The 288,358-nt window shown below is 36.8% G+C and overlaps 2 protein-coding genes and 1 long non-coding RNA gene across 4 annotated transcripts in view; 2 read left to right on the top strand and 1 right to left on the bottom strand.

Annotated features, from left to right (window-relative positions):
• Nucleotides 1–80,823: 80,823 nt before the first annotated feature.
• Nucleotides 80,824–100,923, bottom strand: LOC121322852. 2 transcript variants are annotated; one of them, XR_005951100.1, is made up of 3 exons: nt 100,869–100,923; nt 93,218–93,334; nt 80,824–81,138 (listed from the first exon to the last, which is right to left on the bottom strand). It is a non-coding gene; the product is annotated as an uncharacterized LOC121322852 (long non-coding RNA). The 2 variants fall into 2 exon arrangements; XR_005951101.1 differs by having other exon boundaries at nt 80,824–81,141.
• Nucleotides 100,924–101,038: 115 nt separating this feature from the next.
• LOC121322851 (partitioning defective 3 homolog B-like) lies at nt 101,039–231,351 on the top strand. The gene is made up of 15 exons (XM_041263275.1): nt 101,039–101,155; nt 128,471–128,572; nt 175,059–175,230; nt 186,380–186,489; nt 196,705–196,796; nt 202,608–202,694; nt 205,824–205,949; nt 206,875–207,221; nt 208,634–208,773; nt 209,494–209,622; nt 218,920–219,105; nt 223,608–223,778; nt 228,308–228,437; nt 230,888–231,041; nt 231,145–231,351. Exons 1-15 carry the CDS (start codon nt 101,039–101,041, stop codon nt 231,164–231,166), a joined length of 2,085 nt encoding a protein of 694 aa, XP_041119209.1. The 3' UTR covers nt 231,167–231,351.
• A 45,685-nt stretch (nt 231,352–277,036) lies between these two features.
• The window catches only part of LOC121322850 (neuropilin-2-like), a 141,929-nt gene continuing 130,607 nt past the window's right edge, over nt 277,037–288,358 (top strand). Inside the window, exon 1 of the mRNA XM_041263273.1 lies at nt 277,037–277,121. The gene's annotated coding sequence lies outside the window, so the exon portion shown is untranslated. The remainder of the gene's footprint in view (nt 277,122–288,358) is intronic.

Here is a 288,358-nt window from a genome sequence, read left to right on the forward strand (position 1 = left end):
TTCTTTTACTGATATACAAGTTTAATGACTTGTATGACATCCCGTCACTGTCAACAAAAGGGGTACTGTAGCCACCAAACACTTCTAAATGTCACTGTAACTCTTATTGTGATATGGGAAAGTATAATATATTGGTGAAAGCCCTTTAAGTCACTGCTACAGTATACTGCTTATACAGATGTTGTTATTTTAACATTACCAGATTTTGCATATAATTTCATTGATAAATGGATAGTCTTACATAAAGCTATACTGTGCAGTAGTTCACATTTTTAGTGCATATTGTGCTTGAAAATGTTGTACCTTTTGTTCTACCACCAGAGGACACTGTGTTCCTTTTCTGGAGATACTGCAGATTTCATGGAAATGTATCTATTATTTTTTCAGGCATAAAAGCTCTACACACTTTACACTCCAAGCCCTTGCATTTAGATTGTCACAGAAGTCTGAATAAATGTTTTTTTTTTCTTTAAATGTTTCTTCCCTTTAATAACCAATGGTTGGAGGCTAAGATAACCCTCATCTGTGAACATGAGCACCTGTATTAACAGCTGGTGCAGGAGCCATATTTACTAGGCCCAGTGTTTCACCCACTATTTGCTGTCCGTTCTACTTTATGTTTGAATTTTTTATATGAAACCAGACTTTGTTTCCTAAAAGTAGTTTTAGCTGAGGGACACAAACTACCTCGCTTTTGATCCAAATAGGTATGTTCTTCCTATTCTGTTTGGAACAGCTGAAGGTTACACAACTTCAAACAACACCATCCATATTGTCATCACCTTGCCAACCATTCTCCATCTTTTCATTACCACTGATAACATTACAAGCAAATAACTTTGGTACGTTTTCACTTAACAACCTAAGACATGGTAAAAAAACTTGTTTTGAACATTCCCTAAACGGCCACAACACTACAATTTTTTTATTACGTTGCCAAAAAGACAAGAGGTGGTCCACCGTTCGGTATCGCGATTAGACAAGGATATTTTCCATAACAGTGTTTTGGGCGTTGGGTTCCGAAGGTTAGACCAACAATACCAGCGACTAAACAAAACATAACCCTGCCCTAACACCTTCCCTCCCCGGTATTAACGGACTCGAACAGACACGACGGTTGGGGTGGGGGTGGTTACAATTATAACAATAATGGAAACAAATGAATTACACAAATTAATTATTACGAAAACTTAAGACTTTACAACACAAAGTCTGGGTCCGAAAAGGCCAATATGTAAAGGTATACAATAATGACTCAACCCAAAAACCCGAACTTAACGTTTTAGGGATTCCTTAAGTAGCGACCGGACGCAACCGCGTGATGTTGTAACGTAAATAATAAGAAAACCCTTGTTGTCCCTTTACCTATGCATCCTTATGGGTCATGGCACTTATGGGTGAAAGTCAGGGGCCAAATTAATGCTAGTACGATTTTTCCAACATGGTTTAACAAACCTTTGAACCGACTTGGGGAGTTACCGTAGATATGTTCTTCCCTCCCCCTCAGTAATTTCAGACAGAACCAGTATCTAGAACCTAATAGAAATTTGTTGGATTACTGTGTTACTTATGTTATTAGTAAGATTTACTGTGAACAAATAGTAAACTCCAGTTTAAATAAATAAATAAATAAAATAATAATATTGCAAACTTTTAAGGGATTTGGCGGTGTTGTGATGTTAAAACAATGGCAACTGGTTTTTCTGTTTACTTCCACCAGGTGGCAGCATAGCGCTATCTGTTCCTATAAAGGTATTGTCACAAAACCCTCAACCCAAGGATTCCAATCTGGTTGTGATGTCTTGAATTTGTTTGTATTGGACGGGATTGTGGAGGAGGGGCCATAAATTGCCCTGAGCTTGTCTGTTGCTGCCAACCCCCCCCCCCCCCAATGTTTAATATTTGTTAATTACCTTTGTTTAATATTTGTTAATAATAATTCTTTGAAATTCTGAAATGTTGTGTTTCAGACCAGGTCTTTTCCGGTTCATACATTTCCATATGTTATACTGAGGTTTGGTTTTGATGCTTGAATTGCAAATCCCTAATGGAATTCATAGCTGCCTTGCTTTGGCCGCTACTACAACATGCATTTATTATTCTTTTGAAAACAGGAAATGCATACTGTAGGAATACCCAGTACAGTAATACCCACTTTTCAGTCCCCTGGTTTAATTACTGATCATGATAAAGTGTGTACAAATTGGTGAAACTTTGGCTGAACCCCTCAATGGCATTCTATTACAATGAAGAGGGAGTCATATTCTATCTATCTTACAACATGAAATTTAAACATTCAAGTGTAATACAGCAATGATAAAATTTTATGTGTATACCAAGGTAAAAACTGACATGTTGATGGATTTTTGGAAATCTTTATTAAAATTCACAAATCAAAGAACCAAAGTTACCAAGTAGTTTTTTCAGCATAATAAGGTGGACTATCAGAGGAGCATAGAACTGTTCTATTGGGGTCTTATTCATTTACATTTTAAATAGGACATTGATTGCTGTTCAGTCGATAAAGTTCCATGTCTTGTAATCTGTTTTTTTTTTTCTCTTTTTTTGTTATTATTAAATTCACCTACCTTTTTACACACGGAACTTTAATTAAAGTTGTATTATTATTATTATTATTATTACTGTTTTACTATGACCACTGTGAACTCCATTCAATTGTTACATATTGAAATATTTATTAATTATGTATTGATGAGATAAATCACCTCAATGATCTTTTTCGAGTCATTTTTTTTAATCAACAAAATGAATATCTTTGTTGTTAATCTTAAAATCTATAGTTTACTGTACATGTGCCAGATACATGAACACAAATGTTGGAATGCTGAAATCTGAGGCCACCATGTCAAAACAGTAAGTGTGTCCCAAAGGACATTCTCTTAACATTTCAGAGATGTTAACGAGTCTAAATGCAGCCATTGTTTTCTTTAAAGATATTGCAGTCTAAAAGGCTACGGTCACAGGGTGAATAATCTTGACAGGGCCTACTCCATTTGCCAACCATTTTGCTGGTCTGTGAATAAGATTTCTAACGAAGCCCCATTAACTTTGTGAAATGCGGTACTGTGAACTGGCTGACTGGTGGGTGACCAGGAAGGATCACAAACAGTCAGGACTGCGAAGTATGCAAAACGCTAATGCCCGTATTTATTGTAAACAAAAGGTTTTAACAAACAAAACAACACCGGACAGAAAACAAAACGGCATGTTGGCCAAAGCAAACAGACAAACAAAACACTAACAAACAACAAGTACCATGCCGGTCCTTCCAACATGAGTAGCAATTGCTATCATCTTCCATTCTCTCCACACTGAACACCTAACCCTGTTTGCGTGAAACATTCATTCTGTTATATAGCTGTGCTGAGTCATTAAATTGAATTTCACCACAGTCTGCATGTGAACTTGTGCACTTCCCTGTGCCACATACAAATACCCATTTTAATCTGCATGTGAAGTGGTGGTGCACTTCCCCTGTGCCTTAATACAAATATAAATTTTACATCACCTGTGCTACATAACCCTCATTCTGTGCACCACTGCAATAATACATATAATAAACAGGCAACATAAAACACAAAATACACACAAGGGCAGGGCAACCTGCCACAGGTACTAGGAAGAATATTCCAAGGTATCTTTAAAAGAAACACGTACAGTACTTCATATACACAAACTTCTGTTGATAGTCCTGGTACGTACAAATGTTAAAGAGCTCACAAATAAAAACACACTTTTACTAAATCCATAGACTAATGCTATGTCTACTTCTGAAAGGACCGCGTGGCTTGCAGAGACTTCCTCTAAGTAACAAGTATTACTGTATATGCTAAGTATTATTGTTTGTTTTGTTTTTTTTTAATACTGATTTAGGTGACCGGCAATGAAATAAATTATACACAAGAGACACATTTAAATGTTGTTGGTTACCGCTTTGACACATTTTAAAAAACACACTTAGTTTGCAACCTGTTTTCTTTTTGGTATCATCCTGTTCACTCGCTTCCTGGGGAGATGCCAGAAGACACACAGGATTAAATATGCTGACAGTATCATTCTGTCATACCAGAGGGGGACATTCATTTTATTCCTGCTATACAACCGTGATCTAAAGCGGAATCACCATTATTTTTACAGGTTGTAAGCTAGTTCCATTAGACTTGCTCCCTTCAAACTGAGCATCAGCAACAGAGAATTATTGTATTCCATGTTGATACAGTGTCAACATGCCAGCTGAAATTTATGGATATGCTCAGCAGGAATGAAACAAATATGTTTTTAAAAATGTAATGCAAACATTAACTCTACACACCATGAGCTATCTCTCGGGGTTCACTGTGTTTTGGTGGTGCGCTCCAGGTTCCCTTATACAGCTGTATAGATTTACAAGACTCACACTTTGCTTCTGTTTAGTTTCATTACTTGTTCTATGGCATGCTAATTGAACCTTAAACCTTAATACCTTGTCTCTGCAAAGGCTTAGGGCACTTGTGGCAGGCTGGCGAGTGGATAGAGGCCCAGAGACAGACTGCAGTTCAAAAAAATAACTATTTTATTATAAATAAACAAAAATAAAGTGCACAAGGGCAAAATAACAGATACTCAAACACAAATAAAGCAAAAACAAAACTCACAAAAATAGTTTCCAGGCTGGGCAATGCCTTCACTGGATTTAGAAAATTCAAAAACCACAAAACAAACACCAACCTGCTTCCTCAGCTCCCTCTCCCCAAATGAGAAGCAGAGGCCTCCTTTTATATCAGGTGGCTGGGCGCTGATTGATCGTTAATCAACCTAATCAACTAATCAAACCCAGCCACCTGAACATAATAAACCCAGGCAGGTAGGGGAAGTTAACCCCATCCCTGCCAAATTAAAAGGGCAGAGCTTTGCTCTGCCACAGCACTGTTCATAAAAATGGCAAATCAGTTTGCAGATCCACCTTGAATTATTTTACTTATTCATGTGTGACCATTTTGTGTTGGATGCTTGCTCTGTCTGCATAGTACAGATGGAATCATGAAACACATACAATTAGAGTTTTAAGATTTTTTAGGAAGCTGAAAGTCAGATAGACAGTTAACGTCATGAAGAGCATACCAATAATAATCTGAAATGACATTTGCTTTCTAGCATTACCAAGCTGTTTGTTGTGACAAAGAACACCACAAAGCCTGTGAAATGAATATGTTTTCAGAACTCTACATTGACTGTGTAAAACCATTCCCCACCCTTACTGTTAGTGCTGTGACTTCAATTCAACCTTCCTCTTATCCTCCTTACACACATGTTGTTTAATTAAAGCTTTGTTTTATGTTCCCTTGAACAAGCCAGGATCAATAAATAGAGTCTCTGTGTCTGTGTTCCAAATAATTGACTTAACCCCAAACTCTTGACCTTTCCAAACATGTATTCAAAAGACTTGGAAAAGAAATGTTCAGTCCAATTCTTTGCACGTAAAATGGAACTTGTTCAAATGAATATCAACGTTTTTCAGAGTTAATTTTATTTATTTATTTAATTTTTCTTTTTCAATTTTCAGGTGATTTGTAGATTCCAAAAATCAGTGATTTTATTTTGTATACCAACCAAAAAGTATATTGACTGCTGTTGATGTAGCCCAAAAGTAAAGTGTGGGGTTTTGATGTGTTGAGGCATCCCTACAACTTTTCAAATTGAATAACAATGCAGGTAAGGATGGGAGTGTGCACTTTACCAATACTGAAAAGCAGGAATTGTACAGATATACAATAATCCTTTTTTTGTGGGAGGGATAACAAAATAGGTAAAAAAAAAAAAAAAAAAAAGAGCATCGTTACACAAACTTTCCAACAAAACTGATTTTCATTATTAATATCTTCAAAAAATAGTCAAGTAGACAAACATTTGATTAATTACATTACTTTTTGGGGTACGTGCTGCATATTCTTGGTGCGGTATGTGTTTTGACAATTCGTCCCTGACCTTCAAATAGGGCAGAGCTGGTTTTTTTTGGCTATTTTCAGATTAAGTTAAAAAATGAACGCCCAAAGAGAAATACATTACATGCTAAAAGTGTGAACCTGAATCTCTGGTAATCAGGGAGATATGAAGAGCCTAATGGACACTGAATCTCTGGTAATCAGGGAGATATGAAGAGCCTAATGGACACTGAATCTCTGGTAATCAGGGAGATATGAAGAGCCTAATGGACACTGAATCTCTGATAATCAGGGAGATATGGAGAGGTTAATGGGCACTGAATCTGATAATCAGGAATATATGAAGAGGCTAATTTCTTGCATTAATATGTGTTTGAAACAGTAACACTTGTAAAGAATAAAAGGCCAAAGTGGAATTTCCTGTTTACAAAATCATTAGAGCAGCATGGCAGCCTCTATCAGGGTGTTAGTTGTTACACACTCTTTGCAACAAAGGATTGTTTAGTTGTAATGCCATGTTTTCAAAAAGATATTGTGCTACTGCAATTGAATTTCTTTCAATTTAAATGCACATTGCAAAGATCGCAGAAGCAGAGGAATGCTGCAGCAAGACTGTTTTCAGTTCCACAGAAACAATCCTTTCCAGACCAGGAAACTCTATCCTCAAGCAAAAATCTCTTCAAAAAATAAAACAGCATTGCAGTTTCGCCTCTTTTGACAGCAAAAAGTTAGACAAAGTATAACTGACCACAAATGCAAAAAAGGCAAAAATGAATTAAAAGAAACATGGGGTACAGAGTGTGGATTGTAAAAAAAAAGGAGCTGGTTTGAAAAGTTGTGCAGTTCTGTGTACTTTGATTTTGTAGTGATATTTTGCATGTAATAACTTGCCACTGTTGCACAGGGGACAGAATATAGAGCTGAGCATAATTTCTAAAACAACCTCACTTCAGAAGCATGCCTTGAGAAAAAAATACATTTTTTATAAAGCCTGACAAATATTGATCTACATGTGGCAGGCTCAAATAATACAGTACAGACACAAAAGCTTTATTTTTTGTAAAAGTACACAAATAGCTTTATTTTTTGATAGACATAAAGGTTTCTGGGCCATTATATGCCATTGAATGATTGTAGGTTATTGCAAACTGTATTTAAGCAAGCTGAATCACCATAAAGTTGCAATATTGTATATATATATATCTTTATTTTTATATAGCACCTTTCATAGTGGACCCCCATCACAAAGCGCTTTACAGAGGTAGGCTGTGAACTGTGCATTATATGCAGAGTCAGTTACAATAGCACATTGATTTAACATCTCCTCTGCAGGATGGAGCACAAGGAGCTTAAATGACTTGCTCAGGGTCACACAGTGAGGCAGTCAGTGGCAGAGGTGGGATTTGAACCGGTGACCTTCTGCTTACAAGCTCTGGACCACACTGCCTCTAAACGTGTATATTCAAAACATATAGGTGCCATACTGTGTAGAAAAGCACAAGACACATTCGGGTAATGAATACAATGAGGAAACATTAATACAAAAAATAATAATAATAATAATGAGGACAGAATAGCAACTGTGGCCTCCTTTTAAAACAAATACAAAAACACACTGACTATATGTGCAATAATACAATACATAAAATTCTTCAATACTAATAATTTGATTAACTTTATTTATTTCTATTTGCACGTTTTTTTATAATATTATTGACTTTGTGGTGATGTGTTTTGTTGAACACGAGTGTCCATTTACCTGTATAAACTAAACAGGAAGAGGTGTCCACCAATGAATGGATGGTGGGCAGACCTTTTTCCAGCTTAAATACAAGCAAGTGCAACGCAGGAGAGCAGGTGATTGGGTCATGAGGGCGGAACGGAATGGAACAGAACGGAATGGAACGAAATGGAACTGAATGAAACGGAATGGAACGGAAATGAAAGGAAACAAAACAAAACAAAACAAAATTCAGTATACAGGACAGGATATAACATAATAAACCTACAAGGAATTACAGGGGAAAGAGATACAGATGGACAATCCAGCCTGCTGCAACTATTCAACCCCACGCTAACCTGCTTTTTATGATTTAATATTATATAATTTAATAGTTGGATGGTTGTAAATGAACTAGTGTTTGTTTTAACTAAATTAACTAGTGCTTGTTTTAACTGTTTTAATTAGTGCGTGTTAATTATTTTAACTAGTGATTGGTTAAATGATTTATTATTTTTAAATAGATTTTGACATTTTGCTATTTGACCAGTAATTTGATTGTGAAATTGTTCAATTTTCAAATATCTTTAAATTGGGCCTTTAATTAAGAGGTGTTTCCAGTGCATGGTGGCTGTAGGGTTTGGCCAGTGGCGACCTCTAGTGGAGGCAGTGAAAAGGTGATTTCGGTCAAATAGACACTGGTCATATCTCCAACAAACCGGTCGGTAGGGGGGACCAGGAAGAAATAGTTATATTGCCTCAGATATATTACAAATATTACAAAAATAAAGTGGTTGTACATTTTTATCCTGAGATGCTGTCATTTCTTCTGGGGTGTTAACAGGCTTAGTTTGTTGCTTAGTTTGAGCGCAAGACCTTCAAAACAATTTAAGTACCGCACTTAAGAAATATAAACATAACTATTTGTTAGGGCGTAACTCCCCTTAGGAGTAGTCGGCTACTTGAATGCTATTACCGCTGGTCAGCGTCCTTCACCCCGCCCCTCCCGTCACACAAAGATGTGAAACTATTTACTATTGAGCACATACAAATATTCAGTAAATATGCTAATATTCTGGTATACTGTAGACTCTTACAGGATACCAATTGTTACTTTATGTCAGTAGATTCCATATAGTGGCTTATAGAATGTGTAGAGTAACAACAACCTTGATTTGACTTCACAAAGTCCCAGATTCAACACATCCATGATTAAACCCATATGCTTCCCAAAGGTTGTTTTAAAAAAAATGCAGTAGCTATTACATATTTATTTGCACATGGCCAAAGTTTACATCACCGCAGAAAAACTCTTCAAATGAAATTCAAGTTTAGAATAAATTTTTTTTTAAAAGAATGCCATAATAATTATCTGTGTGCTTGAGTGGCTATTCATCTTCTCACAGATCTGAAGTGACACTGTAAACCAAACATATGGAAGTGATTTCATCAATGTTAATGGCAGACAAATTAACTTCTTGATGGATACTGTTAATTTCCAGCTGCCTTAATCTGCTGATCAATGCTTTTTTTATCTGAAGGAATGTCATATCATATAATTAAAGTCTATTGTTTAACTAATCTTTTCTAGAAACTGCTGTTAATTACTTATACTCAAACCAGATCGCATCAGTGGAATAGCACGTCATTCATATGTTAGGTACTGGCTTGGTCAGAAGCTCATTTGATGCCTTATATTGTTTCTTTCCACATGTTGGAATTTCTGAAGCAAAATCATTAACTATATCATTCCAGGGCTAAAAAGTGTGGTATTTTGTTTCTGAAGAGTGATTAATGCAGTGTCTGTTTTATACATCCCTGGGACTGGAGTTTACAATATAGGTTGGCTTTAATGCTGTGTAAGTTGTTTACGGTTGTTTTGTAATTGTACTTTTTGTTCAAAACATGTAAATTCGCTAACTATAGATTTTAGCTTTTCTGCTCTGCTTCCCAGCAAAAATTTCCGACAATAAACATTGTCCCATATCAGAGAAATGTGGATGAATAAACCAAATTCCATCAGAAATTGGACATTGAAGATTATAGTGAGAGAAGAGCCAACTGACACTTACAAGAGTAGTGTACTGTGATAAAGCAAAGACAATGAAACAGCTGAATAATCATTCTAGTGACAGCAGCAGACATGACTCGCGACAAAGGTCAGATGAGCCACACAAATAGTCATTTTCAGAACTGAAAGCTTTCTTTAAGCAGGATTTGCTTCCGCGCCCCTTTAAAGTGTCCTTTTCTAATCGCCAGAGCAAGGTCAGTACACAGCCTTCTCCTCATCCTGCTTGTTGCTCTAGGAAGTGCAGGTCCTTGCTCAGCCTAGAATGACAGGAACTGAATGTAGGACCAGGTCAAGGGACAGATTTGAGATCAGAAAGGAAGTCAGGCTTAAGCAATAAAGCTGCTTAACGAAAGGCCCATTCCTACAAATACTGGTACTACTTCAGCACTCGCTTTTGTTCTAGTGTAATAAAGTCCCTTTTGTTTTTTTGTTTTTTTAGTCTATAATATAATGTATACTCAAAAGCAAATAATTTACATCAAGGGCTTTGGTGACATGATGAAACATGAGAGTGAAGATCAATCATTTAAACTCCTATCTTAAAAAAATGTCCTTAATGAAAATGAACAAAAAATAAATACTGTACAGTATCTCTCTAGTCAAGAAATAAACATGCTGAGTTTGCAACAGAAAAGGCTCGAAGCAATAAAGTTCCAAACCGCAATATAGTAATTTGTTTAAAAAAGGGTAAATATGCAGTTATGGATACTATCTGTTATAAATACATACATATATAAGACCTGAAGGAAACATTTTAATTTAATATGGTATCTCTTACAAAGTTATTTTTGTCTGTGCTGTATCCCCAGTTTCAGAAACAGTGCCGTGAAATCCTGATCCCTTACAGTGAGTATGTAACTAACTGTATCATAATAAAGATTACATATATACAGCTTATACATACTGTTACCACATGTATATATTTATTGTTCTTTGGCATTACTGTGAATAACTGCATTTAAACTAGATTACTACTGACATTCTACAAGATTACAAATGCCCAATGAGATTACAAAGGATCTATAATGTTAAACCTGGCAAACATAGATTTCTCAACCCTTTCATTTTTTCAAAATAATATTTTCAATAATTTCAGATTTTTGCTGCCAACAGACAGAATGAAACACCCTGTGATTGATTAATTACAAATATAGTTTTATCAGAGTCTTATCATTCAGAGCTGGATTATCAAGCAAATTTCATGTGGTCACAGTCCAAGGAAACCTGTTTATACAAATCGCCTGATTATCAGATTATTACTTGATTATCTAGCTGTTATTTTGGACCCTTCCCTCTCACACATCACTTCACTAACACATACTTGTCGTGTCTTTCTTCGCAACATCTACAGAATCCACCCTTTTCTATCTACTTATTCCACTCAGCTCCTGGTCCAAACTCTTGTTCTTTCTAGATTGGATTATTGTAACTCTCTACTCACTGGTCTCCCTGCTTTGGCTATTCACGCTCTTCAATTTATTCAAAATTCTACTGCTCGTCTGGTATTCTCCAAACCCCACTACTCTCACACTACCCCTCTGTTCTCACTCTCCATTGGCTACCTATCTCTGCTCGCATCATACTACCCCTTCCTATCTCCAATCCCTTGTGTCTCCTTATATTCCATCTCGCTCATCCTCTACTGGCCGACTCGTTATGCCTTCTGTTCATTTTCCTTCCTCCCGTGCTCGCTCCTTCTCTTCCCTTGACCCCCTGTGATGGAACCAGCTACCGTTTATCCTCAGGACTGTCCAGTCTTTTACTGCTTTCTGCCTTCATCTCAAAACCGACATATTCAACCTTTATTTGTATTTATTTAGTATATATTGTATATATGTGTCCGTTTTGCATTTGTATTACCTGTAACTTATATACTTTTATATTTTGTTTAATTTCCGTAATGCTTTGGATAAAAGCATCTGCTAAATAATAATTAATAATAATAATAATAATAATAATAATATTAATAATAATAATAATAATAATAATAATCAGAACTAGTGTATCTTTTTGTCCTTAAGGTTTGCTCCAGACTTTATCCTGAAATTATTTTGGAATGAGGACTTCCTTTCAAATAGTATAACAAGAAAATAAAATGAACAATTCAACTTATTAGGGCCGGACAGCTCCTGTTTTTCTGTTTCCCTTGGCAGAGTCATGTGCTTCTCTGCACATCTGTCACAACCCTGAGTAAATCAAAACAACGAAGCAAGGAAACTCCTGATCCTATCTGATCACAGCTTCCAAAGCAAAACAAGACATCTGAGTGCAGGCACTTGGACAAGAGATAAGAGCAATCTATTTATTGGCACATCATTTCAATTGGAAATCAACAACAGACACCCTGATCTCTATTAACTGATTTCTCTGAATGTTCTTACTGAAGTGTTGGAAGGGTACACCCCAATAATGGATACCATTACGCTGTAGCCTGATTTCCACTCTTATACAAAGTCCTCAAACCCTGTCCTAAAATACCATTATAAACTGTATTAACATAAAGAAACCCTATCAGAACCATAGTAATACATATTGAATAGTGGTCCTAATCCAGTAGCACAGTACGGTACCATGGCATTGGATTACCAGTACCAGTCTGTATTAACACTGATAGCATTGGTACATAAAAAAAAAACAAATGTTGCCACTTTGGTTGCAAATTCTCATGCCACTGTAGTTCCCGTGCTACTGTACCACTACAGTAAGTACAGAAAGATTGCATTGACATTTTAATGTTCTTACATTGACAATGAATGCCATCTCTTAAGGCTAAATGTAACAATGATTTGCAGGCATGGAAAAAAAAATCCTGAAATGTTGTGTTTTTTTGTTTTTTTTGTTTTTCCTGGTGTGGAACCACCATGAAGTGCAATTGGATTTACTTTTGAGTATAAAAGGGAGGAGTGAGTGAGTGATTGAGTGAACGTATGAGCTTTTTATTATTTACAGTGTATATCTTTTTAAAGTGGGCTACAGAGTTAAATTGACATTAAAATAAAAGCAGTAGACAAAAGTGGCCCATGTTACTCGACTATGTCAATGCAATCATTACAACCAAGAAGAAATGAAACAAGGGGAAATGGAAATCTGACATATTGAGGATCATCAAGAAGACGATTCTGCATATTGAAGAGCTTTTTTTTCTCAACAATCAAGGTGCTGGGTAAGTACAGTAGTTTGTGACGGGAGATACTGAATACAGTTTGGTCATTTAACATCAAATGTTTCCTGATGTCAATCTTTTCAAATGAAATGAAAAGTTGTACAGGAGCCAAAGCAAATAGAGATTGCTTTGTGATTGCCTTTGCTTGTTCCTCCAGTAGTTTCCAGTTCCTTTGTTTTTATTAGGCCTACCTGCTCTCCAGGAAAGGGTTTCCCCTGAATATCTTGAGGTTTTCCCTTCTTATGACTTTCATTTTAACTACGTGGAGCATTACGGCTTTATCCATTAGCCATCTGTTAATTCCAGCTGCACACTTTGACTTCCCATGACACCCACGTTAAAAGTGCACAAACAGCTTAGCAGGCTTTTGTTTTCAAAAGTGTCTAAGAATTTCACATTTAGCATTGCTGTTCCACTTCTGGTGAGGCCCAGTCATTGTTTGAAAACATTTCTTTCGTCAGATTAATCAAACACAGGCCAGAGAAACTCTCCCTCCCACAGTGATAGCAGAGGTAACTGTCTGGGTAGGTTTATCACCAGTGAAATATTTCATTGAAAATATTTCTATTGGCAAGAGAAAGACTAAAGCAGCGGCTAATTGGATACTGAAAACAAAAAAAGAAGTTATTGCTGAATCCACCAGAAATGGAATTACACATTCCCTCTGAGAAATGTGAACCGAAACTTACGAGAAAATAAACTGTTTCAGATGTGTTTGAATGTTCATTTTTCCACCCTGAAAAAGTCTGTTACCAGATTGCTAACTTTGTTTTCAATGAATTTTTTAAATGAAATTTCCAACAAAGTGAAATCTTATTCACTACATGGTCAGGGTAAAGTATTTAATTTATATGTATTCACAGTGTATGTGGCTTTTTATGAGAACACATTGTACAAATATTGACTTTCTTAAGACTATAGTGGAAAACTATTGGCCAAACGGTTGCACAATTGACATACAAAGTGTTGAGCCCTACATCCATGCAGTTGGTGTGAAATAATGCACACTCTGTAACACAATATCAGCCGACAATATGACGATTAAACAGTTTGCCACCTGTGAAGTATAAATCACATTCTTCAGTGCTCCCCTACTGTTACATTCCCTTCCCTTATATTCACTGCATGTGAGGTGTGGTCATTAATCTTTGGATTCTGTCCAGGAGAAAGTGTGCTGCCTTATTTCACTGAGACTGGCCCTCATGTGTTAATGGGCCCTTCCTATTCTCATGGCTGTCTAGAACACCAGACAGCCTGTTAGTTTTTAACAAACACCTGTTGAGAGCAATAAACTGTTGAAAACATAAAATCCAATTTATAGCTGCAGTCAGCATCAAAGGAAATTTCCATTGTGTTCAGCATTTTGTTGGAGACTTGGCTTGTGGAACAAAAAGTAATTAACAGCAAGTCTGAGGCAATGTGTCAACAGCTGAAATGGGAATTATTACTACTGTGCGTGGGTTACCAAGTGGGATCTGAAAATACCACTTGAACCATTGCATTGAACCACTCTATTTGTTACAACTGCACTACTGAATTCGCCTTCATTTAGTTATTTTTTCAGTAGCACTTAATTTAATAAAATGAATCAATATCTTTGGTGTCTGATGTTTTTAAGGAGGGAAAAATCCCTTATCATGTCTGATAATTATGATGTCTGAAAGGTATACATTTTTATGACCGTAACACTGACTGCCACTAGTGAACTTAATTCAATAGCTGATGTGATTTGCTCCAAAGCACAAAACCCAGTTTACACACAGGCCACAGTCTTGCATTGACACTGCAACAGACCTGTAGGTTACTTGTTACCCACTAGATGGAGACGTTTGCACAAAGATCCTGTTGCTGGATGATATTGGAGCTGTCAATGAAGACAACGTGACATTCTGTGTTTGTTGTTATTATTATTATTATTATTATTATTTTCTTGTTTCATTTTGCCAGATGCAAAGCTAAAGGCTTACTTTAATAATACCGTGCAGACTTTTTTGTAGCAATCCTCTGTGGACATACTGCCCTTTAAAACAAAGAACCTGGCTGCATAAAAAACAAAACAAAACAAAACAAAAAAAAAAATATTAATATTCATAAATATTTTAAGAATTACGCTTGTTTCCATTATTTATGGGGGTAATTTAACTGATTATTAAGTTCAGCTAAGGCAAATAAGTGTAATGCTCCTGCGGAGTATGCATCTACTATAGGAAAATGAAAGCTCTACTGGCAGCTGTTTTTCTAGGAAATGTTTATGGTTTAAGTACTTAATCTTTTTTATAGCATTCAAATTACAATGCCTGCTCCTTATTAGCTACCAAATTGTATTGTATGTAATCCTGCCTATTGATGTTGTAAACCAACATTGTTTAAAGACATTTTCTGGTTTACAGTACATTCCGACCAAACATGAAGTGTAAAAAAGGGCAGATAAAAAATGTTTTTGATCTTATTTTATGTCTAAATTCTGTCACAACATCACATTTAGTAAGAAGATATTACTTTTCCCTACAATGGCTTTACAATTGAGTTTTCAATGAACTATTGCAAAGCCTGATCCTGTGTGATCTTCAATGGCAATGCATTGTCATGCCAACGGTTCTGTATTAAGATATGAGGAATGAACAAGGGCAGCTACAGTTGTATGCCATATTTGCAGAACAGTGTAGTATGATACTACTGATAGTGTCCTGATCTATCAGGATAAATCCATTGCGTTGGCATTGCTCGTAATGCTGTGGCGTGGTTTGTTCTGCCAAGTTTCCTCCACTGAAATTATAACGGCATCCCAATGTTACTTTAAAAACAGCTTTTCTGTGGGCATGTCAGGACATGCTTTCTGAACAGCATCTAATGGCGACCCTATCGAATCAATAAATACCAGCTCAGACTTGAAGGCCTGTGCCCACAGCAGTGCAGCACAGACCTGTAACCTAGGTGATAGTCACACATACTAACTCAGTTAGCAAACCCAAATACTGCAGCCATTTTCAACACAAATGTTATGACATAGCTCGCCAATAGAAAGTACTCACTGTTCTGGTAGCAGACAGTCCTGCATTTGCAAGTTTTTTGAATATTTCAACTGCACCATCATCCCAGGATTAGATCATTTTACACAGTATATGGTTCATAAATTCCATTCTTGTTAAACCAGGGTTTAATATAAAATAGGTTTTCTATTTCATGATAGACTAGCCAATTGTAACAGAATTGCTTCATTGATAACAATTGGAATTTGCCAGGTGGTAAACAGCTTGGGTTAAGTAGAATTGCAGTTGATAGCAAAACAACATTGACTACTTGTTAGATGTTGAAGACAGAACAATCCCTTTAAAGACTGCCATTTGTAATTGCATTTTACTCTATGGTTACCAATGGCTGAAATAATAGCCCAGACTTAATGCAGTCTTAATGAAAAAGCAGCAGAGTTTTTATTGTTACATCAAACAGTAGTGTGTTAGCATATAACAAAATGGATCATAAAATAAGAGTTGATGTCATTGTTAGAAAAGCTGTGAATATTTAGCAACTATATGAACTGTGTGAACAATATTTATAGTATTCTATTTGAAGTTTGAATTGGAACCATTGATATTCTCTTTAAAGTTTGAAGGTATGTCACGATCCAATTCTGAGGTACATTTTTTCCAAAATTAGAAAGGGAGGTCTAGTGTAGTTTTGTGTATAAAGACATTGTAGAGGTGGCCCATTCACTGTGAGAAGATAGACATTAACTATGAGGCAGAGGTAACACTTTTTTTTTTTTCCATACCCAGGAGATGTTTTCGTCAGGCGGTGGAATGACAATGTTGATAGAACAATGGTAACCAATGGCAACACATTAACACGTTATGTGATCATTTTATTTTATCTCCACTGTAGATTATAACATCTTATATCCCACCTGAATAAACCACAGCTGGATGTTAACATTTTACTGCACTGGGGAATCATCTTAGATTGTATAACCCCCCTATCTGTGGTTAATCTGGGATTACCCCTAAAAGTAAGTGATTGATACACCAGTAAAATGATTTAATTCAATCCTGTTGTGGCTTAACTTCTCATCTCCCTATGTGACTAACAGTAACAATAATCACACCTGTGCAGAGTTAATGTCTGCTATGTGTATAACCAGCACACTCTCATTTCTCTTAATGGGAAAGAGATTTGCTCTGTTTATTATTATTTTATTATTATTTATTTCTTACCAGACGCTGTTACCCAGGACAATTTACAGTTACATACAAAAAGTACATATCAAAAATGACAGTACAATTAAGATCAAGATACAAGATATTTATCGCTTGGGTGAGGGCTCATTGCACCCAGGAGTATAAGAACGTGACCCAGAACTTATTTTAACACAGAAGACGTTGAGAAAGACAAACGCTTGTCATATAATGTATTACTGCATTGAAGACACTGAGAAAGACAAATGCTTGTCAAATAATGTATTACTGCACTGAAGAAAATTCTAATAAGAAACTGATGGTACCGCCTATGTCACTCTGTGGTTTATCTGAGTTTTTTTAATGTCAAACGATGACCACGTACTGAATCCCATTAACGGATATAAAATATCTTCATCTTTACACTAATGAAGACAGCAAGGGAACAAAGTAAATGAGACAATAGTCTCAATAGGCTACTGGTGTTCATGTTATACTTCAGTCAGCAATGAATCCAAGGATAGCAGTTTCTTGGTAACAGGCAACCTATTAAGACATATTTTTTACCCACAAAACTCAATATATATTTTTTACTGCTGATTTAATTATGTCTATCCATCAGTACAGCACAGTGTCTTCCTTTCTGTTCATGATGCACTTGTTTATTGGAAAAGAAAAAAAAGAACAGCCTGGTTATGAAGAGTGCAACCACAAGTCAACAAAACAAATTTTATTGTGTGGATTTTTTTCTTTTGTCTGCAAGGCAGACTATTCATATAGTATATATTTTAAAATAACAGCCGTGACTATTGCACAGAGTGCATCATAATCTATACAATAATCTGTACATGTGTAGCAGTGCAAAGGCTGGGCATGATCCAGCGACAACGCACATGCAAGCGTCTTAACCGTTATGCAAAAGAGCCACGCCTGTCTGCATTCGGCGATCCAGAGCTATCTCAGTGACAGAAGCTAGAATCCATAATTAAGTTGTAGATCAGCTGTGTACAGCACCTGTGTTATTTGCCTGTTCTATAGCAATAACTATGTTTTCTAGAGGCAAGGTGTATCCTTTTTGTTACACAAACAAACATATGTGCACTACCTGTAACTGGATCATGAAATTGACAAACTTTACAATAAGTGACCTAGTAGTAGAACAGGCTTGTAAATTAACTGTAGCCAGACAATAGGTGGATTCCAGACCACTACAAGTTACTATTTTTCAATCCTGCAGTGTCACTTTATATAGTAGCTGTATAACTGTATATTGCCTCATCAGGAGATACCAGTTAAAAAAACAACAAAATGCTGACACATCGGATATTGCTTTCTGTTGGCGCCGGTTTAAACAAAATAAAAGGTTAATGCAAACACGAAAAACACAGGACACGGACTACGCCAACACTACTTCTGCGACCAACCCGGCCAAAATTATGGTTTTTATTTTCCACTGTGTTTGTGCTTTTTTTCCTTTTTTTTTTTGTTTTGTGTCGTGTGAAAACGGCCGGGGGGGGGAGTAGATGCGGTTTTATTTTTATTATCTGTTTTGCTAACCACTTAGGTCTGATTTTTAATTGTTTTGCAAACTGCGTGTCTGTGACTTTTTGTGCCGCCACTGCGCCCTATGAAAAGGGAGAATAGTAATATGATGATGTATGATGATGATATTCTTATTATTTCCTCTCTCTCCAATCCAGTTCTGGCCGTAGACAAACAAAAACGTGCATCTATATACCCAAAACTTAACAAAAGTGGGATTCAGACAATGACAAAATGGTGAGCCTCGTGATAAATACAATGACTATAAACTACTACTGCTTATTTGTGCCGTCTCACGAAAAACACAGGACACGTGGCAGGTCGTAATCTATATATACATTGTCCTGGGATTCAATTACCAATTAATTATTCACTTGAATCCCAGCACGAAAACAGACTAAACTTAACAAAACGTGCTCACATATTACTGACATTTTACCTGCACGTGAGCGGATCCTCGTCCTCCTAAATACAAATATGCATTACTAAACACTTGTGTTACACTATATTTCCCTGTGTCTCCAATCCCGTTCTCAACTCACCGAACACACCACACCGCAACAATAACAGATGCATCTATACACACTATTGTGCACTTTGGGATTCATACCCCCCCTCCTGTGCAAAGCACACATGGCCCAGCAATGGCCACCTGAATTAATAAAGTGCAAGTCGTGCTGGCCAGGGACCACATAGGGGCCCAGGTTGCAATGCTGCTGTGCAATCCTCCTGCCTAAGTCCTAGCAGCATATAGGCATTTTTAAACACTCGTGGTCTCCTGACCACAGACCCCTTCGGCGCCGGCAGCCAATGTCTATTGGTGGGGCATTCAAACCGTTCCACACGCAACACGGAAGAAACTGCAGAGGGAGCAGGTCTACCTCCTCCCCCACAGGGGCGGCTGGCTTTGGCGGTCTACATACCTACCCCCTCCTGTGCAGTGTTCCGGGATGCAGAGCACACATGGCCTGGGGTTGGCGGTCTCCACCTCCTCCCCCTTAAAAGCCCAAAAGTCCCGCCCAAAGTCCTGGCCAGGACTGCCTGGGGTTGGCGGTTCCAGACCTCCCACCCTCCTCGGCATGCTGCTGCTGAAGGGTAGCATCCTCCCCCTCCTCCTGCTGCAGGCGGTCTCCAGACCTCCTAGCAGCAGGAAAATCCGGCTGTGCGGAAGCGTGCGAGCAACCCCAGGCGATGCAGAGCCGCGAGCAACCCCAGGCGATGCAGCGAGGCGGGCACCCCAGGCGGAGCGGCGGGCAACCCCAGGCGATGCAGAGCGGCGGGCAGCCCCAGGCGATGCAGAGCGGCGGGCAACCCCGGGCGATGCAGAGCGGCGGGCAACCCCGGGCGATTCAGAGCGGCGGGCAACCCCAGGCGATGCAGAGCGGCGGGCAACCCCAGGCGATGCAGAGCGGCGGGCAACCCCAGGCGATGCAGGGAGCAACCCCAGGCGATGCACCTGCGAAGCCTGGCTCCCTCTGATGGCAGAAGTGGAGGCAGGGCATCCTTGGGTGAAGCGAGGCTGGCATCCTTGGGCGAAGCGAGGCTGGCATCCTTGGTGCGAAGCGAGTGACCCCAGCGAGGCATTCATCCTCTGCTGGTGGCGGCATGAAGGCATCCTTGGGAAGCGAGTGTGTTGGCCCCTGCCTCTGCTGGTGGGGGAGGCGAGGCAGGCATCCACTGCTCTGCTGCGGGCTGGGAGGACAGCAGGCATTCAGGCTCTGCTGGTGTGGAGCTCCTCATTCCCCTCTTGAGTGAGGAACCAGGAGGCAAGCTGGGGGAAGTGCTGGCAGGCATTGGCCCTCTGCTGGTGGGGCAGGGATACCAGCAGGCATTCACCCTCTGCTCTGACCCAGGGACCCAGCAGGCATTCACCCTCTGCTGGTGAACTGGTGGCGGAGGCAGCAGGCAGCTCCTGCTGCTGAAAGGCCCCTGCCGGTGGGGGTCTGGTGGCGGCGGTCAATGGGTGTGATTATTGCTCCTCCCCCAGGGTTCACCCTCTGCAGGTGGAGGTGGGAGAGGCAGCTCCAGTGCTTCACCCTCTGCTGGTGGGGCAGGACCCAGCAGGCAGCTCACAGCCTCTGCTGCTCCAGCAGGCATTCACCTCTGCCGGTGGGTGGTGATACCAGCAGGCATTCACCCTCTGCTGGTGGGGGAGTGATACCAGCAGGCATTCACCCTCTGGTGGTGGGGGAAGTGATACCAGCAGGCAGCTCACCCTCTGCTGGTGGACAGGGAACCAGCAGGCATTCACCCTCTGCTGGTGGGGGAAGCGGAGGCAGCAGTTCCAGCTCTCCCTCTGCTGGTGGAGGTGGCGGAGGCAGAGGCAGCTCCTGCTGCTCTGCTCCTGCCGGTGGAGGTAGGCAGCGGCGCTCCTGCTGCCTGCCCTTGCAGGTGGACAGAGGCAGCTCCTGCTCTCTCCCTTGCCGGGGACTGGTGCGGCTCTCCCTCAGATGCAGGGGACTGGTGCGGCTCTCCTCCCTTGCAGGAGACTGGTGCTGCTGTGGAGGCAGCGGTGGGACCTCTGCCTTCCTCTTCCCCTTTCAGGCTTCTCTGCCACCTCCTCACCTTCAGGCCAGCAGGCAGTTCCTCCTCTCCCTGGTGGTGGAGGTTGGATCGGTGTGTAGTCTCAGCGGAAGGGACAATTGGCAAAGAGATGTCCTGGTTGCAGAGGAGGCACCCCGGCAAGGACTGGTTACATCGCCGGTGGATGTCTGGCCCTTAGGCGGCACTCCTCCTCCCTGTCCCTCACCTCTTTATGCCTCTTTCCTGCTTCTCCCCATTTTTCTCTTTTTTTTTTTGTAATCCAAAGACGCCCCTTTTTTTTTTTTTTTTTCTCCTGCACCCCAAAAAAAAACCTCTCCTGGTCTGACGCTTGGAGGCGCTGTTAAATCCCACGCAGGACACCACGTGTCACAGAGACGGCCGAAGTGGGCGGCGTCAGAACCAGGAAAAGGAATGAAATACACAAAACACAGGACGGATGAAATGAAGTGATGAAGACGCCTGTTGGCGCCGGTTTATTACCAAATAAAAGGTTTACACAAACACGAAAAACACTTGACACGGCACTCTACGCCAAAATAAATAGACAAACGAAAACAGACTAAACTTAACAAAACGGTGCACGGACAGACACTGACAAACACGGTGAGCGGATACTTTCTCCTCTTATCATTACTACTACTACTACTACTACAAACTACTACTACTAACTACTACTACTTCTTATTTCCTCCGTCTCCAATCCCGTTCTCCGCTAGACGAACACCCAACCACTAGTATGTGACAACGTGCATCTATATATACTATTGTGCTGGGATTCAGTCAATGAAAGTACTTTTTGCACACTACTTTTTGTAATGGTTATCACTGTTTATATCCCGTAGATGCATACTGCATATAGATTAACAAGACACAACAGAACAGCAGACAATGGGTCCACAATTTTTGCACTATGTAATGGTTATCACTGTAGATGCATACTGCATATAGATTAACAAGACACAACAGAACAGCAGACATATTTCCACAATCACAGCCTCATAGAGCAGAATTGTGTGCTACAGAACTATTTACTTTGGAGTTTAAAAGAAAATCCATTTAACATTTCATGAATCATTTCTACACCTTCCAGCCCTTCATAAATGGTATTTAAATTAGTATCAGAGAAGAAATAAATGAAAGCTCACTTCTTATAAATGTTCTCCCTTTCGCTTTCATGAGCAGTTGAAAATGTAAATTGAAATATGTCCGCTCGAGTCTCTATGCAGATATCATCGCTGATTGTGAATTACCATATTCATGCCCACCCATGATATTCCATATATTCTTTATTGGCGAGATGGAAAACAGTAATCGAAAAATATCCAAAAGCAAGATTTTTATTAAAATGCAATACCAGTAAGCTATTGTTTTTCCCCTGAATGAAATAATAAGTCCAGACTGCTCAATAATCTTCTAGTTTCTTTAAATATCTTGTCTGTGCCAGTTATTCATAAGACAATAGCAGCTCAGCCTCAGGAGGTTTTTCCTTCTTTATAGTCGATTCCTGGTGGAACATAAATTACTTGCCAAACAGCGTAATTCCCACATTCTGAAGCATGACTCACTTCCTAAAGGTTTTATACATTTTACACAAATGGAATTTAACAACAGGACTATAATACTCCAAATTGCCTCATATGAAGCCACTGGTCTACCATATGTAAAAGGAAAACTCCATGTACTGTTCTTTTCATTGGTTTCAGATCGAACAATACATTACATTTGGATCATGGCAGGTAGACCGTATTTATTGATTCTGAGAGCTTGTGCTTGGATTAGAAGTGACATTCTATGAAATGTCAAGGTAACCATAAGAAACCCATTAAAAATGATTGAATGGTCTGGGCCAGATGTTTCTTACGATGGGACATAAATATTGGCCTGCCTACTAAAATAAATCAAATCAAATCAGTGCCCTTCTCGTGTTTAATAGGCTTGATGGTTTAATTTCTAGTTTATTGGAAATTGTTGACTTGATTAATTTAGCTAATTTAATCCTTCCCTCTTAGCAACAGTGGTAACAATATGAAGCCCCATCACCCCCACCTCAGCCTTTAGAAATACAGTACCAGCTGTTGAGGGGCAATGAGGATCCATCATCGCTGATTGATTTTGTAGACTAAGTTAAAATGAAGGTGCCCCATGGCATGGTAGTACAATAAGTACATTAAGACTATAAACCTTGAAATTGGCCCTGCATAATTAGTCAAAAATTAAAGCAAGTCAAGACTAGTCCAATTACGTGAGTGTCTGAATAATCAAAATTACTGCTTTTCATTTTTGAGATTGGGCATTTAAAACGATATGGTGAAACCAGCTAACAGGGGAATCAATAACAATAATAATAATAATAATAATAATAATAATAATAATAATAATAATAATAATAATAATAAAACTATTTATGACAACACTGAGCCTAATTTATTTTGATTCACTTTATAGTTGTGCTGGGACAAATATCTGAATATTTGAACAAATATTTTTTGACATTGTAACAGGGGAGACCTGCGCTGACTCTCTGGGCTCATTCGCAGTGCTGCAGGAAGAGGGCAGAAGCCCTGCAATATCCGCCTGTCAGTCACGGCATTGACGCGGAGAGGTGGGAAAGAGGGTGTGTGGGTTTTCCCCCTCTCTGAGTGGCTGAGGGGCGGGCTTTGGGGGGTTGCTGCACTAATAAAATGACGCTCTGGGGTTCCCTCGGGTCTGCCCCCTTGGAGACAAAACAAGCTCAGATGTTTGTATTCTTTACAAATGACAAAAATACCTTGCACTTATTTACCATCCCACCAGAATTTGCATGACAGTTTAAAAAATAACAAATCAAAACTAACTCTGTGAGATATGTGTGAGATTAATATATATATATATATATATATATATATATATATATATATATATATATATATATATATATATATATATATTGTAGCGTGTACGGGGGAAGGCAACAGCAGGGCTGGTAGGTGACGTAATCTCACATAAAGACATAAGCCTGATATACGCCTTATATACGTTCCTTGCAAAGGAGCCGGCTTTTTTGTACAGAGGTATCGGCGCTTTGCTTTAGTGCGAGAGGTCCGCCTGTGTATGGATTGCCTCACCCTGTGTAATGCGCCTGCCTGCGTTAACTTATATCGCTACATTGGTGTAAGAAGTGGGATGCAGGAACCCTGGCACACATTCGTTGGACTGTAACCTGGTGAGCAAGTCTGGGGCAGATTTGAAGCTGGCAGGGAAGAGTGTAGCGTGCACGGGGGAAGGCAGCAGCAGGGCTGGTAGGTGATGTAATCTCACATAAAGACATAAGCCTGATATACGCCTTATATACGTTCCTTGCAAAGGAGCCAGCTGTTTTGTACAGCGGTATCAGCTCTATGCTTTAGTGCGAGAGGTCCCATCTTCGCGCCCGCCCTCCGCCTGTGTGTGGATTGCTTTGCCCTGTGTGATGCTCCTGCCTGCGGGAACCAAGATCACTACAATCTTGTTCATCTTGTGCCCTTTGCCTGGACTTAAAAGGTGAAACAGGATGTGCTCAATTCAAAAGTTTAATGGTAGTCACTTACTTTGCTGTTTAGCAATACAGATACGCATTAGTTCTCATTGTACATGTCAACCTGTTGATAGAGAACAGCTCATTCCTATTCAATCAAATGTCTAAAAATAATCCCAATTTTTCTTGGACATGGTTAATAATGCATCTGTATCTTTGAAAAAATGACTATGGGTCAGAAATATTATGTTTTAATGTAAGATTAACTGTATTATTATAAGGTTTAGCCACCAAAAAAAACTGTGTGTATATCAGACAAGCTCTCAGAAAAAAAAGCATAATACATGATATTCAGTAAAAAAAAAAAAAAAAAAAAGCATAATACATGAAATGGTAGCAGCAACACAGCAGCCAATAGCAGATAACATGCTTAAAGACAATGGAAAGAAAAGAGAACAGGTAGGTATTTGGAGGTGGAAGGACAGCGAGCAACGGTGGGAGCATCACGCACCAACGCTGGGACAGAGTTCCAAAGAGTCGGAGCCATGAAGCTAAATGAGTTCTCCAAGTGTGCTGCACTTTTGCTTGGGAATAACAAGCAGGCCAGAGTCGGAGGACCTCAGCTTGCGTGCAGTGACATGCATGACAGCAGGTTGAGGAGGTACTCGGGACCTGTGCGATGAAAGGTGTTGTAGGTGAGCAAGAGAGATTTGAAATTAATCCTGAACTTTACAGGTAGCCAGTGCAGCAGTAAAATCAAAGTCCATAATGCATTATAGCCCAGTTTACCAAATATGGCATAAATATCACTTTGAGTAAAAAAAAAAAAAAAAAAAAAAAGTATGTGTACATATGTACATACATATAATATATATATAGATATATATATATATATAATATATATATACTATATATATATATATATATAAATAAAATTTATGCCATAGGAAACAAGTGAAATTGGATTTTTTGTTTATACATAATTTATGCAAAACAATTATACCTTGCCTCACTCTTAATTCGATATTTCCAAAACTAAAGCAAAATATATAAAAAAAACTTAGTTCCTGATTCTGAAGTACATAATACTCTCTAAATCGGTGTATTTTGTTTGCATACATTCAATTATTAAGACTACCTTATATGGTGTCAACACATTTTAAAATGCATTTTAATCTTAACATTATAGCAGGTTATGAGTCAACTGGCACTTTCATTATCAACACTTTCTGAATTTATGTGTATTAACAAAAAGGTGAATCAATTATCTTACCAAAAATATATGGTTGTGTATATGTAATTATGCTATCATAGGTGTTAACAACATTTGAACACACCCCATCTGTAACCTGCTATATTTTACTCAGTCACCTAAATGGAAAACGAACGAGGTGTCGGGAGCCTCCCTTATTTTCAGCTCCACATCTGTTCCGGACACCTTGTGGTTGCGTTTGGTTGCTTCTACAAAAAATGTTGGATTATACATGTATGTTAACTAGTATAATTCTGACTTAGAAGTGTCTTGTCACTAAACAATAACATAATATTGTCATGACATGCACTGCTATTGCCATGCATCACATTGGTGAGACTTTTTTTTTTACTGGCTTTACTATAATTTACTATGAAGCAATAAAAAAACCCTTAAATTACCACAACTAAGACACTACCAGTCTCCTACGTAGGTTACAACAGCTGGCGGCCACTGTTCATGGGCACCACTGGTAAAAATCAATGTCACTACAACTTGGTTTACACCACCCACCCAGAGAGAGGATTTCAGCTTCAGATTTAGAATTGGTTACCTTTAAATAAAGAAATTACAAAATCATTGCTTACTTATTATCACCTTGTTGATGTAGAGGTCTTCGAACCTCAGCTTTCCATTTTTGTCCTAGCATTACATCATTTTCCGCTCCATGTCTCCCAGGTCAGTTCCTCCGATGGTACTCAGGTACAGGATCTGAGGAATAGTCCATGTTAAAAATTGATGGAGTTACAAAATATTTAGATAATGGCAGAAGACAATGCCAACATATATATATATATATATATGTATATATATATATATATATATATATATATATATATATATATATCACGTGATTTAATCTATGTACAATGTTACACATACCATTAAATCTACATTTTTATTTAACTAAACTATTTCATACCAAAAATCAATCATTATCCCCACTTAATATAAGTTTAGTCCTAACAGTGAAACCTTCATACCATTTAAATTACCACAACTAAGACACTACCAGTCTCCTACGTAGGTTACAACAGCTGGCGGCCACTGTTCATGGGCACCACTGGTAAAAATCAATGTCACTACAACTTGGTTTACACCACCCACCCAGAGAGAGGATTTCAGCTTCAGATTTAGAATTGGTTACCTTTAAATAAAGAAATTACAAAATCATTGCTTACTTATTATCACCTTGTTGATGTAGAGGTCTTCGAACCTCAGCTTTCCATTTTTGTCCTAGCATTACAGAAGCTTGTTGGTAAATAGCTTGCCCATCATTTTCCGCTCCATGTCTCCCAGGTCAGTTCCTCCGATGGTACTCAGGTACAGCATCTGAGGAATAGTCCATGTTAAAAATTGATGGAGTTACAAAATATTTAGATAATGGCAGAAGACAATGCCAACATATATATGTATATATATATATATATATATATATATATATATATATATTATATATATATATATATATATCACGTGATTTAATCTATGTACAATGTTACACATACCATTAAATCTACATTTTTATTTAACTAAACTATTTCATACCAAAAATCAATCATTATCCCCACTTAATATAACTTTAGTCCTAACAGTGAAACCTTCATACCATTTTTTTTTTCCTGAGGTTGGTATCTTCATTCAGATGGATGCATGTATCTTCCTTCTCTATGGTCTACCAGGGTCGAGGAAGCACTTTGTCAATATCCTCCACACCGCTGCCAAAGGGCAGAAACCACCCTCTGTAATAGGACCAAGCCTTTCTGCTGGTTCTCAAGAATGCTGTCAAGCTTCATGAGGACACTCCTCTGAAAATCTATTAGAACCGACATTTATAGCGCTTTAGTGATGGTAATTCAGAGATGCAATGCAGTAATGTTCTGCACTGATGCACATTCATTTTGCAGATGCCTTATTGCATCTGTTGATTTAACCATAACAACTGGAACACATTATTATTTTTTTTTTTAAACAAAGGGATATTTCATAAACTGCAAGATTACACGAGGTTTACAAAATCAGTAGAATTGCTAGAAACAACAATTCCCAAACAAAATACCAATGAATTGCTACAGAAAACAGCAGCTTACAGCTGGAGCACTTGGAAATGAAATGAAACAAGTTAAGATTTTAAGGCTAGTAAGATGAATGATCAACTTACTTAGTCTGAGGTCTTCTGGTAAAATTATCTGTAGATGTGGAGGGCTTTGCTGCTACAGAAACTTAAAACAGACCAAAAAGTAGTAAATAAACATAAGCATATGGATTAGTTGTTCAAATCAAAATGGTATTGTTTACACATATGTTTAAAAGTTTGTAGATTATGAGATAAACACACATACTGCATGTGGAACCTTACAGAAACAGATTAGTGCAGCCTTACAGAAATTAAGTAATGCAATAAATTACCCCAAAAATACACAACAAAACACCTTACAACAATACATTGTAACAGATAATAAAATAAAAACATACTGTGATGAGGGAACGGCACAGGTCTTCCCTTGCAACTTGAACTTGACCTTGTAGGGGTCCTCTCATCCCATCTGTGAGGTGATCTTGACCTTTCATCTGATCTGTGTACCTTTGTGTACCTAATCTCATATCAAAAAAATTTTGGTTGCAAAGAGCAATCACAAATGCAATTTTTAATAGCTGCAATCACACTCTGGTGGTTTTGGTAATTATGTTTTCTCTTTGCTCCATTTCCTTCCTTTCTGTACCTCTCTTTCTCTGCTACCATTTTGTTCTTCACTTGAGCCCCTGGCAAACATTTCTTCTCATATGCCCTTTCTTTTCTCTCCAGTCCTTCCTTTTTTGAAAATATGTTTCTTTATACTTTCTTCCTCTTCCTCATCTGCAACATAACATTGACAGTTACAGAATTTTCTTAATTGAACAAGTCATTAACAGAATCAGTCTACTTTAATTCTGATTTTCAAATCTTAATTTATTATATATTTATAATGCAATTGTTGTAAAATTACATTATATCTGCACTGATAAACATTTTGACAGCCTTTTGCAAAATAAATCTATTCATCTTTAATTCTTACCATCGCCATATCCATCTGTATCAGAGTCAAAACAAGATCGGTTCACCACTCTCCTACGTCCAAATCTTTGCTTTGTATAGGACTCAAAATTGGATGTCAAGTATGCCCTATTGCACATTGCAATGTCATCGTCATATTTTTCTGGAAATATATATTTATTTTAATTTTCCTGTAGCTACAGAAATATAATTTGAAATATAGTATGAAATATGAAACTTTGCCTGTAATCTGATATTATCTTATCTGATAGTAACGTTGTATCGGAAATATTATTTGTTTGAGAACTACAGTAGCTGTATCTTGAAATAATTAAAAAAAAAAAAAAAAAAAAAAAAAGAAATCTAAAAATGAGTGGTTTTCTTGTTTTGTGATTTCCAATTTAGAAACGAAAAAGAAATGATGGAAAGTACACAGACCCACATTATATGCGGATATGTAATAGTTAAACGTTAAAGTGTGTATCTTTCATTTCAAAGGTGGTAACCCACCGGCTCACACAGTTTCAAGTTATTTTTTCTCCCGCCTTGTGTTTAAGTATAAGAACAATTTTATGAAAATTCTCAAAAGTATAGATTTTTCCACATTGCTTACTTCTAACAGGCGCTAATTTGCTGTTCAGGTGAATTGAGAGCTTCGGTGTTTCAGGGAATTGTTGGCCATATTTGTTCGTTTATTCAAGTGTCTTTAAATTTCCACGAGCGCACCAGAAAAAAGTTATGGTCTAATGAAAGACTGTTTTATGCAACAGTCTTAGTTGTGTGTCATATCGTCAGTCTGACTTAACATTAGGCTAGTCAAAGACTTTAGTCTATCTTTATGCAACTGGCCCCTGATCTATTGGTTCAATGTGTTTGTCGTGTGTTTGTCTGATTTGGAAACACTCGAGCAAACTCTGAAATCTAAGATAAGAAGGAATGCGACTGACTTGACAACACGTGTATGGCGGGCAAGTTAAGACTTTATGGAGGCTGACAGAATGTGCCAGCTTTATCACAGTGTTATTATGGTTCTACAGATTCACAAGTATGTCATCTTTATAAATGTTTGATGAGCGGAAAAAAAATAACTTATCTAAAACTTAATCTTTATGAATGCCATACAACCTTACCTTAATTACCTGGATTTTCAGTGCGAAAAATGCTTACTGTTTTAATCTGTTACAGCGCAAACTGAGCTATGCATGTAGTACTGTAGTCAATATGGTACAGTCCATTACTCCCTATAACATTATAGCGACAGGCTAACTGCACTGTGGGGGAAAAAGGGCTTCATGTAGTTATGCTGTGTGTTATCATGTTCTACCTGGAGTCATAACCTCTAAGCGCAAAGGACCTGGGTTTACGGTTGACTGGCACCGGGAGGACAGGCGGGCTGGCTGAAAAAGGGGTGCGTTCACGGAGATCATTCTGTGCAGATTCTGTGCGGAATCTGACCAATTTAGCCAGTTTTCTTCTAAGAATGATCTCCATGAACGCACCCATTGGATAAATTGCAATGCGTTCACGGAAAGTGATCTCTATGAACGTACCCAAGGATAAATATGGGAGGGACACTGTAGCTGGGAGGGGCGGTGCCATCAAAAGTTGTCTTGTGACTGTTCATGTTGCTTAATAACAACTGTCTGAAAATCCCCGTGAGAAAGCCTGTTGGTGACAGAGTTGTGTTGTTATCAGATGTATTATTTTTCGCATAATCTGTGTTACCTACTGGAATAATAAACGGAGTATTTGGAAATTGCATACTAAGTCTCCGCTTACCTCTATTCCCGAGTTCGCTACAATGTTGGTACAATCCAGCTAGGTTTTGATGTGTGATTGATTCAGCTGCGTCAGGATTGCCCGCCTGGATAAGATCCGAATACACTGCATTTAAAAAAATGCTTAGTTTGCTAAAAGCTGGTATGGTTAGAAATATGCATTAATATATGAAAAATGTCATTTGAAACTAACCTTTTGTACACATCCATGGCCAAATGTTGGCTAGCTTTTAGTAATGTTGCAGGAACGTTATAAGAACATTATTTGATAACTTTTTTTCAAGATCACGTTAGGTCGGTCAACACTTTAATTAATTGCAAATAAACATTATAATAACAATGAAACACATTTCTAATAACGCTGGCAGAACGTTCTGTAATAACCTAACCCTTACTTAACCTACAGATAACATTACCTTTACGTTACCTGTTTGCTGGGTACGCTGTCTCTACCTGCGTTCAGAACTATATAATGGATTTTATTACTTTTTGAAAAACGAACAAATATTTAAATCATGAGCGAATATCCCAAGATGAAAATCATGTGTTTGTCCCAGCATTACTTTGCAGTGCCTGGGATACTTATGCATCCAGCAGAGTGAATACTGAACAATGTTTAGTTTGTTTTGGTAATTACCTCATCATGATATTTTAAATGAATCTCCCAAAATATTATCCCATGTTCATTCCATTCATTGCTCACATGTATGTTTTTATCCAATATTTCCCTGCAAATTGTATTGAATTAGACAGATTTAACCTCATTTTCTAAAGTTTCAGTATACTATCAGCTTGCCAAACATTAACACATGCATTCACATTCCCATTCCCAGTACACTATCTGTTTTTGCTGATCCTGGTGTGGGTTTGAGGTGTGTCTTCCTGTGTCTGGAGTTTCAAAGAACAAAGAAATACAATCAACCTCAAATACCTATTCACATGACCTATATAAAGCACTATCGTAGCGTTTTGAAAAGTGATTGTGAACGAGTTGAAGGACAGTCACATGGTTGTGTGTTGACCATGCATTATTAAGGTGGTGTGGATAGTATCCATTCTAACTGAGACCTAGACTGGCAAGTGTATTATTTCAGAGGAAAACAATAAAAACAAGCAATTATAAGTATCATTGTTATTCTTTACTCTTGTGATTGCTTGTTTAAAATGATGGGCATGTTTTATTTGCTTTGGTTCTTTTGGCCAAAGACTGTTTAACAATTGCAATCCCCAAATAAAAATGGACATTGTGAGGAGTTCTCTGGTAACTGAAATAGTGAAATAACTGTGGTAGTCCGCACCAAACTCATAAGAAGACCGATCAATATAAAAGGTGTGATTACCACTTTTTACACTAAGTAATGGGAAATCCTTTTTTTGTTATCACTAATTTTAAGAGAGACTGAAACCGATGAAATGTAAAAGGCCCTTATGGGTCGATTCCTTGGCTGTGAAAAGTGAGAAATAACACAATTTAACACAAGTCAAATTATCCATCTGGAATCATCTTTCCTTTTTTTCATTATCTTTATAATCAACCAGCATAGTTCAGAGCTGAACAGAACATTCCTCTTTTCTGGATGCTGAGATTAGACTATACAGGTTTCTTTGGTTTCCGCTGTAGCAGTCAAACAGGCTAAGTAAACATCTTCACTTTTTTTTTTTTTAATGAGAGCTCTTTAAAATGTTAAACAGATGGAAGATTACAATGTATCATTCATCAGAAGATTAAAGTATTTCTTTACACTGGAGCACTGTTTCTTGTAAAAAACATCGTACTGTTCATGAAAACTCATCAAGTTGTTTTATGGTTCCTTCTTGGAAATTGTTTTTCCAATGATGAACCTTTCTGGCTTTTTATTGTTTCCCGACCATAAGGCTTTACACCAACCGTACAATATTAACGGCACAGTAAAAATTGAGGAGCTGCATAGTTGTGTTAGAAAAAATGTAAAATAGCTTACATCTTTATAGATTGCAAAATATTATAGATTGTACAAGGGAAACATTTGTAATGTCTCTTCAGGCAGTGAATATATCTTCATGCAACATATAATTTAGTATTTCCAATTTCGATGCTACATTGAGCACCTTCCATTTCCAAGTCAAAAATCAATAAACAATAAATTAAACCAATGTAATATTGAACATTTGTTATATATATATATATATGTGTATATATATATATATATATATATATAATATATATATATATATATATATATATATATCTATATATCTATATATCTATATATATATATATATATATATATATATATATATATAGTCCTATTTCATTGCTGATATATAGATAAAGTGTAACGACTCACACTTGACAGAAAAGCAGATTTATGCAGTACCCTGCTTTCTTTATCTTTAGTAATACAGCCCATGTATTGCTATAATATCATGCCTAAAAATAAATTGTGTCCATAATGTGGCTATATTTCAGTGATAAATGTTGGGCAAAGACTTGCAATGCTAGGATCTACAACCTTTTTGAAAAAAATAAAATACCATTCATGACTTGTTATTTTCCCTTTTCTTTGGCATTATTCAATCAAAGTTCCAAACAGACCATTGTATTACCAAAAAAGTGGTTGTGGTAAATAAACAATATAAAGCAGCCGCTGTATCCTTTAATGCAGGGGTTACTAACCGTAACTAACTTCATTAGGCACCGAAGCCCACTATTAGCAGTTCTTAGGAAAAATTATAAATTAAAACATGTAAAAAACATTTTAAACATGTAACACTGTAGATAAGCTTAATCTAAATGGTTATTATTTTATTTTTTTTAATTTGTATCTTAGTTTTTTCTTCATTAGTATTTTATTGTATTTTTTTGTTATTTTCTAAATAAATAGAATGTCTTTGCACCCCAGACCAGCTCAGGACAGGTGGGTCATGGCTCACAGTTTGGGATCCCCTACTTTAATGGGCTCACCCCATGTGTGGGGAAGAAACTACAGATATGTATTATCACGTGTCATTTTCACGCGACTCATTTGTCATTGTTTAAAGTAGGAGAATGAACTACATACAGTGCTGGACAAAAGTAATCCTTAGGGTTATTATGTTTTGCTTTATAATTCTACGTTTGTTTAAAAAAAAAAGTAAAATATTCCATACCTTAATTTATTAATAATATAACACACCTTTCATATATATAGATATCTTGAGAATTCATTATATGAAGTACAGCAATGTGTGCACACATTTTATATTCAAGTGTATATTATATACTGTATATTATATAGTATTACAGCAGGTATTTTTAATTGAGAATACTGAAGATAGTCTTTAGTAAATTGTTGTAGACCAAATGATAGAGGGTTTGTAAGGTGATAGCAGTAACCTATTACTTTACTTTGCCTGAACGCCATAATTACTATAGGGAGTTTGAAATATAAGCATTAGGGCATTTTAACTATAGATCTTCTCTATACATTCATGTATGTTTCTATTTATAGGACTGGCTCAGTATGTCATTGTGTGTAACTTCTTCATTGGTTATGGTCTTAGAGACAATAAATATGTTAAATGAATTAAATTGGTCAAGATCCTTTCCAGTCATGAGTAGCTAATATTAGATCGCCTAATGCTTTCAATTTACCAGTATATCCAACCGGTACTTCCAAGATAGTCTTTAGTGATTTTATTCATAGAAATATATGTTTTCATAGTACATTGGTCCATGGGTGCCATTGATTGGACTTTTTAATTGAATGATACATTTAAATTGAAACTAACTCACAAAAGTGATTGGCTGGCTACAAGTTGGATTGGAAACCGCATGACTGGTAATGAGCATGGCTCAGGTTAAAAAGAGGGTACTGCACTTTAGGATTAAAAACAGAGTGTTAACATATGGAAAGCATTAGAGACACGGTCAGTGACATACAGATACAATCAGATAAACAGAGTTCCTGGCCTAGGAATCAATTCAATTCTGCACTTCCTTCCTAAAGACCAGAAAAACTGTGTTTTTTAAACAGGCATGCAGAGTTTCCCATCATTATATTAACTATGAAATACTGCAGTCATCAGTTCTGAAGCTTATACAATTGCTGTTAATTGTAAAGTGTTGAAGTCATGGAATATAACAAAGACCAGTTCAAAAGTACTTGTTAACTCTAACAACGTCAAACTATTTCTGTTTCAATTATATGAGTTTTAAGTGTTCATTACAGCTCCACTGTAAAATGTGCCAGTAAACAAATATACAATACAAGTAATTAAACAGACCAAGTATGTGAAATGCAGAAAAGGGTTAAAAACCTGTGCATAACAAATGAAAAAAGGTGTTTTTGATCATGGCTTTGTTGTCAATGACCTTTGAGTAAACAGCCTTCATATTGAAACAATTTTATAAATGTCACCAGCAGAGACATTTTTATAATGGCATCTGTCATATGTTTACAGAACACAATGTGTTTGTCTATTCAGATTTCTTAAACACTATTTTCTTGGTATATTTTCAGCCTGCAAGTGATCAAGATGATTCAAATTCAACAAAAGAAGATCATTATTCCAACAGTAATGACCTCATTATGCAGCCGAACAATACAATCCTATTTCGTTTCCACATGACCCCTTTATGAAAAGAAATCTTTAGCCTCGAAAGCTTTTGATTTTTTCTATTCTTTGTCCAATAAAGAAAGGCCTATAATACTTCTCACTAATGGTATTTGAATATTTTATACTGAACCATTTAGATGAAAAACAAATATAAAGATAAAAAAGTGCACAATCTCTTCCCACAAAAACAAAACAAAAAAAGAAACAACATAAATTTGGAGCATAGGCTCTTTCTTGTAACTTAAACTTTGGTTGGCAAAATACAGATGCAGTAGCTCCTGAGACAAACTCTGATATCTTGAAAACTTCACTTTGATAACTACTGAGTCAACTAAGAGCACACCCTTTGACCCTCCATTCCTGTGTCTGCTCACTGTCCAACAATTGCAGGTCATGACAGCTCCCCCTAAAGTCCATTTCCCCTTGGATTGTATCTGCTCAAGCATTTTTCCTCAGAGATTACTTGTTTTCACTTCTGCAAGCTCCTAGGACCAGCGACGACAGTCTCGTAGCAATATCTAGAAAAGCATTTGTGAAACTCATGATAGTAGAAAATTCATCAGTAATATTGAATTTGGCTCAGATCAAATTAGCTGAAATTTAAACCAAAACTCTGTCATTGTACAATACACAGGAAATCCTTGTATAACACCATATTGGAGGCAATGTCCCCAGAACAACACACATATTTTGTATGACATTACTATACATGGTGTACTATTGCCAAAGCATTACTGTACTAATCTTGCTTGTTGAACCCCAAACACCCACTCAGGAGGGTTTAAAAGGATGTCATTACCTGGTTGTACAGTATATGGGCTGGTCACATGTAGGTGCTCTGTACATAATGCAAACTTGCAGATATCAACTGCTTGGGATGAATTAAATCCTATTTTCTGTTAAAAGTGGCATGGATACTTATGTATTCATTCTAACCCTGTCCACTCATGACATATCATGTTTTATTCATTAAAGTTTTAGCTCATGCTTTATAAGCATGGGTGGAACTTTAAACGTTGGGTTTAAAATGCACAGTGAATGGTTTCATGGTTTTGAACACAATATATATTTTTGCACTTTTACAATCCGTATTACCTTTCAATGACCTTCATTGTATCTTGATATTGGCTTTTGTACTATTTATTCTCTAACAGCAAGCATAACCAATCAGGAAAACAATTACAAAAGTAATAATTGCATCCATTTTTTAAATTGACCTTGTCAAGATAATCGTGCTGGTTGGCAGCTTCATGTTCCTGTTAACACATGGGCTGGCACATTGAATGGAAAATGTAATGCTTTTGTTGGCACCAAAAATAGCTATTTTGTGTTAGTTAGTTAGTACAGAACAAACCATGACAGAGGAACAACCTTTCGTGAAAAAGGTGCTGTTTTTTTCATTTGGAGACAACAAGAAAACCATAGACGATTACTTACATTGTGTGAGAGAATGCTGCAATATATAGTGCAGCAGCACTATGCCCTGTTTGGGTTATATAATGCAACAATATTATGAAATAAGAGGGCTGAACTTGTCACTCTTCCTGATGCCTTGCTGGACTCTTACTAATTATTGTATAAAGTTCAGGCATTACATCCTGACCAAAGGGAGTGCCACAGATTATAACCACACATTTATTTCAGCCATAAAGCCTTAGCCTTCAGAACAAAAGGGGAAATAAGCTCCAAGGGATATAATCTAGAAAATACATTAACTAGATTCTAAAATTGCTTTTCTTCATGCATTGACTGTACACCAGAAAAAAAGATCACTCTTTGTGACTGTTGACAGACAAATGTAAGGGGCAGGAAATTGTTTTAGCTTCAGTTGTCTCAACATAGAACAGGGCTTAGCCTGTTGTCAACGCTTGGCAGTGCCACCAAGTGCTTGTGGGTAAAAACAGGTCTACCTCCTCACTATACTAACCAAATGGTATAAATATTAACTGTTGATTGTTTTTGCTGGTATATAAACAAATGTTAGCACTTTAATGAAGCATAAACACGATTAAGTTGTTACATCCAAACATCCACTAGAAAAGAACATGGAAAGTTGAACCACAGGATATGCTGTACCTTTTCATTTTCGAGTGTGGAAGGGAATTCACAGAAGTGATGTCATTCATATAAAATTAAGTGGTTCTGTCAGAACAGCCAAGACCAAAGTTATTTTTGAAATCCTACGGCCAAAGTTTTTATTCCTTTGTTAGCCAGATGTGTGCTAGATTTCCATTTTAGGGCCTAGAAACAGAAAATGTAACACCATCAATCCATCTCATTCTTTATTGGGAAGCAATGTGACTACATATAATGCATTTTTCTTATGATCTACAATTATAAACTAAAAGTTAACAGATATTATGTTGCTGGGCCTTCTGGACAATGATAACTATATCTGCTATATAGCAAATAAAACTAAAATATATTCCCACTGGAAAAATTGAAAAATTGCAAAGATGACTACATCTAAAAGTTGCTTTAAACTCAGACTGCCACGCATGACATTATTATTGGAATTACTTTGATCTTTGTTCTGTACTTATCTGAAATGCACTTTTGAGGCAATACAATCAATGCATTAACCATGAGTCATAAATTATTAAGTCATGTAAATCTAATTAAACCTCCTCTCCCTCAGGAATTATTATATCTTTATGAGTTATGTATCAGGCGTCATATACTGTGCAACTTGTTTCCAAATGCCTGCACCGTGTATCATAAATTTCAGTATCATCTGTGTCTGAAGACATTTAAGAAGGACTGGGAAGAAAAAGCTCCCGATCATTTTCGGAGATGCCCTGCTTGTGTTTACAGGGGTTCAGGAATCGAAGAAGGAAGGATCTCTTCTCTTCTTTGTAATATTCTAATTTATTTCATGTGCACAAATGAAGAAACTCCTTTCCTACAAGCACTGTTGCTTATTATTGATTATGTATATGTTATTTACATGTTAGGGAAAACATTGTTTAGACATTTTACTTAATTGGCTTTGACAGTAGGTTTGCCTTGAGCTGTGGAGGTTCAGCTCACCATTATCTGATGGGTCTAAGATAGGTCTGTTACTTTGCAGTTTAGAAGACAGTTCCATTTTGTTTCTCTGCTTTACAAATGTAGAAATGTTGATGATCCAAGATACCTACAATTTATGTTGGAAGAAGTTAATTAAAGTTGTAGTTTAAGGAACACTGATTGTAAACTGAAACTTACCTTTAACAGAACAACAATAGGCAACATTAAAATGAAAACAAAGTTTTTATCGGGTATGACCTCCCTGAGCATTAACAGAATCTTGGCAGTGTTGACGCATAGACCTGATCAGCCTCTGGATAGACTGCTGTGGGATGTTCTGCCACCTTTCCTGTGCAGCTGCAGCCAATTGGTGAAGGCTGGCTGCTCATGGTTGTCTCTTGTTGATGGCACTGGCGATTTGGTCCCACAGATGTTCTATTGGGCTCAAGTCAGGAGAAAAAGCTGGCCACGGCAAGACCTTGACATTGTTTTCTTGAAGTCATGCAATCCTAACGCTGTGTGGTCTTGTATTGTCCTGCTGGAAAATCAACACTTCCGGATTGGCTTGCAGGAACGGGAAAAAACTGTTGCCTCAAGGACTTCATCAATGTATCACTGAAAAGTAAGGTTGCCCTCCATCTGCACAAAAGGTGTTCTTGTGTTAAAGGAGATTCCTCCCCACATCATCACACTTCCATCGCCCCACCGGTTGGCTTGAACAAGGCAACAGTCAGCATAATGCTCACCACGATGTCTCCACACACGTTGTCTTCCGTCAGGTCTGTCAAGGGCAAAACGGCATTCATCTGTGAATAAAACACTCCACCACTCTCTGCAGCCACCTCAGATATTCTCTGGCCCACAGAAGACAGCAATTTCGTCTCTCAGCTGTCAAGATGTTACCCCTAAACGGTCTCTGAGCATGCAAATAATTTTCATGCAGATGATGAGCTACAGTCATTCTGCTGATGTGTGGGTTATTTCTTCCTGGATTTTCTCGTGCTGTAGTCACTGCAGTCTGACACAATTACACAGATGGATCAGTCAGATGTGACGGTCCTGGACCAGTGTGGTGACCCTCTGCCTTCCAGGACGTGGCCTGTCCTTCACAGAGCTGGTTTCCTGCTTTCTCTGGAGTTCTCTGCTGATTGTTGAAGCACAGCATCTCATTTTTCAAGCAACTTCTCTCACAGAGGCCACCTTCAATCATGCTGATAGCAACCAGGTGATCTTCATTACTAAAGCGGGGCATGGTCATCTCTTTCGCTGTTCTGGCGTTAATTAAAATCATGTCTTTTCAAATAACTATTTATACAGATTATTAATCTACTCATTTTGGCAATTTTAACTCAACTCAAATACCAAACACTGAGCACCTGGTGTTTTTATGAAATCACATGGCGAGCTGAATATTTTGTTATCCCAAGCAACAATACCATTCAAACAATCAACAAATCAATCTGCTCGCTATTTAAAATGTAAATAACATTATGTATGTGCCCAATGACTATTGACGTAAAACTTAGACTGTTGCATTTTATATATATATATATATATATATATATATATATATATATATATATATATATATATATATATATATATATATAATATATACAGAAGATATTTGTTTAATGTATGTCTTTCCTTTGTTTAATGTATGTCTCTCACGCCAAGCATCTTCAACAAAACTATATTCCCTTCCACCATGTTGTGACTTTAGTTTAAGAGTACTTCGAACCCAAGTGATCACAATCCAAGGTTTTGGCTACATAATCTGATTGGATTAGCTACAGTCTTCTTTCTTGGAAATGCAGGCTCCTCAGGTGGCACCAAAATAGAAACAAATAGGGGACATTATCATGGGTGGGGGACCATGCCAGTGTTGAACAGCAGAAGTGTTTTTATAGGATGGTAAGGGGGAAGCAGGAGCCAGGAATAAATGCATGGCTGGATGCACATGTGTGAGGTCAACTTGGAGTTTCTTCTGTCTCTTCCTGTCACTGCTGAGTGGCACTATGGGATTTCACACAGAAGACAATACAGTCAAGGGTTTAGTATCTATATATATATATAATATATATATATATATATATATATATATATATATATATATATATATATATATATATATATATATATATATATATATATACAGCTCTGGAAAAAATTAAGAGACCACTGCAAAATTATCAGTTTCTCTGGTTTTACTATTTATAGGTATGTGTTTGGGTAAAATGAACATTTTTGTTTTATTCTATAAACTACTGACAACATTTCTCCCAAATTCCAAATAAAAATATTGTCATTTAGAGCATTTATTTGCAGAAAATGACAACTGGTCAAAATAACAAAAAAGATGCAGTGTTGTCAGACCTCGAATAATGCAAAGAAAATAAGTTCATATTCATTTTTAAACAACACAATACTAATGTTTTAACTTAGGAAGAGTTCAGAAATCAATATTTGGTGGAATAACCCTGATTTTCAAGCACAGCTTTCATGCATCTTGGCATGCTCTCCACCAGTCTTTCACATTGATGTTGGGTGACTTTATGCCACTCCTGGCACAAAAATTCAAGCAGCTCGGCTTTGTTTGATGGCTTGTGACCATCCATCTTCCTCTTGATCACATTCCAGAGGTTTTCAATGGGGTTCAGGTCTGGAGATTGGGCTGGCCATGACAGGGTCTTGATCTGGTGGTCCTCCATCCACACCTTGATTGACCTGGCTGTGTGGCATGGAGCATTGTCCTGCTGGAAAAACCAATCCTCAGAGTTACTTGGCTTGATTCTTGCCAAAGCTGCCCAATTCCAGCCTTGCTGAAGCACCCCCAGATGAGTTTCTTTGTGAAGGACGCATGAATCAAGCCAAGTGCAAGGTTGTCCTGGAAGAAAACTTGCTTCCTTCTGCTCTGACAATGTTCCCCAATTCTGAGGATTGGTTTTTCCAGCAGGACAATGCTCCATGCCACACAGCCAGGTCAATCAAGGTGTGGATGGAGAACCACCAGATCAAGACCCTGTCATGGCCAGCCCAATCTCCAGACCTGAACCCCATTGAAAACCTCTGGAATGTGATCAGGAGGAAGAGGGATGGTCACAAGCCATCAAACAAAGCCGAGCTGCTTGAATTTTTGCGCCAGGAGTGGCATAAAGTCACCCAACATCAATGTGAAAGACTGGTGGAGAGCATGCCAAGACGCATGAAAGCTGTGCTTGAAAATCAGGGTTATTCCACCAAATATTGATTTCTGAACTCTTCCTAAGTTAAAACATTAGTATTGTGTTGTTTAAAAATGAATATGAACTTATTTTCTTTGCATTTTTTGAGGTCTGACAACACTGCATCTTTTTTGTTATTTTGACCAGTTGTCATTTTCTGCAAATAAATGCTCTAAATGACAATATTTTTATTTGGAATTTGGGAGAAATGTTGTCAGTAGTTTATAGAATAAAACAAAAATGTTCATTTTACCCAAACACATACCTATAAATAGTAAAACCAGAGAAACTGATAATTTTGCAGTGGTCTCTTAATTTTTTCCAGATATATATATATATATATATATATATATATATATATATTATATTATATATATATATATATATATATATATATATATATACCTTATACTCGAGTGGTAGTCTTCCAGAAGTGGCAGTTTAATGGTGGATACACACAAACAACCCTTTTACATAGCTATCAACTGTCTATCACCTAAACTTCAATACCTGCGTATTAGCATATTGTAATGACTTGGTATCAGCCCATTGAATTGATTGGAAAGACAAGGGCTGGATGTGAACTGCAAACCATAGGGTTCAAAGATAATGTATTACCATTTAACTAAAGAGCAAGCTCTGTAGTTGAGAGCTTGATGTCAGTATTATCATTAACTCATCAGTTGCAAAGAAGATTCATTACATTATCCTCCTGCTTAATCAAAACTTGTCCTTGAGATGAAACACAAATGTGCATCCACCTAGGCTCAAGGAGGGACTTTCAATATCAGGCTTGTAACAGCAATTATTCGCTGTCCCCCAGAATCTGGAGCGACTTTACAGAATCATGTGTCTCGCAAGCCAGCATACATTCTATAGCTTATAATAATGCAAAGAACACAGATATTTAATTACCTGTTTCAACCACAGGGGTCAGTATTCTTACCCATAGGGTGCCACTGTAATGAATTGGCATCTCAGCCCTTGGAATTGAATGGCAAGGCTGGACGCGAACCACAAACTATACGGTTTAAAGACAAGCATCTTGCCATTCAACTAAAGACCAAATAGCCAAACTAAAAGCACTTAATTGTGACGTACAGTATGTCTTTCTTTTGTTTGTGCAACCCATTTGGAGGTTGGGATTGGAGTTTCCAATAAAAGCACACTGGTGCTATAGCCATTAATCCAGCCATTAACAATCCGGCATTGTAGATAAGAGGCAGTGCTTCTGTGCCCAGTGAGAACTTGTGGCCATTTGTAAGGTATGGTAACAATTGTCCAATCATCATTAGTTAAAAAGTTTTGCTAGGTTGCACAAACATAGACGTCCCTTCCCCTTTACATAGCTTTGTGCATCGATAACTTTATATATCTTTATTGTAATTATCCATCAATTATCTACTGATGGTTGAAAAAAAAAAGCTTTTTCTCAAAGTATGCAAAGACAGCTATGGTATTTCAGTAAGACATCCACTTAGTAGTAAAAACAACAGTTTATTGGTTGTGAAAGATATGCCTGATGGCACATTGGCAAACAGTTATGCCTGACATGAACATGATATCCGACAGATACATAATACAATCACATTACAATTTGGCCCATGGCCTTATCCATTGGAGGTTGGTAGACGCCGCTATGCTAGCCAAGCTGAGATGAATACAGTGATTAAGAATGGTTCGACCAGCAGGCAGGACAAGTGGCACTTGGGACCACCTTTCCCCTAGACAAGGCACTCTGCAGGGTGGAGGCAGGGAGGAGGAGGACCAAACAAAGAAACGACGGGGGTTTGTGGGCAGAGAGACCTTTTTAACTGGTCAAACTGGTAACATATGAGATTGATGGGTGGAGTCTCCTTTCGGAAAGACAACAAGTTTCCACTTCCAGAAAAAAATTAAGCAACATTACAAATGTTTACTGTAAGAAACGGGAAACAAAAGAGAAATACTCCTAAAAATGTACCTGCTTTATGAAATTTTGAATGCATATTCTAAAATATACAGAAAACTGCACATACATTTTTATCTGAAGAAGTTCATATAATAAGCTGAAACTTAAAATGCAGATCTGTTGAGATCAAGCACGTACTGCAAGATAAAGCTTTTTTCCTGATTTCTATACTTTACTGTAGATATTGATTGCTCTATCTTTTATTTACAGCCTTAGTAGAGTTATATGTTACAAATATATTTGTTGGATCTTAATCAAGTGCCACTTTTTCCGTAACATACAAATAGAGAAAAATGATTTTTCAAATTGTCAGGACCATAAGGAAAACTAGATTTGCAGATGTGGGGTTTATTTTACTCTGGTAGCACATCGCTGAGGCATTCAAAACCATATATTATACAATGGCAAGAATAGAAGGAACAATCTCATTAGATCTCAACCAATATGTTCCAACCTGTGCAAATATGTCACCATACCAGCATAGCGTGCAAATTTTAGAACCATACTGTCTGATGCTCTTCACAATGTATTTGGGAGGGATGGGCTGCTACTTTACCTACTTTACAGTTGTATAAAAACACCATACGGTTTCAAAATGGGAGTACAAGTTTGCTAAGAAGGCAAAGAATAGATAATGAGAGCAATCTGAGCATTTGAAAATCACCCTCCCTTGGGCTAGACAAGTTCTCCTTTCCTCTTCACTTGCCAGGAGCCTCTATTAGACGATCCAGTTTCTCTTAAACAACAAATTCTGTTAAGGCTTTACAGAGATGGAAACACACACACACACACACACACACACACACACACACACACACACACACACACACACATACTCCTGAGGATGCAGGCAGAGGCTTTGAAGTACACAGTGCTGCTTTACCCTGAGCCTGAAGAGCAGAAGATTAACCCCTTTAATTCCGGGACCACCCAAAGTCAGGCAGAATTTTAAAATAAGAGTTTGTTTTCCCTAAGAATTAGAAACATGAGCTCTTTTCTCTTTCATAACCCCCCACCCCCACTTATTTCAGGACATCTGTCAACAGGCCTGGATATTTGCATAGAAATTTAAGAATAAACGATGGAGTTAGTGTGAAATTGAATCTGAAGTGATGTTTTTATAAAAAATTCTTACGACAACGGAATTTCTCTCTTATGACAGGCTTTGGATAATACAAAACCTTAGTGCTGTGTTAAAGTTCAAGCCCACTTGTAGTCTGATTAATCCTGTTTGTGTCTGAGTAAAAAAACAATGCCCAGAAATCATATTATCACTAAAAGTTCCAATGCTGGTTTATTGATCTTATTCCTAACTTTTGAGAATGCACGTTCCAGTGAATTATATAAGCAATAATGATTAGAAGTAAGACTATTAGCTTAGAATAAAAGGTCTAGCTGCACTGAACAATAGCAGAGGCACTTGTTACAGCTGGGGGAGGGGGGGGGCCTTCTCATTGTGCTTCTCCATACAGCTATTAAAACAGATGAATTAAGCAAAACCATAAAAAAAAAAAAAAAAATGATGTTTTTGAATGTTTTGTTTCCACCATCAGATGTTTCATGTTGTCCATCAAATCAACAGTACGAAGGTCATTCTTGAAATCAGGACTTAAACAATGTGTTGCAGCAAGAATAACTCTGTTAAGAAAGGGGGACAAGACTTAAAGGCTAACATATGCACCAGAACACAGAAATTGGACTATGGAATAATGGTCAAAGGTGCTTTGGACTGTTGATGGATGGACAACGACTCCTGTGCCTTCTGCCAGTTCTGTTGTCAATTCAATGCTTGTCTTTTTCTGCTAGAAGTTATTGAGGCTGATAATTGTCTGACTGAACATTTTAAATTGATTTAGTTGTGTTTTGATTTACCATTACACAATCACTGTTGCCTCACGCTTACCACAGTACTGAAGGATCTGATCCAAATACCTCATCTCACCACCTGGGGTCGGCATTATCTATAACCGATTGTCACACTGTCACATGAATACTACTATTGCAGTGCTCACCCTTTATTACGCCATAGTTAAGAGACCTTTCTGTTCCACCTTAGAACACGTATGTAAGTGCTACTGAAATACAGTAGCATTATGGGGCAAATGGACAACCTTATAATGAGTGACCCTTGTATAAATGGAATAAATGTCATTGAAATGCGTTAGGTTTGTTTTGAATTGGTCTGGCTCTCGCTACGTTACATATTTTGTTTTATTCTATAATAACGGTTAACCTCAAGCAGAATGAAAAAAAAAGTGGTCACACTATAACTAAAGCGGTCAACAGATAATCATTTTTGTTTCATTTTCAATGTAACTTTGTTTATCTGCTTTAATGTGTCCCTTTGGGGGCATACACCGCCTTGCTACCAGTTACAGTACTGTTTCCAATAACAACCTCCCATCTGCTAACATAGACTGCAGGTACCCAGCCCACACTCCCCCATCAGCAGCTGCTAAGAACCCCTTTAATTAGATTTTTAAAAAAGTCTGCAGATTTGTAATGTGATCCACAGGGTCCGTAACTCCCTTTGTTCAATGTTACACCAAATCACATTAAGTGGAAAACAATAACTACCTGACAGCTTTCTGTCTGTAAGGGTACTTAGCACTAATCTGCTATTGAGAGTAATACTATTAGCCAGAATTCTAGCTGTGACTTTGATACACAGATTATGAGAAGCCCTGGTGTTGGAAATAAAGTGCAAGGGCAGTGTCACCGTCTGAAAAAAAAGAAGTGGAACTTGACAGTGTGACTTCTTTGAAGAGGGATGCATTTAGAAATTTGACAGGATGTTTCATTTAGGCCTACAATCATGTTTCCATTTAGCAGTTGTTTCACTTAATTTCATTTCAGGACTGGCTGTCATCCTTTGTGCGCTCAAAACGAAAGGTGAAAATAGGAGAAATACCAGTGTTTCAAGAGCTTTCGGAATATATTATGGATTCAGTTGTCTTTCACACATCAAATTGAGTCTAGCAATATGGAAACAGCCTGATTGAACAGGTTTCATAAAAAAAAAAAAAAAATGAAACTCACCATCAATGTTTAATTATAGCAGCTCAAAGAAGGTGGCCTTTTGTGGCCTTTAAACAAGGTGGGGTTGGTCAAAAGCAAGTCCATGACTTCTTATCAGAAGCAAGCCACTGAACAGTCATTGAGCAGCCAGCAGCATGGACATGTTAACAAGAAACAGAAATCAACAAAAGAGTTTCTAAACTGGTGGCATCTGATGTGAAGTTCAATATAATTAAATCAAACTTCTTTGTCTCGTTACTTAGTCATGATACTTTAAATAAGCATTCATTATACAGAGTTTTGCCTGAAAATTAAGTCAGACTTTCTCAATTACGGGGTAGTCCATCATTTATGATTGGAATATATTTTGTGGTTCGAAAATGGAATTCAATGGAATTAACTGATAACTAGTGATAACAAAGTATATTTATTACAGCAAATACAGATTGTGTATGTAAGCAAGTTAGCTGTGCTTTATTACTACTAGATTGCAGGAATTACACACTTGACAATAACCAGTAAAACACTGCATTAAAAAGCAAATATATTCAGTATTATCTGTAATCCTTAAATTCAGCTGAATGTTAGTTTTTATGTACTGTATGATGTTGTAATCAGATACTATTGAATGATCTCATCACATCCAATTACGATATCCCACTACAGTGTACTTAATTGGTGTGTTGTGGGGTATACCAACTTTGAATCCCTATACAAGTAAGTGAGGCAGTCAATTCAACCGTCCTATATTAATTGATATACCGGTATCTTAGGTATGGTTCTGCATATGTCTGTGAGCTTGCCAAAAATCAAGCCCACACCAACAGCATGCAAATATGATTATATTTATTTATTAATTATTTATTTATGTACAAGTAGTTATATTAGTAATTCTCACAGTTACAATGTAATCTATACAAAAAAAAACTATATAAATACAACTTGAGATACAACAGTATTGTTAAAAATGTAATTAAAATGAAAAGAGCATTAGAAAAGGCAGGAGTATGGAGACTGAAAGCATCAACGCCATGGCAACCTGGTTGAACATATTTATTTTTAACAAAGAACGGGCTGTGCCTTAAACTGAGCTATTATTTGAATCTTTTTGAGATACAAGGGGCATGATTTTCAAAGTGTTTACTCCAGTCAACAATTTAATCCTGTTTTCAACATGTTTGTTTCTCACTTTGCAACATTAACATTATGGATTTTTTCCCTTTCAAAAAACCTGGATTAAATTAAAAGACTGGAGTAAACATTTTGATAGCATGGTACAGTTGCTGTCGTTTTTATTTGCCAACAAAACATGCTTCTTAAGCAGTCTTGTATAGTCTTTATCTTAAGTATACATTGTCTTTAAACATTCTGCATTTCCAATGTTAAGAGACAAACAAAACACAAAGGCTTCCAGTGAAATATATATTCACAGGTGCAAACACCTTCACCACATACAGTATATTATCATTTCTTTATAGTTCTGCTAGTTTGTATGTTGTAATCATTGCAAGAAAGCAATTTTAATACACACACAGTGCAGACTGTAGCCAGTTATGAGGCAAGGGTCTCAGTTAAAATACAAATAATTATTTATTTATTGATCCCCTTTTCACGTTGCATTGCCACAAAATAAAATGCATTTCACCTCTTGTTGTGCATATAGCGTTCAGAAATAAAACCCAAAAAACAGTAACCATAAATATCCGTTCTGGTATATTTAAAAGCATTTGACTTTTGCATTTGAAGTAAGAGGGATTAGTTCAAGGTTTATTTCAGACAATTTGTGATGGACACAGGCAAAGAAATCGCTACAGTACTTATTTGCACTGTTTGTACAAAACCACACCAGTCCTGCAAATTTAGTACCTCAGTTTCTCACAATTCTCTAATAGTATCATATTGAGAAAAAAAACCCCAAAAACTGTCAACTAAACTTTTGTATTTAAAAAAAAAACAGCATATAATAATGTCCTTGTATCTTTTATCTTCCGTTATAAAAACGTTAGTGATAAGTGCCTCGTTCATTTTTCATGTAACCACTGCTAAAAGAAAGCATAACATCTGCCATTGGGTGACACACATTAACTTACAATAAAGTTTCCACTCTTTGCATTGCTATTCAATTCAAAATCATGTTGAACAGTTTGAAATGTAATAGCATTGAAAAAAATGTAATGCAATTAGTCTGATACAGTAATGTGTTTAGCCATCACACATGCATATTAGATGATAAGAAACAAGGTTATTAGTCTCCTGAGGTAACAGAGAATAATAACTCTCTGCAAAGATGTATGGCCCATCATCATACATATGAAAAAGATTAAGAAAAAATGGTTAATAACAAATCAGTCTGGGTTAATATGTGCCAACCGGTACTTATTGAATTCATGAATCATACACTGTCCAGATATAAAAACCAAGACACTGGCAATTGAGAAGTAGTGCTTCAACAATGCTAGGGCCTTGGAAGAAAAATTGCAACAGACAGAGTCTGGGAGATGTTTTTATTCTATTACACCTTGTACATCTACAATAAAGTCACTGTTTTCTCCTTTGGTTTTTATACAGTAAGTCATAGTTGCCGTCAATGAAGGCTCCAGCAGTGGACCACAACAGGAGTTATGCCTCCCATTCTAAAGGCAAGGGCACCAATGAAAGTCAAGTTCCTTTACCAGGAGTTAGATCCAGTGAGAGGGTTCTATCTTATACAGAAGTTTTTGAGACAAATCATTGATTAAAGATATGGTGAGGAAAATGTACCTTTACTAAGTATTTGCTTTACTAAGTGTTTGCTTGATTGATGATGTTAAATCATTTTCAAATTGACATTATGATTACAGTAATCACATTAAAATATAATAGTAATTGCATGGATGATTATGTAACTACAGTGCAGTTGCTAACTTCTTTTGTTATTACTCTGTATTTACACATATGGTTGTGTATTTACAATATATTTAGTGAAACTACCATTATTGGGGAACTTACTTTTAACTTCCTTTACAGTTAATCCTTTACACTTACAAGTTACTTTAACAAAATTGTTTCAGTTACTTTTTACTTTGAAAAATATTCAACTATTTGCAATTACAAATAGTTAGTTCTCTTGCACAGTCTGTTTTTGTTTGGTTAGCCTGCAGCTCAAAATATTCTTTGAAGATCCATCTATCAAACCCACACCTTCCCTCCTGTGACACCGTGTTTGAGCAAGATGATATCAAATAATGTTCATGGGACATGTAAGATTTGACTGGCATTGTTGAAGTGCTTGCTGATCCCATGTTATGCATTAACCACAGTCCTTTTACAAAATGTAACTAAAAGTAACTATGTTATTTATTTCACATCAAATGTAATGCATTATCACATTTACTGTAGTTAAATGTCTGAAAAAGAAACCATTACAATTACAAGTTACTGAAAAATGTAATCAGATATAGTAACATGATACATGTACAGTAATGTGTTACTCCCCAACACATTGTAACAACACATGCAATTACAGTGTAATAACAGTGCAATAAGATACAGTGTATAGATATATATATATCTATATATATATATATATAGCTATATATATATATATAGATATAGATATATATATATTATATATATATATATATATATAATTACAATATCAATAACAGTTCATCTACTTTCAATTGTCAAGGTAAGATTGTCCGTGTTCAGTAGGCTATTCCCCTGAAACGTAACTATCTTCCTTTTTCAAGAGAAATTACTGTTTATCCTACTGTACACTACCTGTGCTATGCTGGGTATTTTGTACTGCTTTGGGAAGGATGCCTGGAGCCTCAGGGAAATAAGTTTATTAATCTGTTTTACAGTTGAGGTTTCAAGTCTTCCAACAATATCAAACAATTATTTAGTGTAGGTGCTGTTAACATGATATATTTTAAGATCTAAAATAGCAACCCAGGTGACCACTGAGAGTTTGTGGCCTCTGCTTTTCATCTTGGTATTTTACAGATAGTCCTTGATGGTTAATACAGGCAGCTGTTTTTATCGTACCAGTGCTATTGTTCTGCATGATGTAATTAGTTCCATTGTTATTACATGAAACCTTTAGTATCATCCTTCAAAAATAGTTTTTTCATATGTCAATTTCTTACATTAAATTCTAGAAACAGCAAACCGTGTAGTTTATAAATAGACATATAAAGCTGTACCAGTTCTGGACACAATTTAACTGAATGAACTACAATAAAATAGCTTCCTACCATCTGGAAATCTTTATTCCGATTCACATTACTTTATGATTATGGACACTATTCACATAACATGATGGACACTTTTCTTATCTCATAAGCTTTGGTTGTAGCAGTGCTGTATAATTGGATTGCAGTGATCTTACTGGTAGTTTGCAATTCATTTAATCACAAATAAAGTGTGACTGCTGTTGTTTTGCCTGACTAACCTTAAAACTGTGAAGTATAGACATTGAAATAATATATATATATATATATATATATATATATATATATATATATATATATATTGTGTGTGTGTATGTGTGTGTGTGTGTGTGTGTGTGTGTGATATATATATGTAAGTATATACATTATACTAATATTATAATATATATATATATATATATATATATATATATATATATATATATATATATATATATATATGGTTTTGGGTTGGGTTGTAAATAATGATGTTTTTAATTTGTTTAATTGCAGGGCTGGGAGGTTAGACCTACCTGCTTGCCTAATTAAAAGGAAAGTGCAGCAGGTGGCCAGGTGAAATTGAACAATTGACAATCTATTAACCCTGCCCACTTGCCTTTAAAAAGAGGCTGAAAAGCCAGTTTTTTTGTTCTTCTTGGTGCTGTACTGCTTGTATGTTTGGTGCTTTGTCTACTCAGCCTGGAGGTGAAGGACTTTACAGCAGGGATTATTATACTGGATTTTTAATCCTACCACAGTTTATTTAGTTTGTTCGGAAGAAAATGTCCTGGGGCGGGACCTCCCTGTGTAGCGGGAGTAGTGCAGGACCCAAGCTTGGCCACTTTTTATTTATTGAGTGGCATTTCAAATACAAAAACCTCTGTGTCGCTCCTGTTTCTCAGCGGATACCCACACCGTAACAGCACACCCTTGTTACAGGTTCCTAAGTGAGAATATGTGCTTGTTAAATATTTCTGAGAGTGTGGTGTGATATTTACTGGTAAAGTATAATGTATAATTGCAAATTTGGCAGTCCTACTGCTTGAGAATGATGGTGTCATAAAAAGTGAAAAATTAAGTTTTCTAAAATGCAGGCACAGTCTTGGCAGCAACCTCAAAGGATGCTTTCTTTATCCTGTTGACAATACACATCTGCTCGTGCTACCATATGGAATGCTTGACTGCAGCAGTCTGTGTATTCTCACTGGGAACACAATCCACCCTTTGGGGTTTATGCAGATTTCTTTCAAATTCCATATGAATTACTCTGGAAGTGATTTTGCTCCAAACTAGGTTTAGATCTCCAAATCTCAACGTACCATATGAAAATCCAGGAAAACCATGAACCCTGGACATACTTCAAACCCAGCAGTATCCAGAGATAAACATTGTAAGAAAAACCAACCATCTTATCCAACATCACGTGACACAGCACTACAACATGACCTTTGGTGTGGAATCCTATTGTGTTTTTTAATTATCAGGTTTTTTTTTAATTACCCTCCAGTCAATTGACACAATAATAATAATAATAATAATAATAATAATAATAATAATAATAATAATAAAACCAAGCAATTAAATTAAGATAATCCTATTTTAATTAAATGTGTCTGAGAATATCAGTTTATATTGGCCAGGAAAGTTTATTATGTGTTTCATATATCTTAATTGCTTAATACCGGCAGAAGTGTTTTCTTCTTTATATAAATTGAGATTCTAGAATAAGCATTTTGACCAACAAACTAAAGTGGATGGACTTTACTGTAACCATGGTGACATGTATTAACTTGAACAGCATTATTAACCAATACATCAGCTGTCAACAGATCTGCTTTGGTAGAGGCATTTAAGTGGCACTGGAAAACTAACAATATTTATTCTGGTTGGTTGCAGTCTTTCAATACACACTCCAAAAAATACATTTCCTTTATACTTTTATAATGGCCCCCAGTGTTTGTATACCATATGTAATCCAGCATTTTACTGTTCGCCGAGGTCCCTATTGTGAAATGAAAAAGCAAATGGAAATTTACAGAGGAAAACAAATATTCTAACGGTGTAAAACCTGCTTGCTTTATACAATTGCTGTATTCTTATTTGAGAATTCGCCTTTGTCTTCACATTAGCTCCTGGTTTTCTTTCTGTGCCCAATTATTTTCTCCTCAATTTAGAATGTCCAATTATATCGAATGTCCAATTGTGTTCCCTCACCACAGCAAACGCTACAACAGCTGCGGAGGAATAAAGGTCAGTAGGATCTGCTGTAGCGCGAGGAGGAGAAACAGTCCCTGCCAATTCGACTCTCCCTGTGGATTCCCCAGGGACAACCAGTACATTTGTACAGTCAAGATACAACCCAGCGCTCCCCTGACTGTATGACTCACTCTACAGACCACAAAGGTGTGCCCTTCCTTATAAATGTTTACCACTGTAAATTTGCATGGTAAGTTTTTCCATGGTTGTACTATTCATTTGCCATAGTTTAAATATGTTTTACCATGCCTCGCTGGGCTTTCCTATGCTTTAATATGCTTTATTACATTCCCGTGCTTTTTGGTAAACTTTTATTGGGGTGTATCTGATGAGCCTCTCTGGGACCTTCCAACCCCTGGTTTTCTAAGTTGTGATAACGGGAATGGAAAAACAAGGCACACCAGCCATGTGTATTATTCCTTTCAAACAAACCCTAACCCAGATGACCCGAACCTTTACAATTTAATTTAAGAAAGACTCCCTTATTAAAGGGGATAACTTGAATATATATATATACATATATTATACTTTGGTGATGGCAACAAACACTCAATATTATTACCAATTATGTCTGGGGCCAATGTTAAAATCATGCTGAAACTGACAAAAAAAATATAGACCAAGCCAGAAATATATTTGTGTAGTCTCATGATTTACTATGTACTCTCTCTCTCTCCTTCTATTGTCTGCTTGCCTGCTTGTCTGTTTGCCTGCTGCAGGCTATTGATGCTCTGGGAGCTGCTAATCCTCTGATCACTAAGGGTTTAATGGGTTCAGGCAAGGTTAAGGGTAATTACTTTTATGTTTTTGTTGTCACCTATATTGTTTTTTTTTTTTCTATGAGGAATGCTTACTGATTCAGACTGAGGGCTATATGCATAAAACGTAAATTAATGATTTTTAAAAACAATCTCATAAATTATACAGTCTTTAGATAAGTGAAAGCCCCGCTCAAACAGTTGGCAAAAGGTTTCATGATCTACACACATGATATCGTTAATCAATCAAAATAAAACATACCTTAACATTTTATTAAATACCAGTAGCCCAACAAATATGTATGAACAGTTCTTTATGCAGGAAGCAATTAACTTTAACATTTTGAAAACAATTCCAGCAAATCCATATGAATTGCAAAAGTACCTGTCATGGAATCTGTTATTTTCCATAAAATATTACATTGGAATTTGTGGTTGCTATTATCAGTACTAGGAATTCTAGAAACATTTAACAATTGTCATGTTACTGGTATTCATATGAACATCTTTATCCCAACCCTTATTTAACACAATGTACAGTATTTGTTCTTAGTTGGAATCCAGCTCATGTCACACTTGATTGTCCGAACTTATTTCAAGAGGACATTGATCCACATAACAAAACCAGCACATAATTCCACACAAACAGTGTTTCAGATCAGGACTAGGTTAGTCAGCAGAGCTACGAAAAAGCCTTCAAAATACCTGACTGAAACCAGCGTTATCGTTCCTCAGCTTTCATGAGCATTAAAAAAAGTAGAAAGTAACCTGTCTTACACTGTTAGACTGTAAAAACTGCAGCTATTATAGAGACAACAAGACTGGTCTTAGCATTCTGAGTGTATTTAGATTGTATTGAAATAGTGTCCTATTCAAAGTCATGGCTAAATGTTATTGCTACAACATTTTTATGCAACAATGAATTATACCTACTGTAGGATATATTTATTTTCTGTACGAGACCGAAATATCTTTCCTCTGGCTCTGTTGTTTGGTTATATCTGCATATTAATCAGTAAGTAAAACTTAATGGTCAAGGTTCATTATGGATTTTTTTTCTTTATATCACCTCCAATCTTGAAAACATCAATGTAACAAATAAAAAGCATGTGGCAATTAATCCATCGTTGGACGTGGCCCCAGGCCACACTCCTTGATGCAGAGCCATGCAGAAATGAATCTTTGTCATTAATAATTCAATCGACCCCTTTTTGTTTAATAAACAGTTTGTCAGTGATATATCTAAGGGGGGACGCTAATTTGATTGTGTCCCGGGGACAGCGGATGTACATATGATGTAGCATGCAGATAAACAACAATATTATTAGTGGTTTGAAATCCAGGGACTTGGGAAATCAGGAGAATAAGCTCTCCAGATCTGGGAAGGGGAATGCAATTACTGATAAATTATATAATCTGCCTCTGATTGATGACTAGTTGTTCTTCAAACATTAAAGATTGCAATTTTGCAAATGCAATAATGTTTTTAAAATGATGGAATATTTAATGGCTTTTTTAAAACTATTAGAGGCAATATTTAAACTAGAAGGCAATTATTTAGGAATAAAGTAAGCAATAGTACTTTAGAACCTTATTGATTAATTTGTTTTTCTTGTAATATAGTATAAATATGTAGACTTAAATAAAATATTGACTTGTGCAATGTGTTGCCTTTAGAAATCACATTTACAAGACATTTTGTTTGCTTGACTAATTACAGTTTTTGACAAAATCAGTAGATTATATGCTACAGGCTCACATATCTACCTATATTTCATCCGCCCATTAGTGGTTTAGCATTCTCAATAAAAGCCACGTGACAATTATTCCAAAGTTGAAAGTTGCCCAAGGCACATCTTCCAACATACACCATAGGTCTAATCTGATAACATTATAATGTGCCTTTTTGAGCAGCAATGCAATTCAGTATATTGTGTAGATTTTAAAATTTGTATACTAAAGTTTTAGAGAACCTCAAGTCTGTACATTATCACCCACTAGATGGCAGACTGTTAAATAAATTCTATTTCTTCCATTTCCAACCCAAGTCACATATTTGACCTATAATTCAGAGTTTGGGTAGCCCTATGTGGACCAGCTGTTACTCAAGATTTGATGACTTGCAGGGGTGGATTGATGGGATATTGTGAAAGAAAGACAATGATTCTTGGTGGTAAATCTCCCTCCCAACCTGTGAGGGCGCTAAGTAACGGGAACAGAGTACCCTGGACTGTTTGGCTTGATGCTTCATTCATAGGGTTAAAAGGAAGTCGGTCATTTAGAAAGGGGGATGAGGTTCCCTGGAAAGGAAAGGATGTGGCAGCCGCGGATTGGAGGAGCGGCTGCAATCATTTACCTAGGGGTCATATGTGACGGTATAAATAGGGGATGAAATGATGATATCTGTTCCTTCATTTTGGTTAGAGAACAACCTAGAAGGACCTGTGTTTTGTTTCTTTATTGTCATGTCAGAATAATACTGTTTGTGATTATTTAGATGACTAAACACAATCCAGGAGCTGTCGCGAAGGCCAGCACAAACCTAAACAACACTGCACTTAGTTTGAAATAAAAGTACTGTATTTTCACCACAAGCACTAGAGCATGCACTGTGGACGGGTATTTGTGTTTGTGTATGTGTTGTTTGGATGAATTAAAACGGGACGGTTATTATTTTGGATTACAGATAAGCAACACACTCTGCTGTATTGCTTCTCACTGACATTGTTATTATTTACTGTTGTTAGCCATCAGGCATTTGGATTACAAAATACAACCATTAAACAACATTGCACATGGATTATAATTATCTGTCTGTTTATTGATCACAAGCACTTGCACACTGTTAATCACTTTGCCACAGATATAGCACAGAATTTTGAAAATATACTGGAATTTGTTGCATTTGTTAACTTAGGTCAGGCTGCCTTTTTTATTCAATAATGAAATGATTCTTGAGATTTTGTTGAAAAGAATTTTAAAAGGAGCAATTCATATAGCAGTTTCATTGTACTCTAGCATCTCCCCTCCTCCCCCATCCAGCACTGCCCCCAATGGGTGTAAGAAGTACCAAATAGAACAAATGGCTAATTTCTTACATTGAATAATACAGAATGTAGCAGATGCACAAGTTAATGGTTACACTCTGGGGTTCAGTACCAGCTGTACTTAGAAAAAAAGATATGAAGCTTCTGGGTTTAATAAGTCATCAGGATGTGATAACTGGAATAGAAAGTGATATACAATGTGATTCTTCACAACAAGAACAATACATTAGTTACAATAACTCTAATATTTCATGCTTGTACCAAGTTTCTCTTTAATACTGGTCATTCCGCTTGTTAGCCTAAGTGGTTTAATTGATATGATCCACATTTTCTTATAGTTGATTTCTTATCTGCTTTATATTCCATTGTGCATGTTCTGTATAATCATACACGTTTCCGCTTAGATCAATAGCAGGCATGCTAATTATTCTAGCAAACATTCTGTCCTGGTGAAATAGTTAACATTGCTCTGTGCACAGAAACTCATAGGTGAAGCATGCTTCCCCACCACACTGCAGAAAATCTGCTTCTGTCGTCTTTTCAGAAGTCTTTTCAGCAAATTAGCTTGTTTTATAAAACATCACCATTTTCACACATTTGTATCCTATTGTTACTAGGACAATAACTACCAAGTTTGGAGTTTGTTAGACAAATGGTTTTTGGGGCAGCCCAGTTTTTCATAAGAATCCCCCGCAGCAGAGCCATTCTAAACACCGGCGACAGGTAAAACTTGTAATCACAAAAAATTTCTTTTTGAAGACGAAACGTTTGATGCACGTTTGACCTAAGACTACTATATGATATATATATATATATATATATATATATATATATATATATATATATATATATATATATATATATAGTTTCAGATCAATTGCTTCCCAAGAAGAAGATTTCGAAAGGTTTTATCAAAAATGTGTCACAGCGCCAATTTCAAGGACGCAGCAGCAAAATTTTTTCACCAGTGTATCCAGCTTGTTACCTGCCAAGTCAGAACCTGATCAGTCACACAGATTTGAAGCAGCAGCACTTTAAAGTTTTGGGAAGAAAAAAAAAAAAAAACTTTATCAATAACAATAGGCTTCCCAGCCTTTGGCTTGGAAGTCTAATCATGCAATATCACATCTTAGGACAATGTGGGTGATAATGAAGATGTATAAATTTAAGATGTATAAATGTGCTTTGCGAATCTGTTGGCTCTGGTCTTGCTTCCTGTAGAGGTCCGTCTGCCACCATTATGAAATATTGCTTCTGACAGAAACCTCTAGGCTGTTCAGCTTCTGTTAATGGAAACATAGAGAAAATAAAAACAAGTGTAAAGAGCATGGTGATTGGAGGAACTCTGTGAGGCTTTCCTTGTTTTAATACAGTTTGTTTAGCCTCTGCAATACATCACCTGTTCTTGTTTTAATACAGTTTGTTTTGCCTCTGCAATACATCACCTGTTCTTGGTGCTGATGCCTCTCTTTGTTGGAAGAGAGGCTTTAATATGTAATTTGTCTGGGAAGTGTATGTGTTGTGCATTTTGTGTTATTACTTTCATTGCTGATACATTTTTTTAATATGTCTAAGATTTCTGATGAACATATTGAATATATTATTGCAATTGTGGAATTGATAAAAAAAAAAATCTAACATTTCAATACATACATAGAATAGCCGTCGAATTGTATTTTATTAAAACCAATACAAAGTAAAACAAAAAAAGTGTGATTTTATTTACTGAGATCTCAGTGTGTGTTTCTACCTGGTTAATAAATAAGCAATTTATAAAAAGAATAATTTCCAGGACAGTGATATCCTTTTTTTTATTTGTTATTTGTAGCAATAAGACTGTGTATTACACCAAACGTGTCCTGCTAGAGCTAAGCTGTTCTATTTGTTTACAATACTGTATCCATCCATACTGTGTTAATTTATCATTCATTATACATGAGTTCCTAATAACGTCTAGATGGCAATACACTACTACTACTACAAATATATTGTCTGAAACAGTCTGCCTTTTTTTGAAATGATGGTATCGCAAGATATGTTCATGGTAAATGGCATTCTTTTGTCAAATAGGCTGGTTCTGATATTTTAAGTTTATATTTTTCTGTATTACACTTTAAAGTATATTAATTAATATCAAGCAAACATGCTTGCCACAGTGCAGTGTTGCTGTTGATAATGAAAACCCATATAAACTATTAGAAGACGCCAATGCTGCTGCCTTTAAGCACGATATGGTATACAATTAAAACAGCAGGTCTCATTAAAATGTGGCCTTTTCCAAGGCTTGGTGTTATTGAGGGAGTCGTTTTGTTTTAAGAAATGCCAATGCTTTAATGTCAGCAGACTTGCAAACATATTAAATATTGACTAATTATAACAAACCACGCTGGCTCAGATGTGGCAGTGACTACATGCCTGCTTGTGTTCCCATTTTAGTTTTATATAATACTATAGTAGTATTAGAAAATGGTATGATTTAATTGTCACAGTAATAATTAAATAACAAAGAACTACAGTAAATAGGCAAGACAGTTGTGAGCTGAACAGAAGTAGCAGAACAACACATTTCAAATGAACGTTTTTGTTCTGTTGATTAGTTTCCAGGGTTACCCCTGTTAAAAGCACAGATGACGATAATAAGTGTTTTTTTCCCCCCTGCCTGATGCAGAAGCATTTGAATAAAGCAATAACTGTGACATATTGTGAATTATGGCAGAGAAGGCATTGCCTCACCCCCGGAAGAAAGCAGCACCTGCCATTTTAGTTTAACATGGGTAGAAGAACTGAAAGGCTCTGATTGGATTCCCCGCTGCCTGTAATTATCCAATCAGGAGTTTTACAATTCCTTCCCCACTGTTCCCACCAGTATGAGGAGCTGTCCTGTTGTTTCTGTGATAGAATGGATTGGCTTCTTAATGGCCTCTGGCACTAATGGAGGTGGAGGACAGACAGCTGAATAATACCCCCAAAGCCTGAAAGGAAAGAAACTGACAAACTAAGCAGGGTTTTTTTTTTGGCGAAATTCACTGCAGACCAGCTGGGTTTTTTTTTTTTTTTTTTCAATGTTAAAGTTTTTAAACACTTTTCAAACAATGATGTTGGATTTCATTAACAAAGATAATACATGGCTAGTCAATTAAAATTGGTTGCTTACAAGTTACAGCTGTATGTATTTGCAAATAGATTAAATATTCTGAGTGGTTTAATCCTAATCCTTTTTTTTCATATTATAAGGATCACATCACATTTAAAAAAAAATTCTTTTTTAATTGATATGGTTTTTGTGGAAGTCGAATGTTCAAATCTGGTTTGACATTTTGTCAAATAGTGTATAATCTATGAAAAGGTATAGTTCAACCTGACAGGTCAAGAGGAAATACTTATCATACATATTTTACCTAATTCAAGAGGAGACCTTGTAATGTTTTATTAAACAGTGCAACACTCATAATAATTATTGCATGAGTTGATAATGTCAAACTCCATCAAAGAGATCTCAAAGGTTAGCGAATGTTAATTATGCTTCAGTGTTACTTAGAATATTAAAGTGAAATATACTGCGAAGGAGACTCTCCCCACACAGGCGCTCTCGTGCTCTTTATCCTTCAAAACATGACCCAACACACAGGAACTGAAAGAAAAGCGCTTGCACACACTTTAATTTTCACTAAATAAATCAAAACAAACCAAAACCCTAACTCCATTTCGGAGCGCTGACTATACATGTCATGAACCTAGTTCTAATAAGCCAGAAAGCTAAGCGTTTTGTCGACTGGAAAACACATAGTTTCATAAAACAAAAAGGAACACAGTTACTGTTTTTGGCATGATTGAGCAACTCTTCAAATCAGGCTCCTTCACACAGCAGCACAGAAAGGACTGGCTGCTTTCTTTAAATACCCTCCACCTGGCTATAATTTACAATAGATAGGTGCAGGTTATAATTAACTAATAAAATAATTAAACAATTATGTTTCTGGCAGTCAGGATATTAACCCTCTCCCTGCTGTGTTACACATCCTCCCCCTCAAGTGTGCAGCACTGATTTGCCGTTCCAAGACCACCTAACATAACCACCCACCCTCAAGTCCATACAGTCCCATCTTCTCCCGATCCTTTGGGTGGGCTTGAGGATGGGTTGATTCCTTCTGTGCTTCAGGGTCGGGATGGCTACCCGGTGATGAGGGACCCAGACAGGGTGACTGGGACGAGAGCTGTGCAAGCCAGTGAGCTGTTGGTAGCAGCAATAGGCAGAGGCCTGAGGCTTGGCCATGGTGTGGCGATGTCTGAGCAGCCAAGGTGAGTACAGCAACAGGCAGGGAAAGCCCAAGTGATGTCTGCTGATTGCGTCACGACGTCTGGGGCTTCAAGGTGAGTGGAGCAGGGGACCAGGTGAGAGACTGTGCATGGTGGTGCTCAGAACTGGTCTTCAGGTCCAATGACTGGATGTCCGGGCACTCTGACCAGGTGTCCAGGAGCACAGGTTGTTGGACTGCACTGATCTGTGGAAGACTTGTTCTCAGGGGAGTAGGTTGAGGTTGTGGTGGCAGTACAGATCTCACCTCCTCCCCCTTGTCTGGAGCCTTTGGTTCTGGAGATGGCAACGGCTCCACTGGCTGTGGGAAGAAATCCTCCTCTCGCTTTGGGCACAGCACCAGCTCCTCTGGTGCAGGAGATCGTAGGGCTTCTTTCATCGACTCCTCCCACCTCTGGAGCAGCCGCTCCAGCTCGTTCCGGCAGCCCCCTCTCCAGTCTCCATTTCTTGTTCTGCTCTATTTGAGCAGCAGTTTTTATTTATGTGTTCCATTAAGTCTTTCAAATCCATTTTCCGTGTTTTGAGGTGCTTCTCACACCATATGTGAAGGAGACGCTCTCCACACAGGCTCTCTCGGGCTCTTTTCCCTTCAAAACATGACCCAACAGACAGGAATTGAAAGAAAAGCACTTGAGCGTACTTTCATTTTTACAAAATAAATCAAAACAAACCAAAACCCTAACTCTGCTTTTGGAGCGCTGACTACACATGTCAGGAACCTAGTTCTAGTTAGCTAGATAGCTAAGCTGTTTTTTGGCTGGAAAACACACAGTTACCTTTTGTGGTACGATTAAGCCCCTCTTTAATCAGGCTCTTTCACACAGCAGCAGCACTGAAGGGACTGGCTATTTTCTTTAAATACTCTGCACCTGGTTATAATTTACAATAATAGCCAGGTGCAGGTGATAACTAATAAAATAATTAAGCAATTATGTTTTTGGCAGGGAAGATATTAACCCCCTCCCTGCTGTGTTACAATACATATAAAAGGCATTTCCTTTTTATATGTGTAGATCTACAAGAGGCAAGGTTGGATAGTAACAATGACTTTATATACTGTAAAGCCATAAATATTTGCAAGCCCTTTATTATGCATTTTTTCTTAGTGCTGTATTATATAATAAAGTAATACCAGTGCAACAAGTCGCCAACATTTCTGGAGCGAAACAGCTTTAATGGGTGTGATTCACCAAATAGTTTGCTCGCAAATATTTATGGCTTTACAATAATGTTTATATAGCATATATGGTGGGCCGTGGAATTTGTATAGGGGTGGGGGCCTCAGAAGCAAACATATCCATTTGATGGCTTTTATCATTATATTTGCCTATGGCAATTATGTCAACCAATGTAATGTTTGTGCACACTGAAGATATAAGGTAGGAACAGCATCCCTGAGTCTTTACCATGAACTCTAGAACAGACTCAACTTGAATTGTAACATTAGTGTAAGACAGATTTGATTTGCCTGTTTCTCTGCATAAACAATCAATATTAGCGGTTTGAGATGTGACTATACATTGACAGTTGGACCTCAGATTCTATCACCTGAGAACCTCTTTTACAGAAACCATATTTGTATGAACACGTTAGAAACAGAGTACAATAGTATTTCCCTAGAGAAAGATCATCTGTCTGAATGAGTTCACCACAGTCTGACTCCCCTTTTCCTTTTTATGAAATCCAAAGATCTGTGGAATTGATATAAACATACCAAATAGAGCCCTAGCTCTTTTTATGACACAAATATTTTAAGACCTCAAAACTCCTTGCTCTGTATAACTGTGAGAAATTCTGGAAATATTTAATCTTGTAAGGAATACCTGATGAAATTCTAAAAAAGGAAATGCAGTCAAACTTTCCACTGGACTTGAGAATAATTCCCCCTGCGTGCCAGTTACTAAGCTTCTCCAAAACACAACTTTTTAAAGAATAATATTTCTGCTATATAAACCTGCCTTTAGTCTACAATGCATAACATATACTCCTTAGGGGTAAAACAAAAAAAGAATATGACTGAAATATTAGCCTAAGGCTAAAAGACTTTGATTTCACCAGTCTCAGGGTGTCACACATTATGTATCTACGTACTGTATCATTCTCTTCTACATTGTTCAAACAACCCCTTTAATATTGTCCAACGATCACAGATTATTAATACCTGACATGGTTTTACTATTCTATTGTTCAAGCCATGACCTGCCTGCATCAAAAACTCAGTGCCAAAAAGGCAGAATGGGATTCCATTATAACATTATGGCATAAAAGTACTTAATGACATTAATAACAAAAGAGAAATGGCATGGGGTGCCTAATGCATCATTTAACTAAACTAGTCAAATACGCTACATTTAAACGGCATTTCCTTTTTAAAATGTGCCATTTAAAGTAATGGATGACATGAAGGCCAGGCTTGACTTTTAAGCAAAACATCAAATGCCTATTTCTACAAGCACCTTGAAATGTAACACACAAAGCATAATGAGAGATATGGACAGAGAACTAAAAACAAGCAGAGGTAGTAGTCATTTTATGATAAAATTGTGTTTTTTATATAAAATAATGGATATTCAGTATGCTATCTCAGTAATCCAGACCAATTAATGAGGATGCTAGGGTAATCTTTACAAATTAAGTACACTCTATTTAAAACATTCCTTGTCAATCATTAAGATGGTAAATATGTTAATTTACAGCAATGTGATGGAAATAAACAGATTATACTTGGGGTTAATTGACTCAGGTCAGTATGGTAAGAACCAGGATCCCCCCCCCCCCCCCCCCCCCCCCCCCCCCCCCCCCCCCCCCCCCCCACACACACACACACTGAAACACTTCAGAGTTATTTATAAAGAATGTAGTGAACAAACATGACTCCTGAATGGCCCGTTGCTGTCATGCTATCAGTCTCCAATCAGCAGTCTCCAATCATTCCTAATGACCCCCCGATTATTCTCTGGGAGTTTCAAACCTGGGTGTTCCATTCTGATCTTGCTTTTTTTGATCCTCCAGTAATGCCCTATACTGCTTTCTGTGCTGTCTGTTGTTAACCCTATGCTTATGCTATAGCAGTACAGTAGTAATAAATTCACCCAGCTTCCATAATGTTAGATGTCACATGTTTATTAGGGCCCGTGCATCTTAGTTCATTTATTCCAAGAGAATAAATAAGAAAGTCACAAAACCTCAAGGACTGTTTTGAGGATTGTGTTTATTTATGTATGTATTTATTTATTTATATATTTAAGGGATGTTGTTTTTAAAGTGTTTATACATATTATCTTAGATTACGCATTTTAACCCTCTCTAAAATACTTAATTTAATTAATCAAAATAGTTTTTAAAATACACTTCTAAAAATAGTCCTTAAGGTTTTGTGAACACAATGGGTCTCATTCTCAAAGCTATAGTATTATTCCAATTGGTCATTACAATTTGGAGTAAATAGCTTTGAGAATCGAACATATTTTCTATTAAGTCAAGGCCACTATCAACAGACAACCCAAACAATCAGAACAGCCCATTGATCATGTCAGGTTGGACAGTATTCATATATATTGGTGGTCTTCACTAAAAATGTATAGCGAACCACATCTATAACAAGTGGAGGACACATGTGGCAGTCTGGCTGAGTGGTAACTTCAGAACCAGGAAGTAAAGGACACAAACAGCATAAGTGAAATGATGACGGCGCTGCTGAGAAGTTTAATAGTAGAAAATAAAAGATTTGAACAAAAACAAAACACTGACACCAACAACAATCGGCGAGTTGGCCAAACAAGCTGACAGACTAACAAGGGGTGGATGAATCGCAAAACACTCGCACGAGTAACATTTGCTTTTAGTTTTTTATTATTTTCTCCTTCTGTCTCCCGTTCTCCACTCCCGAATACACAACAACCCTGAGCGGGTGAAAACGTGTACCTTTTATACATCTGTGCCGAGACTCGATTGCTAATCAATCATTCAATTGGAGTCGCGTTACATCTGCACGTGAATTAAGTGCACTCCCATGACACACATTTTATCTGTACTTGAAGTGAAGTGCAATCCTCGTGTCTAAATACAAATCTACATTTTACATTACTTGTGCTCATAACCTACATTATATCCCGTGCATGTATACATATACACCCACATTAAACACACAACATATAAACATAAAGACAAACAGGGGCGGGCACACTGCCACAACACATTATCAAAACAAATTGTTATTCATACTTACTTTAAACCACCTGCCTCAAGTGCACTTCCATCACACATGTACTGTATGTAGGTTGCAAATGTTTCAGATTTGTGGGTTGGTTGAACTGTCTGTAAACTAGACAGATCAGCCATGTAATGACAAGGATCACTGGAGTATTAAATATATCCACCCTGTTTCTTATATACTACTGGACAATGACTCATGTAATATAATTATTTTATGAACTACTTCCATTTGTGTAACCTGGATAAATACCTGGACTCAGATGTTAACATTTCATTGGTAAACAGCAAACACACTGTAGTTTAGTAAACACTTGTCCTTACAGCGCCAGGGACATCTTGCACTGAGGAGATGCTTCCCCTAGACAAGCATTTCTGGCAGCTTGGTGTTAAGCAGCGACTGTTTTCCTAGTTTAGATATAAATAGAATATTCCACCTCTCAGTAGTTGCAAGGTAATGGAAAAAACACTTGAACCATGTGCTGTCTGTAATAGGAAACAGATGCCTCTTGGCTAACTGCTGGTAGTTAATGATGAGGAATTGGCAATTAAACATGTATGATTCTGGTATCATCTGTTTTCTTTCTGAAATGTATTTAATATCATGGGTTTATACATTCGAGAATTGAAAATGGAATGATAATGTCTTCTGCACTAAGTCCAGTTAGTACTAGCAGCTTCTTTAACTTAATACTGGAAAACTGCAACCCGAAACCACACTCACACAGGCATACTCTTGTGTCAAGGTCTTCACAGATAAAGGATAGTAGACTGTCATTTTGCATATGGTGGATGAACGTATGTGGCCTCATTTACTAAAATTCATTGTAACCTGTGTGGCATGAAAATATTCCCCAGGTCTAGCTTTATAAAAATGTCACAGTTATGCAGATCATTTATAACACTTATGCATTCAACAAGAAACAATTAGAAAAATGATTTACTTTAACAATTAATGCACACCCTTACAGAATTTCTAGTTGACCACTTCCAGTTGGTTTTTGTAATAGATTACAATTCATTTGATATGGATTTTTAAACACATATTATTGTTTGGTTGGACAATAAACGTTAACAAAAAAATATATAATAATAATTACACTTTTAAATACAACAATTCTGCTTGGAGTTTCAGAAGCTGTTTAAAGTTACATCTGTTATTAAATTAGCTGGCATCTACTGGCAAAAAGTCATAAAAGGAAAAGTCCTTTATTCATACACTATTTATCTCTTGTCAATGTACCCTTACCACATTATTTTCAATAGCAATGTAATGGTTCTATAAAGAGGCAGAAGTTGCACAAGGGCAGCTGGGCAATGGAATGAGCTGTTAGTATAATGGTACTCCAGTGGTAACATTTCATATTTGACATACCAATTTTATCACAGTAGTCTGAACCAATACACACTACAACCTGTAGCAGTATCAGTGTACTGCCACATCTGGACCACTGTGTATAATTTGTTCCAAATCCATTGCGTTGCCATTCTATTCCTGGTAATGCAGGGGTCTATTAATGGTTCTGCCCATATTTCATGGTAATATACTGTGAATATAATGCATCCAATGACATTTCGTGTAACAGCAGCTATTGATAGAACACATTTTTCCCCCTCAAATCTACATTGTAAGTACCTCACCTTTAACAGGCCCTGATACACATATGATGCTTACCATACAACAATTGAAGGAAATAGATGATATTATTTCATGCAGCAGTGTGATAGCTTTGAATAACGTTTTCATATTCAAAGCAGCTGAGTATTTTTATTTATTTTTTAATTCTAATTCATTCCAATTCAACAAAAGACACGGTACTTGAGGCCAAAATAAACAGACAAACAAAATGAATTAACACTAAATGAAACAGACACTAACAAACAGCGGACGAACAGACAAACAAACAAGGTGAGTGAAATCAATTGTTTACTTATTTATGATTACTTTCTCCTCTCCAAACTCGTTCTCCACTCACTGAACACACAATCCCGGGTGAGTGAAATCATACTGCTTTTATGCAGCTGTACCGAGACTCGATTGCTAATCAATCATTCAATTGGAATCTCGGTATAACTGCACATGAATTAATCTAGTGCAATTTCCCGTGCTCACATATTACATTTTACCTGCACGTGAAGTGCTGTGCAATCCTTGTGCCTAAATACAAATATACATTTTAAATCACTCGTGTTACACAGTCCCATTTATATCCTGTGTATCAATGAGTACACACCAACATTAACACACAACACGCAACATATAACACACCAAATACACACAGGGGCAGGGCACATTGCCACAAGCAGATACTAGGAACTGTGCATTGTGTCCGATTTCATTGCATCCTCTTTTCAAACATGCAAACCATTCTCCTTTTAATTCTTTATTAACAAAATTGAATCTATCATAGGAACAAGTACTGGTATTGTTCCTATACTACAGATTTTATTTTTCTCTAAGAGCCAAGTTTACAGAATTCATATAATCTTAGGCATTTCCTTTTGCTGCTTCAGTTCAAGTTTTTGATTCCCATAATAGAAGTAAAATACTGCATATGTGGTTGAGCCCTTAGAACAACAGATTGTTGTTGCCAGCTATAGTAGTCTGCATTTGGATAGAACTAAAATGCATATCACTGTGTTTTGAGATATAAGGAAATGTGATTAGGAACATCAACTTATGGTGTTTCCCTGACTTTAAAAAGGCGGGGAAATGGTTAATTTTACGTACCATTTTTTATGAAATAATATCATCCATAACTGGTTGCGCTACTCTGATTATATGACAGATAATAAAAAGTAAGTGTGGACTACACAAAAGCCTTTAAGTGTGTATTATTATACATAGTAATATCATATATGAATTGATAAAGCTATTATAGCTATTCATTGCAGTATTAAAATCAGGAGGACATTCAATTTCTCATTACAAAACAGATTTTAGCAACAAACAAGGAAAACACATACTACTAGGTAGATATTTACGTGAGGAGCCAAACTAACTGATCAATGAGTATTCAGAATTCTATTTTTATTATTTCTATTTCTAAAATTCAGGTCCTATTCATAAAACACAAAACTGTTTTTTAAACTGTTGTAGTGTTTGTATTGTAAATGTTTGCAATGTTTGAGTGTGCTGTGATAAAGTCACAAGCTTGTAACACTGACAATTCTAAGAGAATGTTTTTGGAAAGTCAACATTTCTTGATTTGACGGCACATTGAGAACACTGAGTACCACTACTTAAGACAGGTTTATTAATATATAGTTAATATATTATTCCACCACCTTGAGCCTCAGAAATGGTATTATCTATCATGGATATACACAGTGAGCCTTAGTACCAATTTAATATGAAAAGCAGTAATAAGCATTAGGCTTGGAGTCTGCAATCTGTCAAATGCCTATTCAATGCAGAAATGGTAAGATACAATTATTCTTTAATGTTTTTGCTAGATTTGCTACATCCTAACACTTTGGTGTTAAATGGGGTTATTTATATGTGCATGAATCTGCATAAATGTACAAGAGGAACAATAGAAGACAAATCCTTACTAACTCCAAGTAAAGATCCGAGACATCATCACGCAGTGCACAGATTGCATATGGCTCCCAGAGCGTTATTTCTCAAGACTGTAATGACCTTGGTCAAGCCATTTCTGTTTAGCCAGTAATGACCTCTGCATTGTAATATTTTTCACTGTATTATCATAACTGAAGACTGAACACATGGCTTATACAGTGCATTAGGAAAAAACATACATATTCAAGCTCAGTCTTTGTATTTCTTGGTATTTTAAGTAAATCTGAAGTCAGGTTTCTGTTGACAGCAAGAATTTAGATAGGTCCAGATTTCTCTAAATGGATGTTTTCTTTTCAGATAATGACTTACTGGAGTTGCTGCTGAAGCAGAGGTGTAACTTTAGTGCTATGGCTCTAGATTCTACCGCCAGGGTACCTCATATAGTGCCAGCAACACTAAATTCTGGCGGCAGTAGACCTGTTTAATTTATGTTCTAATTATTATTCCTTAGCAACCATAGATGATGGTAGTTTCTCATTGGGTCTGGACAACTTACATGGCTCACCCAAACTCATCGAAGGACACCTACTCTTATCATTTTGAAAAGTACATTCAGCTTTTGCAGCAATTAGCAAGAAAGATACTGCCTAGGTTACACTTGCAGTATATTTCACACCCCTATTTCAGCAGCCAATATGATGCTTGTTCAGTTTTGTGACCCACAGTGATCCAGCCAAATAAATTCAAGCCATTATATATGGTTGCAAACCAGATGGCATGATATAATTTCTTGTTGTCTGCAACAACACCATGCAACCCTAACTTGCAGTCTGGCAGCAGAGGTTGGTTTTATTCATATCTATAACACAATCAGGGGGCAGTAACTGAGTGTGAGAAACATGCACCCTTCTAGTAACTTCCAGTTCCAAACTAAATATGAAACATTGAACAGAGTTCATGTTCTGGATCACAAACCCAAATCAAAACATGCAGCCCCATGAAGGCAAAAGTTATTTTGTGTAAAAGGAATTTGTGCCTGTGCTAAGGCATTGAGACCACTGACAAATTAGAGCAGGCCTAGTGCCACTGGGCCTTCTTAGCAGTGCCTTTGTAAATGCACCTATTGTGGAACTGCCAGTTATCAATGATTTGAGTGTAATCCTGACAAGTCACACAAAAGCATACATACACATTGAGAGGAATGATAGTTCCTCACTCCAAGTTATCAGCGAGAAATGCCAGACTCTCTGCACAGCAAGGATAGTTTATGTGATTTCACGGTATTGGTGGAGCAAACATAAATCAGCCAAAAGCACCATTTCACTTTAAATTTGTAGTTCCCAACACTCTTGGGTGAAAAGTAGAAAAAAAAGTCAATACTTGTCACACAGTAAGAGAAATAAATCGCCAAAGCAAGGTAAAAATGTCCTTCTCAGATTTTTGCAGATTTTTGCAGACCCCCGGCACTTTTATCCATGCATATGTATGTATTGCATATTACAGGGCATCCTAGTTTAATGACAATTAACTTGTTCTGTCAACATGGAAATATTTTAGGGAACACATTTATTTTGACGTCTGTATCATTCATATTAAACGATTTATTGATATTTTAAAATGGGCTAGTCGCACTCATCACACTCAGAAAAACCTAAAACATTTTTGAAAACCACTGGGAAATTTATACATGCATACGTATATTACAGGACATTCAAGTTTAATGACAATTAACTTGTTTCGTCAACATGGAAAGATACTAGGGAACGCACTTATTGTGACATCTATATCATTGATATGAAATTATTTATTTCTGTTTTAAAATTGAACATTTGCCTGCAAAAATTATATATTTTTATATAATATAAATATAAAAAAGGTGCAGCATGGGAATTAGTAAAAAAAACAAGCAGTATTTTGAAATATGAAGTCAGACAGCTGAGAATTCTCAGGACAATTTTTTACATTTTGGAGATTTTTGGAGTCTTCATCTTCATTCATCATCATCAACATCATCATCATCATTCTGATATTCTGATATTCTGATCTTGAGCTCTGAAAAAATTTGGTTTCCTGTCAGTGTAATGCTCATTGTAGTCCCTACTGGCGCAAGGAAGTACGGTTTCTCTTGATACTGGTTGATGAGAGTAACGCTATTTGTGGTCCCCACTGGACAAAAAGAATTTGCTATGCTGAAGGATTGCCTATATATTTGGTAAAACTAAAACATACTGCAAATAAATAAATACATTAATAAATATTGAAATAAATTAATACATAAATCAATACATAGACATGTATTTATTTTTTTTATCTATCTTGGTATGCATTTATTTATTTTTCACTATCAGATATAAACACTGCCATTTAATACTGTATGAAATGAAAGTAAATACTCAACAGTTCTTGTTCAGATGTATATAGGTGAAGATTTTTGTACATAAAGGTCATCGTGCTTTTAAATAGTAACAACCTGGACAATTGCTTTGTTGCAAGACCTGTTGTTTGTTCAGTTTGTCTCATCTATATTTTATGTTCCATGTATTGTCTGGGTAACAGGTCACGCTATTACTTAGCGTGGGAATGGGGAGTGAGTGAATCAGTGGAGAGAATGGTGCTGCTGGTTTTGGGGGTTGCAAGTTAGTAGAAACAACTGGGGCAACCTTGACCTCCACCGCTTTTACAGTTGTGCCTATTTGCTTGTTGCTGGCCAAGTTTGACCTAATTGTTTCTTCTATCCTAGCTTGTGTTTTTTATACACGATAGAAGAAACAATTGGGGCAACCTTGGCCCCCATCGATTGTACGGTTGTGCTTATTTACTTTGTGCTTGGCTGGGTTGCCCCAGTGCTTTCTTGAAACTTGGCATGCGTTTTTAATATCTCCAATTTAAACGGCTGGACACTTTTGATAACTTGCCGTTTTTTTAACATTTCCAATGTGTTTTTGTTTCAGATTCACACACACATACACTACTGCTATGAAAGAATAAGGCACAACCACAACCAGCGACTGCATCTATTGATTAGTTACAGCATGGCCAAGCACAGTTCCCAGCATTGTTTCACACTATGTCTCAGCAGTGATCTGGAGAAGACCCCCTCCTTCCCTTAAAAGGAAAAGTGGTTAATTTAATCACTGCAGTACCAAAAGGATTCCTCTTGAGCCATGACGAGCAGAATAAAAGATTGAGACTGTTGTGTATCCCCAAGAAGTGTGCCTGTGAAGAAGAAACAAAAATTACAGAGGCAAAGGCAGGGCTATTAGAATGCTACTCCAGCTAAGAGCATTGTTTAATGCTATCTGGCTTTTTGTATTATGGTGAAGTTGCATTTAAAGTTAGAAATGGGAAAAGACACACTCCAGGGAATGGCCAGTGCTACACTACACACAAATGTGAGCTGCCAGCTCATTAGAACACAAGCAGTTCTTCATGAAATTTTAACTCCCCCTAATTGGCCACATGTTGATGATAACATGCTTCCATCTGTCCAGCATTCTGGTGCTTCTCACTTTCATTTCCAATCGAAATATGTCAGGTGCTGGACTGGAGAGCACACAGATGTTATGGTATTTACTGTTCATAAAAATAGAAGTGGGGATACAGTGCTAAAAATAAAACAACAATCCCTGGTAGAGTGACGGGAGAAAGTTATTTCTTTGTGCTCATGCTTTCCAAATATTAGTCAAGCGGAGATACAAATGGGAACGCAGGACATCTTGTTTTATTTTTAATAGTTAAATCATTCTTATGTTTTTCTGGGCCCTTAAAAGACATAATTGAACAGAACATTTTGTACCTTATAATTATGTTGTTTAGTTTTCCCTTTGACATGGGTGATAAAATCCAGCTATCCTGCCTCCACTACAAGTTCCTGTGCAACAACGTGAATGTGAAGCTAAGACACATTTTGCACAATAAGTTAACTTATAGTATGAATTCACCTTGGTCAAAGTTAAAAAAAAAAAGTCTTGAAAACTCTTGAAAAAAAAAAACATACACAAGGAACCATACAGTTTGGCCTTTTCATCTATTACTTTACAGTATTCTTTCTTTCGGAACATTACACAGTAAAATATCAGTTATTGAAGAAAAATGTTCATGCTGTGGATTTTTAAGTGCTTATTGATGGTTCACATTGTGAAATAATAAGGGAGATCAGTATGGCTCCACGGTCCAGGTTTTAGATGTGGAAACATGTTAGAATTCAATACAGAGGATGTTGAATTCACACAGTGACAAAAATGAAGTTAACAGCTAGTTTCTGATACTGTCAGGACTGTGAAATCTGAAGTTTTTGGCAGCAGAGCTGCCATTCTTACTAAATGCTTTATGAAAAGCATTCTGTACATTGTTGCACTGAGCAGATACAGTTAAAAATGTTTTAACGGTATAAAACGTGCAATGTCTTGCTGCTTAAACGGCATTATTTATTGCCAGTTTTGTATTGTTTCAATTTGCATTGAGGATTAAAAACAGGAAATGCCAAACTGAACTCAAGACAAACAATCTGACAGTACCATCTGACATTACCACAGTCTGACAAACACTGGGCAACAAACCAAGCAGTTTAAAAACACATATGCATACAAAATACATACGTAATCACCCTTTTCCAGCTCTGCACACACAAGTAAACCCAGCCCTTAAAGTCTAAAAATGACACACAAAAAAAAAGTAAATTTGAAGCCACAATATGATGTGTGACTTTCTAAAATATGTTGCCTCAATTGTAATTCCCATTAGAGATGTGCATGCAGTAATATAAAAATATATATATATTTTAAAAAGAAACACTATGCTAATCTTCAATTATCTTCAGTGGAGTTGTGAATCAAGTATAAAGCAAGTCCTGCTGCTGTATACTTGACTTTAATAAAATAGGGCTCTTTGTGCACCAAGTTTCTGAAATATTCTGTAACTTTTCCAATACTGAATTTTAATCTCCTTAGTGTTTTGCCTCCTTGAAGCATTCAAAACAAATGGGAGGGCCTACTTTGGCAATTCAACCTGCGGCAAAACGTAGATCCAACAGTGTTTTGAAGAATTAAACAAGGCCCCTTATCTCAAAAAGTCACAACTGTATAGTTTTTTTTTTTTTGTTATTTTAAATATCTTTTAATCAAGATTCCCCAGATTGTCTATGGGACAAAAGTTCTGTTTTGGCACCTGTATTGTTTTACCATGCCTATATTAGTAAAGATAGAAAAATTATGAGCAACAACAATTTATTCAAATCCTAGTGTTTTCTACTATTACAACAACCATGACTTGCATAAAGAAGGAAAAACATTGAGTGTAATAACTCGTACCAGTTGATTTTCTAGGTGTGGTATCCAAAGCATAATCAACAAGTACAGAGAAACAAAGAGAGAAAAACCCAGGACTGGAAGACCCAAAAAGCTGTCCAACAAGGATGAGCAATACTTGATAATATCCTTAAGGAATAGACAGAAGAGAAGCACTGAATTGACAACAGAACTGGTTGAAGGCACAGGTATTGTTGTCCATCAAATCAACAGTACGAAGGTCACTCTTGAAATCAGGACTTAAAGGATGTGTTGCAATAAGAATACCTCTGTTAAGAAAGGGGAATAAGACTATGATTTACTGTAATCCATTGTGTAGTCATCTGGTAAGTAAAACAGGGGTGTATATGTATCTTACAAGAACTAATGATCTGTGTTAAAAGGAAATGTAGATGTCAAAGTGATTTGCTCGGTAAATATATATTTTTTAATAATAATTTTTCGAAAAACTACTCACTTCTAAATCTTTTGTAGTTATTTTTGTATTATTTTAGTATAAATACATGTTAATTTGGATTCATATGTTGTTTTTTTCTGACTTTATGTGAACGAAAAGACACACATTTGCCCGTTTTCCCATTGGAAATAGTGATATTTTGAAATATCACTGTCCTGGTCACAAAAGCAAAGTTTGTGGGGAATAATAGCCATTTTCTATGCTTTTGAGGCATAAGCACTTACTACCCAGGAACAAAAATTGTGTTACATAGTATAATTGCTGACCATCCAAAAATTTTACACCTCTTCTTTCACGGTGCAAACCATTGCAGAAGTGAGTAACTAGGAGCTGTATAAACCACACACCTGCAGAGACCTGTCATTGGCTTCAGGGTGACTTCTGGGGTACACTTCCTGATGCAGCAACACTTGGCTTTGTTGAGGAGAGGCAGGAACACGTTCGGAGAAGAACGCCTTGCTTGTTCAATCCCAGGGTCACTTTGTTCGGGATGCCAGAGGATGCGGTGCTAAAGCGTTATCGTTCCACTTCACACGTCATTCTAGACCTAATAGCTGAATTGAAGGATGAGTTAGACCCCAGCATCAATCTAGGGACTGCTTTCCCTGCACATGTGAAAGTCCTGTGTTCTCTGCTCTAATTAGTCTCTGGTTCCTTTCAGATCACAGTTGGAATGTCTGGGGGGATAGCCCAATCCACCTTTTCCATAGTGCTAGGCAAATTTATGGATGTCATGCTGAAACAGACAGGCCAATATATATGGTTTCCTAAGAATACTAGCATAACTGATGTTGGCTGAGGCTTTTCCAGACAACTCTGTTTCATGTTGAGTTATCTCAGCTATAAGGACTCTCAGCTCCTTCTCAGAAAACTTTTCTTTTCAGTGCGCCAAGAGGACTTTGTTGCCCTTCGTCTGACATATTTCTTTTCGGTTTGTATTTTTGTGATCCACAAAAGGTCATACTGCGACTACTGCTTTTTGTACTCCTAACTCTGCAAGTGCGGCCGCTAAATAGACCAATGTGCTCATTGAGAACCTCATTATCATGATTGCAGATCATTATTTGTGCATGTTGACTAACTTGCATTGCTCTTAAGCTTACATAGAGCGCACTGCAAAATAATTACCTGGCAATTTGAACTTTGCATCCGCAATTATTTGCACTGCGCCTATACTTACATCACCCCCTTTGTGTGCAAACATTAACTGAGATTTTTTTAGTTTTCATTTATTGAAGATTTAGATCTTGAATTAGTAGCATCTGGTGTTTGTGATGTTGACTTGAACCCTCTAAGTTCAGACCTCGCTAAACCATAACTAATTTTATTTGGTATCAGATGACCACCAGTTAGAAATCCCTTTTTGTCACGCCAATGTAGGACTGGAATTGAACTTTGTCCCCTTGGGCTGTCTTATTAATATCCCTATGTTTTCTTTATTCACTTTCTCTACATGCTGTGTGATAGAAAAGGGTAAGAAACTGGAAGCTTAATACAGAAAAAAATTGATGAGGGGACTGGTTTACCAGAATAAAAATAACAGCAGATTACAAGCAATAATTATAGAATTTTAACAGGATACATTTGCACAAGGTTTGCAGTTTTCCATCCTTTTTCTATGCTTATTCTAATACAGAGCTTTAATGTGTATTTTCACAGATATGTTGGCTTTATCATACTTGTTTATATATAACCATGCTTTCACTATACTTTATTACATTTTTACCTTGATATACTGCTATAAGCTTTTATAATCTAAGGCAGTGCACTTTTTCCTCATGTTGTATATGTGGTTTACCTGTACATTCAATGCGGTCTGTCTGTTGTGTAGAGGCATTGGTTTTCTTAATGGTAATTACTAGCTGGCTATACTATACTGGCTACAAAAACTAATTTACTATTTAGTTTGTTAAACTGCAGTTGTCTTAAAGGTGGTATTTAGAAGATTGAAACAGTAAAAAGTATATTATTAGTATAAGAATTATGAAACATAATCAACTCCACAGACGTTAATATGCATTTAACTACTGTACAGCTATGACCATTTTGCATCCCCTAGAATCTTAGGATTGAGAATTAATAAAACATTTTTAAAAACTACAAAGCGGTATGCAATTCAATATGTTAATGTAACATTATTCAGCAGGTTTCATTTGACTTTAGTTAATTGTATAGGGTGATGCAAAACTTTTGGCCATAGCTGTAGGTATTTTATATCAATGGAATCTGACTATAAACATTCATTATAGTGTATCTGCAACCCGCTTTCCAATGGAATGGTGGCTGATCATGATCAAATGTGATTAGAGTCTAATCTCCTTACAGCAAAAACGGTTGCCCTCCAGAGTCCAATAAAGACCGATATTCACTGTAATTATCTGAGCCATTACGCTCTTCATATTTCATTATGTGAAGGTTTTAACCTGCCCTACCTTCACATATCTAAAAGAAGATAGGCATTCTGCTTTCATAAAGAACACGGAAACAAACTGCAGGTATGTCATATGATCCCCAGTGGTAACAGTATCTGGTAATTGAGTTGGTGTGCCGCCTGTGCCCTTGTGCACCGTGATATTGCATTCTTTCCAGATGGATGAACTCTACACACACACTAATCCATTGATTTAGGATGGATAATCCACTGCTATCCAATTTGCTGGGAGGATTTCAACAACAGGGCAATTTGTTCACCAATCTCAACCCTACTCGCATCAATTTGAACTAACAAAGCAATAAAAACTCTATTTTAAAAGAAATCTAAGACTGCCACATGCCCAATCCTAAATAAAGAATTTGAAGAATGCCAGTGGGTCACGGGTCATTTTAAAAAATGCTGGTTTGGGTTTTGCCCTAATAACAGATGGCATCATCCAGGTAATGAAAAAAGACAGAGGATTTTACTCATGAGTTTAAAAAAAGAAAAAAAAAAATCTGGACAAAAAATGAGTGGGGAGTTAAAGTTTAAAGTACACAATAATTCCTTGTCTAAATTGAACAGGGGGGAGAATTAAAGACTATCCAGTTGGAGTATTTATATTTACCAGGTTACTTATCCAGTTTTTGTACCATCTGGAAATTGGTTAATTCCAGTTATTTTGCAGTAGGAACGACATGTTGTTTTGCAAATTTGTGTTCAAAATCAGTTTCCCAAAGTGTTCCTGCAGTCCCAGCTAAATGAATATTGCCCACCTCCTCTGCAGGCTGTATTCCTTGCAGTGTTCATGGCACAGATCCTGAGGATGGCAGTGGCTGGGGACACTGAGCTGAACAGAGTAAAGTGGGCCGGGCTTGATTGACTGAACTGCCGGTGTGCTTACTGTAGGTAGGGAAAGTAGAACAATATCAATGTGCAATTATAGAGAAGGCTGACTTAATTAGCACAAAATATCACAACATGTATGAAGTAAACAAATTCCTAAAAAAGTAGGCTTTAACTAGAACATATATTTGTTATCTTTGTGATTCACCGTGCTTGTACGGTATGTTGCCTCTCTTGCTTTATTATAGAGTAGTTGCTGTATTTTTACTATAGTATACCACACTAAACCGTTCACGTCCATTCACAGCTGCTTCTGTAGAGATGTCTGAGGTCAAAGTAAAGAAACCCATTGTAATGCATCAATGTTCTTTACAGCATATAGAGGCAATCAGTATGGAAAATTGCCAGCAAAATGCATCCTGTACAATGCTACATTAAGGTTTAAAATGGAATACTAGACTATTAACATGACATGGATTTATTGTGTTGCTGTATTGGCAAATGACTTGCTAATCAGTTGTTTGGCCAATATCAGCAGTCAATTCAGAAATAATATGAGTTTCTAATATTCATGTTTTTCCTTTAATCGTTTAAAGGAGTGATACATACAAATCAAAATTGGCAGTGCATAGACTTTTATTCACCTATCTTTCTGTTAAAGATGTTGCATATTCTGATTGCAGTTTTGTTGAGGTCAGGTCTTTTCAAAACAAGAGTCCTTGCATAAATACAGAACTCACTATGAGAGAGAGAGCTGGCTAGGAAGAATGCTCATCATTTATTTTCTGAGGATGAATCTTTGCAATGTTAAACTTATTGTTTCAAATTAAGATGTTGAGACAGTGCTGCATAAAGACATTTCCACTTAGCAGCCTTAAAGAAACCGAGTTAATTTAAGATGTAACATTTCATTCTATTCCCGGTCACAGCCACCAAGCTTGGGGTATTGAAAAGAATTACATTTGAATTGGCAGTGAATGAGATGTCTGGAATCCTTTGCTGGTACTGCACGTTAAAGGTTATAGACTTAAGTGCAATTCAGAACAGTAGAAAGAACAAATAAGAAAGGAAAGGTTAGGCCTAAGTCACACATCATCTCACAATAGACATGCCATTTAAAAAAAAAAAAAAACGATCCAATGTGCGACTGTGTGAGATACAGTGCAGCTCATAACATTTCCCTAGAAATTCAACAATCCCAAGAGCACAGCTGGAAATGATTTACCACTGGATTGAGCTTGGTTTTCAGACTGGTCACAGAGTCATTTAAAAAGAAAATGGCCTGCTTGGCGAAATAAGGATATATTTCAAATTACGCTGTTACTTTAATGATAACTGGGCTGAAAAGGTCACATTATCATAAACTTCAAAGGTACCATAAAACCTATCACTGTACAGGAATGTGGATGATTTTTTTTATGACACGACCAAAAAATTAAGAGTTTCTAACCCCCATCCTCTTCATTTTTTCTTCCTTTTGATGTTTTTAGTGAGGATTTATATGCTTTATGTCTCCATAACTTAGGATAAGTGAAAGGGTAGAATTTCTCATGCCTCAGATATGCAACAGCGAAGCTCAGGGTGGGGTGTTTTATATATACAGCACCGGATAGACAGAGGTGACAACCACAAGATTATAAAACTTATGCTTGTGTTCTCCATATTGGCTCCAGATGCTCTATACTTTGTTGTGTGATTTTTGACTACATATTAGAGCTACAGTGGCATCAGATGTATACTGTACTGTACTAAATGGCACAATTCAAATCCACCCCCACTGTCAGACTCAACATTAACATTTTCAGTTTCTGTTTATTCCAGAAATATATGATGGTAGCAACATCAACATTTTAATATGAATATAAATATGTATTTATTCCAGAAATATATAATGGTAGGTGAGGGTGAGGCAATCCACACACTGGTGGAGGGCGGGCGCGAACCCGGGACCTCTTGCACTAAAGCATAGTGCCGATACCGCTGTACAAAAGAGTCGGTGCGTATATCGGGCTTATGTCTTTGTATGTGAATACGTCACCTACCAGCCCTGCTGCTGTCTTCCCCCGTGCACGCTACACTCTCTCCTGCCGGCCTCAAGTCCGCCATTTTTAAGTGGAGTTATCTGTCATATACTACCAGAGTGGTCTGCAGTTTTGAGGTACGGTATCTCTCCTATGTGTTGAAAGTTCATAAGTACTGTGGTAAATCTGCACATCCCTAAATCAAATGTTTAAAAAAGCAAAGAGTAAAACACAATAAGGGGACCGGGGATGTTCCTAATATTACTAAGAGGTTATCACTCCTTAACTTAGCTCTTGTCTGATATAATGCCACATTTTACACCACTGAAGCGAATCTGAACAATTCAGCCATAATATGATTAGTAAGTATTGGTAGTTACCTGCTCCAACAAATGCAGTTCTTAAATACCTTAACATTTGTTTATAACTTTTGTTTTATTATATAGCTAAAGTTGCCTCATTGGGCATATCAATTAAAATACTCCTGCAAAAAAAAGAGTTGTAACAGAAGTAAGGTGACAACAGTCAGACGTGGTCTGTTATTGAGATCTTATTTCTAAGGTAAAGTATTTTCAGAATTTTTTACTGCCGGAAATAGAGCAGCGTTAAATAGTTTTGTCATACAAGTTTATGTAAAAATCCATACAATACACAGCAAAAATCGAATTTGTATCTTGGAGAACCACAACAGTAGTATGTTATATTTATTATACAGTAAAGCTAAGCTACTTCTGCATTGCATGTCTTTTCAATTACACTTCAAATACAGATTGTAAAGCAGACCTGGCTTCACTTTTAAATATGCAGCATCCCTAAATTCCTCTTAGAATATTACATTTCACATTTTAAATATACTTAGACTTGTGGGGCTGACTTCAAATGTTAAACGCTGGGCCTGTTGTTTAGAAGAAAAAAAAGACCATTCTTTGTTATTAGTCCATTTATTTGTGGAAAATTCCACACAAATATGTATGACACCATGAGTGAAAATATATAACACAGTATTTATAAAAATTCCACAACACAATCTCACACTATGAATTTTAACAAATAATACACATTTTATGTCTAACCCAAACACATTTGTCATACAGGTTTCAATCTAATTTGGCACCTTGATCTTGATCTTCAGTTGACACTTTTTATTACTTACATACAGTAAGATACAATAATGAATAATGGTGGATCTGGCAGTATAACAGTCCTGGCACCTTGCATCCCAGGTGTAGTTCGCATGTTTCTTCTTGTGATCCTTGTTGTGATTTTGACAGGTTATCAGTCCTTTTCATAATTCCCAAGTCTGCTGGAGTATAATCATTAGAACAAAAAGTCAAAGGCTGAAAAAGCATCACTGGCAAACATTAAGTTATTTTTTTCCCTGCCAGTCAAGCAAATAAGGGTTGCAACAGTCTGTCAGACATGAAAGGAAAACAAGGAAATTATGTTTCACAAAGGTGACTCTAGAAATAAAGTGCATTTTCTGAAAGGAAAGTCACAGGACTATATTTTAAACCTAGGTTTTCATGGTAGTTATTAGAAGGTGCACATAACAAAGTACTTACATACACGCTTATAAGGGCTAATGAAAGGTTGAAGTATAGCATCTTTCTCTCAAAACAGATGAGGCCTAGTATTTGCTCTTCCTGGTCTAAGTATTGAATATTTTAATATGTTCAGCTATTTCTATTCATCATTCATGCCTCAGATCTTAAAATTCAAACCTGCTGCAGATATAAATTACGTTTATATGCACTGTATATCTGTCAGTCTTAGGAAGTCAAGATAAATTAAGCATAGGAAAAGGAAGAATGCTGTCAAGTGCAGTAAAAAAACAAAACAAAAAAAAAACCTGATTGCTTAATGCTTTTCTACACTCCTCTGAGAGTTCTACCCTTTTGTACTAGAATTCAAAGGCTTTTATCAGAAGCCTATAGATAATAGAGGCCCATTTACCGTGGTGGAAGCCTCATTTATGTACTGGTAGCATGTATGATTGGTAGCAATAAGATACATCTTAGATGTTAGTTCATAGCTTTATAAGGCAACATTTTGATTTACAAGAGTGAATTAGTATAATCGTTTCATAATTTCTTCCTTTCAAACTTCATATTTTAAATGTCACGTTTCTTGTGCTAAGCCACAGTCCTGTAGTCAATACCTGTATAAATCAATTATTATTATTTTTTTAAACCAAACAAACATTTTATTTAATATTGCTGTGCTCATCTCAGTGGCGGATACAATGTCAACTTTGGTTCTAGGGTTGCCAGTAGGCCACCACAGACAGGAACCGTGAAATACCGCATTTCCCCAAATGAGAAATTCTAGAAGCTTCACTAATACTACAGAATACATGCTATGTTGCAAGTAAAAGCCACATTGACTCCCCAAGTATAGGCCTTCCTTTATACCAACCACAGTTAATTTTTTTTTTCTAATATGTCAATATTTTCACTTTAAGTCAAACAAGGTGTTAAATGTCCAAGTGTCTGCAGTAGGAAAAACACAGAAACAGTACTGACCCCCTCCCCGGCATGTGAAAGGGCTCTGTGCATCTGCGTGTCTGCTTCAGGCCCTAGGCTCCCTCTAGGATGGAAGCTGGGAGGATCCTAGCCTGCCCTTTCGGCCTGCATGTACCTTACAGGCCAGGGTGCCTTTGATCTCTTGGCTTGGAATGAAAGTGGTGAGGTGGAGAGGAAACAGTGTGCTACATTTTATAATCCTGTTACAGGAAAAAAAATAGGCCGGGAAGAGGCAGGATGCAGAAAAAAACAACATTTGGAGGCCATCCCTGTCAAGGGTATTATCGGGCCCACAAGCGTAAGTGACTGATGATTCAAGCCTCTGGATATCCTGATAGAAGTTGGCTTGTGTTGAGGCTTTATGTATTCCTTCCTCTGATACTGACAATTCACCAAGTCCTGAGAAAGAACACTCTTTTTCATTGAAGTCCGCTGTCAATTATTATGCGAGTTCCTCTAAAGAAATTCTGCGGTGTGTAGATTTGTTTTAACATTTTGATTATATGTTATATCATACCCAAATGTTTTAAATAATAATGTTTTCATCTTTCCCAGGCTTGCTCGTGTTCTTTAATGTTTCACAAATCAACAGAATTATTTGCAAACTTCTCTGCAGACAAAAGATAATTAGCCTTTGCTCTAAACAGTCTTATCTCAATTGGGAGTAGTTAAGACTTTTTAAAATAGATTATTTCAGTATTTTAATAGAAGTAACATTTTTTTTATTTACATAACCAAGATACCAAATGGAGATGAACAAATGGAAACACCTGAATTCTGTAGTATTCTTTTGTGTAAACAGAATGCTCCACAATGACTGATTAATTTGTTAGGCAATTAGAATCTCTTACTTGGATTCTTTACTACAGAATTTAAAAGCTCTGTTGCAAATTAACTTCAGCCACAACTAGCAAGGCAGCAGATCTGACAGACTTTCATAGAGGACTCATGGTTGGTACTTGGTTAGCAGTGTATTCAAGACAGCACAAACCAGTGGCTCAAAAGTAATGATTCTATGGGCATGCTGGAGAATTGTTGCATGTTTACACTCCCAATTTCCCCGAAGTAATTAGTAGGAGGGAATCATTTAAAAAAAAAAAACGGTCACATAAGTTTGCAATACTTGTGGACTTAAAACGTCAAATCATAAACATCACTGGCTCCTATAATGGCCTTACTTACTAAAATTATATTAAATTACATTGTGACTCCTTTACACCATAGTCATTAAGCTAAATCCACTAAGCTTTATTTAGATGTATTTATGCAAACCATTTAATAAAACCGCAACACTTCTTTAATACCAAAAAAGCAATAAATTATAAAAAAAAAAAAAAAGTCAACAAAAAATACACAGACTACAGTCCTCAGACTAACTTGCAGCCTCTGTTTGACCTGTTATTTCTAATAGGAGAATGATTCAGGGGCTACATACAGTAGTGCCTGACACATAAAACCTCCTTGGATACTGTAAGTTGTATCGAGGATCTGCCTAAACAGCTCTTTTGCCTGGGTTCAAGGTCTGGTTCAATTATAGATAGTAACCCTGCTGCAGATTGCTATTGAACCACCACAGGCCTGCCAGTTAAATATGTTATTCTTAATGTATATGGTAATTTGGCCCAGTCCTTTTGGCAATTGTGATAGTAATTAAATTGGTGGCACATATATCAGCCTACCCCCATCCCAGGAGAGCACTGATCAGTAGATGTGATAGCCTCTCGTGTCAAACTCCTTGTGCCTAATGGTGTATGTCATTGTTAGAACAAAAAGACTTACTGTTCTTACATTTTTTTATTAAAGCCCACATAATCTTCTGCCTCAAGGGGGCAGCCTTTACCACATGTATTTGAGCACTGTTCCACTGAAGGAGCCAAGCCTAGTAAAGTCTCAATCAAGTTGTTGTCAGATACCCTCGCTATCAGCCACAGCCCTGCTGTACCCTGCTGTACACTTAATTTGTTTGGTGAACTGGGAGGTAAAAGCCCAGGAAAACAAAAATATTTATACAGGGAAAAGGTGGGTGAAGTGGTTTTGTTCAGCTCTTTTTAGGTTTATTTTTTTGCTGTTTCTGAGTTAAGAAAACAAGTAACTTGATTTTAAATCTGGCTTTATTTCCAAACATGCACACAATGTTGGAGACAATCGGGTAAAATCTGGTTCTGTTTTGTCATACCTTATTAGGTGTATATAAACCCACCTCTCTTATGGTAGATAACTTAGCAAATAAAACATGACCTTTATTGCATGCTCTGTACACAGTTGTACCAGCTGCATGTATAAATACAGCACATAACACCACAGGTGCATGAAATTAAATGGATTGTATTTCATATATTTTCTGCATATTTTTTTATTTATATCTAAATAAAATATGTTCCTCTTTGAAACTTGGTATTTATCCAGCATTTTACATAACTATTTTGGGCCAGATCAAACTTACTAGGAGAGCTTGACTGACAGTTTTCTTGTAAAGAATATTACACATCATCTCACTAGTTTAACCGGGTGATGTCCGTTAAAATATTTTTGTTTCAATGACATTTACCCTCGTCTAAATGCTTTGTAATGGACACACCCTAAGCTCAGGCTTAATACACTCTCTTCCGTATGAGTCATGTCATAATGAACAGCCTTTTGAAGAGTTGCTTCAACTGCCAAATACTGTATCTGCTGACACAGCAAACCCATACCACGCCTGCCGTACAGCTCTGTTTATTTGATGCAAAATAATGCATTCAGCCGCAGCAGTACTGACTATTCTTTATATACATTATGCACATGACATGTCCTGAATTTTTGTTGCCCTATATAAACAAACCTGTTGGAACAATTTCTTTAAGTCTTTCAGCATATTTTGTCACTGTTATTATAATGTAACACAGTCAAATAACCCAAGAGGTCTAGAGTGCTTTATACATTCTGTTTTTGCATGATATTTTTTAAATACATGGTGTAACTATCATAAAAGCATAGTACGTTTAGGCAAGGGAAGTCTCATCAATAGGACATCATAAGTTCTAAATGACTTTCAGAGGCCTATCCATCTAACATTCAAAATATAATTGTCCCAGTACTTTTAGCACTACACGTACATTTTTGTATCACTTCTTCAGTTTAATACTGTACTTACAATTTTACTTGTTATTTTAGCTCACTGCAAGATGTAAGAAAAATAAGCAATCACCAGGTAGCCATAGCAACGGACACCAGGCTTACAGGGTTAGCAAGAGTGCAGTTTCAACTTTTATATCTTTTTTGGCATTGGAAAAAAGCATAATACAATGCTGTGAGAGTGAATCCAATAGGACCTATTTTCAATGGCAAAAAAGACATACGAATGTGAGCCTGACATATCCTGATATACAGTACTACTGAATAGGTTATCAATCCATATTTGTATATTCTGTGTATTTCCATTCATTTTAACATTGACCGCAGTACACCATCAGCTGAAGTTTGTGGGGATTTTTTTTCAATCAGCTAAACAATTTGTAATGTGACCAGTCTGGCCACAAAATGTGCTTGAGAGAAACGTATTGGTATATCTTATTATTAATTATTCAGGCAGTTTTGTAGCCAAGAATTACAGATTTTAATCTTGTTGTAAGAAATGTGTTAAATGCCTTTTTAAGATTGTATCTGGTCAATTAAGTTATGTGTCAAGATAGCAACATAATTGCAATAATACATTTACATATTTTAATTGACTGCAGTGCATGAAGGGAAATTCATTACTTGGGGGATCAAACTGTTACTGAAAGGGAGCTATGCCAAGCCTACGTCTTACAAAGCCCACTATCTCCATAGGTTTTTAATGCAAATTCCTTATTTAAAGTTGGAAGAATAAATTGGCAAAGGCTAAATAAAATGAGTTCAGGGCAGTCCAGGGTCAATATCTCATTTATATGTAACATTGTATAAACCACACTGCTCCTGTTTCAGAATTTAAATCTTAGAAGAAAACATCTATGCAATTTCCTGTGGGCAGCTGCCTAAGCAACTAAAAGTCCTTTTAACATGGACACCCACAGAGCATACAATTGGATGTTTCCCTGTCTGTCTCTGGACCTTAGGATTATCATTGGCTGTTGTGTGGGATTGTTTGATTGTACGGTATATGAAAGACAGTATACATCAATATCCAATGCTGGCTCATAACCATATCCACTCATGTGTCAGAATAAGAAGATGGTAAATTTCAGCAAAGAAAATGCATGAAGCAATTTATATGCAACTACAATACAGTAGGTGCACTTTTGGCATGAATAACTACACTATGCCTAAAAAAAGAAGCTAAGTATGTATTAAAGAGTAAATACAATAGCTTCAACCCAAACACTCTCCTCAAAACTCATTTGTATCTGGCCCAAACTATTTCTTCTCACATAACTGATTATTATGTCTTTGCATGGAGGGGATCTATGACGATGGAAGAGATTCTGTTTGAATGTACCTGTGGCAGGGCAGAGCCCTGCCATGTAAGGTAAATGAAAAGTGTTATGATTTAAATGTATTGTTTGGTTTTATGTAGCACAGGTGTTTAAAAGTATTATTTTATTATAGTTGAATGTAGTTTGCCAGAGGCGATGTTTGCAGCTTGTCTCTGCCAGACTACCTCTCATGAGAATGCGTGGTCGGCAGCAAATGAATTATTAACAGATTGCCTGTCGATTACGCAGATATAAAAGTCTTGTGTAGAATGTGGTCATCTCCAGATTGACTAAGTGCTTGATAATCTGGACATGACCACATGTATAAAAACCTGCAGTGTTTACTGATCTGGGTGGGTGATCAGAGAGGAGGATCTGCCAGAGAGCCGGGAGAAAGAAGTTAAAGGAAAAATAAATAATTGCTACTTGTGTTGGAAGGACCAGCACGGTACTTGTTGTTGGTGGAGTCATTATTTTTGTGTTCATGATTGTTTTGTTAAAACTGTTTATTTTGGCTCTGTAAGCTGTATTTTTATCAGTCCTTTTTGTTACGACCACCAGCGCTTCAATTTGCAGTACCTGTGTGTGTCAGTCAGCTTCCTTGTCTGGGAATGTCACCGTCAAGCCTTCCTGTTACAGAACCTCATACAGATGTCAGTGGGCTCGTTAAGTAAGTGAGCGGTTCAGAGCGGCTCAGTAAAAGAATCTACTTAACGACTTGCTCAGTTCCGCTCCTGAACATTTCTCATCAGTGATTGGAGGGGGCGGACGGAATGGCCACCTGCAGGAAGCAAGTGGAGACGACAGGCAGGATTGACAGATACGTTTGTCAAGAACGATGAACTGCTTTCGACTTATGAAGTTATGGGTTAGCTGGCTAAATAAGATGGTAAAAATTGTTGTTTTCGAATTTGTATCATTTCATTTCATTTTTAAAAATGTGTATGGCTGTTTTACGGTTATTAATGTATTATTATTAGGCTTGTAGCATTAACATTATTCATAATTTTCATTATTAATGTCGGTATTAAACACAGCCAGATATGAGGTTCAGTCCAAACAGAGCGTCAAACTCAGTGAGGTACAGCAGAGGACAGTAACTTCACACAAGGCCATTTCATCTATCACCACCTCAGAAATACAAACAAGCAAAGAATTATTATTCTCCATTTTTAAATGTCGCTCAGCGCTCTCGTGGAGCAGAGTTAAGTCATTTAAATCTGCTCAGCGTGCTTTCTGAGCGTTCTTACTCTGAGCAGCTCACTTACTTAATGCACCCAGTATAATGGCAGTTAGAAACCTACACATTGAAAAAGAAAATGAAGCTTCATGATTTGAGCCCATAAGGCTCAATGTTGGAGAGCCATTTTATCAGATGTATTATGGCCTTTATTTTATTATTTGAAACAATCATTTATAAGACAATGTCCTGGCTAGAAAAACACCTCTGGAAAATGTGATCAATTGCCTTCACACACTCCAAAATGGAAAATTCTGCTTCAAGAAAAAACACTTTTCCATAAACTTTTAAAAACATTACCTTTTTTTTTTTTTAACAGATTGTTTGGATATTTCACTTTTATCATTAGCAGGTCCTTTTCATAACATTTTAAGGACTGTTTTTATAATGTGTTTTTAAAGCCCATTTTCACTCATTTAAGTTTGCAGATCATTAAACCTTTTTTCAATTGTTCTCTTGACGATTTATTAGTTCCTAAAAGTATGTATATAAACGCCTTTAAATAAATACATAAATAAACAAATCCTTAAAACTGTTTGTTTTGTGAACAGAGCCCTATGTGTTCCGTGTAATCTCTTAATGCTATGTTTTCATTTACTGTACGCCAAGGAGCACAACAAAAGTGATCACAAATTGCTGATTGCAGCATCAAATGAGACTTGCATGCTCTAACGTCTTTGCTCGAACATCTGGGTTTGTAACTAGGTGCCCTGCAGAGTTCTTTGTTTTTCTGTAACAATTTCCCAAGCTTTGGCTGACTCATACACTGCATAGGTGTTGATTGGCTCCTCTGCATCCTTTCAGAGAATGTGACCTGCCTATGATAACTGTCATTCATGGCTGGATAAAACCAAGTGGTTCTGACTGACTACTTGTTAAACAGGTTTGTTGGTAACAAGAGCCTTCCATGTGATGTTTAGCATCAGCAGTTAGCAACAAAGCAGGTAAGGTTATTCTTGTAGTGTACGATTATAAACAGTAAATAATTAATAATAATGTAAGATTACCTTCAGGTAAGAAATTAAATCAAGTCAACATGGGAGTAACCATAATATCTGGATTGCATCTGTAATAGAATAAATGATCAGAACGCCCGGTACAAAGGTACAGTATCACACTGGTACTGATATGGAATGGTTTTACTGGTGTTCCTGCTTATCACTGGGATATCATTATTATGTGAAAATATCACAGTGCTATTATTTGGTGTACTAGTGTCTCATGGCTGCAGCTGTGCTACACTGTAGTTGCATTGTCATTGGTGACAACAGCTTAATTCTCCTCTGTTTTTCATAATTTTCTTTGATGACAATAGTATTTTCAACCTAATACCATTGCTTGTTCCAGACCGTAATGTTTAAAAAAAACATTTTGAATTGCAAAGTAAATAATAAACACAATTACATGAGAAGACTTTGCTAATGCAAGTCACGTATGTTATGACATGACCTTAATCTAAAAAGCCTTCCCTAAAACGCTGCAGTTATTGCATCTATTGTCTCTTAACAAAGAAATCAAAATTGTTTTTCAAACTAATTACTTACTGTAATGCTACAAATGCAGATATTTAATTTCCCACATTTCCTGCTGTGTTCCTTATAGCATACCACCTTAATAATAAGGGTTATTTTACTGTTCAGCCTGCTTAGGGTGAAAGCATCACACATGCCTTATGTTAATTACAATTATTTTTGTATTTAGCATTTTGAAATAAAATACTGAGTTATGTCCTGTCTTGTAGAACACAAAAATACAGTAATATCATAGTATAGTATATATAGATTATACACTTCAAAATAGTCACAGTAGCCAAGCTTTACTCCCACTTTTGTTACATTATGTAATACTTTACTTCCAACAAAAGTATATCAACTGGATAATAACTTTATCTACTGTACTGTATATTTGACCTCTGAAGGGCTGAATATATCTAAATACCAAAGGGTTGATAAGTCAAAATATATAGGTTTGAAGAAAAAACAGTTTTTATCACTTTGCTAGCTGATTTTTTTTTTTTTTTTTTAACATTCAATGCGTTATAAATGGCATCTGATTATCATAACTTTGAAATTACAGTAGCGTATGATTGGAGTATGATGTTATGGAAATGCAACTGTTAATGTTACATTGGATGGTTACTGTTATAAAGTGTGCTGAGATTGTTCCTTGGGTACACTTTTAAGTTAAATAGTTTTTTGTTGTTGTTTTTTTTCAGTTAAACTTCATTATTACTGTTTTCATTTTTCTTTCACAAAAATTGCTCTTAGGCACAACCCTTTGGGAAACCTGTCCCATTATGTCCAATAACACAAATGAATCAACAAGTGTGACGACTGGAACTCCATTCATTAAACAGGAAGAGAGTACGATCGACACCATTTCATTGCACCAACCTTTGCCCTGTTAACCCCTCCAACACAAGATGTGTGAGAATGTAGACAGAGCAATAAGATACAACATTTGGAAAATGTTTTTTGTTGGTCAGGAGATTGTTCTCAAGCTGGCGGCTAAAAGGACCTGCCTTTCCATTAAGAAGTTAAACAGTGATCTGTGTTCATCCCTTTAAACATCTCCATGTCAGTCTTTATAGACTTGCAAGGGCCTTGTTCCATTGTCAAAGGAATTTGGCAGTTATGTCAGCAATGTACTTCAATTGTCTGAGCCTCCTTGTTCAAATGAAGTGTACTGTATAGTGATATTTTTAAAGACATTATTGATTTATTTTCAAATGTTTTACCCAGAAAAAACAACTGCGATAAAACATATTACTTGCAGGTATGCCCTCAGGGACATTACAGAAAGCCACAGAAGTCAGCAATAAGTTACATTATATAATTTCCATCACTAGAAAACTCTGAGTGCACAAATGGCTTCATGTAAATACTGTACTGTTGTAAAAAAAAAGAAAGATCTTTAGCATTTTCTATATGGAATCTGGAACAGTATCTTAATGAAGTTGAACAGTAAAGTCAATATCCAATATTAGCAGGCTCTGGTATTATATTTCCAGATGCCACAGAAAGTCTGGCTGATGCAGCAAACAGAAGTGTCGGAACAGGGTATAATGTCAGCATCTTCTCAATTGCAACCCAGGCAGCATTATGTCACTCAGGTGACAGGTGTAATATTGTCAGAGCTCACAAAAGGCTTAAAAAGCACCCAGGTTTGAGAAATGCAATTTATTGTTTGGGCAAGAGTTGTCAAGTTAAATGTGGAAAAGTATCATGGACTGGTGTAGGCAGTGTTACAGTCATGACCTTGTGACAACAGGAGCTGTTTTAATGTGCCTGCTTCCCTCACCTTTATGGAAAGGCTATTTATTTTCCAGTGACATCCTGGTGACAAATCACAGAGATTGAACTGGTACTGCTCACTCAGCAGAGGGCAATGTCTTAGTGACGGGCATAGGACTTAAGAGAGAGAGAGAAAGCCGTGAAAGGAGAGCCCACTAGTGTACGTATCTCTGGTTTACTTGGTTGGCCATTGCATGGTCTCTCTGACCTTTCTAGGAATGTAACCCAAGGACGTCCAGTCATGCAAATAATACCTGTGCATGTTGTATTTTCAAATGATGGCACTTCTGAGAATGCTAATGAGGGTCAAGATTTTTTTTTTAATAAAGCCTTTATTTATTTATTTATTTATTTAACAAACTGCAGTGGTCATTAAATGCTACTACTTTTATAGTCAGTACCTTGGGGACTGAATTAAACTATTCTTGAGGTATACTGCATGAAGTACTGCAATAAAAGCAGAACGATAGTTGGAAAAAAATAGTTCCACTGATATATTGATTTAATTACTTTCCCACAGGGTAATGGAGGTTTTGCAGTGGTTTGGATGCTGATCAACGTTCATTTGTCCAATTTGTAGCTACTAATACTAATGCATAAAACAATGTTCCCTTTGTAAACATACATTATTTATACTAACTGAGTCTTTGATGAGGTAAGGAAAACATGTAGGCACTAAACTAGGCTATTTATTAAGCTGTGAAAAGGTCTAGAGTAAGTGTTTTAATAAAGTGAAAGGGGGTGAACTCCTTCAGAAGGTCAAAGCTGAGTTTGCGTTTTAATTTTTTCCTCTCCAGCTGTCCCATCTTTAGTTCTGTCCCAGCTGTACTGTAGCTCAGCTAGAGAAAATGCTGCTTTTATTCATTTATTTTTTATCTTCAGTGACAATGCAGTGGTAATCCAGTGGTCTTGCACGGAGAGGAAACAGAAGTACCAAGGCGACTACAATGGTACAATAAAATTGTACCACAGTGACACAGTCGTACCAATAGTATCACCATGGCAGCCTAAAGTCAAACGTTACTGTGAGAACCAAAAAACAGAAGAAGTGACTTTTGCTGAGACATAGACATGCAGAACATTTAGGACACAACTGCACCTGTTGCAAGTAACTGTGGATAACTGAGAAGTGATACATAATGAAGAAAGTACAACTCCCTTCAAAGGGCCTGACAGTACATTTTACACTCTGCACATTTTCTGGATGCCTGTGTAAATTGGTGTTTTTGTTACTAGTGGAGGTGGCTGAAGGGCATGATTGAGATATTGATCTGTAAAACAATGCTGCCTCCAATGCAGCCTTCGTTCATCACTTTTCACACCCTCTCACATTCACACTGAAAAGGTGCTGAAGAGCATTAGAATGGAGTTAAAGTTTTGGTCTTATTTTGCCAGATCTATAAAGTACAGTTAATAATTTAGCCATTATTGAAAAACAAAAAATCTGAATAATTATCTCAATGCTTGAAAAGAAAATGAACTGGTAAATAAATGACCCCATGATTCAGCAGAGTTGCTTTGTTCGGTCAGGGATAATGCTAACTGTATTGGGGTCAGATTTTACATATAAAGGCCTCATTCAGTGGTGTTGAGTCAGACTGTGCAGTAACTGAATTTAACACAGCAACCATTAAACACATACAATTTGCCATACAGAATAAGTATAATACTATTCATATTTTATACCAAAAGCTATACAAAAAATCTGAGAGTTTAGACTGGAAAGAAAATATTATTTGGTGAAAATAAAATAAATACACTAAATGTGCATTCTAATATACTTCCTACTAGGTGAATGTGGACAGCGCTTTTTAAAAATATAGTAAATTAGCAACAAACATTATTCTGAAATGTCCACTGTATGCACATATCCATAACAATAGAATCTCACCTGCTAAAAGCATGGCCATGTGTTTTGCGAGTTCCTGGGTGTAAAGAGACACTTGGCTTTGTGGGAGTATCAGAGGACATCCACTGACCTGTTCTCCTGAGCTGTTGTGGGGAAGTGCTGCAGTGAGGAAATGTAAATGGACATTTTAAATTGGGGATAAATAAGGCAGTTGTTGTATTTTATTTTTTATCTAACTGTCTGATTTTAACACCAGTCAATGTTTTTCTCTGATTAGGCCATTGGTGGCTCTACTAATGATCCACTTTTCACTTTTTCTGTTAAAAGACTCAACAACCTTTTAAATAATTTTGAAACAATTTATCTGTGATGTCTCCATCATCTATGACTTCTACTACTACTACTACTAATACAGTACCTCTTTTGGTGAACAGTATTCAGAGGCAGCAGTGAGACACTTATTTAGCTATTATTAGACCGGGCCATTAGAAAATATACTACAGGACAATAATCATTGGAAAGCAAAGAATAGTCATTTATTGACATCTCTACTATGTATCTTGGAAATGGTACAATATTGATTCTCCTCTTGTGCAATCTTATAAAAGAAACATTGTCCTTTAACTGTACACCTTATCCCATTCAATTTTGGTTCCTCCATGCCAGGGAACAAGCTGTTCCTTTATTTCATAGCTATGTGAAAGAGAAAGCACACAGCTAATTAAGATGTGTGGAGGTGGGTGGACAAATGGAAATGGTAGAGATGGGTGTTAGTAAGAGAAAATTGCACAGAATGGCACATTACAGAAATAATATGTTTTTACTATAAAAGCTTTATGTAACCCCCAAACCTTCCTCAACCTACAAATCTAGTAGACTCATTCAGCTGGAGGTGCCTTCAATCTCTCCCTGATTAACCTTGGGTGACTGTTCTGTATCCTAATGGCATGAATTGGACTTTCTTTCAGAACACATCTAACACGAGACATGAAGTAAATAGGATAAGAAGTAGGGGGGAGAGGAGACCTGGACTTAATTAGATTGTGTGTGTGCATGCGTGCATGCGTGTGTGTGTGGGCATTGGCGTGCAGGCGTGTGTTGCTAGTACAGTGCAGTATATCTTGTCTGTAGGTGTTTTTCTATGATACCAAAAATGTATGTCAATTTGAATTTAGTATGTGTATTGTCCTGTTATATACAAATGGTAATCTACATGTAAATCAAAGTAAATGTAACCCATTAAAGTATAATATGTTAGTAATACTTTGTCCTGACCTCAGTAGCTTCCAGAAGTCAAGCAGGGTTAATGCCAGTTACTTGGATGGGGGGCCTTAATGAAAATCATGGGTGCTGGTGGCTCAGAAAGGGGGGGCGGGTCAGCTAAAGCCCTCAAGGGGGCACTGCACCATCCATCCCAGAAGACATAGACCCGAGGTCCCGGTCTACACTCCAGAAATTAACACCCTTTTCAATGAAAGAGCATATGTCATGGATAAACCCCAAAAAATGTAATAAACCTGCCACATTTCTTTATCCTAACTATATTCTCAAAGGACAACAGAATTTTTCTTCCGCATGAGCTAAATCCAGAAAAGAAAACCTTTTAACGCTACGGTTTAACATTTATGTGATGGTTTTGTCATCATAATCAAAGCAAGTAGCTGCCTGCTGTTTCAATTTAAATCTGGCTTCTGTTACTGACACTGTTTTGTGACGTTGTGCCTGTTGCCTGGTTACCGGTTTGCAGTACAATTTATATTAAAAAAAAGGCTACTAAATCTGTCTGGCTGTAGGTGAATTTTTTTTTTTTATTATTTAAACAAAGCTGAATTTAAATCAGAAATAGCTTAGTGCATGAATCAGTTATATATACAGTATGTACATATACACACACACACACAATGCTCACAATTGTGCATCTCTTGTCAGGATGACTCACTGATATAACACTTGGTCACCAAGTTGGTTATACATGATTAAATACACAATTCAGATATAGCATATGGTATTGGCACAACATGTTTCTTCTCCAGCCTATACAATACACACTCCTTAGTTGGGACCAGGTTATGTTTTTTTTTTTAAAGTCCCATCAGATTATTATCACAGGGCAGGAATGAGTAAATCTTACTTGGTATGTTCTTTCTTACATTAAACTATGCCATTTAAATTAGAAAAACAAGCCAAACTGGTCTGCAGTATCAACAGCTGGGCAAAGACCCAGATGCGATAACAATGACAACAAATTTTTTTTCAAGGATGGTAACATCATGTAGGAGTAATACGCAGAGGTTGCTTGCCATATAGATAGCAAAGAAGAAAACAAAACAACAACAACAAAAAAAAAGATTTCACTGCATTACATAAGTCCATATAAATGTTGTAGGCAGTGATGGATGAATACTGTTCAGACTTTTCAGGCCTAACAGGAACTGGGTGAAAAAGTTGATCAGTTCACAGATAACAACATTTGCCTATTGTGTCTGACACTAAGTTTAGGTCAAATTGTCACATGATTTGAATGGAATGAGTAAGGCTGATCTTTTGATTGCAAACATAAGAACATACTGTAATAAAGGAAATGTGAAAATGAACTTGAAATTTGAAGCTACTTATTATTTAATGAAAGCACCACTGTGATGTCACCTAAAATCCAATAAACATTTTATAGCAATGTGTAGTAAATGATTAGGACTGTCAGTTTTCAAAACTTGTATCACCATAATAATAGCTGGAGAGGCTAACACATTGGGAATGGAGTGTGCTCTTAATGTGCCTCTGACACTCTGGAAATCATATATATTGAATGTATGTGTACTGTAACAATAAAATGTTTACTTCTTTAATATGAGGAACAATAATAAGGTAACTAAAGCCAAGAGAGCCTTGTTTAACTGGTAAAATACCTGTCTGCTCTTCATGTCTTTTACTGCAGCAAAGAACTCTGATCCTGGTGTATTTGGTTGACTGGTCAGTTCCATAAGCGTGGGGTCTTTTATGTAAATGGTCTGTCCAACACATAACTGATTCATTTGGTAAACAAATGGAAGCACTGTGAAATATATACAAGCTGCATCTCAATTTCAGTCTTGAGGCAGCAGATCTGGCAGATTGATAGTCAATTTATTAGAGGTCTGTGTCTCCATATCCAAGACTAATGATGTTACTTGAAGAGTGGTCTCAAAAGAGACAACTAGGCATTTCTGGTGAAAATAATTAGCTGCACATATTACTTATTCACTCCTAATACAAGTATGGATTGTTAAATACCAGCGTATATATATATATATATATATATATATAATATATATATATAATATGCATGCAATAATTACATTTAAGCATACAGTATGAACATGACAAGATAGCAGTATTTTTTCTAAAAAAACATATTCAACATACTTCTTCAATAGGAGCAATATTGCAAATGCACATGTATTACAAAATCCAACAGAGTGAAATCAATACCACATTGTATCATTTTCATTCTTAGATCCCACAGCTGGATATGTTTACTTGGTCCCAGACGCTTCTTGAGAGTTTGGGTTGGAGAAAAAATGTGCTCTTGGTTGATAGGGAATGTTGTTTGCAGTAAGTCACTGATTTTATAGCCTATTGCTTTTACATTTTAAGAAGCCTTGGAATTTTTCCAGGACGTATCAGGGGATTATACAACCATCCCTAGAGATCATGGTAACCTAACATTATCTACAAGTGTGATACAGATTGTCAGCATTCAGTGAATGGTGAGCACCTTGAAAAAGTAATTTTCCAAATACCTTTGGCCAGATTCACAATGGCTGGGTTTACATGCACATGACTCTACAGTCTTGACTCTGTGACGCTTTCTCGCGATAAAAATAGCTGTAAAAACCAATGTAAACCTGAGCAAGAATCGTACTTGTGGCTCACAAGGTATTACCAGTTAAGATCCCATTTTTCTGACTTAATATCACGTAATCTCCAGCAGAAAGGCCGTACAAAACATCAACACCCCCAGCACACACACACACACACACACACACACACACAAACACACACTGTACATCTATGGTCTACTTCAACACTATAACTGCCGCGGTTATATGGTTACACAGAATCAAGGTTGAGTTTCTGCAGCCTGCAGCTTTGCTGTTTTGTGATTGAAATGTTTCTGCTGAAGCGCTGTGCCAAGCTTCAAGATGGACTCTCTCCTACCTTGTACAAACAAGTAGCTAATGCACGGCATAATATAGAATGTGAGCAACAACACGTGAATTCATGTATCTTATTAAATGTTTTTATCTTTATGGCAACGCGTGAATCTCTCCTCACGATATTCAGAGTCGTTCTTACCCTACTTAGTATGCAGACAGGGATATTTAAATATCCCCTTCCCCTAAATCATGAGGACTGCAGTAATTTGCATGACATGGAAACGCAATTCCTGAGAAGTACGCCCAAAATATTGTGAAGAAAACTGTCATGACTTGTCCATGTAAACAACAGCAGTGAGTGATATTTATAAACCAAGGCCTGATCTGTTATAAATCCATGAACAGGCATGTCTGAACCATGCAACTGTATTAATAGAATGTATGGATTTGCCTCGTAATATTCATGGATATCCATGTTATAGCTACCTATATAAATTACCAAGTAATCCAAACTCCAAACTATGATGCAACGATTTAAAAAAAAAAAAAAAAAAAAAAAAAACACCTTCTACAGCATGGACGGTTTAATAATGATGACTGTGACACCATTTGACATAGTACCCAGCCTCAATCTAAACAATTTGCTAAATGTATTCCTATCAGTGATGTCTGACCTCTCCACAATGCATATGGAGATAAATGGACTACCACTGTACAGGACAGAGCATGTGCAGGAATTGCCACAGTGGAATACATTAGAACAGATAGTATCATTAGGATAGTCTTTTTTCAATTTGAAAGCAGTTCTCAGTAGTTCAGGGATGGAAATAAGATTCCTTTTGCATAGCAGTTTGATCCATTCCTGATTTTACTATAAGTTTAATAAGACACGCTTGTGCTTGTTGCCGCTACACTGGGACTAATCGAATACATATTAAAGTGTGGATGGGTGAAACTGTTATGCAATGGGAGTCTTATTTCCAGCCCTATAATGGTCAGTTTTTTTTTTTTTTATGTACTGCTTAATTAAAACACAAAAAGCAATTCTAATTTGGATTTGATGTAGGCAGTTACAGGCACAGAGTAAATAAACACATGATGCCATCTCACAGCTGGTAAATGCAAAGAGAGAAGAAACTTACATAGTGCTCTTTGTTGCATTTCCCAATAATGGTACAGTTTTCTTTAACAGTGTTATTCCAAATGTATTTATTTTTGCATTATTTTACAGTAAATTGCCATTGATAAATATTTTCATATTGTAAATAGTTTTGTTTAATATTAAGTTAATCCAATTAATATCAAAAGAAGGCAATTATATGATTCCTGTAAAATAAGGCTTCCATGCAACAAAGTTGACCTGGGGCATAATCATACTACCTGTATGTGGTAAGCTGTAGAGACTACAAACAAAGGTTGTCTTCCTTGGAGCCATATTCGTGTATTAATATTGACAAATAAGACATGTTTCCATTTTGCTTAGTAAAGTAGACCAGCAGACATTTTTTTTATTAAGGTGGGCTAATACTCAGTGCTATAAAAGGGGTTCCAGCAACCCCATTAGTGGTGTATTTGCCATCGTTTCTTGCTGTATATATATATGCTGCTTGAAAATCCCTCTGTTTCAATACTAGCAATATTCAATTTTCTAAGACATTTTCAGTTTAAAAACAAAGGCATTTCAATTCATTTTACAAACAAAGCAGAACATATCTGACCCAACTTCATCTAACAGGTTAGGGAGGAAAGTCAACACTATGTTTAGCTACTTTGAAATTAATTTATCAGCTTCAACACAACTTTTTTTCCCCAGCAGTATCTTACCATCTGGCTATGTGCTGTTGCTCTTCACTACGTGTCAATGTTATTCAGTAACCAGCTTTAAAAATTAGAGCAGTACAACAATTAGGAAGTCCCTCATCCATCATAATGAAATATTACAGCAATTAGAAAGCTTAAATAATGCTGACCAGTCTTTACAGAAGCAGGGCATTGGAGTTAGCAGGGGGGAAGTGAGGATAGCAGCTTTCTGGGAAACCAAGCCAAGAAATCGTAAAATAAGCAATTACAAACGTTAAATTGTAGTGTACAGTACTGTATTACAGTACATTTCTTTTTGTTTTCGGCCTCAGGCTTCTAATTTGAGCAATACCTAATATGACAGAGCCCTCAAAGTATTACCTCCAGAGCCTATTCTATTGAGCAGGTACAACAGTTTAATGATTCAGCTGAAATACAATTGTTTCAAAGTAATTCGCTCCATTCTGTGACCATTTCAACAATCACTTGAGGGTCCAAGTTGCAGTTTCAAGGGAACCCAAAACTTTTTCTTGCATTCGTTAACTTTTCTAATTAGCATGCACATTGCTCTTATTTGTATGAAGAAAGGCTTGAAAACCAAATTACTATGTTGCTGCTGACCAGAAAATGGTGGGAATTAATGAATTTACTATAAAATAAAAAATAAATAAATAAATGTGCATAGTCTTTAAAATGCAAGAGTGCACATTTCCTTTAAAAAGAAAAAGGATAAAATATAAAATGTTTATTTATAGTTTTGGAACAGACAGATGTCAGATTTACTATGTTTTGCTGCACTGCAAAATACAACTGCTTTTTGTGAAGTTTCAAAACAAAGACTAATTTTAGCTAGAAAATAAAACTTTTTAACAGGCCAAATTAAAATGAAATGTGAAATGGTAAATTATAGCTGCAAATTACATTATGAATCTGTATAATAAATAATATGAACTATTTGTTCCCCTATTTGAACCTGTCAGTGACTCATTGCTCTATATTGTTACTATTTTGGTGTACTGTCCCTTTAAGAGTTTGAGCTGCTGGCCTGTTTGAATATTTGGATTGTGGAGGAGTTTTGGCGAAACTGCAGAGTTTGGAAATTCTCTACTTTATAATATATAAAAGATTTAGAACACTCATTTCAAATCAACAAGCCAGCATTATTTTACTGGAAAATCTGGGAAATCCGGAAAAGAAGGACTGGGAAAAACAAAAGAGAAAGAAAAGGATAAGGGGAAACTAGAAACTTTAGTAAGCGCTATGTATGGGCTCCATCTTCAAAGTCTCAGGCCGTCACATACAAAATCTAACTAAACCATGAGAAGGAAACACGTTTTATTCATCAGGGATCAAATCCATTTTTTATTTTAATTAAATCGTGTAGTGTACGTAACGTTTTCAAAGACTTGTCTGTTTTGTTTTTGTACGGTACGTCGTAATGTTTTGAAAATAACTGAAGGAATAAAATCGACTATTCTACATGACAACATATCTATTTAAATTGAAATCATACAAATGAACATGGTAGTTTTTAAATTTTAAATCCGACATAGGCTGTACCAGATAACAGTAGTCTGAATATTGTATAGTGTAAACATTTTCTTCCGGTTTTGGGATGTCACATTCACATTCTTTTTTCCAACGACATTTTATTTATTTATTTATTTATTTTAACGAAATAGACAAACGTAATTTAAACTAGTTTGTATTGAGCTGCCCTCCGAAGTATTTTTTTTAACGTTTCTGAAAGTTTCTACCTCTTGTGCCTGATGAGCGATGGTAACACCTGTTGCTTCCCCATCCGTGTCGAACATGAATTGACTCAAACAAAAGGCAGCAGGGAGAGATAAACGAATTTACACTCCGTAAAATTATTTGGCATTGACAGTGTTTTGTTGACACTTTTGCTTACTTTCATAAACAAAAGATGAAAGTAACAGTGAGTTTTGGAAGGACTGGGGTGGTTGTCCCTTGCAGAAATGAGTGGACAGTCAGAGAGTTGATACAACAAGCAACTCAAAGGTACATTAAAACGCTGGAAAAGGTAAGTGTTGCAACTTGTTTTTTTTTCCGTTTCTTACTTATGCTTGCCAGTCTAAGATGGGTATTTCTTTTGCTGATAGTAAAATAAAATACAAATTTTAAGTCATGTTTTTTTTTACATTTACATTTGAGAATAATATAATGTACAGCCCCTTTAAAAATTACATTCAGTGAATACGTGCACCTGCGCCCTGTCTAACAGATCTAGTGTGTGTTCTTATTATCAGAATGCTGCCGCCCAATCTGGTGGCCTCCACCTTACTAAACGTTAAGCACTAGAGTCAACTCTGCATAAATACTGTGAAAATCTAATTTGGATGATTTTTGCATATGCAAGGCCTTAACCAACCATGAAAAATCACAGAGGCACTTATTTCAATTATTCCAAATTATCATTTAGAGATATCTGCAATTGCATTTTAAGATATCTTGAAATATTTAGAGGTATCTGTAAAACATTTCAAGATATCTCAAATTGCACTGCATATATTTTTAATTATGCAGTTGTTAAGGTATCTAAAATTCATTTAGATATCTGTAAATCAATTTCACATATTTGTAAATCAATTAGAGGTGTCTAAAAATGAAATAAAGATATCTCACATTGATTTAGAGAGATCTTTAAATAATATGGAAACCATGTGGATTTTGCTAGCATTGAAGATCTCTCTAAATGACTTGCTGTTCATTTAAAGAGGTCTCTAAATCATTTTAAGATATCTTGAAATAGCTTCCTTTTCATTTGGAGATATCTCAATTGTCAGGAAGTCCATTCAAATAAGAGCATTTTCACAGGAAGTCATTTAGAGATATCTTCAAATAAATTAAGAGATATCTTTAACCACCTCATTTTAAGATATCTCTAAATGACAGTTTGGCGTACCATGTTAGCAAAATCCACATGGTTTCCGTATTTAAAGATATCTCTGAATGACTTCCTGTGAAAATGTTGTATGTTTTGAATGGACTTGTTCATTTATGTTATTTCAAGATACAGTGCACTCCGCTTATAAGAATTACTGATATATAAATAAACCGCATATAGTGATCAAAACCACTGGGACAAAATCATTCCCATACTGACCATGCTGAAATACTCTGCTTGTAAGAATCAAGCAATCCGCTTATAAGATTCATTTAGGCGCAAACTGACTGCATGTACTACGATAATGTATCAAGTGCAATGACATGTAGAATCAGTAAAGCTGTTTTAAAATTAAAATTCAATCACATCTCGCGTGATTAGGCACCTACACAGCGTGTATCCAGTATAATCCCTGGTCCACAGCGAATCCCAGTAGAACAACGTAAGTTGTGCAGTTCATGACGTGGCAGGAAAAAGAAAGATGCACGACTGCAAGTTCCACTTAGTAAAAACTGAGATTTGCTTCGCTTCTGAAAAAAAAGCAAGCCACAGATGCTTAAATGCAGTGGTAGTCCTGACAGTAAAATAATGTCATTTTAATTCAAAAGGCATTACATGTAACACCTCACGGCAGTTAAACTAGGCATCCTCACAAGACAATCGCTTCTCAAGTATACTATAGTAAAATAGGATTCTGCAGCCTTGAGTAAACATAATTGTGTTCATATACTGTAACAAGTTGCTTCCCCATGAGGACTTGTTTTGATTGTTTTGATGTATTGGTCTCAGTAGTTGAGCAGTATTGACATTTGTATGCTGTGTTGAAACTACTGATGCACGGAGGCATGCTTTTGCTAATTGTAATCATGTTGGTCCACTTTAAAGAATCAACCACTTATAAGAATCAAATGGAGTGCACTGTATCTTAAAGTGATTTAGAGATATCTCAAAATGAACAGGAAGTTATTTAAAGATATTTCTAAATGGGGTAGACTAGAAATCTCTAAATGAACTTGAGATGAGAGGATACTAAAGAGGCAACGGTAATAACTGACTGACTTTCATTGTATTTTGCTTAAAATGTAATACTGTGTTCTCGCTGGTTTCGTGACGCTGCCTGTTTGACTTTTTAAAGTGCATTCACTGCGAATATATGCAAGTACATTTATTTTCTGTTTTCTACTTAAAACATGTTGAATGGTTTACATGGGAGATATAGTGGTTGGGAGTGTTCTGTCTATAGACAGTTTTCTGTATTAAAAATATTTTGGGAACTGAAAAATGAGTGTGTGTTTGGAATGTGTACTGTAGCATTGGCGAATCGACAGCTGATTTCGTAAGCAAAAAATAAAAGTTGCTTTCAGCTTCTTGCAATTTAGCGTGAAAAAATAGGCATTTTATTTTCCTTACAGTATTTCACACTGTGAATTCATACTTTATCAGTGCCGTGCATTTAGTTACTATGGCGATGCGGTCAAACATATACCGACTAAATGGCTGGTGTTCGAGGCATACTCCGATGACCTAGTGAGTCAGTGGCATGCATGATGTTAGTTTATTAATCATTTGAAGGTATCTGTGATTTTAAAACTTCATAATTATTTCTACGTAGTATTACAAATGTAAAGAAATACAAAAACTTTGTCTTTAATGTTTGCCATTAACTTTTCTCCCGTGTATAAGATTTATTTTAAAGGCAGCAAAATGTGGAAATTGCACATTCCTTTTCATTAGCGTGTCAACATAACTTTAAAAGGGTTACAAAACTTGAAAAATGTTGCTGAATTTGTTACTCAAGGCTAAAAAAAACAATGTCTGCTTGTACGTTTTTTGTTTAGCTGTACTTGAGAAAATGCAGTGAAAACGAAAGCAGCCATATTTAGCTGGAAACAAGGTATTCTCGGCACAGCTAAGAGTTTAGTATTGGTTTGAAGGCAGCAGGAGCTTAGCGTGATTTTTAATTTTTTCTTGACAGATGCCCTTATGCAGGGCGAGTTACAGAGGAAACAAGTTATCACAATACAGCTAAGCGATTACAATACAGCTAAGAAAAAAAGCAGTACAGTTTTTTGTTTGGGGATTTTTTTTAGTTTCTGTTTGCACTTTTTTGTCAAATGAAACGTTTTTTGCAGTTATTGTGCACAGTGTGTTTGTTTTTGTAGGTTGTATGCACATGTGCTTTGTATTTCTAGTGTATACATGCAACTACTGTTATAAACTGCAAAAAATGTTCACCTTGCTTCACTCGGCACCATACATTCTCAGTCTTGGCTACTTTGCTCTGCTCAAACCCCAGTGAGATATTTGATGTATTCAGAGTTTTAATTGATTTAAATCATGTTTGTAATGTAAACTATTTCCTGTGACGTCAGACCTTAGGTACTTGCCCGCCCACCGAAGTTGGGGCCCACCAAAATTTCCATTCCTAGCTACACCCCTGCTCTCGATACTTTTCCAGTTATTGATTATCAACTGAAATCGTGTTTTTATTCCCTTAATTTGCAACTTAGTCCATAATTAGAAGTTTTTAGTAGTTCCCACAAACTCCTTTTTTGTATCCTTTTCACCATATGTGCCAGTAAAAAGGCATAAGTACCATTACCCTTATTACATTGGTGCTGTTTAGCTTTAAATGAATGTAAAACAAGATTATTGGTTGTGTATCAGAAACTAGTGTTAGTCGATATTATCATTAAGGAAAGCAAGTTCTCTAACATCCCAAAATGTTACGAGTTCCACTGGACCAGCTTGCATGATTTGTCTCATTAAATAAAATGGCAGACCTCAGTATTCATTAATTAGAAACACCCACTGTAAGCCAGATCTGTCTTGCAATTGATGCGAGATAAAGCCTGTGGAAGTGTAAATTAACTGCAAAAAAAGTTATTTGCTTTTATTCTGTCAAGGAAATAAGCAATCCATTACATAAAGCGTTTCATCTTAATCCAGTGCCTTTTGTGATAATCTGTTGTGAAAAGTAGATGACATCTTCAGGCTCTGTTTAGAAGCAGGAAGCAACATGCATTTAATCAGCGCATACTAGGCTTGTCAATTAATTGCAGTTAATTTCTGCTTATAGGATGTATATTTTTTTTTAACGCACGTTAATCACACTCCTCTGTCTTGTCCCTGTTAGCATACCGTAATTCATTTCATGTTCGGATATTCACTCATTATTTAAATATTCATTCCGATATTTGTTTGTTTTTCAAAGAGTAATAAAAGCAATTTATTGCTGAATGCAGGCAGAAACAGCATAGCAGCAGGGGCAGGGGGCGTGTCCGTGGCCGTTGTGTGTGTGCCTTTATTTTGCAGCAAGACCTTACAATATGTAACACCTTAAAATAGAAAAATATCCCAGGAGTAAAGAATAAGTTGTGTAGGACTTACTTTACCCCAGTGAATTAACTACAAAACAAAGGATGCCAAATAGCAGTTTAAGTTAAACGTTGCTTTGTTTATTTCCAAAGTAAATAGTACAGAAAGTTAACAACGCATTTTATTTATTTTTTCATTCCTTGCCATTGTCGTTTCTTCACAGTAAACACTGGCCATAAAGTACAATAAGCTTACTTGTGTCTTTTTGTAGCTGAACAAGCAAATGAAAACTGAAATTTAACTTTAAACACTTCTAACAATAAAGCAAACGTGGAATGGCATTGTAAAGTGAAGGGGGAAAAAAATGATTCTCGTTTAATACATTCCACATAACAAAGTGGCATATATATATATATATATATATATATATATATATATATATATATATATATATATATATATATATATATATATATATATATCTATATAAAAATCACTACACAACATTTTCAGAAAGTTGGGTACTGTTTTAAGCGAGGCGTTTCAGAATGACCTTGACCTTTTTTTTTTTTTTTGTCCCATGAGATGCTAGCTTGCTCTAAGTCAGCACAACGCATTTTTATCCCAGATGGCTTTCCATAGACAGGGTTCTCACCAGGCCATTTCAGCTGGGCATGCTGCTCGGCAAAGTGGCTTTTGCTGCCCGGTTGGAAAACACCTGATCCGTCCGTTTTGCAGATGCTGCTGTGCGTTTAACAATAAAGTTTGATTGTGCTGCTACCACTCTAGATCACTTGCGTCTATTTGGGGTGATAAAAAAATTTGGAACCACATGACAGTCGTGTTATGTCTTGACATAACATTTAACCAATCTGAGAGTTGAAGGGGCGGGTTTTCTGTGTTAAGCATTTCGAGGGCTAACACTTTAAAATGAATGATTTTTTTCAACCCAAAATAGTGACAATGAGTGCAGAGTTTTCAAAATAAGCCGTCGATTGGCACAATCCACTGCCTAGTACTATATTTGTGCCAGCTACTTTATTAAAAAAAATATTAAATTATGTTCAGGTATTATCATTCAGTCCATTTTTTGTTGTATTATTGTAATGTAAGGTGATATGTAGTACAAATAGCTATACATATGCACCAAACAAAAAAAAAAAAAAAATGTACCCAGGTGCTTGTGAGAAATATTGGGGGTTCATATATAGAGGCGCTACGCCTTTAAGAAGAAAGGCGTGATGGGATATCAGCTGAACACTTGTCAGCTGACATACAAATGCTTAAGTGCGGAGGTGCTGGATTATTACACAGGGTTTCATGCAACAGTTATGACGGTGACCAAACATGTGTGAGCACTGTTGTGAAAAAAATGGTTAAAATGAACAGTTGCATTCAAAAAATGTAGAACAGTGAAAAACAAAAATGGACTTGCATTGACAAAATGCCCTGAAAACTTAACATAATGAAAACTATTTAAATGAAGAAATAAGCTCGATAATTAAGCTAAAAGGGAAGTGAAAAGGTTACTTTTTTTTGTGAACTCCAATAACCCTACGTCATCTTTCTCACTTTCTACACAAGTACACTTTCTAGTAGTTCTGCTACAGACAACAATACAACAACAAATTAAACCTATCAGTGCAAACCCTTGAATCAAGCTAAGTACAACACTATAACCAGTCTATAGCTACCGACTGCAACCCCCTTACATTGTAGCTTTGTTTCATTTCAATATCCACATTTATTTTAAACAATATTATTTATAATTGTGGCTGATATAACTGTTACTCAGTGAATGTTTGTTTTATTTAGGCAATTTCAAGTTATATTTGATTTATTATTATTATTATTATTATTATTATTATTATTAATTAATAAATTAATTATTTAAATGGCAATTTAACTTGTTAATTTGTGAATTTAGCAGTTGGTTCAATTGTTGTTTACGTCCTAACAACAATTTGCAGGATTATAAATAAATATAAATAAATAATTTCCCCCTGGTTATATTTATCTAAAGGTCTTAGGTCTTTGTCCTTTCGACCCATAAATATGAAACAGGAAAGCTGGGTATTTATACTGGGTGGTTTGTTTGTTGAATAATAATAATAATAATAATAATAATAATAATAATAATAATAATAATAATAATAATAATAATAAGAGCCTCTGTAATAAAACAAACTTAAATGAGATGGATGCAGTAATTGTTCTAATAAAGTATGCGATTAAAATCATGTTTAACCGAGATACTTTTATTATTATTTTTTTTAAACTCAAGGTTAATTGCAGTCCATTTTTTTTTAAATACACAAGCAAACTAGAAATTTAGAGAAGGCTGTAGGGATAATATTTGGAGAAGATTCATGAAAACTCACATAGTGTGTGGCTGTCAGGCAGAGAGAGGGACAACATTTGCATACTTAGAAATAACATATATTGATGTTTTCCATGTTTGGTTATCTAAAAGTAATGCATTTGCATTGCAGTGGTGGCTGTTTGAGGTTTAAAGAAGTCTTTGAATTCTGGTGTCCTAGATAAAGACCTACTTACACTGCCATCCCTAATGATGCAGAACTCATATAAAATAGATCAAAAGGAAAATAATAAAACAATCCAGAAGATTTTATTCAAGAGCCACTGGTGTTTATTTTCAAAAACAAACATTTTGCATGTCTGTACAGTACATTACCTCAGTAATGCACTGTGTGCTAGCAGTCCTGTTGTTTTTAAAAGACTTTTCCTATGAATCTGGGACAGCATGCTCTACAGCACCAGGTCCACTTTGTCTAGGCCCCCATTCTTGTCATAGCTTCCTCATTGTTCAGATTCATTACAATTCCAGGCATATGGATTACATAATCTGCATATTCCTCACTCCAGCGTTATACCCAAAATCTCCTTTATGGTGCCAGGGATATTGCCATTAGTGAACCCAAAAAATGGGGACTGTTGCACATTTATCGTGTCTATCCATCCATCTCTCTGTCACACTCTACATGGCAAATATGCAGTTTTTTTTGCATATCTTTGGCAATCTTGTATCATACACTCTTAAGCCCGAGACAGATAGACAGATAGGCCTGTCGCGGCACCGCTGGGCCTTTTCATGGTGCGGTGCCGCTAGTCTGCACCAGGACACACAGGAGCTGTATTCACTACGTGGTACAGTAGTTATCAGTACCACACCGTAAGCTATGTACTCGAAAATAGCTTACATATATGGCCAGAAGTTTTGCATCACCTAATAGAATATTAGGTTAATTAAAAAAAATATATTTACAGTACTGTGCAAAAGTTTTAGGCAGGTGTGAAAAAATGCTGTAAAGTAAGAATGCTTTCAAAAATAGACATGTTAATATATTATATTTATCAATTAACTAAATGCAAAGTGAGTGAACAGAAGAAAAATCTAAATCAAGTCCATATTTGGTGTGACCACCCTTTGTCTTCCAAACAGCATCAATTCTTCTAGGTACACTTGCACAAAGTCAGGGATTTTGTAGGTATATAGTCAGGTGTATGATTAAACAATTATACCAAACATGTGCTAATGATCATCAATTCAATATGTAGGTTGAAACACAATCATTAACTGAAACAGAAACAGCTGTGTAGGAGGAATAAAACTGGGTGAGGAACAGCCAAACTCAGCTAACAAGGTGAGGTTTACTGTCAAAAGTCATACACCATGGCAAGACTGAGCACAGCAACAAGACACAAGGTAGTTATACTGCATCAGCAAGGTCTCTCCCAGGCAGAAATTTCAAGGCAGACAGGGGTTTCCAGATGTGCTGTCCAAGCTCTTTTGAAGAAGCATAAATAAACGGGCAACATTGAGGATCGTAGACGTAGTGGTCAGCTAAGGAAACTTACCGCAGCAGATGAAAGACACATAATGCTTACTTCAATTCGCAATCAGAAGATGTCCAGCGATGCCATCAGCTCAGAATTGGCAGAAAACAGTGGGACCCTGGTACACCCATCTACTGTCTGGAGAAGTCTGGTCAGAAGTGGCCTTCATGGAAGACTTGCGGCCAAAAAGTTATACCTCTGACGTGGAAACAAGGCCAAGTGACTGAACTATGCACGAAAACACAGGAACTGGGGTGCAGAAAAATGGCAGCAGGTGCTCTGGACTGATGAGTCAAAATTTGAAATATTTGGCTGTAGCAGAATGCAGTTTGTTCGCCGAAGGGCTGGAGAGCGGTACACGAAGGCTGCAGGCAACAATAAAGCATGGTGGAGGTTCCTTGCAAGTTTGAGGCTGCATTTCTGCAAATGGAGTTGGGGATTTGATCAGAATTACTGGTCTCCTCAATGCTGAGAAGTACAGGCAGATACTTATCCTTCATGCAATACCATCAGGAAGGCATCTGATTGGCCCCAAATTTATTCTGCAGCATGACAACAACCCCATACATACAGCGAAAGTCATTAAGAACTATCTTCAGCATAAAGAAGAACAAGGAGTCCTGGAAGTGATGGTATGGCCCCCACAGAGCCCTCATCTCACCATCATCGAGTCTGTCTTACATGAAGAGAAAGAAGCAAATGAGGCTGCGTAAATCCACAGAAGAACTGTGGTTAGTTCTCCAAGATGTTTGGGCCAACCTACCTACCAAGTTCCTTCAAAAACTGTGTGCAAGTGTACCTAGAAGAATTGATGCTGTTTTGAAGGCAAAGGGTGGTCACACCAAATATTGATTTGATGTACATTTTTCTTCTGTTCACTCACTTTGCATTTTGTTAATTGATAAATATAAACTATTAACATGTCTATTTTTGAAAGCATTCTTACTTTGCAACATTTTTTCACACCTGCCTAAAACTTTTGCACAGTACTGTATATATGAACAGAATTTTGATATTTTATTTAACGTCATGCAGTCTACAAAACTACAAAATGGTATCTCAGAAGTCTACCGGAAACTACAATAGTAGTACAGTATTCGATAGATTTCGAAATGTCACATTTTTCAGTTTTTGGAAAACTGCAAAGCGATATGTAATTTCAATATGTCAATGTGACATTATTAATTCTATAATGCAAAACTTTTGGCCATAGCTGTAATGCCCCTGTGGCAGAGCAAAACTCTGCCCTTTTTAAATTGGCAGGGATGGGGTTAATTTCCCCTACCTGCCTGGGTTTATTATGTTCAGGTGGCTGGGGTTGATTAGGTTAATTAACGATCAATCAGCGCCCAGCCACCTGATATAAAAGGAGGCCTCTGCTTCTCATTTGGGAGGAGGGAGCTGAGGAAGCAGGTTGGTGTTTTGTTGGTTGTGATTTTTCAATTTTCTAAATCCAGTGAAGGCATTGCCCAGCCTGGAAACCTTTATTTTGTACGTTTTGCTTTTTTTGTCTTTCTTTTTGTCTTTCAATCCCTTTGTTTTGGCCCTTGTGCCTTTTTATTTTTGTATCTATTTATAATAAAAGTATATTTTTTTGTAACTTTTTGTATGCATTACTGGTTATCAAAGACACTTTCTGGGAACAGTTCAACAGTGCATATTCTGTGCTGACTAGTCAGAAAAACAATGTCTTTGTGTTTGTTTTAATGTTAAGGTTTGGTTAAAGGGGCAGGAATTCCCCAGAGAAATTAGAGCCCAAATAAATGTCTCAGTAAAATGGGTTGGTAAGAAACCAACATCATACAGATTATTAAATGAGATAGTCATAATTACTGTCCAGATTTACTGAATAGTTAATGGTAATTAAATACTTAGTACAGCACTAGTAAAGCATTAGTACAGCACTTTAAAATAAGTTTATTGTAGCCTACGGTACATGATCATTTACAGTATCTATGGAAACTTTATGTAATGATTGAATATTTTTGTAATTATGTGGTGTATTTGATATCTAACAGTGAACAGCAGCCTGTGTGGAGTCATGCAAGTCATGGTACTTCACCTTTTAATATTCCAAGCCTTTTTACCCCTTGTTCTGCTTTGCAACATTCAGGGGAATTTAAATAGCAAGTTCCCTTATCGACTGCATTTTTAAAATACCTTTTATAGTAGTTCCTTTTTTGGTATGATAGATTGTAACTACTGCCACCATGACAAAAAAGAGAAATATGCAACATATCTGGAGAATTGGAACTCAACTTGATATTGATTTTTTCAATGCTGAGTGCATTTATAACAAGAAACTGGAATATGGAAATTAGCTAACGGGTCATGTGCATTTACACTGAATGCAGACACATACTGGGCACTGTAAACCATATATTGTTTTCACCTGCTGACATGTCATATATTCTGGAGATGATCTATGTTTTTAATATTTGCATTGCAGGACTGCAATAAAATACACATTTTGCTCAATCTAAATTTTCACTTATTTTGTCATGATGCAGAGGAATGCATCATTCTTTGCACGTAATCTTTGGAGCATTTGCCTTGGAACGATGGTAAATGGCAATGGTAAACTAGATATATTGCTCCCTTTGTGAAACGGTATTACTGCATAAATTCTTTAGCTGTTTTCTCCTGGGTGCAATGCTGATGGTATTTCAGCTGTCCATCAATGCAGAAGACTGGGGAGATGAAACTATAAATTGTACAAAGGGTCAGAGAAAAGACAAACCCCAAAGCCACATTTCCAGAGACTGGAGATTTCCCCAGTCCCCTGATTTTAGAGTGCTAACTGTGATTTAACAAGCTAGGCTTTTAAGTTTCTAAAGTCCCTTTTCCTTTCATGCAGTTTAAGGATGAGCAAATATCTTATCGATCTCTACTTTGTATAGGTGCTCTGGCGCTGCATTGTGTTACGTAGGACACTGTTGACAATAGGATAACCACCGATATGACTCTAGGCAGTGCTTTTGCTCGGTGGTCATGGTGTAAGGCATAAATCAGCTGAGAGTTTTGATACCAGTTCAACAAAACGTGTCTGGAATGCTAATATTGTCAGGCCCATAAATCTGAATTTTTACAAAGGTGTTGAACTGTCTTGCTAGCCTGAAATATGATTTTTTTTTTCCCTGTGGTTTTTTTTTTCCCTGAGGTCATGTTAAATTTCACCCATGCTGTGGTAATCATTTCAATGGTGAATTACAGTACCGAGACCTGCAGGACAAATCATTTTAAAAGCCTCTTCCGATGATTGTATAATCCAGGGATGAGAGGATCATTATGAAAATAAATAGCAGCTCTTTGTTCCTTCGATATAGTGGAATTCCTAATGATTGATCACATTTATTAATTTAGTAGTTCATGGTTTCCCTTGTCGATGCTGCTAAATGGCAGTGGCACAGACCATCAGAGATGACGCCCAGCGTATCTAAATTGAAATGAGTTGCAGGAAATGATTTTGCTCTCATTTGGGAATATTAACTTTTTAAACTCCCACTCATTACTTGACCTACGTTCCTTCTAAGACTTTCATTTAGTTAGCCACAGTGGCTAAAGCAACTTAACATTTTTTAGCCACACTGGAAAAAATTTAAGCTACTTAACAATATTGTTACTGTTTCACAAGGCAAAAAGACATGTATTTTATTTGAAAACATGTAGATATTTAAAAGCCAGACCCTACCTTTTACAATACACATAAACAGTATATTCAAAGTGCACTATAACTTTGATTCCCATTTAATAAATGCCAAACTTTGTCTTACATGAAAAAATGTCATTACAGATTTCCTAAATTCTGAATAGGTTTGCAGAGATACAGTGGCTCTCAAAAGTATTCACACCCTTGGACTTTTCCACATTTTATTGTGTTACAACATGGAATCAAAATGGATTTAATTAGGAGTTTATGCCACTGATTAACACAACAAAAGACCATAATGCCAAAGTGAAAAATAAAATCTACAAACTGTTCTAAATTAATTACAAATATAAATCAGAAAATATTCGATGTGATTAATAATATTAGTAGGATTGTATAGCCACTACTGTGTTTAATAAACTTTATACTAATATACTTTATACTTTATACAAATATTGCGCTGATTCTGACATTAAAACTCAATATATCAGTGAGACAAATCCTTTTTTTTTTTAAATAGTAATAAATGTGTTTATTTATTTTTTTATTAAGTTGTTCCTCTTTCGAGTCCACCCTGTTACTATTTACAAAATATATATCTGGCACTTTTTCAAACAACGAAAATAAAACAAAAAACCTTATCTGATCTTTTGAAGCTGCGTGTTTCTGGCATGCCGTCTGTGAAGGGTATGTTTGAAACCATGACTGCTTCACCTCCCTGTGACTATCACGGTAATATTTTAGTTGTGTGTACATGGTTGGTATTCCTTGGGCTGCATCTTTCGGAACATGATTTTAATCATTTGTCTGTACAATTTCTTTTTTAAAACATGTCAAGAATTTTTCCTTTTGGATGCCATGTTTTTTAAAAAAATAAAATAAATAAATAAATAAATAAATACAAGCAGCGCCTTCCACTGACTGTTTCCAATTAGAACCTCTGTCTTCCCACCAAACCCATGTTTGTGGCATACATTTTACATGAACAAGCTAAAGGGCTTTGATTGGGCAAAATGAAATCAAACTAATCTGTATTGATTCAACTACCAGCACACTTTGAAAGTAATCGTGCTGGTAGTCTTACACAAGTACATTTTTCAAAGCCTTCGCCATCATGGCGAACTTGGTAAAAAATAGGGAAAACGTTTTGCTGGTGGTGACGTGGCGAGCAGCTTGTGGGAATGTAGCTTAATCCGTGTTCATTAGAGACCACTCCCTTTCCAGTGCATGTCTATGGGATGTGTGCTTCATTATTTTAACATGCAAAACTGAATAATGCAAAAGTAACAAAGAAAAGTGTAAATGTTGACATCCTTATTAAGTTAACAGTCATTTAGATAAAAATAGATCTAACCCATTTAATGAAATTATCAGCATCTGACATCGGCAAACCTTTGGACCTCTATAAAGCTGTTCTTGTAACCCTATATTGTATGTGCTTCCCAGTTTAATAATTGATGTGAGTGATAATCACTATTGGTCCCTGCTGCTGCTCTACATATACAGCAGATTAAAAGCTTGTATAGCTTCACTGGGCTGTCATTGCTGTTGGCCAACAGGTACACACTGTATGAAACTTGGATGAGTTAAGAGTGTGTATTTTTGCTGCAGTTTCCAAGTAAAATACTCTGATTTCAATATCAAACTTGTGTAACTGGTTGTGAAAGCATTTGTGGGTGGATAGGGATTAGTCTTGTGACGCCGTTCAAATTGTTTTGACTGAGACAATTGGCTTGAATACGCTGAAACAGAATTCTGTCCTAATAGCACGTAAGAAGGCGGCATCTACATTAGTGTCTTAGAAATGTAGCATTAAATATATTGCTTAATTTTGAATTTTTCATTATTGTATTATTATTTTTTTTGTTATCCACTGAACTAATTTTATTAATTTATTTGTAAGTGGTGATTTTCAAAATATCTAACACTATAAAATTGTAAAACTAACACAGTGTTATTTTGTATTCCCTAACGTAACGCATTACTGTGGTTGCTTAAAAATAAGTGTTTTACAGTGTACATGATGAATCAATCATTCTGAAAGATTTGAACAGTATAGATTCGTGGAAGTGTTGTGTTGTAGTGACTTTTTAAGAACATCAGAAATGTTACAAACAAGAAGAGGTCCATTTGGCCCATTTTGCTTATTTGGTTGTTCATTGATCCAAGCAAGAACCTCATCAAGTCAATTCTTGAAGTAACCATGTAAATCAGCTTCCACAACAGTGTTTCATTAATTTGGAACAGTGTTTAAATCTCGTGAAGACTATGGGGACATAAATTTGTAGACCGATCAATATTGATAAGACGAAGTGCCCTCAAGGGAAGTATTTCTGTGGTTATTTTTGTTTATATATATATATATATTATATATATATAATAATATATATATAATATAATATATATATATATATATATATATATATATATACCTAATACCCTGTAATTGGAATATTTGAAGATGGACAAAACACCAGAGTTTTCTCTTTATATGTAAGAAATCAAGAAAATGGTGTCTGTTATGCTTTCTGTCCAGTTTAAGAAAGCATTCCACCATGCTGTAGTATTATTAACTGTGTATTGGCCTCTTATGCATTTTTCACTTGCAAAAAAAGGAATTTGGCAGCCATTAACTTGTAATGAACATAAGATCCCAAGTATTGCGATAGTAATGAATGTCATGATACTATCCATAATATCGTATCTATACTCCCTATATGAGGTATTGCAGAACACTACTCTATGTATGCTGGTACTGTAGTTATAAATTATAATTCAGAATGCACTATTGGAAGGCTTCTCACCACTTGGTATTACACCTACTATTTCAAACATGGGCTAAGGAAATAAAAACTTCTGTACCAGCAATAAATATGTAAAAGACAAAACTCTCCACACCTTGAATCTTTACACACTGACATACATACCAATTACCACATGTGTTTACACACATGTGCTTATCATTCTTTTGGCATTGTTTCCCTTTGATGAGAAACCCACCCCCCCAGAAAGTACAGCCTATTAGAACTATTTCAGTTGTAATAAGACAGCAACTGTGGGGACCCCGCTGCTATTCTACTGCCTGCAGAATCAACCAGGGATCTTACTAGGGTAGAAGTGAGTTTAGTATGCAAAAGTCTTTTTATATGAAGTCTGTGAATGGTTGTAATAATGGAGTACACTTCTGCTTATTAAAAGCTGTGTGCATCAGTTGAGCTTTTACTGGTATCAGGATACTGTTTTGTAGTTGTCAAATGTAATACTAATTGGAACAAGATTACCTGTAATGTTGTTGAATTAAAATAGAAATTAAACCAGCGTTTTTATGAAAGATTGCTGTCCACTTGCACAGATTTTTTTCTATGCTTGATTTAAATCAGTTTTCAGCATCTCACTTTTTCGTGCATTCTTATACCAAAAGTGTTTTCTTTTTTTTATTTAAATATAACCTTTTCTAATGAGTACCCTTAAACATCTGGAGGTCTCTTGCAGCAAGCATCAACACTGCAAAAGCCTTTAGTGCAGCACATCGTGTCATGCTGCTCTGAATTTTCACAAAAGACGAGGGATATTTGCCTACAAGTGATGGACGAAAATGAAATATTTACCATGCAGGTTTTTTCTTTAATAGAAGTACAATGTATTTGCAGAAATTATTGTCTCATTGACACATGGCTGTTTTAAGGTGATTTTTGTGTCGCCCCCTCTCACACACACACATACACTTTAAATCATTTTTTTTTTAGTGAGCGCCATCTTTATAAAAAACGTAAGTCTTTTAGTACAGGGGTAGGCAACGTTGGTCCTGCAGTGCCACAGTCCTGCAGGTTTTGTATGTATCTCTTAATCATCAATTGCTAAATACCTGGAACACATGGTAATTCTGACCAATCAAGCCAATCATTGAATCAATTAGGGCTTGGGTACAACAAAAACCAAAGTGTCGGTGGCACTCCAGGACCAGAGTTGCCTAACCCTGTTTTAGTATGTTCTTCAGCACTACAAGATCAGATGAATATTAAAAGAAGATATTGTTAAAGATCACACTTGCATAAAAAAAATGTGGATGCAAAGGATGTTTATAATGATCTAAGTACAAGTATAGCCCTGTGAAGATGGTTCAGATGACAGCAGTGTCTAATGTAATGACCGTTTTTGATATATTTTTATTGGGCATAATACACTACTAGTGTACAGTACAGTGTGATAGATGGAATTATTTTGGACCTTGTGTTGCCTGAGATGTGTCCTAATGAGAATAATGAGGATAAGCAGTACAGTGAATTGTTCATTTAAAGACGTTGGGAGGTAGGGGGCTGGGGGATACAAATTTTAAAGAGAGTAAAATGTGTCACAGAACAGTCAATTGTGTACAAGTTATTAGTACTAAAGAATGAAAAGGTACATGTGTAATAAAATGGATAACTGCTCTCCCTTTCAGTGTGACCTCATCGCCCATTCCTTCTGGACTAATGATTTGGCCTCTTATAAATGTCCTGCCTATTATTGGTATGAACTGTATTCAGAGGAATAATTACATATGTTTATTAAAATGTTCAATAAATAAAAAGCACAAGGCCAACTTATGAATAACTTAACATTATACTGCTGGAAGTAGTTTTTTTTTTTTCTTCTAACTATGGCATATGTCTTTAGGATTTATGCTAATATGCCTGACTACTATTTTTCTCTTTTTTTTGGCTGTGAAGTAAAAACACGTTAGTTTTGCCAGGGAGCCGTAAAATGTAATATGCAGTGTAATTATGGTACAACTTTAGAATCAATAAACAGTGCCTGCTGTAGTTACAATGTGTGTGTGTGTGTGTTTAATTATATTTCTGAGAAATTATAATTGGTAAAAAATGTAAACAGCCTTTTAGGACCTTCCTCCCATGACGTTTTCCTTAAAGGGGAAAAAGAACAGATATTCGGAGAGGAATGCATGCTTGTTTCCATTTGGCTACACTTGGCACAATATAACCTTTTATGTATGTGGTAACAATTCACTTTAAAATGAGCTGCTGGATTCCCCTGTGATAAAACAGTTACAGGTTAAGGTCAATTGAAATAACATTTCATTGGTATGACTTGTTTGTTTAATTTGTTAAAAAGCTTATAAAATAATTTATGGTAGTACAACAGACATTTCTTAGTTTAGATTTTGACTGATAATAAAAACACCCCAGAAAGCAATAGTTATTATTTTTCATCTACAGAAAGTATTACAATTAAACAAATGGAATCAAAAGCTGATAAAAGTGGCAGCTGAATAAAAACAACATGTATTCTAAATAGGGAGTCTGACCTTTGACTGATTTGTAGGTTCAATTTGTACAGTAAATAATGATCCTAGTTTTCCAGCTTTTTCATGCATACCTTTAAGAACACACACACACAGGGCTCCTCATTGGCCTTGATGTAGAGGTAACAGATTAACAGTCACTCTGAGAAATTTCAGTGGTTAAAGTACAGGAGGTCATTGGTTCAAATCCAACCTCTGCCACTGACTGACTCGCTGTGTGACCCTGAGCAAGTCACTTATCCTCCTTGTGTTCCATCCTGCGAATGAGATGCTAAGTCAGTGTCCTACGTTAAGTGACTCTGCATATATTGCACAGTTCACAGCCCAAAGCGCTTTGTGATGGTTGTCCGCTATGAAAGACTCTATATAAAAATAAAGGTGATGATGATTATTATTATTATTTATGGAATATTTCACTTTAAATTAAGCTATGGTCACAGTGGCTCTAATATGTAATATTGTAGTTAATTGTTTATCTGGTTCCCCAGCTGGAATAGATATATTAAAGAACATTCATTTTGAATGCACAATGGTGATTGGGGAAGTTGGTTTGGAAACTATCCAGATCTTCACCTGTTAGTAAATAAAATGCATTTATGAATTTAAACCCAAAGATCACAATGTGCCCTAGAGTGCCAATTGTGATGGTGAACACTTGCATAATAGTAATTGGATTGGGGCCACTAGAACTTTTCACAGTGACTTTCAATCACATACAGTCATGTTCTATTTGAAATGACAACCAAGTTTAAAAGAAAAAAACAACAACTTTTAAATCTCATTGACAATCAACTGAGTCTCCAAGCTTGTTTTAACATTCGCTGGATTTTAAAATGTGTTGCAGAAACAATTAGCGTTTAGATAATGCCAACACCACCAAAATGTAAATCAGTTATTTGTATAGATAGTGTAATTGATATCCAAGCTATAACATGTAAAGGTTACCATTATTTCTGTGTTACTGGTGGTATAGGACAGCATGCAAATAGTGTAGAAGTAAAGTGTCCCAACCATTCTGCTCGTACTGTTCTTCAGATTTATGTAGCTATTGTATTGCCTGCAAATGAGCACATCTCTCATTCAGGCTTGTGTGTCATGGTTCGGAGCTATGACTCCTTTGTAATCATTCTGTCCCCTCCAGATATACCACATAAAGCAGCTGCTGAGTGCAGTGCTGTTTAATTACCACATTTGCTTATCATAGAAGTTTCTGTACCGTTTTGTTATGCTAATCCTGCGACTATGCATGCTGTTGCTATATAATTGAGTATAATTTGTTTCCGGATTAAAAAGTAATAAGCAGTGTGAAAGTTTAAGGCAAATTGTAATGCTTGTCTTTAATGCTATCCTTTTTAGCAAAGCACTGTACTTTCTTAATACTGCAATTTAGGAGAATTTACACTCTAAACGTTAATTAAAATAACTTGTGTCTTGATGTTGACACGCTGCTATAGCTGAGAGACTTCCTTTTGAGGGGAGCTTATATTGTATGTTTTTATAAGTTCACAGCCGTAGCTTTTTTTATTGTATTGACTTTGTATTTTCAGAGTTATAAAAAAATGCTTTGACAGGTATACCCTTTTGATTAAGTGAAATTAGTACATCACAAAAAAAAAAAAATCAACTTTTTAGATTACAAGTTGATTCTCATTTTTCAGAAAAGTGATTAACCTAAGTAAACATGTATAAACTCTACAGAAAACTCATCTTTCAAGTTTTGTGAATAGGACCAATTAACTTCATTCTTGGTACACAAATGTATTCTATGATTCTTTAGGTCAAGTTCAATTGAGGGGATGTCACAAAGACGGCTGTAATGGGTGACGTCAAACCAGAACCAGGAACCAACACAGAATAGACAGAGAGACATGGATTGTTGGTGAAGCTGAACGCTTGCTTGCGCTCAGCATTTAACGATTCAACAAACAAAAATAAAAGGTCGTAAGACAAACAAAACAGAGGACTCAGCACTTTAGCCAAAATAAATGTACAAACAAAATGAATTAACACTAAATGAAACAAACGCTAACAAACAGCGGATGAACAGACAAACACAGTGAGTGAAATAAATGTACTTTTACTTCTTTGTTTTTAATTCTCTCCTCTCCACACCCATTCTCCACTCACCAAACACACAACACCGAAAACATGCTGCTTTTATGCAGCTGTACCGAGACTCGATTGCTAATCAATCATTAATTGGAGTCTCGGTACAACTGCACGTGAATTAATAAGTGCAATTCCCCATGCTCACATATTATTACATTTTACCTGCACGTGAAGTGCTGTGCAATCCTTGTCCCTAAATACAAATATACATTTTAAACACTCGTGCTCATAACCCATATTACATCCTGTGTACCAATGACTATACAACAACATTAACACGCAGTACACACAACACGCAACATACAACACAGAAATACACACAGGGGCGGGGCAACATTGCCATCTCGGAGGTCATTTGAAGCACTTTTATCTTTTTAGGGTTGTATAAATGCAGCAAACCAAATGTGTCTGCCATAAAAAAAAAAAAGAAAAAAAAAATGCAAAGCTATTTCACTGCCCCATCAATATTTGATACGTGGCTGTGGTAAGATTCTATTGACCAAGTTTTCTAATGGCCATTTCTGATTTAAAAAAAAAAAGATCCATTCTCTGGCCACATTTATAGTACCCTCTTTGTTTGAGATTCTGACACTTTTTGTTTCAATAAATTAATACCTCAAGCAGTTTCCGCAATGAAATATTTTCTAAACATTTCCATTTTATAAAAAAACATTTTCATGTACATGCTCATGTCAATTATGGATACTGCTGGCCACTGGAGTTTTAAAAAGCCACAAACAGTAGCGGTAGCGACAGCAGCTTATCACCAAGCCCAGTGATTGATTCTGTTGCAGTTAGACTCTGAGCGAAGGCAGCAAATAACTGAATTTAAAATAATAACAATAATACCATTTAATAATAATAACTCCAGCACACTAGAAAGGAAATCCAAAAGTTTTACAAACACTTGTCATTTAATGACTGTAACTAGAGGAAGTAGAGAGTTTACTTGACGACAACTTCATTGAGTTACCTAGTTTTAGGAAAGACTGTTCTCAGTTTCCAATTTTACATATTCATTGTATCTGAGGTGCTATTCCAGTTACACTATTACTGAATTTCTAACGTAAATGACCTCCCTGACATTTACTCAGTAATATATCAAAGTTTCTTGTTACTGATTTTATAACTGAGTAACAGTCTTGAAATTGACAAAGCTTCTGGAGAACCAATTTTCTTTACTTCCCTGAACCAATTAGGGACAGCAGTTATTGTATCCCTCTGGAGCAGATACAAAATCTACCAGACTTGTCATGCCAAATCCAGGCTGTCTTGACTCGCCATGGTGGCTCAACACCCTGTAACAGTGTTATATGGCAGATAGGGTCTCAACCCCCGTAAAGCTGCCTTCAAATATCGGACATGCCATAAAGTTTTCCTGACACACTGCAGCTGGGACTGACTGCAAACGAGAGTTTATACAGCATGATGAAACCTGTGGGAGGAAGTTATTGTGAGTCTTTCAGGAAGTTATCAGGTTGCTGAAAAGGGACAGTTAATTACAAAGACAAATGCAGACTGGCCCTTCACTGCTGGTTTTTCATTAAACAGAGCTATGTCAAACATAGGAATGTTAAGTAGGCTGCCAAATGAAATGATTTCCTTGAAAACACAATGCTTCAAACCTGGAGGTTGAGTGTCAAACTATACTGCTATAAAAACAAATATCAGTGCAATGTTGAATGTTTGTTTCTTTTGGCCTCAAACTTGGAACCTTCAGTATTACAAGTGGCATACATATTGCCCATTAGACTAAATCATACACACAATAAACATACACTCATGCCTTTTGCACATGCACCAAATTTAAACATGTGTCATGCTTGAACAGTGCCTTTAAAATATCAAGTTATTCTCATCTGCATATGTAGTCTTCAACAACTGGGACTTGCAGAGTCCTAGGTCCATTTAAAGTCAGTCCAGTTGTACAGCTATGCTTTTTAATATTAATTGTACATATACATTCCATACTAATACATACTGTAATTTATTAAAACAGTGACATGCTCCTTTTGATAATATTTAATGTAGGAATGCTTTGTTTCCTTCCCCCGAAACCAGCTGTGCAAAGTGACTTTGTGATCACCCTGCACAGTATTGGTTGTAATAATTACAATATGTCCTGGGTGACAGATCTGACACATGTGTTGTTTTTTTTTGTTTTTTTTTTGTTTAGTTTTTTTTTCCCCCCTATATTGAGTGTTGCAAAATGTGTATTTCAGATCTTTACTATCTGGAACTGTTCTGTGTCTTTGATATGTGTTATTCTCTTGAGATACACTTTAGCAAAATGGCTTGATTCCTGTGAAAAATAGCACTTTTTTCATCAGCTATCAGAACTGGCAAATTCATTTTTTGTACTTTGGAGGTTTCTATAGCAGCTGTTTGCTTTGTCTCTTGTTGTAGCTACTTATATCTTAACAACAGTAACAACAGGCATTATGAATATACAGTATATGTATGTACTTCCAGAAACATTGTATTGGCTACCATTGTATTTCGTTACCGATTTAACATGGGCTGTTGTGTCTAATCTTAAGTGATCATAATTTTAATATCAATCAATCAATTATTATTTTATATAGCACCTTTCATAGTGGAACACCATCACAAAGCACTTTACAAGATGCAGTAAATACAAGAAAATCCATAATACTTCAATATGAATATAATTCAGTAATAATCTGGGTAAATCTTAAATTTCTCCAGGCTTCAATTACAATCTGAAAAATATTGAAGCAGCTTGATTTGTTCTTATTATAATTTGTACTGTTTGCATCTGTATTGAAATTGCAATATAAACAAGAATCACTCCATATCTCCAAACACCAGACAGATATTTTGTCTAGCAAATAGATATGTTTACAGCAGATGAATTTCACAGTATTTTTTTAAGCACAAGTATAATAGCCTACATTTCAACAGTCAATGCCGAAGCTGTTTACTTATTCTTCCAGAAGTAATGGTTGGGTGTGACAGGGATACGAGGTTGTATTTGTGCCGGGCCATGTTGTTAACAAGCCTGATGTTGTCGTCCAGGCTTTACTGTGAAACTGACTGTAAGCAGGGATGGTGTGTGCGCATTCTACTGGACTGGAAAAGAATGGCGTGGGGGTTTAATTATGAAAATGCAAGTGTAAACAAACAAGTAAAAAAGATTAGCCTGTCGTCAGACGTCATGTTAATACAAAATGCATTCATTTACTGTGTATTGGTATTGCGTCTGGTCTGAGAAGACGGGCACGTTAAGAGAAATTCAGCAAGATGTTTTTTATTTCAGGGGGGCAGTGTAGGGGTCCAAAATAAATCCTCTATATATCAAGGGCCACGATATAGCGAGAGACCCATAGAAAAACAAATAGGCTAACAAATACTGTACAACCACTCCCTTGTTTTATCGGGGGCGTCGGAGTCCAGTATAAATCCTCTACACAACCTGTTTTTTCTCATTGGTTTCGTATAAAAAGTAGCACACAGTTTTAATTCGTACAATGGAGGGTAATTGCTTCTCGTCAACTTGAGAGTTCCTCTCCTTTCTGAAATGCACAAACCCGCTGCATTGAAATAATCCATTCCCAACATAGAGGCATGTTGCTAGAGAGCTGACCTCACTGCCTTGTGATGTTCGCTAGTGCATTGCTGCCACGCGTGAACGTTTCGTTGGCTAAAGTAAAAACCACTTCAGCATGTAGATATTTAATTTGCTTTGGGTTATTGTGCAATACGTGTGTATATGATAACAGTACAATATTAATGCTTTGTTTTTAATTGTTTTGTATGTTGTTGTTTGTGATGTGCAGTACGAAATAAAATGAACAGTAATTCTTAGTGAAATTGCCTATATATATTGCAGCTAAGGCACAGCAGTTAGACTGTAAAAATGGGGCGGCAACTCCAGGACTGCGATATATCCGAATCTGCAGTATAGCGAGGGGCGATATAATGAGGTGTGTGTGTGTGTGTGTGTGTGTGTGTATATATATATATATATATATATATATATATATATATATATATATATATATATGTGTGTGTGTGTGTGTGTATATATATATATATATATATATATATATATATATATATATATATATATATATATATATATATATATATATATATATATATATATGTATATATATATATATTATATATATATATATATATATATATATATATTAATATCACACACACTCGCACACAAAACATTTTAACCCCTTATTGTATGGCAGTGTAAGCTGTAGATCCCTTGGTATTCAGTGGCATTCATGCTAGAACTAGACTTAGTGATGCGATAAATAACTATTTGAGCCACACAAACAGTGCTGAATTGGTCTTTGCAGGATTGGGGTGAAAATCAGATTAGGCTAGTTTGCCTCATTGCACTCCGGCAACCACTGGCCAGGAGTCACTTGACAAGTCCAGCAGGAGACTTTGAGGGCAGGGCCTGAACCTCCATGCTTCAGCAGCTTGGTAACATTCGTTCCTTAGTGGGTCTCGCTGTGGGAACTGAGGTTTGCAGTAAATCTTCAGTCCTCTTGAATGCTAAATTGACTGCAGCACTGAGGCGGTGTTTGAATTGGGCATTTCAAATTAGGTAGAAAAAGCAAGGTTAGAATTTATCCAAGATTGAACAAAAGCTAAATTTGAACACATTTTTGATTAGAATGTCTCTGTATGTGTGGTCTGCAGTTCTCCAGAAATTAAGCTGAGGCTAAAGCTGATTTAAGCACAGGGTCTCTGGGGGTGAATATTTTTCAACTAGCAATAGTACTGGCGCTGCGCCTAAGGAGATGTAATAGAGCTAAGACAGATCGTTGTGTCATTGGCTGTTTTGGACTGCACTGGCTTCATTATATATAGTGAAATTACAATGTCAACAGAGTCTAGAAACATCATCTAGTTCTCTTTTTTTTTTTTTAAATCATTTTAAGTTCCTGTGATCTCAGACTTACCTGTTTTATACTGTTTTAAGCTCCTTGGTGAAAAGCAGTTTTGTATGAATGTGTTGAAGTATAATTTTGCCAGGAGTTAAGAGTGTAATTTAATGTCCCCCTTCTCAACACCTTCCATCTGTACTTTCAGTATTTCACTGTCAGCTTAGGTCTTATCTTTATTTGCCTGTCAGTGTGCTGGGGTGATCTCTGAGCATAGTAAACAGAGCGGCCTGTCTTATTAGGTCCACAATTGCTGTAACTCTATAATATCTTGTTAGTCACAGTTATCTAACCTGAGGATAAGATCTTAAATCCTTCAGGCTTAGAGGCAAGTGAACAGAACACTGATTGACTACCTGTTCTTATAATTCCTATAAGAACAGCTTATACTTTGTATTTGTGGTGGTTGTTATACATTTCAACATAACATCGGTTCTATATATTCTAGTGGTGGCTAGACAAAATTGATATACCTGTAGCAACACCCTCCCCCATTCAGCGACAACATAATTTCTCATCTCTGCATGCCCCATCTCTCTCTCTCTCTCTCTCTTGCTACAGTAATGATACGATTGATACCACAGAATTGAATGCCATATTGTGATATGAGTCCCAGCAATTATAATTTTCAAGACTAGCTTAAAGTGAAGTAAAAACTGATAAACATGATAACTCAATAAATAAGCAATGGACCTTAGAACCAGTCTGAAAAGACATTGGTTCATGTGGAAGGCTGTGGTCACCTCAGGGAGGAAAGGAGAGTTTGTACACAGTAACACCCTGCTGCTGTCGTCACAAATATGCATACAGGAGCTGTGCACTGACAGGGCCTGTAGTTCACTGACCTGCTTCGCGGAGCTGATCACCAAGAGGAAGGCTGTCTTCATAGACAGATACTTCAACTCTATGGAGTTTATGGCTCAAACTGGGCCTCCAGCACAGTATCAACACTCAATTTGGGGAGAACGACCCTCCTTGGAGGGCATAATCGCTGAGCACCCTTAAGAAAACGGGTTGCCAAGAAATGTGCACCCAGAGATACAAAGTCTATGGGGGCATGGCATGCAGAAGTGGCCTCTAAATACACCTTCAAAGTAGAAGGCAGACTACCAGCATCGAGCAGTTCTTGCAGAAACTGTAACCCCCTTTTCACACTGGGAACACTTGTAAGTTTACTGAGTAAGGTACACTTACCAAGTGTGCACGGCGCTTTTCAGTGGTAACCTCCTCGGATCGTTTCTCTTTCACACTGGATGTGTACACTTGGAAATATACTGAGTTCACTTCCATCTTTTTAAGTGTACCGAGAACACTTCCCTTTCACATTACACATCTGCAGTTGTACTGAGAACCCCAAAAGTATCTCCTGGGGATATCGGCGAGTCTGATAAAGCCGACTTATCTGTGTCCGGGACCCTCGCTTGCAACAGCGACAGCTGTCTGTGAGCTACCACTAAGCTTGCCAGGCTCTGGCCTATGGCTTGCCCTTGATGGCCAGAGAGCTGGAGCAGTGTGCCTGACAGGAGGCGCAGCTCGGTAGCCACCAGCTCTGGCAGCGGGGCTTCTCTAAGTATGCCTTCCATGTAGGCAGTTAGTATACCTGCCGTGTTTGCCGGGTCACCTGCGCCTCTGCTGCCTACGCCTGGTTCGGTCACACAGGGTCCTTGGGTGACCCCCATACCGGTGGAGCCTTAACCAAGGCCACAATGGTGGAATCCACTGTGGGAAACCCTGCCAGGCCCAGCATATCCACGCCTTCCAAGAAAGCAAGCTGTAAGACTTGCTTCAACACTCTTGGTGCCGAGGGCAGATGATCCCAAGAGGAGTGCACCTTCTCCATAAAGTCTGGGAAAGGCTGCGGGCGGGGAGCTATGGCCTGCGTCCGGAACATGGATCGGCGTGGCTCAGCCCCTGTTGTCCAGGGGACCTGCAAAAAGGTTGCAGTCTGTCCCATCAGTGCCGACATGGATCTTGAAAGTGGGGGCACACCTGCTTCCAAGGCAACCTCAGAACTAGGCTTCACCTCAATAGAGAGCGCAGGCTCCCCTCCTTCCTCCATCTCAGTGGGGAAGGAGTCCTCACCCCAGGAGGCCGCTATGGATATAGTGTCCTCCTCTGATATGAGTGATGGTGTTTCCAGCTCACCCTGAACTCCCCTGGGGAAGACAGGGGAGACATGTCCCTTGCCTGCTACAAGCGCTTAACCCGTCTCGCTTGTGGAGATGGGGAGCGGCTACTAGGAGTCAACACTCGAGCCTGCTCGCAGAGGATATCCTGTGAGGGGCTCCGGGAAAATCGGAGGATCTGGGGGACTGGGGTCCCAAGGGCTGCTGATGGTTTGACCGCAGGGGACGGAGCACCCGTCCCTGTGGCCCTAGCCAACCTACTGCGAAGCACCAAGGGGTTAAAAGCCGCACAGATGTTGCAAAAAGTCTTGTCCCTGGTCTGTGCCAATCCTTCTGGGGCAAGTTTACTCTACAGGATGTGCAAGCAAGAAACTAGGACATACTTTCTGCCACTCCTTCAGTAACTATTTGTATAAGAGGCTCAGGCACCGCAGAACACGCCTGCATGAAGTGCACCGGGGTACTAAGTACTACGTGCAACAGCTATCGCTGTGCACCAAGATCACCGTGCTCCGTGTGCACTGAGCACACTGACGCTTAGTGCAGCGAACACCGTGCGCGGCGAGTGCCCCAAGTACTGTGCGCACCGAGTGTATGGTTACCGTTATCAAACTGTGAAACGGGCAACAGACATTATTTTTATCTACTCTGATTTCAGAGTAGTGAAACCATTCTGAATATAATCCACTTGAGTAAGCTGAAGTGGGCCTCGGCTGACTTTAATAATAATGTGTTTGCCTAAAAACAGGTAGTGAGTTTCTTGATGTTTCTTGTAGCATTATTGATGTGCTCCTTGGCAATCGCGTTGTCTTCCTGTGCAAGTCGATGTTTAAATCACTTGAATCGTAATTGGGAAAGTGCAACATTAGAGATATTAAATAATGATACTGTTGGTTAGTCCGGAAGACAATAAAGTTAGTTATCTTTTATTTTGTCTTATATATTTTAATAACTGCTCAATTTATAAAGGTATTGCACAATCCGTTGGGATTTCAATCATTTTTATGGAAAACACCAGGATCCCTCTGACTAGTTCTCCTCATAATTATATGTTGTGTTTAGTGGCTTTTAATTGTTGCAATAAGGATTATCTTTCTGAGACTGTGGAAGGAAGCCATGCATGTTATTAAAGCCAGTATTTTTTATTTCTTACAGGATGGCAATTACTCAGTAAAGATTCATCACATTGAATACATAGATGGAGGAATACTGGATCCAGATGATGTTTTAGCAGATCTTGTGGATGACAAGGATAAGGTAAGGAGGATATTGCTGCAATACAGTATGTCTCAAAGATTACACATGGAAACAGCAGTTTATATGAAATGCTGTGTCTGCACTTTAACTGTTTGAGCCATCAGCTGAAATGGTTCTTTAACACACTTGACTAGTCTGCAGATGGAAGCACATGCTGTAATGTATGTCATCATTGTTTTAATATGATACAACCTAATCACTCTGTCTCAAACATCCAGACTGAATGCAAGGGGGTGCAGCTATTTTTTTGCCCCCCACAGACAACAGTCCGGGTTATTCTATTTATACAAATAATTTCACTTGGCCCAATGCACAGTTCACAACATGTATTTGTTTTGCCATCGGTTTAAATTAACAGTGACACTTGAGTTATTGTCCAGGAGAGGCTGGTCAGTAGACACAGATAAAGGTGAAATGGTTATCTCAATAGCCTGTATCCTGCTGTTTTCCAAGGGCATTTTAATTACATTAACTCAACCCTTCCCTGACAAGAGCAGGATTTCCCCCTTTTGTAGTCCATTAATTTTTGTTTTTGTCTTGCAATAGTAGTGTTTCATATTCCCACTGTGAATTATTTGTTCAAGCAGTTAGTTAATAAATGTGCTTTCACTAGAAGCCTTGCCCAATATTTTGCCTGTCAACACTTAACAAAAGTGTGATATAGTTCAAGTGAGGAATAGAAGTAGAAATGTCTGCTATTGGTGTTCGAGCAATTGGTGCTGATACAAATATGAGCTTTCATGTTCAAATGTTCTTTCAAAATGTAAAAAATAAACAAATATTCAGATATTCTTTATTTTGAGGTAGCTGCACAACAAAATGTAATTTACATTATAGTAAAAAAGAAATCTGGATTTAATAACCCTGGTCCTGTAACAGGAGAGAAACTCTCTTCGCTAGAGGAGATTGTGTGCTGTTTATATCGGAAGTCATTTTTGCATTGGTTTCCTTTGCATTATATTTGTATGATGAAGTCATTTCTACATTCTGTTATAAGAGCAATATTGAAAAAAGAATAAACAACATGAGTTGCCAGGGCTAGAAGGGAGAATGAAGAAACAAAGCCACAGATAAACTAAGCTCTGTAGAAAAGTTTTGGTTTCTGCCTTCGTCCGTGTTCTACTACAAGACATTGTAATACAAATGAGAGTTTAGTAAAGATGAATAGATGGATTGAAAAGACCAAATGCAGGAGAAGGGTATATGCCTCTGCTTCATAATGGACAGAGTCAGTGGGTGCTACTGTTGTGTGAGGGGATAATATTACAGTACACATTGCTTGCTATAAAAATGGGTACAGGCTTTTGTACATTGGATATTTTAAATGCAAAGGTAGAAATAAAAGCACAAGGAACAAAATAGAATGCATTCTGCTTTCACGTTGCCTCAAATTCAGGAAATCCTTTATCTGCGTGTGGGGAAAAAGCTCTTTTTATAAGACACATTTAAAATTTACATAGTATTTTACAGCTCAAAAGGACTGCTCAGCTTGCTTCAAACAAATCCCCATCTGCTAATTAGCTAGTATAATAGCATGACTGAAGTTTGACAGGGCTGTTAATTTAAAAGAGTGCTGTTGTTTTAAAAACACAGTTTTCTCCAAATCTTCTCATCTTTTCAAAGTCAAACAATAAATATGAATATACCATTATTTAACCCAATCATTTAATCTACACAGTAACAGAAACATAAAAGAAATCCTGTGTTATTGTAGTCCTCTAATACACATTAAAGAAGAAAAGTAGATTTGGAAATGCACTCATTCCCGCCTTCTATTGTGAATGTGGCTGAGGCAGTGTGAACTACTTTATAGTCTAATGTTAAGTCAATATAAAATGTATTAATTAATTAAATGAGGGATTTGGAGTAGTATGCAAATGTCTGAATACTGTTGAAGCGCTGTCCCTTGCATGTATTGTTACAGGTATAAATCTTTAAAGACAATTTGACATCTTACAAAACATAGTAAGTTACAATAACAGCAGGCAATGTTTCTTTTATGTTCCAGAGGTTTTTTATGGCACATAAAGGGTTAAATCCGTCAGACATGAAAGGAACATTTACCTTTTTTGTTTTTACTATACATGGAAGCTGGGAAAGCTTCTGTGAAACTATAGCCTGCATCATTGTTAGAGTACCAGCCTTCAATAGAAGACTTCTACCATCCATCCCAGGCAGACAATTTTTACTAGGGAAAATAAAAATGGAAATAAACAAAAACAAGAAAACTTATTTTTTGCTGTGTTTTTCCACATGCCATTTACAGCACTGCAAGTAAGCTTGCTTCTGTGTAAAACCTCAAATTCCAGAGAAAGAATTAACTATGTATTTTGCACTCTGCTGCCCTCTAGGGTTTTAAATATGAGTATCAAATATACATAGCAGAAAGGACTGTTTTAAAATATGTAGGCTTCCATTCAGATGTACTGTAGTTTTTATTTGTACAGTACTATATTTTCAACAGAAGTATTTTAATTCAGAACGATATGATTCTGAAAATATCACTTGCCAAAAGAGATGACTGTGGACACGTGGACTGTAATAATACAGTGCATACTTTTAATCCAGTACGCATTGTAGCAGTATGTAAAATTCCCCATAAACGACCCAACAGCAAAATGAAATCAAAATGTTACCCATGCACAGAACTGCGTAAAACGCAAAAGGCAATGCAATTTTGCAAAAGATTAAAAAAACACCAGTTTCCAGAATTAAAACAGTATCCAAAGTCAGTATTCCAAATTGTAGAACTTAGTGCATATATAAAGGCAAAAAAAACAACAAATGGACAAAAAAAAGGTGGGCTGTGATGGATAAACAAATACATCGTAACATTGAAGAGCTGGGCTTTGTATCAGAAAACTAGTGACCGAGTCGGAAATCTCGTGTGATGTGCAAGTGTATTCATTTGTTACATATTAGGGCTACTATGATTAAATCGATTTTTCAATCGATTCTGTTCTGATAAATACTGGATAATCAATTCAATAATTACATTTTTGTAGCACGCATTGTTAACAACATTATTTAAGTTTATCAGCGAAAATGCACCGAACACCCTGCCTTGCTATTTACAGTATTTCTACCAGAGAAGCAGTGGGTTTGCTCATCTTTTCCTGCTTGTGTTAACGGCATCCGGTTTGCTGGTTCCGTCCTATCAGTGAATCAGTTTTGAAAATGCTTTGTAAGTACACCCCTCTGTGTATTCGATGTAAACAAACAAAAAAGTGCGCAGACTTGAATCCAGAGCAGGATGACAAGCTTTTATTCCTGGCAAACAGCCTGTAAATAAATTGTGCACATTGAAGAAAACGTACTGTATATAGCATGTACTTCTTTGGAGTTTTTAAATGAACTGTTATATAATGAATATTTAACAATAGTCAATAACCTTAAAAACTAAAATTGTAAAAAAAACGATCAGTGATGTTAAATGCAATTTTGGAGTAACGATCAGCTTGGCCTGCAGCTGTAAAAAAAAAAAAAAAAGGTTTTCATAAACTCATGTCTAATTTATATAGAATATTTTCCAAAGTACTGTAATCCGTTTGGAATAAATATTTTAGTAACACCCCTATAGTATGTTAAACTTGCCTTAAGCTTGTTGTGAATGTTGTTTTTTTTTCCATGATATTACCAAGGCGTAATTACTCCATGCATTCAATTGTTGTGCACAAGCATTTACTTAACAGCAGTGATATTAAAATAGTCACGTCATGGGGTGAGGAATGGAGCGAAAATATATGTCAGCGGTACAATCATCGCTATTTATTCGAACGATTCGATTTTGTGTGCCCAATTAATCGATTGCTGTTTGGAGGCTTGACATCCCTAAAGTATAGAACTGTGCTGATGTCTAATATGAAATACAATAATCTGACTCTGGAAGTCTGAATAGAATTATACCAACCTATGTGAATGCACAGCATGTGGCCTTTGCTACAGGATGGGAAAAATATTGAATTACATAGTGGTTTCCTTTAGAACATCATGAACCTTACAGGACTGTGACCACTGTTTTCTCTAAAACCTCAATCCAGGAAAAGTATTTTGTTTGCTTTGTTATCTCAGTATATAAGGGAAATAACAAATACCTCAAAGGTCACTGGCGGAGGCGGGGGGGATAAACAGGAGATAAGAACAATATATAACTTAACAGTTTACCTAACTATTGCAACTGCATACCAAAACTTCAAATCACAGTTCAAGGCATTGTAGGCTCTCAATCATACCTGTTACACAGTCTTATCAAAACAGCTTTCTGCCCTCCCTGCAGCCTTCACAATATTACATTTGTAATTTAATACTGGTACTTTGATTCCCTCTACAGTTCCAGCTATAAAACCACCAGGCTGCTTAATCCTGCAGCATATGTTTCCAAATGCCTATTATTTCTTATAGCACACGTTTAACACATTCCAGGGGTTTAGACCCCAGGCAAGTATGCGAGCCTAACTTTCCTATTAACAACAATGGAACAGAACTAGGATTTAAAAAATACCAACCTACTATAGAAGTATCTTTTATTGGTGATGAGGAGTGATGCTGGAAGCAATTACAGCATAAATCATTAAATCTAATTTGTTTGGGTTTACTGATCTTTATCCAAGTAACAGATTACAGAATGATAATTAAATACACATATTGCTAAATAGCAACTTTTACAATTAATTTAAATGAAAAAGACCACTTATAATGACTTTAGTGTCTAAGTATATTTTGAATATTGGTATAACGTCCCATTAGGACAAAGAATGGGGCTTTGTATAGCACTTCTGGTATTAGGTTCAGTAGTAAAATGTAGCAATTTTCTTATTAAGGAACTATTTAAGAAAGGCAAAACATCCTTTTTTTTAACAATGAGTCTCTGGCAAAGTGGTTAACAGTTTATTTGTTATACAAGAGCAGTGCTGTTCCGGGTTTGTACTGGCCCTTGGCAACAGCTCCGGAACATGTTAGCAGTCTACTAATAAAACACAGACAAACAAACAAACACTCACGATACGGTTACACAAAACACAGGTCTTTCCAGGTTCTTTTCTCTAACCAAAACGAAGGAACAGATTGCGTCACTTCGTCCCCTACTTGACCATCCCTCATGACCACTTGGTAAATGATTGCAGCCGCTCCTCCAATCCGAGGCTGCCAGTTCATTTCCCTTCTGGGTTGATGAGTTAATGTACCAAAGCTCTGCCCCTTTTCTAAATGACAGACTCCTTTTAACCCCAGGAACAAAGTGTCTGTCTGGCGAAACAATCCAGGGTATTCTGTTCCTGTTACTTAGCGCCCTCACGGGTTGGGAGGGAGATTTACCACCAAGAATCATTTTCTTTTTGTCACAGTCTGTTAGTCACTCTTATTCAGTTAAAAGAAGACACACTGTATAAATGAGGACCATGTCTTTGTAAATGTCCAACTATTGTGTATTAGAATTACAGTAGCTCCTGGAGACAAGGGAGACAACCACATTGGTACTTCACCAAAGCAACATTTTAAATGCATACAGGTCAATCAAGTTTAGTGTGAATATACAGGCACATATGTAATGGAGAGTGAAAGGAGATATGTAGGATGAAACATCAGTTCCATTGTGGTGTTAATCAGCTGAATGCCAAAATAAAGGATCACGTAACTAATATATAATCCAGAGAACATTCCAAACCATATAAGGAGGAAACTGTAACCATGTATTCTCACTCTGTCACCTTACTGTTGTAAAAAAAAGAAAAAAAAGAACTTCAGTTGTTTTGCAACTAGAGAAAGAACTTCAATACTTATTCCAGTCAACTGCTTCAAAACAATACAATACAATATGAAGTGGCATTCATAACACATAAAAAAAAAAAAAAAAAACTTTTGGAAAGGAAGTCCAAGTCACAGAAATCATGGGGAGGGAGTGTCACATTGAGTGCCTTCCAGAACTCAGTTGTGAGCAAAACCGTTATTTACAGAATGACGTAATTATTTAACACTATACTGTATTTAACGTAACCCTTATTGTAAAACTATTTAGTTACAGTAAATATAAAACACACATCTAATCACTAGTAGCCTATTAGTAATGTCTATTTTTTCTATCTATACAGATGTACAGTATGGAGCAAGTCATTACACACTAGGAATAAGTAACGTGACAATGATGGGAAATAAAGTTGTATTTCCTATCAAAACCTCAGTTTTTCCACAGGAACCAAGTCATCCCAAAATAAATCTGAGACAATTTATTTTTTTTATTACGATATAATATATAGACACACACACACAAAGAAAAGCTGCCTGTTAATTATAATCCAAGTCATAATGCAAAGCAGGTATTTTGAATTACTACATTTGAAATATAATGCAAATGTGTTTTATTTTTGGTATTAAGTGTATTAAGCAAAGGGGTAGTTTACAATTCTTAGAGAATATGTGCCAGGCTGAGTGTAAGGAGACACAATTTAGCAGGAGTCAGTACAAGTGGAAAATAAAATTAAAAATACTCTCAGAACCACAAGGCACCGTTTCACACATCTTCATGTGCAGTACAGTCAGTTCGTGGATATCGGTTACCCAGATACATATCAGTCATGTTTTACCTCCCTTGTGTTAAGAATAAAATCAATTCCCATCTTAAAGCAAGTTTAACATAATACAGGGGTGTTACTAAAATATTTATTCCAAACAGATTACAGTACTTTGGAATGTAATCTATATACTAGACACAAGTTTTTTTATTCAGTGACAGCTGCAGCATCACACATTGCTTCTTGTTAATACTGTACCACCTAACCTTCACTATTGGTGAAACACACAGTGCGGAAATCCCTGCCTAAAACATCAACATCATTATCATCATCATCATCATCTTACCACAACATGCATACCCTCTCTAGGCCAAGCTGATCGTTACTCCAAAATTACATTTTACATCACTGATCGTTTTTTTACAATTCTTTTTTTTGACATTATTGCATATTGTTAAATATTCATTATATAACAGTAACCTTTAAAACTCCAAAGAAGTGCACACTATATACAGTAAGTTTTCTTCAATGTGCACAATTTATTTACAGGCTGTTTGCCAGGAATAAAAGCTTGTCATCCTGCTCTGGATTCAAGGCTGTTTTTTGTTTTTTCATTTTAATTTTATTTTTAAGCAAGTTTTGCTTTATAATCTCTTCATGCATGGTATACTGCTGTAGTCGAATACTGTCTGTAAATCCGAAAATCAATGTACAAAAAAGTTCAAACATTAAATATATTAAAAATGTAGCCTATAACCATATTATTTAACATACAGCATTATGGTGGCAATCAAGCAAATTTTAGCTGGGAACTGGATGATCTGGTGAAGTGGAAATATCCCCATTTTAACTGCAGTCCTGATACATTTATGTCCATATTTGACTATATGTATAATGCATATAAGGTTGATTCTCTTATAATACTAATTATCTAAAAGGAAAGGGGGCCTGTTTGAATTGCTGTGACTAAAGGGCTATCCGCTGTCCATAGAAAATGGAAAATTCTCTATATGGGTGATAACTTTTATTTTATTAAGCTTTGTTGCTGCAACTGCACAACAATATCATCTCTCCGATTTTAAGTTGTTAAAAGTCACAGGAAATCCTGACCCACCGAATCCTTGGCTGGTTAATATGCCTAAATAAAATTTATTTGGCTTCACTTGCAGCTTTTCTTTACTTTTACTGACTATGGATTTAATCCATGTGAAAATAAACAGAATTTAGTCTTCTGAATGAACCACTTGATTGTCAATTTGCCTTCACACAGTACCTGCAATTGATCAAAAGCAAACAAACTAAAGGAAATCTTGAACTTTAAATGTCTTTTTTGACATTAACACCTTAATGAGAGAATCTGATGTAGCCATGCTTCGACAGGTACATAAAATGAAACTGACTGCTCACCCATGGCAGTTGCTTCAGTAGTTATGGAACAAAGAATCATCTCAGAAACGATCAGAAGGGCAGCTGAATGTGATGCCTAAATTAGACAGTAACTGAGAAATAATGCGTTGTGGCATTCAAGTGAAGAGGCCAACAACAATCTTATAAATGGAAATTGTTTTGTCTCTACTGTGTTATTCAAAACACTGTTTCTTAAAGAGATTAACCTTGCAAGTCATTATTTGTTCTAAAAGCATTTTTGTTCTGTGAAAAACAGCTATATCTGTGGAGATCCCTATACCTGTTGCTTTTATATCACCAGTTGTTTTGAAACTACTTTTTTAAATGTTGCAGTGTAGGCCAAGGGTAAGAAAACTCTGCCCTGGGGCTAAACGTGGCTCTTCTGACTTCTTAGACTAGCCCTACTGCACATTGGAAACAGCTTCAATAACTGCTGCCTACTGTTGTCATGAAAACCCAGGTGACCTCTACCAAGCTTTCATTTTGTCTCGTAGGGAATTATTATTTTTTGTACCTTTTTTTTTTTTGTTTCATTAGCAGGTATATATTCAGCATACATATTCAACTATTTCAAGTAATTCAGTTGTTTTTATACATCTGAAGAACATGTGTATAGCATTTTGTGAAGGTACGGTGCCTACATCCATAATCGCAGAATTGAAAATATTGGCAACTCAACACGCTTTGTACATTTTATTAAGTGTGTTGCTGCCTGCCTGACCGCTCCTGGTTTTGCCACAGACTGCTTGGTGCTGCCTTTCAGCGAGCAGGTCTAGCATACTGTATTACATACCAGTACTTTGCTTTTTTTCTAAAATTAGAGCACATAAAGCTATAGACCTTGCTTCATTGTTCTTCATTGTATTTATGATTGCAAAATCCAGCATAATTTATATATATATTTTCTGAGGTCCAGAATATATGTTGCTTGGTCCAAGGTGGCCATAGCTGTTAACTCGAAGATGTCATGTGATTGCAAGGGTTGGTTTCTCTTGTAAATGGGCTTTTGGCAAACAGTCCGTAACCACAGACATTGTGTAATGTTATTCCTATTTGGCCTATGTGCTGCAGCATTTTATTTACAAATCAAAGCCTTTTATTCTTTTTGTCCAGTAAGGTATGATACTGGCCCATTACCAGTCCTTTTGTCGGCTAAAACTCTGTTTAAGGTATCTAACATTATATTGCATACAATATGTTGATTTGAAACAATATCTGATAAAAGGCATGAAACCTTACCCACCAGAAGCCAAAAGTAATAAAACAGTACAACACCAAAGTTGAGATTTCTAGTTTTACTGCAGTGGTTAAATATAAAAACCTGAAATGCGACCAAAATAAAATGTCAAGCATTAAAAAAATAAAAACTGCTTTTGGGCATAAAAATGAAACAAAACTTTGGGAATTGCCAGGATTATACAGTTTGGCAAGCACACAGGCCCATAATAGCTGGTAAGCCCTGACAAAAATGAGAGACTGTTTTAGCAGACCAATTTCATTCAGTAAACATTTAATTGAATGTTTTTGTAATTAAAAGTATAAATGGAAAACTGAGTTGCATTTTTCTTTGAACGTGCCATTCGAAAAACGCCAATTCAAAAACTGTCAAAATCACCCACGGTAGCAAATCTGCCGAATTTAGTAGCCACTACAACATTTTTGATTGACATTCACTGATGTAATTCTCTCCCAGCCCGAATTGAGCATTCAGGCCAGGCCGAGGAGTGAAATCGGACCAGAGCATTCGGGCTCCTGTCTGAATTGGGAGCCAACGCGAGTAATTTGAAAACATGGAAACGGAGGTGTGGGGGGCAACTCGAGCACGTACCCGGGTTTTGTGGTTCATGGAAACATTGTAAAAGAACAAGACCAGTTGGCCCTGTTAGAAACGTGCATTTAGAAATGTCCCACCTTGATGTAGTAGTTAGCTTGTGCATAAGCAGTCCTCAAAGATTCTGCCAAGCAGTAGACGTAAAACCTACATTAGCCTGACCCCTGTTTTTTGTCACAATGGTGCACTAACCCTCTTTACAGCTGTAAAACATCACTGAAATTCCAGCAGGTCCATTGTTCAGCTCAAAAAAAAAAAAAAAAAGAAGCTAGCAGAGGCTGGTTTTAAAGAAAAATAAAAGATTAGTCTGGGTGATTTTTATGGTTTTCATTAAAGCTTTCATGCCATTTATGTATATACAGTCTCAAGTATTCTTTTTCTCAAACTTTTTTTTTTATGTCTGTTGATAGATGAATGTTGTACTAAGAGGCCTGTATTTACATTTATTGTACCCAGAAATATATAGGTTTTGTAAACTATTTGGGGAACAAAATGGCCCAGGGTTACTGTAGTGAAAGTGCTGCTCTGTGTTACAGGCTTGATGTAATTTTTCAGTGTTTATTGCTCCATAATGATCAAATAAACCAAGAACAATGATGATTTTAAATGGTAAAAAACAAAACAAAACAAAAGTTTAGGTTTAGTCTACCAAGATTTTTAAATGGTTAAATAATGACCTAACTTTGAGTTCTAATCAAAAGCTCACTGAAGAATGTAAGAAAGAAAAACACATGAGACGGCTGGAGCCAACCTACAAAATATTAAGTCACTTGTGGTTTTCAAAACAGTTTTTTTGCAGGTGGTTAAAATCCCAGCATTGTAACCTGTTACTTGTCTTGCTTACCCTTGTGACTGCCACGCTGTAAAAACTGCACTTTTACATCTTTCCATTAAAATCTTTCATAAAGCATTTTACAAACACAATATTACATTGTTAATGCAATATAACATGCAGTGATAACTTAGTTTTGTACATCAGAAAGATGGTCTCTAAATTACTTTTATCAATACCCTCATCAGTAGTTAATTAATGTGTATTGTGAGTGCACCGATATGTAGTACACAGGAGGCCACAACAGTAAGTGCTGAGAGTGTTGTCAGGGTTGTGTGTGTGAATGGTTTGCTTAATTTTTTACCTGCAGACCATCAACGTAAAATTTTGACATAACTTTTGAACAGTTTTTTTTGTTTTTTTTTGTTTTTGGAATTTAAATTTAAATTGCGGTGTGTGTGTTTAAGATACAGAGCTGTGCTGTCTTGACTCTTCCTAAATATATGTACTAATTCCCCTGACAAAGAAAGAATCGCTTAGCTGCAAAAATTAGGGAGATAAAATACTATCATACCTATTCTGATCAGGAGCTGTCAAATTGACTGATACATATAAAACATATTAGAACAATGAAATGTGGTGGTGTTGTTTGTATTTAACAGTCAGGACTTGCCACCATGTACTGAAGTTTGATTGTCAGTCTGCATTCCTCAAGTGAGCTGTCTTTTGACATTTTATTGTTTCAATGAGCCTACTGATAGCCCATCAATCAGCCATGACAGCTCATGGCGCCCGGATGCCTGTCTGCACTCTGGTTACTATAAAAGTCACTTGTTTTTCTAAGAAATTCATTGTTACCCCAATACACATTGAAAATGGATTGCAGAAGATGCATGAAAGCAAAGCAGTGTTTGGAATTACTGCAAAGCGTACCAAACAACAATTCTGATGCAGCAGAGATGAATCTGGCTCTAAAGCAGACTGGGTTTGCGAAGATGAGTCTTCCAGCAGCAGTGACAGTGAGGAGGATACCAGCGAAGTGCCACTTCACCTGATCCAGCCGCTACTTTACCTGAGCAGCCGCTTCTCCAGTGGTAGCACCAGCACCACCGGGCACTCAAGAGGCTGGTAATGATGACACTGTTTGGAACACTATAAATCCTGGTGTTGAAGCTGCAGGTAGAAGGGGTGAACACAGTATTTTGAAGGAAGTTTCAAGGCCCACGGCATATGCAAAATGCAACATTGATGAGAGCACATCGAGGTCTTTTCGCCTATTGATTTTGACATGCATATGCTTCATCACATACAATGTTGCACTGAAGCAGAAGCCCACCGACAACTACAAGATGATCCCTGGTCAATGCCCTTGGAGGAATTAGAAGCTTTCATTGCACTAGTATATGCCTGTGGAGCATTTGGTGCAGAAGCCAGGGTTACTGTTGATAGCTGTGCCAAATGCGCAGACAGTCTGTGGTAAATGCACTGCATATTTTAAAAAGCGCAGGATCTGTGTGATTTTTGCCAGCACTTAGACTTTGTAAACAATTGTAAACGAAGCCCATTCTATACAAATGTTTATTTATTCATGTCATTTCGATTTATAGTATGTCTGTGTATCAATGTATAACTTCGGTTGCATATATGTGTTTTTGTTATATAGGCATGTGGCAGGCTGGCGAGTGGATAGAGGCCCAGAGACAGACTGCAGTTCAAAAAAATAAATAATAAATAAACACAAAAATGAAAGGGCACAAGGGCCAAAACAAAACAATTTAAACACAAAAAAGATAAAAAGCAAAACTTACAAAAATAACAATTTCCAGGCTGGGCAATGCCTTCACTGGATTCAAACTTTCCAAACAACCAAAAAAAAACCAACCTGCTTCCTCAGCTCCCTCTCTCCAAATGAGAAGCAGAGGCCTCCTTTTATGTCAGGTGGCTGGGCGCTGATTGATCGTTAAACTAATCATCTAATCAACCCCAGCCACCTGAACACAATGAACCAAGGCAGGTAGGGGAAGTTAACCCCATCCCTGCCAATTTAAAAAGGGCAGAGCTTTGCTCTTCCACACGGCAATATAAACACATTTATTTATTTTTGATACTTATTTCCTTCATTTCAGTTGTACAGTCTTGTAGGTACATGATATACCTGTATATATGTTACAGTTCACGTGTAGATTTACCAGCTCAGCGGTCAATCTATACAATAAATAAGGAGATGGTAGTTATAATGGTACAGCATTTGAGGTGAATTTGGAACAACATTTTTGTATTATTTGATAAATCTTTCTAAACATCACTGCATCATCTTCAGTGATAATAATAAATGTATTTAGCAGATACAGTGTATTCATGTTTTGTCCTATATACAGACATGATTAGAGGCCAATTTATGGTTTCTAAGTGCACTCAGGTTTTGCATTTCAGTGAGAATCATGCAGGGTGCTACATCATTTTGCCGACAAAACATTATTTTGTATTGTGAATTGTTGTTGTTGCCAGACAGTGATCGTGGATGTAGGTAAAATAGGTTGTTTACTACCATCTCCTTAGTTATTTATACGTTGACTAACATATACACCCATTTATTTTCAAATATTTGTTTTTCATTTTTTACTGTTTTTTGAGGTTGCAGTTTATGTAATATGTCTGTATATAAACACATTGCTGTTCAAATGTCAGTTTATTTACGCTGTTTTTGTTGTGTGTAAGCTTTATATGGTGTTCCTGAGTAAAACTATGACTTATATTCAGTTGTCTGTCCTTTCATTATAATATTTATGTTGTTGTAGGTATACCTATAAACGTGGTTGTTTTGTTTGTTAATTTGGGCACAAACAAAGGCTAACACTGCTAATTTAGCACAGAGCAAATCAATTTGCTGCAGTTTAGCACAAACTGCTTTCAAAACGATCATTGGGGATTTCAATCCGAAAACTCTTTCCTTCTAACCCTCGGTTCCTTCTCAGATTATTGGCACTGCAGTCAAGTGCTCTTAGTCTCCTTTATGTGAAATGGGCTTAGGCAGTTTTATGAAGGCAAAATTAATAAAACCTGCTGCATAAAGCTGACTTTACTGTAATTTATAATTTGATGAGTTTACTGGAACTGTAGGGCCAGAAAGTAGCATTTGACACACAAGGACATTTCTGTTTCAGAAATCTAATTTAATGGAACATTTATAAAAAAATGTGCTAATATAACAGAGCATTCCAGCTCTCTTAATTTGCCTGTTTAATTATAAACCATTTCAGCAATCAAGGTACAATTTGAGCTTATAATGTATAAATGACAGTGTGGATATTGCAGCTGTTCGTTGGAAATGTTTTTGGGAGCAATCCCTGTGATCCTTCAAAAGTATAGCACATAAATAATGCAGTAGCTGTGCTAATTAGTGTTAATATAAATTAGTCAATTAACGTCATATGAAAAACACTATGAAAGAAGTCTGTCGGGTGGGAAATTAATGTTAATTTTCCTGGCTGTCTAGGCTGTCAAATCTAAACACTTTTTTTTTTTTTTGAACATTTTTCTGTCAAATGTTTGTTTTTGGTAGTTGAACATTTTTTTAAATTTTATATCTTCATTAACTTTGTTATGGTAGTTCTGTTCAACCTAAATTTAATAAAACTGTTGCAATGCTGTGATTTTATTTATTTATTTATTTATATTTGCAAGTCATTAATATGGACCCCATAATATGCAGTCTCTAAACTATTTTGTTGTATTCAGAGAGGTTAAACTGTATTTATTTGCATGCCTGCTGAGAATTTAAATGCACAAGACAGAAACTATAGTACATCTTCTTTTGAAAAAAGTATGTATTACATTGGCATGAATAGTGTGTTTAGTGCCTATACAGGTTTATGCTTTGCATATAGCAGACAAAGTAACAATAAAACATTTTAAATTTTATTTTCTGAATTGATTTCTTGTGCAGTTGTGGGGACAAAGCTACTAATATAATTTCATGAAGGAAACTATTTTCAGTATTGAGACTAAATATACTGTAAGTATTTGCGAGTGAAAGGTATTATGTTAATATTAGAAGAGATTCTTTTTGCCCCTAATAAGGAATTATTTATTTTTAAGCAATAGTTTTTCCTTTAAATCATGTTTGATCTGTCAAGGTCAATTACAGGTTATTATGTGATATACTGTACAGTAGAGTATTTTTTCCTATTAGTTCTCAAGATCCATAGTCATAAACATAGAGCTCCAGTTGTACTCTTCATAAAAGATTTATAAACTTGACAGTAAAGACACATAAGCGATGAATATCAATAATGTGTTAACTAAACCATAGTATAAAGTGCATAATCTTGGAATGGGCAAGACAAGAACATAATCTTGTTAATGGCTTTTGAACTTTAGTATTTAAGTTACAGTATTATAGACTTTGGAAATTAACTGACTCATTTTTTTTTTTTTTCTTTCTCATGTCTAACGGTGCACTTCAAATTGCATATAGTCACAGCAGCAATGGTACACACTATATCAGAGGTAAGCAAAGGGAGGAAAATCTGGAATCGGGCACCTGTTCTGAAAAAATCCAGGTACCTTTTTGTGTAGTGGTAGGCTAGCTTTACATGTAAAAGCCACTTACTGTACGCTCCACTTCCAGTTTTTGATTTTGACTAATGGAAAGCCAAACTACTTTTGTTTTTGACTTACTAAGCCTTACTGTGGGGCTAATCGATTAGTCGTGGGCTTTCTCTCTGTGATGCAGTGAAGCTAAACATATTTGCAGCATGTCACAAGCTCACGGCCTTACCAACCAATTTAGGTTGTAGCAAGTGGCACTGCAAATTGTGGACAAGTTCTCTAGTCTGCTGCCCTTGGAGAATGTGTGCCTGTGTACACCCCTTAACTATACTTACTAGGGTGGATCAGTGTTGGCTTTTTTCACCCTCTGTTTTCTGACCTGCATTTTTTTATGTTTACTTACATTTAAGTAAAACATGAATAGCAATTTACATTTCTGTTGTGTTGAGCTGTAAGATTGTGCTTTCATTGTGATCGTACACTAAGCAATACTCATCTATCAGATTGATTGTTTTTTGGAATGCTTCCAACAGAAACCTTTCTTTTCCCCACCTTTCTTTTTATTGCTTTACTATTTCTGCTGTATTTTTCTCCGATACTGCATAATGTTTTTTTTAGGAACTGGCCACTTATTAAACTGAAACAGAGATCATGATTTTGTACTTGTATACAAAAAAAAAATAGTCTCAACTGCCAGAGTGTTAGGCACTGTAACTAATTTAACAATTTGGAAATGAAAAAATAACTATTGTTAGATTAACTGGTTATTCCGCTTTAAGAAGGGCATAAAGGCATTGGTGTTTTAAAAGATTATTTTTTTCGGTATACTAATGACCGTACTACTGTACCTCCTACATTCCCTCTGAAAATACCTGACTGTCCTACACACTTTTCTTAAGGCTGCATCATGGGTCAGCAGTAATCAGAAGCTATTGCTATGTGCAGGTAATTACAATAGTTCAGTTTCTTTGTGTCAAATCTTTATTGAGTGGCATTGTAACTTGGATATAACACCAATCTGTGGGGCAAGAGTTCCTCACGCTTGCATTATTGATTTATGAAATGGTAACATACGTATATGGACAAACGTGGAAGAGGAAAAGCAATGGATGCAAGACAATGGTTCCAGATTTTCAACATGTTTGTTGTCAATTAAATGAAACCGGTCCTTTTTTTTTTTTTTTTTTTTTTTTTTGTCTCGTCTTAAAGCATATGCATTTATAGCTATTGAACACAATCTGAACATGGAAGGTTATGCTGGGATTTTCTCCTGAAAACAGGCTTGTTGAAACATGTTTCATAAATTGCTATCAGTTATTGCAAATTAGGCAAGAGCCACATCAGCTCTTCAATGGTGGCACGAGTGAAAGTAAGAAAGAAAAGCCTTTGTAGGTGCATAGCCTGTATGTAGCTATTAAAATAATTAGAGTGATTATAGTAATTTTAAAAATGAGCTCCTATTCGCCTTTGTTGCTATTATCCATTCATTGTGGCCATTAGAGGTGCATATGGATTTTTTTCTATGCTTTTCTCCATGGGTGATACTGTGCATACAGGTGGAATAAGGCCCTTGTCCAATTTATGATTGAGGATACACACCCACAGGTTGTAATGGCAAGGAACAAGAAACTAATTGTACTTGGTTGAATAACAACTTGAAATTTATAAAAGGTAATAAATATAAATTATAAAATAAATGTGTGCAGATTTGCTAGAATTTTTTTTTCTGTTTGATTTAAGTTGACAAGGTGTTGTGGTTTTTTAAATGTTTAATTCATATGTTTTAATGAAATTCACAGTGTGTGTGTGTGTGTGTGTGCATAGATATGTGTGCATAAGTCTTAATATAAATTCTATTACACACAGTTTCAGACAAAGGTATTTGGGCAGTGAACAAAAATAAGAACCACAAAGAAAGTGATTTCTATAATTTGTCATTGTTCTATTGAAAGATATACATTAAAGTAGATTCAGCTCCAAACAAATTATTACATAACATGCAAAAACAAATTTCAGCATGTTTCGTATGAAACCCATTCATTGATAATTATGATTGAAAACCAACACCTTATAGAATGAATAAATACATTATCAAGTGCTGAAAAATAAATTGGAAATTTGTGATTTAAAAAAAAAAAAAAGCAACAAAAGTGGTTCAAACTAAAGAGTACAGCAATGATCTCAAAATGGCAGTTGTACAACTAAACGAGAAGGGAGAAACTACAAGAAAAACAGCAGAAAGACTTGGTTTACAGAAAAGCACTGTGTGGGCTGTTATTGACAAACACAGGAGAACGGGAACTACTGCAACTAGCTCCAGGTGTGGAAGACCAAGAAAGATTTAGTCAAAATCTAGAAGAGGACTCGTTCACGGCAAAATCCTTAGATTACTGCAAAAGATTTGACACAAGAATTGAGAGAAGGTGGTCTAGAAATTCACGAGTCAACAATTTAACAATACCTTAACAAGATGAATGGCCATGATGACAACCAAGATGCAAACCTTTGTTAAAAATAATACAGAAAAGAAAGCAGATTGGAGTTTTCATTGACTACTTAAAGAAGCCTGATGATTTCAACAACCAAATTTTATGGTCAGACAAATCTAAAATATAACTATTTATTTTTCAAAATACAAAAAGACTGCAAGCTGTAAAGGAAGCAGGGTAGGCACACAAAATACTAATGGAAGCGTGACCAAATTATTTTGTCAAAGTATGAAATTCGTTTTTGCATGTTATTTTTCATTTTATACATGTTATGTAATAATTTAGTAGTTTTATTGTAAAGCTGAATCTCAACTTTAATTTATATCATTCAATTAGAAATGATAGAAATCCCGTTTTGTATTTTTTTTTTAAATTGCCCAAGTACTTTTGTCTGCGACCGTATATGTGTGTGTCATATATATATATATATATATATATATATATATATATATATATATATATATATATATATATATATATATATATATTTAAAGCAATAGGTGGGTATTTTGCTTTTAAGACATTTTGCAGTAATTAAAGTATATAGAAGCTGTTTACTGTGGTGAGATAAACTTTTCTTATTATAGTGGATGTGGAGGTGGGTGGAGGAAATTTAGTTTTCACAGCATGTGATTGAAATGTAGCAGCAGAGAGTGAACTGGCTTAGTACAAAGCCAAATTAACTGTGGCATAAAAGCTGAACATTTTGATTTGGTGCAAAATGGCAATGGCCTGTCTATACGCAGGATACCTCACTGTCTGTTCTGTCCCAGATTACACTGCTAACTAAGCGTTCTATTCTAAATGGCAGTGAACAATATGTGACTAATGCATCTGACAGGAAGCAGTCTTCAGGGATGCTTTTTGCATCTGGTAATCCTTTTTTTTTTTTTTTTTAAATCACATTTTATTAAGTTTTGTTAATTTACGCTGGGTTTGACCAGAAGGGTTATTGAACATGCTTTATTCTTTAGAGACTTGGAGAGAAATGCCAACTGGTGGGATATTCTGTTAATTTAGAAAAAAGCCTCTTAAGTCCATCTGCAAAGTGTATTATTGTGCTTAGGATGAAACATGAGTTATATACAGTACAGGGTATGGTCTGTTCTATAGTTAGACACCTAAGTAAGGAATGTTCTTTTTTTCTTTATTCTCTCTCTCAGTGGTTGCTGCTTTTTTGATTTTCACAAGTTGGCAAATTACTAATTCATCCAAATGTAACAAAGAAAATGTAAGACCTGTCAATTTCAATCTCACTCTGTTGGTAAACTTGTCCATTTAATTTGCTGATAATATTGAAGAGTTCTAGCAGGCTCTGGCGCTCTGTCCCAGCCCAGTGTCTTAACCACTGTAGAAAAGAGGCAGACATTTGCATGGGCTGTGTTTTTTTTTCTTTCCATGAATAAACAAATTGAATGATTTTATAGGTAGCATTGTATTTCAGTGCACGATGACAACAAGGGTGTAGAAGGGGGCATGACCTAACTCTTTGAGTCGCACATTATAAAAAGCATAGAGAAAAATACTTTGATTGCAGTTTATTTTATATAGTTTTACCAAGCAAATGCATAGTGTGCAGTACTTAAGTTCCTTTTTTTTCCCCTTCAACATATAACTTCATATGAAGTTGGTTTAAATGTAGTTTTGCAATGTATGTAAACTGTAGAGAGCAGTTGTTGTACAAATACAAGAAAAATAAGGGCATTTTTTAGGAAACCCTGACAGTTTTTATCCTGGTTGCTATTTTATCTGGGATATAATGAATCTGTATTTTATATATAACACTGTATATGCATACAAGTATTCAAGATTTAAAAGTGTTAAAAAAAAAACAATGAAAAGCTTAGTATGGATGGTAGAGGTCATCACATGTCCGGAATGGACAGCCATTTTACCCATTCCAATCCAAACTGAAGTAAAACTTGTAATAGACCCGGATCCAACCCGAACCCAAAGAGTATTGGCTCATGTGTTTTCGGGCTTTCCTCATTATGAGTGCAGTAGTCGCTGCAAAAATGTAAACTATACCTAGACAGAGACACACGTACTCAGCAGGGTTAGAGTACTTAACATCACTCCCAAGGTGCTTTGTCTCACACACAAACACAGCACAATATTTAACAAATAAAAAGTAATAGGGCATAATTGAATCAAACTGCCAAACCAAAAATATACTTGTACATATACTTGCACTTCATTTCATTTTGTTGTTCAAAGATAAGAGATTGTTTAGGCATGCTGTTCCTAGAAAAGTTTGCTGATTCTCCAGTGTATGAGTGGCAATACTAGGCTGGAACACATATGCACATCTCTCAAAATGATGCAGAATTCGGCATAATGCAAAATTTGTCACAACAACGGTACTGTGAGAAGTTTATCAACACACACAAAAAAAATAAAAAATTAGCAGAGAAAATCACCTTTTTCAATAGTAATGCATAGCTTTTTAGCATTATGAAGATCTGATACACGGTAAGACTTTAACAATTAATTAAATAAACCCTACCCGACCTGAGACAATTTTCCACCGGAAACCTGTTTGGGTCTCGGGTCCTCGCGTCTGCCCAGACAACTGAAGACACTAAATGGATGGTTTAGCTTGTATGGAAAATAGGTTGGTCCAGTAAGGTGTAGACGACTCCTATGCCTGACCTAGTGTCAGTTACACTGTGTGAAATGAAGCGATGAAACAATTTGTTTTGATAAGAACTCTAATTCAAACTACCCATTAAATGCTAATGGAATGGTGCATTTAAAGCAGAATATTAGTATATGTAATGTGAACTTTTAACTTGCAGTTCATTTGGGTAAAAGCTGTGAGGAGTATTTCAAATGAGGTTAAATGTGTGTCACACACAATTTCTGAAGTGATATCTGTCTAAATCTAAATTACTGATGATTATGCATATGGGAGTTCAATTACCTTTTTGAGAATTGTAATGTAGACTCTCTAATGTGTGACCAGTTTAAACTGGAGAGTAACTGCAAGTAAAACTAAATAGTAGATGATGATGATGATGATTTGTTTTTTGGTTTTGATTTTACAAAAATGCTTATCTTGCCCAGTTGAATATTTGGGATTAAAGTGTAGATGCAAACAGGTTCATTCAGGTCTGTATGCGAATGGTTACTAAGCCATTCTCAGGGCAGTTTAAGTGAGAACACAGGAATAATCATAATATTACACTGTGTAACAAATAGTTTTTTTTTTTTGGTTCCTGGGTAGTAAGTGTTATTTCCTAATTGCTTATGCCTCAAAAGTATAGAAAATGGCTATTATTCCCCGCAAACTTTGCTTTTGTGACCAGGACAGTGATATTTTGAAATTTACCTATTTTCCAGAACATTCCAGATAGATTCAGTGCTGAGTAAACTTGGAGTAACTTCTAGAACTTTCCAGTAATATAAATAGTAGTATAAATACAGGGGCCTTAAGCCCACCAGTTTAGTTCCAGCTGCCTAAGTGGATACATATCTGCATTTTTCTGAGATGGCATCAAGAGGCTGCAATGGTGGCATTCCTGATGGATCTCCAAGGTGGTTTTACCAAGTTTCCCTGCTATCTTTGCCTTTGGGACAGCAGGGACACCAAGGTGCACTACCACAGGCGGGACTGGCCACAGCGGACCGATTTCTCTGTGGGGAGGAACAACGTCAAGTGGGAGCCACTGGTGGACCCCCGGAAAGTGCTGATGCCACCACTGCACATCAAATTGGGCCTTATGAAACAATTTGTCAGCGCTCTAGATAAGGAGTCGGCAGCCTTCAAGTACCTTCAAGACTTCTTCCCTAAGCTGTCTGAGGCAAAGGTCAAAGCCGGTGTCTTCATCGGACCACAGATAAAGAAGATCCTGGAGTGCAATGAATTCCCCAAGAAGCTCACTAGTAAGGAGAAAGTGGCCTGGAACAGCTTTGTCGCAGTGGTTCGGGGCTTCCTGGGCAATCACAAGGAACGCCGCTACCAAAGACAGTATAACGAGAACATGATGGGAGACTACATTTGGGGGCTGATTCGTGAAAGTGATTTACAGTATAACCGTAAATCTCGAAAAACTACTCGCTTCTAAATCTTTTGTAGTCATTTTTGTATTACTTTAGTATAAATACATGTTAATTTGGATTCATATGTTGTTTTTTTCTGACTTTATGTGAACAAAAAGACACAAATTCGCCTGTTTTCTCATTGGAAATAGGTAAATTTCAAAATATCACTGTCCTGGTCACAAAAGCAAAGTTTGTGGGGAATAATAGCCATTTTCTATACTTTTGAGGCATAAGCAATTAGGAAATAACACTTGCTACCCAGGAACAAAAATTGTGTTACATAGTGTTATTAACATTAATGTGTAATCTGAAAAAGGCCTAACACTTCTCAGCCATCAGTACCGTGTAATTTCCAACTCCCCTCACCAGTCTCTAATAAATGACAAGTCTGCAGTGGACAAGCTTGACTGATCGCCACTAGGACTGGTGCGGGTACAGTACTGTATCAAATTGTGTCCAGAGGAATAAATAAATAAATAAATAATCCTGAGAAATTATTGAGAGGCAGAAGTCATACATATTACTCTAAGATGTAGTAAATGTAATTTCAATAAATTATAAAGATAAACTTTCAGCATTCTATGCACGTTATCTGACATATTCTTCAAAATAATCTGAAGAGCTATGCTGAATGCAATGGTATATATAAAGCAGGCCATAGTGAGAAATTCAACCAGGTTAGTTAGCAGAATCAAATTGAATCAAAAGGTGTATGGTGCCCAATTATATTTAACTTGCAGTTTAAAAGTGAACGTGGAAGGCTTGTTTTAATACACCTGTGTTTTCAGGTAATGTGATGCAGATTTCAAAGCAGTTTTATGTAGAGTAGTTAGAATGGTACTTTCTTACAGTGATCTCTTTTCTTGTAAAATGTCTCGCCTGTAACACACTACTTAATTGTTGTCTGACTGTTACTGTGTGGAAGTGGTGTTTTATTCTGTGGCACCATGGCAGTTGTTTCTCAGGAATACAAAGCCCGTTTTCCCACGTCTCATTTCTAAATAACTAGAACATTTTAAATCCCAGTCCTTCTGAGCACCATATGTGAATTGACTAAGTGCATGACAAACTAAAGTTATGCCAACAAAGTTGCTTCAAATGCAAATTTTTTTTTTTTTTTTTTTTTTTTTTTGTGCATTTGTTTTGTTGCAATTCTTGGTCTTCTTTCTTCTCTAGGAACCGGTTTTAGTTGTGCTGTACATGCAGTCAACTTCTGTTGCTGGAAAAGAGAGTGTCTGACAGAGTTTCCACTCTTCATTTAAACCACATCAGAACCCTAATTAAACACTCACCTTTCCTTTCAGCAGAGATGCTATCTGCAGCTGGAGCTCTTACTTCAAGGAACACTTTAATTATTATTTTTAGTTCTGCTGACAGCATTAGATAAACGTCCACACATCTTCAGTGCTAACCAAGGGTTTAGAAGGCTGATGCAAATCTGGAGACTTCAGTTTTAATTAAACATGCATTTCTAAAGGTCTTCCTTTTATTTATTCACTATCCAGTGAGTTTTTCCTCTCTTTATATTTGCTTTATATTGTATTTTAAAACTATTTTAAACACCGCCATTTTTATTTAACTTGCTATGTTAACAGTATATCATGTTTGCATTTGAATCTTTTTTGTTATCAATGTATCTGTAATAACTCGGTTACCAGCAATATCTCCTATTGCTTACATGCCAGATACTTGTGGACACTGTTTAATTACAAGGAAATAATTACCTCAAATTGCAAAATGTTGTTTACAAGGCCAATCCCATGTAATTACAGCTAAGTTGTAAAGCAGAAATCATGGGTAGTTACCCAGTTATTGCAATCGAATTAAGTGATGAGATATGTTCAAATCACGCATTCTGCTGCATCTCTTTTTTTAACTTAATTTGTGATTTATTTACTATGATTTTTCAGCCAATTTAAAATGAAAGAATATTTGAAGATTAAAATGTGTGTGTGTGTGTGTGTGTGTGTGTGTGTGTGTGTGTGTGTGTGTGTGTATAGTACCAGTCAAAAGTTTGAGTACACCTGCTTGAAACCAGGTTTTTCATGATTATCTATGCTTTTACCTGTATAAACTTGTCTATAAACACTTAATGTTTCATTATATGATATGTGTACTTATATAAGCTGATAATAATAAGTGAATTGCATTCATAAATTTAATTTTTAAATGAAAATGTAAATATTGTCAATTTCAATGAAATGGTCACCCAAAGCAAGGGGATTTCAGTCTGAAGCCCAAGTCAATTAAAAGTCTGAAATGTGTATAACACGGTGTTAGAACACTGGCCTAAGTATAAAAGTGTCTAGCATGTTACCTTATGAACCTTTTGTCACCAATTATTGTTAACAAGTGAGGGTCCATGATTACTATAAATATAGATAGCATAGGCACAAGTTTGTCATTCCTGAATGTAAGGGAGCAGAAACTGGCAAAATACTGTGATTTAAGCAAAGAAAAAAGACTGTGAAAAAAAGTGTCTGTAACTGCTGTGGCCAAGACCATCAAACGATTTGAAGAAACTGGCACTCATGAGGAACGAACAAGGTCAGACAGGCCAGGGGTGACCTCAGAATCAGAGAACAAGTTCATTTGCGTCACAAGTCTGATAAACCGGCGATTAACTGCCCCTGAAATACAATCTCAGCTAAATGCTACTGGAAGTACAGATGTTTCAACATCAACTATTCAGAGGAGATTGCGTGAAGATGGCCTAACTGGAAGAATTGCTGCAAAGAAACCATTGTTCAGAGTGCAGAATAAGAGGAAGATACTTGTCTGGGCCAAAAAACACAGAAACTGGACGTTTGAGGAGTGGAAGTCGGTCTTATGGATCAATGAGTCAAAATTTGAAATATTTTGGTCCATCCCATTGAACTTGTATGGGACGAATTGGACAGAAAAGTCAAAGCAAAGCTACCCACAAGTGCCCTAAGTCTCTGGGAATTGCTGCAGAAGAGCTGGGAAGACATGTCGAGTGATTTCCTGCTGAAACTTGTTAATGAATGCCTCGTGTTTGTGAGGCTGTTATTAAGGCAAAGGGTGGCTATTCTCAGGAATCCAAGATTTAGAGACAATTTACAATTTTCTTGAACATTGCTTTGATACTCCTTATGTTTTGTTTTGTATATTGTAACATGTGTTTTCATTTTCAAGTATTTACAAAAACGTATACGATGTAAAACATTGTCAATTATCAAAAAAACCTGAGCTCAAATAAAAGATCCCAGAAATTTTCCATACGCACAAAAAGCTTATTTCTTTCAAATTTTGTGCACAAATTTGTTTACATCCCTGTTAGTAAGAATTTCTCCTTTGCCAAGATAATCCATCCACCTGACAGGTGTGGCATATCAAGAAGCTGATTAAACAGCATTACACAGGTGCACCTTGTGCTGAGGACAGTAAAAGACCACTCTAAAATGTGCAGTTTTGTCACACAACACAATGCCACAGATGTCTCAAGTTTTGAGGGAGCGTGCAATTGGCATGCTGACTGCAGGAGTGTCCACCAGAGCTGTTGCCAGAGAATTGAATGTTCATTTCATGTCGTTTTAGAGAATTTGGCAGTTCGTCCAACCGACCTCACAACCTCAGACCGCGTTTAACCACGTCAGCCCAGGACCTCCACATCCGGCTTCTTCACCTGTGGGATCGTCTGAGACCAGCCACTCGGACAGCTGATGAAACTCTGGGTTTGCACAGCCAAAGAATTTCTGCACAAACCGTCTCACGGAAGCTCCTCGGCGTGCTATTCATCCTCACCAGGGTCTTGACCTGACTGCAGTTCAGCATCGTAACCGACTTCAGTGGGCAAATGCTCACCTTCGATGGCCACTGGCATGCTGGAGAAGTGTGCTCTTCACGGATGAATCCTGGTTTCAACTGTACCAGGCAGATGGCAGACAGCGTGTATGGTGTTGTGTGGACGAGCGGTTTGCTGATGTCAATGTTGTGAACAGAATGCCCCATGGTGGCGGTGGAATTATGGTATGGGCAGGTATAAGCTACGAACAACGAACACAATTGCATTTTATCAATGGCATTTTGAATGCACAGAGATATCGTGACGAGATCCTGAGGCCCATTGTCGTGCCATTCATCCGCCACCATCACCTCATGTTTCAGCATGATAATGCACGGCCCCATGTCGCAAGGATCTGTACACAATTCCAGGAAGCTGAAAATGTCCCATTTCTTCCATGGCCTGCATACTCACCAGACATGTCGCCCATTGAGCATGTTTGGGATGCTCTGGATCGACATGAACGACAGCGTGTTCCAGTTCCCGACATTATCCAGCAACTTCGCACAGCCATTGAAGAGGAGTGGGACAACATTCCACAGGCCAAATCAACAGCCTGATCAACTCTGTGCGAAGGAGGTGTGTCTCGCTGCATGAGGCAAATGGTGGTCACACCAGATACTGACTGATTTTCTGATCCACGCCCTTACCTTTTTTTTTTTTTTTTTTTTTTTTTTTTTTAAGATATCTGTGACCAACAGATGCATATCTGTATTCCCAGTCATATGAAATCCATAGATTAGGGCCAAATGAGTTTATTTCAATTGACTGATTTCCTTATATGAACTGTAACTCAGTAAAATCTTTGAAAGTTGCATTTATATTTTTGTTCAGTGTGTGTGTGTGTGTGTGTGTGTGTGTGTGTGTGTGTGTGTATATGCCCACATATAATAATATATAATATATTATATATTATATACTAATATGATATATATATAATATATATATATATATATATATATGATATATGATATACTACACAAGAGAATAAAAACATTCTTCTTTCATTTTAAATTAAATTATTTCATTAATTTAATTAACTATGTCCCTTTCTTTGTCCAATACAGTGCTTTCAGTGCATGTGTGCAACAGCATGCAGTGATTTGAAGGACTGTCAGAAATAATTGTGGATGATTTGTACAGATGTTGTCAGATCTGTTTTGCCACCTGCCAGCATTAAAGTGTTGAAAGATAAAAGTGAAAGGGTTAAATGACACTGAAATGCCAATTCTATTCTCTGTTTTTAACAAAGAAAATGGAGAACTAATTTATTTGTAGAAACCTGCTGTGGGATTTTCAGTCGTTATTGACCCGGGTGTACATACATATTTTATTAACGATGAACTCCTGAAGCATCCTTTTTTTATTACACTGCCTTTATCTGTCATTTTTGCTCCAGAATAATATAATTTCATATTTTCTAAATTAAACCCCAAGGGGTGGGTTTGATCGAAGTAATAAGGGTTGGGGAAAAGTAAGTTGAGGGATTGCACTTTGCATGTCTCAAACTGTTTATCGTTATGGAAGAAGTATTAACACAGGGGTAAAAAAAAAACACTGAATAAAAAAAAAAAAAACAATACAGTTGGTTAGGGGCTATGGAGAATATTACACTTTCAAATAAGGGATCCAAAACAGATTAAGGCATATTAAAATAGGTTTGAAGTTTGCATTGTTTCAAATAAATGTGGTCCAGAGGAGACAATCTACAGTCTATTTTAGTAGCTTGAATTGGTTTTATTTAAATAAAGATTCAGGTATTCTTGATTCCTAATATATTAGGGTCATTCCATACCATCTCAACCAGAGCCGTTGGCCCTGAAATGCTAATCATTATTTTATTTTAATTTCCCTTTTGAGCTGTGGCCTGGCAAAGGTCAACCTAAAGTGAAAAAGTGACCCTGACCAGAAAAATCACCTTGGGCTCAACTTAGACGCTACCACCTTGTGTATCACCATTTGACTCATAATAAATAGGACTTTTGAGAAAAAAATACCAGGAGCACCTAACTGACTTTTGGCAAATTGCCAGATGAGGGGTAATTGACGAGTTTTATTCAAATTTCAGCACAACCCTTTACCCTGTAGGGGATGCAGGTCCTAAAATGTTAGAATTGCGGTAAGAACCTTAGGGACCAGTATTCCAAATGTTGTGGAACACTTTTGGTTTCAAGTCACCCCAGTGGTCATTAACCCCCTCCAAAAAATATCACTGAAATATTTTTGGATAGATGTTGATGACATTTACAAGAATGCGGATTTTGGATTTTTGAAGTTGCATTTGTCATGCATTCCAGCATTGCTTATGGCCACTTTGGTGTGGCTAAAGTACCACATAGTCCTAACCGAACTGCCATTATGCTTCAATTTTGCATTGTCTGGGGTTAGATCTAGAGTAAAATGTGACAGGATGTGCTTCCAGTGGCACTAGCTTGGAGCTGAGGTCTTATGAACTTGCGTGTGGAACTTAGATTTCTTTGTTTACATTGAAACATCTGAAACTACTAAAACCTCACTTAGGTGCATTTTAAAAACTACAAACTAATAGAGAGCACAAAAATAGATTACTATGGTAAACTTCAGGAACTCACATCTACTCCACTGGAATCGAACAAAACATCTCAGTTCTTATGGCAAGTATATAACTGTGTGGAAGGGTGGTGGGTAATTCACTGACACAGGAGACAGACAGGTGAATTTGGCAATACCACACAGGTGCCCAGTTTTATTTCAGGGTGCTATTTTTCTTTTTATCCCGCAGATGGCGCTGTGGGTCCGTGGTCTGATTTACCAACGATGGTAAACAGAACCACGGGCATACCAAGCGATGGTACACAATACCGGCGCCCTTGCAGGTGCTTTGAAACAATAATTCAAAACAGAAGGCACAAAGAAACAGGGAAAATAAAACAGTAACAAAACTACAAAGAAAAGGTGCTACACTTGACAGCTATATCCCAGTCGCCACTACCCGTGTGACCCGGATCACCATCCTACACTGCCGGCTAACTAGCCTGCTCCGTTACAATACTCCGGGGTCTGCCCAAGGGTTCCCCGCTCTCACTGTCTCGCTCTGACACACTCAGTTTCGGTTTCGGTTTCTCCTGACTGGTTCTTGGTCGTGGACCAGCGCTAACGCACTCTCGGCGCGTTTAACGGGCAGACCTGAGGAAACAGCAGAGCATTTTTTTACAGGGCTAGCAATCTCCCAAGACTTGCCTCTCAGCCATTCACAGAGAGGGAAAGTCCACACTCCCACTTTTCCACCTCCCCGTGTCACTGCCATGACTCGCAGGCGGTTGTTGGACGACTGCCGCCCTCTTCCTGCAGTACTGTGAACACGCCAGCAGAGTCAGCACAGATCTCCCCCTGCTACACTATGCAAAAAGGAAAGGGTCTTAAACATTTAAAAATTGCATGCAGGATGTGATTGGTTAACTGCTATAGAAACCACAGTTATTGCGGGCTTGAACTGGGAATGGCGAGCTAGATTTTCTTTACAATGTTCTTCCATTCATAGAACAGTCTGTCCTTGGGGAAGGGCCACTTGTTCAGGTGTTCAGTGTGGCAGGATGCATAACCTTCATTTGTGCACCATCATCAGAGACATTATGAACTTCTTCAAGTAACATTTTATTGTCATACAACACCTTCACCCAGTCACCAACTTGTAGATGCAACTGAGCTGGACCCTCCTGGACTACTGTGCCTTTCAACACTGTGCGTGTCACCACACGGTAATTTCTGATGCGAAATATGCCACATTGTACCGTGAAAATATACAGCCCTAATTTATAATCATTAATCCTATTATTAAAAAGCAAGAAGATGTTAAAATAAGTGTACAGTGTGCATGAGTGAATGAGTGTATGCATGTGTGTCTGGCTGACTCCATGACTGAAGAGACTCACTGGAAGCGACAGGCCACATGGTTAATGTATAGTAGAGCATTGTGTTGTCAGATAAAAACAAATGCGCTATTAGAACAATTGTAAAACAGCTTATGACATATCGGCAAATACTCAGTACATTCATGGTCCAGATTCTTTGAAAGTTGCCAGCAAACTCAGCTTTAATTATAGTAGCTGTATTCCCTAGTGCGATGTTGATTTTGAAACAGCTGTTGGCTTTATTCAATGTCCAGACATATGCACTGTGTTTTGTGGTAGCTGTATTGCTTCACAATGAGAAAATAACGCTGCAGACTGTGAAAGAAGCAGCTCAGCAAAGTGACATTGTGGCCTTCTCATTGGAGTGGAGAAATGGGAACCAGCAGGTGCTGTGCTAAAGTACAGTACCAGCTGTCTGTGACCTGAGGCAAGTCACAGCAGTCACCCATTGAGAGAAAAATAGATAGAAACAGGAGTCCACTGGAAACAAGCATATCAGATTAGAATATCTGAGGTACAGGTTAATTATTTTGTAGTTCATTTAAAACCATAGATTGAATGTGGTGAAGATGTTACAATAGAGCATCACTAAACATTGCATATGTAAATATTTCATATTTAAATAAAGAAAGCCTCACAAAAATCTGAGACAAAGATGCTGTAATGTTCTATTGACATCAACCATGCTGACCAATCTCATAGCACTTGGAGTTTTCTCTGTGATGCAGTTTGTTGAAAATGTACTGAGGCATATTTGCCTATATATAGGCTTCAGTAGGTTTGAAATGGAAAGTTTTCTTTGTAGTGGATATTAGGGGTGGATTAAGTATTACTGTACACAATACCACAACTAATGCATTACAACAAAGCCAGACACACAGGCGTTTTGTATAGGTCTGCATGGTTACATCGAAAGATATGTGAAATACTGAAGAGTCTATGGTGAAACAACAGCTGGATATTCTAAACATGCAAAATGGTTTGAAGGTATGCTGTATGCGACGCATCAGTGGGTAAAACATTTGATTTGCATTTTTGATTTGCACTGCTGGTTTCAAACTTTCTTTTGTTTATCACCGTTTGGCCTAACTGTTTTCTTGGTCACTTTTCTAGCAGGTTCCGAGCGATGTGTCAGATATTAATGCTTAATTAGTAGACAGTTTTGTGGGTAGTAGTTGTAGACATGTCTTTTGTACTGTTACAAAGAGTTGCTGTTAACATTTGTACTGTATATAGGAAATTTCCTGCATCCGGATTGGCTAACGACATTCCAAAGCCAAGCGATTTTGAAAGAGTACAACCAATGGTTCAGCCCTCATTTCATTCTATGCGTTAAGATCAAAGCGCATCTGGGTCAGCGTCTTTTTAATGTGAGATTCACAGCCATTACAGAAGTGGGGAACAGATACGGGTCACATACTGTAGATATTCATATTTTTTTTCAGAACTAGTCATTAGTTTAAAACATCAGAAAGTAAACCAAATCACGAAATTTCAGCATCCTTGGATATCTTTTCTTTGAAACCAAAGAAATTTCAATCCGGTCAGACGCAGCAAGCTTGAAAACCAGACTTGAGTGTAATTCAGATGGACCTCAACAACGGATGTATTGCGAATTATTAAAAAAAAAAAACTTTTTAAATTAACGCTGGTACTTTTAAGCCATTTTATAAAAGGTAAAGAGGTTGCACCTCAAGTCTAACCCTCGCCTTCTCGTGTGGTACTGCTGACATATATATGTTTAAAAGTGTATTCTTATTAATACTGCATTATGATTGTAATGTAAGCAATTGTATACAGATGCAGTATTGCCTTGTTAGATATATAATAAATAAGGATATTTTAAAGACAAAAATAAAACCCAGGTTCTTTGTGGTCTTAATAAACCTCACTTATAAATCGTTTGCAACACATCATTTAAACGAGACAGTGGCTGTACAGTAATTTGGTTGAAAATGCACTCTTGTTCCCACATTATTTTTTTTGTGGTGCACTATGTGGTTTTACAGAACACAATATGTTTGGTTTCTGAATGCTTTTGTGTGGCGACCACTTTCTCACTTTTTTAATCGAGCCTGTTCACAGTGCAGAAGTTTAACTATGGTTTTGGCTCTGTTGTAGATAGGATTGTATTGGTGTTTTGAGCAGGCTGATTCCAGTGGCCTGATGGATTGTCAGTATTAATTTGTTCTAATATGGACAGCGTAATGGACACTCGATCTGTCACCTCAATCCACTCCATCTCCTTTGTGCTGTATGCCAAAGTAATGGCATTTACAAATATTTTTATGAGATGAATGAGCTTTAAGACTAGGTGAACAGTACGCTTTCTGTGTGGCAGGGGTATAGGTTTGCTGACCTCAGCTACTGAATGATATTAAAATCTGAGCCAGTGGTATTGCTAATAAAGGCACAAAGAAATAAGCCAGTTTGAGACAGAATTGCCTCTGGCAGGCTGGGCGGATTATTGGTAATGGAGGCAGATGGGTTTGAGGTTTACGTAAAATAAGATTGGCTGAGAGCAAGCACTTATCTACATTTCCAAGGCACTAGACAAACTAAACACGAAAACCAGCTTCTCATTAGAAACCTATAAATCCTTTCAGAGGTTCAAAGGGCTGCAATCTAACCCACAGCATCTGGATGATTGGAGTATGACGCTTTCCTCTGTAAATCAAAACACTGTTCATTAAGTTGGTGTCAAACACACCAATCCATATAGGAATGTAATTTTGGAGTCTCTAAACTTGGCACATAAAAAAAGAACAGTCTGCCAGGCTTTGAATGGGGTGGAGAAAAAAAAGACCTATTTTTTTAAAGCTTGTAAAGCTACTGTAATAGTTGTGAAGATAAAAGCAGCACAGGGTTGTTGGTTATTCATACAGTAACTACAGTACTGCAACACACCTTTTAGGTAAATGTTTAGCCCTGCCAAGTACCGTAACCTCATTTCAAAAGTATTTTTATTCATTTACACTTTTTTGAGTTTCTCATACAGTATTTATATTAATAAATATTCCACGTAAACAAAAAAATAAAAATAAAATAAAACGGAATTTAAACACACTGAGATGTTCTTGACTATTGTCAACATTGCGCTGCGCAGGGTCTGTGAATACAACAAATCCAGGCTCTTGTATTCCTGTTTGTATTTTTAGACTCATCAAGAAGATTAGTGGACAAGTTTCAGTGCACTGGTGTACAGTTCTTTAGATTGATTCCCTGGATTCTGGAGGATTTTCTTGTGGCATTGGCTTTGCACCAACATAGCCAGGGGCATAAGCTTTACAACCATAACATCTAATAAGGTATACTTGTTGTGTGATACAGCTTGGTGTATAGACAAATGAGCACGATCATTTCAAACAACACAAAATAAATCTATACCTATATGTACTACTTTCTAAGGTTGGTTTTACTTTTAATATTATACTGGAACACAGTGGTGTACTGTATACTGTACGTTATAATTGTATACATATTTACATATCTATTTGCGTGTTAAACTTTTTCCACTAGGTATTGTTTAATCATAACTTTGAAAATGGCTTGCAAAATTCCAGCAGTATGATTGGCTAGTATGATCCTGCCTTTATTTGTCTTTCTTTTTTTTTCCCTTGATATACTGTGAAGCTATTTAATGAGCACAGTAACACATTCCAATGTGTCCGGTCCGGTTGTATTGTGATACAGACTTCTCTGGTGATTTGAGGTGTCTGTTTGTCTCGGTCCAACTGGGCACCCTGTTGTGTGGGCTCAGTTTGAGTCCAGTATACTAAAAGCCCTCTACTTTCAATGATTGTGAAGTCATAAAAGCCACCCCCGATCTTTAATTAGAAGTTTAACATTGGAACAGTGGTTAGATAGGGCTTTGCATAAGGTTTAATTACTCTTTTTACATTGATGCCAGAAATAGAATTGGCTACAAGGTAAACATCATTACCTCTAAACACATTTCCTCTGCAATCATATTTTATTCATTTACACCAGCCGTGTTTGGAGCTATCATGGAACACCAGGAAAAGAGGGATGATCAGAGAAATAGCTGAAGGGCTGCTGGAAAAGACTCAAATTATTGAATTTCCAGTAGTATGCCAGCAGTATACTAATGGTATATGATGAACTTCATTCTCCTGGGTGTCTTATTTCTCCAAGCTGGATATATGATTTACTTTAGTTTTTTCGTAGTTACAGGGGCATTAAAGAGTTTGTGAGATACAGGTGCATACTGTTTCAACACATGCCATGTTGTATTAAGGCACATGTAAAAGCTGGCACCAACAGACACTCTGGTCAGACTCAAACCAGTAAAGAGTTGGTGACCTAGAGACCAGTAGTCAGAGAGTTGGCATTTAAATGAAAGTTGCTGGATTTGATTGCCTGGTTTATGGCTAAAGTACTATAACTGGTCTAATGTGGAATATAATATAATATAAGGTTACTATTTACCAGTTACCATATTTGCACAATAGTGATCCCTACTTGTGAAAGGCAGTTAGGGTAGCTGAGCATTTCATTGTCAGCATTAGGCCTTCGTGGTTCAAAGCAGGGATGGAAATAAGACTCCTATTGCATAGCAGTTTCACCTATCCCAGGTTTTACTACAAGCTTGATTAGCCCCAGGGCATAGCTAACAAGCCCAGATGAGTCTTTATTGAACTCCTAGTAAAACCAGGAATGGCTGAAACTGCTATGCAATGGGAGTCTTATTTCCATCCATGCAAAGGGTTACATTTGTCCATAGAACACTTGACTAAATAATACAACTGAGCTCGATTTCTTTACTGCTATGGTTGTGAAAGATAAGTTGGGGTTAAATAATTCAGTTCCACTTGGAAGTCGAATACCCTTGGTGGCATAATGCAGAACTAGTTACTTAACTACATCCACATGTGTATGGCCTATTAAGCAGCCATTTCTCTTACAATTATTGATTCACTTGATATGGATTGCAGACCTTGCTCCAGAGGTGAGTTCCATCAGTCATTCCCCAGTCTGGTCTCCTGTGCTTAGCACGTGACCAGAACATCTTAACCCTTTGATAAGCATATTTAAGTTTATAGTTATGTTTAATGGATTTTAAGAACAGTGCATTCCTAGTGCTTGGGGGAAAAAAAACCCATCAGCATCCATGTTTGCTCTTGGCAATATTTAAAACATGTACAAACCCAAATATATTCCATTTTGTTCATACTGTAAAAACAGTATGAGCTGTAAGATCCCTTGATTTATAATATGAAACACCATTTTGAAGAAGTCTATCCCCTTTAATGAATGTCTAATGCTTAAAGTCCTTTTATTATATTTTACTGTTGAAAATACATGAGGGACTTATATTTTAGTATAACATTTTACATGATTGTGGGGTACTGAAAATTTAAAATCACATCTTTAAACACAAGGGTGGGGGGGATGACAACGGAACTATATTAACATAGGGGAAGGAAAGGAAAAATAAAATATGAACAGAACATTGGGATTTATTAACATGACTTGCTTTTCCAACAGAGCATTGAATTAAAATACTGGCTTATAACAGTTGAGAACAGCTGCCATGTTGCACACTCAGACATTGTAAATGATTATCAGATGTTATACTTTGCCACGAGAAGTTGATGAAACAAGAAAAAGTGTGAAAGTGAGACCATGCTGTTGTGTTACTGCAGTTTAACTGTGAAGAGCTAGGTGGTGCTGGCAACCTGTTCTGTACAAGATATTGGTTTTGGGCAGCTGGTAAGTTATCAGCTTTGATATTGGGAAGCTTACAGCATGCCTCCCCAGCAAAGGATTCATTTTATTCCTCAGGCTTTACAAAGGTTTCAGTCCCTGAATGTCCTGCAGCAAGGGAAAGCAGTAAGAGCTACTGTAACCGTATTGCTCAAGCAGTGTGTTATTCCATGCTGCTGCTCCGTGATCGTCTTCCAGCAGGAAGTTAGCCAGACCCGGAGCGGCATTAATCTGAGGAAATGTCCCTTAATTAGAATCAGGAGGGGGGGGAGCACTGTTTCAGCTGAAAAGTAAATGTGAGGTGAAAAACATCTGCAGTAAATATGAGGAATAATAGCTTGGGGGTGGGAAGATTAGGCTTAACTGTTTCCTGTTCAGAGTTGATGATCTCATATAATATTGCAGTCATATTTAATATCAATTGAGCTTTTTGTTGTTTTTTTATGGTCCAATATTTAATAATGGGAGAACAATCATATGGTATGATGGTTATTTATTACAGATCTTCTGTAATCTGAAGGTTTTTATTTGTCATTCAAGCACATTAAAGGTCAAATGCTCTAAACATTTCTTAGGGTATGTTGTATGTGCTTTAAAGGTATAGTGACGCTGTGAGGCGTGTGAGTAAAAATGGATTTTCCAGACAGTGATTTACGTGTAAAAATTAAAATTTTATTTAATATTACACGGAAAAAAGAAAAATAATAAAGAAGGATGTGAGGGAGGGAGTGCTGGAGTAATCAAAAATAAAGGAACGGAAGCCTCTTAGTCCTCTTCGCGTTCTGCTTAAATCCAAAAATAAAACAAAAAGGAATATCAACAGAAAAGAGCCAAGTTAGTAAAGCCTCCGTTCGTGACACAGTCCAAACTCCCACGTACTTCCCTCCAGCCTTTTTTCCCCCGCCTCTATTCCTTAGGACCAACCCCGAACACAGTAGCACGTTCCCTTTAGTATGCAAACCCCGCCCCGGTAGTCAGTGGATCACCAATCCCAAACTGACAGGTATCCTTAATTTCACTTGACTCCAGTGGCTGGAATTTACATACTCGTACTTCCGCCCCTCACCAAGGTGCCGCCCCTCAAAAAGATGACTTTTGTCATGGTCACAAGACCTTGGTAAGGGAAGTCCCGAGTTGGTTTGATGCCTTCTACTGTTGGGAGGCTGAATTGCAGACCGAAACCCCTTTGACTCATCACAGACGCAAAACAATTACTGATTCAGTGTTTTTAATAAATCAATTCTGAGGAAGTTGTGTTTACATGGACATTTCAACTACATTGTACACAAGCTCATTTGCATTCAACCTTATTGTGTAGTTTTTATACCTTTTAGGGTACTGGTAAGATTTCCCGTTTATTAACTCAGTAGCTGAAGGGGCAGGAATTACAGGTGCACACCCCTAGTGAACTTTTCTAAAATCCCTTAACTTTCAGTTTCTAGGGGTTTGTTCAGAAACAGCCTTGTGCTTAAAAACTGCATTAGTTAATAAACTTGGTAAATATTTAGCTGAGAATGAAATAAACCAAACCAACAAGGTATTAAACAGCTACAGTAAGAAATTCCTTTAAGAACGAAGGGAGAACTGTGAGAGCTTTGCTTTGTAAGAAGGGATGGTGAAAGTACCCAAAGTTTTCTATATATAATGCACCTTGCTTGTATAAAGCAACAATCACCATAGTTGAGACCAGGGGTGTGTTCAATAGGCACAGTGCTCAAGAACGTTATGTGGCACTTTCTGTTGAACAGAGAGTGGTTCGTAACGTTACATAACATTCTGAGGAGTTACTCGGTGGCCGTTTCAGAATGGCAGAGGTAGAGTACCAGTGCAGTTACTGTGATGTAATTCCCCACATATTGGACTTTTTGACCAACATATCTGTATGCATTCTGTTTCGTAAAAAAAAAACTAATAGTTTATTTAAATTAACAGCATAATTAATTAACTATTTTTCCTTTTAAACAAAGTGAATCTCTAGTATTGCCTGCTTGTTATTGTTTGTTCGGTCGGCCTTGCATTAAGGAATATTTTCTCAACTGCATTCAGTTTCTGTCTAGCCAAGAGCACATTTTAAACAAAATTAGATATGTACTATAAAACTTGAATCATATTGGAGAGAACAAACAAACAAACAGTTGTACTTCAATTGCAAGACCTTGCAGTGGAACAGAAAAGGCAGATGCAGGAGCTCATGGAAATGCAGAAGATTGCACACCAAAGAAACTAACTGCTAAAGTCATTCACAGATGTATTCAAAGAATCATTGAAGAAAAAATTTCTTGGGAAAGATATTTTTTTATTTGCTCTATAAACATTTTAATGGGTTGAATAATTGTTGAAATAATAAATTGTTTTATTTTTGGACAATAGAAACATCTACATACAAGTGTAAACTGCACTGTAGCCACCTGTAAGTAAGACATGCAATATGCAACAATCACAGTACTGTGTGTGCTGCCACCAAATACTATATTAAAACAAGTGTTCTATTTGAAGAAAGATTGCAGTTGCGTGTTGTTTTTTTTCAAAATAACTTTTATTTGTTAATATTTGTTAATATAATAATATTTATTTGCAATATGTTTCTAGCAAGTGAAGCCTATTGCGACAGACAATGACTCACTGTGGTGAACATAATTAATGAGAAGTCTTGATTTTTCCCTCAGAGGGGTAAAGTGGACTTCTCATTGAGTTTAGCTTTTTTTAATGTAATATATTATGTATTACAGACCATGTTCCTGGTTTTGGGAGACTGTATTACAGACCATGTTCCTGGTTTTGGGAGACTGCAGGCTGATTTCAGTACCTAATGCACTTCATCTATCTATAATTTAAATTGTACACAGTAAACCGCGGACCTGTTCTAAAAGGGTTGTTCTGTCCCTGCACGTGCACTGCACATGTTCCTGTTGTAATGTGTGGGTTTAGTTTATATGGTTAGATTTCCCGTAGAGTGCTTTTTAACATCACAGCTAAGAGGTGATGGATGCCAATATCCCGTTTTAAGATATGTAATGAAATACTGAGTCAGAAGCTCAGTGTATCTATTTTTAACTTGTGTACATGTAAAATTCCTCATTTTTCTATACGTATAATAATCTGTCTATTGCATGTCCGTTTTTTTTAAATCATCATGAACCTGTCACGACTATTTTGGTTATTTAATGTTTGCAGTTAAGCTTGTAACTCTGACAGAAGTTAATATGAACTGGAATTGTCATCTTGTCAGTGAAAAACAAAGAGATATACCAGATTTAACATTTATGGAAACACATTTTACTGATTTTTTTTGGACTTTTCATACTGACTGAACTAATTAGAGATTGCGTTTGCATCAGCCCGTTCTAGACATAACTTTGAGGTCAAGTCACAATGTCTTAATCTACAGTACTCTGTACATCGTCATGTTTCATTGAATTACCTCAAACCATGCTAGACTTCCCAGCTAAACTATTAAAATAACTAAAAGCTTGCCCATTTAACCCATGAACGTAATAACACATTTCAATTTTCTTTAGTTAAAGATCATTAAAAAGTTTAACATTAACATTAACATCCCCATACATAATTCTGCAACAGAATAATGTACATCTGAAAAACAACATCAGAGCAACAACTGGGTCTCTATGGGTTGCAGTAGTCAGTCATTTTAGGCTGATTTTGTAGATTGCTAAATAAAAAGTGTGGGTTTGCTGTCTGAAATGATTTTCAGACAAATAATTTAGCCTACGTGTGCTTTTTTTTTTTTTTTTTTTTTTTTTTTTTTTTTTTAAGTTTAGTCGTTGCCAATTTGTTTTTGTTATTTTCTCCCAATTTGAAACGCTCAATTATTATTTAGACACAGCTCACCGCTACCACCCCTGTGCTAACTCGGGAGGGCGAAGACAAACACGCGCTGTCCTCTGAAGCGTGTACCGTCAGCCGACCGCTTCTCTACACACTGCGGATTCACCACCTAGCCACCCAGGAGCTACAGCGCTGGAGGACAACGCAGCTTTCAGTCAGCTTACAGGCAAACCCGCAGGCGCCGGGCCAGTATTACAGGGGTTGCTGGTGAGCCAAGGACACCCATGCCAACTTAAGCCCTCCCCACATTCCAAACACTTACTAATTTTTCAGTTCACAAAAGATTTTTAAGACGGAAAACTTTCTATAGGTGAAACACTACCAACCACTATATCTCCCATGTAAACCATTTAAAATGTTTTAAGTAGACAGAAATAATGTACTTGCATATATTCGCAGTGAATGCACTTACGAGTGGTTCTTTTTAAAATGTCTGACGCTAATTGGAGAACTATTGCCTTTGAGTGAACTAACATGGAGATGGTATGAGAAGCTGATTTCTACAAAAGCTTCAGACCTGAAAATGGAATTACAGCTATTCTTGGCCTACTTCTGTATACAGTGCCGAGAAAAATTGTGTGAACCCCTTAGGATTTTCACATATTTCAAATATCTAATCTAAGTCCTAATAATAGATAAAGATAACCAGAAACAAGTGAAAAACATGATACTTTTTCAACATTTATTTGTCCACAAATGGTTCAACATTGAATATCAATAAAGGTATTTATTGTATTTAAGTATTCGCAGATCTCCTGTGACTTCAGAATATTGAATACTTTGTTCTGCCTTGCAACAACAAAATCACTTGCTTACCCCCCGGTTCATATAGAACATGCCACAGCTAGTTTCTTATTATTCAGAGCAATATGGAACACCGTTAGTTGCTACGACAAGAAAATGTTTAATTCTATGCCTGGATAAGCCTGGTCTCTTAGCAATGCAAAAAATCAACAACAAAAAGATGCAGGTCTACCCATCTATAGATGTTGAATTTGTTCGATTACCAGAGGTCTGGGTAACAGGGTAATTTATCAGCAGTAATCAATCTTATTAGTATGGAGATGATATGAACATAGATTCTGTTGATGTTGCATAACCCGGGCTCTGGGAATGTAGTAAACCATTAGAAATGCACTTTTTTCCCCTCTGTTTGCAATTCCTTTGTAATAAACATCAGTGAGCTCTGTGGTAAAGGCAAGGTGATTTATTTTCTGCCAGATCTCGCTTTGAAACTCGTCAGTATACTGAACTTTCTGCATCTAATCTGATGTTTCGGCAGGGTCTGCAAACAGTTGTCACAGATCAACAATACATTATTTTTTTTGTTCCTCAGAAATGTGCCCCTAGTCTTCTGTTCTGGGCTTTCTCAACTTGACTTCTGATAAGGTTTCTTATGCTATATTGAAAAAAACTACACATCTCTATAGTGGTGGGCTGAGCCTGTTATTGTTTTAATGCATATTTCTGTCACATTAGGCGGCAGGCGTGGACATTGTATTATACACCGGAGACTACATAAAATAAATGCAGCTTCTAAAAAGTCTTATTCCTTATCAGAGTTGAAGCCTTTTAAATATAGTTTGTTTTACAAGAATGTACAGGAAGCTTAGAAATGCAAGGAAGAAAAGAGGAATTCAGTGTTTTCTGCTGTGTGGATGGCATTCTTATTTTCTGCTAAGCAGTGTTTCCTTATATTAACAACTTCTTATTTCCTGATGTCATTTTAGGATACAGAAAAATAAATTTTGTTGCATTTGTAATTTCCATTTTAATATGTGTGTGAAGTATTAATTCTTTTAGATGACAGTTTTCAAAATTACTAGTTAACAAGAAACTCTGCCTAACTGCAAATTACTTCAAACCCTGTATTTAGCAGCTAGAGTGATATGTCCAGTGTGTGTTGACCTTGCCAGTCATCATGTGCAATCTGCTTAAATGTTTTGGCAACCGAATTAGTAATTTTCCACATCCAATTGGGCACTGTAATTGGGATTGAAGGGGGTCTCCCTAGTGACACTGGGATAATGGTAATTCCTGAAACTTGATCCATTATCTATTTGGGAATGAATGGAACATCTGATTATTTAGTTTGATTTTAAATATGAGATCAAATAGATTCTCGCTTCATTCCCCAGCCCTAAGGGGAGATTCCGTACCTGCCCTAATCGAACTGTTTCCAAAACTTAGACATCTGTTCAACATTTGGCAATGGATTTGCATGTATTTCCTATGATTTACTACTGCAATGGAAAGCAAATGCTATTCCTTTTTAACAGGAGGAAATTAGTCCTCACTGTGTGGGTTTTGAGAAACTGTGATGGGCTTGGAGTTTTGAGATACTGTAAGGGTGAAACAGGTTAAGGAAACTTTTAACAAAATTCATAAGTGTCATCATTACCGCCTTAGCCCATTCTGGATCATGTTTCTCACACACTTGGTTACAATGTGAAAAACAGTGTCAAAAGAGCATGGAGATGCAGAGGGCTTAAAACCATTTTGTATTACTTTGTGTAGAGTTTGGATATGGTTTTCCATGCAAATGTTTACAGAAAGGTATGGAATATAAAGATTAAGGTATAATATGAAGAAGAAAGTGCTCAAATGGTGCCTCTATTTGAATTTAAAGTTGAGGCTTACATTTTCAGGCACCTGGCACACAGATTAACAAACGGATGTTTTTACATGCAAGACGCTTGTCTCCAGAACTTTCAAATTACAGGGTATATCATTTGCATTCTGCAGACCATGGCATCCTTTTTCATTGTTCAGAATCACAATTCTGTTCAGCTTTGCTGGTCTCCGGTTAGTAATGACTTCTGAGAAACCGCACCATTGTGCTTCCCTGCCAGGATGGAAATGGGTTTGCTGATACACCTGTGTGGCTCTTGTGTCATTGTTTCTGCTGATGCCTCAGTTTTCCAAATCACAGACCATGCTAGGTGTCTGCTGTCGCAGTCGGACCAGACAGTGTAATTCCGTTGAAGTCTTGGAAACAGCATTTTTGCAATCTGTGCACCTGTTACAGTAGTTCAACTCAGTATTACCCATTTCCTGAAATTTCTTCATCTTTGTATTATAGTCATAGGCAAGGATTGATGGGATTCACAGGAAGGAAAACTATTTGATCAGAAGTTTAAACGTAGGTAAAGCACTATTCTCAATGCAATATTCTCTTCCTGGCCAAACGATTGACATAATTGTAAATGAAAGCTGTAGTATGGAAGGTACTAATTTATCATAAGTAAATTAATTAATTTATCAGAACAGTTGCGCTTTTGTCACCCTGCCAGCATGGTCAGCTTTTTTCTTCCCTGAGAAGAGGGAGCCATGTCATTGTGTTTGACAGCTTTTGATTCCCTTGTCAGGTGCAATTTAGCAATAATCTGATTCCCTCTGCTTTGACAATAAAATATAAACTGTGTGTAATAGTATACCACTCATCCATGTCTACTATAACCTGTTGGGAAATGCATTGCATAGCTATTAATTTTCCCAACAGTTGGTTAGGTTAGTATTAAAATATTTAAGCTGTTATATGCAGTACCTTACTACTGTAATGTATGTAAATGTACTGCATGTGGTAAATCCCAATGCCAAATACAACCTTACTGTGATCAAACCCAAAATAATGTCTGCAGCATGATTCCTACATTTTAGCAGAGAGGATTATATTTTGACTTGGGATCCTAACAAGTGCATTCACACTTTAAATGCTTGAAGAGGAACACAGAATTTATACAGTCATAAATAATTTCACATACGCAGCAGAGTATTTCAGAACATAAAACCATGCAAGTTTCCCTTCAATTGTGAACTTTACATTAAAGCTATCTTCTCTCTAGCTATACTGATGTAACTATACTATAACATACACATTACAATATATATGAAATGCTTTCTTGTAGATATGAGATATGCTCTTATACTAATGTATAGCCCTGAATTAATAGTGGGCTGCTTCTATAAAATGCAACCCTGAAGCTACGGTTATGTGGCCCCGATGCATTGTTTGTACTGTATTCCAAATAATTAAATTCCAACTGCTCTTGCATTCATTATTGAAGGCGGAAAATATATAGCTTGGTCTCTTAATCATGGCTACTGTCTACCTCATTATGACGATAAAACACTTACATTTTTTAAAAGCTTTTGATCATTGATGCTTTTTACACCTTTTAAAAATATTTATAGTTTTGTAGCCATTTTTAAAGTCTCTCCCCAGACATACACATGTGCAATATTAATCACGTTAATTCGTTATGTCTACATTTCATTAGTTCCTGAAAGACTGGTGCACTGGATTAATGCAAAGGCTAAATGAATTGTTATTTTCCCTCTGGAACCCTGCTTTGAATCTACATGAATCTTCTGCATTAGGAGTAATTCAGCTTTGACAGCTGTGTAGATCACACATGAAGGCTAGTTTACATGTTAACAGGCTAAACAATCAAGGCTGCTACAGTTTCAGGGGCACTGCTTATTGTATCTGCCATCTCCTATAAGTCTTTGATCATTATAAATATTCTGAAATATTTGTGGATGCTTTTTGCTGGGTTCGAAATTAACACCCGCCCATCCACCAAATGCGGGTTAATTTGGTCTGTGGCGGGTAAATTTCATATACTTATACACCACAGTGGTGGGTATGTTTTTGCACACTTAAAATCGTTCAACTGTCGTTGAAGAGCAAGGTGACTGGTGTTCATCGCTGTCGTGTTGCAGTGCAGTTTATACTTTCTACTGGCAATCGCCCTGCTCAAACTGCAGTCGCTGATAGTTCAAATCAGCTGAACTTATCTCATTGCTGACCTCGTTGCTGTGGTTATTAGAACACCAAAATGGATGACCGGTTGTTCGTCGAAGTTGCTCAGTGTTTTTCCCTGTGTATAGATGAAAAGGAAAACGCATGGTTATCAATTGCTATGAAATGTCAAGTATTAAATTGATGTATGAAAGGTTTATTGAGTTAAAGATGTAATGGAATATGCAGAAACTGTAATTAAACTGATAGGTCTAACCTGAACATTTTGAGAGGAATCTACTGTGTCGGTGACCCGTATGAATCTTGAGAATCTTTAGTCTGTGATTCCTATTCAGATGTTCAAATGCATATTCATGGGGTTACCTTTTTTTTGCATCATGTTGCACAGTACTTAGAATAAATTCGTAAGTCAAACTAATCATCAGGATTGGTGACATTTGTGGCACACCATGAACACTTCCTGCATGTCGCTTGAGCAAATTAGTCCCTACTTCTCTGAAAAATCAAAGCCAATCAAGATATAGTGTGACTAGAATTTTTTTTTAAAAAGGGTAAATTGTATTTATCATAAAAGCGTTTGTGATAGGGGAGGCAAGATCTGCAGTTCAATATCAGGGGTATTTTAAATTAAAACAAAGGGCGAAGGCGGTATGAAATATTTGTAAGTGGAGGAGGTTTTGGTTAAAGTAGTGCTGGTTTATTAACCGCTTCTTCTATTAACTCTGAGTGTGTGTAGTAGCTCTCGGGGCATTTTAAAGCTAACGTTTCTTAATATTTAAAGTGTATCATTACAGGTGTTCTGAATCTAGTTGAACTTTCAACAATAATTTAATGAGGATGCAGACATTTTATAAGAATCAAGGAAATATTGGCTGCTGTTTTGAAGGTTACAAAGCATTTCAGCCGAGATGTGGTAATTTTTTGTTTAAAGCAACTTTAACATTTTTTTAAAAGATTGTTGCTTCTTACTTTACTGTGTATTTGTTATTTTTTGTATTGTATAACAAGGGGAATTTTTAAAAAAGAATGCACACCCTGCATTCAGTTTAAATCTTGCAGCAAATTAATGAGACCTTGGATTTGGCGACACAGGTTTTTAAATGTAAAACTATAATAATCTGTAATAATAATAATAGTACAAGTATTTTAGCAATGCTAATAAATCTGAATTAAGCACGTTAGCACTGCAATTAACTGTATTTTTGCATGTTTTTGTTGCATAATTTTTCAGTTTTTGTATTGATGTTAAATTAAAAACCGTATTTTTCCATTGGACAGTTACTGTAGAGATTCTTAAAACTAATTAGTCTGTTATTTGATGCGTATTAAAAGCTTTATGAAGTGGGTATATTATCTTAGCATTGTTTGAATAGTCATAGACGTTTTTGTTCACTACTGAAATATATAAATATACTTGATTTTTGAATGATTCCATGTAAAACTTTGAATATGAGTACATCTAAGTGTAAACCTTATTCTTCAGTGCTGGAATTATATAAAAAAATAGAACTTACACCTCTGTGACTAGTTTAGTTAGTAAGTAAGTACTAAATAGGCATTGATGAACATATTTTAGTAGTGTGTGATAATGTAGTGCACATCTCAGAAAGTTGATAGTTGAATGTGACAGAAATACAGTGAATCTTGGTTGCAAATCTCCCTCCCGACCTGTGACGTTGCTAAGCAGTGAGGACAGAGTTCTTTGGACGGGCTGGCCTGACAGTTCTTTCCTCGGGTCAGGTAGTCGGTCATTCTGGAAGAAGGCGAGACTATTGCGAGAACATACTGACCCAGAAGGGAAACAATGTAGCAGCCGCAGATTGTACAGGCATCTGCACTTGTTTACCAAGGGGTCATGCGTGACATCTTATAAGGGGAGAATTATAATCTGTTCCTTCGCTTGGGAAATATAACCTGGAAGGACCCCTGCAGTAATTGTGAGAATATCGCGTCTAACTGTTACTTGTGTGTTCATAGATGGCTAACACGTTCCGGAGCTGTCGCTAAAGGCTAGCATAAAAACCCGGAAAAGCACTACACTACTGTCATGCATTAAACTGTATCACCCACCTCAAGCACTATGGCACGCACCCAGGACTGGTGACAGTGTTTGTATATTATGGGAGAGATACCTGTGTTTATTGGGTTTGCAGTCACAAACAATATTTTTTACCCCATGCATTATGCATTGCTGTTTATTGCTGAAGATCATTGTTTTGGTCACCAGACCTGGATTATAAAAGAAAGCAAGCACTTTTCCATACCAGATTACAATATCTGTCTGTTTTATTCCCGCACTGCATCACCTCTGCACCTGTACACAATAAACCACATTGAATTACATGATTAGTGATTATATTATTGCTAACAAACACTAGTTATTTTTTGCATACACAATGATGGGACTACATAATACCAGCATGGCTTGTGTTTCGTTAGCAACGCTGAAACAACACAGAGAAAGAGCACCCTAGACTGTAGAGGAGACAACATGCAGTAAACATTCTGTTTATGGGAAGTCTGTACAGATGTTTTAACCGCAGAGATTGAGAGAGTATGAAATAAGTATGTTGGGGTCTCTGGATGTCTTCTATAGTGTCTTAATTCACAAGGTAAATGTATTGTTTAATTTATTTGGGTGACTTTAGGCCTTTAGTTGTGGTATTGTGCATTGGAATATTTCCTACTGCTAATATGGGTGAATATACACAAGTTTGAGAAATTCAGTGCTTTGATGGAAGGTGCTTTTCGAGATGCCTGTGTCCAATAAGTCTCTCCATCATGCCACACTTTTACATATGCTTTAGAAAAATGTATTGCTTATTTCTTTTATGTTGTGTGTTTGTTTTATAGCTTATTGCTTACTACGAGGACCACGAGACACAACAGAGAGAGGGCCTTAATGGCACCCTGACAGGAAGACGGAGCCCCCCAGACCACTTTGAGAATGGAGTGTCTGCCCAGCTTGCTGTCTTCCAGCCAATCAGCGGAGAGATTGAGGTCAACTCTTCTGCATTGAAATCCAGTATGTGACCCAAGAGTTCTATTGAATTGGCCTCTGCAGGCTTGAAGGAATGTTACACTATGGGTGACAGGAAAGAGTTATTATTTACTAGTTTACTCCAGAGTCATATTATAGATTTAGTACTACTGTAACTGCAGTGTAATTTGGGACTTGTAACCAGAAGGTCATCAGTTCAAATCCCACTTCTGCCACTGACTGACTCACTGTGTGACCTTGAGCAAGTCTCTTAACCTCCTTGTGCTGGATCAATGTTCTATTGTAACTGACTCTTCATATAATGTACAGTTCACAGCCTACGTCTGTAAAGCGCTTTGTGATGGTGGTTCACTATGAAAGGAGCCATATAAAAATACAGATATTATTATTATTATTAAAAAAAAACAAAGCAACTGAATTGCTGTCATTTGCTTTGTTATTGCTTAATCGTGATATATTTTGTTGCTGACATAAATGTTAACATGTTGATTGATTGTGTATAACTAACGCCATGAGCCAAGCCAAATGTGAAACTAGCTCCACTGAACAAAAATGCAATGATAACATGCATAAATAACTTTATGGATGTTTATGTTCAAGGAAACGGTGGCCTTTTATAACAGGGTTCTCTTTTCTGCATATTTAAACTAGGTCATGAGCTGTTGCTAAATCTGTGTTAACCAGGAAAAAAACACACACACACACACACACACCTTATGCAGGCTTTGGGCAGGTCATTGTTTCAGGTGTGATTCCTTTTTGGTGTGAACAGAGTTCAGTATCCTTTATACAAATGAAGATGCCAGCAGCAAAATACTGTATGATATGTAAACTCTAAATGAAGAAGATCATCGGATCCTGTTAGTGAACACTGTGCTTTAGGGAGAAGAGGCAGCGATTTGTTTTGGGTGTTTACACGGACCAGTGCTTAAAGTGCTTACCATAGAAACAATATGTTTTTTTAATGGACAATTCCTCACGCAGCATTTTAAAAATGCATATTTGGAACTAACCTTTTTTTTTTTTTTTTTTTGCTTCAGTGCTTCCATTGTTTGTGTTGATTTTAAATTTTGCGTTGTTTGTTTTTATTTGTTAGAAACACCAGCCTTTCCCATCCCTTTGCCTTCTATACTCGTTCTCATGACCTGGCCATCTGAAATAGAACACTTTTTTTTTGGATGGGTTTATCTAGTGTGGTGAAATGACCTTGCCTTCTAATTTGTACTTTTTTAAAGGCATGTGCTTGTGTTTGACGTGCCATATATTTCTCAATTTAAACATCAAACTGGAAGTGTTGGCTTACAAAATAAACCTTCCCTTTTCATTTTCAGCTGAGGTAAATAAGCTGTTTGTCATGTTGGTTTTGCCTGACGCCCATCTGTGTTAAAACCATCTGTGCCAAAGAGAGGCCCTAATTTGATTATTTGCGGTACATCCATCTTAAGTAGAAGTCATTTGGAGTTGGTCACGCTTTCAGTGGCTCTTGGTTTCTCTGTCTCGGCCAGGCGGAGGTGAACACAAATAGTGATGGATAATGGCTCAGGGAGTCTAAACCTGCTTTCCTGTCTTTTTAATTTCATTTTGAAACGGCGGCATTATGTAGACCTCATTTCCCCTAGGCGTAACTGGGGCAAGCTGTGCTGTCAGTCTTTCAGGACAGAGGAGACACCATAGTTTCTTTGACCCACCACCCCCAGCCTTTCTTAATCACTGGTTTCTTTATTAAGTGGATTTTACTTAGTGGAAACCCATAGTCCAGTCATGTATAAAATGTAAGTCCAATTTGCCACTAATTTAGTTACAAGGTGAATACTTAGTTTCATTTGTGTTGGACCATGTGTCACCTTTGAGTTACTGAGGCAACACAGAAGATGCCATTGTATTTTAAATGTATTTTTTTTCTCTCAAAATGTGTTTGTGTCCATCAAGACTCAAGATGCATTAACCTTGTTCCAAGACAAAAATATGACAAAGATAAATATATAATCGGTGGGACAGGGACAGGAAATAAAGTATTTGTCCAAAAGGATGTATGTCTGCTGTCAAAACTACATAAGCATTTGCAAAAAAGATAAAAGTACAATATATTTTGAAGTAGGAAAATAATTGAAACTGACTTTGGACATGCTTCAAAACAGGTGCAAGACTGAGTTTAAGCGTTAAGTGATTTGTGAATTGAGATCGTAATTCATTGTACTCTATTTGTTACTTGGTTATGGTGTTTTAAATTGCAGTTGGATTATATTGATAAAAACAATTTATTTCAGCATAAAATAAATTTATAAATAGGCTGAAATTTTCTAAGGAAGTTGTGCTAGACATCACACACTTTACTAGAATAAGTAGGTTGTATTAAAGAGAAATTAGTGAATATTTCTTGCCAGCAAACATTTAGGGGTAGATGTAATAAGATGGGCCAGTCGCAGCGCAAACCTACCTCAATTTGCATTCTGTTCAACAGTTCACAAAGTAAACATTTTGTCGTATGTACTAAGAGAAAATATGTTAATAAAGAGAGCCGCAATATACTAATTTTTAAATATTTGTTGCGTTATCTTAGCAAGATCTCTAGCATTGCGAGAGTCGTACAACATTTTTTCGAATAAATAATGAAAGGCAGTTTAATCCCATCAGATTCTATAGTGGGGCCCCCCCACCTTCACCCCCAAATAAAAAATGTGCTTCTATCAAAAAGCTTTTCATAATCAGACCTTGCTAAACCAGATATGTTTGTCCGACATAAGGAGGTGTCGGGTTTAAAAAAAAAATAATACAATAAAATCGCACACGCATACATTTATAGTGCTCAGTGTACACTGAACAAAAATATAAATGCAACATGAAAAAATGTCAAAGATTTTACTGAGTTACAGTTCATATAAGGAAATCAGTCAATTGAAATACATTCATTAGCCCTAATCTATGGATTTCACATGACTGGGAATACAGATATGCATCTGTTGGTCACAGATATCTTAAAAAAAAAAAAAAAAAGGTAGGGGTGTGGATCAGAAAATCAGTCAGTATCTGGTGTGACCACCATTTGCCTCATGCAGCGAGACACACCTCCTTTGAATAGAGTTGATCAGGCTGTTGATTGTGGCCTGTGGAATGTTGTCCCACTCCTCTTCAATGGCTGTGCGAAGTTGCTGGATATCGGCGGGAACTGGAACACGCTGTAGTACACGTCGATCCAGAGCATCCCAACCATGCTCAATGGGTGACGTGTCTGGTGAGTATGCAGGCCATGGAAGAAATGGGACATTTTCAGTTTCCAGGAATTGTGTACAGATCCTTGTGACATGAGGCTGTGCATTATCATGCTGAAACATGAGGTGATGGTGGCGGATGAATGGCACGACAATGGGCCTCAGACTCTTGTCACGGTATCTCTGTGCATTCACATTGCCATCGTTAAAATGCCATTGTGTTCATTGTCTGAAGCTTATGCCTGGCCATACCATAACCCCACCGCCACCATGGGGCACTCTGTTCACAATGTTGACATCAGCAAACCGCTCGCCCACACAATGCCATACACGCTGTCTGCCATCTGCCCAGTACAGTTGAAACCAGGATTCATCAGTGAAGACCACACTTCTGCAGCGTGCCAGTGGCCATTGAAGGTGAGCATTTGCCCACTGAAGTCGGTTACGTCGCCGAACTGCAGTCAGGTCAAGACCCTGGTGAGGACAACGAGCAAGCAGATGAGCTTCTCTGAGACGTTTTCTGACAGTTTGTGCAGAAATTCTTTAGTTATGCAAACGCACAGTTTCATCAGCTGCCTTAGTGGCTGGTCTCAGACGATCCTGCAGGTAAAGAAGCCGAACGTGGAGGTCCTGGGCTGGTGTGGTTACACGTGGTCTGCAGTTGTACTGCCAAATTCCCTAAAACGACGTTGGAGGCGGCTTACGGTAGAGAAATGAACATTCAGTTCTCTAGCAACAGCTCTGGTTGACGTTCCTGCAGTCACCATGCCAATTGCATGCTCCCTCAAAACTTGAGATATCTGTGGCATTGTGTTGTGTGACAAAACTGCACATTTTAGAGTGGCCTTTTATTGTCCCCAGCACAAGGTGCATCTGTGTAATGATCGTGCTGTTTAATCAGCTTCTTGATATGCCACACCTGTCAGGTGGATGGATTATCTTGGCACAAGAGAAATGCTTACTAACAGGGATGTAAACAAATTTGTGCACAAAATTTGAGAGAAATAAGCTTTTTGTGCGTATGGAAAATTTCTGGGATGTTTTATTTCAGCTCATGAAACATGGGACCAACACTTTACATGTTGCGTTTATATTTTTGTTCGGTGTATTTTAAATGTATAATTCATTGCGCTGAAATAAGACTGTTTTGGGTAGAGGTTTTGGGTACACATTACATTATGCAAAAAATATAAATCTGTACAGTACGCCTGTACAGTATACAGTGCAGTAAAATCAAATGAATACCTAGGACACTTTCTTTTTACTTTCGTCTGTAGCTAGGCTTCCGGTAACACAAAAGAAATCATGCTGCTGTGTTGTACACATTGATGTACAATGCGAATAAAAGATTATTTTAAATTGAAACAATCAAGCTATGATACTTACAGGAGGACATTCAATTCTCGTTAATATGAATTTCAAGGGACCAGCAACACATTTTGCTTTATACCACTAATTTGTATTGTCATGAGTAGCCTATAAGCCAAATGTATACTGTCAGTTTTTATTTAAGTTAGTCACCGTTGCAGTGCTAAATTTTGCACAATTACAAACCACCTGCACATTAGAAGGTGTGTTTCCTATTACTATGCAGATGTTCAGAATGAGCTGGAGTGGTTAGTGGCACTTGTGTGCAGTCTATTGCTCCCAACACATTGGGGAAATCAGAAATATCATATAAATTTGTTTTCAAGGCTTGTAAGCACACCCTCCTTTTAGGAAAAAGTAAGTATTTGGCTGTTCACCTAAAAAATGCATTGAGCACAACTGGCAATGCACGAAAAAAAAAAGCGGACTGGGAAATGCCAGCAAAAATTGTGACTGTTTAAAACATGCTTTAAAAAATGGTAGCAATGCCAGGCAGCTTCAGTACATCTAATTATACTGTTTAAGAACCCTAATTTGCACCATCTCCATCCCCTTTTTGTGATTTATGCAGGAACACCCATAATTACATATTCATCTAAGGTTGAACCGCAAAGAAAAACTGCTGCTGCAAACCATTCCCTAAAAAGTCGCTCACAGCATTGTGCATGTTTAGTACATTTCACCCTAGACTTCTGACTCGGTTGCAACTGGTATGTGACTATTTCGACAGGCGCACCCTGAATGTTTTACAGCATAGGTTCTCAAATGGGAGCAATGACATTCTATGTTTTTTTTTCTAATAATAGTGAAAGCTTTGACAGTGGACAGTGATAAGGTCATGTGATCGCTCTGCTGGCAGATGTAAAAAGTGTGTTCAGTAAATTACAATATGTCAAATTCGCTTTGAACACGGTTTGCAAAGTATGAAGAACAAAAAAGACAGCTACAGGAGTTTGAATGCATTTGTACCATGGGCTCAGTTTTGAGGTGCTGGAATGCATTTTTTTTTCTTTTGTAGAAGCATTTTCATACTAACTTTTGTACTTGATAACATTCATTTAAAAATTCAATTGATGCCTATGACGAATACATTTTTGTGACTAATTAGCTATTAACATTTAAAATATTGAGTACTTTGATTTATGTTTCAATATTAACTAAATCAAGTTATTAATCAAACTCATAAATCATGTTACATAACGGTAATTGATTTATTAAAGTGTTTGGATAAACTGCTATTTTATTGAGTACTGGCTCGTCCACAGTCGTGTTAAAATCATGCCAGCATATGTTTTGTTGGAAAATAATAATAATAATAATAATAATAATAATAATAATAATAATAATAATAATAATAATGTTTTTTGACTGATTCAAATTTCACTGCAGATGGGTTTATTTTCCTAAGTTTTCTTTTGGTTAAGTGGCGTAGTTGCGCTCTGACTTACAGCATAGTGGTGAGAAAAGTAACTAAGTAATGCAAGGCTGTCTTTTCCCTCTGTATTGTGCACATTTGTCTTTTTTTGTGCATGACAGTTCAACTTGAGAGGTAATGGATGGGCGTTTTAATTCCACAGTGTTAAAAAATTAGGATTTAAGAGTTTAGTTTTTGTGCACATTGTACTGGTTTTGCTCAAAAGTGATTCCTGTTCAGGTATTTGAGTGGGAGTAATAAGAGACATGCACTTATTTCTTACAAAGGTACTCAATTTAAAGGTTTAATAAAAGCATTTGTTTAGTTTTTGCAATTTATTTGATTTACTAAAATTTAAAGTGTTTCAAAAAATGTTATATTCACTCGGTGTATATTTGATGTGATTTCCATCTTTGACAATATTTATTCAAATGAATAAAGGACAGTTTAGATTATGTTTATTTATAATGTTACAGATTTAAACATATACAATATTTTTAATTTGACATTTTCCTCAAGACTAATAGTGGGCCACAGTGCCTAATGCAGCTAAACAGGTACCCCTGTTTTACAGTAGTCTTACTAATTGTTTTCTCTGTCCTAAAAATATTTTATCACTACAGTAAGTGCATTTGTGCCTGTAGCCCAACCTTTTGGGACTAGACATGTTATTGATTGATAATGGTCTGGGTTCACAATCACTGACAATATTCATATCATATCCTAACTATTCGATTACAATAATTTGTTCCCAGATTAATAATCTGATTGTTGGATGATAATGCAGTTTTTTGTTATCGATTTAGCAACTGAAAATAATTATGATAATTCCCTGTTTTGTTTTTAATTCAGTTCAACGAAGAAATGATTTTGCAGTGCAGACGTTCTCATTGAGCTCTCTAATACATCACAGTTTAAAGCAGAAACAGTTTCTAAAAACACCAAAAAATCTGTTTAATAAACAATATTGAAAATGCAATGCATTCAATGGTAGTTAAAAATGTTCCTAATTTTAAAATTGTAGATCAATTCACTTGTGCTTAATTTATTACAACACACCCAGCATATTTTAACATGTAACTAGTAATGATTTATTTGCACATAAAAAGAAATTATCCCAAAACTACAGTCAATTTTTTTTTCTGAACATTCATGTCCATACATTTTTTTGTCTGCATTGACCATCTAACATTTCCACAACTTTTTTTTTTTTTACTTCTCTGTATAATGACTCTCAGAATAAAAACAGGTAAACAGGGTTGCCTTCAGTGAAAATTTATCCACTGGCTAAAACCTTTCTCTTTCCTGACCCTCTAAGGGTCAGGGGTCAAAGTGAACCATGCTTTTTTCCCATCAGTTTGGCCAACCTGCAATTTATGATTGTCCAGCTAATGTAATGAGCATCAGAAAAGATCATTAAAAGAAGACATTTATTTAGCACTATGGTTAACCTCTTGCCTTGCATTAAGTAGACTGTTGGTTGACATCCAAGTGGAAGGCCAGCTTTAGAAACCACTCGTCTGTGCGCTGGCCAGTTTTTGATGAAACTGTTCGGCTGGGGTGCACACACACACACACACACACACACACATATATATAAAATCATGCTGATAAAACCATGTCTAGCTTTTCCATCACTTAAGTTTCACTGCCATTATCTTAAAATTGATACCTTCACTTACCATCTGTCGCTGAGCGCGATGCAATGTTTCAAGAATATGACGCCTGCCTATTTCTTAAATTGAAGATGGTACCAAGACAGATGTTATATACTGTAATTGTATTCTAATAGCGTTAGCCTGGTCTTTTCATATTGTACTTGGAGCCAGGAAATGTAATATCTTTTACCACTGACCTGTATGGCGTAACCTTGGGAAAGCCACTTCAATACATTGTCTGTTCTATCTCTAAAAACAAGGTACGTTAATGGGATCTGCAAGAACTGCCCTGGAAACTTGGTATCAAGCGCTTTTCCTTCCAGGTGGCTGTATTTGTCTATAAGGGTGTTAACTGAAGTTGTGTAACTAAGTGACATGGTATGGGGATTCCTGTGAAATATGTAAATATAATTAGAACAATTTCAAATACTTGTCGTGTTGTGTAATGCTCTGCTTGGTGTAATGCTTATCAATAATTAACTCTCCACTGCAATGATACCCCTCTCTCTTTTTGTTTCTCTATTTGATCCCCTCCTAGGACTTGAAGCATTATAATGCACTCTTATTTATTATAGGGCTAGTTTGCACTGCAGGCAAAAACCACCAAGCACTGGGGTTTCCCAACTGTCTGCGATAGTCCTCCAGTGCTTTTAAGTCATCCTCAGTGAAGACTGCTTGCTATTTCAGGAATTTCTGTGTTTTACCTTTCCACTGGGAACCTGCATTACTATCGCATAGTGAATTGAGGCTGACATTTATAACCTTGTGTCATTGACCTCTCTGAACAGGATCAGCGGGCTTAATTGACCCTGACTCGTAAGAGCATGAGGTTCTCCTAATCTTTTATAAACAACCCGTAAGAATGAAAACAAGTGATGTTGTTGAATATGGGGAAAAGGTGAATATATTTTCAAATCTTGTGGTGGTTCTGCTGTCAATGGGGTGGGAAAAAAAGTCCATGTTTTTCATAAAGCCGGTTTCTGACTGATGTGTCACAAGTTAATTTAGTTTCTCCTGGTTTAACTTTAAAGTAAGACTGAACACGTCAAGCAAAGGGCCGTATATTGTACTACTGAAGAGTACTACTGCTGACGACACCACTGTACTGTATTACAATCTGGATCCCATTTTTTCTCTTCCCCTTGCCTCTCTAGTTTGAACCTAGCAATTAGCAGTTTTTAGCAATTTTTTATCCCTCTGCATTGAAAAAAAGACTGCATTTTTATTCTCCCAGCAGTGAAAGTAAATAGCAAGCACATTTTACATACAATGTCTTAACCAGGACTACATTAGTCTGCTGTAAAGCCTAAAGAAATAAAACATGAATCACTGAAAGCTCTTCACAGTAGTTTTTAGTTTAATGGTTTCGTGTAGCAATAAAAGCATTACATTTGTAGATTAGTGAAAGCAGCAGCAGCTATGAGTGCTCAGCTGTCACCAGGTCACTGCTGAGAGAGTGGCTCACAGAGCTCTGCTGGACTTAACTGTGACCAATACTTGTTTCTTATCAAGGTTTACATATTAATGCATGTGGCAAAGTGCCCCACCCCTGTGCGTATTTGTGTGTTATGTGTTAATGTTGGTGTATAGGTATTGGTGCACTGGATATAAATGAATTTGTGTAGCACAAGTGATTTAAAATATATAGTTATATTTAGGCACGGGGATTGCACAATCACTTCACATGCAGATAAAGAATATATATATATATACAGTGCCTTGCAAAAGTATTCAGACCCCTGACCAATTCTCTCATATTACTGAATTACAAATGGTACATTGAATTTTCGTTCTGTTCGATATTTTATTTTAAAACACTTAAACTCAAAATCAATTATTGTAAGGTGACTTTGGTTTTATGTTGAGAAATATTTTTAAGAAAAATAAAAAACTGAAATATTTTGCTTGCATAAGTATTCAACCCCCACACATTAATATTTGGTAGAGCCACCTTTCGCTGCAATAACAGCTTTAAGTCTTTTGGGGTAAGTATGTACCAGCTTTGCACACAGTATCGGAGTGATTTTGGCCCATTCTTCTTGGCAGATTTGCTCCAGGTTGTTCAGGTTGGTTGGACGACGCTTGTGGACTGCAATTTTCAAATAGTGCCACAGATTCTCAATGGGATTGAGATCAGGACTTTGACTGGGCCACTGTTCTTGAGCCACTCCGATGTTGTTCTGGCCTTGTGCTTGGGATTATTGTCCTGCTGAAAGGTGAATTTCCTCCCAAGCTTCAGTTTTTTAGCGGACTGAAGCAGATTCTCTTGCAGTATTTTCCTGTATTTTGCACTTTGAGTTTTGGCCAAAAAGCTCTATCTTGGTCTCATATGACCACAAAACCTTTTCCCACATCGCAGCTGGGTCACTCTCATGCTTTCTGACAAACTCCAGACGTGCTTTCAGTTGGTACTTTTTGAGTAACTGCTTCTTTCTTGCCAACCTCCCATACAGGCCAGTGTTATTCAGAGCTCTTGATATGGTTGACTGGTGCACCATTACCATTACACCCAGCCACTGAACTCTGTAGCTCCTTCAAAGTGATTGTTGGCCTCTCAGTGGCTTCTCTCACAAGTCTCCTTGTTTGAGCGCTGAGTTTTGAGGGACGGCCTTTTCTTGGCAGTGCCTGGGTGGTGTGATGCAGCTTCCACTTCCTGATTATTGAGCCAACTGTGCTCACTGGGATATCAAAACATGGACATTATTTTGTACCCTTTCCCTAATCTATGCATTTGTATTACTTTATCTCTAACTTCTGTAGAATGCTCTTTGGTCTTCGTTTTCCTTCAGATTCACAGCCTTACCAGTGATCCTTCAACAGTGGGGTTTTTATCCAGGAAATGTGACAGCAACTTTAATGGTTCACAGGTGGAGGCCAATGGTAAGGTAATTGTGTCCTCGTTAGGGCAATTTCTTTCATTGGTGCAAACTGGGAGCTTCCACAGCACAGGGGTTGAATACTTAGGCAAGCAAGATATTTCAGTTTTTTATTTTTCTTAAAAATATTTCCCAACATAAAACCAATGTCACCTTACAATAATTGATTCTGAGTTTCAGTGTTTAAAAATAAAATATCAAACAGAACGAAATTTCAATGTACCATTTGTAATTCAGTAATATGACAGAATTGGTCAGGGGTCTGAATACTTTTTCAAGGCACTATATATATATATATATATATATATATATATATATATATATATATATATATATACACACAAGGTACGTTAATGGGATCTGCAAGAACTGCCCTGGAAACTTGGTATCTTTATAATTATATATATATATATATATATATATATATATATATATATATATATATATATATATATATATATATATATTCCAAAAGGATTTCATTCTCACTGCAGTGATTTTCTTTACATTCAATAAAGTCTGCCCAAAACAGTGTTCACTGTGTGGGATGTGGGTTCCTAATGAAGTAGGCTGGTGTTATTTAATATCCCCCCAAGCTCTCCATACCTCCTGACCATGTTTTTTTATTTGCTTCACCCCTCTCTGCAGGTACACCACTCCTGGTGCGGCGGAGCAGCGACCCGGCACTCGGCCCACCTGCTGAATTTCACACAGGTGTTTCACATCAGGAGGAGTCCGGTCTGAAACCCAGCAACACGGTAAGCTAGGGGCCTGGTCCGTGTGGCGCTACCAAAAGAGGCAACAACACACAAAGTTAATAACTCTTCCCTGTTATTAAAAAAAAATATATATATATTTGAAAATGTATGGTAATAGTGCCAAATACTGTACAGACTAGTCAGATAAAATCGATATATTCATCAATACCTTTCTTTTAGCATGACATGGCATAAAACTAGACTTTAGTCTATCATTTTGAATCCTAAATATACATTTAAAGAGCTATGTTTCAAACTGTAAACAAAATATTAGATTGTTACAACCATGGAATGAATCTGCAGTACTTGTGTAAAAATGTAGATTGTAGACTTATTATTTTTTCAATCACTTATGCTATATATGTATTGTATTATATATTGAAGCCAGATAATTAAGTTTTTGGTGGAGAAAGAATTACATTTTTTTTGCAATATAATTAATATCATTTTATGCAAAATCAAAATATAATGGTATTTCACTCAGTTTTGCAGTGTTTGCTTTTTTTTTATTTTTTATGACGGCAACCTTTTTTTCTTCTTCTTATTCTTTCTTCTCACCAGTCTGCAACTCATCTCGAATAAAAGTAGCCTGATAGACTTTCATGATATGATGGAAAAGTCATCTCTTAACATGCAAAGCTCCTTTTTAATGGCAGTCATAAGATGAGGGTTATAAGAATTGTAATGCACTGCTTCACTTTGTCTGGTTAATCCCTGTGCCTAATTATTGTTCGGTTCCTTTCACTTCCCCCAACTAACCAAACATAAAATATGCTACTGAAAAGTTTTATGCATTTGCGTCCCTGTGACCACTCAGGCCCCTATAAAATATGTGTTTCTATTTCAGTAAAGCTTTCTGTGCAGCCAGCTGAGCCCCAGACACTCGTACACACTGTTTAACCTTTGAACCACCAGGAGAGCTGTCCAATTGAATTTCTCAAACACTGTATTTTTTTATGTGATGTAAAAGCAAAAACAAAGAAGGATTGATTGTTTATGTCAAAAAAAGTACGATTTTATATTGAAAAATAATTGGTTTTAAAAACTACTTTCTCTGAACAGACTCGATCATATTGTTATGTATATATTGATGTCTTAAGTATATCCATTGGAAAGTGGTTCATCTAGTTTGTACTTTGTGACTGATATTTTCGTTGTTGCTAGGGGGAGGTTATCTTTGGTTTTGGTCTAAGATAAGCTAGTTTATCTCAACAGGGAGCTGATATGGCAGACAAAGCTAACAGGAGAATGGTCTGTAGTTCTAGAGAATGTAAATGAACCCAAGTGGAATGTTATCTTGTTTTAAGGAGCGTTGTGAGTGACTGGAACCTTTATCTGTGACACACAGCAGTTGACATATGGTTCACACTGCAGATACAAAGGAAAATATTTTGGTATACATGTGTCTTAAGTGTAGGTGTTGATTCACAATCCCCTTATTTTGAAATTGCTAGTCTCCCTCAAAAGATTTTATAATGTGGAACCGTTGATGACAAATAGTTGGTTTATATTATTTGAGAAGATAGTGGGGTAAGATTGTACAACAAAAAGTGAAAAACTGTTTAAATCACTCTAAACTGAGATTATACCCAATATTTTGGGTCCATATGATCTGGTCAGACTTTAAGATTGCCCTGTCATCACTTTGGAAATTATAGTTACTTTTGGAGAAATCTGTAGATAAAGGTTATTGAGTTTTCTTAAGCTGTGATTGTCAAGTCATTTTTTCTAAACCATACACAAACGATTCAACTTGTACATACATGGCCTGTGGGGAAGTTCAGTTTTCCACAATATTTTCTACAGTACATTTTTAAGTTATAATTAAAATTATTTAAGGATATACAGATTCCAAGGAGGGTGTGCATATTATATGTGGTGACTATATACATGTATTTGGAAAACTGTGTACTTTATATGGGTTTGCATGTTATATGTTGGCAAGGAAAACAAGTCTCTACTGGGTCTTTACACTTTGTCACTTTAGCGTGTTATTACAATATTTGTCAGTTTTACTTGAAACCGGGGGTTAAAGGCTGATATTACATTACAGTACATTACAATAAAATACAATGTGCAGTTTTCTCTTGTTTTTAAATTGGCAATTAAACAGTAGGAAAGAACTGGAATTTATTTGACAACGAAGTACTGAAGAAGCTAATTATAAAAAGAGAGTGGCTGTGTCAAGTAGTTATTGTTTTAAACTATGCCTTTTAAAAAAAAAAAAAAAAAAAAAAAAAAAAAGTCTCCAAATTGCAAATTATTAAACGAAGGCATTATGAATAGTTTATAGAAAAAACATCGTTAATTTGCGTACACTTTTTTCCAAAACCCCACCGAATGGGCGAATACAATACTTATAGGGCTATACCTAAAACACTGGGACCTGAACTTTATATATATATTATATATATATATATATATATATATATATATATATATATATATATATATAATGGGTATTTTAAATACTCTATCCTGATTGGTCAAAACAGGTCACATGGGGGTGTTGCTATTTCAGCATATCACCATGGGTCGGCACTTTTTTCAAAAACGGGCAAATCATTGGCAGATATCCATGACACTAGAATTTAAAAACAAAAATGGCAGACATATTGGAATTTATCGCAATAAACATGACAAACGAGATTTATGTCAATGTTGAACTTTTGGGAAACCGAAGTGTAGATGAGATATTGAATGAATTTAAATCGGACTCCAATGATTAATTAAAGTAGTGGAAAAAAAGTAAAAGTAAGTATTCAAATAAATTCAAAACTTGCCATTCTGATTGCTCTGTTCCTTCTCCCAGAACTACGGCGTTTCCCTGTCCCATTTTGAAAATAAATAATTAAAAAATATCTTGGAAACTTTTAGCTTTTCACAAAATAATAGACTTTGGGGTTAAAAGATGTTTTGTTGCCATTCTCCGGTCTGCCTGCCTGCTGCCACTGGACCCACCCCCTTCGCAGCTGTGTGATCTGATGCTGCACATTTATAAATTGATCTCGACAGTTCCTGCCATACCTTTTAAATGTGTTCAGGTATGATGGTGTCATGTTTTCTGCTGTGCCCTACATTGTTTAAAATTGTTTCTTAACACTGGTCCAGTAGTTCTCCACGTTACCAAGCTGTAAATTGCAGTCAGTTTGATAAACCAGGTATTCCATGCAGATAATGTCTTTCTTGCCACAGTGATGCTGTAGCACAAATCTATTATACCTCCTGTTACTACCCTGGATAACAAAGGATTATGAAAAACAGAACAAAAAAATATAATAAAAAAATAATAATATTTAACTTTTAAAATGTAATGAATAAACCAAGAATTACAAGAAGTGTAACCAATCAAAACTGTACTTTCAATGGCAATGTTCAATTCAAAATCAATGAAATTATTTTTTAATTAGTGCATTTTTTGTTTTTTGTTTTTATGTTTTAAGGGACTATTTTTTCTAAGTTCAGGCAGAGGTAGAAGTATATTTAATAACAATGACTGTGTGTTGGGGGTTGTAATGTTGGTTGATCCATTTTATAATCACAATAAAGCACTTCAGGGTGTGGGATATACTATAATATTATATATAATATCTATATATATATATATATATATATATATATATATATATATATATATATATATATATATTATATTATATATTTTTTTTTCCGTTGTAACTTTGAAAGTGATGGTATGATATCTGATGATATTTCATAGCCGACAGTCTGCGCCTTTAATATTTACAAAGATAAAGAACAGAGTCTCTGTCACTATTGTCAGTAAATGGATATTCACGCAAACTGACAAATTGAGCCCTAATAGATGCCATTATTTGCAGAGTGTGAAAGGGGAGGGGGGGGTGTTAAGGCAGTTCCCAAATTTACTGAATGTTATCCTATGTGTAGTTAGATCAGTGTCAGACTCCCTTATCAAGCAACAGCTGAAAGATAAGAACACTAATACAGATGGATTGCGGTGTCCCTTTTCAGGATTGAAAGCCAAACATCTGTACTAGCATGTCCCTGTTTACAGGAAACAGCCAACAAGAATGACAGGCATCTCCATGAACTTTCATAACAGAAAGACAAATCTCAATCAGTGTTGCAGAACCCTCCGTAAACACTTGAAGAGCACTGGGACACAGGGATTTGTGTTTGCTTCAGGCACTGCATGAGAAACATGTGTTTTTTTTTTAAATACAGGTTATCTGGCCATTAGTAATATGCTGCTGTTTTTGTTTTTGTTTTGTTTTTTACCTGAGCATGCACCTGTGGCCTGTTGAGCCTCAGCACATCTCTAAGAGGCATATTCTTTGAACTTGGATGTCTTTTATCATATCTGCTGGGAGTATAATCCCTGGGATATAGTATATTGTGTTAATTACTCTTGAGCTATTTCTCCCTCTAAATAACATGTGTCTACATGACATTATTCACCCCTGCTTGAAGAAATCACAGGATTACTTTGAAAACTGCGCGAGCATGCAGTAGCCTCCTCAATCAACTGGAAAATGACCAGTGAAGCTGAAAGCTTTTGAGATTTGTTTGGTTTTCCACTGGTGGGTCAGGTACAGTTTAATTGCTACCAATACAGATTATAAAATGGCTTTCTAAATTCTATGTGCTAGTTGCTTTACACTCTGTATACCCAAGTCTTGCATGATTCTTCACACACTACTGGAAGCATGACTGTTGTAATAGCATATGAACAGCATAGGAAATGTGACTGTTGTAAAACATTCAACATAATATATGTGTTTAATGAAACATGTGAAAGCAAGAGACGGCAGTTTCAGCTGTTGTATTATTTAAACCACATCAAGAACATTTAATTTTATTTCTACTGTGCTCTTTCAGTGATCAGTAAAAATAAGGCAAGTCAAAGATCATTCTTCTGGTGCAGGGATATGGTTTGAAAGATTATTTTTTAAGCCATTTTTGTCTCTTAGCATGTATTAACGCAAGTGTTTTGTTTCTGTCTGGGCCTACGTGAACTGGGTCTTGGATTTCTCTACCCAGTTCCCACGTCACCGAACAAACATGACAACTGTTGCTAATTAGCACCTATGTTGGCATTCTCCCATTCTCTCAGGGAAGCACGTTGATCAGACTTTGACTGAACTTCATTGTTGTCCCTTTAGGGTGGTACCTTCAGGACAGGGTTGATTGATTGATCATGCACTTGCTTTGTGGATTGTAGTACACAATGGTCTCATAGCGGTGCAAAATAGATTCATTTTTTTGGTCACTAAATTCATTAGTATTGTGCGATCTATCTTTGTGTAAAAGTACTCGTAGTGATTTGATATGAGATGACATTTCATTTAGAAAGTAAAAGCTTCCCTCTATGTACTGTATTACTGCATATTACTACTAGTCATTTTACCCACTTGCAGCTCTGGTCACTTTTTATGTCAGTTTAATTGAATTTCTTTATTATTTCTTTAAATGCTAAGGAACTTTTTAGAAAGATTACCCTAGCACTATTAATGTAAATTGTTTAAATGTATTATACTGAAAAATAAATACAAATAGGCATACATATTAGTATTAGTTTGCAGCTTTCCTTTACTTCAAGGGTAGTTTGCAGTTTCGAGTGGCGTTACCTTTCCCAGAACTGTATACAGATCTGCAGAGTTGAAAAAGAAAACAAGAAGTAAAACTTATTTGTAGAAACCATTTTAATTTACATGAAACTGCAGCGGCCAGCTTTACTAAAAAAGTAAATACCATCTCTACTGACTTTCCATTCTTGCTGCCTCACTTTAAACAAGCCCTCTAAACATTTTATAAGCCTTGTGTTGTAAGGGAACATGTGACCATCAAAGCCACCTTCTTTCCATGGCATCTATAAAGTTGACAGGCATTTAAGTTAGTCTGCAGGGACTCCCTAGGCATGTCCCTCATATCTCCTGTGCTGTTTTGATGACCCTTGGTGTTTCAGTGCTCTTTGGCTTCCATAGATTAAAGTCTTCTGAAGTAAATTGTCTGTAGTGTTGTTATAAGTGAGCTGTGCTGGTTTTGTATGATGTATAATACGTGGTGTTACAGCGGCTGTGGAAATAATTACCTCTGGGAGCTTGTCTTGATCTTTTTTGTTTTTTAACAAAGATGTGCGTCACAATAACTTTAATAATGCGCTTTTCAGGTGTTTTTTTAAGGTGCACCTTCAGTTTTCCTGACAGACAGTCATCAAACGGGCAGAGGGCCACGCTAGACCTGATTGACAATGGAATTGGCTTTAGTTGGGCTTTAACCCTTTCATTTTCCAGAAAATCAGTAAAAGAGGCTTCGCAAGTCTAACAGGAGAGAGAGCGCATGGACACTGTCTTTGCGGCAGCCATTCTGGGTGGATTGATGTGTTGTAATTGTTTTGTTGTAAATGTTGTAATCATAACCTGCTGATTGAATTGGATGTATAATTACGTTTCACAAAATTAAACACATCCATCATTAAAATCGACCCAGTGTGCATTGAATCTGTTAAATAAAGATATGTTTGTATAATGATACATAATTTCTTCAATATTTATAAACTGTCTGAAAAATACGTAAACCTTGATTTTACAAAAATGCCCAACTTGATTACGGGTTAAAATTATATGGTTTTAACTGCCATTTAAGTATCATTTTTTGCCTCTTTATAATGCAATGTTTTTTAGCCGTGCCTCGTATCCTTACAGCCTGTCACCTTGTCAGGACTCTTGAAAAGGGTTCTCCTGGTAAAATAAAGAACCAGTGTGAAATGGTAGGTAGAACCCTGAAATTGTAGGGTTACGACAATGTGCTTGCAGTTAATATATGTATATATATATATATATATATATATATATATGTATATGTATATATATGTGTGTGTGTGTGTGTGTGTGTGTGTGTGTGTGTGTGTGTGTGTATATATATATATATATATATATATATATATATATATATATATATATATATATATAATAGCACCTTAGGTCATTAGCTCTAGCAATTAGTTCACGTAAACATCTTTTAATCTCCAGCTGCTTCCAATTAGACTGGGAATATTTATCTCCAATACTTTAAAAAAAAAAAAACAATTATATAAAGGTTAAACATGTTTTTGCTGTTTATTCTGTGCGGTCTTGGTAGTGCACGGTTTTATCTGAAGATGATGAAAAACAAATGGTGCATGCATTAGCATTTAAGAAAAGCTGTTTTCCTCAATTTGAAGTTTGCTTATGGATTATTATTTTTATTAACGGTGTCTCTTTAAAGCCAGAACATCTGATTTAGTGACAGTGTAGCTCTTAATCCCACCAGAACACATCTGTTCACTATCAATAACTTAGGACCTGTTAGAAGAAGAGCAATGCCATAGGGAAGTTTCTCAGAGTTTACTGCACCTTCACCAGTAGATTCCACGCCTTTGGATTACTGGACCATACAGACTGTTGTTTGTATGCAGTGGAAGTTTCAGTCTTTCTTAGCTACTGTGTGTGCCATCAAGCCCGAAATGTGGTCATCGTTCTATTCTGTTCTGCTCTGTTCTGTTCTCCATTGTTCATGTTGAAGTGCTAGTCAGCTGTGTGAGTTATCAACACATCTCTTATTACTCAAGGTGGCTGTGCCTACTGTAGCTACGATATGCTTTGCTGAGAACTTTATCCTGTTGGAATCCAAATCACTTATATTAAGTGTTAAAAACTAGATCAGCAGGAAGTCAGTCCAAGTTCACTTGAAAGTCTAAACCATCCTTTTTAAGTCTGAAGATGTTATAGGTAGCCCGAGAGATATGCAAATTAGCAGCCCTGATGTAAAAAAAAAACAAAAAAACATACGACTCACTGGAAGAGAAATATCACTGTGCTAGAGCGTTGAGATGCTGTGTTAGGATTGTAAGCCTTTGTTATCACTATGTGTGCGATTGCTGTTTGTTTACTATATGTTTTCTTATATGGATAGAGCTATGTTTCTATAAAAGATTGTGACTCTTTTGTAACATGAGCAACTTGTTGGTTTGCTTTGAAAATCTGGATACGCCTTCACAATTGCAAAGAACAAAGCAAACACATTGCAGATTGTTATAACAAAGCATTCCCCCAAAACACCAAAAACACCCACCTACTAAGTATTAATAGATATATGAGTATGAATTGTAGTTTTAGGCATACACCCTTCTAGTTACATTTGTTCTCTTGTCCCTCACCACAGTCTACTTGTCTCAGCACTATTTTGCTAGAGAAATATGAAATTAGCCAACTAAACCAATAATACATGACATTTGTAGGCTTTATCTTTCTATAGACCACTATGTTTGTATGTATTCTCAGGATTAAGGCTGGGTGACTTTGTATCGCCTGTGTAATCCTTGAACTAGACTGCAGGTAATCTTGAGGTTTTGGAAACAGTAGCGTTAATTTTCTTACACAGTTACAAAGTGCATACTGTTCCTTGACTGAAACATTTTTGAATATTTAGCACCAACATAAGTGCTAAGCATTTTGTGTTAGTTTTTTTCTTTTCATATTTCATTTAAAGTCAGAGCTTCTCCCCTCTAGATTATAGTAAAATAAATACATGAAAAAATCTGGAATTTAACAAATGTGCCCTTTTGTTTAGGCTCTATGTAAATTGCCGTTGTTCAATCGTTTGATTAGTCTTCCGTTATCGCTTCAGATTTGGGCTGTTATTAATGCAGTCGGCTTAAGTTTGGTTTGTTTTTGTTACCATATCTTTGCATAAATCAGTAGTATACACTGGTTTTTGTAGTCTCCTGGTTAGCATGGTGTTATAGTATAGAAGCAGTCTGTCGTGTCCGCAGCATCTTTACCCATCATGTGAGTGATCTCCTAGATGGGTCCATTCATTTTAAATGTCAATGATACCCTTTCAGATTAATGTTAGTAAATGCAACATCCCGATTCTGAGAAACTTGACAAACAGATTTTACAGACAGATGGGCTTTATAGATTTCACTCTATCTGTAATAGTGCCACAGGGTCATAGTGAAGTGCATTAGGGGCTAGTGCGTGTTGGTGACCCCATATATATCTCTTGTCAACAGATACTGGTTTATTGCCTACATAATGTGATTACTATTTTACTAGACCTTCTTACAAACTAGGCCTGCAAATGTAATACTTCAGCTCCTTAGGGTCATTATCTGTGCAACACGCATGGAATTGCATGTTTTGCATTATTGTATATTTTTTTTTGTTTTCTCATCATTTCTGTTATACACCTGAGAGGGTAATGTGCATAGTAAGAAAGAGACTTACAATATCTTCATCATTTTTGATAAACCTAACTAGCAGTGTGTGTTAAAGATACATTTTAATCTGCATTTGCTAATACTGTTTGGAAATCTTTACAATTCCACTGGCACAGAACCTTCAGGAAACATATTGCTGGCCTGTTCTTGTGAGGTGTCCCAAGTATACAGGGATGGGAAATACAATAACATTTGAATTCTCAACTTTCTAAACCTTGGTAGTTTAACAAAACTAACATTAAGACAAGAGAAAGATTATAATGTTGACATGCAGAGAGAACATTGCATTCTGACTGTGCAGGTGAGTACACATTTCAGTTACATGAAAGTGCAGTCATGGAATAATTAACACAAAAACTCTTTTTTGAATGAAGAGCTTGAATAGGTGCTCATAAGCATTGAAAAGCTGTGGGAAAGACTGCTTTTTGTCCAGACAAGGGTTGATCCACTAAGAAAATATGGGTTCCAAAGGCAACTGTGGCCATTTTAAGTCATTAAAACCACTACACAATAATGCCATTGAATTAATTTTCACAGAACTGTATCCACCATATTAAGAACAAAAAATAATCTAAACATAAAAACCCTCCACCACATGATACAGTGGGGTCTGGAAGCATTGTTATTTAGTAATAAGGATGAAAAAAAGAAAGAGCTTTTGAGAAGAAACCCAAAGTGAATCTGGAGTGGTATTAAACTGTGTAAAGAAAGTGGTCAGTCAGTTGGTCGCAGTTGTCCATGTCTGTCTTAATCCATCTGTCTTTTTTCACATCACAGTTGACTTCCATTCCTATTTGATTCATTAAGACAGCCTTGCTTGAAGACGGCTTTGCATTCACAAGTTTCAGTATATGTAAACCTGCTAATTGGAACAACATTGTTATGGTAGGGAAATGTTTCTTAAGAGGGTCAGTCGTAATCAGAATCCTGATGCCTTGCCACACAGTAACAAACTGATTGATTTATTCTGACAGGTTGTAAACCAAGCATTGACAGATAAGTGGGGAGCTGACCAGAGCCAAATACCAGAAGTGGAGACAACCCAAGTGCAGCAAAGTGTGTACAGGTAGGGATATTAAGTCATTTAGTTTTAGTTTTTATTTGTTATTATGTTTCAGAGCTCAGTGTTGCCTTGAACTTGCATTTTAAGCTATAAATCATTTCCACGGAACCAGAGTGGGAAACCTTGTGTATAAATCTGCAAACCAATTTGCTCTTCTAATTAGGGTGGCTGGATCTGAAATGGGTTTCTTTGTTCTTTTCTTTCTGTGTACAGAGTAATGGGAACTGATGAGCATTTAGAAGTGAGGTCTTGCAGAATCCAATAAATCACATACTGGGGCTGGCTTAGGTACATGTAGATACATTCTCTTGATGTATTTACCATGTCAGGGCATGTCACACCATTGTGTGTGGGAGGGTGGTTCTGGATGAAGTGTTGCCCTTTGGAAGAGATTGAAAGCCAAGGTCCCGTCTGCTTTGTGGGTGTTACAGATCCAACAAAGGCAAGTCAGGCCAGGGTTTTCTGACTCAGTTACCTTTTCAGAATACCCTGTGTACTGTACATATCTTTAACATTGTGGGCTCTTAGTGTTGGTGAATACTATTTTTTGTTTACATAATACTTCAAAATCACTAACAAGACCTCTTAAGGCACTGAAATGGTTAAACAAAGGACAAAGTAGATGATTGCTGAAAATGCAATAATTTATACAGATAAGACACCAACATGGAATTTTACCAGACTACTGCAATGTTATTTTATTTTTGGAATACAGCTCCTGTATGTTGCTGACTATCGCTTCAGCCAGTTAGTGAAAGGTTATATGATTCTGACCTTTTATGCATCACTGTTCAATTTAAATGTAATTTCCTGGCAGTAGTACCTATATAGCTAAAGGGAAGACAAATTCATACAAACCCTGACATTGTAAAAAAGAAAATATTCTAAGACAGCTTGTATGTGTGGCAAGTATCCTGCAATTACAAATTCCAACTTGACATAAGCTTGACTAATTTTTAATAAAACAATTTAAACTGGAAATTTAGGATGTCAGAGCTTTAAGTCCAAAAGTAATCATAGGAGTTGTTTCTTCCTAGTTTTTTAGCATAAGGCTTTATTTGATTTCACATTTCCAAAAAGCAGTTAACAAGAGAAGAAGAACTGTAGATGCCTGTATTGATGGATAACAGTGACACGCTTTAAGGACAGTCAGTTTTTCGCAGATCTTGTACTCAGCGTCTACATTTATGTTTATTTATTTATTAAAACTTGAAAGGCTGAAGAAACACCCAATATAGTATGCTGTCCAATATATTTGTTAAAAAATGACATCATAAATGAATGTTTTGGCAAAAAAACTATTTGAATTAAACCTTTTAGTTTTATGATAATGCATGAATAATATAACTCCACCTCAAAAAAATGGCTTGAAGCTGGTCTGTTTTCATTGTTTTAAGAACTCCAAGTTACCCCTTGCTAATTCTTTAGCATCATTAGAGGACCAGCCTGATTCTCCATGCTCACATTTGTTCCTGTGTTCCATGGCTCGGTCACATATCCAGGACAGAATTCAAATTCTTGAAAAAAACCCATATATGGAAATTAACCTCCCTTCCTCTTCTCCTGAGCAAACCGACAGCTACAACCCACTTACTTAAGACCTTGATGATATGCCTGCCATAAGTCATAATGCACAGTGTTACTGCCACAAAAGTTTTTTTTAAAAGATACAAAAATTGTTCCATGTACTAAATGAACTGCTGTTTTTTAGCGCATGAGTCTAATTGGAATGTTCCAGCTTAAATATTCCAGTGGAGAAAGTGATGCCTACTTTAAATTACAAGTGTAGAGTTAAACCAGCCATCAGACTGGAGACACAGTGCTTAAACGAGGGTTCCTGCCAACTCATGACATCAGCCCGAATGTCTCTGCACTGTTGCTCAGTACGAGTGCAGGACCTCCTGTAATGTGCGTCAGCACATAGATGATTAGATTGCTATACATGAAATACAGACATGTTCTTTTGTCAGCTTTGAGGCATATCTAATTCTGGATTCTGCCTGTTCCTGTCAGAGTTTAGTCGGGCCTCTTCTGCTGTCTGGCAGCCTTAACAGTGGCAGTGTTCACTGTGTTTTATCAAAAGCTCTGTGCAAGTCTACTGGCTGATGTGGGGGAAGTTCAACTTTTGGCTATAGCAGCACACAAGCATTCTTGTCATGTAATCCCTGGCACATAGAAGCCATTTCCTCCCTGTTAGTGAGTAGATGATCCGTTATGCTCCAGGCAATCCTGTTTAAATGGGTCTAATCACTGCCCCATTCCACTGTCCTAGGTGGGAGACACAACTCCATCATCTTTGAGCATGGTTCTGACTTTTTACAGATACGCACTAAACAGATGCACATGCATTACTAAATGTTTGATTTTGATAACTGTGGCATACAAATGTATGCTGTCTAAGTGGTGGTATTTTGATCCACTGGTATTTAGACCTATGAGTGTTTAGACCAATTTAGGCCAATGTCTGCTTGTGTAACGTGTAACATGTAACATGAACAGTGTTGTCATAACTCAAAAACAATATTGTGTTTGTTTTATAATTAGAATTTTTTTTTATATAAAAAATGTAGGCTATACTATGTACAGTACCAAACATATCCTTTAATTGTTGTATGCTTTTATTTGAAGTAGCCTAGCTGCATGGTTAAATGTAAAACAAAGTCATGTAAGATTGACGATATACTGTATAAGGGATGTCACAAATTGTTTCCATGTTTTCATAAAATGCAATAATACCTTATCAAATCTTACTTCAACTGGGACATACAAAAAAAGGAAAATGGAGAAACTTATGATAGTCAGAGCATAATCAGATGAATACGTTTTAGTAACATCAAAGCAGTGTTATGTGAAATACTTCTACATATAATTAATCCTGCTATGCTTTCTTGACAGTTGTTGTTAAGTTCTCTGAAGTGTAAAAAACATGTCTAAACAAGGACACAGGACATTGGCTCTCTGGTTAAAAGAAATAATACAGTTCAATTAATTATTATTCATACATAATGCATTATTTGACCTACACTATCTGTGCGGTGCTGTCTCTATCAGTTGTGAGATCATTTTGTCCTTAGGAGATTCAGCATTATCAGTATAACATCATTCTCAGGATGTCACAATTGACATAACTCGTGTGACTCACTATTATTTTATGGTCAAAAGAATATCAGTAATTGCTGTCAAGATCCTCAATTGTTGTGTCCCTCAACCCAAAGTTCACCACTATTGTATGACTAAGGAACACTCTTTGCAATAACCTAGTTACAACCTGTATGATGTGAAAAAATGGCATGCTAATACTGAGTCTTCAAAAGCATACAATCTTAAGATACAATACAATCAGAGTGATAGTGCTGCTTTCTTTTATATTGTTGTCTAATATATTTCCTCATAATTCACAAGCTTTCTTTTGTGAGTTGCTAGATGTTTGTAAAACTTCTGAAACAAAACTAAGCTGTATTCATTCCAGGTATGTCCTTACTAAACTGTACCACTACATCAGTATGACAGGTATGTGCATACAGTTGACAAAGTAATTTAGTATTTTTTTTGTTTGCATGGACATGCATAGGATATTTTATTACAAGATGTTGCGTTTCTATAAACCCCAGGGTCAAGAACATAGGAAGTGGGGGGGTAATGGTGAATGAACCTCAGAACTGTTTTAAAAATTAATTGAAATCAAAATGAGTAGAAATCTAATTGGAGCATGTCAGAGCTCTAAGGTATTTGAACTGTTTCTAGCAAACCGGAGAGTCATGTGAAGCAGCAATAGGAAAGAATACACAATTTCAGACGAACCCCCATTTCTTTCTAGGTAATCGTCTTGGTGATCCAATAAAACAATAAAAACTACCACTCCTTGATCTACCACCTGCTCAGCTGCTTGGTCTAGTTCAATTTTCAGACTTTTACATACTGGAAAAATCACATGTAATTGTAATTCTTACAATTCTGCTCTACTGGTGAGTTTTCCATTCTGCACAGGAATTTGGAGATTTGGGAAGGGCAACACATAATGGTGTACAGTATATAAAAAGGTTTTGTAGTCTGGTTTTGTTGAAAACAGTCAGATAAAATACCACCTGTGCAAACATCACCTACACTCACACATACAGTACACAAGCTGTGTTCATATTTTTGCATGTTTTAAGTATAGCTTTCAAAGCTCCTTTTCCAGCACTTCATTTGTATTCCTAATACACTTTAGACCTGAGTTACACAGAAAATTAGAATAAAATGCAGGAGAGAAAGGGGGGGGGGGGGGTTCATCTTGTTAATGTATGTGGAATTCATTAGGAGCCCCTAATTACTTCTCTCCTGCCCTTTTCTACTTCACACAGAGCTGGGCCTTTGATACCCATCGGCTTGCTTTGATTAATTGAAACTTCCAGTTTGTTGATGAAGCACTTCTTAAGAACTCAATCTGGTTGTTTACCAGAGCCTGTTTACCTTCCTCTCTGCCTGTAAAGTATGTCTCTCCCTTTCTCATTCCTCCCTCCTTCCCATTCTGAACATCAATATGCTCTGTGTGTGTGTGTGTGTGTGTGTGTGTTTGATACAATTTACTTCAAGGTACTGCTTGATACAGCTAAGCTATATTCACAGCAACAATATGATAAGTCATCTCCAAGGTGTTTTACAATCATAGATTAATGAAAAAGCTATTAAAATGTTGTGATAGTAATAATAAAAAACATGGTTAGTGCCAGATTAGTAAAAGAATAAAGAAAGTGTTACCAGCTAGTTAACCTACTCATCCCACCCCTGGAAGTAATGTGTATCTCAGTGGAGTTTTAGACGTGACAAGAGGATGCAACCAGTTGAAGAAATCATGTTTTCAAAAGACTTGAAAACTTAAGAGCCTCTGGCGAGCAAATTAATAAGAGGGCACTTTAGGACACATAAAGGGACTTTTAAGTTAACATGAAAGAATTGTAATCATGTCATGGAATGTTTTATCACCATTGTCTTCAGTGACTACTTTAAATTATTTTATAAAATGTGCATGTTTGAGTTCTCATCAAATATAAGATATTCAAATTCAAAATAAGAATATTTGAATTACCTACACCACCTTGGATTCAATATCAGGATATGTAACATACAAACTGCAGTTAATGTTGAAAATGTACATACTTTTCATAATTACGTTGATCTAGTGTTTTACCACAATCACCACTTTTTTTATTTTATTTTATTTTTTTAGTGTGTCTCCAGGCTTTTCTGAAAGCGGGGATCTGTTTTATCTGAGCATTTTTTCACATTGGTTTCCATTATGTTGGTAGATTTGAAACGTTGGGTTCAGATGGTGATTAGTAGGGTGGTCATTGAACAGAACTGTATCAATTGAGAATGGCATTTTGTTTTATCTTAAGACTTACATATTATATCAATTCATACCTTGCACAGTTGATAACTAAAGAAATAAATGCAGTGAAGTCATTTTTAAATTGTGACTGTGTTTCCACTTCTGGTACCAAGTATTGGAGACTGACACAACAATGTGAATTGATACTTACCAAAGGGATTGCTTACAGTATTGTTGCTTTAATGACTAGTATTCAGATCTAATCTTTTTTGCTTACTGAATTGCTATAGATGAGCTTTGCTTGTAAGGCTGTACAAAGAGTGTGATGCCAACAATTTGGTGCCAAAGGAGAATCTAGTCATTCTGTTAAGGTGTAACAGACTTGAAGATGGCTTCTGTATTGTAGTCACTGCTTTTGGAAAATAATGAATGGATTAGTTCCAAAGAGTCTGAGCTGTTTCATAGGCAAGCCTCATCTGTTCTCTTGTTTTCTCTCTCTTTAGTGACCTGGCAAGGACGGTGATGCTTGCTGGAGATGATGGACCCCTGGGGATCCATGTAGTGCCCTACGTTTCATCTCTCAACGGAAGGTAAGACTATGTCAGGGGGCTGCTGCTGTTCCCTGTAGGTTTCTACTTAGTGTCTAGTTGAACAATTACTGATTTTCTTTTTAATTAAAAAAAAAAAATGCATACATTGTATGTATTCTTCTTCCAAATGAAAACGAGTGGCAAGTGCCTGCAATTACAAACACTGAAATAATAAATGTAATTAGCACAACACTAGAAAGATGAGAACAAGTGGCATCGACTGTGGTGGCTTCCCCAATGGAGATAAAGCATAACGTACCCATTTAGGAAAGTTGAAAATGTAATTAAATATTTAGCACAATATAACACAGTTGAGTGCACATTAAACAATGGCACTGTAGCTGTGAAAGTGAAACCCAATGACACAGAACATTTTTAATATGTGTTATGTATGCGTCCTTCATAAGCGAATAAAGGGATCAATATGGGGTAAAAAAAAAAAAGTCATTAATCTTATTTAAAGGAAATTGAAAGGGGTAAAGTGTCGTGGACTGTCTAGGAGAGATAGTAGGAATTTAACAGGATATATGACTTGTTGCAGGACAATGAATAACCTGTGTAGAAAATGTCACACTTCTTGTTTGGATTGTGGGGAAAGTATAGTGCAAAGGATAGATGGGCTGGGTTTTGTGTTTTAAAAAAAAAAAAAAGAATGTGGCTGTCTTTGTTTTTACTTTGCCAAATTTACCAAGCTGTAGCTTTTAGCATTGTCCCATTTTATTTGATCACTCGCTTGACCAACCTACTGTATTTTGATAATTTGAGCCTGAAAGATCATTTTATTTTACAGACGCATATGTGTCATGTTTCACATTATTCCAACATTGTTAGTCAAACTGTGTGAACGATGACATATTTTAAATTGAAGCATTTCTTACTGTCAGTGTTTTAGTGATGTCACAGGAGAGCAAAAAATTAAGGAGCTTCCCTGGGACCATAAAACCTGATCTCTTCTAAGCAGGCTTTAAAATACTTTGGCTTCAAACAATGTAGTTTTGAAGCTTACCCAACCCCAGGGAAAATACCATCTGGAGCCTGTGGATATGCTTCTGCAGCACAAACACTTACACTCACTCTGACGCTCAGAGTGCAGCTAATAAAAGTTCATTGATAGGAGCTCCAGACCCTTTTTGTTGATATCCTTGTTTACAGATGTTAGTTTGCAGTTCAAGGCGAGGGGGTTTTAAACTGGCTTATTGGCACAATTCCAGCTAATGACTAAACTGAACGAGTATTGTGACAGGGTAGTGTCATGGGCCATGCTGTTACTGGCAGGAAGAGGGACTCGGAGACAAGAAAGCTGCAGTGAAGCGCTGTTGTGCACTTTATTAAACAAAACACAGGAACAAATAAACACAGCACGAGGGCCAGAAAAGATTAAAACAAAACAACACAAGCTGGGCATTCGCTTTCGGTATAAAGTTTTAAAACAGCACACCAGATCACAGCACAAACACTCACCACAAATGCCTCCACCACACAAAGGAGTTCTCCTTCCTTTTATACATGTGGCCACTCCCCAATTAGCACCAGCTACCTAACTGGGGAATGGCCACACTGATTTCTGGCAGAGATTTAACCCCATCCCTGCCAACCTTACATTCCCACACACACTGTTTATAGCACAGGGCTTCTGCCCTGCCACTGTATTTTTTTGGAGCACAATAAAACTGAGAGTCCACTCTCCTAATTACAATTCGCAGTGGACAACATATTTACAGTTTATGTCGACACTGCTAAGCATAGCAATAATCATAACCTTCAGAATTTTATCAGCAGTGCATTTAAAGGCCTATGTGCTGATTAAAAGAACCAAAGCCAGCTTTGTTATATCGATGTTTGAAGTAGGAGTAGTGCAAACCAATATGACTTTGTAATGATTGTCCTCCTGCATTCAGGAACAATAGGACATCTGTAAATTACAAAGCATGCCTCACTAATGGAGGTGGTACAGATGTAATGGGTATGCTTGAATTTATTATTTTTTTTTACATGGACTAAAGTAGCTTTACTGGTTAATCATTTCTCTGGAACAAGTATTTACTGGCGCACTGCATGAAACCAAATAACAGGAAATGAGAATAAAAAATATCCCATCAACACCAGGGTGGTCTTGTTCTATATTGTTATATGGGCAGCAATTAACTCTTTTTTGGCATGTGGGTGGTGTGTGTGTCTGGATTTTTAAAATCGCTAGGAATGTAGTGGTTATGAAAGGTGAGCGAAGGTTTATGTCTGTCTACAGGCTTGTTCTAGTATTGTGTGTGCCAGCTTTCCTACCCAGCTCGTTAGGACTTACCAGAGGGAGAGGGTTTATGTGGCATCGATCATTCTGTGGTGCACATGTATTTTCTGTCACCAGTCCTGTTTAACCAGCAAAATATGGTTACAATGTTACAGTTGCCGCTTTCTAAAATGTAACCATTTATTCAATACATTGTAATTCTCCATATGGTGCATGACCTGTGCACGTTGAGACAAATCATATTAAACAATACAGCAAACATTACTTTTCCAATGTAAAGTTTAATTGGGTGGATCCTCTCTTGGCTTTCATCACTGCCCAGCACAGTCTACAATCTGTATCTTTTTATTAGTTGTATTTCATACCATATTCAGGGGAAAGCTTCAACTATTATACATGCAAAATCAATAGCCAGTTATATTGTGGACCTATTGCCTAGTGTAGAGTAAATAACCAAAACCAACACACTTATTTGTTTCATATTTTGCTGTTTGAGGTTAGAAGTGCTGTTATCCAAAAAATCGCATGTATGAAAGCTTTGGGTTCAAATCACAAAATGAATGAGCATTTTGTTACAGTCTGTTTTGTTTCAGCCTATTTTGATTAATTAAATCAGTGTTGCAATTCATTAAACCTCAACTGTTTGAGGGTGGAATTTTATTCTCATTTAAAAAAAAAAAAAACGCTTAGCAAATGTGACCTAAAACAAGAAACATCACTGAAAACAGTCCTTAAATTAAGAGCCCTGTTTCACTCTGTAGGAAAGTTACAATTGTATTGTGTCCAATTAGTCCTAAATTGTTGCTAGTTGGCTGGATACAAATATGTATTACTTGTGATTTTGTATTCAGTGCTAATGTCATGTGTTGTTGTTTTCTTTAAAGGGCACTTGGTCTGTACATTCGTGGCGTGGAAGAAAACAGCAGATCCAAAAGGGAAGGCCTTTTTCAAGACAACGAATGCATTGTTAAAATCAATGATGTTGACTTAATGGACAAATCATTCGCTCAGTAAGTAGAAGTTCCTTTGATGGCAGTTATTTGCTATGCATCAATGTATACTGTATATCTTTTTTTTTTTTTTTTTTTTTTTTTTCAAAGCTAGGCTTGTTAAATTCTCTTGGAGTGTTTTTTATACAAACAAAGGCCTTTCAGGGTCCATTGTTGCAGAGAAAAATGTCTGTTTAACGTAAAAATAAATAAATAAATAAAAACATAATGAAAAACTTCAAAAGAAAAGTTACTTCAATCATTACAGATAAAACACTGCATATTTTTGTTCTTTTTACCGTACTGTTCTGTTAGCTGTCTTCATTGTCGAATACACAAATATAGGGATCTCCTGATGCCGGTGAAGAAGAGAGATAATACAATCTACTTATAGTGATTGCAGTTTTATTCATGTTTTGATAGCAGTAATAATCCATTATTTTGAAGTCAGAGTAGCAATCCCAGTAAATGGTTTATAAACTAATAATCATTCTGCAATTTAAATAGCTTAAGCCTTGTAGCTTGAGTTCTAAGAAACTACATACACCATTTTGTTATTACTGGTACTGTTTGCTCTTCAAAAACCTAGTAAAAGTTTTACAGTAAAACAAACATGTAAAAGGGTCGATAAACTGCAACTTTTTTTGAGGTCTCATATTTTTTGGGGAAAAAAAAGAACAACTTTATGAAATAAAATGTTTTCATTTCATCTGAAATAATAAATATATATGTGTGTGTGTGTGTGTATGTATGTATGTATGTGTGTGTGTGTGTGTATATATATATATATATATATATATATATATATATATATATATATATATATATAATATAAAAAATAAAATTTGTCTAAAATTTGTCTAGTGAATAAAATGATCAAATAAGCTAATGTATTTTTTCTTCAATTATTGGTATGATAAAGACTTTTCAATTTTATTTTTAATAGATCGCAAGAGTTGTTTCGACAAGCCATGAAAAATCAAACTGTCAACCTTAGTGTGCTACCTGCACCCAACAAAGATAGATATGAAAAGACTCTGATTGGTCACCTGTACAGCCTAGAGCCTGAAGACAGTGTTCCAAAGCTCCAGGTTCCACTCCCTGTCAAACCCAAGCCTGCTCCAGCCAATCGGAAACTGGAGATTGGACACCCTCAGATGCCGCAGAACCCTAGTCTCTCTCCGACTAAGAACATCAGTGAAAATACATTGGTGAAAAATAACTCTTTATCCCCTCTAATAGGGTTTGGCAGCAAGAATATGGGCAAGAAAATCAAAATTGACCTTAAAAAAGGTACGGAAGAGATCGTTTATCATAACTGGAGGGATCAAAGTTTTTAAAAGCAAATAGATTAAAGTTACAGTAGAACAAAAAAAAAAGGTTTGAAAGGTGTGTTGTGGTCCTGGTGTTATTCCTTAGTGTTTGTTTACAGCATTCTGCTTGCAGAAGTAGGATGTTACAATGACATCTGCAAACTACAGTGTACATCACAATGATGACATTACACAGGTAACACATCTAGAGATCATGTTTTTAAATGGGCCTATTTATTAATCCAATAATTGAAAATATGCAAAATCATACATCAGGCAGACTGCAAAATACAGTATGACATTATAACCATTAGGGGTATCTTCACCAGATGCAATGAGACATAGTAAAGAAATGTTATCCATGTTGTTGTCAACTCAACAGAAATTTCTGCCCTTCCTTTACCTGTGAACTGTGCAGTGATCAGCTGTATAATTTCAAAGTGTTTTCTCCTAAGGTTGACACATTATGACAGGCTATCTTGCTAAAGCTAAGCTGCTACATATACAGCCTCTCAGCAACACTCTTGTAATAATGACTTTACAGTAACCGTAAGTCAGCACTTTTAGCAGGCCATTGCGTGATAATGTAGTTACTCAGGCATCCTTGTCCTCTGTGATTCAACCTGCTGTTTTGTATTTCATAACTCACATAAATTGTCACTGTCACATAAACTGTTTGTTTCCCTGTTGTCTGTTGCACTCCTCTGCCTAGAAAATTAAACCAGCATTACAGCATATGAACGGTTTGCTGGATTTCTAAAAGCAGCTCTTGTCTTGTCTTTTTCCGTCACACTGGAATGTCAAAGACATGCCCATAAAGATATCATTCAGAGTCAATTAACCTGCTTGAATACACTCAGTTTGAAGGGTTTTTTTTTGTTTTGTATTCTACCAGTTTGTTGCATTTAGCTATGATCCACACAGCATTACTATTAACAACAGTTTTCTGTTTAAAAAAAACTGCATTTGTTCATTCCTTGTATGTACATTATCTGCAGCAAATGTACTTGAAGACCACATAAAAATATCGTTGTCATCTGACATTTTCCAGCCATTCTCAACATGTGTCTTTTTAAGAATATTCACACTTTTTGTCACCTGCTTTTAAAGTTACTGTTATAAAGTTATTAAGTAGCTCCAGTAGCCTTTTATTTAGTTACAGATACAGTATGTCCTACAGAATATCCATGCATAAGGAAGGCCCACTTAAGCAGTAGATAGTATATTTCAAATAAATGTGGTTTCTGTTGAAAATGTCATATGCTTTTTAGACTCTGTTATTGGTCATGGTTTAGATAGATTATTTGTATGGTATTAAAGTAACACCTATTGAAGAATAAAGTAAACTGCTCCTCTATTCACGGACTGACTGTTGTGTTATTTGTTGTCCAGGTCTAGAGGGCCTGGGTTTTACAGTAGTTACCAGAGACTCCTCAGTGCATGGGCCTGGCCCCATTCTGGTGAAAAACATACTGCCAAGAGGTGCTGCTGTGAAAGATGGCAGAATGCAGTCTGGAGACAGGATCCTGGAGGTAAACCCAACTTAATTGTCTATCACAGTCTCACTTTATTTTCTCTCTGTAGGTGTTTATTCATTGAATGGCTGTAGAATGAGATGGTGGGCTCTGTTTTGGGTGTTTTTTTTAAATTTATTTTTGTATGTGTTTTGTTTTGTTATGCATGTAACTTTCCTAGAAAACAAAGTCAATAAATTAGAACATATTATATAGATATGCTGTTTCCATTAGTAGTCTTCAGCTCTAGGTTGTGATTGCAAGGATAGAAATATGAAGCATTTAAGTGAACAGCAAAAAGAGAGGACAAGCTACTTGGACACCCTTGCTGTTTTGTGGAGGTGGGACATTTGCTTTTCTACACCACTCGGACAAATATTGCTAAGTATCCTGCCATCCATTCAATGCAATACAGATGTGCTGGGGAAATTATGTTGAATAAATACAATATAATTATAAATAAAATATATCTCAATATTAATAACATTTATAATAGTTTTCATAGCCTAGAAAAAGGTGAAGGCCAACACATACTTTTTCATAACATTGGGCTGTTGACCTTTACCTTCAGAGAAATAAGGAACCAACAGCAAAAAAAAAAAAAAAAAAAAAAAAAAAAAAAATCAGGGTGGAACCACCTAAAAACATTTCACTCCATCATCATTCTGGAGGTTTGGAAATGCCAGGTTTAAAAATGGGTTAATTATGATTTTTATGTTGCTGAACTTTTTTTGATAGGTGAATGGCAGGGACATCACTGGTAAAAGCCAAGAAGAACTGGTTGCTATGTTACGAGGCACCAAACAAGGAGAAACAGTGTCTCTCATTGTGGCACGGCAAGAAGAAGTCTTCTTACCTCGAGAGCTGGTGAGCTTCTATTGCAGGGAGTGGAGATGGGGGTGCATGCAAAAATGTGATTTATGTCATGTTATTGCTAATCCTATTTATGTAGTAAACATACCATCTAAATTTACATCCCAATAGTTTACTTTTTTAATTGCGTCATGCATTTTAATATGTTTATTGTTTATACAAGACCCAGTGTTCTGATTTGAGCTGTATCTGAACATCATATTAGCAGCTCTACATGTGTAAAATGAGTGCATGGTACAGTTATACAGTAAGTAAAGTATTGCTTTGCTGTAAATAAACAGCAAAAAAGTACTTTGAAGAGGTTTTGAGGAAAATATGTACACATTTTTATTTATTTTATGTTAATTTAAAAGAACAAAATTATCTTAGACAGTTGTTTTCATTGAAAAAAAGAAGCAATTAGACTAGGGTGGTACCCGTTTTAATCAGATTATGATTAAACAGATGTGCAGGTACTGTATGTTGTTGTTTTAAGCTGTTTTTTTTACTAGCTTTATAACTTTAAAATTGCTTTTTTCAAACCAAAAAAGGTTTCACTTTATAAAATATATAATACAAATCTGATTAACTGGACACATATACTAAATGTATTGTTTTAGAAATAAACCACATTCCTCAGCCTGTCTGTTCCCACTAGGGCCCCTCCTGAACTTGGTCATCTTCCGTAGTCCTGAGTTTGATTGATTCCTTCGACTGGCATGCTTGATCTTTCTTGTGTGTGGCGGCCCCGAAAAGAGGAAGCAAAGCATTTCCTTCTTTTGTCTTATCCCGGTGGTTGCCTTTCTCAGTAAGCCCCCCACTGCCCCCCTCGTATGGTTTAACTGTCTTCCCTTACAAATCACGGCACCACCTCTTCCAGAAGTGTGTTTATCTTTCTTCTGTTATCGCCAGTGTTTTTTAAGGTACTGAATTGGGCTGGCGATAGCTCCTTCGCACATGTTTCACCAGCTATACAGGAAGTGCTAAAGCATGCTAGTCCCTGTGATCTGACCTTGCATAACTTTGCAGCTGTGTGCTGCCTCTTCCCCTTGTGGCTCCTGTTGAAAGAGTGCCACAATGAACTTGTTTTTCTGCACATTTCAGCAGTTTTTGAAAATAACATGGTGGGGGTGGGGGGTGTTTAGTATTGATTACGCTTACAGGGCCCCCTTTATATGTGTTACTCTGGGAAATTGTACTTATTTTTTTAATTATATATTTTAAGGGTTAAAGGTTTATAATGCCATTTGTTCATTTGTGTCATTGCTAACAGCACTGAACTGAAACATTGAGGTGCTTGCTGAGTACTTTGTAGCAGACTTGCATTTGTGTGCAGCAGTGTATAAAATATATATATTTTTTTTTAATAAATTTAGTTGTTGCCAATTATTTTTTGTTATTTTCTCCCAATTTGAAATGCCCAATTATTATTTAGGCTCAGCTCACCGCTACCACCCCTGCGCTGACTCGGGAGCGGCACAGACGGACACACGCTGTCGTCCAAAGCGTGTGATGTCAGCTGCCTGCATCTTTACACACTGCAGACTCACCATGCAGCCACCCAGAGCTACAGTGTCAGAGGACAACACAGCACTGGGCAGCGAACTGGCAAGCTCACAGGATCCCGGCCAGACTACAGGGGTTGCTGGTGCGCGGTGAGCCGAGGACACCCTGGCCGACCTAAACCCTCCACCCACGGTGACGCTCAGCCAATCCAGCTGTGGATAGCCCAGACTTGAACCGACGACGTCCAGACTATAGGGCGCACCCTGCACTCACGCAGAGTGCCTTTACTGGATGCGCCACTCGGGAGCCCGCCATCTCCTAGTTCTATATAAAAAAAATTAAAAATTACAAAAAAAAAAACAAGCACCACTTGCTCGGCATATACTTTGAGAACAATTTGGTGTAAAACAAAAAAATAATAATAATAATAATAATAATAATAATAATAATAATAATAATAATAATAATACAATGCTAGTTTATATTCATTTAAAATTTTACTGCGCCCTATAGCCTGGAGGTTGGCGGTTTGAGTCCAGGCTATTCCATTACCGACCGTGGATGGGAGTTCCCTGTGGCCGGTGCACAATTGGCAAAGGTTGGGAGGGCTTAGGTCGGCCAGGGTGTCCTCGGCTCACCATGCACCAGTGACCCCTGAAGACTGGCCGGGCGCCTGCGGGCTTGCCTGTAAGTTGCCTGGAGCTACATGCTCCTCCAACGCTGTAGCTCTGAGGTGGCTGCATGGTGGGCCTGCAGAGTGAAAAGAAGCGGACGGCTGGTGGCACACATTTCGGAGGATGCGTGTGTCCGTTCTTCGTCTCTCCAGAATCAGCATGGGGTGGTAGCGATGAGCCTGATTGAAATAAAATAATTGGGCTTTCCAAATTGGGGAGAAAATGAGAACAAAATTAGTTATTCCAAATTTAAAACAAAATACATACATTTTAAAAAGTCAGCTTTCGAATGAAAGTTGTGCGTTACCTGTTGAAAAACAGCTCACAGTGAGTGATGTGCTGTCCCTAACAATCCACCCATGAAGCACAGGGGCTTGGCTATCACTAAGAGCAGACACCACAGCTGACCCTTACTGTGTTTCCCAGATGGGAGTGTCATCCTGCTGATGTGTCCAAACACAACAAGGTTGATGACAGATGGCTTGTGTCGTCCTGTCTTCAAACAAACCATCTATAATGCAGTGCCTAACATGAATGAATAAATAAGTGTCTTCATAGAGCATTGAGCCATGAGTAAACCCAATACTCATTCTGTGTTCTGAGGGCTGGATTGTCAGTCATATCCAAGGGTGATTTTGATGGAACTTTATCTATCTTTAGAACAAAGCTTTTAAAGAATATTTATAGAACCCAGATGAGGACTAATAAGGGTTGAAATACTGTCTTTTGAAAATACTGTGCCCTGTGGACTGCCAGTTATCTTTCAAAGGGCAGTTGGCTGTATGATTGTAGCAATCAAAACCTTTAGGGAGATTGCTTTTGTGTCGATGGGATAAAAATTGCAGATTTGACTTTAACAAAGGCAAGATAAATGCCTTGTCATTTTGAATGTGCCTGTCTGCCGTTATTTTAAATGATTCCTTCTTTAACAAGTAGAATGCTTTGTAGTAACTGTCAAGTGTAATTACATATAACGAGTATGTAGGTTAAATTCATATGAAGTTATTAATTTATATTGACTTATACTTCATCACACATAAGCACGTATTCTGAAGTGCCTCCAGTATGAGCAAGTGTGGACTGCTTAATTGATGTTTACATAAAATTATTTGGATACAAAAAATGCATATGTACGTTGGTAAAGTGTTGCATTTGAATTAGTTGTACTGTTTTTACTTCTAGTAGTAGTAGTTGTTTTATTTAATGTATGTTTTTTGATCCGCTTAGCCTTAGTTTGTCAATTGGTCAATTGTGTCATCAGTTTAATTTTTCAGTAGAATGCCAGGCTATCGTGTTTTTTTTTTTTTTTTTTTTGGTTTTATTATTTAAGAAACAGGGGAATGTGTTGTTCCATATTTTAAACAGGAAATCCTGAGTGAAATAGAAGTACATTTTAAAAATCTTCTTTACTCAAAATGCATGCTGGCATCACTTAAAATATCATACTGGAGTTATAATCATTCTATTTGAATACCTGTTTTGAACATAAACAAGCATTGGCTAAACCCATTTAATAACCTAAAATAAGCTGTTACCACATGGTAACAATATCTATAAAGGACTAATTTGAGATGATATTGTACAGTTAATTCTGCTTTGGGGTTTTATAATATTCTAAACAAAAAGTTTCTGATTTGATAAATCTGCTCATGATGTACAAAACAGACACCCATAAACAACTTGCATTACATCCTCAATATAACGCAAATCGTCCTTACCCAGATCCCGTTTCCCAGGACTCCTTTTGACTTCCAGGTCAGGACTGTGTTACTGGTTAAATAATCAATTTAATAACTCAAACTCAATCAGCTATTAACCAGAGAGAGAATCATAAGGACACCCCTCTCTGTTGTCCTTAAAATCCCATGCAGCTGCTTAAAAAAAAAAAAACGCACACACACACAAAAAACAGTGCAGGTCAATGTATAGTTCAACAATAAAAATAATTTTGTGCAAATTGCCATTTATGCCCTCTGAGACAGAAGGGCCTATAACCTTTGTGACAAGACCCCTCTGCCCTTGAAACCTGTCAGTTGTCTATAGTAGATTGGAAAGCATTGCTGGGATTTGGGTCCACAGCCAGGAGTAAGACCATGTAAGTGACTGCTCTGTCCAAAGCAATCCAAAAGTAAACAACACTGTTTCCACACTGTTTGTAGCTTCATCCCACCGATTCACACTTTTTTCTGTGGCATCTAAACAGCTGTGAGGTTTCCTTGGGTTGAATCCATATTTTCGGTTACAATACTTCATTCGTCAAACTTCCAGATATATTTACAGTTTGATATGTACTGTATTCATACTTAAACACACACAACAGTAAGATGTATATATGTTATTTTCTCACTAAGCTAAAGTACATTCACAACTGGGACAACTGTACATACTGTATGAACCTGTATCACAGTGGAAAAGTCCATAGAGTCATGGCTTGTGGTTTTCACTAAGTCGGCCTCTATATTGATATAAAATATAGCTCTGGCTATAAAGGATATCTTTCTTTTTTTTTTTTATATTCTTGGAAAGCTTGGTAAGCCTTTAATAAAACACACATGGCTATGTGTACTATAAAAACACATGACCCATAATACATTTATTTGATCTTAACTTTCAAATACTATGTTCCCTGTTGGCTTCCTGGGAGGTAGAACCATAGGATTATAGTTTTTTTCTCAGTCTCTTTGCTTTTGCAGATTTAAACCATATAGTTGTTCCAAAGAGAAAAGCTAAACTTATCACATAAACTGTGTTTTTGTAAAGGATATAAACTGTCATGCTAGAACCAAAAAGAACCCTTCAGATGCCTGACATAATGCATAAGAAACATTTTTGGTCAAAATTGTAATAACAAGTACAGTATATGTGTTCATACATAGGAATACATTTGGGATTATAGAGTTTCTCCAAAGACATTTTACATAGACAGAAACAGCCCAGTTCAGTGAAGGGATCTATAAAAGCTCACTGGTTGGTTTACTGGTATTTGTAGAAACGAATTTCTGGCTTTACAGTTTTCTGTTTTATTTTATCCAAACTGGGCTTGAGTGACTGATTTGGTTGTTATCCTTCCATAAACCCCTGTTGATCACAGTGGTAACTATACCTTCAAATTGAGATTAACTGCATCCCCTGGTTCATCCTACCCTCTACAAGGATACCCAGTTTCATGAAGATATGTCTTCATATACTGTGCATGTTTTGATACTATGCCTGTTTTGTTTCTTCAACAAGGACAGCAGGAATTCATTTTTTTTCCACTTTTTTACAGATTTCTTTTCGGCTAATTTCCCTTAGTTTGGCCCTGTAAAGAGAGTGACAATAGTTGCTAAGCGCAGGAGAAACGTGACTTTCTGTATACACAGTTGTGCAGATTGTAACTTATTTATAGAAAAAAAACTGTATGTAAAGCCTAAAGCTTAACCACATCAGAGAGTACATTTGTCCTATTTAAAAACAGTGCTTTAAAAGTAAAGGCTAGGGTTTTATTTTTTAGTCTGCGTTTTTAGTTCCACAGATTCAGTGATAATAAAAATTACTACGTAAACCTCCTAAGACTTTCTAAACCAAACTTCAGAGCAAAAATCAAAGAGAGATCCTGCTTTTGAAGTTACTCAATGCCAGAGGGAAGAAAGCGGCCGTTAGCCATTTGCCGATGTGTGGTCTGACACACAGAGTAAAGAGAATGAAAACTGCTACAACATTTCAACTCCATAACACACCTCCCCACTCTCTCGCTGTCCACCAGACATAAAAACAACACATAACTGCTTTATTTCATTCAGAAATTTAGTGTCTTCATTTCCGCTTAAAAAAGAAAAGAAAGGCCCACAGGGGAATATGATTGCTTATCATTATGGAACAGTTTGGTAGGGTTAGGCAACACATTGCAAAGCTGTGACAGTGAAACAGTCAAGGGCATTGGGCAGGTAGTGAAACAAATGTAGTTAGATTTCCTGCTCCCCACTTGATATATATATATATATATATATATATATATATATATATATATATATATATATATATATATATATATATATATATATATAACTCTCTGCGTGTAGGTTTGAAAGAAATATGTTTGGATACAGTGATCCTCTTGTCAGCAGTACTGGGATCAGATTACCATAAATTAGCTGATAAAAGTGTGGTGGTCATCTGCAGTAAATAATGAGCTGAAATGAATGTTTAATTGAACTTGTCCTGGGAGGGATTTGCTGAGGAAGATTATAGCTGAAACACTCAGTGCTCATGCATTTTATTATCATAAATGAGGCTCAAATACAGTAAACATTATTCTCTATCTCACCATCTCATCACAGGCCCAATCCCTTATTGTGAAAATATTATTGTGTGACACATGTGTAGGCTAAATAAATGGTTAGAAGATACTGTGTATCACAAAAGAAAAATCTGGAATAAAATGATTAATTTCCATTCCCTTTGATCGCATCTGCATGGTTCGCTAATGACAAAGCATTGGACCCTTCCAAACTTTGAGGAAGGATACTGGATCTGAGACATGTCAGCCATCAAAAACATTTCGGTTACAGTCATTACGTTGATGGATTAGGCACATTTTTGCTTTCCTCATCAGGTTTTCTTTTCTCACAAAACATTTTCTCAGAAAAATAAAAACTGTTACTTACTGTTAAAAAGAAAAAGCTACTATGTACTTGTTTTAATTATTATTTAAATATAGCACAACAAACTATTTTTATATAATTGACTTCTGAAATTATAAATTTCAGGCATGTTTGGTGTCACTTTCCAAAGACTATAAAACCCCTCTCAGAACATTAGATTTTATTGTTAAATTAATTTTAGTTCTTGGCCCTTGGCCGTGTTGACCACTGGGTTTATTAAGTGTATTGTCTTAGAACATACATGGTGTTTTATAGTTCATAACTGAGAAAACAGCAGGCTTCTGACCACCAGCAGGCATTGTGCTATTGGTGGGACAAGCTGGATAAAAGCCTTAGCATTGAAGGACAGTGGCGAACCACCCAGTCCTATTATACGTCTCTTTGTAGGTTAAATATAGTTGACAAAATCTTCCAAACAGGATAACAGCTGTCAAAACACAACATGAAGCAGCTAAGCAAAAAAATAATTGAGCTACTTGGACTGTGAGAAACCACTGTACAGTTTATTTTTATTGTTATTCAGTTTCCTATTATATAGTCTCTTTATTTAGTGCCATAAACTGTACAGTTCCTTATTTGTTTGAATGTATAGAACACATTAAAACATTCCTCTCAGTTTAATTATTTGAAAATGCTTATTGGCATGACACTAAATTTGAATGTGCATTGGTATACAGTCTTTGTTTATATGTTATAATACACACTGTCTATATTTTACTACATAGCGCTGAGCAATACGCTCAGGACTTGAAGGTTTCAAGTCTCAAGCTAGTTTTGTCTCCCGGGACCGGATTCCAACGTCAAGGGGCATTCAATGTGAAAGTCCTGCCCTCTGTCAATTAAGCAGAGTTTCGGGATAGCTGGCAGTTCACAGTGGGAAGACCTCAATGAAAAGGCCTGGAGTGTAGACAGACACCCAGTCACAAAAACAGCTTGGGCCAAGGTCCTGCAGGGACCTGTGGGTTACAAGTCCGGTTTTTAAAATCTCTCCAGTTGTCAATGGGAGCATAGTGTACAGCTGCAAGGAGTGCTGTAATGTGCTAACTTGTTGTTCAGGTCATCTCCCTAGTGCCTCAGTTTTAAACACCTTGGGGTCTATTCAATTGATCTAAAAATGATGGTCAAACTAAATGCTTCCAGTATTAAAAAAAAAAAAATCTCCTAACAGTGTGTGTGTGAATCTCTTTTGTGTATTTCTGTCTTTTAAAGCTAAAATGCCAGCATCCTTTATAATATGTACAGAATAGTAGTGTTATGCAGTTTACTCCCTTAATTTTGTACAGTTATTAGGAAAAGTAACACAGAAGAGTACAGTGCGCATACTGTACAGGTCTATCTCTGTGTGTCAGCATGGCTCTGGGGTGCTATTTATTAACTTAAAAATAAAAATACATTGAATCAGAAACAAATGTTGTTTTGTAATGACGCTCATTTCAGAATCCTCATGTGAAACTTTTATTTAAAAAAAAAAAAAAAATTCTCTCCGGTCTATAAAGCCCTCTGTGTACGACTAGTTGGCTTCACCTTACCTCATACGTCAACTGAACATAATTTAGAACTGCATTAGATAAACATGGATATGTCTAAAATTACTTTTAAAATGCATTTTTATGAGGTGTGGATTCATGTAAATTGCATGTAGAAGGCAACAGGGTTTTCACAAGGAGTGTTTCTTGGCCAAGGACAGAAATGTGTTTATTAAATTTAAATGTCATATATTATGTATTTATTTTTCAGTCTTAATCAATATTGATTTATTCAATTTGTGCGCTGTGGTGAGCTTTTGACAGCTTACACTGTGACAAAAAAAAACTTGTTTCTTGAGACCTTGTGAATCTTGGACATAAATTCTTAAAAGTACCAATGTTTTAAAACCCTAATGTTAATTTATTCTGTTAATTTATCATAGTGGTTTGCAGTGCTCAAGACAATGACAAACAACAAAGTACTGGTGAAATTGTGGTTTATATAATCCAAAGTTTGATGACAACGCTTAAGAAATCGAGGGCTGGCAATACACAATGGTGTGTATTGCACAGTTTAATAAACAACGGGTTGCAGTCCCGAAATAATAGACACAGTTAAATACACACACACAAAACACAGACGCGGTCACAAGTCCAGGGTGAGTGCTGTAGTGCTCGTGATGAAATACAATTTTACTCCGTGAACAATGGTGCAGCGTTATCCAGATTTGTGCTGCCCTTAGCGACAGCTCCGGATCATGTTAGCCATCTAATAATAACAAACAGTACAATTAGACTTGACAAAACACTCACGGTTATAGTTCGTTCATCCTTTCATATGGCCATTGCTTTACACAGTTGCTTTCATTCTTACTATTGTTGTATTGATTTAGTGCTCATGTATAAAGCATGTTAGGAGTCAGAGTCAGACCAGGTGAAATAGTGTTGTAATGTGTTAAAAGGACATGCCTCTCTCTCTCTTCTCTCTCTCTCTCTCTCTCTCTCTCCATGTGTTTTTAACAGAAGGGAGAGCAGGACTGTGTCATCCCCTTCCAGGAGGGTAAGGAGCAGATGATGTTCGAGGTCCCTCTGAATGACTCTGGCTCAGCTGGGCTGGGAGTGAGCCTGAAAGGGAACAAATCCCGAGAGACCGGAGCTGACCTTGGCATTTTCATCAAATCCATCATCCACGGCGGGGCTGCCTTTAAGGTATGGATCGTCTTGGGACCTTTTAGAGATGGTGTCAGCCTGCAGTATGACCATACAAGTGAACGTGGTCCTTTTGTGTTTGACATGATCGGGTAACAAACCACAGTTTCAGCAACTCAACTATGACCGTATGCCTAATTTACATGTGGGAACAGGGGGCAGCATGCCTCAATCAAGTTTTCATTGACTGGGGATTGTTTTATAATAAGCCTTTTGCCCCAGCTATAGCAACCATTCCTTCCACTTTTGAAGCTAGTTACTCCACAATCCAGATAACTCTTCTGTTGGTTATCACTTCAAATGTAAACTTAACATTGTGACATGTACAGTACAGTAAGTAGCAGTGGTGGATGTCATCCATAGCTTCAAACACTGGGATACAACATCTAAATAAAGCCCAACTCTAAATGTATCTCTTCGAGTAATACCAGTAAATAAACAGATCTACTATAGTTGACTGATACATGTTTATCTTTGCACCTGTGTTTTAGTATTTAAACCAGACTATGAGGTAGCTTTGGTACAGAATGTACTTTGCTTAAGCCGGTAGAGAAGCTGTGCTTTTATAGAAATGCTTAGCCTAAAATTGCAAACTTGGAAAGAACACTAATTTGAAGACAAGCTTTCCTGTTGTCTGTGAGGCAGAATAATCAGACTCTCTAAAAAACTGCATTTGTATTTTAATACACTTAATGCTCCAATCTGTAATCTCTTTCTTTTTCTCCACAATTCCCTGTTGTGTGTTAAGAGGTTCTAAACTGTGTTCATAAATTTAACATTCTGACATATTGGCTGCTGAGTCGGGCTCTCTCTGTAATTAATAATGTACAGCAGCCTAGTTACAGTTAATGTTGCAATACATGGGATGTGAGTCATATTTCACATTTCATGTAAACACTTCATGTTTTATAATTTATATTTAGCATGTTGCGTGTCTGTCTAACAGAACGCACAACTGGCTGCTAGTCTAGGTAGTCTCTGGCTTAGATTTTTTTATTTTTTATTTAATGAAAACATTCCTGTTTCACACATTTATAGTACATATATGGATGTACAGTACTGTTAAAAGTAATTTACTTGTGAAATTTAAGATACGCCATTTATACAAAAAAATAATGATGTACTGAAAATAGCCCTTTTTTTTTGACTGTAGACACCTAGTTGGATTGATGTAAAAATTGCTGTACTGCTTTATAATAGTGGGGGGTAAAATAGGCACAAATTCATATACCAAAATGCCCCCCACGTATTTTCAATATGATCCTGTTATCTTGTGAGCATTTCCTTATGATCTGACTGAGCACTTTTATGTGACCTGTTTACAAATAGAACTGCTGATGACCATGGCTCATATCAACAGTATCTAGAATAAGAATCTAGAAATAGAGTACTTCATGGTAAAATATATTAAAATGTGGAGTAACTTCTTGTGTTCTTAAGAGACATGTTGAAATGTAAATTTGACACACAAAGTGATGGTTGTACAGACAGAGAGGTGCACCCATATAACCCCACAATTGGATGCACACAGGAATTTATGTTAAATTGTGTTAATACCAAGTTTAGTCACATTTTGGTGTAGGGACAGACAACACCAGGTGCAGGTTTTTCAAAACTTTTAATCTGGGGAACAGTGATCCGGATTTTGTAATCTTATATTTTGTGATCGAGATTACTTTTATCTGGATCATTTTGATCCAGTTTTTCAGAAAATGTCACTGCTGGATTACATTTATCCAGATAACAAGTGGGCTAGTCCTTAATAGTGTGTATTTTTTAAGTATTTATTTATTTAAGAGGCTGTTATTTATTATACAGCCTAATTTATCAAAATAAATAAAATCATGGTAATAATGAGTAACACACAACTTTATTTATGTTTTGTTATTTTGTTATCAAAAATCACACAAATCACTTTTAATGTTAGTGCACATGTAGCGCATGCAAACAGTAGTTATTTTATTTAACAGAAATTAAATAACTAAATATAAATTGAATAAAAATAAAAGTATATGTGTTTTTAGACATCGTCTTCCTCGTCGATGGGGAGTCCAGCATCTCTGATGAGCTTTAATGAGGCGTATGTGCTTTTTTTAAAAAAAAAAAAAAATGTATTAAAGCTGTACCACTACATGTTTTCCTTTTTGCTTGCATGGATACACAAATTAAATATGTAAATATTATAACATTATAACATTTGATTTTGACATATAGTGTTTGTTTGCTATGACAATTCAAACAAAATATCGCTGTTCTATGACATTGTAAAGGCTAAATCCACCTCTGCAGTAGGATCACAATTATCCTGTTATTTTGGATCAAAGTAATCGTGATCTCCTCTTTAATTTCTGAAAAACCCAATTGCAACATTTAATCATGATTAAAAGTGTGATCGGATTACCAAAACAGAATCTGGATCACAGTAATCCTGATCACATTTTGATATTTTGAAAAAACAAATTGCGCAATATAATCCAGATCAAATATGGAAATCCAATTACCAAAGTTTTGAAAAACCGGCACCAGAATATCACCAGGATTTTGAACTCTCAATAACCTATAGTAAATCATGTTAATACCAAGTTTTATCATAGTTTCATATATGGTTTCGCAGTTGTATGTAAAAGGTACAACCACCTCCACTATATCCCTTTCGTCTGGGAACAACTTGGAAACTAATATATTCACACAGGCACGCCCAACAAATGTATTCTTATGAATTTGGAAATTTCTTCATGACTATACAATCTGTAACTTTTATTTCTTTTTGAAACTCTTGGGTTGCCTAATCACTACAAGAAGCTTTGAAGTGCCAGTGAGATAATGACCCTACCACCCCAACAGCGATATTTCATCAGCATTTTTTTTTTAAGGCATTCTTTCTTGTATTCTTTAAAAGTCAAAGATCACAGGCACTGCTGAAATATGCAGAAGTGTGATATTATTTGTCTGCTGAGGTTTTCAGGAGCCAGCAAGTGTTCTTGCCTCTCTGAGAATGTGGCTTGATGGATTCCTCATTGTGTGTATGCTGGATTGTTGTTGAAACTGTTTAAGAAAGAGAGGGAAGTACTTTTTATGACTGTGTATATGCATCCTTCTCCAGTAAAAACAAAGTCCTTTTTTAATTAAAGTAATGAGGCAGGCTCTGCACTAATTCTCTAGATGTGTGAAGGTCAGGCCACAGTAGGCTTTGCCTGGGAAGTGAAAGGCCAGGTTAAAGGGCAGGGTGAAGGGGATGACAGCTCTAAGATGCTTTAAAGTCCAAACAGGCTTCCACAGATACTCAGGAGTTGGTTTACTGCCATTATGTCATCGTTCCAATGCTTTGTTGACAGAAGTGTTTTTCAGCTCCACAGGTGTAGCTTCTGGCTCGGTCTGGGTGAAAACCAGGTTTGCATTTGTAAAAAACAGGAGATTCCGTGCAAGCTTACAATTATAGAAGTCGGGGACTTTAAATTGTGATGCCACTTGTTTAACCTTTAAACCACATACAGGTGTTGCAGAAAAAGCTGTAACGCCTGCTATCAAAATGGGAAAAGGGTCTATGGTAACCGTACAGGTTAGCACTGATAGGAGATGATAACAGATGTTTATGTGGGATACATGCGTAGATTATTATCACCTGTTCTTTCAACAAGGTTTGGAGTGGAAATCTGAAGTCTGTTTTTTGGAATAGCCCACAAGGTCATCACTTTCTGTTCTTCAGTCTGTAATTTGCCTAGATATGTAAGAGGCAGATTTTCTGTATGTCAGCATGGATGCCTTTTGCATCATACATTTTTAAGGGACAGACGATGTAAACAAAGTATGTGCACCCTATTGAATATGTTCACTCTGCTATCTTGCCATGCTGTCTGTATTTTATTAATATTAACATAAACAGCAGTAGTAGCTGCACATTTTAAAAAGCAAGACTATATGGCATATAAAGATTCATACTGAATAAGGAAACCCCAGCAATCTAAAGTTTAGCATTTATGAGACATTTTTCATATCTGCTCCCAAGGCTGTAAGGAAATTGTGTTGGAATTCCCATATTAGAATATAACAATACCTACTGTAAGTATCTCCATACAAGACTTGTGACTATTACATTTCTGTTGTAAGGACTGTTTTAAGTTAGTTCAATTAAACTGGAATACAGTACATTTCTTTTGTCTTTCCAATGGTTTATGGGAGCAGTTCTCTTCCGTGGATGAGAGATGAGAGAAAACGTTCTAAGGATTTTTTTTTTTTTTTTTTTTTTTTTTTTTACAGCATAATTAATATTCATCCTAATAAACTTCCAGTGCTCTTTAACACTCTATTTAACATTCAGGCAACATAATTCTCTGATAAGCAATCAAGTCCCTTGTAGCCTAGGAACTGTAACCCTTTCCATTAATGACTCAAGTTGCATTTGTTTAATACATGGGTGACTAAGAAAAAAAAGGAAATTAATGTTTCACAAAGCCACTGCTGTAGGCGTGTCCCCTGAGCTGAGGACCTGTTCTGTGTTGCAGGATGGGCGTCTGAGGGTGAATGACCAGCTCATAGCGGTGAACGGGGAGTCTCTGCAGGGGAAATCCAACCACGAGGCCATGGAGACTCTGCGCCGCTCCATGTCGATGGAGGGGAACATTCGGGGGATGATTCAGCTGGTTGTGGCCAGGAGGCTGGAAAAACAAAATGAGGTAATCATGTCTTGTTTCTCAAACTTCCTTTCAACCCAGCTTGCAACATTAAATCCTTTTACTTCAGCAAATTGTGTTCAATTCGATATATTATACATTTATGGCAAGTTTATACCAATCAAAGACCAACCATCTTTTAAACAATACCGCGGGTGTTCAACATCTAATTATAAGACCAATTTTCTATTTTTCATTTTTATAATGTATATTTTTAAATGAATTATAATCTCATTACACCTTTTGGGCCTAAAAGGTAATAACTAAAGATTGTAATATTTGTTAGCATAACAACATTATTTACAAACTGCAGCAGGCATTTTAAAGTTGAAAGATAATAATTCCAGCACAATTGGCTGTTAAACCAGTAAAAAAAGAGATATATAGGGCAAATTTGGGTAACTTTACCTTAGCGTGATAGCAGGATAAAAGGAAGAAAAGTCTAGAAACTCTACAGCAAATTCACAAGGAACTTGCAAAGATAGATAAGTAATTAATTTGTAAAGGCTTGGCTATTACTGCTTTAAGGGAGTAAAGTAATTGATCAGTTAAGTGAACAGTCTGACCCTGTCTCAATCAGTGTTGAACATCAAGAATCAAAATGGGTGTAATGGGGCTGTTGAGTGGCGCATCCAGTAAAGGCGCTCGGTGCGGATGTGCCCTATAGCCTGGAGATCGCAATTTCGAATGTCATTGCCGACCGTGACCTGGAGCTCCTAGGGGGTGCCACGCAATTGGCTAAACGCCGCCTGGGGGAGGGAAGGCTAGATCGTCCAGGGTGTCCTCGACTCAATGTGCTCTAGCGACCCCTGCGGTCTGGCCAGGCGCCTGTGGGCTTTCCTGTAAGCTGCCCAGAGCTGCGTTATCCTCCGACAAAAGCTCTAAATTGGGAAGAAAATAATAAAAATAATAATTGGTGATGACTAAATTAAAAAAGTGGATGTAATGTTTAGTGAGTATTGCGACAATTATCCCTGAATAGTTTTACAGATTAAAGGCTAGTCTCCATAAATTAACATCTTCTCATGTACATAGTGATGCCAAAATGAACTAATACTGCTGATGGCGCCAGTCCTCCCTCAAGCTGAACTGACAAGCACCCACAAGTTGGCTGTTAGTTCTTCACAGCCCGTATTTAACCCATCTGTGTGGCAAGGTGGGGAGAGCTTTCCAGACCACTCAGTGAAGAGTCGGTCAGACCCCCAAGTGATGCCCCAACTCCCCTACTTATTCCAGGTCTTCACTCGTTCTAACCACAGTATAATATCTTTGACAAAAAAGTACATTTTTCCTATAGATTCATGACTACTATTGTAAACAGTTCTGACTAACAGTCTGTGAAGAATGTGTAACAAAGGTTTGATTTAATTGAGTTATTGTAAAATAAATATGCATTTTTATAGGCTGGTGTAGGCTATTGCCTGAGCTCAATGATAATTCCATTAGTTCAAAATAGAGGTGGGGAATGACTGTGACCCCCGGTATTCCCGGTACGCTCTTGTACAGGACAATGCGCTCCAACAATCTATTACACGATTATTGGTACAGACGGTAATGTGGGCTATAATGACGAATTTGTTCTACAAACTGAATACTTTAATTAGCCTGACTACTGATCAGTTGCTAGTGTATCGATTCATTCAATTTATCATAGTGTGAAAGGTGCATTTTAAAGTGAGTGTCTGCTGCTTTGCTGTGTAGATTTGTAGCCATCCCAGTGGGGCCAGCTTTAATTTAGTAATAGTTTGCCTTAATGGAGTAAAAGCCTCAACAAAACATGCAGTAATTTTTTTCAGTGGGGTTTGATTGAAGGGGCTTTGTGAGATGATGTTTTTATATTGTTTCTGCTTTGACATAATTTTGATAGGAAGACTGTGTTCTTCTTTGACATGTTATGCCTAATCTGTAGCATTTAAATGAGTTGAAGCTGCAGGGACTTACAGCATCAGCTGCAACCTCTCTCCGAAGTACAGTAGCTGCTTGCCAAATTTTTTATAAAAAATTACAAATTGAACCTAAAAATTGTGCACCAGTCTGAATTAGGCTACATTAGATGGTTGAGCATTGATGTTGATTTATTTTTATAGCCTCTGTAAACGACAAATAGGAATATGGGGTAAAGCTGGGGTCATGTTTTAAAGTAGTAATTCTTCAATGATCGAGACAGATAGGCTAACAATGTTGTCTGATATTGCTAATGATCTGAAATATGTTTTTTATATAAACATAATAGTATAGGCTGTAGTAACTGATTTTCTACATAACTCGATTTAAATGTAATTTAAAAAAATAAAAATAAAGGGAAGGAAAAAAGGCTGCTAAACAATAGTAAAAAGAAACAAAAATCATCTAATCATATCTAATCTTAAAAGCCTTGGCACAGATGTTAAAGCTTTTAGCAAATGAGTGCCCCACTTGTACCAGTTCCTGTCTCCCTGCTGGGGTCTGGAGGAAAATGTTAATACGGAATCTCAAGGTCTAATCACATCTCTTTAACCATAGCTTTTAAGAAACCATCTATGTACCTTGGCATAATGGGATTATAGCAGCTTGGAAGATAATGAAATCAAGCTTGAGTAAAACATGGTCTCCCCAGCTGCAGGGCCTCAGCCCCTGTTGAAGAATCTGCAGAACAGTTGGCATAATGGGGAGAGGAGAAGGTTGTATAGTATATATCTGTCTGTCTACCTATAAAGGCCCTGTGTAAATTGCAATTTCACAGGCTGCATGTAAATTGTGAAATTCGCCCAATACCACAATTTTTACAATATTGTTAAGAAATCAAAATAGTTTCATAATTATTTGTATTTCATACAAAAAATCAAATCGCATTAATGAAACTGTACAGCTCTGCTGTGTGACTATTCACCATGCACACAGTGCTGTGCAGTGCCATGTGCAATATCTCTCCTATATTTAATTTAAAAAAGAAAATAATAATAATCTGTACCTATAATTTCTAAAATAGTTCTGTGCACATTCTGCGAAATACGTTTGTGTTCATTTTTTTAAAAACCTTTTCTTTCATATGCCTTCAATTTTGTACAATGCAGTTGTGTGTGTGTATATACACACACACACACAACTGCAGTGTACAAAATTGAAGGCATATACAGTATATATAGTGACAAAGTGGGGGTGCCTTGCTACAATTCGGGACCTTTTTACTGACGTCTTGTGTATAAAAGAAACATTTACTGGACCACAGATGTAATTTAAACAGGACGGGCCCTGTATATTTGTTCATAAAAAAAAGACAAAAAAAACAAAACAAACAAAAGCCTAACTCCTCAAAGGAGTACTAACTAAACAGAGTACAGTCCGTGACTGACCATCGGGCCGCTAAGCTGCTTTCCAATACGAAACTACAACCCACAATTGTTAGAGAGAAACACAGTACACACAGTACTTACTTCACATGACTGTTTTGAAACAGAGCACACAGATTTCTGCTTCCCCCAACTCGGCAGCCCTGACTTAATAAACTGAGGCTTATCTGCCCCACCGTAACAAGACTGGGCAGATGGCTCTAATCTACAAATATCATGCCAACTGCCAAAACAATTAACAAATCATTCAATTAAATTAAACAATTAAACCATTTGCATTACAATTATCAAGGTGGCTGCCTCTTGAAGCCCCCCTCATCAAGATATGGAGTAGATGTTCCCTAAACCCCCAGTTGTCAAAAGAAGGTCTGTTAATAGTCCGCTTCTCCAATATCATCAGTGCAGAACAGTCAATTTTCTTTTGAACAATTTTTCCTAAAAGTAAATTAAGATTTGCAAAGTAACACATATGGCCATCCACTAGCATACAGGCACAAACATACAGCACATGGCTTGGAGCGGGGTGGCACAAAGCAGTACCTTGAACACTTGTGTGAAAAAATCTATTCAGAAATGGAATGTGTGAATGGTACTGTTTTTTTTAATGTTTAGTCAGACATGACATTTTCAGTTCCAGAATGCTGTGATGTTGAGTTTTCTTTTTTAAGGTGAAAGATGGATGAACTTCCACAGGCATCGTCCTATGTACCTCACGCCAAGATTACATGATACACATAACACTGTCAGTAGGGTTTAGGACCACCATTTGCAGTTAGTAAAGCACTAATCCAACAAGTCTACAAGTCTCTAATCTTTTTAGATGTTTAATTCCTGAGTCTGGGTCTGCAAGATGTTTAATTCCTTTCGTGAAGTTTGGGTTGGAAGACTGCAGTATTGTTTTGTGAAACAGCAGTAATTTGGGAGGTTTTGCATATGGAACCACATGCCTGCCTACTGTGCCATCTGTTGCAATTGGGGTCTTGTCTTTGAAAAACTGACTTATTTTGTTCTCTGACCTCCTATCATGTTTTTCTTAAAGAGAGTGGGTGCTTGTGAAGTCAGGAGTTACTTTTCATGATGTTGGATAGAAGTGTCATTTTTTTAAGAATTAGTGTCAAAGATTGCCTTATTATTTATTTATTTATTTATTTATTTATTTGGTTTTATATATTGTCATTAACAAAAATATTTTCTTTATTACAGGAGCATTATGATTCTGGAACACTTCAGAGCCAAGCTATTGACAGCCATCAAGGTTGGCAATCAACTGATAAGCCCAACGACCCTCTCCAACCAACTATGGTGACTAACAATATATATGAAAGTATAGCTGGTAAGTAAGGCTTTCTGATTTAAGTGATCATCTTATATATTTTTTCCACATTATACTGTATACCTCTCCATATTCATGACTTAAAAAAATCTCTTGTTACAGTAATATGAAAGTCAGCAATACCTAAATGATACATGGTAATCTCAACACAACTATTGAATTTACTTTGAAATGACCCATTTAAGAGGCGTGTAGGCAGCACTGCAGCATTCAGATTTGTGGCTGTAGGACTACTTGTTGTTATTAACAGACAAACAAAGCCTCTGAAACAACATAAGCAGAAAGTTTTTACTGGCTCTTCATCTACATAATATATTACTAAATAAATACATACTCCAAGAAAAGGTATTTTTTAAAAGTACAACACAGTAGAGAATTCCTTGATATAATAATCTGTTTTATTATGGTCTTAATGCCATAAGGCAATTTGCAATATTTTCTGTGAAAAGAAAAAATCTGACTTAATGCTACCAAACTAGTAACAAGCAACTCAGAAGGTTCAATTAAAGGGTGAAAGGTATGACAAAGGTGTTTCGTACTTGTTTTGCAACAGTAACAGATTAGTAATGGTACAGATTGTATTTTAGGAAAAAGATAAATCCACCCCAAGTTACTGTATTTAAATTGTTGTCCGAGACCAGGTGCCTTTACTAAAGTTAGTATTAATTAATGTGCAGTCAGATTCAAAATAAAGAGGAACAAGATTTGGAAAATTAAATTCCACATCATGGTATTCGCAGTTCGATATGTGTCATGATAAATGTAGTGATCCGGATATGCTGGGGCTACTTATGTAAGATGTGTAATAAGATGAAAAGGTAATGTATTATTGATTCAAATTTCAAGGAGGTGTCATTAAACATGTATTCAATCCAGCAATATATCTCATGGAGCTCTTTCAAGAGCCAGGTGCATGTGGGGCATATCATGTTGAAGAACCTTCAGTTTGAAAATGTGTACTGTAAAGTGCTACCATACACTTAATTAGGAAGATTCCTCAGTACACAAATGTTGGTTTGAAGCATGATATAAATGACCACTTAAACCTTCTTTTTTTATTATTTTTTTTTACTGGCTAATGAATGAAGTTCATATTGCTTGAAAAAAATGTTATGAAATGACCATACATATTATTTGGATAAATATTCCATATATCCATGACTTCTGAGGGTTGTGTCTGAGTTTAAGACTGACTAAAAGATCAGACAGTGTTTTAGTGCTTGCAGTAACCTCTGGCTACATGAACAGGACAGAAGTGTTAGAACATTCAAGAGGATTTCACAAATTTGAAAACTGTTCTAGAACACATTATTTAAGCATGTTGGGTAACGCACTTTGCTAAAAACAAGTGATCACATGATATTAGTGCTTTTCTAATGTCTATTACTATCCAGATTAAAGCCACAGCTAATTTAAAATCTCAGAAGCCAATATGTAATGTCATACTTTTTTTTTTTTTTATGATAAAAAGATTGATCCGGACTGAGAAAAGGGTAAAACTGAAAGGGTATATTATCAAGCCTTTATGATCTAACACCAGTAATTCCTTCAGGGAATTTTGAGGTTTGAATTGTCAGTGTCAGTCGTGGATATTGAAGCACCTGCCATTTAAGCACTTTCTGTCAGCTCACCATCAGATCCTGTCAGATCTGCTGTCTTTGCAAACCAGTGTTGTGTAAAGACCAGCACAAAAAAGTGTGTGCTACATATCACAAGTGTTTCTTGTCAATCCCCTTATTTTGCAATTTATCTTGAATTTGCAAATGTTGACAACAACTTAATATGACATGTACCGAAAGAATGAGGTGCCATTTTTGGTGGGAAAAATGAGTACACATTATTGTAGCTAGGAGGCCAAAGGGGTTAACACTAATACATCTACAATAAACCAAATCAAAGAGTAGTCACTGTTTTAATGATATGTTTAATAAAAAAAAAAATACTGTTGCATTTAAGACCTGTATTGTTCGTGATGCTAGCTTCTTAGATGAAAAACACATTACTGATCCAATCTCGCCCTTAACTGCATGATGTTGCCCTATGGTGCTAAAGACATCCTAGACCAGTGATATAAATGTTCTTAAATTCAGTGTTTTTAAATTGTTAGAAGCATTAAAAAAGACCTTCCCCCCCATCAAGTAAAAACATTTTGCATGTTCTAAAGCCCTCAAACGAACAAGACGATCATCAAGTTGATAGCCATATATCCTTCAGGCTTGAGAAAAGCTGGGTTTTTAGCGTTCAAGTGCTGATAGAAACTTTATCTCTAGTGAGCAGCCAGTGACCTTGGTTTTATGTCCTTAAACTAATGAGAGCCATAAGGTTTTAAAGCCATCTGATTTCAGAAACTCATAGCAGCACATCAATTGCATGTGATTTTAACTCCTGTGTGGAATGTTGGTGTTACACATTAGCCAAGGAGTGACAGTGTTTCTTCGTATAACCTTCAGTGAATAAGCCAATGACAAATGGGAGACATAAAGATGAGGAGGACGAAGAATATGGTGACGAGGATGATGACCTGCTACCCCCACCTCTTCCACCCCACCCTAACGATGAGCTGCTTATGCGAACAACTCCTCTAAGACCAGAACACCACAGGAGGTAACATGGAACCCTGCTACTTCAGCTTAATGCACTGCTACACATTCTCTCTGATATAAAATACCACTGTTATCTTAACTAAAGTATTCTTCTTCTTGTTTAGACTCAATTGTGACGACTTTTGAAGTGGTTTTTGATGTAACCCAATGTCCACAGGGTTGAGACCACCAAACTGATTTCAGTGAACCCAGGCAAATTAATTATTCTGCTGCTCCACCAACTTATCTTTTAACTAGGTGTAAAACATTTTTCTTCCAAAAACTAACTTTGACCAGTACTGTATTTCAGAAACAAAAATGTCCTATTTATAGCCGACAGCCCATGTGTGTAATATGTGAAGTGTCCAAATCGAGAATCCAACAAATCTGTCTCTAATTGGTTTGAATTTTGTACTTGTTTTCTGTTAGTTGTACTGCCTTGGTTAAATTAGCAAGTGAAGCCAAATCACATTTCCCTTCTAATTTGTTTACGTCAATGAGTAGGCCTGCAGTCTGTACCATTAAGATGTTATTAAGTTCTAAATTGCATTAATAACTGCATGAAAGTGATCTGTCTATAAGCATTATCTGCTGACAGGGACTAACAGAATGTTTGTAAAGTGGTAATAGCCATCAAAATAATTAGCTATCATACACTTTAATTTGCTATTAGGCCTCAAATGTACAGTTTTGAACAATACATTTTAAAAAATGACAACTGTTACTACACAAGGCTTTGTTTGCAAACCTTTTTTGTAGTCTTGGAGAGTGAAATTGTCCACACCCCTTCAATATCTTATTTTCCCGTCACTAACCAGCTGCTTCCCCTAATGGCCGACTTGCTTTGACACCATAAAACAGACTGCCTGAAATTAAACTTTCTTTGACCTAGTATAGAACCAGATATCAATTTAAAAAATGAAAACGATTCAGATCCATGTAGCAAATGGAAGTGCAATAACACTTAAGTTACTTTTAGTACGAGCAGGCTGTTCTGTGGGATAGTAGTGTAAACAAAGACTGTTTTCACAGGTCTGTGTCTCACACATAGAAACACTCGAGCAATCCTGTCTTCCACGAAAGCACAAACAAGCATGAATACTACATGAAACAGCTACACTACTTAACTCAAGTATCAGAATGGTTTCATTCTCTGGCAGATTGGGTCAAACACATCAGAAAACCCTAGTGTTTGTCTTATGCTAAGAAGAAGAATGACGCTCAAAAGATGCTTGAGGAACATACATTACAGCTGAGATGAGTGTTTTAGTCTGATTCAACAGAAACGAGAACGTTTCTTTCTTTAATTGGTGTTTAGTTTTCTACTGATGCCTACTTATTGCCTGCAATACTTTTCAATAGCCTGGAGCCGGGTGTGACGGCGCATTTGAAAAAACCTCATCCAGGCCTGGATCCTTCGCAACAGCAACTGCCTGAATCCAGCAAACTGAAGACTTCCAAAAGCATGGATCTTGGTAAGTCCAGTTGTAGCATTTCACTGAAGTCACAATACATTGCATTCCATGATATGCAAGTCACGGTACATAGCCTGCCATTATACACAGAACAGCCTTGATGGGATCCCTTGCATTATGCACAAAAGGATATATTTTGTACTGATGATTAGTGGTTATTGTTTAAAGATAAACCTTACTTGAAGTCCTGGTAGAGCATTCATTGGAGATAAAAAAAATAAATAAATTATGACCACTGTATTTCAGATTAAGGAACCTCTTGTCAGACTATAAGCATATTGGTTTTGATTATGTATATCAAATTTCCTGAATCTGAACATGTACAGTTTAGTGTAATCACAATTCCATCTGTTAATTGACAGAACTGTTGTAGTTGTGTGTCTTTGGAAAACAAAAATTGTGGATTTGGTTGAAAGAATTTCAGATTTCTCTAGGTCTCATTTTACCCAGTACTGTAGTCTTTATTCTCAGAATAGACGTTAAACCCACTTCCACCCATCCCAGTATCTGATATTTTCTTCCCTGTCATTTCCAGATACAATTAAAAAGCAACTACATAGATAGATAGAACAAGAAATCTCTTTTTTGTATTAAATGGCAATGGATGGACTTAAGTGCACCTTATAAATACAGATCAATGTAGCACTTAGACACAATATAATACATTTGGACTGTACACTGAAATATGCTAAATCAAATAAATTTCACTTAATTTTGTTTGAACAGAACCAAAGTAGAAAACAACACATTTGAATTGCATGATGGCATTTTAACAACCAATTTGAAAGATTTTTTTTTTTATTCATTTATTTTCTTATCAAAACAAGCCAAGATTGGTATTTATCGGTCAAGAGAATCGTTGGTTTCTCTGCCAAAAACCCTTTCTAATTATCTCTGCTAAAATATTTTGCATGGAAGAGTAGTCTGGTAAGAATGCTATTCAGGTAAATTAGAGTAGCCCTAATGTAAATATTGTATGTTATTGAGAAAATTGCAGCCAATGCACCCAATCGGAACAACCCCAGAAGAAAACAATGATCACCCCTTTTCCCCCAACTAATGGAAGCTGAAGATAGGAGTATGGTGTCCAGAATCTAGTTTATATTAGTGGTAGATATATATTTTAAATGTTTGTGTTGTACGTCAGTAAGTTCAGATTTACTTCCAAGGCCAACAGTGTGCCCTGGAGCATGAGAAGTTTATTTCAAGTGAAATGCTAGTAGTTTAACAGCATTTTTTATATGGGACAGATGGCTCCATCGTTATAATAATTGAATGCACACCATAAAAACTGAATACTGCAGCACATTTCCAGATATTAGCCTAGGATGACCCGATTAACTTTTTTTTTTCATTAGACAGGGAGTGAAGAATATTTCATGTTATTAAAACACTGGATGTGGCAGATTTTCAATTACAGTTCATTAGGTTTCCATATTGGGTTCCTTCACCGTGATAGACTAGCCGCACAACTGATAAACCACTGATTGTGTTTTATTACAGGGGAAGAATATTCTTCTTTTGTAAATCTTCTGCAAATACAAAAGTTAGTATCTACACTGCCTATATCACTTATTACGATCCTCCTCAGCTTTGTTGGCATACTCAGGTTCTTTAGAATGCCTGGTAAGGTTGCAGTTATAAGTGCTTATCTGCATTAAGATTCTTTCTGTTTTGCAAACCAGAAATGCTGTAACCATTTGACCATTTAACCAGAGCGTTAATTTATAGGGCTAACAATCACCCAAGACGCGCCTCTCAGCCATTCAGAGAGGGGGAAAGTCCACACACCCACGTTCCCACCTCCCCGTGTCACTGCCATGACTCACAGGCGGTTGTTGGACGACTGCCGCCCTCTTCCTGCAGCCCGTGAACACACCAGCAGAGTCAGCACAGATCTCTCCCTCTTACACCATTGTTTTATAATGTAAATGTGGTATCAAATCCTATCCCTGGTTGTTATTTATTCACTTCTGCACATAAATCCACTTTTAGCACCCGGATTACTCCTCTAACCATGCAGATTGTTAGATTGCAGATGCTTCTGTGGCATGTTTTTTTTCTCATGTTCCTGACTCAAAAATGACAAAGTTACTCATAAGTAACAAAACACCCATTCTCTCACTGGGTTTAATTGTTAAACCCTGTTCATATATTCAAACCACTAGATTGACGAACCTCAGCTATGCAACTGCATAATGTTGAGTACATGCATTCCAAACAGCTGCCCTGCTGTTCTTGCACCTGTGCCAAGTTAGGAAGCACACAAAAAGTATTTGTTTGTGCTTTAGGAAAAACCAAATGTGTAGCGGACCCCTTTCAAAGTGAAATGCAAGGGTGGGTGGGAGAAGGACTGGTAATGGGCACAAAACTAATGTATTCTGTTACAATTAGGGCAGAACTACAACTTGAGTATCTTACAAACAACAGAGTAGGGTATTGATTAGTGTCTGCTGAAGCAGCTTCTTCTATCATTCTGAATCCACCTCCTGCCCCTTCTAAAAGGAAATACTAATCTGTTTGGACAAAAAGACAGTTCTGTAAATCTCAATTAAGGGGAATTAGCTAAATTAAAGACCTGCATAGCTTGTGGGAGTAAATTAAAAATGACAAGCACTTGACCATTCTAACCATGTGGTACCATTATATTAATTTGGGAACCAGCAGGAACGAACCAGCTTAGAAGCTGACTTAATGTCTTATTGACTGTGTATTTGTGGGTTTTATGTTGTATGTGGCATGTATATGTTGTCTGTTATATGTATTATTGTAGTGGTGCACAGAATGTGGGTTATGTAGCACAGTTGATATAAAATGTATGTTAGTTACAGGGAAATACACAATCACTCCATGTGCAGATTAAAGTGGGTATTAGGGTGGAAGCACGGGAAGCACAACTATCGAGTCTCGGCACAGCTGCATAAATGATGCAGTGTTTCACTCACTTGGGGTTAATGGATCACAGTGGAGAACGGGAGAGAGAAGGAGAAAGAAAATAAAATCAGAAATCTAGTAACAGTTGCTATTCTTGCTGGAAAAACCAGCACGATACTTGTTTGGGGTTCGTCCACTGTCTTTTTGTTCTGTTTGTTTATTTTGGCCAACGTGCCGTTTGTTCTGTTCAGCGTTTTGTGTTTTGTTCAATCTGTTTATTTGTTCATTTATTATTAAATACGCACAACAGTGCATTTTCACTCACCACTGCGTCCTACATTTCCTGGCCTGACGTCACTGTCGGCCAGCCTGTTCACATGGAAGCAAATTAATCAGTCTTGGCATCATATAGAGTGCTATGACTCCTGTTATTTTTTATTGGTTTAATTAACAGAAAGTTTTCTCAGAATAGGCCTCTTGTGTGGCCATGTATTTTGTAGTCTGCTATGAGGGGTGAACAAGCTGCAGTTCTTGGTGGTGTTAAGCAGGTCCAGTCTTCAGATTTTGTCTAAATGCACAGTAGCATAATCAACTAGTCTATAAAATATCTCACATCTAATGTTTGCAGTCAGTTTAACACAGAAAAGCCGATTAGGTTTGGTTTGTGGTGAATTCTGGGTGTAAAGGCACACTAAATATAGACCCTTTAACAAGTTACCTCCACGATAGTAGCAGTACCCTTTATTTTTTTTCAATTTCTGTCAAAATATGAGACTTAACATTTTACTGCAGGGAGTGGCTTGATATAGTGTATAATCTTACTTTTAATCATATGAATTAGTTTACTGTATTTGGCTTTGCAGATAAATGGAAAGTGGTTGAGTTCTAGGAATATCATAATGGTCCAAATGTGACTATGTGAAAACATAATTGACAAAAAACTTCAGCCACGTCCAAATATGACACCAATAATTCATTCTTTCTCAAATTGTGCTGGGAGACTAGACCTAAAAAATTGTGGTGTTATTCTATTGTGGCAGCTACTTCTCCGTCTGTTTAAATACTGTTTTATTCATATTATTATTCTGTCAAGATTATAGTTGCCAGATACAACAATATTCATTAATAAGAAACTCAGTACATAAGTGAATTTTTAAATGATCAAAATAGGCAGTATAGCTGATGTTTATGCCTGAAACTGGTGGATTTCATAGTAAACTCTTGTGTCTGGAGGATTTTTTTATGTTTATCACAGTATGAAACTGAACCATACAACTTAAAATAGGAGCCTTACATACTCTTAAGGATTTCCTAAGAGTGTTATAACTTCTTGCAAGATGCTAGGAGAGTTTTTGCAGTTGATTTGTATTGATCACAGTTACACGTTTTACCATGTGTTTGTAATTATGCGTTGTTAAAAGGTAACATGAGTTGAAAGTTCTCTGATCGGTGTGCTGTATCTTTTGCTTTTTTTTTGCAGTGGCAGATGAAAGCAATGTTGAGTCACTGGCTGGACAGAAGTCAGGTAAGGAATGCATTTCTTCTCTTGCAACTGTTTCAAAAAACCATTCAAGAAACCGCTGGATCTAGTTACTAGACAGTGTTGTGATTGAAGAGTGTTCTAATTAATGCATGGGATGTTTCCAAATCTCTCCCTGTGATAAATTAGGACTTAGTGGTTGGCAATGACAGTGCCACATGCATGCAGAGTGTAGGTGTTTATAGAAGTCTCAAAAATCTGCCTGCTGAGATTTAGCTGGGGGGTGGGGGTGGTGGAGAGAGTATGTTGATACTGTAGCCCATGAGTGCTCATGTTTGAGTCATTTCCAAATGAAAGCGTTAGTGTTGACAGATAAAAGTTCTTAATTTCTGATACACAGCCCCTGCAGCTGGGGTAAAGATGACAGAGTTGGAGAAACCAGAAAAGGTGATTCTTTTGAGATAGGAAGTTATCAGTTTGGGTGCTAGCCTTTTTGATTTTTCATATTCAGGCTGTAGACAAACAGATCCTGTACATATCCAAACCCCCTCATCACTGAAAACAGGACACCTCTCAGCTATTGTACAAAAGCTTTTGCATGCCTAGGCATGTTGGTCAGGGTCTGATCATCTAATCAGTCCTAAGAGTGTATTGTATTGAAGTTGAGGTTGCCTTGCCTGAAGTAATCAGTCAAGTTCATCCCATTGGGTCTTAATTAGCAGAGCTGTTTGGGCAGGCCAAGGTCATATGCCAGTGATAGCATGTCTAAAAAGAGGTCAGCAACCAGTTCAAGGACCACAGTGGGGACCTTCACACTGACCTTTCTTGGCCTCTCTAATACCGAGATCTTCAGCTAATTGAGGTCTGAGAGACTGCAACTTACTACATTGGAATATGTACAACGCAAAGATGACACTAACCCATGCTTTATACTAATGTTAATGCAGCTGTTGACCTACAGTGTATGTCAGTTATGCAAGAACAAATATCATGACAATATTGTCACACAAGCAACTGAAGAAACCTTGTCTATTTGGTAAAGCTTTACCAGAAAAGAGTGAAAGGTATCCTTCTGGAAGGTTCTGCTCTTTCTGTGACATTTGACACCACCCTTCCTGTTATTTAGCTCTGTCCCGCTCACTGGGCACCCTCTTGTTAACCCTTCTGATCTTGTGGGTTATCTGCATTGTACAGATGCCACAATACTTGAGGAAGAAGGCAAGCTGCTGTATTTATATTAAGATATAATACAGTTAACCTGGTGTTATGTGGTTTTTTGTTTGTTTTTTTTGTTTTTGTAGCTCGGTTTTGTGGCGGGTTCCAGTTTTGTACCAACGGTGCAGTCCTTGAGGCAATTACGCTTGTTTTTACCAGATGGTCTTTGTTTCAAAGTGAGTTGCTTGTAGTTTCACCCATCCAATCTGCTGCCCATAGGTCTCCCTGTGGAAACACAAAGACCTTTACTCGGTTCAGTTGTATGTCATTTTAAACTGTCTGAGATTTTTAGATTTATCTTTCCTCTGCTTCAAAGTGCTTTGCGGTTTCAAATGAGATTTCTAGACAAAACTTTTGCCTGCGGCACAGGTTAGATCTGGACGAAGTTTGCCACAGTGATATGTTATCTGAATGAAGTTAATCTAGAAGTTTGGCAGAAGGAGAACAAAGATGTGTTATTGAATGATTTCTCTGCTAAGTGCCTGCATCTGAGCCATTCCACTTCAAACCGCTTTATTGAGAAGCAACCCAAAAGCACTGCAGTGCACATCTTCAAACTGTGACATGCTGCTAAAACTATGTTACACTGAAATCTGCTACAAACACTTAAATTGACAACACATCTTTACTATGGCAGTTTGCCCTAAGAAAATGGTCAAATGTTGAAACTCCAGCAGATTGTGTGTTTTATTTTGTTTTTCTTCATTACTCTGTTAACATAGTGTACTTTGAGATATGGTATCCATACAATATGTAATAAGAAACTGAACAAACCATCAGAATCAGTTTGATTACTTTGATTACTAATCAAGGAGATTTGAAAATGTGCCTGTGGTATAAACACTGATGGAGGCATTAGACGGAGTATCTCCCTGACTTTCTAATCCAGTATCTTAAAGTCTAGATTAGAGTAATACAATGTTGGTGGTCTGAATAAAGATCATTTCAGTCTTCTGTATTTCTTCCTGGGAACTGTTATCAAACTTGTATTCCTAAAAACACCATTGGAGTTTTGAATGAAAACATGTCTAATGATTAAAAAAACAAAAACAAATCTGTAGTCTTTTTCTTTCGTCATATTATTTTCTTGTTGATTTTTATAAAGCCACTAATAACATGTCTTAATGGAACAATCCATTTTGTCCTTTTACCGATGTTGCCTAATGTTCATTGACAGTCTGCCGAATACATTGCTGACATGGCGATTTCAGTGACACAGTGCTTAATAAAGCTGCAGAATACTTCTTTATGCGCTTTGACATGTTTAATTAGCAGGATGGGCTAAAAAGCCTTGCCTTTTTATTTTAATCTAACTAAAACCTCTCTGGCTATTGGGTTATAGCCATCATAAAGGCATTTGCAAGAAGTGGTGGTGACATCTCTGCATTGCTGGTCTGCTGTCTAACAGACTCTTGCTAGCATCCTGTCATGTGCTTTGCTGGAATGTGCACTTTCTGTATGCTATAAACCAGGTTAAACGGAGCTTCTTAAACTCTGAATGAATTAGTAAATTTTTACTCAGACTTCACATTTGGTGCTTCTGGTTGAAGATGATAGCTAGGAACATATTTTTTTAACTTTGTGCACAGTTTTTTGCTGGTTTTAGATGAGGCTGGAAATGTACATATTGTGTTATGCTTGTTTTACTATAATTCTGATTTGGAGATTTTTAAAAAAAGCATTTTTAATGAATAAATGATTGAGGATTACATTGTATCGGTACTTGATGTGACTTTAAAATATACTTGTAGAAGGATTGCCTTGACTTTCCCTAAGGTAAAGCCAAAAAAAAAGTGTTTTAAACATTGCTTCTTGACTGTATATCCCAGACAAAACATCCCCATTAACATGCTTTCTGGGCTACTGAGAACTGGGAAGGAAAGGACTGGTTTAAACACTGCCAATATGTCTAAGCTTACTTCACTCTGCAAATGTATTAATTGTTAGGAAGACTTGCAAATAAATACACTGCCCGATTCTGTGCACTTGCAAACCCTGTCTAAATTCTGCCTTCATTAAAGTGGAGTAGCTGGAACTGCTTCTAAGCTTATAGCTGGCATGTGTTGTAGGAACTCCAAAAATATTACATCTGGTATATAATCTTTAGGTGTCTTACATTGGCTGTTCTCCACATGTTTTCAAGCTTCCCCACCCCTACATGGAGGAAAAACCAAGAAAAAAAAGTATTTCTTTGTTAGGTCATGGAAATGTTTTACTCCAACTTTTTGCAATCTATTTATGTGCGTAGATTGTACCAGGCAAAGACAGCCGGTACAGTTGCGATATGACTCGAAACAGATCAAGTGTGGACAGGTGGATCGCAACGACAACAGAATGGGTGAGACTGAGGCATGCGCAACACACTTACACCAAAGATATTACAAAGATTCTCAACTTTACATCCATCATGTTTATATTAATATATATTTTTTTATATTTACAAAACATTTACATTAGTAAATGATCAAAGTGTAATTTGAACAAATGGTTAAAAACTAAAAATATATAAAAATTCACAGCTAATACCAATAAATACAAGTTTTATAATTATACCCATCTGATCTAGTAAAACACTAATCTCTGTTTTCTGCACATGTGCCATCTCTGGTACTACGATCATCTGTATCGTATCGATATGTTCTAAAAAGAAACAGTATCGTTCCCATATCATTCCAATACAAGTGTGAACAGGGTATAAGTGTTCAATGAAAACATATCTTTTTTAATGAGGTGGCGAACTTTCCATAAAAAGATGTATGACTTTACGACCAAACCAACATGGTCTTTTAAACCAGAATATCCTTGTAAGAATAGTATTGTTTTCTTTTTTTTATTCCTTAAATGAGTTGTTCTTAATTACAACTGGTAAATAACCACCTGGTTTAGTCACTAATTTACTGAGGTAATAATAATAAATATGTTGGTTTACAGTAAACAGATATTATATTCAGGCACTCTGGAGTACACGTGCATCTTTTATCACAATCACACAACCTGATCAGACTGTTTCTCCCAGTACAAGTTTCAATATATGAATTCGAAACGGAAATGTTTCTGTGGCTGGGCGAAAGCCCTAAAATGTAAATAGTGTGTGTGTGTGGGAATGTAAGGTTGCCAGGGATGGGGGGTTAAATCTGTCCCTGCCAACAATCACAGGTGTGGCCATTCTCCAGTTAAGTAATTAAGTGCTAATTTGTGTGTCCACATGTATAAAAAAAAAAAAAAGCCAGAAATACGTTGTTGTTTGAGTTTGTGCTGTGATTTTTGTACTGTTTCGTAACTTGGAAGTGAAAGCTAATGCCCAGCCTACGTATTTAGTTTGAACCTTTTATTTTTGTCCTGTGCAATGTTTTGCTTGTTCCCGTTTTTGTGTTTGTTTTGTTTAATAAAGTGCTCAACATCGTTTTAAAACTGCAGCTTTCTGTCTCTGGGTCTAATTCCTGCTGGTAATCAGCCTGGGCTGTGATGCTTCCCTGTCACAGTTTCCCTTCATACCAGAAAACATAACTTTTACCTTGTTGAGCAGACCAAAAAACTGCTGCCTTGTTGCATTCCTACTGAAAAATGTGTGTAAACTAACAAAGCTAACTTGCCCAGCATAGGGTAGACTGTATTAAGGAGATAAGTATTGCCCAGACAGTTGGAAGGGAATGCAGCTGAGGTAAGAGTCATGTGCTTTATAATGCTTAGGATGAGGCATCCTAAAACCTGTGGGAGAGGATTATTGTGGATAACTTGACCTTGGGGTTACTGACTTATGTTATTTGTGGACCCTGCAGGGCTCCAGTGAGCTCTTTTTCTTTTATTATGCCGATGGAAAAGCTTACACAAAAACCTATTAAACGCATCCTTTCTTATGTGAGTTAGCTAGCCTCATGGAGCATACACTGTAATTGCTTGCATTTAGTGTGAAGTTCAGTATATATCAGATAAGCTTCAACAAGCAAAGTGTTACTTAAACTTATAAGGCCAGGCTTTCAGGGAAGGCAATTCCTTTCTTGAATACAATAGCGGTTTAACTTGCATATTCATTTTTATTTATTTATTATTCACACATATGCGTTGTATTATTTCCAAGGTAAAACTGTATTATTCCCTTGGCTGTCATAACACCAATGGAGACATTATCCAGAATGTTTGTACACTTGACTTGAGTTTCTTATGGTTTGCCTCTGAATATGTGCTTGTACGTATAAGTTATAAAGGTCAAGGGCTGGATTAGCTGTGCTTCAGAAACCTGTATGAGCTAATGTCTTAAGAATGGCTTCCGCTTTTAATGGTGTAATGGTTTAAGTTTTTATAGTGTTAAAAAGCCTGACTGCTGTCAGTAGAAAGAAAACCTAGCCGAGTGGATATATCCTCAGGCAATTATTTCAGTCAGAAATATCAGTTTGTCTGAAAGACAAACCACTAGGTGGGTGTGCTTGGAAACAGTGATCTGTTTTGTTTTGATGGCAGCACACAGGGAAGCTGCATCATACTCTATTGATGTCAGTCTCAGTAGCAATGGTTGGTAGTGCTGAAGAGTTAAAAGAGCTTGTGGTTAAGCACAGATGCAAACTTATAAAGTAACTCACTTTACTTTATACCTGACACCCAGTAATTTGCTATCATTATCCATTTTTTAAGCACAGCCTTCGTTGATTTGTGCTTTTGTCTCTGGTCATAAAAAAACGATACAGATCTTTTTCACATATCCAATTTTACTTTACTTTACAAAGCATTTGATCAGAGATGCAGTTCCCCTTGTATTATTACCCCAAGGATTCTTTGTTTTTGTTAACAAAAACTCCCATTTCTTTAAATATTGAGCATATGGAAAGGTCCCGTCTTGGTCATTCTTCGCCAACTTGATTCCTAGAAAATCCAACACAGTCTTACTTTCGGTATAAAGGACAAACTCGATAGCAGCGTTGGCAAAGCTTCAGTAATAGGGAAAGCTCTAGAAAATAAATAACCTTACTTGAGTTACATTCAACTCTGAAACCAGGAATGATGCCAGAACTACTGAATGTTTTTAGTTTATATATATGAATGTTTGTATGTTGTATATATATATATATATATATATATATATATATATATATATATATATATATATATATATATATATATATATACACACACACACACACACACACACACACACACACATATATATATATATATATATATATATATATATATATATATATATATATATATATATATATATATATATACATACATACATACATACATACATACACACATTTTATTCATTCCATGTTACTTGGTTCATCATCTTTTTTGAAAAATTAAAATTCAATATTTTACTGTAGAGATCCCACCTCTACAGCCCCAGCTTCTGTTTACCATTCCCTTTTGCTCCACTATACTCACAACAAACAAAGCCAAAATTGGGCCTGTTGGTGTTCATAGATTTGTGTACATGTTTTTAAACACCCTTTCTCCACTTAACATGGTACATGCCATATGCTTGCTACTTGCTCCCAGAGTTTTGGATCTTTAGATCCGATTAATCGATTCTTACCAAACATTGAATAGATTTTTGCAGGCCATAACTCGAAATCTTAAAATACTTTCAGGTAAAACATTGGATTTGCTTCAGCTTAATAGTTTATATAGTTAACAGGGAAACTCAATAAGCTAGTTTTTACACATTGTCTCATTACAATTATTTTATTTTATTCACAGGGAAATGAAGGTGTACAAGGTGTTAAGGTGTTTTAACTATAACTTTTGAACCTCAGTGCAGATTCCACTCAAGGAGTTCCAGCCACTTTACTTATGTCTGAAATAAATGTATGAAAGAACTACTTACATACAGGTTGCAATTTGTAAATTAGCCTGTGTTTGTGAGTTTACAAAGCATGATTACACACTCAGCAAGTCTTCATTGCCTGATAACTCATAAAACATCCAAGTGGATGTTTTATCATCTGTCTATCCTTTTAATGTGGACGATTCCTTTCTTTAAGACGTAACTTCCTTCCTTCCAGACTAGTAGCAAGTGCGATCCACAACAGATATATCTGTGAAGGTAGACAGAAACTACCACGGCCAGACAAAACAGCAGCGATAATCACCTGGGGTGGTAAACACGTCGTAGGTGTTCCTTTTAACACTTGCATTACAAGCTTTTCCATGGAGTGCTCTTAGAGCAGCTTAATTCCTTAAACTAAAGCTGGACAGAAATAATTGCATTTGTGACCTCCAGTGTGCATTTGAATTTCTCACATCACTTATTTTCAGTGAAGTCCCTCTATTTATAACCATTTGAAAATAAATTGTTTTTATTCCATTGCACGCTTCATACAGGTTTTTCTATACTCTCACAGTGTCACATTAACTTTTAATGGACACATGGTAAAATAAGTATTTTCTGTTTTTATCTTCTACTGTTTAAACAGTATAGAGTAAGCTCTTAAAGCAAAAAAGGGTTCAGTCAAGTGTAAATACATTTAATTGGTGTTAAGAAGTATACAATGCTATGTAATTTTCTCAGTAAAATATATTTATAATGGTAAGAATTAGGGTAATGTATTATTTGTCAAGAATCATAATTGCACTTATTGCTACCTTTCCTTGAAACATTATGAGAGTAGCTGCTCGTAGTTTTGCAAGAATTACCGCAAAAAAAGCAAGTCAGAGCAAACTTCTAAAACCATGTGATTGTTCAATGCAGGTTTTTTCCCTTAGGATGTACTTTTATAATACATACTTTGGCCATTTGTCTTTGTGGGTCTTATTCTGATGACTCAGTTTATATATATATATATATATATATATATATATATATATATATATATATATATATATATATATATATATATATATATGTTTTGTGTCTGATCACAACTGTTTCAGTTTACATTATAGTACTCTGATAAAGGTTATCACTTGGATAATTACTCCACAGGAAGAATTCCATTTAAAGCCAAGCTCATTAACAATAGCTTCTGTCTCCCAACAGGATTTGTGAGACTGGATTAAGAGCATTCTCAGACTCGTGAAAGCCAGAGCAAATAAATAGGGTATTTTATGTTAGTTTAATTTGGTACCAAATTAATTCAGATATATTTATCTAGTGGCCTGGCTACTATGGATGTTGTGGCTGGGTATCAATTTTGTTTTTAAGTATGTTTTTGCAGCAGCTTTGCCTTTTCTTGAACTCTTGTGCCTGCAGCTATCATCTGGGAAACCAGATTTCAATAGCACAGATATGTTATAGCTTAGTTTAGTTGGACAGATAGTGATGCACATTACATTATCTAATCGTTCCAATCAGATATTAATTGAATATATTGTGTCATATGATTTCAAAAAAGGATATATCAAGATTAATCTTGTTTTCAAGCTGTAACTTATTCCAGGAACATTGCTGCTGTGATTGATTGCGATGATAAACTGTCTAGCCCTCTCCTGGCTCAGCACTGCCGTTCATCACATACCTCTGCAAGACAACATTTAAAATCTAATTTTCATAAAAGGAAACTATAAGAGGGATTAAAGACATCCTATTTCACCCGGTATCAACCCATTTGCTGTGGAGGATATAAAACTTAGCTTTACCTAGGCACTCATTGAATCTATACATAACCAACAAGGCAAAAAAACTATTCATTTTTTTTTTTTTTTTTTTTTTTTTTTTTTTTGCTTAATTTGTTTATAGAAGTCTCATACTGCAGCCTTTCTTCTACACAGGAATTTATTTTGTTCCTGTACCGTGCTTGAAGCCTTGAGCCCTCAGTCAAGACATTTCTCTGAAGTATTTTTCCAGGGCACCCACTATTTACTGTGGGGCTGTTTTTGATAGAGATGAAAACAGCAAACATTTGTGTAGAAGACTTTCAGTTTTGTTTTACATGATACTACAGCCAATGCTACACATGGCTGTGAAAATGTAACGGGTAAATAACTGGTATTTATAGCTAATAGCTATTATGCAAACTACCCAAATATCAAGTCAGTTTAAACACACTTATCAACCTGGCATCAAATCACCAAGGGTAAATACTGCATAGCCATCACCTAGTGAGGCGTCAGTTTGAAGTGAACGGTTATTACCACCTTGAGATCATTTTCAACGTCATCCTAATGCGTTTATGGAGCTATGAAGTGTGAATCATACCTTATAACTTTCAGGTCAGTTAATAAACAGTTTCCTTAATGTGAGAGTGAAATGAGGGCCGCAGATTTATGGCATTGTTGCACTGTACATATGCTCAGCAGAGTGAAGTTGTCTTGTGATTGTATTTCTGTTTGTAAGTGTTAGTAATATATGATTAGACACTTAGCAGATGCACACAATTCTGGCCTGCTATAAGATGGTTCAGGCTCTAGGGATGGGACTACAGACAACAGTTGAAGGAGGAAAACAGTCCAGTATCTGCAGTAGATAAAAAGGTGTGTAGACATCTCAGCTTGTTTAAAATCTTTGACAGCAAAGAAGGCTTTGCTTTGGTAGGAAATGTTGTGCCTGTCTGTCTGTAGTACTGTATGATCTCAGAAGATTTAGCCCATGTGAAAAACAAGCTATACAAAAGTCAAATCTGTTGTATTTTGCAATGGTATAAGTGTACTTTCTTTATTTTGGACCTGTGATTGTGAACTTTATTTTGTGTTGTAAACTGGTGAATGACGACCATCACTTCTGTAAAAGCTTAGCAACGCATTATTTTTAATTTATTTACAGGCGCTTCTCCAGGTCGAGACGTTGGTCCCACCTTGGGTTTGAAGAAGTCTAGCTCTCTGGAGAGCTTGCAGACAGCGGTAGCCGCAGTCAGGAAGAATGATGTGCCCTTCCACAGACCAAGGCCTCACATGGTACGGGGGCGAGGCTGTAATGAGAGTTTCCGGACTGCCATCGACAAATCCTACGATGGCCCTCCAGAAGTGGAAGAGGGTACGTTTCATTAAAAACAGCTATTCATTCGGAGTTAAAACTCTTAAGCAACTGCGTGAGGCCAATTCCCTGGTCTATGTGTTTTACTTCATAATTAAAAGTATTCATATTGATATAAGGATGTCAGTGAGTTCCTTTGGGTGGGGAATTTTATGGATTGTTTGTTGGGCTTTCCACATGGTAAATGGCTTGTGGTTACACTGTCTTTGAAAAGCAAAGCACTTCATCAAAATGCTGACTCCTATTATATCATGTGTTTGCTCACACTCGTCATTCATAACCAGTACAATCCAATGCAGTTCCCTTATTTGTTTGTTTTTTCTTTTACACAAAAAAGTTAAAAGTGCTACTTTTCCTGAAACTATGGGAATTTCAAACACCCTGTACATTTTCCAAATTAACTTGTTTTTTAGAAAATAGAAACATAATGAAGATTTTTTTTTTGTTGACCAGTTGGTTTTGTTTTGCTCTGGATGTGTTCATTATGATGTCATTGGAAATCCTGTGGGAAAAGATTGAGCTTAAACGTCAATGAATTTGACCACATCATAAAACTGCTAATTGTTGCAGACCTCTATCAAAACAAACAACCTGAAGCATCATCTGCAGCTTACAGTACTGTCTGCATGTGCTCCCTGGGATTAATAGATGGTTTGAAAGGGAATCTGTTATGAACCAGAAGCGATGTTACTGTAATTTCAAAATCTGATTCTCACACATGATGCATAATTCTGTAACAGGATTATTTCAATAATGGAACTTTAAAAAGGGTAAACAGTAGAAGTAAGGCAGAACTGATGGCTAGTCATTGAATTATCTCAAGTTGTATACTCTCTGAAGGTCTTAAAACAAAGCATGACAGAAAAACAAGGTTTTGTCATTCAAGACTGGATGTGAATTAACACAAAAACACAGATAATTAGTCAATTTAGTGAAGGAAAAAAAAGTGCTTTTAAAAATCTTTAGGAGAAAATGTTTGACCATGTGTCAGTTAAACCTTATTTCTGGTTAAAACCATTGATTCTGCCAGATGATTATGGATGTTTAACTAACCCATCCTCATCTAAATCTAAGTTTTACTGCTTACTGCATAAGTGCCCATGTTGCAGATAAAATCAATTCAGCGTTTTCTGATGTGTGGTCTCACCTAGTTTAATTTCAACAACACCCAAAGTGATGGTCTTATCTTCACAGATAAGAACTAATCAGATGCAATTCAAAAAAAGCTCCATGTCACAGCTCATTTATTAAAATAGTGATTTTAACAATTATATAAATTACAGCTTTCAGGACTGTCTGTCCCTTCACCAAGTGAAAACAGACTTTGAGAAGAATATTTATTTTATAAAACTAAATATGCGTAGCACAATATAGAACTGTCAAATACATTGTAAATAATTTCTATGAAATTGTAAAAGGCTACATTCATTAATCTGTATTGAAGTTGTCAACAATGGCAAATGGTCATACCAGAATCTGTTCACCATCATTAACACATTATTTTAAATTTTATTTAATATCAACTTTGCTTATCCCTCACAAACCTCCAACATATCTATGAATAACCCATATTGGTTGTAAGTGTTAAATAACTGCATGACAGGAAGATTATGCGCTGGCATTGATAGTCACTGGCCTCTTGGACAAGACTGTATACTATGATAGAGCGTACTAATAAACATCACTCTGTTCTTGTTGGTGTGTGTAACAGCCACAGGGCAGCTTGCCAAACAGCACCATTGCTAACACATGATTTTTACTTTCACATGGAAAGTTGCCTGGAGTGATTATTATTATTATTATTATTATTATTATTATTATTATTATTATTATTATTAGTAGTAGTAGTAGTAGTAGTTATACATATTTATATCCACAAAAAAACATATAAAATTGCCTAACAAAAAACAGAACTGGCAAGGCATAACGATTGTATTGACATATGAGTATAACCATTCATATGATTTCAGGCTGTGTCATGGCTGTTTCTTTACCAACAAGGCATTAGAAGTCATGTTTACCGGTATGTTGTTTAAACAAAACAATAAATAAATCAAGAAGCAGCAACAGAATCTGGACAATCACAGGTTTTTCTTTCTTTTTTTTCTGCTCATGGAAAAATGTCAACTTGTCTGGGGTGTCTTGGAGTATGTATAAGACTGTGGTGTTAACAATGCATAGGGTGCTTTTGTTAGAGCTGTTGTGTTGGGTAGACTGCACGTCTCCTGAGATGAGTGTTTGATTCTGATGAGTTGAAATGGCAGCTTGTGGTAAGTGATCCATTTCTGTCCCAATAATTGGGGCTGTTGTGAACGGTAAACAGACATTGCCTGTTGAGTTGCATGCCCATGTGCTGTGAATGGGATGTAACTGCCTGGGGTAGTCTGAGTGGTGTCAGCCCACTGGTCCACTCCGTTTTTCCAGTTGAAAGTGCTGATTGAGATGGCTAGACATTGATGTCCTCATTTCTATCCTCATTTCTTCAATATTTCAATTCTTATGATTTTAGTTCTTCTAAAAGGTGAGGGATAATGACTTCAGTCAGGATCACATTCAACGTATGTCATGAGAGCTTTCCATGCAGCTTTAAGAGAACACACCTGACTTTACGTGAACATCCCCCAGCCATTCAGTCCTCTGCCTCTTTCCAGCCTGCCAACTGAGTCAAAGGACAAGGGTCTAATGATGGGAATAAGTGACAATATATGTCACTTTTAATGGAACCACAGGTTATATTTGCAGAAATAAACTGGTTTATTGCCACATTTTTAGATTTTCCATATGGATTGAACCTTTTGTATGTCCACTTTAAGTTCATTTTTATGACTTTGCCTCCATTCTTTTAATGCGAGCACCCTCTTAAAATAATTTCAGTTTCCAATATGTTATTTAGAGTTGTGATAGATGACGCTGTTAAAAGATGGAGCTCAATTTCATTTCTGCAATTACCGTATACCCTACCATGGTTTATAGATGTAAACTTCCTTAATAAATATTATATTTTTGGCCATGGTTTATAGATGTAAACTTCCTTAATAAATATTACATTTTTGGCCATCGCTTGTAGGTACAATTCCCATCTTATAGATACTTTGTTTTTTTTGTTTTGTAATGAGGACCAAAGTCTACTCTGGGATAAGTTGAGATCACCAAACTCACGTGACCTTACTTGGATTAAGACATGAGATGTTATGCCTACTCCCTTCCAACAGCCTATGATAGTCTAGCCTAGAATAAACAAACAGTCACATACAAAAGAGTGATCCAGCTTGCACAACTAAGTACAATCATATTTAATTGCAGTAGTTGTACACCGGGATGGAGATGTTAATAATAACGGAGTAGCCCTTATGCTTTTAGATATTTTATTTTTCTGAGCCGGAACACCAGAGGTCCAAGTAGAGTTACATCTGTTACTTGCACTTAAATGGCCAGCTGATTAAAGCAAAACAACACCGTAAAATAGAAGCTGTGCTTCGGGGAAACAGCATGAGATGGATAGTTCACTGCAGCCAATCACACTTTAGAAGGACAGTAACAGATGGCCGTGTCAGCAGCATTGAAAATATAAGCATCTCCCATTCTCTGTGTATACAATTAACCAAAACCTAGTTTGGAAAATAAACTATTTAACACTAGAATGACCTGACTAAACAAGTATCATATTCTCTTATGGATTTCTAGTTGACCTACCTTTAAAAAAATCTAAAAGTCTAATTTTAAAGCTGTATTTTTGTTTTGGCAGTTGCATGCATTTGAGAAACAAGGGGAGTGTGAAGACAAAATTAATACAATTGCCATCGTTAGCACTAAAGTAAAATCATAGAAATCAAGTCTTTTGACAAGACAAGCAAGAAAAGAAAATAAATATACTGAATTTTTTTTTTAAGTGCAGCAGTTATTTTTTAGAAAATAGACTAATTTTATACATCACTGCCAAGATAATGCTTTATCATTTGTTACCTTTTTTGATTATATAAAAATGCAGATGTGACTATACCATTTTGCCACTAAATAATAGATTTTCTTTCATTTCTGAACAGATGGATTGTCTGATGTGAGTTCAGGCCGCGACACCCCAGCCAGCGGATCTTCACGACAGGGCTTCAGAGACACAGACGAAGCCAAGAAAGACAAGAAGAAGAAAAACAAAGTCAAGAAGAAAGAAAAAGTGAAAGACAAACGAAAAGACAAAGACAAGAAAAGGGCTGAAGATGCAGAGGAACAGGAAAAGAAAGGCAAAAAGAAAGGATTTGGAGCAATGCTGAGGTACGTTGGGTAGTCATGTTATTATCTAGGAATGCACAGACACTTTAAAATCATACATAGCAATACATAGCAGAAGATGCTGGGATTTCTCATGGCTGCCTGACAAGCATAATATTTCCATCCTTTACCTGTAAACATGCTAATTCCATGAAGGTATGCCCTGAAGAATTCCTGATCAGCTTGCAGAAATGCACAGAAAAGCTGTACCTTTGGAGGCTATTGCTGGATAACCCTGACGCATACAGTGCATACAAAGCAACATATTAACAGTGACAATGCAAGTCATTATTCAAATTAAATACACACAATCGGACAGTTTTACCAAGACTCCAAAGAGCAATATGCATGAAGGACTCAGAAATTTACATTTAATGTTGATTTTTTTTACTTTCATAAAAAAATGTCCACATGTGTAGTAAACCGGGCCCAAATGTTCTGTCATTATTTATTGATTGCCTGGTATTTATTTATTTATTTTGTTGTTGTTTTTACAAATAGCTTAATTAAAGTCAAAACAAGTAAATTGTGACAGGAAATTACTGTTTTAATTGTGTTAATTCAACTGGATGCTCTGTTCTGCACTACTCCATTCTGTAATTACTTTCTTTTAGCAGCTGGCAGAAGCTGCAAACTATTTAGCCCATGGTTTTTAGCCTTGGCTGCTGTAGTTAGCACAGACCAGCCTAACACCAGGCAACCATAATACTACTCACGCTTCATTCAGTTTAGAAGGTTGGAGGAGGTATCTTGGTCTTAATTATACACTGAAACCTTAGCTCGTTCAATCTTAATATGCCATTTGTGTTTGTGTTCTCTGAAATGCGTTTTTTTTTAATGTTTATTAATCACGTTTATTTAAAATCTGAACCATCTGCTATGCTGTCCACATACATCACATTGTAATAATACAAAAACATTAGTCTTTTATATGCTATAGGGTGCTACCTACCTTATACCTGGATAACTTACATGTAACCCTTCTAATCATATGATTTTATCTCCATTTTTGTTAAGTTGCATGGAAATCAGTTGCATGACTGATGCATGTGAGTGATATTAAACAGTATGATAATAAGTGAAGAGTGATATTAAGAGAAGTAATATTAAGGTGGTTTGAATGTGTATTATAATAATAATTTTAATATAGCACCTTTCATAATGGACCACCATCACAAAGCGCTTTATAAGGTGCGAGATTAGGGTGTGTGAACTATGCATCAGCTGCAGAGTCACTTACAGGAACGGCTCGCACGAAAAATGGCGCACAACGAAGTTACGTGACTTTCTCCGGGTCACACAATGAGCCAGTGGTTGAGCTGGGATTTGAACCAGGGACCTGTTGGTTATAATCCTGCTTCTTTAATGACTCGACCACACAGCCTCCTATATATAACATCTTACTCTGGTTACGCATTGCCTTATAGCATAATTTATAAACTACTTTCATTTTTACATCTTATCGTGCTACAATGTTCAGCTGTTTTGATTTTAAGAGCACATTTAGTTTTACCAACATAAGGTTTACTGCAAGGGCATTGAATCAAGTATATCACTCCCTTTGTGGAGCAAGAGATTATACGTTTAATAGGAATCATTTTACCAGTAAAAGAATGGCATTTCAAAGTATTGTTACATTGAGCACATGCTGCACATTTATAATTTCCATCTGGTATAGGTGTTAAAAGTACTTGTTAAGGAGAGGCAGGCAAATCAGTTTTAACCAGACGATCCCTAAAATTCTTTCCTCTTTTAAAGACAACAAGAGGGGGATCCAAGAACAGATGTATTAAATTGCTATCCGATTTAAAAATGTGCCAATATTTATATAAAATTCCAGAGCAGAACATTTGTTATACAAGATTCGATATTATAAATAATATCACCTGTATCTTTAACATATGAAGGTAGTTGCTCAACAAAAGGTTTATCAAAAGAATCCACAAAAGAGGAAAGAGTCGAAGTCACAGAATCAGTACCTGCCACATGTGGAGGGACTTGCTACTTTTACCCGTCAATAAAGACGTGTTGTTGTCAAGGTTTTCCACTCTTTCAGCTCGTTCAGGCTACAACAATGTAGAAAATGTCTGGATTCAAAAAAACAATTGCATCAGTTAAATGTTTCAATAAAAAACAACCATGTTGACATACCAATGCATTAGAAAAACACTGCATTCAAGAAATAACAATGAAAATGATATCATTGTGCCTCATTTCTTATTTTTCAATAGTTACTAATAGATTACTATATTTTTTCTATCTCTTTGCCACTGAGTTCTTTGCGTTTTTTATATAGATGATGATTTTCTTTTGAAATATACAGCATTATTATAATAGAGCTCATTGAAAATATGTGGGTCTAGCATCACACATGAATATAAATTCTGCATTTATTGCTAAATTGTTTACTAAAAACAATGCTCTCAAATAGGCACTGTTTTATAGGTTCCATTTTCTTTCATTTACACACCACCTGCTATGCAGAGTCTGCCTGAGGCCTTATTACTTGAATCATTTTCTTTCTAACTTAGCAGCTGAACCAGCCATTGTCATTTATCATGGTCAGAGTATTATCTCAAGATGGCTGTAGGACAATAGATGTCTGCGCAGACACATTTGCATTCACATCAATGACAGATTTACAATCAGACCTGTGTGTTTAAAGTGAGGCAGACCCATACCCAAGACTACCAATGAGATGAACACATTTATTAATGGATTAATGCATAAGTTACTATTTAAACATGTAGTGAACAGGCTGGCTGGTGGTGACGTCAGACCAGGAAGAGAATGGACACAGAATGTGAAGTAAATTGCGCTGTTGAGCCAGATGTATTATAAATGAACAAAATAAAAGGTTTAAACACAACGCTTGAACACAAAACAAAATGGCATGTTGGTCAAAATAAACCGACAGACAAAACAGACAGTGGACGAACCTCAAAACAAGTATCGTGCGAGTCCTCCCGCATGAGTAGCATTTGTTATTATTTGTTATTTAACTCCTTCTCTCGCTCTCTCTCTTCCGTTCTCCACTGCAAACACCCAACCTCGTGTGTGTTAAACACTGGATCTTTTATGCAGCTGTACCGAGACTCAATTGCTAATCAAGTGTTCAATTTGAATCTCGGCATATCAGCACGTGAACTACTTGTGCAATCCCTGTGCCCCTGTACAAATACCTACTGTAATCTGCACGTGAAGTGATTGTGCAATCCCCGTGCCTAAATACAAATATACATTTTACATCACTTGTCCTACATATCCCCATTTATACCCTGTGCACCAATATAATAATACATATAACAGACAACATAAAACATAAAATACGCACAGGGGCGGGGGTCTCGCCACACTTGTCCACTGTCTTTTGAATGTATCCACCCAGTCTTGCAATGATTTATTGTTTACCAATGTTACATACCCAAGAATCTAAAAATGTTCCAAATAAGTCCTAACAAAACTAAGTCCATTTCTTTTTTTTTTTTTTTTTTTTTTTTTACTTTTAGGCTTGTGCACTCAAGTAAGTGCTCAGTGAATCTGGTCCATTGTGTTACAATCCTTTTAGTTGTTTTACTTTTTATCTGACAAAAACAAGCTGTATTTGATTAGACTGAATTGTATACCTTTGGCTGACAGTATATAAGGTAGCTTGCTTCCCTAAAACCACAACAAACATAAGCCTCCCAGTACACTGAAGATACAGGAAACTAACTGTCTTAATCGTTCGTCATCAACAAGTGTGTACATGTCTCTCTGGCAGCAGATTGAAATGGTTGAACTGATGCAGGAGGTGTAGCGTGTTCAGTGTGTTAGCTGATTGCACTGCCCTGGCACAATAGGTGGCTCAATAAGCAGAGTAATTCCTATATTGCAGGAAGAGTCAGAGCACAGGAACATGCTGCTGTTTGTCAATTTTCTTTCCTTTTTTATAATAGCATTGTTTTGGCTTATATTAAAATGTCAAAACAATTTGCTGCTGTTGTTAAATCTAGTCCAAGAAAAACACAGGTAAGTACTGTAAAGTGCCACGATTTCCTGTTGAAAAAGAGTGAGATAGTGGTGAAGAATTGCAGGCTTCCTATTGTTCTTCAAAACATATGATGGCCTAGCTCTGTTTTTTCACACCTAAAAATGTAATAAAACCCTGACTATTAACTGTAGGGGCACATGATGAGGGTTTATTATGGCTTGTATGCAAAGTAATTTAGGCACATTATGTCTGGTCTCAAATGAAAAAAGTAAAATGGTTTTCCATTTGCATTATATGGAATTTTAACATAAAAACTGGCAAAACGTAGAAACTGTATCTGTATCCCCAAATACTGTGCAGCCCAGTAATGAATTGCTGCAATTGAAGGTCTTTTTTTGTGTTGTTCATTTTATCTTTACAGTTTGTGTATTTCAAAGAGATTTCAGCAGTATGTTTGTAACAGTAAAATTGTTTTAGGGCACTGTATTTGGACAGATCAGCTAGGTTTTATAAATTGGGTTGAAATCTAAAGACAAAAGTAAGTTTGAGAGACGTAAGGTTCTTTACAAAAGTGCTTTTTATGGGGTTTTTTTGGGGGAGGTGGGGGGTTTAGCCTGGGGGTATCCCTTTTTGACTGAAATCAGATCTAGGGTGGAGACCATCATGCATGTGTGTGTTACTACTTTCTAAACAGGGAGGTATCTAGGGCTTGAGAAGAGGTTACAGATGGTGCTACTTAAAAATTCTCTTTTAGTTAGAAACCCTGCTGCCACAGCAGAGTGACAATGATGGAGCAGCCTCTGCCGGGAATGTGCGTTTACCTGCTAAGGAACTACTCTAACACATGCAGGCACTCACTGAGGTACTTTGGAATATTACATCCCAGAGGATTTTCATTAACCCTTGACATATAGACACTTGCTTTACACAACCCCTTTCATACCCTCATAACAACCTATTTAACCAGAACCCTTGGTCCATCATATATCTTTTTTTAAGATAATAGCTTTTAATGCTTTGGTGTTCACCCAAACTGTAGTTTCTGTCTGGCTTCCATAGTGACCTGCTGTTGGAGCACAGAAATCCACTAATAACTTTTCCTTGTGAGCTATATCTCTCCTGTCACTCTATTACAGCAAGAAGGTGTATATATTTTGTTTTATTTTGTTAATCAGCTTTATAGGAAACGTCTAAGTAGCATTGGAGATTTTACGTAGTGCCATATTTGTTCAGAGATATAAATATGTAAGCCCAGTTCTGAAACATGCTTTTAGTATTGATAAGCGAGTAACGTTTCTCTTTGTTTACCTTCCAATTGTGCGTAGCAGGTGCACAGTGAGAGCTGCAGGGTCAGTAGGGACTCCAGCTACTGAACTGTTGATCTCCTGGAGCCATGCATAAGAAATTGAAAACATTCAAGCAGAGGCAGTCAAGGAAAGGTTTATTTATTTATTTTTAAATTTTGCTACAGTATGTCAAAAAAGGTGTATTTAAGCTTTTGGAGAAGAGTTATGGAGAACAAGAGCAATCTTATGAAATTTTGTTCTCCAGAGTATGTGTAAACAAATATCCATCATGCAGTATTTGTAGGCTTTTGAAAAAATCAACAGAAAAAGGCAAGGAAAGAATTTGTGGGGTTTTGGAAGAATGTTCAGTTACGTGGAAGTATATTTTTAATGTTTTTTATTTTAAACTCTGTACCAGGAAAACATGTTTACAAACATCCTATTTATATAGTTTTGTTTTTAATTTGTTATTAGCAACACTACAACCTCAAAACATTTATTTGTATAGATTTTCCAGGCAAAAGCAGGCCTTACAATTTATTTTTAGAACACAACTAGGTAAATACAACTATAAAAACTGATGAGGAAAAACAGTGAAAGTCCTTGCATTTGAAGTAAAAGTAGAAACGTCTCCCTTGCTGTGAAGTGAATAGCACCAATAATCATAAACGTTGTGACCATGAAATTATAGCTCCCCTCCCTCTTCCCCCTTTCTTTTCTTTAAGTGACTGCATTTCCTTTTCCTTTCAGGGACCAGGTGTGTTGCAAATAAGAAGTAATAAGGTGACATTCACATGTATAATGAGATGCTGGCAGTCCCGCTTGATGAAAGGAAAACATTGCTGAATTTATGAAAGCTGGTTGGTTATACAGAAACCAGATAGCTCTAAACCAGGATTACAGAGTTTTTAAACTATCAACACATGCATCTGTGTACTGCAGTTCAGGAAGCTTTTGTTGGTTAATGGAACACACTTGGAGTAACACCCGAGTATATCTCCATCTGGCAGTCATAGAGACATCAATAGAGATATCAATACTGCCTAGGACCCTCTTTGTCTGTTGGCTGCGTTTTAATGACCCTCTGGTTCAGTAAAGCAAGAGACACAATGGATTTATGTATTTAAAATATATACTTTACCAGGAAACTCGCAACAAGATTTAAACAGTGTCTTGTTTCTATGGTCGTCCTGGCCTGGGGAAGTATACATATAATACAGGGGGAATTGTAAAAGGTTGTATCACTCACAGAAAGCAAAGGGAGATTTGTAATTATATAGATACACAAAGTAATTCATCTGATTAATCCCAGTATTTGATTTTGGTTTTGTGATCAGAACAGCAATGTGTCTTACATTGCTCTTCAACTAAGTCTTAAGTGGAAGTATATTCATTGCTGGCAGTTGATTAGCAGACCAACTGTTTACAGTTTTTGTTTATGGCCTGTCTGTTCTATATGTAAATGCATCAACACCTGTACTGTGTATACAGATGCTTTTAAATATGAGAGCTTCATCCAGCACTTAATGGTTTACAGACGGATCTTAATCTGCAGACGTTATTCAAGATGAACATACTTGTTTTGGATGAAAAGAAAGACATAAAAAGCTCAGCTTTGGTCACGAGCAGCAGCTGTCTCAGTCTGAAGTATTTTAGACTGAAAATGCACTGCTTGGTGATGAACCTTTCCATTGTAGCTCCTACTGATTGTTAAGATTGAAGAGTATGTTGGTTTTCAGGCATGGTGTATCTTTTCATGTTCCATGACATCTGATTTCTTTTTCTTAATTTAACGTTTGTATTTTGTTATTTAATAGGTTATTTGCAAACCATATCACTTATGTCATCTTTGGCGCCTTACTTGTAAAGCTCCACAAGAAACATTATTTAAAATGTTCTAATTAATTTGTAGCTTAAGGGACAACCACCTGTATACAGTATGTATGGATCACATATGTTAGTAGCTATAATTATGCTGTTCTTGGTTTGGTGGTTCGTTCCACAGGGACTCTTTAGTGTGAAAGACAGAAACACCGGAATAGCAAGGTGTGTTTGCTCATTAAAGTATTAAGCTTCTGCATAGTACAGAGGACTTAATAATTATTAGTCTTTTTTTTTTTTTTTAATGGAATCACTAAAGTAATTACACATATTTTCTTTGTCATTCTAGTTCTTTGTTCAATATTTTTTGGAAGATAATGTTGTCTTCATTGCAAACAAACCCGTTTATTGCTGATCACCCCGGTGTGATTGCATGCTGATTTGTCTGAATCACTGTCTAAACACAAAGTTCATTTCTCGCCATGCGCTTGCTTATATAGCACCCTGATGTGTTTCTAATGGCAGCGGCTGCATTCAGATCTGCATTATGTACAGCCTACTAGGTCTGTTTATGTCCACAGTTGTTTTATTGCCTTTATAAACCGCCTTGTTTTTTATGAGCAGATGTGTGGGTTTCATTACACTTCTTTGTTGTGCTGTGGGCACTGCACTTGTAACCTTGAAATGGTTTGGTTTGTATTAAAAGCCCATTAAGCACATCAGAGCCTGGGTTTCTCAATTTCTATCTGATACATTGGGAGGTAGAGTATGTGATGAAAAGCTAAAGCAGGATACAGCCATAATGATTACATACTGTGTTGTTGTTGTAAAAATCCTAAGAGTTCATTTTCTGACAAAATCACTTTGAATCATAACAGTTTACTTTGACATGGGCATTAATTTATTGACATTACTAAACACTTACTCACTATATAGTTAGTAATAGTGAAGCTCTGTTACTGTGTCTTCCAGAAATATTATACTGCTCTGCACAAATGTTGTATTGTTTCCACCGCTGCAGAAATAAGGGAGCATCTATCTGTTTGAGTGTATGCATACACTCAGTCTTAAGATATTCAATAAAATACAATAGCATTGTTTTGGCATTGTTCGGAATAAACATACATTCAGACACATGCAAATAGTTAGGCTTCCAGGCAATAGGCTGGGAAGCCTATTGTTATTATTGGGATTATTAGGCTTCCAGGCCTATTGGGCAGGGAAGCCTGTTGTTGTTGTTGTTGTTAATAGGCTTCCAGGCACATAGGGCTGGGAAGCCTATTGTTATTGCTGGGTTTATTATTATTATAATTTTTCTTTCTGCCAGAGTTGCTCGAAAACTCACCAGATTCGGTAGGTTGGTAGATGCTTATAGGAAAATGGAAAATGCTAAAGAACTTAAGTCATAAGTCACATGGTTTGGTCGCCATATTGGACTGAAAAAAAAACATTTTGCCTGAATGTAAAAATTCGTCTTTCAAAAACGACTTATTGCAGAGTGCTGAAAGTTGGTAAAGTTGTTGAGGGATAGTCCAAGATTAATTGATGCTCGTAAGAAGCTGATGTGTGATACGACATCAAAATCATACAGTACACGTGTCATAACTACAAAGATCTTCTTCTCCCAAACCGCTAGTCCAGTTGAAACAAAAATTGACACACATGATGCTAGTACAATAAAAAAAAACATGGCGGCAAGTAGGATGACATCATCAATATACAAAACTGGCAAATAACTCCTTGTATAGTGCAGTTAGGGCCATGGTTACTATGGAACACATATAATAACCGTGACCTTTAACATGTTATAAAGTTAAATGTAAAACTGGCTTATAACTCTTAATAGAGTGCAGATAGGGTCATGGTTACTATGTAAAAATGTCATTCTGCACTATTTGCTAAAGTGTTTGGTACTGATAATGCATTCTGCACTATTTGCTAAAGTGTATGGTACTGGTACTGGTCCTGGAAGCTGTAAAGTTGCTGATAACTCTAGGTTTTTTATTGTTTTTTGGGGTTTTTGTAGAAAATGCATTCACCTGATGACATATAGCTACAGAACATTATCTATGGCCTACCAGCAGTGTGCCTCTGGGGCTTTCTAAAAAGTTTTTATTATGGAACCCATTGCTCACCTCGTGTCATATAACATGCTGTTCATCATGATGATGGTGTTTTCATGATCATCCCCATATGATCCATCACAGTCTGGTATGAGTTTCACATTTCTGTGGCATGTCAAGCTGATTACATGATGTGTTGTGTGTGGTATAAAAGTGTCAGTATTTACACAGTGCCTGGATACAAATTTCACACTAAGGACATCTTGTTGCATAATTAGCAAAGTCCTGAGCAGTTTTACACCCAATGGCTGTAGGCATTCATCACGCCATTATGCTCTGGTGTGACTGATATGTACTGGAGGTGAGTAGCATATAAGATATGGTGTGATTTAGTAATTAACTCCGCTGTTAATATAAAAACATTAATGATTCAAATTGGTATGGTGGGGAGCAAGAAATACTGTTTTTGATAAGTGACGTGTCAGGCTATTCATTACAAGCGTTGCTATATATATATATGTGTGTGTGTGTGTGTATATATATATATATACACACACACACACACAATACTGTACAAAAGTTTTAGGCAGGTGTGAAAAAATGCTGTAAAGTAAGAATGCTTTCAAAAATAGACATGTTAATAGTTTATATTTATCAATTAACAAAATGCAAAGTGAGTGAACAGAAGATAAATCTACATCAAATCAATATTTGGTGTGACCACCCTTTGCCTTCAAAACAGCATCAATTCTTCTAGGTACACTTGCACACAGTTTTTGAAGGAACTCGGCAGGTAGGTTAACCCAAACATCTTGGAGGACTAACCACAGCTCATCTGTGGATTTAGGCAGCCTCAGTTGCTTCTCTCTCTTCATGTAATCCCAGACAGACTCAATGGTGTTGAGATAAGGGCTCTGTGGGGGCCATACCATCACTTCCAGGACTCCTTGTTCTTCTTTACGCTGAAGATAGTTCTTAATGACTTTCGCTGTATGTTTGGGGTCGTTGTCATGCTGCAGAATAAATTTGGGACAAATCAGATGCCTTCCTGATGGTATTGCATGATGGATAAGTATCTGCCTGTACTTCTCAGCATTGAGGAGACCATTAATTCTGACCAAATCCCCAACTCCATTTGCAGAAATGCAACCCCAAACTTGCAAGGAACCTCCATCATGCTTCACTGTTGCCTGCACACAATCATTTGTGTACTGCTCTCCAGCCCTTCGATGAACAAACTGCCTTTTGCTGCAGCCAGATATTTCAGATTTTGACTCATCAGTCCAGAGCACCTGCTGCCATTTTTCTGCACCCCAGTTCCTGTGTTTTCATGCATAGTTGAGTCGCTTGGCCTTGTTTCCACGTCGGAGGTATGGTGTTTGGCCACAAGTCTTCCATGAAGGCCACTTCTGACCAGACTTCTCCAGACAGTAGATGGGTGTACCAGGGTCCCACTGTTTTCTGCCAATTCTGAGCTGATGGCATTGCTGGACATCTTCCGATTGCGAAGGGAAGTAAGCATGATGTGTCTTTCATCTGTTGCAGTAAGTTTCCTTGGCTGACCACTGCGTCTACGGTCCTCAACGCTGCCCGTTTCTTTGTGCTTCTTCAAAAGAGCTTGGACAGCACATCTGGAAACCCCTGTCTGCCTTGAAATTTCTGCCTGGGAGAGACCTTGCTGATGCAGTATAACTACTTTGTGTCTTGTTGCTGTGCTCAGTCTTGCCATGGTGTATGACTTTTGACAGTAAACTGTCTTCAGCAACCTCACCTTGTTAGCTGAGTCTGGCTGTTCCTCACCCAGTTTTATTCCTCCTACACAGCTGTTTCTGTTTCAGTTAATGATTGTGTTTCAACCTATGTATTGAATTGATGATCATTAGCACCTGTTTGGTATAATTGTTTAATCATACACCTGAGTATATGCCTACACAATCCCTGACTTTGTGCAAGTGTACCTGGAAGAATTGATGCTGTTTTGAAGGCAAAGGGTGGTCACACCAAATATGGATTTGATTTAGATTTTTCTTCTGTTCACTCACTCTGCATTTAGTTAATTGCTAAATATAATCTATTAACATGTCTATTTTTGAAAGCATTCTTACTTTACAGCATTTTTTCACACCTGCCTAAAACTTTTGCACAGTACTGTGTGTGTGTGTGTGTGTGTGTATATGTGTGTGTATATATATATATATGATCACCTACCATATGTAGCACACACCTTTGCGTAACTGGGCTGTCCATCAAACGTATCCCCCTGTTACGAGTCTGTTTGTCACAATGGGTAAGACAGACTTTCTTTAAGGATGGAATTCACTAATGAATAGTCAAGTATACCTTTTAGAATAATTAACTTTTTTTGTAGAGTCCTTGTTTAAGTGCCCTCAATCAATTTTAGGTTATAAAATATAATTCTGCTACAATACACAATACCAAAAAATGAATCTTTTTTGGTATTGAACCCCACTTTATACTTACATAATGTTGTCAAAATATTTTGAGACTGAATTCTCGTCTGTAGTTATTTTTAAACATTTGCAAATATACAGTTCTTTGTTTTTTTTTTCTGAGCTATTTACCTAAAGCAAGTCAGATGCTTCAAGAAATCTAGACTCCAGGAGGGGCGTGTATGGGGGGGGGTTCTGGAAACCCGAACCAGACCAAAGGAAGAGGGGACAGGAATGTGCTGCAAAGGACATGGAAATAATTACAGATGTGACAGTTACAAAGTAAAAAAGTGATTGATTACCTTTACAAAAAAAAAAAATGCATCTAAATTCATCACCATTGGGTTTGTGCCATGATCAGAGCACAGTAACCCTTATTAGAAGGTTACATTCCAATCTAAAGAATAAAAAAAATCAGAAGTTGTTAGGTGCAATTGTTATATCCATGTGTTTCAAATTCCAACCACTGGATAGCACATTGGTGTTTGATTGCCTAAATGTCTTTAGACTTAAGTCAGTCTTTCTTTAGATCTTTCCTGCTTAGATCATAGTCACCACATTCACTTTTAAAAGCAATCTACCCCAATTTCCTCTTGGCATCCATATGTTTTTGACATGGGCAGTAGTTTTCTTTGATCAAGTGGACAGAGATGGACTGTACCAGTCTGAATTGCTTTGTAAGTTTACATTAATAATGCAGTTTTATCTTTGCAAGAACTAGGACAAGAAATGGGCTTAGCACTTACTTTAGGATACTCATCAAGCTTTCCTACAGTACAAATGATCTCCTAATTCATGAATCCATATAGATGCTTTAAATGGCCAAACAACTTGATGACACTGCTAACAGTTAACAACTTCAACTGATACAGAGAGCAAAAATGCAAATATTCAACAAGAGCCAAACAACCTATTAAAAACTAGGTAGAAGCGGATCTTTCATTTAGGCTTTAACCCTTTCAGTCTTGAATTATTTTTGTTGAGCTGAAGAGTGCAAAATTAGGTTTTATAATTCAAAAAGGAACTCCTTTATACATGAGAACAGGACAACAAAATATATTTTACATATATTTATACACTACCTCAGACTGGGACCAAGGAGTCCCATGAGGTTCCAATGTGATTAGGATACTGTGATAAGATAAGGCCGGACCTCACTGAAAGAGTTAAAAGTAGATCCCTATGCAGTGTTCTTCAGAGGTGGTTCATAATGGTTAAAGAACGACCTCATGGTATGACCCCTCCATAAGACACAATCAAAACTAAAACTGGAAAATGATAACCAACACATAAAAACTGAAAATGTACTTCAAATACCAGTACTATGTATGAAGAAAAGACACAACAAGGGAGGCAAGGTGGAACTTATACTCAGTTTCTATTTGTTTGTTTATTTTTTTCAGGACTGCCTTGTAAATGAGGAATCTGTCTCCATGGGTAAATCTCCTGGTTAAATAAATAAATACATAAATAGATTTTGTGTCAAACCTTGATCTACATTTTTGAATGCACCATATTTATTTCCAGCCCTTGTATTCTGTTGAATCTGCAACATCACAGAATGAATCAGGAATAAAGTGTGATTAGTTTCAAAGTAGTGACACAAAAACTAGACCTGATGGACCCATTCCGACGGGTTAGAGCTCTTTTAATTCAAACATTATCCAATTTTATTGGCTCTCGTTCTTTTTCTTCTTAACTGTATTGTGCAAGCAGAATGCAATCATTTCTTTTTATGAGGAACCAGTCAGTGAAAAGATGGTTTCGCATTGTGCTGTGATTTTAATATTGGATATGTCAATCATTTGGGTCTGAAATGTCATTCTTTGTGATGCCCATGGATTGCCAGTCTTGCAGTAACCTCTCTGTATGACACTGCTGGTTAAAGGCTTGATTTTTGTTAAGTTTGAACTCATTATAAAGAAAAGCGGCATAATAGGAAACTGCATTTTTTTTTTTTTTTTTTTTTTTTTTATATTATTATTTTGAGAAGCAGCTGTGAGTTTCCTTCAAATGCACTTCCTTTCTTTTCTTTTTTTCTTTCATTTTTCTCACACTCATTCTTTCTATTCTTTAGGGGAAAATGCCCCACTCTCCCCCAAAGGCCAGTTAATTAATACTTCAGAAGCTGGACGTGTGTCTCCTGTCTCTCCCCACACACACTCGCTCTAGAGTTGGTTACAAATACACACAGATTTGTGGAAAGATTAAACACAGTTTGATACTGGCTTTTTTAATGGCTGGTGCTTCAAATTAAACCTGACACTTCCTTTCTTTTTGACCTGCCATTGTGTAATCACAGTTTAAAACTCAATTTGTTTATGGTTCAGCTAGATATTAGTAGGAAATGTTGTGGACAGCTTGAGCTATAATTACACTTACTGTTGATGACACTGCAAGTTTGTAATTGGGACATAAAGATCTAAGGAAGTTCTTAAATGTGACTGGATTCCTCCTTATCATGTTGACCTACTATTGCATGATTTCTGATCTGTGATTTGTGGAAAATCTTCAGGGCTCGTACCTTTGGCAAGGTATATGGCATACTACTTGACTTGTTTGCTCTTAACTTCATTTGAACCTCTCACTGACGTTTCACAGTGAATTGTGCCCCATTTAACGAAACTACATTTTAGCAGGAACTGTTTAGAAATGTGACTGGATTCCTCCTCATCAGTAAGTTAGTTATCTCAAAACCTCAGCATTAAAAAACTCCATGGAAATAAGGTATTTAAAAAATGTATTGAGAAATCTAATTAAAATAACATTTCAGTTGGAAGATTAAATGCAAACACTTGCAGTTTGAAACCATGATGTTGCTTATTCCTAAGCTACTTATTTTATCAAACTCTGCCATACTTTCAAGGGAGATTTGCTATTGCTTTTTTTTATTTTTTTTTTTTTTAGCATCTCTCTGCTGAAATAAATTCCCTTCAAAATTACTGTACTTTATATAGAGAATTGTAATTTAGCTCTTTTCTTTTCAAATGGCTGAATATTTTTTTTCATCAAAAAATATGAACAGATCCTCAAATATGACAAGTCGGTTCTTTTAATTCTGCTTCAGCTTGATGTGCTGCTCTGCCTAATTGGAATCATTTCAAACTGTTAAGAAAGGCAATCTAGGTTTAGGCTATACCAAACTTTCAGTATTGCTGTGACGCATCTTGGTGGTTCTGTCACATGTATTCTCTGTTCTAGAAATCTCACACAGTCCCTGGAATGTAGGTGTCAAACCTTATTCGTTTTGTCTTTAACAAGCAAAAGTTCTACTTACATGCTCTAAAGCACACTAATCCCATTACGTAATGCCATACATTATCAGCAAATACATAGGGCCATCACTCAGTTCACATGTGGGCTTTTCATGAAAAACATCATCAGATGGAGAGAAATGATTAGCGTCCGCACCAAGCCCAGAGAAGGAATAAGGTTGAAAGTAATTTGCCTGTCAAACTCAGTGATCATCACGAGACTGTGTTTATTAAATAAATTGCCATCTATTTCATACTCCGCCTTCGTGAAATGAGAAAAATGCAGGGAACGTATTTAATTATTTGGTTATGTTATCACTGTCCAGTTTCTGTGGAAAGACCCACACTGACTAGAAGCTTTATTTTAGATATACAGTATACTTTATGCTGTATAATCAACAATACTTTGTGGCTGCTGATTGCCTGCTGGAGGAATATGCATTATTAATGCACGTGAACTGATATGGTTTCGGCCTCTGGAGGTTACACCACTTGGCATTTAGGTCATGATTTCTGATTTACTAATTTATTCTACACTTTTAGTTTACAAAGAGAGCTTGGGATGGCATGACCAGTGGCAAAAGTAAATGACTTTCATAACAGCCATTGACTTATGTTGTGACCTTGGGCAAGTCACTCATCTTCCTTTTGCTTCAGTCCTTTGAGCTGTTAAATTGGGTCCCTGACTGTAAACACAGTGTTGCATCTGATTTGAGCTCTCTGAGGTGAGTAATTTCTAAATGAATAATGAAGGTCTGCCTTTACTTGTAAAGGTCCTTTATATTGGAATATATTAACTTCAGTTAGATCCTCCATAAAAGCCTCAGGATATTTCAGACTAACCCCTATTACAGTCATTACTCTGCGTCCCCCGATCTTGCTTACTGAGGTTGCTTATAGCTTCTTGCGCTTTTCACACATCAGATGTGTGGGGTTTATTCATATGGTCTCAACAACAACAGATCTGAATACTGCCAGCCTTTATGTCATTAAAAAATAACCTGTTGTGCACCAAGGTTATGAAATCCACTCTCTCCAATATCGTTTTCACACCAGGCTTTAAAGCAGCAGTGAGTGCGCATTCAGGCTGTTATTGTTCCCCTTCACACTAGAGGAAAAGCGTTCCAATACTGTGTTTAACACAGTTCTTCTGCTTTGTACACATGCACAGAGAAAATGTAATTATATGTGCTGCCCAAATACAGTTATCAGTTCGAGAGTTCTATTGTCAAGGCAACAAGCAACAATTGTGTGTGAAAACTGGTTAGTGAAGGGTTTTTAAATGACCAGGTGTCATGGAATGTGAGAAATTGGGCCCCTATATAATTCTGTTCTGACCTGGTTAAATAAATTGTTCCTCCCCTGTAGCTTCCTGGGCAACTCCCAACAGGTAACCAAGTGATCTTAGGTGAGACTTATTACTGCAATAACACTGCTAAGTGTGACCTGTTCAGAGAGTTCAGATTACACAAATTCTTGGTACCTGGTCATTGAAATGCTGTAATGCCACAAGGGCAGGGTCGAAGGCAAATTTCCTTTTTTTTGTATGAGGGCAAAAAATCATTTCATGAATCATAATAGTAAAGTTGCTTAGAGAGAAACAAAACAGTTATTAGAAAGAAATAACAAGGAACTACTGAATTCCGGGGGGCGGGTCTAGTGTATAGTTTTATACAATTAAATTGTATAAGTAATTGAGAAGACCCTCTTTTTAAAGTAGCCACCACACTGCTGGAAAGATAAATATTACTGAGTCAAAAATCAGATGGAACCAAAACCCTATTGGAAAGCAGTTGGATTGCAGTTGAAGTTTCTAAGTGGGTCAGATTTACTGTCAAAAAAATTGTATAAAATTGTACTTGGTGGCAGAGTAGCTTTTTCTGTTTTTGATCAGTTCAAGCTTTAATTGACATTGCTGTGTGAATATTAGCATTCATCTAAAGATAGCTTCTGAAACAAGGGAAGAAGGGTGAATACATTACTGAAGATACAATACATGTTGGTATGCAATTGCAAAATTATTTGCACAATAAAAAACACATTTGAACAAAAAAAAAAAGTTATTTATCAGAACCAGTGGAGTTTGTTTTTGTTAAACCTGCTTATGTTGTACATTCTGAATTGTCTCACCTACTTACAGTAACGAACCTCCTGTGATATACAAAAATAACACAGTGGAGGCCCAGTGCTCATTATTTTATGCACTTCTGATTTGATGTACAGTCAGCACTGAAGTGCATAACTGAGGTCAGGTCAGTAACATCAGGTTTTGTAATCAAAATGTATTTATTTATTTATTGGCATTTATTATAGCACCTTTAACCAAGGGCTTTACAAGTTTTAAGAATTTTGTACAAACTGAAAAAATGGGTGAACAAAGAGGGTAAGAATATTGGGGTAGGGGGAGGAGATTAATAGCTATATGAAAGCAAGGGCCAGAGGCTAGGTCACAACAGGAGGTCGGGGGCCAGCAGTAAGGGTACGGTGGGCAGGGAAAAAAGGTGAGTTTTAAGGGAGGAGCGGAAATGGCATAAAGTGGGTGACTGTTTTATGTTGAGTGGGAGTTTATTCCAGTGAAGGGGGGCAAGAAGAGAGAAGGAACGAAAATGGGATTGGGCACAGGGTGAGGGTGGGACAGAGAGGGACAGTAGTGATTGGGAGTGTAAGGGATGAGGAGGAATATAATAGGAAATAAGTGCATTGTCATGGAGAGATTTATATACTAGTGTAAGGAATTTGAACAGGCAACGGTGGTAAACAGGGAGCCAGTGTAGCTGGAGGAAGAGCAGGGAAGTGTGGAAGGAGTGGGGGAGGTTAAGTATAATACAGGCAGCAGCATTTTTAATTTGTTGAAGTGATGTAAAGGCTTTGGAGGGGAGACCAAGGAGGAGGCTGGGTGAAAATGAGAGAGTGGACCAGGAGTTTGGTAACCTAGTCTTGTTAATTGTGATTTGTTAAGCTTAAAAAACTTACCTTGACTACATTAAAGGGTATATAAGGACCTTTTTATTTTATTGTGTCTCCATATGTTCCTACAACTGTTTAAGTAAGGTGTGTATTGTTTTATTTTATTTTTTTACATTTTGACCACATTTTTACATTTTTAAATTGCATTCCCTGCCTGAAGATGGCTTACTTGCATGGACCTCTCAGAACTACATTTCCTATCATCCTCCTGCTCACTAGTAAATCCATCTCGGTTACATGTGAGCAGGAGGTTGTTGAGAAATGTAGTTCTGAGAGGTCCATGCGGATACATGTGATGCCATTTTGAGGCAGGGAATACAATTAAAAAAGTTAAAAATGGTCAAAATGTAAAAAAAAAAAAAAAAAAAGTAAAACAATACACACATCTTATGTAAACAGTTGCAGCAACACATGGGAACATGTAACACAATAAAATAAAAAGGTCATTAGCTACCCTTTAAGACACTGTAAAGAAAATGGCCTGGTCGTTGCTGGCTGTTTTTTATTCAGGTCTGCTTGTTTGCCTGGTATCATTTGTAATGAATTCAGAGTGGCTGCAGTGCTGATATAAAATAATTAAAGGGGAATTGTCCTTTCCTGTTGTTCTTCAATTTCAGATGTCCTGAAAAGGGTACTGTGTGAGAACGATGCACAGTGATTGATCGGATCTCAAGTCTGGTTGTCAATGACATGAAATAACCAGTTTGATCAGGTGACGTTGTGATATACATTAGTGGTTGTTGCCCCACAGTGCAAGAATTTGAAACAAGGGATTTTGTCTGGGAGATAAGGGGATACCATTCCTGGAATTTTGTTAGTGTAAAGATATATTAACATGCATACATTGTGTACATTGATTACTGCCAGTGACCCTAGGGGTCTTGGTTCTGAGGAAATATAAAATAACTACCACTGACTTCGTACATCTGACACTGTACATTCCCATTTAAATGTCACCATTATAGAGCATTTTTTACTGGTGAGAAGGATTGTTTACTGGGGAGATCATAGATCCATTTGGGGTTCTGATATTATCTAGGTGGCTTTAGACAAGGTTTATAGAAAGGGGGAGGATATGTAAAGGCTTTGTGAGCACCATTTTGGATACATTGGCTGACTGGAAAAGTCCCTCTCACTCACATTCAGGGGCATGCCAAGGTACTGGATAGTTTGAATGTGTACAATCAAAAAAAATATTGAAGTTTACTAAACTAGCCAGAATACCATGACTTATGCTGGTAACTTTGAAACAAGTAAAGGCAGATTTATACAGCATTGCAATAGAACATCCGCTAATCCATGTATATGGATCTGAGGCCATTCATAGTTTATTTTAGTATTTCTGTATTCTACTTGACCTCTTTTAATATTAAGACCAACATTTACCAGTCTTGGAATTGTATGTTAACAAATGGGTCATCCCAATGTATTTAAAAAGAAAGGGAATGCTAATGAAAAGACTTAATTTACAGATTTAAGAGTGGTTTAGTCTGAACTAGACCTGAAAACATCCTTCAGAGAGCTCCACAATTCAGTGCATTGTGCGCCAGGAGTATTGGGCAGGAAGGTTACGTGCGTTTGGATTTGTTGTGTTTAACTGCCCCCACTTTTAGCACCAGTTGCTCGTGACTCTGTCTTGTTTACATCATCTTTTTTCCCTGGCTACAGGAAGTGGCTGGAGAAAAAACGTGCAGGGTGATCATTTTATTTTGAGTTTAAACAAGTGCCAGATTTCAAAGTGATGGATGAAACAGAAATGTGAACATTACAAAATAGCCTTGGGTCTAATTAGGTTATGCAGGGATGAATAACAGCATTGATATGTAGAAATTAGACATTTCTCAGCTTGTGATTTTCAGTAGCAGACAACCAAGTAAATTAATCTATGGAGAATATCAAATGCCCTGTAGCAGGACATCATTTTCACTTAAAATGAGCAAGAAAGACCAAAGAACACACCCCCTAACACCCAAGGCGTCACTGAGACATGAATATTATTGCTAACTACAGGAGATGATGTATCTATAGTTTAAAACACACTTTTCTGTAAATAAACTGTTCCTGCCATGACTGATTAAGTTGTTACACAAATGACTGACATACACTCTCTACTATATACAAATGCTGTTTTATTTTAATTCATAAGGGGCAAGATTGCAGATTTGAGAGAGGTGACAGGAGCATTTGTATTGTATGTAAACGTAACTGAGGTTGCACTAGGAACAGCAACGCATTTTTCAAATGGAATAAAGGATGTATTTTGTCAAACAAAGATTTCTTAAAAAGGCTACATTATGCATAAATTCTACAGGCATTAGTGGGCTGTGATGAATGATCTCCCTTGTAAAAAAATAAGCCGTGACATAATCTCCTTACAAACTAAAAATGGTTTAGGTACTCTTCTTGGGATGTTGGCATGGCACTTTTGGCTGTCTACACTGTCATAGTCATTCAAGTGGTTAACCACTAATGGCTTCACTTTTGTTGTTGTTTCATATTTTTGGTAATTCACTCCCAGTCACCAGCAGTAAATTATGACTAGATAATGTTCATCAAAAAAAAAAAAGCTGTCCCTTGATTCTCTGCCTCCATTTTACTAACAGGATACAAAATGTTTGTGTTTTTTTTTTGTTAATCTTTTATGGATAGAAAATACTCAGAGGTATGATTATTATATTTATTATAATAACTGCTTGTCAAGGTTGTAGTATGTATCATTTTTTCATTGGCTGCAATTAATGTAGTATTAGCAAGTAAACAATAAACAACAAATAAACCAGATTGCCCAAAAGCTGAAGCTAGATTATCCAGAATGCCTTGATTAGGGTGTTTTTTTGTTTGTTGTTTGTTTTTAGTTCCACTGCACCATAGCTTCCATTTTTAGCACTGTAGACAAATATATGGGTCTAGGAAAGAAAAATTCACTCCAAAACGGCTGAATAGCAAAGTCATTTAGGAAAACTCACCATTTGGGAAAGAGAACTTCGCTCAAAAAGTCAGTCAGCTATCTCAGTCTAGGAAAGAGAACACAATACAGCAGACCAGTAAACCAATCTTAGGTAAGCCCATATGTAACATTATCTTTGGCCTTTGATCTAAGACCCTGGAAATATTTTAATGTGTTATCTTATGGTTATCTCTATTATAGTTAAGGACTGGAAGTAACTGTAAATTATGTTGATTTAATTCTCAGTGTTTGAGGTTTAGCACAATCAGGTGTAATTTGTAGGACAGGAGTGCAGTTATGGCTAATTTTGAACTGGTAGCAAATTAAATAACAAATTTGCAAAATGCAGAGGTTTCAGCATATTTAGTTTTTCATAAAGTCTTGCACAAACACAGTGAAGGCCAGCAGAATCAGTTCAGTGTATTAGAATGAGATACTGTACATTATTCTGTATGAAATGCTCATTAGGTTTGAACACTATGTATTGCAGACAATTTCTGTTTCATTGAATGGCATTGACTTTATTTGTTTTCTTTAGCTTTTTTAAATTACTTTAAAACTGAAATCCAGTATTTCTCACATATTCTAAGCATATTGATGTGCTGGCATTAAGTAGGTGTGGTGTATTACTTACAAACTTAAGCATCCTCATTACTAGCCCCCTTTTATACATTTCATCACAAGCAAGCTTAAAGAATGTAAGGCAGAATCTCATCCATCCAATTTGAAATGCATCGAGGCTAAACATACACGTGTATTAAAAAAATACGTTGAATTGCATCATGTTGCATTTATTAAAGTACTAAACACAATAGATGGAAACGCAATACTGCAGGTCTATGGAGATTCATGATGCTGTTTACCTTATTAAAGATAGATCAGATAAAAAAAAAAAAAGATCTTGCTTCGTGTAAAGATCACAGAATTTACTGAACTTCGGTTTCATCAGCTTTGTGGCTCACACCAGAAGGGTACTTCATTCCATATCGCTCTCTTCGTTGAAGTTGATCAAAGAGGAGGTACACCAGGGGTATATAAAACCATTTAAATGTTTTGGCCTCTAGTGTTTCACACTAAAATGTAATGTGACCCAACACAAACGTTTGCATTGAGAATTGTTAGGTGCTAAAAGTTTTTTTAAATACTTGATGCGTGAAATGATTAGAAGCATATTATCGTCATTCAGTGCAAAACCTCCTGAGGACTCTTAAGCAGGATAGGACCCTGTTTGGATAAAGGATTACCAAGTGAGCAAAGCTGTGATATGGACCACACACTCCTCCAGGGAAGGAGATGAGACCACTAATCTCATTTTATGTGTGTCTGGAGATGGAGTCTGCCTTGTCACAGGCAGATGTCCAGGTTAAGATTACTGTGCCATTTATTTCCCATTGTTAGGCCACCGTAAGAATAATCCAGCTTTCCTCGTTAGTGCTTAGCCCTTTCCCATTCCAACAGCCTTTGATGCTCTTGGCAGTAGCCTGTATATCATACTACAGTTGCAACTCGGAAATTTAGACAGCTTATGACAGATTTCCTCTTCTGCAGCAACACAAAGCTAATATCTTTGAATTAAAGCTTATTGTTTTGAGCAGCCATTTACAAAGGGAGGTGGAAGTGTAAACATCCCTTTGTTAAATCAGTCTTATAAAGACCTAAACTCACAATGTGACAGTATTTAGATCATTTATATAGCAGCAGCATAACATGTTTCAAATTTTGAATTATATTATTATTATTATTATTATTATTATTATTATTATTACTTGTTTGTTTTTAAATCCTTTCACATTAAATTGGAAAGCCAGCAGGAAAAATACTTATTTTAAGGACTTACTTGCAAAATAAATACATCAATTACAATGAGTATTGTGTTCCATTAGGTTCTATGAACATTGCTGTTCATGGGGAAATAAACCAAATGAGACTCCTCCCCTCTGCACTAGCAATGCTAAACTGCTACCCTAATAAACCCCCTGTGGGTAATCTGCCAGCTACCTCTGGCTAAATAACTGTAACCTGCTCTGAGCATGCCTTTTTGTCCCTTATTGACATCTATGGTAAGTCAGTGACAGTAAACCTTTTACTGACAATTATTTATGGTTATTTAATAGCATTTCCTATTTCCCAGTGTGCTTCAAAGGGCGTCCAACTGTCTACAAACTGCTGGTTTTGACCCCATACAGTTTAAGCTCTAAAAGAATTATTAACGGCATGTTCATTAGAAAAAAGAGTAAGAGACCACATACCAGTCATTTTAAAGAGGCAGTTACTGTCAGTGCAATCCACATTTATTAAATATTTGTATCTGGGCAACTCCTGTTAATTACCACAGATCTACATTGAATTTAGATTACTAAGCTTAATACTTTTTTTTCCCCCTTGTAAAACATATAACAAACTGTAAACTTATGCAGCTTTTCTGAAACATGTTTTTTTATGCTTTGTGTATAAAAGTACAAGGAAATACAAATGTGAGGCAGTTGGACATTAACAGAAAATAGCTTTTATACAAAATGTTTACTGTTTTGACTTATTATGGGCAGAAATCACAAAATAACAACAGTGATGGCAGTAGCACTACAGGTGGACCTGAGAAACTGCAATGGAAACAGTAGAAGGCCTGTCTTAACTATATCTTGCTGAACTGTCTCGCTTCGGTATACCTGAGCAAGACCAGTGGGAACAAGTCCTAAGCAAAGGCCATTTGTAACCCAACCTAATAAGCCTCGCTTCCATTAAGAACATAGTCCATAAAGTCTGCTAATTAAGACAAAAATAAAAAATTCTAACTGGAAGGCGGCACTCGTGGATATGTGAGTGAGATACTGTGGATAAAATGGCACACCCATGTATATTTACAATTAATTAAACCTTGTGAACTTTTTTTCAGGTTTGGCAAAAAGAAGGACGAGAAGGGAAAGCCGGAACAGAAGATTCTTAACAAACAGAAGTCTGAAATGCTAAGTGAGGAGGAACTTGAGAAAATGAAAGAAGAGAGAGAGAGGCAAGAGTCCTATTCATTTTCAGTGTGATTGTTTGGGGAGGTAGCAGAGGGTGTGCATCACTTAGATTTTGGCCAACTAAAGTACTTTAAAAACTAGCTCGAGTCAGACGCTATGCAACATTTTTTGTAGTTTTTTGGCATGAGAGCTAAAACTAGCATTTGGAAACTGGCGAGGGCCGATCTCCAGCATCTGCTTGACACGTGTTGATTGACAGAGCCTCATTCAGTAATTAAACAGTTAATGAATGGGCAGGATGTTGAAGTCCCTCTTTTGAAGATGTTCTTTTCCTAATAAAGGACCTTACCAGTCTCTAATTGTATTTGGACCTCCATCTGGTTCCAATTTTATTCACAATCAGTTCTCCCTGTGACCCCTTCCTGCACCACGTTGTTCGCTGTCAGGAAGTTACCGACTTCAGTTACTTACAGCCCCTAAAGAAGGAAATTATACTAGTATTAGGGGACCATTTTTAACTTTAATGCTGTGCAGACTGCAAAATTAAGCAATTACAAAATGAATCGCCAACTGTCAAATCCAGATTAACCTGACCAGTGATTTACCATGCAAGACCTTTCTGGAGGAGGAGCTACAATCATTGAAACAGTCTAGACTTCATGAGTGTGTCTGAGTAACAATGCCAGTCGGGTTGCTTTTAGCCCTGAGGCTGCAGATTAGGCAAATGGTCAGGAAACTGGATTAATGGCATTTCAATTAAGCAGTCCACTACATGACAACAGGAATACCTAACCATGGTCTAAAGTCGGGGGAGTTAGCAACAGCTTTACCTCTTAGAATACCTTCTAAAGATTGTGTGACTGTCTTATCTGCTCTGAGTACCATGCAAAACAGATCATGTGCTTCAGATATCTGAGAAACAAAAGATTTAATCTAGAAGTAGCAAAAGAGTTCCCACACAGGCAACACCGACAAGGAATAAGAGACACTCTAGATGTATACCCTCTGAGCTTTTGTGTTATTTGCTGAAGCTTTCATATAGCTGGAAAAAAAAAACTGGAAGTAAAATCCAGCCAAGTATTTTTTTTCATGTTCTTTCTTATTTCATGGCAATTGTTCAAAATGGATGGAATTGCCTGTAGTGTGTTTCTTTTTATAAAATAAAATGCTTTAAGTACATGTTGTTAGTGCTATTAGAGATTTTGAAGTAAATGCTTCAGCAGTTAAAAATAATAATAAGTTAATGGCATAATAATCCACAGAGTATTTAGGGTACCAAAGAGCTGTTTTTGCTCAATGGATTTCCGTTTAAGTAAAAACTGAGCAAAATGGGCCTTTATTTAATTTAAAAGGAGTGCCTTCCACAATATCCAAATATAATTGTTTTCACTGGTTCATTTAAGATATTCCCAAACAAGTCAGATTTATATTACAGCAGTGGCTTTGTACAGGTGCTTATTTGTTTTAAATGGTCAGAATCACCTTTTAAACTTTAGATCTAAGAGCTCACAATATGGTTAACTGATAAACTGATTGGATGGGTAGTTATACCCACCTCTGTATGAATTAAGCTTAGTATTAGTCACCAATTATTACAGTATGTTTTAATGTTCAGAATCGCATACTGCAAGCAAAGGATTTCCTTTATAGTTTAGCAAACTGATACATCTGGGTATGAATCTGAATATAGACTATTTTACATAGTTTCCTTCCATTAGCCATTATACATTCCCTGGAATCCCCTGTAGGGGGTGCTGCAGACACCATGCTCTAGGAGGGTTTCTTCTGTCAGTGCAGATATATAACGTAACCAAGCCATAATGTTTGTTTTATTATTGAGCCATAATGTTTTGTTGTAAGGATTGAGGCGAAACACCTGGAGCTGAGGGAGAAGCAAGCCAAAGTGAAATGCGATCCCGTTCCTGCTTGTGGTCCCCCACTGCCTGATTTTGAGGATGATATGGCTGACCCAAACTATGCACGAATCAACAACTTCAGGGAGAAGGCACCGCCCCATTGTGTGTACAGGCCACCCTCCCCACACCTGCCTCCTGCGCCCATTAACTACCAGAGGGACCCTCCTGCAGATCAAGAGCATCTGGAAGGACTCTACGCCAAGGTTAACAAACCTCGAAACCAGCCCGCTCCACATGCTGACAGGTATCAGAAATAGCGATGGTCTTTTTTACAATCGTACCATGATAATTGCATTGGACTAATACGCCCGCCAAAAGAAAGCCAAAAATCAAACTGTCAAATTAGATTATAATGAATTGGTGTGATGTTGAATTGTTTTAAGTCTTCTTTTTAGTGTAACACAATGAGGAAGAATGAGGAAAAATTACCCTTTGAAAAATCAGACAAAACAGATTGTCTTTAAATATTTGGCATGCTCTTTATTTATGGTTGTAGCCCAGAGTCTATGGGGCAGTTTGATTTAATAATTTATTGAATTATCTCAGGGGTTTTTAGACCTCTATTCTGAGCTCAGTCTGCAGGGAGCCCAAGTCCAAGAATGGTTAATCACTAAAAAGATTGCTACCCTAAATACATAAGAGCAGAGAGATTCCCTTAATGTGTTTGATTAAAGAGGACACTTAGATAGGGATGTATTCTGAAAATGAAAAATTATAATTTTGAAGAGCTCTAATTAAATATTTAGGAATTGTAATATTCATGTACAGGTCCTCCCTGGGTCTCTTGAGTTTGGGGTTATGGTACAGGAATCTGCTTTACTCACTACTTGATCATTTATGTAAACATTGAGGAGAGATTAATAAAACACATTATTTCAGTTTAACTGCTAAGAGATATTCTACAGGATCTCTACTCCTTTAAAAAAAACATGAGTACAAGTGACATAATTACCAGTAATGACTTCTATGCAGATCTAAGCAATGAAATATTAGCAGTTTATTTCACTTGTTATTAAAGGATGACACTTTGCATAGCTCAGTAAGTTCTGTCCATATGTTTGTTTGGCAGAAAAGTCTCTGCAGTGTCCTTTTAACTTAACTTCCCATTCTCAGTATTGCATCTGCAGGAGCACTTAGGAAACATCAAATTAAAAGATTCCAGTACACTGCTATAAAGATCACTGAACAAGCTGAACGCGTTGATGCACGCTGCTGTGAAATGATTGAATAAAATAATACCAGATTCAATGCCAGGGCCATTAAGATTGTTTATGATAATGCGATGTTAATAGTTATTTTTTCTTAGGAGTAATTAGTGCATGGTGTACATGCAAAGTCCCATTAGTAACACTGCATAATTAAAGATAAATATAGATTTAAAGTCTGCTTATGTTGTCAATTGTAAAGCTACTGAAGCAACCAATTAAAGTATTTCTTTAAGATACTGTATTTGTTGTTTGTAGTAAAAAAAAAAAAAAAAAAAAAAAAAAAACACATTTATTTTGTCGTATATCTACGAGTTTAAAGCTGGCTTGTGCTACTCAAGATGGCAAGTGCTTGTTCTTCACAAGCATTTTTGCAACGCGTAAGTAAGGTAAAGAATAAATGATGTAGAGTGTATTATAAATACCTATAATGCTTTTCTTTGTGATTGCAATGATAATAATGATATACTGGTAGTAAAATGTATATTTCACTAACCCTGGTTCCCTGAAGAGAAGACAACCACCAACCAGCGAGGTCACATTGGTCGCCCTAACAGGTTCGATGCAAAAGGGGAAATCATTTCCACGGGGTTGACTGCTTAATCCCTCGGTAGGCGGGACCGAGGACGTCACCCCACAGAGGGGCCTATCGGCAGCTCTGACATAAAATGTTCAGTGAGTACCTGACCTGTGGCAAGCATATCCCAAAAGTTATGTTGGTGGTCATCTTCTATTTCAGGTAACCAGGGTTACGGTAAGAAACTTTTCAGTTTGTGGTATTCAGAAACATTCTGTGTGCAGCACACAGCCAGCATATTCATTTGAAATATTTTATTGTTGTTAATAACTCATTAACTTCTTATCATATTTTTGCATTTTATACAATACACAGAACTTTTATAGATCTGTGGTAGAGATGGCTGTAGGGTGACGTCAGACCAGAAACAGAGACCAAAACACAAATACTGGCGGGTGAAACTGAGACGCTACAGCACTCAGCGTTCTATTAAACAAACAAAAGTAAATGTTTTAACAAAACAAAACACTTCAAACAAAATGGCACGTTGGCCAAACAAACAAGCAAATGGAACAAAATAAGTATATTGCTGGTGTAGACCCATTTAGCAATTGTTTGATATTTTATGATCTAGGTTACCTCCTCTCTTTACTCCTGTTCACCACTCTCTGAGCACTCTCCTCCCATTGCAGCCAAAGCTGCAGGTTTATATAGTGGTGACCGAGGGATTAACTTGCTATTAATTATTGTGTTAACCCCTCAGTCACATTCTGCATGGGTTCACTATGGATGCGTGACTGTCAGCTAATTATATTATGTAGCTGATCAGCCACGCATTCCCACGAAGTAATTAAAAAACTAAAACATTAACAAATAATGGTGGCGACTTTTCGTCAATGCCGCAAACAATAATAATGCAAATACTGGCTTTCTGCCATCATATATACATAAAATCATAATACAATAATAATAATAATAATAATAATAATAATAACAGTGCAGATATATACATAGGGGCGGGACAGTCTGCCATAATCTCTAATTAAAGTTTGAATGCTAAAAAGTGAATTTGTGAAATGCAGATTTTAGAGATGGCATTTTAGATTTTAAGGTCAGTCATATAAGATTAATTAGACGTCACAGTCAGGCAATAAAATAAACTTCTGGAGTTGTAAAGGGCAGGCAACCAACACTTAATTCCTTTTTAATTTCAGCAAGAACAGTTGATTCTTCTCAAACTACCCTCCACCCTCCCACACACATGCTCAATGTATTGTTATTTATAGAGATTTGGTTTTCTCTTAGAGTCTTGTTATGCTAATTAAAAATTGATTGTTGAAGTAATTTTTTGTATAAATACTTGTAGTTTAATGCATCTTCAGATTCCCCAAACTATAAAGGAAGGTTTTCAATAATAATAATAAAAAAAAGCTTTTTATTATTGGAATTACCACACCCATAGTACAGTATTTGCCTAATTCTGCTCCAAACAGGAATATTCACTGTATACACAAAACTGATCACAAAAAATCGCCCCACCTTGAACCAAAAAAGAAACACATTACTAAGAAAAAGATGCATGAACAAGTGGTATGCAAAAGATTGATTACAAGTGATTGTCCTTGGGTTATCTAATTTGTAGTAATACAATACTTCAATAACCCTGGGTCAGTTGTTTATCGCTATATCCGTCAACTGCCGTAATAGACTTAGTATTGTATTGGGTTTTATTTGAATTTACATGTCATGTTAACTTAATTGTGGTAGAGTTTCTCTAGGTCTAGTGGAGTGCAGGATGTGCCCCATAGCCTGGAGGTCGCCTGTTCGAGTCCAGGCTATTCTATTGCCGACCATAGACGGGAAATCCCAGGGGGTGGCGCACAATTGACCAAGTCACCCGGGAGGGTGGTCTTAGATCGGCCAGGGTGTCCTCGGCTCATTGTGTATCAGTGACCCCTGTAGTCTGGCCGGGTGCTTGCGGACTTGCCTGTAAGCTGCCAAGAGCTGCATTGTCCTCCGACGCTGTAGCTCTAAGGTGGCTGCATGGTGAGTCTGCAGTGTGAAAAAAGCGGTTGGCTGATTGCACACGCTTCAGAGGACAGCGTGTTTGTCTTCGCCGCTCCCAAGTCAGCGCAGGAGTGGTAGTGGTGAGCTGAGCCTAATAATGATTGGATTTGCTAAATTAGGAGAAAATAATAAAATAATTAGCAATTTTACAAAATATGAAAAAAAAAAGAAAAAACAGACAGTAGGCTGGTAACAGGTTTTATACACACACTCATGCGCTCATACGTTCCCTCTTTCTCTCACTCTATCTCGACTTCTTAAGAGAAGCTTGCTAAAAATACATAATGATAAAACCCTTTCATACAAAATGTCAGAGCCCTTTTGCCTATGTTCTGTGCTGCAGCTGGCATGAGCAAGATCTGGGATTGGAAGCTACTACAAGCCTTTGGAGAGGGAAGCAGGAGAGCTTTTAGAAAAGTTACTATAACAACCATAGCACCACTAGGTTTTTTGTGTCCAATTAGAAGCAAATAATTGTCTAATGAAAGAGGTAGGATGCAACTGCATCAGCAGCTGTAGCAGGAAGGAAAGGGAAAAGGTATTGTAAAAAGTTACAGTACATTAGCCAGGGCACTATATACTGTGTTCTGTATGCAGACATGAGTGAGTTAAGCAGTGCTAATTGGAGTGCTTTTCCATTTTGAGTAAAAGGGCTTCATAGTTAAGTTGAAAAGGGGTTTCATGTGAGTACAATGGGTTCAAACTGTTAGGTTTTTTTTTTTTTCTTCCCCGGTTGATGTGTCTCACCGACAGAATTATAAATTAATCCAGAAAAGCTTTTAGCGTTGATCCGGAGAGTTTTGAAGTGCTCCTTACTGATTTCTTTCAGGGCGTTAATTAATCTGCTGGTTCTGTTTGATTGAGTACTTGGAGAAAAGCTGAAGCCAGATTAATGGGCTGCTAGTCTTAAGTGTGTATTTCGCTCTCCTTCTCTCTCCCAGGTAATGATGGAGGATGCTTGTTTTAATGCATTTGCTACATCTAAAATCACCGGCCATTTCTGTAATGCACCAGGCGGGGAGCTAAACAAGCACAAGAGACATTAGTAATCGTTGAAGATTGCAGAGTGGGCAAATCATGCTTAATTTGAGAGAGCCAGCAAAGTGTCGTTCTTCATCTTGCAGTTATGGACAGCACACACGTTTGTCCATCTGAATTGGATTGTCGCTCTCCAGAGAGCATAGCTAAAAATAATCCCCACTCCCCTAATTAAAATAATCACCAACTGTCAACACGCTGCATCAATGTCCCTGCACCCCGCCCCCCCATATCCACTCCCGTTGCTTCAAAAGTAATTTGTAGCCTAGCAACAAGTTTCTCTCCATTAAATAAAAAGCTTGGGAAAATTAGTTTTTTTTAGTAAGTTCAGTTCCTTGACAATAAAATCTGTGAGAATTTCCATTTGAATATATTTCAGATATATGCATGAAGAAGATGTGTGGCAAAGTAAATGTTTATAACAAGGTGTTGTGCACATAACAAAATCAATGGGTCTTTTTTCAAGATGTCTAAGGCTTGGAAGATACTGTATATTCTGTCTTTTGAAAGCTTTCACTCTATGAGATTAAAAAGGAGACCCTATAGAAGTGACACAAACAAAGATCTGGGCTGACTAAATGTTTGCTCGTTTGTGTCTCTCATTCAACTAAAATTTCATTTTCATCCACTTCTGCACAATAGTATGGTAATCAGTTTAACCTCTGCACCATTCAGAGATGTGGATTTTGAATCCCAGCACAGTTGGCTACTTAGCAGTACCACGTATTTCTGGACCTCGGTTGTGCAAGCCTACAGGGGCACTCATCAGTAACAAGATGTGCAGAAACCCATTGAAAGAATGAAGAGAATAGCCACCATAGTCTTTCATCTGTAACCTTGTGGCTCTCTGTAAGTAGTGGCTACAGAAAGAAGAAAATACATATCAATAGAAACAGCTGTAGTGTTGCTTCAATCTGTCCGTCCCCCGTCCCCCAAAATAGGAGATCTTTCTAAATAATGTAATGCCATCTTTATTTTTGTTACAATTGTAAAAGCCGTTTCAAGTGGTGTCACTCCTTGTTAGGAAGTTTTCCTCCAAGCTGTTGGAAAAGTCTGCCTTTTGTTGTCAAACTCCATTTGAGAAAATGTCACTAAACTGGGGAAGAGTCATTTAATCTATACAAGAGAAGATGGAAGAGCACACGTTTTACTGCCATTTATATTGAAACTGAAAAGCATCTGCAAGTTTTGTTTTTTTCTTTCCTCATTTTTTACACAACTGATACCGAAATTGTTATATGTAATTTTTCCCACTGTGCTTATCACTGGGCAATACTGTTTGTGTTCTTGCAGTAAAAAAGAGGTATAGAAACCATAGCAGTAGATGACAAGTAGTACCACTATAAAGTCAAATAGAGCTATCGGTATGATGAAAAAGTTGATGACTGTAACATTATTAACAGTTGTACAGAATAGTGTAGAAAAATAATTATAACGTAATTACTTCATAAGCAATACTGATAGAGTCTGATACTCTCAAAAACTTAAGATAGTTAATGTTAATACCAAGTTTCATGACAACTGGATAAGTAGTTCTCCAGATATGTGCAGTGTATACAGATGGAGGGACAGACAGACAGACAGACAGATACCCCCTATATATCCCCAGAACCTGATATTAGCAATAGCTTTTACATACTGTAAGTGATTTCTTTGTGGAAAAATCTGTGAAGTGTAACATCATAGCAGATTTCTTCCCCAGCAGGGGATAACAAATCATTTCTGGAAGGTCGCTTTTGCATGTAGTCTAATGTCTAATTTTTAATGTTTCTCAAAAATGTCTATCACCTACTGGGAATGCTTATCCCTGAAGAATGGGATGTAGTGGAGGTGCACATACTGTATGTCACTATTTAGCGTTTTACATAAACCTGCAACTAGAAAGGTGACCACAAGTTTTTGCAAGTTCAGTATCTATGGATATATTTTGGAACTTGTCCATGCTTCTGTACAGTATGTCACGCTTCCATTTCTTAATTTACATAAAGTCTATCTAGGTCACTGTGGCAAAGTGGTTTGCAGTGCACAGGTGTAGAGGTGATGCAGTGCTCGGGAATGATTTGACACAACACAGTTCATGGTTAAACAACTCTTTATTTTGCTGGGTTGCGTCCTCGCAACACTTAAATAATAATAAACTGGCCCTACGCAGCAATGTGTATGGCACAGCTAGGCCACGGGGGTTAATTTCCGTAAACAATATTCACAAACAAACAAGCACAACACTGTCACAAGTCCAGAGTGAATGCTGTTAGTGCAAGGGGTGAATTACAGGTTTATTGTGCACAATGGTGACATTTGCTGGCAGTTATCTACATCTCCCAGATATTAGCCTTCTATAAACGACAAACGTAACAATTTAATAGACAAAACAACACACGTAAACTCATGGTTTCTTTTTACAACACAGTACTCCTTCACTGGTCCTTTCGTAACCATAACAAAGGAACAGATTGCTTTGCCACACCCCCTGATATACCCTTTGGTAGCAAGTGCAGTCACTTTTTAAAGCGATGATGTCTGGTATTGTGACTCTACATTGTTAACATACATTCTTTTAATCTTTGTAATCTTTGTATTCATACCAATTTGTATTGATTTATCATATATCTTTCCCAGGGTATCTTTTAGTATTAATGATCAAGCTGTCCTAGACTGAATAACCCTTTTTTTAATATATTTTGTAGTACCACAACTGAATTAATCTGCCATTTCTTAGCTGCCTCATAAAACATTAAAATAAACGCCAATGGAAATGAGTCTTAACAGCTGTGACTAGCTGATATGCTGCGGGTAGCCTAGGAAACCTTATAGAGAAAGAGTGAATCATGACAAGCTGTAGTGGGAACAGTTATGGTTCATTATTATTCCTACCTGTTGTCTTTAATGAGCATTTGATCCGAGCACCATGTAGGTTCATTACAGGACCATGGCCACTGACATTTTCTGAAATTATTAATATATATATATTTTTTAACTCAAGCCAATGCTGTATGGTAGCTCTGCTGGTTACAGTATGAATTGTGTAATATCTGGGCGACTTTCCAGTTTGTTGCTTTGATCCTACAGCCAGACGCATTACCTCCTCCAGTTTTGTACAGGCTGGCAGACAAGTGTTTTCGAGGTGTAATAAGTCAATGGTCTTGCCCCTTCATATGTCTTTGACCTACTGTCTGTTTACAATCCCAGCTCCACACTGCATTCACTTGATGCAAATTAGTTACAAATTCTTAAAGCCATACTGCTCATATTTTTTATCAAAGCGTGCTTACTTATTGTGTTTACCTGGTATTTTCTTAGTGTATGTACAGTAGGCCAACATTGTACCATTGCAGGGGTTAATGTGATATGTCTAACTAGGCTAAATGTGTCATCATTTAATTTAAAACATTTTTTTTTTTGTAAAATATTGTATGGCTCTGCTGGGCATCTATTTGAGTGAACTCAGTCATGAAAGCTGCTTTATAGTTCACCAAGTTTTGATTGCAGGTGGATTCACAGGTTGTTAAATCATGATTAAGGTTGCTTTTGGCAGCTTCAGCCTGTCTGCAAGAAAGGGGTAAAAACACATATAAGCAACACATAGGTTGTTTTTTTTTTTTTTTAAATACCACATCTAGTAGGGCTTTTCTTTTCTTTGGTCAACCACTCTGGATTGTTCCTGCGATTTGGGCTAGTGCTTCTTAATACTTAAATCTGGACTGTTGGTTGTTGACAGGCAGCATTGATTGACAGTTATACCAAGGCGTTTTACAGTCCATTTCTTAAATGAAACTATAAATTTTGAAAGCAGCGAGGCCCTCGTGAAAGCAGGCAGCATCATTGTTGAAAGATGCATTTCTTCCGGGATTTATGTGGCAAAGCTTCAAGCCATTATTTGCAGAGCACTTAAGATTTGCTGAGCTGACTTTTTTTCTGAGCAAAAACCATTACAAATGAAAAATTGCATCTACAATTTCTTCAGATTACAGATAGTCTGGTGCAGACAATACAAGCAGAGCTATGGAGTGCTAGCCAGTCACTGTTACCAGTAAGCTCCCTGGTAAAGCAGTCTTCCACCAGTTCGCATTATGCTATGCTGATGATGCCCAGATTTTCCTCTCCTTTGCCTTCCTCCCATATCTCTACCTGTCTCTCTGCCATCTCCTCAAACTCAGTCTCTCAAATTCAGATCTCCTTTTCTTCCACCCTCTTCCTCCCCTGCTGCTGATCTCTCTATCTCTATTCCACTTCAATCCACCCTCTCTCCTTCCTCATCTACCAAAAACCTTGGTGTCACCCTTGACCCCTCCCTCACTCTCAGCACCTCTCTACTGTGGCACACACCTGTCGTTTCTTCCTCAGCAACATATGCAGAATTCGCCCCTTCCTCACCGACTACTCCACATAACTCCTAGTTCAGACCCTGGTACTGTCCCACCTTGACTACTGCAGTTCCCTCCTGTCCGGCCTTCCTGCCTCTGCTACCTGTCCAATCCAGCTCATCCAAAACTCTGCTGCTCGCCTTGTCTTCTCACTTCTCCCTTCCCCATTTCTCCCACGCTACACCGCTACTCCGCTTTCTGCACCGGCTCCCTATCACTGCTCGCATCCAATTCAAAACTCTTGTACTTGCCTATCGCTGTCTTGGTCATTCTGCTTCCTCCTATCTCCAGACTATCATTTCTTCTTGCACCCTCTCTCGTCTGCTCCGCTCTTCCACCTCCAGCAGACTAGCTGTACACCCCCTCTGCTCCCCGTCCTCCAGAGCCCACTCCTTCTCCACCTTTGCCCCTCAGTGGTGGAACCTGCGGGGCGTGTCATCTTCAACCTCTGTCTCTATCTCCCGCCTGTCACTTAGCAGCGAATGCACGCACCCACAAGCAACTACCCTGTTACATTTGGTGGCAGCAAGGGATTCGCTGTGTTTCGCCAAGCCAAGGCAGGACATCAGAGTGTGATTCCAGAGGACCCTGGTGAAAGAGCTGATGCTCCAGACCCCTGAACATTTTTTTGGCGGGGACGATCAGCAGCCACTGGAGGCACTGCTTATTGAGCCAGAGAGGGGAGCCAACGGAGATGTGGGTGAAAAGCCATAGAGGGAGGAGCTGGAGCCCCGAAAGCCGGAGTGGGAAGAGTTACCGTCCTCAAAGGCAAAAGTATGAGGCGCTATCTTCCTCAAAGGCCAGAATAGGCATGAGTGGTTACCTCCTGTCTGAAGAGCCAGAGGAGGAGCATTGGTCCATGAAGGAGTAGCTGCCAGTCCTAAACTTACTTTCTCAACAGCAGTGGTCAAATGTAACATTTTGACTATTGTAAAGCCCACGTAGCTCCCTCAGGAAATTACCGGCCATTCAACAATCCATGTTGTTAAAAACCTGCAGCAAGTGTAATTCTCCATCTTTATACTAATTTTGGTTTCACAAACTTTGATAAACACTGTTCTTAAAGAACTAAATCAATAGTGGTCCTGTATATTATGTTAGCTTGTTGGTTTCTTCGGAGCAAGGAAAATAAATATGCCTACCCTTTACTGTAAATACTCAAGTTGGGACTGCAGATTAAAATAAAAAGTGGTGACCAAATGAACTGTTGCAGCCAATGTATTCCCCCCCCCCCCCCCCCCGCTCTCCTCTTCTGCGGGTCATAGTGCAGAACACACTTTATTTTAACACTGCAGCAAGTGAACTGTATGATTAAGAGTTTTGAGCCATAGGCTGTGTGATTTCTAATTAAACATTGATAGTGTTATTCATTTGGACTGCCTAGTGTGTGCTCAATCAAAATGGCAGCTCTAATTATGTTCCCGGGATTAGCTAATGGATTTTTGGAATGATACACTCCGCAATGCATTTTCCTGCAGTCTGGAGGTTTCTCTAGGGCACTGTGATAAAGAAACTTCATAACTGCTGGCCGTCACAGAGTTCCTGTCATGGATCAAAAGCTGCTGGAACTCAGTTCTTTAACCCTTGCAGTGCCTGGGGCTGATTCTAAATCCGCCCATTTAATTGGACGGTACTTAGAAACCAGTGGGAATGAACAAATGTACTGGAGCCTTGTAAACCTTAGTGAAGTAGGAAGTGCTGGCATTGCTTGGATTTTCCATTAATTTAGTCTGAAGTTGACCCCGTAGTGATATGGTTAAGAATGCCATCTTCTAAATTATGACTGGGCCATCTGTAGAGTACATAAATCATCTTTAGTTAACATGACACACATTTTGTTGCAAATTTGCTTTTCTTCTAATTGAAATTGTACAGTCATCTTTACTTTAATAAGCAATATGTCGTGTCTTAAAAAAAACTGTCAAGATCTCACATGAAGACAGTTATGGTAAAAATAAATTGTATTATAAAGTTATTAAATAAAGCCTTTATTGGCTGAAAGTATGATTTAAAACAAAATTAAAGTCCCTCCAAGTTGCCTATTATTGCTTTGTGTGTATGGCACGCAACATCATCACTGCCCTCCATCTGTTCTACTAAAGATGTTTTGAGTGTTCATTTCTTTTTCCAGGATGTGTATACTTTTCAAATTCAGAGCTGTAGATTACTGGTACCTAATCACATGCTGTGCTGTAGGTATTGACAATGTCGACCCAAGGGACTTTTTCGACCTGAAAAAAGAAACAAGGACCAGGGGTCACAAATGGAGATTAGATAGGGGCATTCAGAA

The sequence above is a fragment of the Polyodon spathula genome, chromosome 11 (genome assembly GCF_017654505.1).
Source record: "Polyodon spathula isolate WHYD16114869_AA chromosome 11, ASM1765450v1, whole genome shotgun sequence".
Taxonomy (NCBI): Eukaryota; Metazoa; Chordata; class Actinopteri; order Acipenseriformes; family Polyodontidae; genus Polyodon; species Polyodon spathula.

Excerpts from the sequence above, each read along its gene's own strand:
- LOC121322851 (XM_041263275.1), top strand. The coding sequence starts at position 101,039 with ATGAAAGTAACAGTGAGTTTTGGAAGGACTGGGGTGGTTGTCCCTTGC. Across the intron at positions 202,695-205,823 it reads GTTTCATCTCTCAACGGAAG|GGCACTTGGTCTGTACATTC; the intron begins GTAAGACTATGT and ends TTTTCTTTAAAG. Across the intron at positions 228,438-230,887 it reads TATATATGAAAGTATAGCTG|TGAATAAGCCAATGACAAAT; the intron begins GTAAGTAAGGCT and ends TATAACCTTCAG.